General features: G+C 43.0%; 8 protein-coding genes, 2 non-coding genes and 1 pseudogene across 23 annotated transcripts; 6 read left to right on the top strand and 5 right to left on the bottom strand.

Annotated features, from left to right (window-relative positions):
• Positions 1-32,131: 32,131 nt before the first annotated feature.
• On the bottom strand, positions 32,132-47,055 carry HBEGF (heparin binding EGF like growth factor). The gene is made up of 6 exons (XM_055286024.2): positions 46,208-47,055; positions 45,836-46,009; positions 42,247-42,424; positions 35,172-35,327; positions 33,961-34,051; positions 32,132-33,583 (listed from the first exon to the last, which is right to left on the bottom strand). The coding sequence occupies exons 1-5, from the start codon at positions 46,251-46,253 to the stop codon at positions 33,979-33,981; spliced, it is 627 nt and encodes a 208-aa protein (XP_055141999.1). The 5' UTR covers positions 46,254-47,055; the 3' UTR covers positions 32,132-33,583; positions 33,961-33,978.
• Positions 47,056-58,446: 11,391 nt separating this feature from the next.
• SLC4A9 (solute carrier family 4 member 9) lies at positions 58,447-75,039 on the top strand. 2 transcript variants are annotated; one of them, XM_055286002.2, is made up of 23 exons: positions 58,447-58,723; positions 59,974-60,292; positions 60,640-60,800; positions 61,080-61,193; positions 61,632-61,687; positions 61,841-61,998; positions 62,268-62,355; positions 62,735-62,889; positions 63,260-63,376; positions 63,582-63,723; positions 63,877-64,010; positions 64,182-64,444; positions 65,339-65,388; positions 65,653-65,841; positions 65,971-66,084; positions 67,235-67,396; positions 67,521-67,699; positions 68,388-68,460; positions 70,870-70,938; positions 71,226-71,399; positions 72,018-72,173; positions 72,538-72,636; positions 74,544-74,685. In XM_055286002.2, exons 2-22 carry the CDS (start codon positions 59,991-59,993, stop codon positions 72,589-72,591), a joined length of 2,910 nt encoding a protein of 969 aa, XP_055141977.1. In that variant the 5' UTR covers positions 58,447-58,723; positions 59,974-59,990; the 3' UTR covers positions 72,592-72,636; positions 74,544-74,685. The 2 variants fall into 2 exon arrangements, with proteins under 2 accessions (XP_055141977.1, XP_063498805.1); XM_063642735.1 differs by having other exon boundaries at positions 58,447-60,292; positions 60,568-60,800; positions 63,549-63,723; positions 65,339-65,397; positions 74,544-75,039.
• A 23,499-nt stretch (positions 75,040-98,538) lies between these two features.
• On the bottom strand, positions 98,539-98,660 carry LOC129487144 (uncharacterized; annotated as a pseudogene).
• A 2,428-nt stretch (positions 98,661-101,088) lies between these two features.
• On the top strand, positions 101,089-241,367 carry ANKHD1 (ankyrin repeat and KH domain containing 1). 8 transcript variants are annotated; one of them, XM_063642730.1, is made up of 35 exons: positions 101,089-103,472; positions 136,261-136,414; positions 138,890-139,046; positions 140,545-140,692; positions 141,421-141,568; positions 146,283-146,516; positions 149,754-149,848; positions 165,419-165,656; positions 165,934-166,125; positions 171,469-171,578; positions 179,039-179,095; positions 189,384-189,471; positions 191,927-192,054; positions 192,409-192,552; positions 193,782-193,884; positions 203,328-204,086; positions 211,602-211,747; positions 211,903-212,014; positions 212,506-212,651; positions 213,619-213,761; positions 214,565-214,778; positions 216,427-216,602; positions 216,811-216,973; positions 219,609-219,704; positions 220,166-220,282; positions 225,620-225,794; positions 227,548-227,995; positions 228,483-228,629; positions 229,430-229,579; positions 229,745-231,357; positions 236,913-237,089; positions 238,909-239,109; positions 239,605-239,780; positions 240,436-240,600; positions 240,876-241,367. In XM_063642730.1, exons 1-35 carry the CDS (start codon positions 103,188-103,190, stop codon positions 240,933-240,935), a joined length of 7,665 nt encoding a protein of 2,554 aa, XP_063498800.1. In that variant the 5' UTR covers positions 101,089-103,187; the 3' UTR covers positions 240,936-241,367. The 8 variants fall into 8 exon arrangements, with proteins under 8 accessions (XP_063498800.1, XP_055141970.1, XP_055141972.1 ...); XM_055285995.2 differs by having other exon boundaries at positions 238,858-239,109; XM_055285997.2 differs by lacking the exon at positions 236,913-237,089.
• On the bottom strand, positions 228,908-228,984 carry LOC129487075 (small nucleolar RNA SNORD45). Its single transcript, XR_008659201.1, has one exon. It is a non-coding gene; the product is annotated as a small nucleolar RNA SNORD45 (small nucleolar RNA).
• A 5,557-nt stretch (positions 241,368-246,924) lies between the features above and the next one.
• Positions 246,925-251,149, top strand: EIF4EBP3 (eukaryotic translation initiation factor 4E binding protein 3). The gene is made up of 3 exons (XM_055286028.2): positions 246,925-249,403; positions 250,479-250,649; positions 250,807-251,149. The coding sequence occupies exons 1-3, from the start codon at positions 249,301-249,303 to the stop codon at positions 250,833-250,835; spliced, it is 303 nt and encodes a 100-aa protein (XP_055142003.1). The 5' UTR covers positions 246,925-249,300; the 3' UTR covers positions 250,836-251,149.
• Positions 251,150-252,082: 933 nt separating this feature from the next.
• Positions 252,083-259,133, bottom strand: SRA1 (steroid receptor RNA activator 1). Of its 2 annotated transcripts, XM_055286022.2 has the most exons (5): positions 258,987-259,133; positions 258,706-258,831; positions 253,551-253,753; positions 252,643-252,751; positions 252,083-252,492 (listed from the first exon to the last, which is right to left on the bottom strand). In XM_055286022.2, exons 1-5 carry the CDS (start codon positions 259,045-259,047, stop codon positions 252,281-252,283), a joined length of 711 nt encoding a protein of 236 aa, XP_055141997.1. In that variant the 5' UTR covers positions 259,048-259,133; the 3' UTR covers positions 252,083-252,280. The 2 variants fall into 2 exon arrangements, with proteins under 2 accessions (XP_055141997.1, XP_055141998.1); XM_055286023.2 differs by lacking the exon at positions 253,551-253,753 and having other exon boundaries at positions 258,706-259,049.
• Positions 259,134-259,827: 694 nt separating this feature from the next.
• APBB3 (amyloid beta precursor protein binding family B member 3) lies at positions 259,828-266,538 on the bottom strand. Of its 5 annotated transcripts, none has more exons than XM_055286011.2 (13): positions 266,064-266,278; positions 265,617-265,780; positions 265,459-265,535; positions 264,534-264,594; positions 264,224-264,370; positions 263,971-264,098; positions 263,715-263,720; positions 263,458-263,593; positions 263,236-263,320; positions 262,579-262,662; positions 262,199-262,314; positions 261,873-262,064; positions 259,828-260,381 (listed from the first exon to the last, which is right to left on the bottom strand). In XM_055286011.2, the coding sequence occupies exons 1-13, from the start codon at positions 266,110-266,112 to the stop codon at positions 260,145-260,147; spliced, it is 1,482 nt and encodes a 493-aa protein (XP_055141986.1). In that variant the 5' UTR covers positions 266,113-266,278; the 3' UTR covers positions 259,828-260,144. The 5 variants fall into 5 exon arrangements, with proteins under 5 accessions (XP_055141986.1, XP_055141988.1, XP_063498851.1 ...); XM_055286013.2 differs by having other exon boundaries at positions 263,458-263,572; XM_063642781.1 differs by lacking the exons at positions 263,715-263,720; positions 266,064-266,278 and adding an exon at positions 266,523-266,538.
• Positions 266,485-270,953, top strand: LOC129486301 (SLC35A4 upstream open reading frame protein). Its single transcript, XM_055286027.2, has 3 exons — positions 266,485-266,725; positions 267,724-267,822; positions 268,417-270,953. Exons 1-3 carry the CDS (start codon positions 266,711-266,713, stop codon positions 268,612-268,614), a joined length of 312 nt encoding a protein of 103 aa, XP_055142002.1. The 5' UTR covers positions 266,485-266,710; the 3' UTR covers positions 268,615-270,953.
• Positions 269,021-270,953, top strand: SLC35A4 (solute carrier family 35 member A4). Its single transcript, XM_055286021.2, has one exon. The coding sequence runs from the start codon at positions 269,021-269,023 to the stop codon at positions 269,993-269,995; it is 975 nt and encodes a 324-aa protein (XP_055141996.1). The 3' UTR covers positions 269,996-270,953.
• Positions 270,954-281,738: 10,785 nt separating this feature from the next.
• On the top strand, positions 281,739-281,864 carry LOC129487086 (small nucleolar RNA SNORA27). Its single transcript, XR_008659211.1, has one exon. It is a non-coding gene; the product is annotated as a small nucleolar RNA SNORA27 (small nucleolar RNA).
• The last annotated feature ends 1,176 nt before the right edge of the window (positions 281,865-283,040 follow it).

Here is a 283,040-nt window from a genome sequence, read left to right as displayed (position 1 = left end):
TACGTTTGCTTAAAAAAAAAATGCAGGTTCTCTGGGTCTCATCTCAAACTCACTCAGAATCTTTGAGAACGGGGTCTGTAAATTTGCACTTTTGCAGACTACCCCAGTGACCTAATGGTGCAACTCCTCCGCGGATCACTTTTTTGAGAATCTCTGCCATAAAAGGACCTGGCATTTGAACCAGAATAGATAATAACTGACTTTTGGAAATGGAAAAAAAATGTTTACCTACTCTAAAAACTGTTATGCTAAGAGAAAGTGCTACATAAATAATCAGGAAATTTATTTTATTTTTTTAAAAAAAGAAAGAGAGAAAGAAAACAAACTGTTAGGGAGATGAAAGGGCAGGGAATTTGGAAACAGCCTAATCTAGATTCAAGGCTTGGTCTGCCTTTAGCCTATGTCTGGTTCCATTTACTAACTGTGTAACTTTGAGCAAGTCACTTGGATATTTTGTGGGGTTTTTTTTTTGTACGTTTGTTTGTTTGTTTTTTGAGACAGGATCTTGCTCTGTCACCCAGGCTAGAGTGCAATGGTGCAATCACGACTCACTCCAGCCTCTACCTTCCGCCCTCAAGCGATCCTCCCACCTCAGCCTCGTGAGTAGCGCTGGGACTACAGGCGCGCGCCACCCACACCCAGCTAATTTTTATATTTTTTGTACAGACAGGTTTTCACCTTGTGGCCCAAGCTGGTCTCAAACTCCTGAGCTCAAACAATCCGCTCGCCTTGGTCGCCCAAAGTGCTGTAGTGCTGTGATTAAAGGCTTGAGCCACCGCGCCTGGCCACTTTTTTTTTTTTTTTTTTGAGCCAGGGTCTCGCTCTGTCACCCAGGCTGGAATGCAGTGGCACGATCTCGGCTCACTGCAACCTCCGCCTCCCGGGATCAAGTGACCCTCCTGCCTCAGCCTCCCGAGTAGCTGGGATTACAGGCGCCTGCCACCACGCCTGGCTAATTTTTGTAGTTTTGGTGGAGATGGGTTTCGCCGTGTTGCCCAGGCTGGTCTCCAACTCCCAGCCTCAAGTGATCCGCCTGCCCTCGGCCTCCCAAAGGGCTGGGATTACAGGCAAGCCACCGCGTCCAGCATCTGCCACCTATTTTTAATGAGCTTCAATCTTCTCGTGTTTGAGAGTGACAATATTGACCTAACAGGGTTATTGTGAGAAATAAACCAGATCAGGATAAAAAGCTCCAAACCTAGCTCCATGCACGCAAGTAGATACTCAATAAATCACTGGTGTAGTTAATCGTCGTCCTGTTTGTCTTTCAAAGTCCAGCAAATGGGCACTACATCCCCCATCACACAGAGCAAAGATAATCTCTCCTCCGAACTCCCCTCACAACATCTGTTTTCTCTCAAGGCATATAACACTGTCTACCTTTTTTTAGAAAACATTTTTATTAGACTGTAAGCTCCTTGAAATCAAGAACTATGGAATAATAGTTCTTCCACCTCTTGTACCTAGAACACCTGTCACAGTGCCTCACAGGGAAAAAAAAATACAAAATGGATAGTGGATGTGAATAAATTATTCTGGAAAAAAAAAACAGAAGACTCTTTTCTCCCTAATTTGAGAAAGAGTAAAAAGGATCTGATATTTTGATTCTCTGGGACCTTCTTAGATTCTCATTATAGATGATCAATAAATACTGACTGATTAGCCAGGCATGGTGGCATGCTCCTGTAGTGTCAGCTACTCAGGAGGCTGAGGCAGGAGAATTGTGTGAGGCCTGGAGGCCAAGGCTGCAATGAATGGAGATCAATTGTGTCATTGCACTCCAGCCTGAAAGACAGAGTGAGACCTTGTCTCAAAAAAAATAAAATAAAATAAAATAAAATAGTGACTGAATATTGAAATTCAAAAAAAGTCTGAAATACTGTCCTGTACATTACCTCATGAGACTTTTGAAACAGTCCTCATAGAGATGTATGGACTGTAAAAGTTAAGAGCCTGGGATAAGCTGTCAGACAACCTGGGTACAAATACTGATTATACTACTTAAGGGTAGCATGATCTTAGGCAAGAGTCTTCTCTGCATTGTTTATTTGGTCATTGCTTCTCTTTGTATATTTGTATACTACTTCTTCCTCATGAGTTTAATTTCCTTCTTTTTTTTTTTTTTTTTTTTTTTTTGAGACATAGTCTCATTCTGTCACCCAGGCTAGAGTGCAGTGGTTCAATCTCGGCTCACTGCAGCCTCCACATCCTGGGTTCCAGCAATTCTCCTGCCTCAGCCTCCCTAGTAGCTGGGATTACAGGTGCGTGTCACCACCTGGCTACTTTTTGTATTTTTTGTAAAGATGGGGTTTCACCATGTTGGCCAGGCTGGTCTTGAACTCCTGACCCCAGGTGATCCACCTGCCTCAGCCTCCCAAAGTGCTGGGATTGCAGGCATGAGCCACTGCACCCAGCCTAATTTCCTTCTTGATAAAGGAAATCCTTCAGTAGGTTCTTCTAGTAAGAGTCTCTGATAAGTAAATTCTCTTCATCTTTGTTTTATAGGTTGAATTGTGCCCCCCACAAAAGATATGTTGAAGTCCTAACTCCCAGTACCTCAGAATGTGACCCTATTTGAAAGTAGGGTTTTGGGCCAGACGTGGTGGTTCATACCTGTAATCCTAGCAGTTTGGGAGACTGAGGCGGGAGGATTCTTTGAGCCCGTGAGTTTGAGACCAGCCTGGACAATAGGGCGAGACCTCATCTCTATAAAAAATAAAAAAAATTAACCAAGGGTGGTGGCAGTTATCTATATTCCCAGTTACTTGGGAGGCTGCAATAGGTACATTGCTTGAGCCCTGGAAGTTGAGACTGCAGTAAGCTATGACCTACCACTGCACTCCAGCCTGGGTGACAGAGCAAAGCCATGTCTCAAAAAATGAAAAGGAAGGAAGGAAGGAAGGAAGGAAGGAAGGAAGGAAGGAAGGAAGGAAGGAAATGGAGTTTTTACAGAGGTAATCAACTTAAATGAGGTTATTAGAGTGGGCCCTAATGCAATATGACTGATGTCTTTATAAAAAGGGGAACTTTGGACACATACAAACACACACACAAGGAGGACTATGTGAAGAGACATAAGGAGAAAGCCATGTCAAACCTGGGGCTATCAGGCCGGGCGTGGTGGCTCACGCCTGTAATCCCAGCACTTTGGGAGGCCAAGGCAGGCGGATCACCTGAGGTTGGGAGTTCAAGACCAGCCTGACCAACATGGAGAAGCCCTGTCTCTACTAAAAATACAAAATTAGCGGGGCATAGTGGTGCATGCCTGTAATCCCAGCTACTCAGGAGGCTGAGGCAGGAGAATTGCTTGAACCTGGGCAGTGGAGATTGTGGTGAGCTGAGATCGCGACATTGCACTCCAGCCTGGGCAACAAGAGCAAAACTCTGTCTCAAAAAAAACCATCTGGGGCTATCAGAAACTGGAAAAGGCAAGAAAGATTCTTCTCCTTTGGGTTTCAGATAAAACATGGCTTTGCCAACACCTTGATTTTGGACTTCTAGCCCCCAGAACTGAGACAATAAATTTGTGTTGTTTTAAGCCACCCAGTTTGTGGTACTTTGTTGTGGCAGCCCTAGAAAATGCTCTGTGTACATCTAAAAATGTACATCAGGCCAGGTGTGGTGGCTCATGCCTGGAATCCCAGCACTTTAGGAGGCCAAGGCAGAAGGATTGCTTGAGGCCAGGAGTTGAACAAGACCAGCCTGGACAACATAGTAAGACCCCATTGCTACAAAAATTTTTAAAAATTATCCAGGTGTGGTAGAACACCTCTGTAGTCCCAGCTACTTGAGAGGCTGAGGCAGAGAATAGCTGGAGCCCAGGAGTTCAAGGTTGCAGTGAGCTATGATCTGCCACTGCACTCTAGCCTGGGTGACAGATCAACACCCTGTCTCAAAAATATATATATATACATATATATATATATTTTTGAGACAGGGTCTCACTCTTTCACCCAGGCCGGACTGCAGTGGTGCGATCTCGGCTCACTGCAAGCTCCACCTCCCGGGTTCACGCCATTCTCCTGCCTCAGCCTCCTGAGTAGCTGGGACTACAGGTGCCCGCCACCGCGCCCGACTAATTTTTTGTATTTTTAGTAGAGACGGGGTTTCACCGTGTTAGCCAAGATGGGCTCGATCTCCTGACCTCGTGATCCGCCCGCCTCGGCCTCCGAAAGTGCTGGGATTACAGGCGTGAGCCACTGCGCCCAGCCAAAAAATGTATATATTTTTTAAATAAATAAATGCATATCTAAAAGGTTCACCCTTATTTTTGAATGACAGATTAGCTATATATAGAACTATAGGTTGACAATTATTATTGAAGGCATTTTTCCATAGTTTTCTGATTTTATATACTGATACAAAGTCCTCTGTCAGGCTGCTTTTCATTTCTTTGTTAGAAATCTGTCTTTTCTCTGGTATATTTTAAGATTCACTTTGTCTTTGGGTTTTGCCCTTCTACTTTGACGTGTGTGTTTGTGTTTGTGTGTGTGTTTGTAGATTAAAAATATATACCTAAAAATTCACCTAAACCTTTATCTTAAAATGTGTATTCTAAAAATCTTTCTTACTTGGTACATAGTATGCTTCTTCTTTTTTCTTTTTTCTTTTTAATTTTTATAATAGAGACAGAGGGGAGGGGGGTGTCTCACTCTATTGCCCAGCTGGTCTCGAACTCCTGGCTTCAAGCAATCCACCTGCCTCAGCGTCCCAAAGTGCTGGGATTATAGGCATGAGCCACCATGCCTGGACCATAGTATGCTTCTTTAATCTAAGGATTCATGTGAGTTCTAGAAAATGTTCAACCAGTATCTCATGCAATATTGGCTCTCATTTCTCCTTGTAGAACTCTCATTAGAAGTATGTGGAAGTATCAGGCTGGGCGCGGTGGCTCACGCCTGTAATCCCAGCACTTTGGGAGGCCGAGGCGGGTGGATCACGAGGTCAGGAGATCGAGACCATCCTGGCTAACACGGTGAAACCCCGTCTCTACTAACAGGATAAAAAATTAGCCGGGCGAGGTGGCGGGCGCCTGTAGTCCCAGCTACTCTGGAGGCTGAGGCAGGAGAATGGTGTGAACCCAGGAGGCGGAGCTTGCAGTGAGCCGAGATCGCACCACTGCACTCCAGCCTGTGCGACAGCGAGACTCCATCTCAAAAAAAAAAGAAGTATGTGTGTGGAAGTATCCACATCCCTCAACCTCTGTTTTACACTTACTATTTCCCTGTGCTAAACCTTAGGTTTCTACAACACTCTCCACTAATTTACTAATTTTCTTTTCAACTATGTCTAGTTTACCGTTTAAAGCATCCATTAGTATTTTATTTAAATAACCATAATCTTATTTTTAAAGACAGAGGGTGTTGCTCTGTTGTCCAGGTTGGAATGCAGTGTTGTGATCAATCATAGCTCACTACATAGTGAGACTACATCTCTACAAAAATAAAAATAAAAAATTGGCCAGGCGTGCTGGCTCATGCCTGTAATCCCAGCACTTTGGGAGGCCAAGGCAGGTGGATCACAAGGTCAGGAGTTCGAGACCAGCCTGACCAACATGGTGAAATCCTGTCTGTACTAAAAATACAAAAATTAGCTGGGCATGGTGGTGCACGCCTGTAATCCCAGCTACTCAGGAGGCTGAGGCAGGAGAATCACTTGAACCTGGGAGTTGGAGGTTGCAGTGAGCCAAGATCGCACCACTGCACTCTAGCCTGGGCGACAGAGTGAGACTCCATCTCAAAAATAAAATAAAATAAAATATTAGCCAGGCATGGTGGGATGCACCTAGCTACTCAAGAAGCTGAGGTATGAAAATCACTTGAGCCCAGGAGTTCAAGGTTACATTGAGCTATGATTGCACCACTATACTCTAACCTGGGCAACAGAGCAAGACTCTGTCTCCAAAGTTTTAAAAAAAATAAATAAAAATAAAATGACAGGAAGAGACTGTGTTTGAAAGCTCTGAAGGGTTTGCAGCCCTTGGATACTTGCCCCAAAAATAAACATGATGTGCTTGCTTTATTATTGTGATTAAAAAAAAAAACTAACTTCACACTCGAGTCTTCACTATTACAAGGATGTACTCCTGAAGCTCAACCAGTCCACAGTTGTGGACTCTAAAATAGTGATCTCCCATTATCCCTCAGATCTACTTAATAATGCTCAGTACATTTTTGTATTCAGTCAACAAAGATTTATCAAATATCTGCTAGGCACTGTTCTAGGCCCTTGAGATATAGCAATAATAACAAACAAACTCCCTGACCTCATGAAGCATCCATTCCATGGAGGGTAAGGTGAACAATAAACATACAAAATAAGAGCAGATATCAATAAGTATTATTAAGGAAGAAAACAGCAACATGGTTAAAGATTGACTGGGTGGAGACCATTTAGGTGTGCGAAGTTCTCTGGGAGGCCATAACATTTGAGATGAGACCTAAAAAATGAATGAAAATGAACCAAACATGCAAAGAGCTTAGGAAAGAACATTCCAGACAAAGAGAATAAATAGCAAGAGCAAACGGTTTAAGGTGCTCACAGACTTCGCATATCTGAAGAATGAAAATGAAGAAGCCAGCATGAATTAGTAGGAAGAATGGTAGAAGATGACATTGGAGAGGTGAACCAGGGGCCAAACCGTGAAAGGCCTTGTAAGCCACAGTCAGCATTGGAATGTTATTCTGAGTGTGATTGGAAGCCACCGGAGTGATTTCAAGCAGGAGATTGATACGATCCCATTTGAAAGGGAACATTGTGGGTTCTAGGTGAGAATGGATTGGGGAGAGCAAGGATGGAAGGAGGAGGACCAGTTAGGAGATTACTGCAGTAGTCCAAGAGAGAGACAGCGGTAGTCTGGATGAGGATGATAGCAGTGGAGACAGGGAGAAGTAGATGGATTCAGGTCAAGATTACTGAACTTGATGAAGGGATGGGTATGTGTTGAGGAGAGGTGCAATGAAAGAAAGAAAGGCATCAAAGATGACTTCCAATTTCCAAAAAAGTATGCCGAGCAAAATAGGCCAGACAAAATAGAGTAACATACTATAGTGACATACTACAGGTTATAGGAAATGCAAATAAATCCAAACAGATAAAAAAATCAGTGGAAATACAAAAATTAGCCAAGCGTAGTGGTGCACAACTGTGGGGCAAGCTACTTCAGAGGCCAAGGCAGCAGGATCACCTGAGCCTAAGAGGTTGAGGCTGCCATGAGCCGTGATCGTGCCACTGCACTCCAGCCTGAGTGACAGAGCAAGACCCTGTCTCAAAAAAAAAAAAAAAAAAGAAAGAAAAGAAAAGAAAAGAAAAGATTAGTGGTTGCCTGATAGGAGCAAGCAATGGGATCAGGGACTGGGAAGCAGAAAGAAGGAAGCAATTACAGAAGAGAATGAGGTAACTTTTATGGTGGTGAATGAATTTATTATCTTGATGGCAGAGATGGTTTCCTGGGTGGGAAATTATTAAATTGTACACCTTAGTATATTCAGTTTACTGTATGTACTGTATATTACAGTTTACTATATGTCAGGTATGCCTCAATAAAACTGTTTTTTCAAAAAGACTCCCAGCTTTTTGACCTGAACAAACTAGTTGAATGTTAATGTCTTTTACTGAGACAAGAAAGTTAATGTTTGTAATATAGCCTGTAAGCAGTCTCAAGCCTGCTCCATAGGAATAATAAGAATAATCCTTCCACTTGTGAATAGACTATATAAGTGAGAATGTAGGTTCAGCTGCTATAGCAGAGATCCAAAATAGCAGTGGCTAAAATAAGATAGAAGCTTGTTTCTCTCTACTATACTCAACTAGGCATAAGCAGTCTAGGGCAAGTATGTGAGTCCCACAGTGCCAAAGTTCCCAGGCTCCTTCTATCTTATCCCTAAGATCCAAGATGACTCATCACTACCATGTTCGCAGTCTAGCTGAAAAGACAGAAAAGGAAGGGGGAGGCTCACACTTTCCCTTTAAAGGCATATCCCAGAAGTTGTGGGCATGGTTCTGTTCACACCCCATTGACCCAGACAGAATCATGGCCACTCCTGGTTGCGAGAGAGACCAGGACATTTATTATTACAGGCAACTATGCACCCATTTAAATACCAACAAATGTCATGAAAGGGGAGTAGAGGACAGATATTCAAGGGAAATTCGCAGTTTTTGATATAAGTTTTCAGCTGACAAAGCTATTTCTCATTCATCATATCATTTCATCTTCACAACTTTGTGACATGGATAGACCCTAAGAGTTCATTCAGTTTGAGGGGAAGTTAAGCAGAGTGGTTAAGGGTATGGGCTTTAGAGTTTCAAATCCCATCTCCACCATTTACTAGCTGTGACATCCAAGGAAAACTGCTTAACTTCTCAGAGCTTCAGTCTCTTCAGTTGTAAAATGGAGGTAATAACAGCACCCATTTCATAGGTTTTTATGAGGAATAAATGTGATAATGAATGCACAGTTCCAGGCATACAGTTGCACCTATGCCTACATTATCTGTTATTACGTATCAAGTATTTGGGACCTACAGATAAATAAAAGAGCAATTCACAGTATAGTGGCAGGGGTAGGAGGGACACAGATAAATGAACAGAAAGTTACAAAATAATATGACAATTCTGCCACAAGGAAGGCAATACCAGGAGCCAGACAAGCACAGGGGAGGGACCTCTAACCCAGAAATCTTACAAGAAAAATAGGTGTATATGGCAAAGAAGGGAGAAAGGATATTCCTAGAAGAAGCCAAGACACCACAGCAAGTGAAAGCCTGGTGCCTTCAGTGAAACACAAGTTGTCTGGCATTGCTGGAGCAGGGGAGCATGTTAACTAAGAGGAGAGGCAGAGTGGCAGATTAGGGTCAGTGGCAGAGGAACCTTTGCAGGTGACACACTTGCCAAGAAACTCCCAGCTACTCCTTCCTGCTGACCAAGTAAGTTCAGGGCTGGGACCTTACTAGGCAGAAAAGGAGCTTCCACTGTGCCTACCAAATGAAGCAGTCATAGGAAACACTGCAGGGAGAGGAAGTGAGTCGTTAGCAGGAACTGATGGTGGCTTTTCCCAGGCACCTTGCCACGTCTGATTCAATCTGTTTATGCAAAGTCCAAAGAAAGTGAATATTTTTGATCAATCCTGATGATTTAAACCTGCGTAAGAGATGAAGCTGGGTAACAGAGCATAACAAAGACTGGATTATTTATCCTGTTGCTCATCAGAGAAAGTGGGGCCTGCCAGAGGTGAGAGCCAAAAGCAGAGACTCTCCCCAAAATAGGAAAAGAATAAAATTAGGAAACCAAAAGCCTAGGGGAGAATCCATGCCTCTGTCACTCCAGCTCACTAAGCTGAAAAAGTTCATGGTCCTTTAGAACAGGAAGAAGAATACAATGGGGTTGGGTTGAAATCTGGACAAACTCCACATACATTTATAAATAGGCACCAAAAAACGCTGGTGCAGAGGAATGTGTTTAGATCTTTAGAGCCATACCTAGGACAAGGTGATTAAGGCTTTTCCCCAGGGCACCTACCTTAGCAGCCCCAGATGTTTTTAAATAAAGGTTTTCAAAATTGTGAGAAACTAAAAAAGTTAATATTGTTCTTTTTATAAATTAGAAGTGTATGAGTAAACATAGCACCTAGTAAGCAAAAAAGTTACTTAAAATAGAAAGCCCCAGATCACCACCTCATTGCTAAATGTCACACGTAGCCACAAGCAACTCCAGGCCTACATTTGACCAGTTCAACCTCCACAGTGGAAAGAGACAATGTCTTTTTCATTTAGGGTTTCAGAAAGAGTTCCAGGATTGGATTTCCCTGGCATAGCTTGGGTCACATGCCCGTCTCCGAAATAATCACAAGGCCCAGAGGCCTGGAATGCTCTGATTCGGCAGGTGCAGGTCATATGGCCATTCCAGGAAAGTTAGGGGGTATCATCCTCATCCAAAAAGAACATAGACTGAGGGAAAGCGAAAGGTATCTTCTTGCCAAAAGAGTACAGTATAACTATCAAAGGAAGAGGTACTAGATGTCACAAAGAGAAAAAAAAAATAGATGTTCACTTTATACGTTAGCTGCCAAAATTTCAACTTTTTTGAATTTCTCTTCTAATGAATAGGTCAATTCCATTTCACTGAGTACAAGAACTTCATGATGGTGACCCCCTAGGCTTCCCCATATAGCAGTGGTCAGGGACCTCAAGAAGGCAACCTTGCTTTGCAATGGAGTTCTTGGATCACTGGATGTGGAGTGTCCCATCCAAAAGGGCTGAAACCCAGACCTAATGTTTTTGCCTTTTCTAGATCAGAAACAAATAAGGATTTTCTCTCTGTTTCATTCAAGACAAATTGTAGCAGTCACTGTTGAAGAGGTTGAAGTTATCTTTTTTTTTTTGGAGACAGTGTCTCACTTTGTCATCCAGGCTGGAGTGCAGTGGTGTGAACACAGCTCACTGAAGCCTTGACCTCCACAGCCCCAAGTAATCCTCCCCTCTCAGTCCTCCAGGTTGCTGGGACTCTAGGCATGCACCACTGTACTCGGCTAATTTTTGTATTTTTTTGTAGAGATAGGGTTGCACCATGTTGCCAAGGCTGGAAAGTTACCACTTCTTTTTGTCCCCTTAGCTAAGGTCAAATGCCTCTGCATGGGTTTGAGAAGATGGCGAAGCTTGGCTGACTGTGGGTAAGTAGTCTCCATGACCTCATAAGTCTTTGTGGGGTTTTTTGTTTGTTTGTTTTGAGACAGAGTCTCACTCTGTCGTCCAGGCTGGAGTGCAGTGGCGTGATCTTGGCTCACTGTAACCTCCGCCCGCTGGGTTCAAACAATTCTCCTGCCTCAGCCTCCTGAGTAGCTAGTACTACAGGCACTCAGGTTTTACCGTGTTGGCCAGGCTGGTCTTGAACTCCTGACCTCAAGTGATCTGTCCGCCTCAGCCTCCCAAAGTGCTGGGATTACAGGCGTGAGCCACTGAGCCCGGCCAAGTCTTTGTGTTTCTAACCACAATGATTAGTAGAACACATAAGAGGTCACTAGCAAGAATACTTATTCTGGAACATCAGAATCTGAGGGCAGAAGGCCATGAAGAATCAGGGGACAAATTCTTCAAGGAACCCTGTTAGTCCATATATTTGACACATATCTCCACTGTGTTCTGCCATCTGAAGTATGGGGTCCCGTATAAAAATTCCAGAAAATGGCCGGTCACAGTGGCTCAAGGAGGCTGAGGCAGGAGAATGGCTTGAACCCGGGAGGTGGAGCTTGCAGTGAGCCCAGATCGCGCCACTGCACTCCAGCCTGGGCGACACAGTGAGACTCCGTCTCAAAAAAAAAAAATCCAGAAAATAGGCCGGGTGTGGTGGCCCATGCTTGTAATCCCAGCACTTTGGGAGGCCAAGGCGGGTGGATCACGAGGTCAGGAGATCGAGACCATCCTGGCCGACATGGTGAAACCCCATTTCTACTAAAAATACAAAAAAAATTAGCCGGGTGTAGTGGGTGCGCCTATAATCCCAGCTACTCAGGAGGCTGAGGCAGGAGAATCACTTGAACCAGAGAGTCGGAGGTTGCAGTGAGCCAAGATCACGCCACTGCACTCCAGCCTCGGCGACAGAGCGAGACTCTGTCTCAAAAAAAAAAAAAAAAAAAAAAAAAAAAAATTCTAGAAAATAATTCCAGACTCAGAGAGCTGGAATGGGTTGTTGGGTTCTTCCAGGCTATCCTCACTTTACAGAGAAAAATGAAGCTTATAAAGGAAGAAGGGCTTTGCCACAGTCACAGCAAATTGGTGTTAAGGCTAAGACTACAACCCAGGAGTCACAGATTCTCTTCCAGAATTCCTTCCACTCTACCCTGTGGCCTCTCTTGGGTGGATTCAGCAAGACCACTGGGTCCCAAAACAGGAGACAAATTTGGAGTCAGGAGGCTCCATTTTTCTTGGGAATATGAGATTCCGTTTTGTAGCCACTTATCGTTGATTGCACTCAAATGCGTGGATCTTGAAAAGGGCTACGGGCCAGGAGCGATGGTTCACGCCTGTAATCCCAGCACTTTGGGAGGCCGAGACCGGCGGATCACCTAAGGTTGGGAGCTTGAGACCAGCTTGACCAACATGGAGAAACCTTGTCTCTACTAAAAATACAAAATGAGTCAGGCATGGTGGCGCATGCCTATAATCCCAGCTACTCGGGAGCCTGAGGCAGGAGAATCGCTTGAACTCAGATGATGGATATTGCAGTGAGCCGAGATCACGCCATTACACTCTAGCCTGGGTAACAAGAGCAAAACTCGATCTCAAAAAAAAAAAGAAGAAAAGAAAAGAAAAGAAAAGAAAGAAAAGAAAAGAAAAGAAAAGAAAAGAAAAGAAAAGAAAAGAAAAGAAAAGAAAAGAAAAGAAAAAGGCCTCAATCCCTGAGCACGAAGAGAAGATGAGGTAGAAGAAGCCCCAGGACTCTGCTCCCCAGGGGCAAGACAAACTTGGTGTTCCTTCTAACTTGGCCTTTCCATTGGGAATTCTAGGTACTTCATAGATACCCTAGGATGTCTACGATGTCCTCGGCAGTATATCCTAAATGTTGTGTCTGCCAGGTATTTTTCTGGATCAGGATGAACATAATCTCCTCAGCATCTCAAAGGGGCCCCAAACTCTCAATAGGTTAAGAACCACTACTCTAGGCTGGGCACAGAGGCCAAGGTGGGAGGATCACTTGAGTCCAGGAGTTCAAGACCAGCCTGGGCAACATGGCAAAACCCTGCCTCTAAAAAATGTTTTTAAATTAGCCAGGCATAGTGGTGTGGAGCCTGTAGTCCCAGCTATTCAGGAGATTGAGGTGGGAGAATCACCTGAGCCCAGGAGGTTGAGGCCACAGTGAGCCATGATTATGCCACTGCATTCCAGCCTGGGTGACAGAGTAAGACCCTGTCCTTACCCCCCACCAAAACCAAAAACAAAACCAAAAAAACCCCAAGAAATACTACTCTAAAGTGATGCTTCCAAACTTGGCTTATTATTAAAATTACCAGAAGAGCTTTAAAAGCACTGATACCTGGGCCCTTCCTCCTGGAGAGGTGGATTCAGTGGATATATGTTGGGGCCCAGAGAATCTGCGCTTTTTAGAAGCTCGCCAAGCTTAGGAACTGCAGCTCTAGAAGAAAATATTAATGAAATTAATTAATGAAAATATTAATGAAGTTAATATTAATTAATTTTCATTATTATTTTCCCCAGAAGGGAGAAGAAAAAATTACCTCAGCACTTGGCACTTCAAAGCCATTCTGATATAAACACTTCAGGTGTTTATGGTAAAGATAAAATTAGAATTCCTGGTAAAGAGAGGGTGCTGAAACCCAGCAAGCCATAAAGAAAACAATAGAATTCAGAAGGCCGTGGTTCTGTTATACTGTATTGTGATCACAGCTTATACCCAGGTATATCAGCTCTTTCAGTGACATGTTTAGCCTATACTTGGTTTCTCTGACTCTACCCTCCAGTGATTCTCAGATTCTATAAATCTCCAAGTCTTAGGCAGTAGAGCATTAATGCAAATCCACCACTTGACATTTTTGTAGTTTGAATTTGTTCATTTATGCATGAAACAAGAACTTAATTACCTACGGGGTGCTAGGTACTGCTCTAGCCGTGAACAAAATAGATACTCTCCCTGTCCTCATCACCCTTCCAGCCTAACATAGGTGCTGGATTCATTCATAGAATGAATTGGGGTTATAAAAATATATTTTCCTTCATCTGAGTGGTTGCATCACACTGGTTTCCCCGGATTCCTAGAACACACCAAGCATCTCCTCACCTCCAGGATTTATATACACTGGGTCCTCCTCTAGAACACTTCCCTGCACTCTGCCTGGTCACCTACAACTTAAACCTGTGGATCTTTTTTTTTTTTTATGTTTTTTTTTTTTAATTTTTTTTGCATACAAAAACAATAAACATTTTCTAAAAATACATACAAACAAAAAGATGCGTATCAAACATATTAGGAAGGTTGCACATGGGAAGTCGGGGAATAGAAATGGGGGTGGGAGTTAAAAAAATGAGAGAGGGACTTTATATGGATCAGTGATAATAACTCAATCCTCTATTTGACAAAGAAGAGGGAGAAGGAAGAGGAAGAAAAAGAAAGTGGGATAAAGGATCAGAAAGGGAGGAAAATAGAAAAAATTAGAGTATGACTCCAGGGTAGACCTGTTTTGTTGTCATTGAGTTGGTTGGTTGGTTTGTCTGTTGTATTCTTCATGTTTCGCCAAGTTGGCCAGACTGGTCTCGAACTCCTAGCCCGAAGTGATCAACCCGCCTCGCCCCCCAGAGTGCCGGGACCACAGGCGTGAGCCACCACGTCCAGCCCCCACATTGCTTCTGGCCTCCGTGGTAGACCTCCCAGACGGAGCGGCCAGGCAGAGGAGCTCCTCACTTCTACCCAGACACGGGGCGGCCGGGCAGAGGGGCTCCTCACTTCCCAGACGGGGCGGCCAGGCAGAGACGCTCCTCACTTCTTCCCAGACGATAGGTGGCCGGGCAGAGGCGCTCCTCACTTCCCAGACGATGGGTGGTCGGGCAGAGGCGCTCCCCACTTCCCAGACGATGGGCGGCCGGGCAGAGGCGCTCCTCACCTCCCAGATGATGGGTGGCCGGGCAGAGGCACTCCTCACTTCCCAGGTGGGGCAGCCGGGCAGAGGCGCTCCTCACTTTCCAGACGACGGGTGGCCGGGCAGAGGCGCTCCTCACCTCCCAGACGATGGGTGGCCGGGCAGAGGCGCTCCTCACCTCCCAGACGGGGCGGCCGGGCAGAGGCGCTCCTCACCTCTTCCCGGACGGGGCGGCCGGGCAGAGGCGCTCCTCACCTCTTCCCAGACGGGGCGGCCGGGAAGAGGCGCTCCTCACCTCTTCCCGGACGGGGCGGCCGGGCAGAGGCGCTCCTCACCTCTTCCCGGACGGGGCGGCCGGGCAGAGGCGCTCCTCACCTCTTCCCGGACGGGGCGGCCGGGCAGAGGCGCTCCTCACTTCCTCCCGGGCGGGGCGGCCAGGCAGAGGCGCTCCTCACCTCCCAGACGATGGGAGGCCGGGCAGAGGCGCTCCTCACCTCCCAGACGATGGGTGGCCGGGCAGAGGCGCTCCTCACCTCCCAGACGGGGCGGCCGGGCAGAGGCGCTCCTCACTTCTTCCCGGACAGGGCGGCCGGGCAGAGGCGCTCCTCACCTCTTCCCGGACGGGGCGGCCGGGAAGAGGCGCTCCTCACCTCTTCCCGGACGGGGCGGCCGGGCAGAGGCGCTCCTCACCTCTTCCCGGACGGGGCGGCCGGGCAGAGGCGCTCCTCACCTCTTCCCGGACGGGGCGGCCGGGCAGAGGCGCTCCTCACTTCTTCCCGGACGGGGCGGCCGGGCAGAGGCGCTCCTCACTTCCTCCCGGGCGGGGCGGCCAGGCAGAGGCGCTCCTCACCTCCCAGACGATGGGAGGCCGGGCAGAGGCGCTCCTCACTTCCCAGACGATGGGTGGCCGGGCAGAGGCGCTCCTCACTTCCCAGACAGGGCAGCCGGGCAGGGGCGCTCCTCACTTCCCAGATAGGGTGGCCGGGCAGAGGCGCTCCTCACTTCCCAGACGGTGGGTGGCCGGGCAGAGGCGCTCCTCACTTCCCAGACGGTGTGTGGCCGGGCAGAGGCGCTCCTCACTTCCCAGACGGTGGGTGAACCTGTGGATCTTAGCTTCAGTGACCTTTTCATGAAAATGCCTTTAACTGACTCCTCAACTTAAAGCAATTCCTGGCCAGATGCAGTGGCTCGCGCCTGTAATCCCAGCACTTTGGGAGCTTAAGGTGGGCAGATTGCTTGAGCCCAGGAGTTCAAGACCAGATTGGGCAACAAGGTAAAACCCTGTCTTTACAAGAAATACAAAAATTACCTGGGCATGGTGGCACTTGCCTGTAGTCCCAGCTACTGGGAGGCTGAGGTGGGAGGATCACCTGAGCCCCAGGAGGTCAAGGCTGCAGTGAGCCATGATCAAGCCAGTGCACTCCACCTTGGGCAACAGAGGGAAACCGTATCTCAAAAAATGAATAGTAATAAAATAAAGCAGTTCCTCCTGTTACCCTCTCAGATACCTTAAAGTTTTCCACCATGGCATTTATCACAGTTTTTAATGGTATATTTATTTGTGTGATGATTATTAAATTTCACTTAAAAAAGTAATTCATAAAATACCCGCATATAAAATACAGACAGTAATAATAGCATACTAGGAAAAGAAAATTAGCTTCTGCTCCTGGCCCTCTGATTCTCAGTTCTCCTTCCCAGAGGCAAATACTCTTATCACTCTTGCATCCCTCCAAAGATCTTCTAGGTATTGTTGAGGGTCTGTGTGATTATTTATTAAGTAGCTGTCTCCTCTATTAGACTGAGGGTGAATACTGTATCTACTCATTTATTGCTTTATCCCTAATACTTGGCACACAATCAGCCATTTATAGGTGTTGGTGGAATAAAGGAAAGGGTGTTAAAAGAACAGAGATTGGGTTAATATCTAAACTACCAGCTCTTGTACATCTGCCATGCTCCCACTCAGCACTGAGCACATAGTAAACTTTATAGATGTTCCTGGACTCCCCTAGCATCGGTTCATGAATTGTTCTCTTCGGTGAGAACTTCTTACAGTGTATTGAAACTACCGTGTCTTGTCTGTGTGTCTCCCCTGTGGACTGTTAGCTCCTTGAGGATGGAGACAGGGCTTTGCTCTTCTGGAATGCTGGGCTGGGCATCCGGGAAGTCCTTGATGAGCACTTTCTGATGCTCGACTAACCTGACTCATCTGACTGTTGGCTCCCTTGCAATTCCATTCTCAAACTCTACCAGTCTGAAGCCTGCCAGTGCCATTTCAAGTTGTTACTCTTCCAATAAAGACTAGCATTTTATTCAAAACCTCTAGTCTGGAGAGATGCACTTCATTTGAGCCTTATTGCAGATTCTCATTTCTTTTAGCACTCATCTAAAAAACGGGGATAATAATGCCAAGCTTCCAGGGCTATTGTGATAATTAAATGAGATCTTCCATAAATGGAGACAGTTGTTCGTTTCCCCACCCCCTTCAGCAAAGAGAGTATCAGTGTCTGTTTTGCTAAAAAAGAAAAGAGGTCTCTGCATGGGGTGTAGGTTCAGACAGATACTGGGGTTTTTTAAAATATTTATTTATTTATTTATTTATTTATCTTTGAGGTGGAGTCTGGCCCCGTCGCCTGGGCTGGAGTGCAGCGGGGCAATCTCAGCTCACTGCAACCTCTGCCTCCCGGGTTCAGGCTATTATTGTGACTCAGCTTCCCGAGTAGCTGGGATTACAGGCATGTGGCACCGTGCCTGGCTAATTTTTGTATTTTTAGTAGAGACAGGGTTTCACCATGTTGGCCAGGATGGTCTCAAATTCCTGACCTCGGGTGATCTGCCCACCTTGGCCTCCTAAAGTGATGGGATTATAGGCGTGAGCCACCACAGCCGGCCAGGCAGATAACTTTCAATTCTGACCCCAGTTCAAACATTATTGAGACAGTGAGGTGAGAATCAATAATAAAGTCAGAAATTGCCCTCTTTGAACAATGACCTGAAATACAATGGCTGCATATCAAAGAAGCTGCTGAGTGACACACCCTCAGGACAAATAGAGGCTTCCGCACAGGCCGTATGTATCTGTCCCTGCCTGCCCATCTGTTTCATCTTGCAGTGCTCCCTCCACTCCCTCTAGGCCCCAGCCACACTGAACTTTGTTACTCCACGCACTTTTTTGATGCCAGGCCTTTGCATATGCTCTTCCATCTGCCTGTCACCTACTCATCCATAACTCTAGGCTTAAATATCTCTTCCCAGGATGAGTGCAGTGGCTCATGCCTGTAATTTTGGTGCTTTGGGAGGCCCAGGCGGGAAGACTGCTTGAGGCCAGCAGTTCAAGACTAGCCTGAACCACACAGCAAGACTCTGTCTCTACAAACAAATAAATACATAAAAATTTAAATATCTCTTCCCCAGGAAGACCTCCCTTGACTTCCTGAGCCAAATTAGGTCACTATGCACCAGGGGAACCTAGGTCACCCATGTTCTTCCCCTTTCACTCATTACAGATGTAAACTCCCAAAGGGCCTTCATTCAACCATTCATTTATCTGACAATTCTTTCCAGAGTTCCTACTATGTGCTAAGCATTATTCTGGGTGCTAGGGGTACAGTGGTAGACAAGATAAGACACAGATTCTACCTATGAAACTTACTTTCTAGTAGGAAAAGCAGACAATACACAAATAAACTAATACAGGAACCGCAGGTTCATTCACTGCTGCATTTCCAGAATGGGCTCCAACACATAGCAGATACTCAACAAATGCTTATTGAGGAAAGGAAAGTGAGGGTGAATGGCAGCCAATCTGAAGGAAGAGACAGGGGTGGCCAGTGTCAGAGCCAACAAACTAACTACTGTGGAATCATTTCACCCTAGAGGTTTGCTCAACTTGCAGGAAGGACTAAAATGGGTTGAGACCTATCCTGTCCTGTTGGCCTCCAATAAGGAAGGGGAGGAAGTGGCTTACCTTCACTTCTGTCTGTCCTATATCTGTGTAAGCACCTACAAACAGGGACAAATGAGTGAGTGCAAGCTCTAGACTCATCAAGTGATCTTATCCACTCCTGTGCCTTCCAGTGTTAGAGACTGGGTAGTTGGTTGCAAAACACATTTCCTCTTTCTCATGGGTGCCCAGCTAGGCTACACTTCCCTACTTCTCTTATAGTTAGATGTGACCACATGATGAGATTTTATTGGTGGAATACAGATGGAAGTGATAGACTCTCCCATGTGTGGTCCTCCATGACCTTATGCCCTTTCCCCATCACAGTGACCCTGGAAGCTGTGTAATATAGATGGCAGACGTTGGGTGCAGTGGCTCATGCCTGTAATCCCAGCATATTGGGAGGCCAAGGTGGGCAGATCACTGGAGGACAGAAGTTCGAGAGCAGCCTGGCCAACATGGCGAAACCCCGTCTCTACTAAAAATATAAAAATTAGCCAAGTATGGTGGCACACACCTGTGATCCCAGCTACTCAGGAGGCTGAGGCACGAGAATCACTTGAACCCGGGAGGCAGAAGTTGCAGTGAGCTATGATCATACCACTGCACTCCAGTTTGGGCAACAGAGCTAGACCCTGTCTCAAAAAAAAAAAAAAAAATGGCAGAGACAAAAGATAGAAGGACCTGGGTCCTGAACCCTACTTGGAGAAGAGTCTCTCACTTATTAGGAACACCAGTTTGGGATTTTACCTGAGTGAGAAATAACCTACTGTGCTAGGCCATCGAGGCTGGGGATTTTCTGTTAGAGCAGCTAGCATCATTCTTTTTTTTTTTTTTTTTAAGACAGGTTCTCTTAGCTGGGGGCAGTGGCTCACGCCTGTAACCCTAACACTTTGGGAAGTCGAGGTGGGCAGATCACCTGAGGTCAGGAATTTGAGACCAGCCTGACCAACATGACAAAACCCCGTCTCTACTAAAAAATATAAAAATTAGCCAGGCATGGTGGCGTGCACCTGTAATATCAGCTACTTGGGAGGCTGAGGCAGGAGAATCGCTGGAACCCAGGATGCGGAGGTTGCAGTGAGCCAAGATCATGTCACTGTACTCCAGCCTGGGCGACAGAGAGAGACTCTGTCTCAAAAAAATAATAATAAATAAATAAATAAATAAATAAATAAATAAATAAATAAATAAATTCAGGGACTCACTCTGTTGCCCAGGATGGAGTGCAGTGGTGTGATCATGGTTCATGGCAGCCTTGACCTCCTGTGGCTCAAGCGGACCTCTCACCTCAGCCAGGACCACAGGCACATGCCATCACACTCAGCTAATTTTTGTATATTTTGTAGATACAAGGTTTCATTATGCTGCCCAGACTGCTCTCAAACTCCTGGCTTCAAACAATCCACCTGCCTCGACCTCCCAAAGCGTTGGGATTACAGGAGTGAGTAACCGTGCCTGGCCACCTTGATGATACACTTGCTTATTCTCTCCAGGCCAATGACCTCATTCAAGCCTGAGCCTTCCTCTGGGGTCCAGACTCAGCTCAACACTCATGCACTGGATATCCCTACTGACATGGTGGTCATGCCTTCAGACTTAGTGTGGCCAAACTGGACTTGCTACTTTCACCCGCACCAGCTTCTCCTTCTCCAGTGTGGCCCATCTCAGTAAGATGACACTACTTTCCACCCAGGCGTGCAAGCCTAAAACTCAGAGCCACCTTGGGCCCTTTTCCCTTTCTCTCATCCTCCACATATCTCCTCCATAGATCTTGAATTCATATCTTCTCTTCTTCTCCACTGCTGCTACCATCAGTGCGTAAATACCACAACAGTCTCCAGCTAACCCATCTCCCTGCTTGATTATAGCTACCCCTCAAGCCCATTCTCCAGCCCGAGTCATCCACCCCAAAACAGATCCAAGCATGCCACCCCTACCCACACTCACTTTAACACTCAGGGCTGGCTCCCTACCACCCTGAGGATTCAGTTCAAGCTCCTTGGCACAGTCTCAAAGGCTTTGCATGATCTGGCCTGGCCTCTCTCTGCAGCCTCTTCCGCTGACCCCAAGCCAGCTGTGTACACTCTTGTCACACCAATTAGGTTCCTCATTCACATCATCCTCCCTCTGCACTCTGGCTGTTCCCCTGGCCTAGAGTACTTCAACCCCCATTCTTCACTTGCATCACAACTGCTCATCCTTCAGGCCTCAGCTTGATTTTCACTTCCCCAGAGAAGTGACCTCCCTGACCCTTGGACCAGGTCAGCCAACTTGGCACCTCCTATTGCCCAACACAACTCTCTTGACATTTGATTCTTGTGACTTAATTGTCTATCTTTCCTGTTCAAGTGCAAGTTCCTGGAGGGCAGGGCCTCGGTCCTGTTCACCCTTGTGTTCTTAGCCTCCAGAAAAAAGTAGGAATCCCTGTATGTCTGTTACATGAGTACGTGTGAGCAGTACACTCACTCAATAATTACCAACTTGGTGATATCAGTGCTATTCAATGATAGCAAACAGGCAATTCTGAGTTTGTCTGCCATCTGAGTCAAAGCAATTTGCCCCCATTTTTTCTTTTTTTTTGAGATGGAGTCTCTCCCTGTCATCCTGGCTGGAGTGCAATGGCGGGATATCAGCTCACTGCAACCTCCGCCCCCCGTGTTCAAGCGATTCTCCTGCCTCAGCCTCCTGAGTAGCTGGAATTACAGGTGTGTGCCACCACGCCTGGGTTAATTTTTTTCATATCTTTAGTAGAGATGGGGTTTCAACATGTTGGCCAGGCTGGTCTTGAACTCCTGACCTCGTGATCCGCCCACCTTGGCCTCCCAAAGTGCTGGGATTACAGGTGTGAGCCACCAGGCCTGACCTGCCCCCATTTATTAATGAGGAGACAGATCCCCAAGGGAGCAGGTGATCTGCCCCAGGGAGGCAGGAGGTGAAGCAGTCACAGGGCTCTGGCTATGACCACACCACCCCTCTTCTCCCTCTGCCTCCAATTTTTCTTGTTTCTGAGGTCCAGGCGGAAATGTAATGTCATGACACATTGGGGGATTTCTTTCCTCCCCTACATTTTTCTGATGTGACTCCAGCCTGGGGGGTTGGGGGAACACAAGCCCCAGGAGGAGGGAGGCGGGTGGTGGGGAGGTTAGCAGCCGCATTCCTCAGCAGCCTCTGTTTGCATAGCTCAGAGAAAGAAGAAAGAAGTTAGCAAGCTCTGGCAGACACACTGGGCATTCAGCTCCTGTTCTGGCAGCTGCAGGGGCTGGGCTGAGCACGCGCTCTGCCAAGGCCAGGGAGGCAGACACTCTCTCCAAGCTCAGGCTGCCAAGATGAGGTGGAGGGGGTCAGGGCCTCTGTCTAAGATGGGGGTTCACAGAAAGAGACCCCTTCTTTCTGCTTAGGCTGGCAGCCAGTTGGCCATGAGCCATGTGTGGGAGAAGGGGAGCAGAGGGAAGCAGTATCAGGGCCTCAGTGCAAATCCTTCCAGGTTGGAAGGCTGGTGTGGGCATCAGACAGCCCAGGGGGGCTATCTCAGCTCCTCCTCCACCCTGGAGATGTTGGGGGGACAGCCTCTAGGCAAATGTCCCCACCCGGCTGCTGGGGCCACTGCCGTCACATTCCAGAGGGGGCTGAGAGCCACAGAGCATGGCTTGAGAACAAGCTCACCATGGAAACTGGGCTTCCTAGGAAAAGGTCACATATTTGATGTGGCTGTCATCCGGGCACCTTAAATGCCACACTGTTCCTGTTTTCTTGAGCACATTGCCAGCAGAGAAGGCCTGAGACAATGGGGGTGGCAGTTGACCTGTTTGCCTGGTTTTAGACAGGCCCCTGTCACAGTTTCCCCTTCTCAGCAAAACCCAGTGCTGTTTCCACTTACGTTGCCTGACCCTAACGTGTACGCACGTGGGCAGCCCTGCAGGCCAACCCTTGAGTCTGGCAAGGACCCACTGTGCCAAAAATCTAGAAAAGGAGGTGCAGACAAGACCCATGATGGTAAAAACTGGCAAAGCTTGTTAAGAATAGTAAAAGCTTTTGTGTATGAGTACTTACTCCATGCTGCCAGGCACTGTGATAAATGCTTTACATGCACTGTAATCTCCACACAAAAAAACCCTAATAAAAAATTGAGGCTTTGAGTGGTTAAATAACGTATCTGAGATTATTATTAACCAGAAAATGGCACGACAAGGATTCAAACCCAGGCTTGTCTGATCTAGAGCCTGAAACTTTCACCTCTACTCTATTTCACTCATCCATTTATTCATGCACTCATTCATTTATTCAATTGTCCATCCATCCATGCATGCATCAAACATTTAGGGAGAGCCTCTGGTGTGCTGATACAGTGTGCAAAAGGACACACTCCACAACCTCCAAGAGGTCACAGTGGGAGAAATGGATGAGTAAACAGTGACAATACACGGTGTGATGAAAGCCATGGGAGAGGGGCAGCAAAGCTGCTGTGGGAAGAGGACTCCTTTTCCCTGCATTGTCCAGGGCTCAGAGGTGTGAGAGCACAAGGGAGGAGAGACTAACCCAGCTGGGACTGGGGTGGGCAGCAGACTTTCTCCGGAAGGTGTCCAAACACACACCTGTAAAAGGGGTTGAACTTGGGCCACACTTCTCAGGCCTGGAGTTCCAGGGGTTGGATTTACATCCACGGGCAGGAGAGAACACTTACTCTCAAATGGACCCGATCAGGCCCCCTTACCAAGCACAGTGCTTCCCAGGGACATCCAACTGACCAAGTACCACTGACAAAATAGAAAGAAGTCAGGCTTTCCTAGAGAACCCTGGGTGAGTACATGGTTTACACAACTGCCCTTAACCCAGACTCTAGTGGCATGAAGAAAGAATGAGCTAGTTTCTTCCTCCTTTCACACTCCCATTGAAGACTGCCCACTGTCAAAAGCTAGGGGACAGTAGAAATAAAACTACTGCCTTATTTTAAGGAAACCAATCCAGTGACTTCTAGGTTGGGCAAGAAAATTAGGGTTGGGGAAAAGGGTGACTTAATTCCTCCCGTCTGTCTGGTTCCTACACCCACATCATATGCCTTTGGGGAAGCCTCCCACACAGGCTGTGATCCACCAACTATAGCACTCCAGCCCTGAAAGGAGCCCTTTTCCTTACATGCCCTGTTGGTTAGTAATAGCCAAGATGCCGGGTGGGAAGAAGGGAGAGAGAGAGGGAGGGAGGAAGGGATATTCTCTGAAGAGCAAGAGGGCAGCTGGCTTCTTTCACAGCTGTGTGGGTGGCAGTGAGCTAAGAGGTCCCTGTTCTCTTCTCCATCAATCAAGGGGGCAATCAAGAAAAAATGTGCAGTTTAAAAAGTTCAAAAAGAAAAATCAAACCACTACAACCTCCAAATTATATTAATTTGGTGATGGCCTGACACTCTGGAAACCAATCATGGGAAGGGACAACCCTCACTTCCTCTTGCTCTTGGATGACGTTAGCCCTTTTTCTTTTTTTTTTGAGACGGAGTCTCGCTCTGTCGCCCAGGCTGGAGTGCCGTGGCACGATCTTGGCTCACTGCAAGCTCCGCCTCCCGGGTTCACGCCATTCTCCTGCCTCAGCCTCTCCGAGTAGCTGGGACTACAGGTGTCTGCCACCACACCCGGCTAATTTTTTTGTATTTTTAGTACAGACGGGGTTTCACCGTGGTCTCGATCTCCTGACCTCGTGATCTGCCCACGTCGGCCTCCCAAAGTGCTGGGATTACAAGCGTGAGCCACCGCGCCCGGCCAGCCCTTTTTCTTTTTCTGGGGTTGGTCTCCATGGAGCAACACAGTCTGGCCTTGGCTCCTCACCACAGCAAGGAGGAAAACACAGAACTTTGTTCTCTCCTCTCTGGATAATGGTGGCCAGGATAGAAGTTCATGGGCAATGAGAAGCCTGGGCCCTCCTGCACAAGGTTGGCATCAAGTAAAATTGCATTAGCTAATAGAATAGTATCCTTGTGCAAGTTATTTCACCCCCCTGAGCCTCAGGGCCCTCCTCATTAAACTGGGAAAATAATACTACACACCTTCCTGATGCCCTTATTTATTCCTGTCTTCAGGTCCTTTTTATTTACCCCTTCTGCCTTTTTTTTTTTTTTTTTTTTGAAACAGGGTATCGCTCTGTCACCCAGGCTGGAATGCAGTGGCACAATCACAGCTCATTACAGCCTTGAACTCCTGAGCTCAAGCAATCTTCCCACCTCAGCCTCCCACATAGCTGGGACCACAGGCATGTGCCACCACACCTGGCTAAATTTTTTTTCTTTTTAAAAATTATTTGTGGAGATGAGGAGATGAGGTCTCCCCTCGTGCCTCAACCCTGCAAAGCGCTGGGATTACAGGCATGGGTCTCCGTGCTCAGCCTCTTCTACCTCTTTTTTCTCCTCTTTGCATCCCCCTTTCTCGCACTGCCTTCTCGGTAGTCCCCTCCACCCCATATGGACTTAAATAATTCTTGATTTTCATGGCACCTGTGAACTTGCTTCTTCCCCAATACCTTCCCATTTTAATAGTGCCATCGTATACCCAGTTTCTCAGGCTAGAATCCAAGAAGTCATCCTTGATTACCTTCTTCCCCACAACACATACATTTAATCCACTAGCATGTCTTACAGGTGATTTCTCCAAAACATATCCTGAATCTGACCATTTCCCACCCTCTGCTACCACCTTAATTCTGGCCACCATCACCTCTTGCCTAGATAACTGCAAAGTTTTCATAACTGGTCTTGCTATTTATTTAGTTTTTAAAGATAGGGTTTTGCTATGTGGCCCAGGCTGGTCTGAAATTACTGGGCTCAAGCAATCCTCTGGCCTCAGCCTCCCAAATTGCTGAGATTACAGGCATGCCATCATGCCCAGCTCCTTGTCTTGCTTCTTTTACTTTTGCCCCTTAGAACCTGTTCTCTGCATAGAAGAGTCATATTTCTGAAACATAAATTAAATTATATCATTCTTCTACTCAAAACACTGCATGGGCTTCCAAATTGTTTGTCATGTCCTACAAAGCCCCATATGGTCCTTGCCTTCATCTTCAACCTCTGATGACTGTGCTGCAGCTGCAGGGGCTCCTTTCTGTCCCTCACACATGCTTTGCTTTTTTTTTTTTTTTTTTTTGAGACGGAGTTTTGCTCTTGTTGCCCAGGCTGGAGTGCAATGGTGCGATCTCGGCTCACCGCAACCTCCACCTCCCAGGTTCAAGCAATTCTCCTGCCGCAGCCTTCCCAAGTAGCTGGGATTATAGGCATGTGCCACCAAGCCTGGCTAATTTTGTGTTTTTTGTAGAGATGGGGTTTCTCCGTGTGGGTCAGGCTGGTCTCAAACTCCCGACCTCAGAAAATCCACCCACCTCGGCCTCCCAAAGTGCTGGGATTACAGGCATGAGCCACTGCGCCCAGTGTTTGGCTTATTTTTGTCTCAGGGCCTTCATCTGCATGATCCCTTCCTGTCTCGGTTCAGATGGTACCTTCTCAGAGAGAGCTTCCTCGAGGCACCTACATAAATGAATTCTATCCCCACCTACTCTTGAGCACACCACTGGTATGTGTGTATGTGCGTGTTACTTATTTCTGAAACTGTTCCGTTTCTTTATCTATGCATGTATTATTGGTCCATGCCATGTGTTGTCCATGGTTCTTCTCCAGTGACAAGAATAGTACTTGGGGCCAGGCGCAGTGGCTCATGCCTATAATCCCAGCACTTTGAGAGGCTGAGGTGGGAAGATTGCTTGAGCCCAGGAGTTCAGGACCAGCCTGGGCAACATAGTGAGACCCTGTCTCTACAAAAAAATACAAAAATTAGCCGGGTGTAATGGTGTGTGCCTGCAGTTCCAGCTACTCAGGAGGATTGCTTGAGTCCAGGAGGTCGTGGTTACAATGAGCTGTGATCACACCACTGCACTGCACTGCAGCCAGGGTGACAGAGTGAGACCTTGTCTCAGAAAAACAAAACAAAACAAAAAAAGAATAGTTCTTGGCACATTAGCAGTACCCAGTGAATTTTTTGGGTGAATAAATTAATGTCCTTGCTCCAAAATCACTTCTCTTTCTTTTCTCTGTCGAAACGCCCTCTCCTTCAGAGCATGGATCTCATTCGGAAGGTGATAGGGAGACCTCCACAAACGTTTGCTGAATGAATGAAGCTGAAATGAATTACACCATCAAAGAATACCAGCCTCTTAATGCATAGCTATTCCCAGGAGGATTAGCATTCTCAAACAGGAAGCTTGAATTTCAGGCACTGTTGACAAAGGGAAGAATTTCAGGGCAGCCGAGTTGAAGTGATATTTTTGGACAGAGTTGCTGTTCCATGGCTTCTTATATCCAGAGATACTTATTAAGACCCTTTAGGGCTCCTTTGAAACTGAAGTTGACATTAAAATATGAAACAGTGATTGAAAATGATTGTTTGTTTCAAAGGAAAGAATTGTGGACTGGGAATCAGAAGCCTGGGTTTTAATCCTAGATGTGAGACTACAGTAAGTAATTAGCTCCTTGGACAGGTTGCTTAAGATAACCAACAGTAACTGAGTATCTAGCTCATGCCTAGCCCTGAGCTAGGCACTTTACTCACACATATAATTTTTATTTTTCTGAGACAGGATTTCACTCCTTTGTCCAGGCTGGAGTGTAGTGTCGCGATCACGGTTCACTGCAGCCTCGACCTCCCAGGCTCAAACCATCCTCCCACCTCAGTATCCCAAGTAGCTGGGACTTACAGGCGCTTGCCACCAAGCCTGTCTAGCTTTTATATTTTTTGTAGAGACGGGGTTTCTCCATGTTGCCCAAGCTGGTCTCGAACTCCTGAGCTCAAGCCATCCGCCTGGCTTGGACTTCCAAAGTGCTGGGATTACAGGCATGAGCTACTGTGCCCAGGCACACATATAATTTTTGCAACTCTTTAAGGTAAATATTTTTAGTGTCTCTATTTTGTAGACAGGGAGACAGGTTCAGAGAGGTTAGGTGTCATGTGTGAGGGCACTTCCCTAATAACAGTGGGAGCTGGATTCAGCCACACATTTAGGTCAGTCTGCATTCCTGTTTTCTTCCACTTCCGCCTGACAAGGCCTCTTGGGCCACCTTTCAGGAATCTGTTAACTGGGGGCAACAGAAGAAACTCTTTTTTTTTTTTTTTTTGAGACGGAGTCTTGCTCTGTCGCCCAGGCTGGAGTGCAGTGGCGCAGTCTCGGCTCACTGCAAGCTCCGCCTCCCGGGTTCACGCCATTCTCCTGCCTCAGCCTCTCCGAGTAGCTGGGACTACAGGCGCCCGCCACCACGCCCAGCTAATTTTTTGTATTTTTTAGTAGAGTCGGGGTTTCACCGTGGTCTCGATCTCCTGACCTCGTGATCCGCCCGCCTCGGCGTCCCAAAGTGCTGGGATTACAAGCGTGAGCCACCGCGCCCGGCCCTCTTTTTTTTTGAGATGGAGTCTTGCTTTGTCACCCAGACTGGATTGCAGTGGTGAGATCTTGGCTCGCTGCAATCTCTGCCGCCCAAATTCAAGTGATTCTCCTGCCTCAGCCTCTCGGGTACCTGGGATTACAGGAGTGCAGCACCACACACGGCTAATTTTTGTATTTTTAGTAGAAACGGGGTTTTATCATGTTGGCCAACCTGGTCTCAAACTCCTGACCTCAAATGGTCTGCCCACCTCAGCCTCCCAAAGTGCTGGGATTATAGGCATGACCCACTGTGTCTGGCCCCAGAAGCCCTTGAGCTCTAAGGAGTTGCTCTCTAAGATCTTTTTTCTTTCTTTTTTTTTTTTTTTAAGAGATAGGGTCTTGCTCTGTTGCCTAGGCTGGAGTGCAGCGGTGTGATTATAGCTCACTGCAACCTCAAACTCCTGGGCTCAAAGGATCCTCCCACCTCAGCCTCCCAAGTAGCTAGGACTGCAGGTACATGCCACCACATCAGGCTAATGTTTACATTTTTTTTTTTTTTTGTAGAGATGAAGGTCTCACTATATTGCCCAGGCTGGCCTCGAACTCCTGGCCTCAAGTGATTATTCTGCCTCAGCCTTCCAAAGTGCTAGGAATCTAGGTGTGAGCAACTGTGTCCAGCCATTAAGTTCCTGTTAATATTATTTCTCCACCATAGTATTTCTGGATATGGGAAAAGAGAAAACAACTCTGGGACAGAGAACTCATTTAGGAGTGTAGCTTGGTGGTTATAGTGAAGGTTTGGAAATTAGGCTTCTCGAGTTTACATTCTGCCTTTACCACTTTCCTTAGGCATGCCTTTAACATCTCTCAATTGCTTCTCAATTTTCCTCATCTATAACACGGATACAGTAAGTTGTGTTGAGATGTAAATGAGATAGTGCCTGTAAAGTGTGCAGCCCAGTGTGCGATACATACTGAGCATTCCATGAAATGTTAAATGTTTATTAAGCTGATAATGATTATTATGAACACTATAAAAGAAAGTTTCTCAGAGGAGGCTGAAAGGGGAGCCCAGAGAGAAGAGGTAGATGCTTTTTCGTGCTCGGGGAGGGCCAGATTTCTTCTGACAGCCTGTCTTGAGAAATGGCTGCAGGTTCAGAGGCTCCTAGGGCCACTGTATAAACCAAGAAGATGCCCAGAGGGCTCCAGAGGATCTCTGCTGAGGGGAACTCCCATGAGAAACAGGGGCAGAGGAGAGAGCAGTTGAAAGGCAGGAAGCCCTGAGCCTGCAGGAAACATTAGCTGGAGAAACAAAGTGTGCTTGGAAAAGCCCAGCTCAGGACAAGAGCTTGAGACTGAAAGCTTGGAAGCAGGAAAGGGAGCCCCAGGAGAGTTCAAAGTAACTCACTACTCCAGTTATTTCCGATGTCTTTATTATTCTCTCTGATTACCACAGATAATACATTGGTACTTCATAGAACTTTATGCAATGCAAATAGCAAAAGAGTTCCCTATTCAAGTTTTTAAAATTTTTTTTTTTTTTTTTTTAGACAGGGCTTCACTCTGTCACCCAGGCTGGAGTGCAGTGGTACAATCACAGCTCACTGCAGCCTCAAGGCTCCTCACTGCAGCCTCACTGCAACCTCCTAGGCTCAAGTGATCCTCCTGCCTCAGCCTCCCAAGTAGCTGGGATTACAAGCACACACCATCATGCCTGGCTAATTTTTTTTTTTTTTTTTGAGTTGGAATCTTACTCTGTTGCCCAGGCTGGAGTGCAATGGTACGATCTGGGATCACTGCAAACTTCTGTCTTCCGGGTTCAAGAGATTCTCCTGCCTCAGCCTCCCAAGTAGCTGGGATTACAGGCACCTGTCACCACGCCTGGCTAATTTTTGTATTTTTAGTAGAGACGGGGTTTCACTATGTTGGCCAGGCTGGTCTCAAACTCCTGACCTCAGGTGATCTACCTGCCTTGGCCTCCCAAAGTGCTGGGATTACAGGTGTGGGCCACCGCGCCTGGCCTGGCTAATTTTTTTATTTTTTGTAGAAACAGGGTTTCACCATGTTGCCCAGGCTGGCCTTGAACTCCTGGGCTCAAGTGATCCTACTGCCTCTGCCATCCAAAGAGCTGAGATTACAGATGTGACCCACCACAGCCGACCCTAAAAATTCATATTTGGTGAATTTCTGAAAGTGAATATGCTCATGTAGCCTGCATCCCAACCATGGCACAACTTATCAGAACACCAGAAGTCCCTCTCTTCCAGTCATTACTGATCACAATGGGAGTCTTTTTCCTGATTTTTTTCACCATAGTTTTGCCTGTTTTTAAATTTTAAGTAAATGGAATCACACAGTATATGCTTTTTTGTGAGTTTGGCTTCTTTCACTGAGCAATATGTTTTACAACTCATTCCTATTGCTATTTAGTACTTCACTGTATCGCTATATCCCCAATTTATTCATTTTTATCATCAAATACTGATGGGTATTTGGATGGTTTCCAGTTTTTAGTTATTGTAAATAATGCTTGGACTACTCTTGTGCATATCTTTTTTTTTTTTTTTTTGAGAAGGAGTCTCACTCTGTCGCCCAGGCTGGAGTGCAATGGCGCGATCTCCGCTCACTGCAACCTCCACCTGCCAGGTTCAAGCAGTTCTCCTGCCTCAGCCTCCAAAGTAGCTGGGACTACAGGCATCTACCACCATGCCTGGCTAAGTTTTTGTATTTTTAATAGAGACGGGGTTTCACCATGCTGGCCAGGCTGGTCTCGAACTCCTGACCTCATGATCCACCTGTCTCGGCCACCTAAAGTGCTGGGATTACAGGCGTGAGCCACCGTGCCCAGCCACTTGTGCATATCTTCTGGTGAACATATGCTGTCATTTCTCTTGAATCCCCAGGAGTGGAATTACTCCTGGGGTATGCATATGTTCAGCTTCAATAGTTACTAGTGCCTGAGTCTTAAAAGGATGTTCCAAGTATATACAAGATCTCTGTGTGGGCTCCTGGCGAAACTTCAGAATATCACAACTCTGCAAGGGAAGAGGATGAGGAAGGGGCAGCCCAGTGGCACTTGTCCAATGCTACTGCACTGCCCCTGTCCACTTGGTGGACTGTCCAGTCCACCAGGACACATGACATGCCCCAAATTCCACTTTCATCTTGTCACTACCATCCACATTCCCCAACAGAGACCCCACTCTAATCCAATCACACTTTCAGGGCAGCATTAGATTGCATGTCTGTCCACCTGCTGGCGTTGGACTGAATTGTATTTCCTACATTCATTCATCCAGGTAACAAATATTGAGTGCCTACCACTCAATTGCATTGTCTTAGAATCTGGGAGAGGAGCAATGTACACACCCCTACCCTCATGGAGCTAACATTTTCATAGGAGGAGATGGACTATAAACAAATAGGAATACGTTAGTGGTGATAAAGGCTATGGAGAAATATAAAGCAATGTAAGAAGAATAAGAGTAGGATGGGAGAAGGAATCTGCTGTTGTTTAACAGGGTGGTCAAGGAAGGCCTGCAGAGCAGACAAGATCTGAAAGACACGATCACTCTGGCTATTATGCTGAAAATACGTTATATGGAAGCAAGAAGGAACTAGAAAGGCAGAGGCCATCACAAAAGTGCAGGCATGAGATGATGCTAAATTGGACTGGGTGATGGTAGTGGCAGTGATGAGAAGTGGTTGCATACAGCATATATTCTAAAGGTAGGGCTGAGAAGATTTGCTGATGGATTGGCTGTGGAGCAAGACAGGGGAGTCAAAGACATCTTGTTCTTGCCAGGAGCAATGCCTGCTCATATGTGTAGCATAGGAGTAGATCCTGAGTCCAGGGCCTGTTGACTGAATGGGTGGATATCTTCCCTGATTATAGCAGCTAAACATGCTGTGTGAAAGATCTGTTCTTTCTTATCTCAGAGATAGCATGGTATAAGTACTAAGACAAAATAATTGGAGCCAGACTACTAGTCCCAGCTCTGTCATTTACTAACTGTGTATCCTCAGGCAAGTTACACAACCACTTTGAGCCTCAGTTCCCCCTTCTGGAAAAATGGGACAGTAATAGTACCTACATCACAGAATTGTTGTGGTATACATAAATAGGCCTGGTATAGAGAATACCACCAAGTCAGGGCTTAGGAAATAACTAAGTTAAACCAGTTCCCAGTTAAAACAAACAGACAAAAGCCTATGGAATAAGGGTTATCTTTATTTGGATTGCAAAGTATAAATATGAACCAGGTTTGGAAATACAAGTTGTAACAGTTCAGAAATGGCACCAGAAACTTCCAGAAAGGACCATGACAGCATACCTTCATCGTTTTGGTGAGGTGGGTGGGATTATACAAAGCCTTCCCCACCTCCAACCTTCTCAGTAGCAATTGGCAGGTAATCAGTTACCAAGAACAGTCAGCTCCAATGTTCCCTGTTCCTTCTCAGCCTTTTGCTTTGCTAATACCTTCTCCAGACTGTCCTCTGCTGCACTGACCCCTGCATGGAGTAGCACCAGAAGAATGGCAGGAGTTAGAGAAATGTCTTGACACAAGGGAAAGTGAGTTCCCACGCTGTGGGCCTGGGGCCATGGGGGTGACGGACCAGGAAAGCTACAGGCACGGAAGCCCAACCTCTTCTGAGACTTGGCAGGGAGAGGACACAGGGAGACACTGATATCTGTTACACTTTGACATCAGCACCTTGGGCTTTCAAAACACAAATGGTAGACAAAATCGCCTAGGCAAGACTGCAGTCCAACTCATAGAGTGGCTCTGACCAAGTTAACCCCTACATCCTGACCATACAGAGCTCCCGCAGTGGCACTCTGACCACGGAAGATCTGCAGAAATGTAGACAGACAATAAATTACTACAGATGGGTCACAGAACCATCCCAGCTTTGTGGCAAGGGTGGGTGGCACTGAGCCAGATTGTGGGGATGAGGAGTGGAGGGCCAGGAAATTGCCAAAGTAACAGTCTAGGCACTTGAAATATTATTGTTAGATTGTTAAAAACTAAATAAATTAACATACATAGAATAAAATAAATATATAATTTAAGAGGCATTTACAAACAACAACAATAAAAATAGTTGTTATTTTTCCATCTGGGTAGAAGTCCCAAAATTCAGTTCTCAGGCTTGTGGTATTTCACAGTTAACTCATCAAATCCAGCGCTGGAGGGTCCCAGTGGCAGATCCCTTGGTGGTACTTGAGTACATGGCTTCTCAATCTTTGTTGCTTTCTTCCAGTTCACAAATCTTTCCTTCTTGCTCTTTCTTCTTCTTCTTCTTCTTCCTTTTTTTTTTTTTTTTCAGTCAAAGATCCTGGAGCATATGGAATTTAACCGGCACTCTAATCCAGAAGATAAGTGTTTAAACAAACTTATGAGGGGAAGTGGGGTTTGGTGGAGGGGAATCAGAAGGGCATGAAGGTCCCTTGCTTTTGCTTTCTTCTTACCCAGATACCATCGGACATACTCTGTTTGGCACTTGAAGGCTCTGGTATTTTGGCAAAGCAATTATGGGAGGCCCAATCCTAGACGGCGACTGGGGACGAAGGAGTCTTTGTGGCTAGATGTGAAGTCTTTCCCCTCTGCAGTCTGAAATCACCTTGTGTCTTCTCAGAGGTAGCAGTCCCCAGCCGATTCCTAAAGCACAAAAGGAAGGCATTTAAAGCCAGGTTCAGTCTAAAGAAGTCTTACGATTTTCCTGGTCCAGTCTTTTTTATTTTTAAACTTTTTGAGACAGGGTTTCACTCTGTCTCCCTGGGGAGGGGAGGGGAAGGGAAGGGAGGGGATAAGGGTGGGAGAAGCTGTCCTCTCAGGCATCTCTCTTAGGTGTCTCTCTAGCAACTTTTACCTTAAGTGAAGCACTGAGTCTTTTTGAAAATAATTCTGCAATGGGATATTAATGTCACAGTAGCCTGGCCCCCAATCCCTAGATGAAGAATTCAGCACCCACTGAAGCAGAGCCAGGAAAGGGGACAAAGGATAATCATGTCATGGGGCAAAGGATGGAGCATTACCTTGAGCACAAGTCTCTCTCAGTGGGAATTAGTCATGCCCAACTTCACTTTCTCTTCATTTTCCACATCATAACCTCCTCTCCTATGGTACCTGAGGAAGATAAGTTTTGTGAATAAGCCCTGCTTGCTATGACAAAGTGCAGGTCCAGAGCAGGTCCTTCCAAAGAACTCTGCCATGGTGGTTTCCTCTACTACTTGGAAAAGCCCAGACAGTAGGGCAGCCCAACCTCTGGTCAAAGGCCCAACTGCCGCGAGGAACTCTTGTCTCTAACAGCAGGATGCAATTTACAAAGAGCTTTCACTACATTATGTGATCCTCACAACATCCTTATGAGGTAGATGGACAAAGATTACAATCACTATAAGGTTACAACCCTCAGAAAGACAGTAACTTGTTCCAGGTCTCATGACAGATGAGTTACACTGCTTGAAAACAGGTATAGAGCCGGGTGCAGTGGCTCACACCTGTAATCCCAGCACTTTGGGTGGCCGAGGCGGGTGGATCACGAGGTCAGGAGATCGAGACCATCCTGGCTAACATGGTGAAACCCCGTCTCTACTAAAAAATAGAAAAAATTAGCTGGGCGTGGTGGCGGGCGCCTGTAGTCACAACTACTCGGGAGGCTGAGGCAGGTGAATGGCGTGAACCCGGGAGGCGGAATTTGCAGTGAGCCGAGATCACGCCACTGCAATCCAGCCTGGGCGACAGAGCAAGACTCTGTCTCAAGAAAAAGAAAAAAAAAAAAAAAGAAAACAGGCATAGAGTGCTTGGTGAGTCTGCCCCAAGCTAGAGCATACCTGGATTAGAAGCAGGGCCTGAGGTCCAGATGCCTCAGAAGTGGAAGGATATACCACTAGCACCACCCACACCTTGACTACCAAACCACATACTAATGCCATCAAAGAACAGCCAGGAGAAAGAAATGTGTGACAAAGTGACTCCATGAGTGGGGAGCTGGGTCACAGAGGCAGGAAAAGAACTCCTGTGAGGAGCAGAGCCTGCTATGGCCTCGCAAATTTGACCCTGGGCTCTAGACACAGGACTCATGTCATGCCAGAAATACCAGGTTTTTGGAGAATCTACACCCCGGAGCTAGCCCATGATTTGGAAAGATTGAGGTAAGTGCATGTGATCAGCAAGGAGAGGGCCCAGGAGGAGGAAGAATGGGAGTGATTTGCAGAAACAGCCTGCAGGGGACCCCAACACTCACCTAAACATGAGAAGCCCCACGATGACCAGCAGACAGACAGATGACAGCACCACGGCCACCACGGCCAGGATGGTTGTGTGGTCATAGGTATATAAGCGATTTTCCACTGGGAGGCTCAGCCCATGACACCTCTCTCCATGGTAACCCGGGTGGCAGCTAGTTCAAGACAGAACAAGGAGGAGACAGAGTTAGTGTTTTGGCCTCTCTTGGCAATGGCCCACCTGCATAAGCCAAACCCCATCCCTCATACCCCCAGCCTGTCAATCCCTGACCATGATCCCTGCCCATCCTCCATCCTTCTCCTCTAGTAGAAAACTCTTTAAAGCCCCTCTGAAGGCTCTGTAGCATTCCTCCCTCACTTGACACCCTCCCCTTTTCCATTTCCTCTGGTTCTCTGGGCTGAGAATCCTGTTCTAGGCATGGAAAAAGCAAGGGAGGACTTGAAGGCCTCAGCTAGATATGTTCCACGTGTGGCTGATTTATGACATGTGTGTTCAGGCGTTCTGTTTAAGCCACTTATGACGGCTTGGGCACAAGAGCTGGTAGGCTGAATTGAGGGAATTCGTATCACTCCCTCCAGTGAGGCCCCTCAACATTCTGACCCAGAAATAAACCCAGCCTTCCCCATCGTGCTTCCAGCGTCCAGTCCCTCTCCACTGCTGTCCAGCCTATTAATAGGCCCTGTGCCCCTGCCAGGAGTCGTTTTTCTCAAGTTTCCTTCATTTAACTCCGGCTCCCCCTGGGTGCAGGGCCCAACTTGGGAGCTTAACTCTGGCCTTTGGCCTCTGAATGCTGAGCTACCAGGCCTCTTTCATCACAGGACAAACCATACAAATCAAGAAACTTCTTTCTGCCCAGCTGCCCTGCCAGAGCATGGAAGAATGTCAGAAACAATCCCTTGGCTCTTCTCACTCAAGAAATAAATCACATGGCAACTGCCTTTTCTTTTTCTTTTCTTTTTTTTTTTTTTTTTTTTTTTTTTGAGACAGAGTCTTGTTCTGTCTCCCAGGCTGGAGTGCAGTGGCGCAATCTTGGCTCCCTGCAACCTCTACCTCCCGGATTCAAGTGATTCTCCTGCCTCAGCCTCCCGAGTAGCTGGGATTACAGGTGCCCGCCACCATGCCTAGCTAATTTTTGTAATTTTTTAGTAGAGACGGAGTTTCACCATGTTAGCTAGGCTGGTCTCGAACTCCTGACCTCAGGTGATCCACCCGCCTCTGCCTCCCAATGAGCAAGGATTACAGGCATGAGCCACCGCACCTGGCTGGCAACTGCCTTTTCTAACACAAAGCATTTCCTTGAAGCTCTTAGAAAGACTTGGACGTTGGCCGGGTGCGGTGGCTCACACCTGTAATCCCAGCACTTTGGGAGGCCGAGGCGGGTGGATCACGAGGTCAGGAGATCGAGACCACGGTGAAACCCCGTCTCTACTAAAAATACAAAAAATTAGTCGGGCATGGTGGCGGGCACCTGCAGTCCCAGCTACTCGGGAGGCTGAGGCAGGAGAATGGCGTGAACCCGGGAGGCGGAGCTTGCAGTGAGCCAAGATCGCACCACTGCACTCCAGCCTGGGGGACAGAGCAAGACTCCATCTCAAAAAAAAAAAAAAAAAAAAAAAAGACTCGGACGTGCTTATAGTTGAAGAAGCACATTCACATCCTTTCCTTTATCTGAGCATCCCAGAGATCCTTTGATGTAAGTAGGAGCCCCATTTTACAGAAAGGTGGAGTGGTTTTCCCAAGGTCACACAGCAAGACAGAAACGAAGATGTAGATGTAGACTGTCTGACTCTGAGCTCCGTGTGCTGCCCACTCACACCTGACAACTGCCTACCATCCAGCCAGGGGGCACAGTGGCACTGTCTGCCTGCAGACTTTAGACCACCAGCTGCTGAAGGAAGCACCAAGAACCTGGTGGCCCTCTTTTCTGAGCTGTGCTTTCTCTGGTGCCTCAGAACAAGGAATCCCTTATTCCTACGGACAGAGCACCAGGGAAGCTCCAAGAGACAGACTTGTCCACAACCAGCAGTGGTGGAGGGGCCAGGCTGGGTGGTACTGCATTCTTGCCTTCCTGCCCTGCGCCTCCCCCTGCCCTAGTTCCTCCTGGGTACTTTGAGAAACCACCTCACAGCAGGATAAATGTAGGTCAGGCCCACTATACACACAGCACAGTCCACAGTTCCTTGCTCAGCCTCTCCATGTATCTGTCCCATCAGCCCATGTAGACCTAAAAGCAACCCCTATCCTGCCAGGACATGGAGGACACTTGCACGAGCACCCCTGGAAAATCACTTGCGCACAGCAGTTTACCATTCACAAGCCACTAGCGTTATCTACTAGCTCAACTGAGCCTCCTAACATTCTGGTAGGCAGGTACAACCCCATATTACAGATGGAAAAGCTAAGATTAAGGGTCAGGGAAATTAAGTGATTCACCAAAATTTGCACAACTAGGAAGCAGCAGGGCTAAGACTAGGAACAAGTCTTGGCAGATTCCAAATTCATCATTCCTTCCACTGTGAACAATGCAGAACAGTGCAGGTAACTCCAAGGAAGCATATCTGATAGGCTCCTGGGGGGCAGTCTGACCCTTCTCTCTGACTATGTTATTATTATTTATTACTCATAACTTGAATAATAAAGAATGATAATTAGCAATCATTGAAGGCTTACCATGAGCCAAGTACTTTGTGCTAACTGCTTTATAAGAATTATTTCATTTAAAGCCAGCTCTGTGAAGGAGGAGTTACTAGCCCCATTTTAAAGATGGACCGAGGCTTAGCTTTTGTTAAATACCTCGCCCAAGGTTACAAAGCCAGTGAGTGGTAGAGCCAGGATTCAACAGCAGTCTGGATGACTTCAGAGACTTTGCTTTCCTGGGAGGAGGGAAGCTGAAGTTGAGTCTGTTTTTCACTTCCAGTCCATCATTCAAACTCCACAGGTAGTTACTCAGAAGATAGAAATAAAGTTTGGCCTCAGAGTCCCGCAATTCAGTTACATAATCCCTCCACCCCCACCCTGAGTCAAAAGGATAATAATGTAAACATCCTAATATTACCTACCTCCCCCTCCCTTTGCAGACAACTCCTGGCTTCCCCAGAGAAGGAGGGGGGATGGGTACATTCCAAGCATCCCAGGGTAGGGGCAAAATTTTGTGTCTTGTCCAGAGCCAGCCACCCACCAGACTAGGACACATTCTTCCCACCCATGTCTGTGACCCATTTCAGAACTTGTATTACAACAGATGCAAGAACCCTTTAGGGTCCAGAGACATCTTCCAAACTGGATTTCTCCACCTTTACCCCAGGAGGTGGAGGGGACACGTCTGGATGGAGGAGACTCAGAGTACATGAGTTCCAGACTGGTTCTGCTGCTATTTCTAGCCAGGTAATTTTGGGCAAGTCACGTTACCTTTCTAAACGTTGGTTTCCTCATGTAAAACACAGGGATAAGAAATACCTACTTCACTAGAGTATCGTGAAAAGATAAAATGAGGTAATACAAATGAAAGGGTTTAATAAAGGCCAAGTCCCACATTGTGTGAGTTATTACATAATCAGACTCCAGAGGTTACTGCCCATGGCCTGAGGAATGGGGCACCCAAGTCAGATGGAGCCAAGAGAAGCGGGATCGCCATTCCTTCTCAGCACCTGGGCAGTGAGGCCAAGTAGAGCCCCCCAGCCTGTCTCTCCTCCAGCTCTGAGTCCTCCTCAGCCCAAGTGTCCCCAGGTTTCCTCCAGCCACAGGAAATTCTGCAGCCAATTTCTGGGTCAGCAACTAGTCAGGAATCCCAGGAAACTACTCTTTTTTTTTTTTTTTTTTTTTTTGAGACGGAGTTTTGCTCTTGTTGCCCAGGCTGGAGTGCAATGGCACGATCTTGGCTCACTGCAACTTCCGCCTCCTGGGTTCGACAGATTCTCCTGCCTCAGCTTCCCTAGTAGCTGAGATTACAGGCGCCCGCCATGATGCCCAGCTAATTTTTGTATTTTTAGTAGAGATGGGGTTTCTGTATGTTGGCCAGGCTGGTCTCGAACTCCTGACCTCAGGCGATCCACCTGCCTCGGCCTCCCAAAGTGCTGGGATTACAGGTGTGAGCCACTGCGCCCAGCAGAAACTACTCTTTGAGGGCAACTTTTGGCTGGTAACACAGAAAGGGTTTTCCTGTTCATGGTGGCTGCAGAGGGCTAGTTTAGGATGCCAGCTAGCCTAGTTTAGGATGCCAGCTAGCCTCAGGCTCACCACAGCAGCCTGGACACACTCTGGCTAGTGGTTCCTGGGTCTGGAGTCAAACAAGAGCCACAAAGATCCCCAGATGAAGGTGCACAGATGTCACATTCCCCCAAACCAGGATTTCTGTCTTCTTGCTGCTTTCTGCCCTGAGTAGCAAGGGCAGGAGGCAGTAGGGGGCCAGTCCAGACATGCAATCAACCCCCTGAAAATCTGCCCAGGAAGCGGTGGCTCACGCCTGTAATCCCAGCACTTTGGGAGGCCAAGGCAGGCTGATTACTTGAGGTTAGGAGTTCGTTCAAGACCAGCCTGGCCAACATGGTGAAACCCCATCTCCACAAAAATTTAAAAATTAGCCAGATGTGGGGGCATTTGCCTGTAATACCAGCTGCTCAGGAGGCTGAAGCAGGAAAATCACTTTAATCTGGGAGGCGGAGGCTGCAGAGAGCCGAGATTGTGCCACTGCACTCCAGCCTGGGTGACAGAGCGAGATTCCATGTCAAAAAAAAAAAAAAAAACAACAGGCTAGGTATGGTGGCTCATGCCTGTAATCCCAGCACTTTGGGAGGCTGAGGTAGGCGGATCCCCTGAGGTCAGGAGTTCAAGACCAGCCTGGCCAACACAGTAAAACTACGTCTCTACTAAAAATATAAAAATTATTAATTGGGCATGGTGGCAGGTGCCTGTAGTCCCAGCCACTTAGGAGGCTGAGGCAGGAGAATTGCTTGAACCCAGGAGGCAGAGGTTGCAGTGAGCCGAGATCGCACCACTGCACCCCAGCATGGGAGACAGAGTGAGTCTCAAAAAAAAAAAAAAAAGAAAAAGAAAGAAAGAAAAGAAAAAAGAAAAAGAAAATTCTGCCCAGGAAGTTAATGTAAAGTTTTCAAATCAGATTGCTGTGCTCTTAGACTAGTAAAAGAATAAGAGACCTCTAGGACAACAGCTGCCCTCTGCCCTCTATAAAATGCTGCTCCAACTCTGTAAGGACAGATACAGGAAAGAAAGATGAAAGCCAACACCCAGTGCAGCCTGAGGGCATGAAAAGCATGCTGGACTAGGAGTCAGGTACTGAGACTCTGTCTTATTTCCATCTACTTATTTAGCTATTGACCTCAGGCAAATTACTTCCTATTTTCTGGCTCCAGTTTCACCACCTTTCAAGTAGAGGTACCAAGTCCTGCCTACTCAGCAGAGGGATTTTGAAAAATCCCAGGAAACTATATCTCTCCAGCTCCTAAAGTAGTGTCTGCCACCAAATAGGAGCTCAACATACTTGGGCTCAACTTATATTATATATAAACACTGAAACTCTGGGGCAAAGGAGAGATGACATCATTATAGTTATCACTATCCCTAGGGACCACTGGGAAGGTGGCCTGGGCACCCATATCAGGTTCTCTGGGTTTAGGTGGTCATCCGAGTCCAGCTCTCCAGAAAGGCAGCCTTATAAGGCCTCTCAACCATACAGTGCAAGCCCCACATCCATCCACCAAAATGCCCAGGACCAATCTGGTATAGACAGATTCCTGACCTCAATCCACCTTGACTACTTGAGTCACCTTCTTTACCCTGTACTAATGATGCCATTTTACAAATTTAAGATGAACATTTCCCGCCCTGTCCCAAGACCTTGGGAAGGATAATATGGGGGCTTTCTATGCCACTCTTAAACAACTCCCTCTAATACCAAGCTCCTGACAAGGATGTTATAGGAAAGGATGCACAAGTGACTGTGGACATGGTGGGGAGTGATGGGTCTGTCTGCCAACTGCCAAACACAGAGCAGCTCTGCTATGTGTGATCAGACAAAACAAGGAAGCTTTAAAAAGCCAAGGGATCTGCACCAATCACCAGTAGAAGGGATGCCAGGCACGCCGCCTTCTTGACAGGCTGGAGGCAGTGTGCACACAACAGTCTCTTGGCCCTGTCCAGAGTCTCCCTGTAAGGCCCCCAGAGCCTGCCTCCCCACAGGGAAGGGAATGGATGTTTGCAGCCTGATGCGAGGTGTTGGCCTCAGGCACAGTGGCAACATTATGCCTGCCAGAGAGCATGGCAGTGCTGTCATCCCTGAGGGGTTGCCAAGGCAGCCGTTTGCTGGGTTTGGCTTAGGAGAGAGGCTAAGGAATCCACAGCCCCTCCGCCCACACACCTACCCAGGGAAGGGGTGATGTTGCCTGACTGGGGGCTGATGCCTACTGGGTCAGGTTCCATTTCCTGTGAACCCTGCACAAAGGAATTGTTCTCCCACACCGTGGCCAAAGGCCAGTACTCTCCATGTCTCCCACCTCCTGGCCCTTGCTGGGGTAAGGAAGAAGAAAGAGAAGCCTCAACCTGCCGCCATGATGATCCCTCTCTGTACAGTCCTGCCATGCCTTACAGTCAATCCACATTTGCACACTCACATGCACATAAACCCAAATACACACATACCTATACAACATGCATCCAAATGCACCTCCTACCTTCCCGCAGGAGCTCTACTCTGCCCAGGAAGCCCACACTGCCATGTTTCCTACTGGCTTCTCCCTCCCAGACTAGGGCATCAGGCAAGAATGAAGGGTCTGACTTCAGGTGCCAGCTGTCCTAGCCACATGCTCATTTCTGGGCAAGCAGGAAATGTCCCCAAGGATTAAAGCACGTCACAAAACCATACCACAGGAAATTGCATCCTATAGGGGGGAGGGGGCTTCCGCTGACTAAAAATATATTTCCCCTCCTCCCAACTTCCGCCCAGAGGTTGAGAAGAAACTGGGTGAAATTATGAATTCAAGGAACAGTGACAACGAGGAACAGTCACGTGGCTGACAAAGTGTGCTGATGAGATTCAGCCCTGGGGAAGGGGCACTTACATGCAGGAGGGAGCCCGGAGCTCCTTCACATATTTGCATTCTCCATGGATGCAGAAGTCCTTGTATTTCCGAAGACATGGGTCCCTCTTCTTCCCTAGCCCCTTGCCTTTCTTCTTTCTTTTCCCATGCTCCTCCTTGCTTGGTGTGGCCAGTGCCTGTGGCTTGGAGGATAAAGTGACTGTAGGAGAAAAGCACCCTGTTAAAGTCTGACTCTTTGGGAAGAAAATCAGAAGGGCATAGTGCTTGAAAGGAGTATATATTCTTTGATCCCACCTGAAGTCAGAGATCTGGGAAGGCCCCTTAGCTCAGTGCCTCCCAAGAGGCAGAAGGAAGAGCAGGAAGATTGGGCAGAACCACCAGAAAGAGGGAACCTCAGTAGGAAGTAGAAGCTAGGGTGGGTCCCAAGGAAGGCATTTCACAGTCTCAGTGTAAGAGCCTCATTCTCAGAATGCTTTTGTTGAGTAACTGGGCAATTCTACCAACCTCACCTCCACCCCACTGTCCACCTTACACCCCCATCTCCTACTCCCCCACACCCACTTGGTTCTATTTTGGCCTTCAATCAGTCTCATTTCCTGATGCTGTACTCAGTGACCCACTTACAGAAAGACAGTGTCACACACAAAAATTGCTTCTAGAGAAGGTACTTGGAGGTTTTGGGGTTGGAGGGCTCCTAAAATAAGAACAGTGTCCATGTGTTCAGGTGGTCTCTTCTGGGGCACCCCTTAGTACTATGAGCCCAGGGCAGAGCCTGGCTCAGGAACAGCAAGCAGGCCAGCCCTGGTCACGGCCTTGCTTTTTCAACTTCAAGCAAAATATTTAACTTGCACACCCTTTACAGCTCACCCACTTTCTCAAAGATTCATTCATATTTAACCCCCAATGTCCTGTTTATAGCTCTCTGGGTTGGGGGGTACAGGGTGTACAAGGGATAGAAAAATGGAAAGTAAGGAACTGTCCAGAAGGAACTGGAACAATGATGACTCCCTGCTTCTTTCTTTTTTTTTTTTTTTTTTTGAGACGGAGTCTTTCTGTGTCCCCCAGGCTGGAGTGCAGTGGTGCGATCTCAGCTCACTGCAAGCTCCGCCTCCCAGGTTCACGCCATTCTCCTGCCTCAGCCTCCCGAGTAGCTGGGACTACAGGCGCCCGCCAACACGCCTGGCTAATTTTTTGTATTTTTAGTAGAGACGGGGTTTCACCGTGTTAGCCAGGATGGTCTCAATCTCCTGACCTCGTGATCTGCCCGCCTCGGCCTCCCAACGTGCTGGGATTACAGGCTTGAGCCACCGCGCCTGGACTTCCCCCCTTCTTTAATGCTTCAGAGAGACTGGGGGAAAAACAACCTCACCCAGATATCTAGCTGGGATTGACCATGGACTATGCCTATCAGCCCAATCCCACCCTTTTATCCCCCAACAGGAAAAAGGTGCCCATATCCATGGCTACAGCCATGTGTCTTGCAGAAGGGTGAGCACGATACATTAGACTAGAGACTTAGAGTCTCAAGCTAGAGGGACTTCAAAGAATACCATGTGGCCAGGCACGGTGGCTCATGCCTGTAATCCCAACACTTTGGGAGGCTGAGGCAGGTGGATCACCTCAGGTCAGGAGTTCGAGACCAGCCTTGCCAACATGGCAAAAATCTCATCATCTCTACAAAAAATACAAAAATTAGCCGGGCGTGGTGGTGTGTGCCTGTAATTGCAGCTACTCGTGAGGCTGAGGCAGGAGAATCACTTGAACCTGGGAGGCAGAGATTGCAGTGAGCTGAGATCGTGCCATCGCATTCCAGCCTGGGTAACAGAGTGAGACTATGTTTAAAAAAAAGAAAAGAAAAAATAAAAAACTCATGGCAGGCAGAGTGACTTATTCAAGGTCATGCAGGATTGGGATTAGAATTGTGGTCTCTGGACTTCACTCCAATGTCCTTCCTCATCACACCAAGCTGCCTCACACACCCCCATCTCCTCCCTCTCACAAGTCTGGAGCACCTGAGATGCCAATCCAGGCATGAATGGGCTCTGAAGTCCATAGACCCATGCTCCAATTTCAGCTATATACCGTGGGCAGTCACTTAACTTCTCTGAACCTCAGGTTCTCAGTAAAATGTGGATAACAAAAGTAACTATCTCAAAAGGTTGCTATAAGTGTTACATTAGCCAGGATAACATATCAAGTGCCTAGAACACAGTAGGAATTGAATAAATGGTAGCAGTCATTTATTTTAGGTGGTAGGATCCCCAGACCTGAAAAATAGTCCTTGCCCAGCAAAGCCAAGAGAAGGGAAGAGAAGTAGGTGCCAGCAGCCCCACAGTCTTTCATTTCCTCTCATCCAGTCCCAGGCCCCCTCAGAGCTCAGAAGGTGATACAGGTGGTCAGAGGAACCCAGTGACCAGAGCTTCGGGGAGAGCAAGGCAGGGGGGCCAAGCCAATCAGAAAGGGGAGGGAGAAGGTGGAGGGTGACAGCCAGGCTCCTGCCATGGACAGGGAGCAGTGAGTCAGGTCTGCAGAGGTATGAGGAGCAGCCGAGTGGGTGGGGGGTGGGGATGGGGTGAGTCACAGCCCAGCCCTGCCCAGCCTAGGAGGAGAGGGCTAGGAGAATCCAGGCTGTTCAGACCATGGGTAACCCCAGAGGGCCACTGGGAGAGGATGAAGTATGGGAGCCCAGGCTCAGTTTTGGAGCATGTGCTTGATCTATACAAAGTAGAGAGAGTATCCAAGGAAAGCTCCTGGGAATGAGGGAGAAGGGCAGCTGAGGAGCAGGTGGAACTAGAACAGGTGGGCATCTGTCCAACCAAATATAGTCATTCCAGGGTACAGTGCTGAGTCCTTGCTCTACCCCAGATAATCTCCTCAGGTCTGGAGGCAGGAGAGCTGGCACACTCTGGACTCTGCCCTGTACCTGTACTTGGCCACAGCCAAAGAGGCTGGTTGGAGGATCCTACACAGCCCTCCCCATATAGAGTCTCCTCAGGAACGCAAGGTGCTCAGTAAGCTGCAGGTTTCCGGTAGCATTCATAGATATCCAGCATTTTAATACAGCCCCCTAGGGGCTCAGTGCTCACCATTCACAGCCTCATCTAGGGCGGCCAACGGCTCCTCATTCCCCTCTGTTTCCCCAATCTGGAGACAGGTGGATGGAGGAGGCTAACACTGCACATTTTTCTAGAGATGTGCCTGGGCATCTCCCCATCTGTTACCTCTATTTTATATATAATAGTCATTTTATATGGGAATTAGAACTGGCACCCATTTTTACATAGTAGCTCTAGGGAAAGCACCTAAACAATTCCTTGTTCCTATCACCCAGCTTACCTAAGAAGAACGTAACAACCCCAGACAACAAGTCTGTTTCAATTTGCCCCAAAGTACCCAGAAGGGCAGCAACCCAGCAGGTGAGGCAATGACGAGAGAGAGAGTGGGACCTATATTCCAGGATCCCCCAGTGCCCTTCAGGCCGATCAGCTCTTACCCGAGGTTCTCCATGAATACCCTCAACCCACAGTATTGCCCAAACAGCAAGAATCTTGGATCTGCTTATTCTTCAACAGCCCACCGAGGTCCAAGGATGGGGGGCCTCCACACCCACCTCTCAAAAGGTCCAGATCTGCCTCTTGCAAGTCACGGACTTTCCGGTCCCGGCCGCCTCCTAGGGGTAGCAGCTGGTCCGTGGATCCAGTGGGAGGGTCCAGGTTGCTGGTTCCAGCCGCCAGCCCTCTCCGAAGCCGCTCCAGGCTCTCGCCAGTCACCAGTGCCGAGAGAACTGCGGGCGAGGGGCCAGGCCGCATCAGACACCCGCCCAGACCCCCGACCAACACGCACCGATGCCGACGCCCGTCCGCCAGAGCGCAAGGGCCCCACCAAGTGGCCCGTGCCGGGTGCGCTGCGGCGACCTTCCCCCATGCCCCCAGCACAGCGCCCCCATCCCCCAGATCTCTGGGGGCGTCAGCAGCCCTCCTACCTGCAGCCAGAAAGAGCTTCAGCACCACCGACGGCAGCAGCTTCATGGTCCCGCACCGAGAAGAGGCGGCGAGGCACCAATCACTTTCGAAGCGGCGGCCACTGGGCGCTGGTACCGGAGCTGGGCGGCGGAGCTCAGGAGATTCCGCCGGGCGCCGTCTGCCGCCCGCCTCTGCGTGCAAGCCTGGCCGGGACCCGGGCGCAGCTCGCTCTTGTTGTGTCTGTCTTGCTCACTCAGCCCGCCCGCGCCGCCGCCCGACCCCGCGCGCCTAGGTCAGGCCAGCCAACAGCGCGGCCCGCGTAGCTCCTTCAGCCGAATGAGCGCTGCCCGGCTCGCGGCCGGGAATAAGGCTCCGGGAGGCGCCGAAGCTCCGCCCCCCTCCGGCACCGCCCCCTCCCTCCTCCCGTGCTGGGAAGCTCGCCCGGCTCGCGGCGCCGGCAGCGCAGCCCCCGACCCCGCGGGCGCGACGGAGGACTGGGCAGGAGGAGGGGGCGGCGCTCACATTTTTTGGGACCAGGCCGAGGCAGCCGCGGCCTGATTGTGGGTAGGGCTGCTGACCGGCAGGTGGCGGAGAGCGGTTCCTACCTTTCCCCAAACGCCTGTCGCTCTGCAGCCTTGTGACTGACTGCTGAGCTGAGTTCTGTTCCGGGCCTGGCCTCTTGCTTCATCTCAGCCCCATACCAGGGGTCTCCATCCTTGTCACCCTCTAAGTTCAGAAGCCCACCTTTTGGCCTACCAACACGGCAAGTATCAAATAATAATTAATTCATTTATCATTTAAAAATTAGACACATGAATGCCAGCCGTTCTCATAAACCCCAGATAACCAGAGTTGAAGTTGCAGGCACTTAGTATCAATCCAGCAAAAGCAAAGGAAGTTAGTCTCTGGAGTGGCTTCCTCCCATCTTCCCTCAGGGGACATTAGGATTTTTGAACTATGGGTTGTAATTCCCAGGCTTCTGAGATCGGAGAGACACAGGTTGTGAAACAAGCCTTATTCTTTTCCTTGCCTTTGACTGCCACCTTTTTCCTCAATATAAAAAATGAGCCACCCTCCCATAGGACCCAGCTGGTTAACCTAGATTGCTGTTTCACAGGCACTAGGTGTTTCTCTTCCAACCCATGTGCTTTTACAGGGGTCTTCTGGTGTCACTGTCCTGACCCAAAGAAATGAGTGTCTCAGTAGGTATTTCAGTTTCCAGGGACGTGCTGGGGAGAGAGTTGTTTGACACAGGGCTGGGTTGGCTTTCAGAGCCCTGAAATTGTGCCAGATAGAGCACTTGCCTGATTCTGCCTGTGTGTAGGGATAAAAACAGGCCTGCTATTTATACACAGTCTATCCCACTGTCCCTCCCTATCCCCACCTTTGCAGGGGTCAATCTGGCCCTGCTCTCTTAACTTGTTCCAGTAACTCAGGCCTAGGTTTCCATAGTGCACTGGAATCACTACAGACATGAGTTTGGATCCTGCCTTTGCTACTTACTGTGTGACCTTGGACAAGAAACTTAATTTCACTGAGCCTCAGTTTTGACGTCTCTCAAATGGAAAAAATAATAACAGTAATAATAATGACTACTTTGTAGGGAGCTTTTTGAGAAATGAATGCGAGAACACATAAAAGTAGTATAGTGCTAGGCACGCTATAAGCTCTCAATAAATGTGACCCATTATTATTGTTGCTGTTAATAATAATCACTAAGCACTTGACCACTCTATTTCCTTAGAGGCCTCTTTTCTCTCCCTTCCCTAGATCGCTTGCCTTCCCCTAGGCCGTATCTGAGGCTTTATGGTGTAGTTGGGCTGGTTTCAGATGGAAGCTCACCTGTCACCTATTTGGCTAAGAGCCACTGTTAGATTATCCTTTTGGGTGATCAGTATTGGGCCTAGGACCTCAGTGCATGGTCACCGCCCAAGCCATGCCTTTGCCCTCCCTCAGCAGCTGCCTGGCCACCTGCTTCCCCAAAACAAAGCCACCTTGGGGTCAAGGCTCTCCCCAGGGGAGGGTGGAGAGAAACACTTCCTGACACATGGTCAAATCACCCCCTTTCCCCCACCCTCGCCAGAGTCACACCCTGCTCTCTTGCCCCAGCCTGCCTTTCTCCCTTCACATGCTCTGTCCTTCCGCCTTCTCACCCCCACATCAGCCTCAGTCCCATTCATGGGGCAACTCCAAACTTTCATCACACCTGGAGCCTCACCCCAGCTAGGTTTGTGTGTCAGCCAGGTTTTACAGGAAGGGCCTGAAAAAAGAAGATAAAAAGCTTGAATTGGATTTGGGACAGTCACTTCCCCTCTCAGAATCTTGGATGTCTCTGAGCAAAGAAAAGGAATCACAATTCATGCTGAGGCAACCTCATTAACTCAATTATATCATAAACATTAACTGAACATTTTTGGGGGGCACTGGGGACATAGAAATAAATAAGACAGCCCAGGACCTGCTTTCACAAAGCTTATATTCTATAGTAGACAGGCAGCACATTAAGGAAATAAACAAGGAAAAACATATCCTATAGTGATAACTGCTAAGATGAAAGTTAAAATACAATGATGTGCTGTAGGATAATATGTTCCAGTGCCCAGGATGACACTTTAGACTGATTAGCAAAGTCTTCTCCGAGCAGGTGACATGTAAGCTGAGGCCTGAATGAGAAGAAGAAATCAGACTTGGGATCATCTATGACAAAAGCATTCCAAGATGTGCAAATAGTGCAAAGACTCTGAAGTGGAAAAAAGCTGGGAGCATTCAAGGAAAAGCAAGAGGGCCAAAAAAGGAGAGATATGGGGTGATATTGGAACAAAGGCTAGCAACGGATAAAAGAGGACGTTATAAGCCAAGGTAGACGCTAGATTTTATGCCTCATTATTGTGAGAATCACATGAGATGTCAATGAGACAGCACTGTCACGCAGGATTCCTCCATATCATCCCCTCCTCCTGCTTAGGTCTCCCCCATCTGCTCTCTGGATGTCAGGTTGTCAAATGCCAGGAACATAGTCCTAAGGAAGTAGAGTTCAGACGAACAAGCCTGCTTTTATTGACTGTCTATTGACCATGAGCAAACTGAGGCTTGGAGACTGATTAGCCCTGGGCCACCAGTGAGTCAGAAGGGGGCAAGTGCAGAGCAGAAACCCCAGCATCCTGCTTCCCAGCCCATGCGAGTTTCCTGGGCCTCTGGAAAGGCAGGGTCCATGGGACTCTGAGTGCTGCTGACTCACTGCTAGGCCAGAGTTCTTGATTTGGAGAGAGCACTTGCTCACCAGTGGGGAGGACCTGGAAGAAAGCGGTGCTAGTGGTGACAATTCCCCTGTAATCAACACTGCACATGCATTATCTTGCTTGATCCTCACAACATCCCCCAAACTAGACACTGTTATCATCATCTGCATTTTAAAGGATTGAAGCTTTAAAAGGTAATATCCCAAGGTCACCCAGCTAGTGAGTGTCTCAGCCTCAATTTGAAACCCCCTCGTTCACTTGGGCTTGTGCTCTCCTAAGCTCAACACTCAAATGGATGAGACGACAGCCGCCATCTCTATGCTTCTGTGGAGGGTAACATTATCAGTTTTACTGAGTTTCAGTCCTTCATCTGTCCTGAGGGATAATGATAAGAAACTCTGGCTCACTAGTCTGGAAGGATGATTAGGTAAGCACCGCAGGGCAGCCAATGAAATGGATACAGTCTTGGGAGTCAGATACTTGGGGGTTCAAATTTTGTTGTTTTTTTTTTTTCTTTCTAACTTTGAACATGTTATTCGGTTTCTCTTACCTACAGTTTGCTCATCCGAAAAGTGGGGGCAGTAATAGTAGTTATTATTATAGGGCTTTTGTGATGATTCAGTCAGATCATGTGTATAAAGTGGAATATGATGCCTGGCACACAGTAGGTACTTAATGACAGCGGTTATTATGGCCAAATTTTTTTCTTGCTTTCTTTTCTTTTTCTTTTTAAGTGGGAATTTGAATAAAATGTTGGTTTATCATGAGCTAGCCATCCTCAGAGATGAAGTGTTCCCTTCTGGGAGATGGCCATGCTTATCAAAGAGATGCTAGATCTGCAAGGCCACCCAGAGTTTTGGAAACCTCAACCCAAAAAAGCAGCTCAGGCTCAGATGTTAGAGGGAAGCTGCGCCCCCTGAGGGAGAGGATTCAGCTGCCTTCTCATTCCCCTCTGACCAGAAGTGAGTCCTGCACAGCCCTTGAGCTCTGCTGCGTTGGGGAGAGGGGTAAAGAAGGGCACCCGCATTGAGGGTAGGTCTGACCATGAGCCCAGAGTTACCCAAACTTGGAAAGTCAGGATGAGGGGTCATTGCTCCTTGGCCCAGGCTGGCTTCTCTCACCCCATCTGAGACAGTTAATCAAACAGTTTGGGCATACAGCTGGGTTAGATTAGAATTCAGGCCTGCCCTTTGGAGTCCCCATGTACCTTCTTATACTGGCTGGGCACCTGGAAGTAGCATGCTTCATGCATATTCAGGGATGAACAAGCTCTGCTGTCTGATTGTTTGGGGCTAGGATCTATTTGAATAAGATGAAGGATAGGAATGGATGAGATAGGGAGAGGCTTTTGGAGGTGAGGGGGTTTCAGGAATCCCTGTCATCTCCAGAAGATGTTGAGGAAGGAATATTTATAATGTGCTGGATCCCAAACCATCCTTCTCTAATTCTGGGCCCATTTTTGTGACTTTGAATGATTAACATCTCCAGACCAAGGACTTTGCCCCTACAGCCATCCCCTCTGTGTTGGCCAGCACAGAGAGGAAGTGTTTCCTCCCTCATTACACACCCATCTCTCTCTTCAAGCCTCAGATTCCTCAAGTGAAAAATGAGAACTTGTAACAATTACCCTGCATTCAGGCACCGGCCAGTATGTCCATCATGAATTATTTGCTGTCATGTTGCTGTCAAAAGACTTGAGGAGGCTGGGCACGGTGGCTCACGCCTGTAATCCCGGCCCTTTGGGAGGCTGAGGTGGACAGATCACCTGAGGTCAGGAGTTCGAGACCAGCCTGGCCAACATGGCGAAACCCTGTCTCTATTTATTAGTATAAAAATTAGCCGAGCATGGTGGCAGGCCCTGTTATCCCAGCTACTCAGGAGGCCGAGGCAGGAGAATCACTTGAACCTGGGAGGTGCAGGTTGCGGTGAGCTGTGATGGCACCACTGCACTCTAGACTGGGTGACAAAGCAAGACTCCGTCTCAAAAAAAAAAAAAAAAAAAAAACTTGAGGAGACACTTCTATAACAATTGACAGTGCCTGATTTACAGGGTGTGATAACCTTTCTCTCAGTGTCTCAGCTTCTTCGTCTATAAGTGGGGAGAATAACAATCTACTTAGGAGGTTCTTGTGACAACTGAAGGAGATAGCATCTCTGAAGTGCTTGGCAAAATGAAAAGCCCTATATAAATATGTCAGAGCTCCTGTTAACTTTTCCAGTGCTTAACCTTGGAATGTGGTGACATCACATTCTGTACCAGGAATGTACAAGTTCGGTTACTCTTAGAAATGTAGTTGCAGGTCTGCAATTTAACAATTTCACATTATCCATTTGCTCGTTTTTTGTAACTAAGGGTTGGTCTAAGACAATGGTTTGCAAAGAAAGAGATACTGCCCCCTAGGGGACATTTCAGGAATTTAGTTGTCACTGATTGGGGAGTCCTCAGGCTTTTGGGAGAAAAAGGGGTCAGGAAATTACCTGACTGCTTTTGAGTGTCCTACCAGACACATATCGGTAAAAAGCTTGGTTGTAATAACCTGAGCCTAGAATCATCTCTAATTTACACAAAAATATAACAAGAGTTTTTGCAGTGACTTCCAGGAATGAAATTAGTGTGAGTTGTTCATTTTGGTGATATCTGAGCTACCAATACAACGCACCTGTTACCAGGCAGTATTTATAGCTGTGACATTCAAGGTAAATCTGTGTGATTGTAATCAATAGGCTGCTTCATTGAGATTTCTGAGTAGTTGTGAGCAGGCATTTGCCAATTGAAATAATGTTATTTTAAAAATCATTTTATCTTTTATATTAATTAGGGTTTTTTTTATTATTATTTTGTAGAGAGAGGGTCTTGCTCTCTTGCCCAGGCTGGGATGCAGTAGCACCATCATGGCTCACTGCAGCCTCAACCTCCTGGGTTCAAGCGATCCTCCTGCCTCAGCCTTCTAAGTAGCTAGGACTACAGGCATGCACCGTCACACTCAGCTAATTTTTAATTTTTTATAGAGATGGGGTCTCACTATGTTGCCTAGGCTGGTCTGAAACTCCTGGGTTCAAGCAATCCTCCCGCCTTGGCCTCCCAAATTGTTGGGATTAAAGGTGTGAGCCACCATACCCAGCCAGTATTAATTCCTTTAGAGTAAATGTACAGATAGAATATTATCTTTAAACTTCATTTCAGGATAGTAAAGGGGTGTTAACATTATTTGTCATAAAAAAATGAAATATTGATTATGAAAGGATTGAGAACCACCGACACAAGAGGTACTCACATGAAAAGCCTTTCTATGGCTGGGTGTGGTGGCTCATGTCTATAATCTCAATACTTTGGGAGGCCGAAGTGGGAGGATCACTTGAACCCAGGAGTTCAAGACCAGCCTAAGCAACATAGTGGGACCCTCCCTCTACAAAAAAGACAAAAATTAGCTGGGCATGGTGGCATGCACCTGTAGTCCCAACTACGCTGAGGTAGGAGGATTGCTTAAGCTCAGGAGGTGGAAGTTGAGGCTGCTGTGAGCCATGATCGTGTCACTGTACTGCCAGCCTGGGCTACAGAGCAAGACTGTGTCTAAAAGAACAACAACAAAAAAAAAGCTTTTCTATATATCCTTTGTAAAAGTGCTCTTCCAGATACTATTCCATATAAGATCCCATGTAATAAATTCCTCTGGTAATGTAGTCTTGACCGTCATGGCTATCAGGTATAGGTACTTCCTTTTATTATTAGATAATAACAGGTATGGAACTCATATGTTCTTTTTTCGCCTCAACTGCCAGGAAGCTCACAGTTAAGTTTTGAGACTCAGTTGCAGTCGTTATCCTTAGCCCAGCATTTTGAGGATAACTTTTTTTTTTAGACAGGATCTTGCTCTGTCACCCAGGCTGGGGTGCAGTGGTGCGACCACAGCCTACTGCAGCCTTGACCTCCCAGGCTCAAGTGATCGTCCCACCTCAGCTTCCCAAGTAGCTGGGACTACAGGTGCACCACCATGCCCAGTTAATTTTTTTATTTTTAGTAGAGATGACACATCACTATGTTGTCTGGGCTGGTCTCCAACTCCTGAACTCAAGTGATCCTCCTTCCTCAGCCTCCCAAAGTGCTGGGATTACAGGTGTGAGCCACCACACCCAGTTAGACAATTTCTTTCCCTTCCAATTTGATTTAATTATGGGGCTCTTTAGTCATTCTTTATTTTCATTTTATTTCAGAGTTGAGGTTTCACTCCATTGCCTAGGCTGGAGTACAGTGGTGTGATGACAGCTCATTGCAGTCTTGAACTCCTGGGCTCAAGCAACTCTCTTGCCTTAGCCTCCTGAGTAGCTGGGACTACAGGCACATGCCACCATGCCTAATTTAAAAAAAAATTTTTTTTTTTTGGTAGAGGCAGGGTCTGCCTATGTTGCCCAGGCTGGTCTCAAACTCCTGGCCACGAGTGATTCTCCTGCCTCGGCCCTACAAAGTGCTAGAATTATAGGCATAAGCCATCTTACCCAGCCCATTCTTTAAATATTTACTTGTTATCTATGTATTTTACTGTAAGCCGCCTTTAAATCTTTTCTGGAAGTAGGGGGAGCATAAATAATGAATGTGAAACTCAAATATCATGCACCTGCAGTCTCCTTCCTAGTACTTTCTGAGTCTGGAAGTCTAGGTGGGAGGGGCCTGGAAAGCCTGAGTCGGAGCAGTTGATGGTGGGCTCAGGTGGTCTCATCCTGAGACTCGATGTCTCTGACACCTCATCCTCTTTTCCCTCAATGGTCTTCACCTTTGTGAAGGAGTGTGGGCACTGTGAGGAGTCGAAGCAGATTCCAGCTATCAGAGCCCACTCCAAGTCTTGGTTGGATCTTGGTGGCCTGGGTTAAGAGGGTGTCAGGGAAGGGCACCCTAGCTCTGGGGTCACAGAAGTCCAAAGCTACAAGTGGAGAGACTCCTTCCACACAACACACACTCCCCTAGCATGCTGTCTGCATCCCTCAGAGCAGAGGCTGTGAAGCTCAGGCTGAGGCATCAGACTGACCCTGTTCTGAACCCTGGGTGTACTCGCTCCTAGCTCTACTTTGGGCAGGGTACCTCTCTGAGCCTCAGTTTCCTCGTTCAGAAGTAGGAATGATACCTACCTCAGAGGGCTTCACTATTAGGATTATCTCACTGAGATAATCTGTGCAGTGCCAAGGCAGCACCTAGAACACAGCAAGTGCCAGTACCTGGCAGCAGCTGGGCATCCCAGTCTACCTTGGATTGGTAATTCTCATGCGCCTGTTTGCTTCCCCCAGCGGTGAGCTCCTCCAGGCAAGAGTGTGCATTAAACCTCGGCTCCTGGCTCACAGGCTCAGGGACCATGGCAAGCTGCTTAATGTTTCTGGGGCTCAGTGTTCTTACTAGTAAAATGGGGATAATGAAGTATACTTCAAATTTTGGGTGTGAGTAAAATTATTAACAGTGGTCATTTTTGGGTAAGGGTATGATGAAAAAATTTATGTTTTGTAAGCATTTTTCTCCTATGGGCATTTTCTGTTTTTTTCTTCTGTAACGAACATGAAATATTTGTGTATTTTAAGTCACTTTTCAAAACATGCTTCTTAAGAAAGCCACTGGGTGTGGTGGCTCACACTTGTAATCCTAGCACTTTGGGAGGCTGAGGTGGAAAGAGCTCTTGAGCCCAAGTGGTAGAGACTGCAGTGAGCTATGTTTGCACCACCGTACCCTAGCCTGAGCAACAACGCAAGACTCAGTCTCCAAAAAAAAAAAAAAAAAGCTTAAATGTATTGAGTGCTTACTATATTTTAGGCATTGCTCTAAGCACCTTTTTTTTTTTTTTTTTTTTGAGTCTCACTCTTGTTGCCTAGGCTGGAGTGCAGTGACATGATCTTGGCTCACTGCAACCTCCACCCCTCAGGTTGAAGTGATTCTCCTGCCTAGCTGAGACTACAGGCATGTGCCACTGCGCCCAGCTAATTTTTGTATTTTTAGTAGAGACGGGGTTTCACCATGTTGGCTAGGCTGGTCTCAAACTCCTGACCTCAGGTGATCCACCGCTTCGGCCTCCCAAAGTGCTGGGATTACAGGCGTGAACCACCGTGCCCAGCCTCTACGCACTTTATACACATTATCTCTAATTCTCACAACACTCCTCTGAGGAAGTTAGTATTTACACCCTAGTTTTATAAATTGGGCTTAAGGAAATTGCACAATTTGCCCAGCTCATTGTAAGTAAACCTATAAATGTGATAAAATTTCATAAAACTACACACATACACGAATGAGTGCATATAGAAATTGGTGAAATCTGATTAAGGCCTATAGTCTATTTAACAATATAGTACCTATGTCATTTTTCTGGTTTTGATAGTGTACTACTGTCATGAAAGAAGTTACCATCAGACGAAGCTGGATGAAAGCTGGAGATTTGCAATTTCTTGTGAATCTATAGACTCACATTAATAAATATTTTAATTTATATTTATATATTTATTTTTTAATGAGTTAAACAATGTTTTTGTTTTGTTTTGTTTTGTTTTGTTTTGAGACAGGGTCTCACTCTGTTGCTCAGGCTGGAGTACAGTGGCACGATCTGGGCTCACTGCAGCCGCAACCTCTCTTGGGCTCAAGTGATCCTCCCACCACAACCTCCTGAGTAGCTAGCAGCACATGCATGTGCCACCATGCCCTGCTAGTTTTCTGTATTTTTTGTAGAGATGGGGTTTCGCCATGTTGCTCAGGGTGGTCTCGACCTCCTGAGCTCAAGTGATCCACCTGCATCAGCCTCCCGAAGTGCCGGGATTACAGGTGTGAGCCACCGTGCCCAGCCAATATGATTTTTTTGTTTTGTTTTTTTAAAGTGTTAAAAACCTTGTAAGGGGCTGGGCGTGGAGGCTCATGCCTGTAATCCTAGCCCTATGGGAAGCCATTGCTTGCTCCCAGGAGTTCGAGACCAGCCTGGGCAACATATGAGCCCCTCTCTACAAAATATTTAAAAGTTAGCCAGACTTGGTGGCATGTGCCTGTAGTCCCAGCTACTTAGGAGGCTGAGGCAGGAGGGTCACTTGAGCCTAGGAGTTTGAGGTTGCAGTGAGCTATGATTGCTACTGCACTCCAGCCTGGATGGCAGAGTAAGACCTTGTGTCAAAAAAAGAAAGGAAGAAAGAAAGAAAGAAAATTTAGATTCAGCAAAGATAAACCTCTTCTCCACTTGCCGAAAGTGAGCAAGCCAAGCATCCTATTCCTGAGGCCACTTCCTCTCCCTTAAGGTCCAGTGTACTGCATGAAAGTATGATTTGAACCTTGGAAATAATCTACCCCAACTGTCTCCACTTACATGTAAGAAAATGGAGCCTTGGAGAAGGGAAGGGTCTTACTTAAAGACATCCAATAAGTCTGTGACTAAGCCAGGATGAGAACCCAGTCTTTGAACTCCTAGGTCAGGGTTTTTTCCAGCGCCCACACACAGGGCTGCTCACCCACACAGCACACCTTCCCTGGGCCCTGTCTGGGAGACCACTGGTGCCCACAGGCCAACCCTCACCAGCCTACCCAGCTCAGGGCACTCAGGCCCAGAGGTGGAAGTGAGACCTGGGGAGGGTGGAGGCATGGTGGCCCACTACTCCAGGCAGCACTGTGAGCCGGGGTAGTTGGGGCCACAGAAACGGCAAGGATAGACACTCTGAACTTTGGCAGGAGTTAGGTGGGAAGGGAACATGTGTGTATGTGCATGTGGGGGAGGTACTCACGCCAAATCCTTGCTCCCATCCCCCTCAGGCTCCTTTGAGTCACTTGTCCTTAAGGTTGGGGCACATTCTTGAAGGGAGTGATCACAGGGGTTCAAGGCCCATTCAGGCCCTAGGCCAGTTTCTATTCCTCCTGGCACTGAAACCACCTCCTCACTCAGACTCAGCACCCCTCCCCAACTGGAAATATAGTGACATGCTCTTCTAATTCCTGCCCTGGGACCTCCTTGGACCAGACGCGAGGCTTGGGGGGAGGGCCGGCCTGGGTGCCCTTTCTCAAGGGATGGATTCTTGGTATTCAATTTGTGGGGTGTGGCTGACCTACATTCAGATGAGCCTGATTGGCCCTCCCTTCCCCATCCTGTTGTTCTTCCCCAACCCCCCATCTCTTCGGGCCATTCTGCGGTGGGCCAGGGCAAGGCTGAGGATTTAGGATCTCTCCCTGCCATCTGGGCATCTCCATCTCGGCGCCCCGGCAGGTCCGCAGCCACTGGGCCTAAGGGAGCGGCCCTAGCAATCCGGTCTGTGGGGAGCAGTGCCCTCGTGTGGCCTCCAGGAGAAGCGCGGCTCTTTTCTCAGCCCGGTCCTTTGTATGCTCTCATTGAACAAATACTTACTGAGAGCCACTGCGTGCCAGGCGCCGCTCTAGGCGCCGCGGCCAAGACAGATACCTGCTCCACGGACTGTGCATTTCAGCGTGTGCGTGCGTGGACAGTCAGGCAATAAATGATAAACAAATACATAAATGAGGCAGTTACTAGTAGTGGTAACTGCTAGGAAGAAAATAAAACAGAGAAATGTGACGGAGAGTGACCCAAGAGAGAAACTTAGGGTAGGATGGGCCGGGCACGGTGGCTCACGACTGTAATCCCTGCACTTTGGGAGGCCGAGGCGGGCAGATCACGAGGTCAGGAGATCGAGACCATACTGGCTAACACGGTGAAACTCCGTCTCTACCAAAAATACAAAAAAAGAAATTAGCCGGGCGTGGTGGCGGGCGCCTGTAGTCCCAGCTACTCGGGAGGCTGAGGCAGGAGAATGGCGTGAACTCGGGAGGCAGAGCTTGCAGTGAGCCGAGATCGCGCCACGGCACTCCAGCCTGGGCAACAGAGCGAGACTCCATCTCAAAAAAAAAAAAAAGAAAAGAAACTTATGATAGGATGGAAAAGGAAGATTTCCGTGAGTAGCTGACGTCTGAGATGAGACCTAGGTCACAGATTGTCATGTAAGGATATGGGGGAAAGGCTTTCCTTACAGAGAAAATAGATCCAGCAAAGATCCTCAGGCAGGAACAGGTTTTGCAGAACAGGCGAAGGCCAGTGTGGTTAGAAATGAGTGAGCTGGGGTGGGTGTGAATCTTGTAGGCCACGACAAGGAGCTTGATTTTTTTTTCTTCTTCTTCTAGGAGTAATGGGAATGTGTTGAGTGAGTATTGAACCGAAGAGTAATGTGGCTCAACTGCCTTTTGAAAGGACATGTATGGTGTGGAGGATGGACTTTGGGCAAGGGAGGAAGAGTGGAAGCAGGGGGGTTATTGCAAGACACCAGGAAGCTACTGAAATAATTCAGGTGAGAAATGATGGTTGTTTGAATCAAGGTAGCAGTGCTGGAGGTGGGGAGATGTGGTTGGATTATGGGTATATTTTGAAGATAGAGTCAACAGGATTTGCTAATAATGGACCACATTTTCCTTTGCTCATTTAGCTCCAGGAACTCCTTCACTTACACCCCCTAGCGGGCTCCAACATCCTCACTGGAAGGCTGAGTTACAAGGGCAGATCCCAGGGACACAGCTAAATTGGGGAATTCCTAGGTGTTGTTGGACAAAAGAATTTAAGACTCATTAGCCAGGCAGCCGGGCACAGTGGCTTATGCTTGTAATCCTAGCACTTCGGGAGGCTGAGGCGGGTGGATCACCTGAGGTCAGGAGTTTTTGAGACCAGCCTGGCCAACATGGTGAAACCCTGCCTCTACTAAAAATATAAAAATCAGCCAGGCGTGGTGGCACATGTCTGTAATCCCAGCTACTTGGGAGGCTGAGGCAGGAGAATCACTTGAACCCAAGAGGTGAAGGTTGCAGTGAGCTGAGATCACACCACTGCACTCCAGCCTGGGCGACAGAGCGAGACTCCGTTTCAAAAATAAAATAAAATAAAAGACTTATTAGCTGGGCATGATGGCGTGCACCTGTAGTCCCAACTACCTTGGAGGCTGAGGTGGGAGGATCACTTCAGCCTAGGAGGTCAAAGGTGCAGTGAGCTGTAATTGTGCCACTACACTCCAGACTGGGTGAGAGGAGAGACCCTGTCTCAAAAAAAGGAAAAGAAAAGAATTTAAGACTCAGGCACTAGGTCTTCCATCATTATCCCATTTAATGGGCAGGGCCTCTGCATGCTATCTCCTTACCCTGTCTGGCTTCCATGGACTCAATTATTTATTAGGTCCCTGTTTGTCCAAATGGGTGTGTCTGTGGCCCCAGGGGTGTGTTGGCAACACCCAAAACAGTCTTGGGTGTTTGGTATTTGTATATGATACAAGTGAGGGGGCAGCAAAACCTGGGGGTACCAAGTCCTCAGACCCAGGCCAATCATTTATTCCTGTTTCTTTACACAAAACACAGTGGGATCAGACCTGATACCACAGGAAATGCATATACACATTTTGGCCCCAGGTTGGGCATTTCTGGAGAGCCTGGGAAAGGCCAGGCTAGTCTTACAAATACTCTTATGCCAGCAGGGGGTGGGGGAAGCAAGTAGGGGAGTAGGTGACCGGTAGGGTCTGGAGTCAGCAGGCCTTGTTCTGTTTGTGTTGTGCTGCAGTGGGGGATGCATTATAAATGCAACCAGCCAGAGGGCCCCTGGCTTCAGAACCTAGGACTGTACTGCTTCTGAGATTCTATGCAAGCCTCATGGAAATGAAGCTGCCAGGCCAGGAGGGGTTTGAAGCCTCCAGTGCTCCTAGAAATATTCCTTCGGGGGAGCTGGACAGCAACCCTGACCCTGGCACCGGCCCCAGCCCTGATGGCCCCTCAGACACAGACAGCAAGGAACTGGGAGTACCCAAAGACCCTCTGCTCTTCATTCAGCTGAATGAGCTGCTGGGCTGGCCCCAGGCGCTGGAGTGGAGAGAGACAGGCAGGTAAGTTGGATGTAGGCCAGTTCTGTGGGATCCTTCCCCTTCCCCAGCTGGAGCCTCCTATATGCCCCCCAGCGCTTCTTGTGGGGCTGCCCAAAATTAGAGTTTTCCCAGCTGTGTTCCCTTATTTCAGGGTCTTACCTTCCATGATGTCCAGCCTCTTCTGCAGTCTAGTTTTGAGATCCCCAAGACCCAAGATGAAGGGTGACTGCCAGGGTGGGGAGGACACTTCACACCACTGAGCCCAGGATGCCCTCATTGCCTTGCCTTCCCTATAGCTACTCTGCATCTCTGCTCCCGGACATGGGAGAAATGCCCCCAATAACACTGTCTGCCCACCTTCATCACAGGTGGGTACTGTTTGAGGAGAAGTTGGAGGTGGCTGCAGGCCGGTGGAGTGCCCCTCATGTGCCCACCCTGGCACTGCCCAGCCTCCAGAAGCTCCGCAGCCTGCTGGCCGAGGGCCTTGTACTGCTGGACTGCCCAGCTCAGAGCCTCCTGGAGCTCGTGGGTAGGCTGGGAGCCTTTGCAGGAAGGGCCTGGGTAGCCATGCCTTTTCCCCAGGATTTCCCCGCCAAAGTCTTGGAATCTTCCAGAGCCCATCCCTACCCCTCCTAGGATTGTCTACCCTTGTCACAGGGTGGACATGGAAAAGCAGGGTGGAGGAGCAAGTTCATTGGCCCTGGCATTGAGACTCCCAGAAGGGAAAGGGGTCTGGGCAGAGGGAGAAGGGGAGGAGCGTGGGGCAGGGAACTCTCAGGAAGGAGATGACCCCCAATCCGTTCTCCAGAGCAGGTGACCAGGGTGGAGTCACTGAGCCCAGAGCTGAGAGGGCAGTTGCAGGCCTTGCTGCTGCAGAGACCCCAGCATTACAACCAGACCACAGGCACCAGGCCCTGCTGGGGTAAGAGCCCCTCCCTGGGCCCAGGACCAAGATCCTGGTGTGGCAGGGTCTCAGATCTCCCCTGCACCTTCCAGGGCTAGAAGTAGCCCAGGCTTAGTTCAGGCTCCAACCCAGGACTCATGAGCAAGAGGAAACTGGTGGTAATGTTGTGGGGAGAAGATTCAGGGGGCTAGAATCGTAAGAGAGCTCTGTGAAGAGATGTACTTGGTAGGCACTATGCCAAGAACTTTACACGCAGTATCTCATTTGATCTCCACAACCACCCTGTAAATAGTACCACAATTATCCTCATTTTAGTGGTGAGAAAACTGAGGCTCAGAGTGGAGAAGGGTGTGCTCTAATTCTTACAGCTTGTCAGTGGCAAAAGTGATTAGGGAATCCTGGTGGATCCACCCCCAAAGCCTGTGGTCTTAATCACTGCATAATCCTGTTTTGTAGGCTCTACTCATCCAAGAAAGGCTTCTAACAGTGAGGAAGCCCCCCTGAGGGAACAGGTCTGTGGCCCTTCCTTGGGGTCCCTTTCCAGTGGCTGGGGGAGGGGTTAGGAATTAACAAAAGTCTACTCGCCACTGGATTTCTCATCATTTGAGATCTTATCCTCCCCAAATAACCTTTCATACTCTGTGTCTCCTTGAACCCCCATCCAGTGTCAGAACCCCCTGAGACAGAAGCTGCCTCCAGGAGCTGAGGCAGGGACTGTGCTGGCAGGGGAGCTGGGCTTCCTGGCACAGCCACTGGGAGCCTTTGTTCGACTGCGGGACCCTGTGGTACTGGGGTCCCTTACTGAGGTGTCCCTCCCAAGCAGGTGAGGCTACTGAGTGAGTGGGAGTCAGGGATCCCAGAGCCTAGAAGGGTCTTTACTGAGGAGGGAAGGAGGGTCTTAGTCAGATTCTCTGAGGCTGTGGGGAGGATGGTGCTTAGGGGTCTGGGGAGAGACTAGTGGTCAGGACTGCATGGTAGGTGTGCAAATGAGTGTGTTTAGGGGAGCTGATAGGTCAGAGCTGAGCATCAGAGGCCAGGGCTGCCCTGTGGGAAAGGAGCCTGTGAATCTCTGGGGCCTGGTTTCTTCCTCAGGTTTTTCTGCCTTCTCCTGGGCCCCCGTATGCTGGGAAAGGGCTACCATGAGATGGGACGGGCAGCAGCTGTCCTCCTCAGTGACCCGGTGAGCTGAGCAGGTGTGTGTGTGTGTGTGCACGCACGCGCGTGCATGCCTGTGTGTGTGTGCACACATGCATACATGCATGGGCTCATGTGAGTGTGTGTGTGTGGACTCTGTATGTGTCCCTAAATACAGCAATGAGGCACAGTGAGCACTGAGACTGAATATTCCTCATCTCCTAGTGCAGCCCCATTACTGGATGAGTGCTGGCACACTGTAGGCACTCAATATATACCCACTGAATGAATGAATTAATGCATGCATAAAGGAATGTGTGAATGACTTGTTTGCCTCTGTGACTTGTGTCTAGTTTTGAGACTATGAAAATGCATGTAAGAGACCAGGTTTGCACTTACCACCTATTTTGTGCCCCCATCCCCAGCAATTCCAGTGGTCAGTTCGTCGGGCCAGCAACCTTCATGACCTTCTGGCAGCCCTGGATGCATTCCTAGAGGAGGCGACAGTGCTTCCCCCAGGTCGGTGGGACCCAACAGCCCGGATTCCCCCGCCCAAATGTCTGCCATCTCAGCACAAAAGGTACCTGGGAGCCATCATCCCATACAGATTCCTGCCCATAGGCCCAGGGTCTAATTCCATTGTTGAGGAGGGGTGGGGTCCCAGGAAAGAGATAGGGACCTATCTTTGGATTTGGAGTCAGGCAGACCTAACTCTGAGTTCTGCTGGACTACTCTCTCGCTAAGAGACCTGAACAAAGACCTTCCCTGCCCAAGCCTGGCTTTCACAGGTCGCAATATGACCTGGACCTTCTAGAGGCCCACGTGTCGCCGTGGTTCCCTCGCCGGCAGAGACAAGAGCAGCCGCTAGGGGGCAGGGCGCCACGAGCTCTGGACCGAGTCGCTGACTGGTTGGAGATCCTCAGCCAACCTGGGGTTCCCCTCCTCCTCAGGCTTCCCTCGCAACAGCGGGAGATCAGAGGTCCCGCCGTCCCGCGCCTGACCTCGGCTGAGGACAGACACCGCCATGGGCCACACGCACCCAGCTCGGAGTTGCAGCGGACCGGCAGGTGAGGCGAGCTGGGAGGAAACAAGGGTAGGTGACCTGGGGGAGGGGAGGAGTCACAGGGAAACTGAGGTGTGTGCTCACTGTGGGAGAGGCTCACCCGGCCACAGGGAAAGTAGCGGGGATGCGGGTGTGGAGTGTGAAAACCTGGATCACTGACGACTCTCGGGCGGGAGGCTGTTTGGGGGCCTTATCCAGGACGTGCGCAGGAAGGTCCCGTGGTACCCCAGCGATTTCTTCGACGCCCTGCATCTCCAGTGCTTCTCGGCCGTACTCTACATTTACCTGGCCACTGTCACTAATGCCATCACTTTTGGGGGTCTGCTGGGAGATGCCACTGATGGTGCCCAGGTGCGTAGGGCCCAGGGGGCAGGCATAAGCATTGGTGTCCCCTAGTCCATCCCTTCCCCTGGGACTATGGGTAAGTTAAGGAGGCTCTCCCAAAGCTTGGGCTCCTGTCCTGAGGACTTCAGGGTCCTGTGCTGAGCCCCTGTTGGCTTCCAGGGAGTGCTGGAAAGTTTCCTGGGCACAGCAGTGGCTGGAGCTGCCTTCTGCCTGATGGCAGGCCAGCCCCTCACCATCCTGAGCAGCACCGGGCCAGTGCTGGTCTTTGAGCGCCTGCTCTTCTCTTTCAGCAGGTAGGAGAGCTCCCTCCATCACCGGACCCTCACTAGTGCCATGGTCAGCCTGCTCCTGGCTGGGTGAATAGAAGAGAGTGGGAGCTATCTGTTTGGGTTGAGGGACACCTGACCTGGGTTTGGTGGGAAGCAGACAGCCCTGCTAAGCCTTCCTGTCTCTCATCCCCACAGAGATTACAGCCTGGACTACCTGCCCTTCCGCCTATGGGTGGGCATCTGGGTGGCTACCTTTTGCCTGGTGCTGGTGGCCACAGAGGCCAGTGTGCTGGTGCGCTACTTCACCCGCTTCACTGAGGAAGGTTTCTGTGCCCTCATCAGCCTCATCTTCATCTACGATGCTGTGGGCAAAATGCTGAACTTGACCCATACCTATCCTATCCAGAAGCCTGGGTCCTCTGCCTATGGGTGCCTCTGCCAATACCCAGGCCCAGGAGGTGGGTAAGGGAAACAGGGACCTTGGTCAGGTGAAGAAGGATGTAGGGAAGGGGAGGGGTTGCACCCTTACTATCCCCCCTGGTTAAGTTCAGCAAAATGCTGCATACTTACCCAATAACTGGCAGTACTATTTCCACTCTGGTTCTGAATCAATTGAGAAATAAGCCAACAGAAGGCCTGATATCATCTACCTTTCTGACAACACTGATAGAGGAACATGGGTTATATCTATAGGTGAATGGGCTTCCTAATGATGAAGCCAAAATTGAATAGACTAACCCACCAGTTGTGGAAGCACTGGTTTGAGACTATCTTACCCCAGGGGAGCAGAGCTAAACACATACATCAAACAGGCAGCTTATACTTGAGAGAGGGGAGAGAAAGGGGCAGGGCCAGGTATGCCCAGCTTCATTTCCTGAAATCACCAATCAAATATATCACTGCTCTTCTGGGTGACAGTGGTCAGCCAGGTGGAGAGAGGCTTGGAGTATTACACTTGCATATATCCCTCCACATGGAAGGCAACCCCAGGACTGGGAAGAAGTGCCCTCTCTATATGTTCTCCTATCAGTGCTAGGCATGAACAAGACCAGTTCTAGCCCTGGTGGAAACACACAGATTTGTATACTCCTCTATTCAGCCAACATTTGCTGAGCATCTGCTGTGGCCAGGTCCAGTGCTTGGTACCAGGGATGCAGATGGGTAGAGAATTTGAGAGGATGAGGGCATGAGACAATGTCCTTCTCGCACACTTGGTAGTGATAGAGTCAGCAGACAGATGAGTCACAATTAAGGACTCTGGTTCAGCTGGACCCATCAGATAAGAATTTTATGGGGCCGGAGAAGGTTCCCAGGGGAGGGAGCATACATCTGAATTATTCTCTACTTCCCAGGAAATGAGTCTCAGTGGATAAGGACAAGGCCAAAAGACAGAGATGACATCGTAAGCATGGCGAGGGACTGCTCCTGGGAGGTTCTAGGAAGGAAAGGGTGGAGACCAAGGCAGTCGGTGGTTCCTAGCTCTTCCTACCCATAGGTTAAGGAAACCTTCATAGGTGAGTGAAGCTTAGCCATTTCCTACAGCTGGGAACTTCCCCTCCTGGGCCCCTGGTGTCTCTGTGGGTCCCTCTTCCCTTCAAGTGGGTCCAGGAGAGCAGGACGTTTACTCCATTGCCTGTAACTCCACTCCTGACCCTCCTGTGTACAGGACTTAGGCCTGATCAATGCATCCTTGCTGCCGCCACCTGAGTGCACCCGGCAGGGAGGCCACCCTCGTGGCCCTGGCTGTCATACAGTCCCAGACATTGCCTTCTTCTCCCTTCTCCTCTTCCTTACTTCTTTCTTCTTTGCTATGGCCCTCAAGTGTGTAAAGACCAGCCGCTTCTTCCCCTCTGTGGTGAGTTTCACCTTTCTTTCTGTGGGAGAGGCCTGACTCTAAGCTTTGGGTCCTATCTGTGAATGGGAAGTGGTGTGGAAAAAGAGGGATGGCAGGCCTGGACCTGACTGAGTGTCCACTGTGTGCCAGGTGCGCAAAGGGCTCAGCGACTTCTCCTCAGTCCTGGCCATCCTGCTGGGCTGTGGCCTTGATGCTTTCCTGGGCCTAGCCACACCAAAGCTCATGGTGCCCAGAGAGTTCAAGGTGAGAGCCAAGGAAGAGGGTTGGGGGACCAGAGGGGAAAGCAGGGCCAGCAGGGGGAAGGAAAATGCATAAATCCCACACTTCTCTAAGCTTCTTTCTTCACTAATAAGCTAGAGATAGTTATAATAACGGCTTCACAGGGTTGTCATGAGGATTAAATGAAGTACTGCAGCAGACATGTGAGTACAGAGAATACACGGTAGCTATTATTACAGGGTATGGGTTAAGAGAATGAGTTCTGATCACCCAGCCCTGGGTTTGAGTTCCAGTTCTTCCACTTCCCAGCTATGCATTAGGCAAGTTAATGCACATTTCTAAGCCTCAATTTCTTCATCTATGAAATAGAAATAATAAAATGACAATAGTTCCTACCCCGTAGACTGTTTTGAGGTTTACAGAAGATCACAGTGGAAAGCACTTACCACATGCCTGGCACATACCAAGTCCTCAATAAATGTTAGCCATTATTGTTACGGGATCTCCCCATCCTTGGCATGGCCCTGCCCACTCCACTACTCCTCACTCTCTTCTTCACACCCCGTATTGCCTACCCTGATCCAGGAAAGCTGGAACTCCCTTTCCAGGGCATGACGGTATGCAGGACAAGGCTTAGCACTGATTTCTAGACTTTGCCTGTGCATTTGGAGACCTCCTCTCCGAATTCCCCCAAGACAGGAGAGCAGGGAGGACTCCAACTGGGGCAGCAACTGGGGCCCCCTCCCCGACACATACACTTGTAATCAGAGCGGACACAGACAAACCCAGCCCTGTCCCTGCCTCAGATCAAGGCAGGTCTGAGCCTGAGTTGCCCCACCCAGGATAGGGGGAGAGGGATCTCTAGGGAGCAGGGCTCTGTACATCAAGAAGTGTGTGCAGGCCACATGTGCCACCTCCTTCTCTTCCAGGGAGGGAGGGACCCTGAACCAAAGTCCAGAGCCCCTGGTTCCAGCCTGACCTCAGGGCTGGTGTCCTTCCATCTGCTGTCTTTTAAGGCTCTGGGATGCTTTGAACCAGCTATGCATACACAGCCCACTAGCATCTAGTGTCTTGGGGTGGGGGCAGGTTGTGGAAGAATGCCAAGGTTGAGATGTGTAGGTGAGATACTCTTGGGAGACCCTCTCCAACCTGTCCATGAAATGCCCTCCTCCAGCCCACACTCTCTGGGCGTGGCTGGCTGGTGTCACCTTTTGGAGCCAACCCATGGTGGTGGAGTGTGGCAGCTGCCCTGCCTGCCCTGCTGCTGTCTATCCTCATCTTCATGGACCAACAGATCACAGCGGTCATCCTCAACCGCGTGGAATACAGACTGCAGGTAAGGCCGAAGACCAAGGGACAGAAGCTCCAGGGGAGTCTACGTTTCCCCTCTCCTACCTCAGAGGACAGAGGGCTGGGGCTTGGGCTAGCTTCATCCTCATTGCCCCCACCACTACCTGCAGAAGGGAGCTGGCTTCCACCTGGACCTCTTCTGTGTGGCTGTGCTGATGCTACTCACATCAGCGCTTGGACTGCCTTGGTATGTCTCAGCCACTGTCATCTCCCTGGCTCACATGGACAGTCTTCGGAGAGAGAGCAGAACCTGTGCCCCTGGGGAGCGCCCCAACTTCCTGGGTATCAGGTGAGGGCAGTATTTAGGAAGTGAAGTAAGAGGTGGGCAGCAAGGTAGGGCAAAGGGGAACATGGCAGAGTTATTTGGGCAGCTTAAATTCTAAGCTGGTGTCCCACAAGCATTGCAGTGGCAGAATGAGTGAGTTCTGGGCTCTGAGATGGGTGAGTCAGATCTTCCCCTCTCTTCCCTCAGCCATGGGGACTGGGAGGGGCCTCAAGAGGAGCATCATCCATGCAAAGGTAGAGGCAGCCAGGGCTGAAGTGGAGGGTCAGGTACCACCTAATAATCCTCACTCAATGTAGAAGTTACAAAGGAATCCATCATAAAAGCAATTTTGGAACTGTTGGAAGCACAGTCTAAGTATCTAAAGCATATGAAATCAACTGTATAAATTGTGAAATGTAAGTCTTTATGGCAGTGTAAACATTGCTAATTTTCCATCAAAATAAAAATGAGGAGCAACTATGAACTTGAATTGATGGAGAGGTCTGGGACTCTCACCTTGAAGTGCTCTGCCCCTTCCTCTCCACCAATTTTTCACATCAAGCTAAGGGCTCATCCCTCTGGGTGACCTACTGGGGTATTCCTCTAGTTTCCTCTTGCTGCCAGGGTCCGTACTGGTGTTCAGCCAGGATCTCCAGTCTGGATACCCCAGGGACTCTCCCAGACCTCAGCTAACTCCTCCGTCTCCCCACAGGGAACAGAGGCTGACAGGCCTGGTGGTGTTCATCCTTACAGGAGCCTCCATCTTCCTGGCACCTGTGCTCAAGGTACCTTTGTTATACAAGCCAGGATCAGGGTCAGTGTAGTAATAATAGGAGCACAGCAAGAACTGACATTAGTTGAACACTTACAGTGTGCCAGGTGCTCTGTTAAGTTTTCTCCATACATGGTCTCATTTAATCCTCACATTAACCCTGAAAGGAATATGTACCTTACAAATGAGGCAGCTGAAGGTTAAAGAGGAAAAGTAACTTGCAAGAGCCCATCAAAAGAGCCAGTTTTTCAGATCTGTCTGAGAACTCAAACTCTTATCCAATGGGCTTTTTACCCAGTGAAGCAAGGTGTGGGTGTGCCACCACCATCCCCTAGGGTCTAAGTGCTACCCTTGCTCTAGCCTCCCAACAAACCTGAGACTAGTAGTATGATCAGCCCAGGTGCGGTGGCTCATGCCTGTAATCCCAGCACTTTGGGAGGCTGAGGTGGGAGGATCACTTGAGCGCAGAAGTTTGAGACCTACCTGGGCAACATAAGGAGACCCTGTCTCTACAAAAAATAAAAAAGGTAGCTGGGCATGGTGGTGTCTGCCTGAGGTGGAAGGATCGCTTGAGCCCAGGAGTTTGAGAGTGCAGTGGGTGGTGATCACTGGATGACAAGAGCAAGACTGTCTCAAAAAAAAAAAAAAAAAAACCCAGAAAAACTTTGAGGCAAAAAGTCTTCACTTCTCCTTCACCAGAGGTATATGGAATATTTGCCATATGCAAGACTGCTAGGCACTTGGTAGAAGTAGGGGTCAGTGGAATATTGAAAAGAAATATGGAACTAAGCCCCTACCAGCAACACACACAAATGAGCAAAAATTAAGTAACAAGTAATAGCAGAAAGGTTGAACAAGCCAAGACAGCAAAGCAGTCAAGGAGGGTGTGGAGAATGTCAGACAAGAGTCACTGGCAGGACGACAAGAGGTTAGGGAAGGGAAAGGTCATGGAAGCTGGCTGAGAGTGGAGTAGGGAAAGAGCTAGATGGACCGGATCAGCCACTTAGTAACTGGGTGACTCTCATTTACAGACATTTACAAAGCATAAACCATATGCTAGGCCGGGTGTGGTGGCTCACACCTGTAATCCCAGCACTTTGGGAGGCCCAGGTGGGTGGATTGCTTGAGCTCAGGAGTTTGAGACCAGCCTGTGCAACATGGTGAAACCCTGTCTCTACAAAAAATACAAAAGTTCGCTGGGCATGGTGGTATGCACCTGTAGTCCCAGCTACTTGGGAGGCTAAGGTGGGAGTATCACTTGAGCCCAGGAGGTCTAGGCTGCAATGAGCCAGGTTTGTGACACTGGACTCCAGCCTGGACAACAGAGTGAGATCTTGTCTCAAAAAACAAAACAAAACAAAACAAATCCCCCAAAACAGAAAACCCTAAACAAAAAACAAACAAAAACCCATATGCCAAGCACTGTTCTAGGTACTGGGGATATAATGGTGCTCAAAAGAAATCATTTTTCCAACCTTACAACCTGGTGAGAGGAGAAAGATTTTTAAAAATTAAAACAAGAGTCCAGGCACGGTGGCTCACGCCTGTAATCCCAGCACTTTGGGAGGCTGAGGCGGGTGGATCATCTGAGGTCAGGAGTTCGAGACTAGCCTGGCCAACATGGCGAAACCCCGTCTCCACTAAAAATATAAAAGTTAGCCGGGTGTGGTGGCGGGTGTCTATAATCCCAGCCACTTGGGAGGCTGAGGTATGAGAATCGCTTGAGCCTGAGGGGTGGAGGTTGCGGTGAGCCGAGATCAAGCCACTTCACTCCAGTCTGGGTAAAAGAGTGAAACTCCATCTCAAAAAAAAAAAAAAAAAAAAAAATTAAGAAAATAGGATAACTTTAGATAGTGATAACTTCTGTGAAAAATAAAAGAAGATAAGATGATTAAGAGTGCCAGGGGCTACTTTAGATGGGGCCTGAAGTTAAAAAGTCATTGAAGACCTTTCAGGGTGTCATGAGATGAGGCATGAGTAATAAGAATAAACTGGTCATGAGAAAGTCTGGGGGAAGAGCATTTTATGTGGAGGGAATAGCAAAGCAAAAGGCTTTGCAAGGGGTAGGAACAAACTTGGGCATGTTGAGGGAAGGAAAGGAGGTTAGTATAGTGGGAGCATAAAGAACAGAGGGAAATGTGATAGATAAGATTGGAGTGGTAGGCCAGGTAATGGACAAAGTTACTTAGTCCCTCTGAAATTCAATTTCCCAATGTGTAAAATGAAGGCAATAATAACATTTACTTCATCTAATTGATTTGAGGATTCAATAAGATCAGGCATGAAAAGTGTGAAAGGAAAGGCAAGGCCTGGGCAGACCTGGATGCTAGATGCTAGAGGGATCTAGGGCATCTAGGCATCCTGGGGCATCTGGGAGGTTGGCAGAGGTAAACTTTGCTAACTCTCTGCTTCTTTCTACCAGTTCATTCCAATGCCTGTGCTCTATGGCATCTTCCTGTATATGGGGGTGGCAGCACTTAGCAGCATTCAGGTGAGCCCATTAAAATCACCTAACAAAAGAAAAAAAAAGAATAAAAAGAGAAACAAAAAAGAACAAAATTACCTAGCAACCCTACTCCTTTTTTCTTTTCTGCTGGCATCTTCTGCTTACACTTGCCAATTCCCCTCTTACTCTCTTTTTCCTGTCTCTCCTGGGCTCAGGGACTCGGCTGCCATGCTCCCCGCCTGCTACCAGTGCTGGGCTACGATAGCTATCAGTGACACCCTCCTGTCAGGCTACCTGAGTGCCCTGCTTTCCTCTTCCTCTTGTTCCCCTAGTTCACTAAGAGAGTGAAGCTGCTGTTGATGCCAGCAAAACACCAGCCAGACCTGCTACTCTTGCGGCATGTGCCTCTGACCAGGGTCCACCTCTTCACAGCCATCCAGCTTGCCTGTCTGGGGCTGCTTTGGATAATCAAGTCTACCCCTGCAGCCATCGTCTTCCCCCTCATGGTAACCTGAGGCAGGGTTGGGCTGTGTCCTGGAGGGTCTTGGGAGACTCTGAGCCCGGAAGGGTGGCCAAGGCCTCCACAAGAGGGAGAATCTCCCCTCTCAGTCGCTGTGGCTCTCCCTGGTTGGGAATCCTAAGACAAAGAAAAAGATGGCAGAATGATACCTATGTATGGGCTAGTCCTGGGATACCTGATTCACCTCTTTTCCCAAACTCTTTGGAGTGATCAGCCACAGGTAAGAATATAAAACCCAGAAGAAATCTGAGGTCTTGGTAGAGGAAATGGTGACACTTTTATTACTCAGTGAGGTGATAACATAGGTGGCTTCTGGCCTTGTTGTTATTGAGGAAGTTAAGAGTCATAGGCTTTGCAGTAGAATCAATCTGCTTACTATATCCTAGATGTGTGACTTCTGGGAAGTAACTAATCACTTGGGGGTCTCAGTTTCCTTCCCTGTATAATGGGAATAATTATTCTATCTACCTCATAGGAATGTGCTAGCATTCAGTGAAACTGATATACAATGCCTAGCACATAGGAAGTGCTCAATAAGTGTTACTACTGTTAATGTTCATACTATTGTTGCTGACAGGCCTGGGCCATGTTTCTATTCCTGCAGCTGTTGGGCCTTGTGGGGGTCCGAAAGGCCCTGGAGAGAGTCTTCTCACCACAGGAACTCTTCTGGCTGGATGAGCTGATGCCAGAGGAGGAGAGAAGCATCCCTGAGAAGGGGCTGGAGCCAGAACACTCGTTCAGTGGAAGTGACAGTGAAGATGTGAGCTCCAGGCTGGGTCCTCTCGGGAGAATGTGTCAGGGTTTGGGAGAGCATTCTTGTCCAGGAGCTGTCCCTAAATAATATCTCCAGTAAGCAGATCTGATCAACAGTCACTTCCCTTACCTGCGTATGGACATAGGCAGACTGAAGGGGTGAAGGAAATCTTTCTTCATAGGACAGGGGCCCTCGATGTGGGTGGAAAGGGCTGACGCTTCAGCTCAAGTGGGCTGTCTTTCTCAACTCTGATCTTTGTTTTGTCTCACTGTGGGTTTGTATCTAGTCAGTGGGTCCCTTCCTCTATGTTATCGTTCACTATCTGTCTTTCTATCTATTCTCAACCCATCTTGGGATCTGTCTTCCACAGTCAGAGCTGATGTATCAGCCAAAGGCTCCAGAAATCAACATTTCTGTGAATTAGCTGGAGTAGGAGTCTGGGAGTGGAGACCCCAGGAAACAGCATGAGGTGAGAGTGTGAGGGAAGTGCTCCTGATGTTGAGGATGGGAGGTGTGGGCTCAGACCTTGGAGCTCTCCAGTGTGTTGGCCAGCCGTGTTTTCTCCTTATTCCAGTCCCTTAGGAATCCTAGATTGGGGGTGCTGGGGTGTAGAAGGGTCTCCTCCTAGCGAAGAATAACCGGCAAGGGTGCCTAGGCTTGGCTCCCTGTGGTTCTGAAGTTTGGTCAGTAGAGGGAGCTCAAACTCACACCAAATGAGAAGTGGACATGGGTGTTGTGGGGGGCGGTGCCCTGGCAAAAGAATGGGAAGGAGTGGGAAGGAGAGGAAGGGAGGAGAAAGCCTGGTGCTCCTTTCCCTTGCTTGGAAGGCTCCTCCCTTAGGCTGCTGAGAACCACACTCTAGACTTGTGGAGGAAATCTCTATCACTTGTCCTCTCTGCCATTCCTTCATTTTATTCATCCATATATCAAGCATTTTCTGAGTACCTATCATGCAGTATCTTGATACTAGAGATACAGTAGTGAGTAAGACAGTAATGGTCCCTGACCTCAGGAAACTTAAATCCCAGTGGGAGAGTAGACAAATAAACAGACAACTGTTAGAGTGGGATAGTGCTGATAAGGGAAGAACAGGGGCCATGGGAGCAGGGCTTCTAACCTCTTCTTGGAGAACAGTAAGGTGGAGTGGTGAGAGTTGGTGAAGGTGGGGTGGTGGTGGTTGGATGAAGGTGTTCCATTTCTAAGAGGAAATGGCCCATAATTTGAAATCCAAATAATGAATAGAAGCTAGCCAGGTAGCTGGGCACAGCAGCACACAATTGTAGTGCCAGCTACTAGGGAGGCTGAGGCAAGAGGATTCTTTGAGCCCAGGACTTCAAGATGTAGTGTGCAATAATCACGACTGTGAATAGCCAGTGTACTCCAGCCTGGGCAACATAGTGAGATCCTGTCTCTAAAAAAAATTTTTTTAAAGGAGCAAGCCAGGACAAGATGGAGAGAAAATATTCTAAGCAAGGCCACAGCATGTACAAAAGCCTGGAACTGGTTGCCTTTAAAAAGCTGAACTCTCTTTTGGGGTTGGGTACAGTGGTTCACACCTGTAATCCCAGCACTTTGGGAGGCAGAGCTGGGTGGATCACCTGAGTTCAGGAGTTTGAGACCAGCCTGGCCAACATAGTGAAACTCCATCTCTACTAAAAAATACTAAAATTAGCCAGGTGTGGTGGTGCATGCCTGTAAGAGGCTGAGGCAGGAGAATCACTTGAACCTGGGAGGTGGAGGTTCGGAAGTTGCAGTGAGCTGAGATTGTGCCACTGCACTCCGGCCTGGGCGATGGAGCCAGACTCCATCTCAAAAAAAAATCAAAAACAAAAATCTCTCTTTTAGGCCATAGAACACCCTCATCTTCATGCTTCTCCAAGCTCAGGAGCCTAAGAGCCAGGCTGGGCACCGTGGCTCACGCCTGTAATCCCAGCACTTTGGGAGGCCGAGGCGGGTGGATTACTTGAGGTCAGGGGTTTGAGATCAGCCTGGCCAACATGGTGAAACCCTGTCTCTACTACAAATACAAAAATTAGCCGGGCGTGGTGGCAGACACCTGTAATCCCAGCTACCGGAGAGGAGAATTGCCTGAACCCGGGAGGCGGAGGTTGCAGTGAGCCGAGATTGCACCATTGCACTCCAGCCTGGGTGACAAGAGTGAAACTCTGTCTCAAAAAAAAAAGCACCTAAGAGCCTCTGACACTTGCAATGGGAAATTTGGGGGACTGGAGACTGGAGAGAGAAAGGGGAATTCACTGGCTGGCCCCGAACAAGATCTCCTGGGCGCTCCTTATCTCTTATCACTCTTTTTGCTCTGTTCTTTGTAGTAGTATGTCCCCTGAGCACTTGCTTTGGCCTCATCATGTCTTCTATTAGTTCACAGGTGCTTACTCAGGAATTCAGGACATTTTTGGCCTTTGGCTTAACTTCCAGATGCTCAGTCGGCTTGGGGAAGGACTGAAGGGCAGCTACCAAGACCTCAGTTACCTCCTGACCTGAGGGTGGAGAGTGGCAGGAAGCAAGCATGTTTGCTGTGCACTTAGGAAAGGCTGGTGAGCCAGAGGGACTGATCAGGCTCCATTCACTCTCTACTCATTAAAAGGTCCTGAGCCACAAAGCGCTTCCCATTTTGAACTTTCTGTCCTCACAGATTCTCTTTGATAGAATCTAAGGGCCATCAGGGAATGCTTTTCAGCTTGCAAAAAGAAAAAGCCAGTCTTTCCAGAATAAGTATTCATCTGTTTGAAATAGTTTTTTACACATATAAAAATAATCTTTGGCTGGGTGTGGTGGCACATGCCTGTAGTCCAAGCGCTTTGGGAGGCTGAGGTGGGTCCAGAGCAGCCTGAACAACAGAGTGAAACCTTGTTTACACACACACACACACACACACACACAAATTAGCTAGGTGTGGTGGTGCATGCCTGTGGTCCCAGCTACTCAGGAAGCTGAGGCAGGAGGATTGATCACTTGAGCCTGGAGGATCACTTGAGTCCAGGAGGTCGAGGCTACGGTGAGCCATGTTCATGCCACTGCACTGCAGACTCAGGAACAGAGCAAGAACCTGTCTCAAAATTTTTTTTTAAGAAAAGAAGCAAGAAAAGCCGGGCGCAGTGGCTCATGCCTGTAATCCCAGCACTTTGGGAGGCCGAGGTGGTTGGATCATGAGATCAGGAGTTCGAGACCAGCCTAACCAACACGGTGAAACCCCATCTCTACTAAAAATACAAAAATTAGCCAGGCATGGTGGCGCACACTTGTAATCCCAGCTACTGAGGAGGCTGAGGCAGAAGAATCACTTGAACTGGGGAGGCGGAGGTTGCAGTGAGCCAAGATTGTGCCGTTGCATTCCAGCCTGGGCAACAGAGTGAGACTTTGTCTCAAAAAAAAAAAAAAAAAAAAAAAAGAAGCAAGAAAAAAAAATCTTGGTCTGGGCATGGTGGCTCACGCCTGTAAATCCCAGCACTTTGGGAGGCTGAGGTGGGTGGATCACTTGAGGTCAGGAGTTTGAGACCAGCCTGGCCAACATGGCAAAACCTCGTCTCTACTAAAAATATAAAAATTAGCCTGGCATGGTGGCACGTGCCTGTAATCCCAGCTACTTGGGAGGCTGAGGCAGGAGAATTGCTTGAACCGGGAGACAGAGGTTGCAGTGAGCCAAGATCACGCTACTGCACTCTAGCCTGGGCAACAGAGCAAGACTATGTCTCAAAAACAAACAAACAAACAAAAATCATGTTGATGCATGTGGTTGTAGTTTGTTTTCATTACTAGGTAGCACTCCATTGTATAACTCTACCACAATTCAATTATCCAGTTTTCTATTGACTCACAGAATTCACTGGTAAAGCCACTGGGGCCTGGAGGTTGCTTTGCGGAAAGTTTAAGTTGATTCAAATTCTTTAATTTTCAGGTTCTTTATTTCTTCTTCAGCCATTTTTGGTGAATTGTATTTTTCTGGGAATCTATTGATTTCATCTAATTTTTCATATTTATTGACATAAAGTTATTATAACTCTTACCTGCTTAATATCTGTAGCACATTTAGTTATGGTTTTATTTCTCTTTGTTTTTGATTCTTGGTTACTCTTGCAAGTTATGCTATTTTATTAGTCTTTTTAAATAACTAACTTTTGGCTTTGTTGATCTTCTCTACTGAATGTTTCTCTACTCTACTTCGTTAATTTCTGCTCTTTATTTTCTTCTTCCTGTTTTCTTTATGTTTATTGCTGTTTTTTAATTTCTTATCTCCTTTTTTTCAGCCTTGTTTCCTAATGTAAACACTACTGCTATGAATTTCCTCCTAAGTACTACTTGTATCTTACAGGTTTCGATATATAATCTTCTCATTACCATTTATTTCTTCTAAGTATTTTCTAATTTCTACTGATTTATCCTTTGATCCACAAGTTGTTGAAAAGTGCATTTAAAAATTTTCCAAACTTTTTTTTCCCTTTATCTTTTTGTAACTGATTTCTAACTTAACTTCATTTAGATACTTATGAAGAGGCCAGGCGCAGTGGCTCACGCCTGTAATCACAGCACTTTGGGAGGCTGAGGCAGGTGGATCACGAGGTCGGGAGATCGAAACCATCCCGGCTAACATGGTGAAACCCCATCTCTACTAAAAATACAAAAAATTAGCTGGGCATGGTGATGGTGCCTGTAGTCCCAGCTACTTGGAAGGCTGAGGCAGGAGAATGGCGTGAACCCAGGAGATGGAGCTTGCAGTGAGCCAAGATCATGCCACTACACTCCAGCCTGGGAGGCAGAGCAAGACTCTGTCTCAAAAAAAAAAAAAAACAACCTATCAGTTAGATACTTATGAGGCTAACTTTATGGCCTGGAATGTTGTTAATTTTTGTAAATGTTCCATGTATACTTGAAAATAATGCTTATTCTCCAATTTTCTCTTTTTTTTTTGAGATGAAGTTTCGCTCTTGTCCCTCAGGCTGGAGTGCAATGGAGCGATCTCAGCTCACTGCAACCTCCGCCTCCTGGGTTCAAGCGATTCTTCTGCCTCAGCCTCCGGAGTAGCTGGGATTACAGGTGCCTGCCACGCCGCCTGGCTAATTTTTGTATTTTTACTAGAGACGGGATTTCACCATGTTGGCCAGGCTGGTCTTGAACTCCTGACCTCAGGTGATCCACTTGCCCTGGCCTCCCAAAGTGCTGGGATTGCAGGCATGAGCCACTGCGCCCGGCCCTCCAATTTTCTATTTCTATTAGGCCAGCCTACTAATTGTGCTGTTCCAGATATTCTGTATATGGCATGACTTTCTTTGGCCTGTTTGAACTAGCAAGTACTAGGGAAGGTATTTTAATAAACCTATTATGATAATGAATTTGTCACTATCTCTTTGAAGAATTTGTCAGTTTTTGCTTTTATGTATTTTTAAATGCTGTGTTTTGAGTGCTTTCTAGTTTAGAATTGTTATATCTTACTGGTTCGTTGATCCTTTTATTATTTTGTAATGATTTTATTTTGTAGTGATTAGTAATTCTTTCTGCTTAAAAGTTATTTTGTCTGCTAGAAATATAGTTAAGTTAGCTTTCTTGTGATTAGAATTTACCTGTATTATATATTGCCATTTTTTGAATTTTAGTCTTTCTGTATTCTTATATTTTACCTCTATCTTTTGTAATCATCATGTGGTCAGATTTAGTTTTTTTTTTTTTTTTTGAGATGGAGTCTCGCTCTGTTGCCCAGGCTGGAGTGCAGTGGCGCAATCTCGGCTCACTGCAAGCTCCACCTCCCGGGTTCATGCCATTCTGCCTCAGCCTCCCGAGTAGCTGGGACTACAGGCGCCCGCCACCACGCCCGGCTAATTTTTTGTATTTTTAGTAGAGACGGGGTTTCACCATGGTCTCGATCTCCTGACCTCATGATCCGCCCGCCTCGGCCTCCCAAAGTGCTGGGATTACAAGCGTGAGCCACCGCGCCCAGCCAGATTTAGTTTTTTTTGTATTTATTTTTATTTTATTTTACATAAAAAATTTTTTAGAGGCAAGGTCTCACTCTCACCCAGGCTGGAGCGTAGTGGCATGATCTTGGCTCACGGCAGCCTCAACCTCCTGGGCTGAAGAGATCCCCCTGCCTCAGCCTCCTGAGTAGCTTGGACTACAAGCACACACCTCCATGCCCTGCTTATTTATTTATTTATTTATTTATTTATTTATTTATTTATTTGAGATGGAGTCTCACTCTGTTGCCCAAGCTGGAGTGCAGTGGTGCGTTCTTGGCTCACTGCAACCTCCACCTCCCGGGCTCAAGCGATTCTCCCGCCTCAGCCTCCTGAGTAGCTGGGATTACAGGTGCGTACCACCATGCCCATCTAATTTTTTTGTATTTTAGTAGAGACGGGATTTCACCATGTTGCCCAGAGTGGTTTCAAACTCCTGAGCTCAGGCAATCCAGCCGCCTCGGCCTCCCACAGTGCTGAGATTACAGGCGTGAGCCATCATGCCTGGCCACTCTGCTTATTTATTTATTTTTTCTTAATTTTTGTAGAGACAGGGTCTCACTATGTTGTCCATTCTGGTCTCAAACTCCTGGCCTCAAGTGATCCTCCTGCCTTGGCCTCCCAAAGTGCTGGGATTATGGGTGTGAACCACTGTACTGGCCCAGGATTTTGTTTTTGTTTTTAATTAATTAATTAATTAATTATTTTGAGACAAAGTTTCGCTCTTGTTGTCCAGGCTGGAGTGCAATGGTGCAATCTTGGCTCACTGTAACCTCCGCCTCCTGGGTTCAAGAGATTCTTCTGCTTCAGCCTCCCAAATAGCTGGTATTACAGGCATGCACCACCATGCCCAGCTAATTTTTTTTTTTTTTTTTGAGATAGGGTCTCACCTGTCATGCAGCCTGAAGTGCAGTAGCACAAATATGGCTCACTGCAGCCTCAAACTCCTCAGCTCAAGTGATCCTCCCACCTTAGCCTCCTGAGTAGCTGGGAGCACAGGTGCGTGCCACCATGCTTGACTACTTTTTAAAATTTTTTGTAGAGATGGGGTCTCACTATGTTGCCCAGGCTGGTCACAAACTCCTGGGCTCAAGCAATCCTCCTGCCTTGGCCTATAAAAGTGCTGGGATTACAGGTGCCAGCCACTATGTCTGGCCAGGTTTTTTGTTTTTAAATCCAATTTGACAATCCATCTTTTAGCTAGAAAATTTAGTACATTTACATTTAGAGTAATTTCTAATATATTTGATTTTGTTTTATTTGCTTTTTATTTCCTATTTTTCTGTTCCTCTTTTCTCCTTTTCTTACCTTATTTTAGATGGATCAAGCTATTTTTGTACTTTTTCTTTTCCACTTTCCTCCCTTTACTTGCTTGGGATATAAGAAAAGGGAGGTCAAAGATGACTCCAGTGTTTTGGGTCTCAGCAACAGGAAGAATGGAATTGCCATTGACTTGAGTTCATATTTGGGCATTATGATGCCATTTATTTATTTATTTACTTATTTATTTATTTATTTTTTTGAGATGGAGTCTGGCTCTGTGTCCCAGGCTAGAGTGCAGTGGTGCCATCTCAGCTCACTGCAAGCTCTGCCTCTCAGGTTCATGCCATTCTCCTGCCTCAGCCTCCCGAGTAGCTGGGACTACAGGCGTCCGCCACCATGCCCGGCTAATTTTTTTGTATTTTTAGTAGAGACGGGGTTTCACCGTGTTAGCCAGGATGGTCTCGATCTCATGACCTCGTGATCCACCCGCCTTGGCCTCCCAAAGTGCTGGGATTACAGGCGTGAGCAACCATGCCCGGCCCACTTATTTATTTATTTAGTAGAGACGGGTTTCACCATGTTGGCCAGGCTGGTCTCGAACTCCTGACCTCAAAGCAATCCACTCGCCTCAGCCTAAAGTGTTGGGATTACAGGCGTGAGCTACTGTGCCTGGCCGTATGATGCCTTTTAGACAATCAAGTAAAGACATCAAATAGGCAGCTGGACATGCAAATCTGAAGTACAGGAGGAAATCTGAGTCAGAGATAAAATTTATAATTTTATTAGAGTACAAATTATATTGAAAACACAGACTATATAAGATTGCCAGGCCGGGTGCGGTGGCTCACGCTTGTAATCCCAGCACTTTGGGAGGCCGAGGCGGGCGGATCACGAGGTCAGGAGATCGAGACCACGGTGAAACCCCGTCTCTACTAAAAAATACAAAAAATTAGCCGGGCGCGGTGGCGGGCGCCTGTAGTCCCAGCTACTCGGAGGCTGAGGCAGGAGAATGGCGTGAACCCGGGAGGCGGAGCTTGCAGTGAGCGGAGATTGCGCCACTGCACTCCAGCCCGGGCGACAGAGCGAGACTCTGTCTCAAAAAAAAAAAAAAAAAAGATTGCCAAGGAAGTACAATCAGAGAAGAGATCCAAGGACCAAGTCTCAGAACTCTTGACTGTTAAAAGGTTAAGAGGTAGAGGAGCAACCAGGAAAGAAGACTGAGGAGTGGCCAGTGATATGGAATCAAAACTAGGAGTTAGGAAAATGTTTCAAGGAGAATTGATTTTGGTTAGTTTGTCTTGGGGTCATTCTAACTCTTTACTTTTGTGTCATCTCACTGTGAATTTTAAAGTTAAAAATTATATTTAACCCATCATTTTAGTTGTTTTTTGGGGAAGGTTGTTCAGAAATTATAATCCATACAATGTCAGAAATGGAAATTGTACCAACCCTTTTTTCAATATTATAAAGAAAAACCCTGGCTGGACGCAGTGCCTCATGCCTATAATCCCAGGATTTTGGGTAGCTGAGTGGGGAGGATCGCTTGAGGCCTCAGGAGTTCAAGGCCAGCCTGGGCAACATAGTGAGACCCTGTCTCTACAAAAAAAAAGAACATAAAAAATTAGCTGGACGTGGTGGCACGTTCTGTCGTCCCAGCTACTTGGGGCGGGGGTGGGGATGGGGCAAGGGGTGCTCTAAGGTGGGAGGATCACTTGAGCACAGGAGTTTGAAGCTATAGTGAGCTGTGATTGCACCACTGCACTCCAGCCTGAGTGACACAGAAAGATCCTGTCTCAAAATAAAGTCTAAATTTAAATTACACTTTTAAAAAATTACTGGAGTTTCACTCTTGTTGCCCAGGCTGGAGTGCAGTGGCATGATCTGGGCTCACTGCAACCTCCACCTTTGGGATTCAAGTGATTATCCTGCCTCAGCCTCCCGAGTAGCTGGGACTATAGGCACCATGCCCATCTAATTTGTTTTGTAGTTTTAGTAGAGACGGGGTTTCTCCATGTTAGCCAGGCTGGTCTCCAACTCCTGACCTCAGGTGATCCACCTGCCTCAGCCTCCCAAAGTGCTGGGATTACAGGCGTGAGCCACCGTGCCCAGTCAAGAATTTTTTTTTTTTTTAGAGATAGGTTCTCGCTATGTTGCCCAGACTGGTCTCAAGCTCCTGGGCTCAAGCAATCCCCCTGCCTTGGCCTCCTAAAGTGCCGGGATTATGGCATGAGCTACTGCACCCAGCCAAGTGATACTTTAGGCACATATTTCTCTCAATCAATAGATACTTAGACTATCATGTCAGGGTTTTTCTTTTTATTTATTTAATTTATTTTTGAGACAAGGTCTTGCTCTGTTGCCCAGACTGGAGTGCAGTGGTGCAAGCATAGCTCACTGCAGCCTTGATCTCACAGGCTCTAGCAATCCTCTTGCCTCAGCCTGCCTAGGCTGAGGGGCTACAGGACTACAGGGACCGAGGGGCTACAGTGCAGCTGGGACTACAGGTGCACACCACCACACCTGGTTAATTTTTAAAATTATTTGTAGAGATGGTGTCTTGCTATATTTCCCAGGCTGGTCTCGAACTCCTGAACTCAAGGAATCCTCCCTCATTGGCCTTTCAAATTGATGGGATTATAGGCATGAGCCATTGTGCCCAGCCTAAATTTAGACTTTAAAAATAAATGTATATTTTACTCATTTCAACAGCATCTACATATTATTGAAAACATCTTCATTTAGACTTGCTTATTTAAGCATTCAACAAACACTTATTGAACATCAACAATGTACTGTCAGAAAGATTTCTGATTTCATGGAGTTTACCTTGTAGTGAAGGAGGGGCAAAGAAAAGGTAAGATAATCTCAGATAATGACAAGTACTCTGAAGAAATTAAAATAGGATATGATAGAAAACATTACTTAAAATGGGTGTTCAGGGAAGACCTCTCTGAGGGGATTGCCTTTAAGCTGAGACTTGAGTGACAAGGAGTAAGTGAAAGTATCATTTGCCTACAGTCAAGGAGTGACACATATACACATAAATTTAAGTCCCCAGATTAAGAACCACTGTCAGCCAGGAGCAGTGACTCATGCCTGTAGTCTCAGCACTTTGGGAGGCTAAGGTGGGAGGATTGCTTGAACTCAAGAGTTTGAGACCAGCCTGCATAAGATGGTGAGACTTCATCTCTACAAAAATAATAAAAAAATAAGCTAGGCATGGTGATGCGTACCTGTATCCCCTTAGCTTGTTCAGTTCCGGTCATGTGAGCCAAGATATTCCTTTCTTGGCTCTAAACCATAGGTTTGAGTTTTTGTCAATAAAATAGGGCCAAGAGCCTGGATTTTCAGTCTAGGGTGCTGGAAAGGTTAATTGATGCCTGTAACATTCTTTAAGATCTTTAGATGAAAGACTCAGGGCTGTATATAGAATTACCAAGGGCTTGGAAGCTCTTCCCTTCCAAGCCCCAGGGAAAATCCCTTCATATCAGTAACCTAGGCCTTTCCTCTCCAGTCTGTAGCTGTGGGACAATGGTTCTCAAACTTTTGCAGGCATTAGAATCAAAGGTTGTGATGTGAATTCCTAGGCTCTCTGCCTGAGATTCTGATTCTCGCTGAGGTTCTGAATTCTTAACTTCTTAGTTCTGTATTCTTCTGTACCCTTGTCTGGTGTCTCATGCTTCCCAATACTCTAGATTTTTGTCTCTGCAAATGGATCTGAGGGTGTACTTGTCCATATAAACCATTGTCAGAGACATCTTTAGCTTTTTTTTTTTTTCCCTGAAGGCAATTCAGAGCAGAGATTGGGGAAGGCAGGAATGTGTGTGTATCTACTTCTCAAATGTACATAGACACTCATTAGGAGGAGAGTTTGGGATAATTATTTGAATGAAAGGAGGGAGGAATTGCTGACTGGCACAAAATGAGAGAAGGTGAGTACAAGGAAAGCAACCCTGGTTTGAGGGCCAAGTTCATTGCCTCTTTCCTCTTTTCCTGGTGCTGAATCCTACTAAAGGGCTGCCCAGGGATTGATTGGTCTTTCATTCATTCATCCATTCAACAAATGCATATTAAATAACTATTATATGCCAGACAGTAGGAATTCAGTGTTAACTAAGACAGGATCTCTCCTCTCCTGTATTTTTCTGTCTCCCCTACTAGAATGGAGACATTCTAGTAGAAAAATACATATAAGCTGTGCAGTGGTACATGCCTGTAGTCCCAGCTATGAGGGAGGGTGAGATGGAAGGATTGCTCAAGCCCAGGAATGTGAGGCTGCAGTGAGCCATGATTAGATTGCTGTACTGTCCTCCAGCCTGGGCAACAGAGTGAAGACTCTGTCTCAAGAAAAAAAAAAATTCAGCCTTGATAAAAGGAAGGAGGAAGTGGAGGGTGGAGGGAAACATTCTTGGCAAAGGAAACATGAGTTCAAAGGCCATCAGGCAGGAAAAACTTTGAAATGTTTGAGAAACTGAAAGAAGGACTATCTCGCTAGAATGGAGGAGTGAGAGAGAGAATATTGCAGGATGAGGTTGGAGAGGGTGAGGATTAGGGTTTATAGGTCACCATAATTAATGCCTTGGAAAAAGTAGTGTGGGCAAGGGAGCCTTGCCACTTGGGGTAAGAATAGTAGGGGCCAACCTAGAATAGCCAAAACTTGAAAATGAAGAACCAAGTTGGAGGACTCGCATTTTCTGATTTCAGAACTTACTACAAAGCTATAATAATCAAGAAAGTATTATTATAATAATCAAGAAAGTACCACAGTGTGTGGTACTGTCATAAGGATAGACATACAGATAAGTAGAATTGATAGTCCAGAAACAAACCCTCACACTTATGGTCAATTAATTTTTGATAAGGTTGCCAAGACAATTCAATGGTGAAAAAATAGTCTTTTTTCTTTTTCTTTTTCTTTTCCTGTTTCTTTTTCTTTTTCTTTTCCTGTTTCTTTTTCTTTTTCTTCTTTTGAGATGGAGACTGATTCTGTTGCCCAGGCTGGAGTGCAGTAGCATGATCTCGGCTCACTGCAACCTCTGCCTCCCAGGTTCAAGCAATCCTCCCACCTCAGCCTCGAAGTAGCTGGGACTACAGGCGTGCACCACCACACCCGGCTAATTTTTATATTTTTAGTAGAGTCAGGGTTTCACCATGTTGGCCAGGCTAGTCTTGAACTTCTCACCTCAGGTGATCCACCCGCCTCAGCCTCCCAAAGTGTGGGATTACAGGCATGAGCCAATGTGCCTGACTGAAAGGATCATCTTTTTGATACATGGTGCTGAGAAAACTAGATATCCACATGCAAAAGAATGAAGCTGAACACCTACTACACATCATATGTAAAAATTAACTCAAAATGGATCAATAACCTAAATGTAAGAGCTAAAATATTTCTTAGAAGAAAACATAGGTATAAATCTTTATGACCTTGGATTTGGCAATGGTTTCTTAGATATGATACCAAAAGCACAAGGAACAAAAGAAAAAAAAAACAAATTGGACATCATCAAAATAAAAAACTTCTGTGCACCAAATGACACTGCCTAGAAAGTGAAAAGACAACCCACAGCATGGGATAAAATATTTGCAAATGTAAAACTGATAAGGGACCCAAGAGAATTTAAAACTTATGTCCACATAAAGACGTACACAAATGTTCATAGCAGCGTTATTTATGATAGCCAAAAAGTGGAAATAACCCAAATGAGTCACCAACCCAAACTGATGAATGGATAAGTAAAATGTGTTATATCCATACAGTGAAATATTATTTGGCCATAAAATGGAATGAAGCACCCATACATGCTACAACAAGAATAAACCTTGAAAAACATCATTCTAAGTGAATGAAGCCAGTTACAAGGGACCATATATTATTCCATTTATATGAAATATCTGTAATAGGCAAATCTATAAAGTCATAAAGTGAACTAGTGGTCGCCTAGGGCTGGGGGCCTAGGGATAATGGCTATGGGGTGCAGGAATTCTTTTTAGGAGTGATGAAAACGTTCTAAAATAGATGTGATAAGCACGGCATGGTGGCACACACCTGTAGTTCCTGCTACTCAGGAGGCTGAGGCCAGGAGTTAGAGGCCACAGTGTGCTATGATCTTGTATGTGAACAGCCACTGCACTCCAGCCTGGGCAACATAGCAAGATCTCATCTCTAAAATTAAAAAAAAAAAAACAGATGTGATGGTTGCACAGCTCTGCATATAATAAAAGTTATTGACTTGAACACTTTGAGTGAATTGTGTGATATGTGAGTTATATTTTAAGAAAGCTATTAAGGTGGGTTGCAGTAGCTCATGCTGGTGATCCCAGCACTTTGGGAGGCCAAGGTAGGAGGATTGCTTGAGTCCAGGAGTTTCAGGTTGCAGTGAGCTATGGTTGCACCATTGCACTCCATCCTGGGCAACAGAACAAGACTCTGTCTCTAAAAAAAATAGATAAAAAAAATAAAGCTGCTAAAAAATAAAAAGAATGGTAGGGGCCAGAACCTAACAGCAAGGTCAAAATGGGGAGGTTGAAAACCTCTAGGGCCTCCAAGACCAAAGGAATTACCACTTCTGGACAAGAACTGGGGAATTTTTCAGTACCAATTCCAGGAACCTACTAGCTAAGTGAACCCAAGGGAAGAATCATGGCCTTGGGAGGTTTCTCCAGGTTGTTTTCAGAGACATGTTTGTTCACCTTCCATTAATATATCCACTTACAAAGGGGATTATAATGTGCAGTGATGCAAACTAGACCATGTTCCTTCACTAGATCCTCTGCTATTTTCCCTATATATTTTTGAGACAGAGTCTTGCTGTGTCACCCAGGCTGGAGTAAAGTGGTGGGATGTCAGCTCACTGCAACCTCTGCTTCTTGGGTTCAAGCGATCCTCCCACCTTAGCCTCCCAAGTAGCTGAGACTACAGGCGCCTGCCACCATGCTCGTTTTTGTATCTTTTGTAGAGATGGAGTTTCACCATGTTGGGTAGGCTGGTCTCAAACTCCTGAGCTCAAGTAATCTGCCCACCTCAGCCTCCCAAAGTGCTGGGATTACAGGTGTGAGCCACTGTGCCCGGTTTCCTCTGCCATTTTCTTTCTTTTTTTTTTTTCGAGACAGGTTTCCGCTCTTGTTGCCCAGGCCGGAGGGCAATGATGCGATCTTGGCTCACTGCAACCTCGGCTGCTGGGGTTCAAGCAATTCTCCTGCCTCAGCTTCCCAAGTAGTTGGGATTACAGGTGCATGCCACCACGCCCGGCTAATTTTTGTATTTTTAGTAGAGACCGAGTTTCACCATGTTGACCAGGCTGGTCTCAGACTCCTGACCTCAGGTGAATCTGCCTGCCTCGGCTTCCCAAAGTGCTGGGATTACAGGCATGAGCCACCACACTCGGCCAAAAAAATTTTTTTCAAAACAAAAAAATGTAATGAGAAGAGTGGCATCTTTAATGTCTGGCTTTATAAAAGCTTGATTCTTATATCTGCTTCTGTATTCAGTCAAATGCACAAGTGTTTCGGTTGAAGAATATGAAGAAAATCTGGCTCAACTCAGCTATGTAGTTGGAAAAGGAAGAAATACTTCAATAGATTTTTCAGATAACTGGATATTCCCTTCAATACACCAAAATCCAACAACTGTTAGTTTCTTAAAGGTTGAGACCATAGCTATAAAATGTCCATACTCTGTTATATTAAAATCCACTGGTCTATCACATACTTTCATTTGTGTTGTTGTTTTGAGACAGGGTCTTGCTCAGCTACCCAGGGTGGAGTGCAGTGTCTGCAATCACTGCTCATTTCAGCCTTGACTTCCTGGGCTCAGGCGATCCTCCCACCTCAGACTACAGGCATGTGCCACCACACCCAGCTAATTTTTTATATGTTTAGTAGAGACAGGGTTTTGCCATGTTGCCTAGGCTGATCTTGAACTTCTGGGCTCAAGTGATCCTCCGGCTTTGGCCTCCCAAAGTGCTGGGATTATAGGCATGAGCCACGGTGCCCAGCCCTAATTAAAAAAAAATTATTTGTAGAGACAGGGTCTCCCTTTGTTGCCCAGGCTGGTCTGGAACTCGTGGGCTCAAGCAATCCTCCTCCTGCCTCAGTCTCCCAAAGTGCTGGGATTACAGGCGTGGGCTACCGCACCCGGCCTATTATGTACTTTCTTTTTTTCTTTTTTTTTTTTTTTAGATGGAGTCTCGCTCTGTTGCCCAGGCTGGAGTGTGGTGGAGCCATCTCGGCTCACTGTAACCTCTGCCTCCTGGGTTCAAGCAATTCTCATGCCTCAGCCTCCCGAGTAGCTGGGACTACAGGTGCTCACCACCATGCCCAGCTAATTTTTGTATTGTTAATAGAGACGGGGTTTCACCATGTTGGCCAGTCTGGTCTCGAACTCCTGACCTCAAGTGATCCACCTGCCTTGGCCTCCCAAAATGTTGGGATTACAGGCATGAGCCACTGTGCCTGGCCTAATATACTTTCAATGGATCTTTTACACATGTATGATTTTGTAACATCATGATTGGTCATTTGGAAAACATTGGTTCACTGAACTGTGCAGATCTTTCAAATATTGACACATTTTAATTATATAATATAAAAAAACACATTTATTAATACCATGATTTATCTCATCAAAAAAGTCTTTGAAACTTTTAGAAAACTGTCAACCAGGAATATATACAATTTTCCAAAATTCTAATTTTTGCTCAAAGGTTTTGAATTTTACCATTGGAAATAAATATTGTCAGGTGTTTTCCTTCAAGTGACAGGCTCCAGAGAATGTCTGCCAAATATCCACATCTGAATTACCAACATTTGCCTGTCAGTGCTATTTTCAAGTAAAAATGGTGTTCTATGAAAACAAAAGGCCGGGCGCGGTGGCTCACGCTTCTAATCCCAGCACTTTGGGAGGCCGAGGCGGGCGGATCACGAGGTCAGGAGATCGAGACCACAGTGAAACCCCGTCTCTACTAAAAATACAAAAAAATTAGCCGGGCGTGGTGGCGGGCGCCTGTAGTCCCAGCTACTAGGAGAGGCTGAGGCAGGAGAATGGCGTGAACCCGGGAGGCGGAGCTTGCAGTGAGCCGAGATTCCGCCACTGCACTCCAGCCTGGGTAACAGAGCGAGACTCCGTCTCAAAAAAAAAAAAAAAAAAAAAAAAGAAAACAAAAAAGGCCAATGCAGCTTGCAACCAAAATAGCTGTGCTCCTTGAGATAACTAATGTACTTTGATATATAGCAGAAGTGCTCTGTGTATCCTTCTCACTTCCTCACAGACTATTAAAAACACTTGTACTCAAGGGTCAAGTTTTAATAAAATTAATTTTTACTGCTTCATCAAGGATTCTTAATAAAATCGGCCTTTTCCTGCTTTGAATGCCCAATGGGGAAGAATACATTTACTGCTAGTACAGTTTGATACCATTGCCTAATACTGTGCTGAGGTACCAGCTATCTTTGTTTGTTTTTTAGAAACAGGAGCTCACTCTGTTGCCCAGGCTGGATTGCAGTGGTGAGACCATAGCTCACCGTAGCCTTAAACTCCTGGGCTCAAGCAATCCTCCTGCCTCGGCCTCTTGAGTAGCAGGAACTACAGGCATGCACCACCACACCCAGCAGTACCAGCAAGTTTTTACCCCCCATTGCTTTTGTACCATCAGTGCAAAAGTCAATATAGTGAAAAATAATATATTACAATTATAATGAAAATAGTTTTGACTTCATGGATTCCCCTGAAAAGGTCTTGAGGGTTTCAGGAATCTATAGAGCATACTCTGAGAATTGTGGCAATATGGCCGGGCACAGTGGCTCCTGCCTGTAATCCCAGCACTTTGGGAGGCAAAGGCGGGTAGATCATCTGAGGTCAGGAGCTCAGGACCAGACTGGCCAACATGGTGAAACCCCATCTCTACTAAAAATACAAAATTAGCTGGGCGTGGTGGCGGGCTCCTGTAGTCCCAGCTACTTGGGAGGTTGAGGCAGAATTGCTTGAACCTGGGAGGTGGAGGTTGCAGTGAGCCGAGATCAAGCCACTGCACTCCAGGCTGGGTGACAGAGCGAGACTCCGTCTTAAAATAAAATAAAATAAAAAGCCGGGTGTGGTAGCGCATGCCTGTAATCCCAGCTACTTGAGAAGCTGAGGCACAAGAATCACTTGAACCTGGGAGGCAGAGGTTGCAGTGAGCTGAGACCACGCCACTGCACTCCAGCCTGGGTGATAAAGTGAGACTCTGTCTAGGCGGGTGGGGGTAAGAATTGGCCAGGTGTGGTGGCTCACGCCTGTAATCCCAGCACTTTGGGAAGCCAGGGCGGGTGGATTACTTGAGGCCGGGAATTCAAGACCAGCCTGGCCAATATGGAGAAACCCCATCTCTACTACACACACACACACACACACACACACACACACACACACACACACTAGCCAGGCGTGGTGGTGCATGCCTGTAATCCCAGCTACTCTGGAGGCTGAGGCAGGAGAATCGCTTGAACCCAGGAATCGGAGGTTGCAGTGAGCTGAGATTGTGCCACTGCACTCCAGCCTGGGCGTCGCAGCAAGACTTTGTCTCAAAAACAATAACAAAATTGTGGTAATATACCCGTATATGTGTGCGTATGTCAAAGTATAAGTGAAATATTTCTTCCCTAAGTTCACATTTCTCTGAGTTAAATGTAACTCCCTAGATTTTGCCCAAAAAGGTACATTCTAACTTTTTTAAATTTTATTTTTCTTCTTAATTTGTTGAATAAACACATTAATAATAACAATAAAGATTTTTAAAAACAAAAAAAATCTACTAACTATCTAAAGTTTGGTTTTAAGGTAATAACTGGGGTGGTTTTGGAAAATAGTTGTTTGTTACAAAGGCGTTACATACTCATTGTAAACAAATTCAAACAATGTATGCACAAATAAAATGATATATTTCTAGTAAAAAACAAATAATTTCACTTTTTCCCCCACTTGGCAGTGTACCATGCACAATCAGCCTTCTGATTCTCTTCATTCTTTTTTTTTTTTTTTTTTTTGAGATAGAGTCTTGCTCTGTCACCAGGCTGGAGTGCAGTGGCGTGATTTTGGCTCATTGCATCCTCCGCCTCCTGGGTTCAAGCTATTCCCCTGCCTCAGCCTCCCAAGTAGTTGGGACTACAGGCGCGAGCTACCTTGGCCAGTTAATTTTTTGTGTTTTAGTAGAGACAGGGTTTCACTATGTTGGTCAGGATGGTCTCAATCTCCTGACCCCGTGATCTGCTCACCGCCGGGCGTGGTGGCGGGCGGTTACAGGCGTGAGCCACTGTGCCTGGCCTCTTCACTCTTTTTAAAGTATATTGTAGGTCATGTTATAACTGTACCGCAGCTTACTTAGCCACTTATTGATGGACAGACAAGTAAGGTTTGTTTGTTTTGAGACGGAGTCTCACTCTTTTGTCCATGCTGGAGTGCAGTGGCATGATCTTGCACACTGCAACCTCCGTTTCCCAGCTTCAAGTGATTCTCGTGCTTCAGTCTCCTGAGAAGCTGGGACTACAGGTGTGCACCACCATCCCTGGCTAATTTTTTTTTTTGAGACAGAGTCTCGCTCTGTCACCGAGGTTGGAGTGCAGTGGTGCGATCTCGGCTCACTGCAACCTTTGATCCAAGGTTCAAGAGATTCTCCTGCCTCAGCCTCCCGCGTAGCTGGGATTACAGGCATCTGCCACTATGCCTGGCTAATTTTTGTATTTTTTAGTAGAGACGAAGTTTCGCCATGTTGGTCAGGCTGGTCTCAAACTCCTGACCTCAAGTGATCCACCCGCCTTGGCCTCCCAAAGTGCCAGGATTACAGGTGTGAGCCACCCTGTCTGGCTTTTTTTTTTTTTTTTAAGTAGAGATAGGGTTTCACCATGTTGGCCAGGCTGGTCTTGAACTCCTGACCTCAAGTGATCCGTCGGCTTCAGTCTCCCAAAGTGCTGGGATTATAGGAGTGAGCCACTGTGCCTAGCCCTGACAAGTAAGGTTTTAATTAATGTCCTTGTACACTTTTTTTTTTTTTTAGTTAATGTGTGAGGGTTTCTGTGCCACCTTTCCTCCAGAGTTGGAAATGGATTTGCTAAATCAAAGGGTAGTTGCACTTTAAAAAAAAAAAAAAAAAAATGAAGAAGGACCGGGCACAGTGGCTCATGCCTGTAATCCCAGAACTTTGGGAGGCCGAAGTGGGTGGATCACTTGAGGTCAGAAGTTCCAGGCCAGACTGGCAAACATGGTGAAACCCCATCTCTACTAAAAATACAAAAATTAGCTGAGCGTGGTGGCATATGTCTGTAATCCCAGCTACTTGGGAGGCTGAGGCAGAAGAATTGCTTGAACCCAGAAGATGGAGGTTACAGTGAGTTGAGACCACACCACTGTACTCCAGCCTGGGCGACAGAGACTCTGTTTCAAAAAAATAAAATGAAGGCACCTCCAAACTTATTTTCCTAAAGATTGTATCAATTACACTACTGCTAATGGTATACAGAGAGTGCAACAGGGAACTTGTGAGAGTAATTGTTGGGCATGAGGATTACCAGGCTCTGAATAGTGGTCAACCAGTGCTTTGAGGGTTTTTAAATATTTCTGAGCCCTTCAGTCATCCTCCAGGAATTCTAACATTCATTTGAAATCCCTGGTATAGGCTGGGCTCAGTGGCTCACGCTTGTAATCCCAGCACTTTGGGAGGCCGAGGCGGAGGAATCACGAGGTCAGGAGATCGAGACCACGGTGAAACCCCGTCTCTATTAAAAATACAAAAAATTAGCTGGGCGTGGTGGCGGGCGCCTGTAGTCCCAGCTACTCGGAGAGGCTGAGGCAGGAGAATGGCGTGAACCCGGGAGGCGGAGCTTGCAGTGAGCCGAGATTGCACCACTGCACTCCAGCCTGGGTGACAGAGCAAGACTCCGTCTCAAAAAAAAAAAAAAAAAGAAATCCCTGGTATACAGAAAAGTATTGCTGTTTTCTTTGGACTCTCTAGTATGGCTCAATCTTGATTTAAAATGTTGCCAGCTTATGGGTGGAGCCATTGGGACAGCTTAGGGCTTTAACCAAACTCCAGAGGCCACGACAGGACTGCCCATATGTCCTGCAAAACTCTGTAACGGTGATGCAATTCTTTTCAACTGATTAACCTTTTGCATTGACTAAACTCTGCTGGAGAAGCCCAACTTTGGCTGTTTTTCTTTTCTTTTCTCTTTTCCTTGACACCAGAGGTGTAAATGCCAGGGTCTAAGAAGGGCTTCTAGGTGAAAAGTTTAAGAGTAGAGTCCTGACCACTGTATTTCTTAATAGCTTCTGTGAGTTTATATCAGACTCATTTCTGGCCTAGACTTTCTACAAGTGTCCTTTCGGGGCCATAGCCACTTCCTTGGGAAAGAACACTTGGTAGGTGGCACTGTTACCTGCCCTGCAGGTGAACGCCATGCTGTGTCTCCTGATTTATGGGACTGCCTTGATGAAAAAGGGGTGTGGCAAACTGAGTTGAGTTCAAACACTCCACAAGAGTCTCCAAGATCAGCCTTCAGAGTGACTCAGTCCTCACTTATAAGCCCAAATTGCTCTTTGAGTTGGAGTCCTGGGTCTGCTCCTTTCTCATTGTGGTAAGCAAGTATGTACTTCAGGTTCTCACAGGAAATATCAGAGGGTAATGGATGGGTCATGTAAAATCACTTCAGAGATTTTATTGGGAGATACTGATCCTAATGCTCACTCCTCGTTACTCCTCTATTTAAAAAAAATTGTAAGGCTGGGCATGGTGGCTCACACCTGTAATCCCAGCACTTCAGGAGGCCGAGGCGGGCAGATCACCTGAGGTCAGGAGTTGAAGATCAGCCTGGCCAACATGGTGAAACTCCGTCTCTACTAAAAATACAAAAGTAGCTGGGCATGGTGACACATGCCTGTAATCCCAGCTACTTGGGAGGCTGAGGCAGGAGAATCACTTGAACTTGGGAGGTAGAGGTTGCAGTAAGTCGAGATCATCCCATTGGACTACAGCCTGGGCAAGAAGAGCGACAACTCCGTCTCAAAAAAAAAAAAAAAAAAAGGTCGGGGGGATTGTGAAAAACTAAAACACCCCTCAAGAGTTCTTCTCACTCAAAAGTGCTGATTCACTAAATGCCAGGCCACCATAACCTGTAAAATAAGAGGATTCTTGCTGCTGGGGTTGCTTTCTAGCTGTTCTCTCATCAGAAAAAGTGCTCAGACCATAACATTCAAAATTTTCACCAATTCTGGGATCTTCTAAAGTCTGTGGCAGAAGGACATGGTACCAGCCAAGGAGAGCTGCTACAAAAGGTGGGTGTGGCTGCCTAAGTTGCAGTGGTAAGAGGACACGTGAAAAAGGATGTTTGGGGTCACTAGCTTCAGGTTTACCAAGTGTGAGATAGAAGAAGCAGAGGGTTCACTGTAATGCACAAGGTAGGGTTCTGGATTTCTCCAAGTAACTTACTGATTGTCAGTTCTTAGAACCCTCTTCTTGTCAAAGAGCTTGTACAACTGTAGACCAGAACATCTGGGCTGAACTACACACTTACTGGTACTTATTTCTCAATGTGACTCTTGGTTTTTCCTTTTTTTTAAGATGCAGTCTCACTCTGCCACTCAGGCTGGAGTGCACTGGCGTGATCTCGGCTCACTGCAACCTCTGCCTCCCAGGTTCAAGCGATTCTTCTGCCTCAGCCTCCTGAGTAGCTGGGACTATGGGCACCTGCCATCACGCCTGGCTAATTTTTGTATTTTTAGTAGAGACGGGGTTTCTCCATGTTGGCCAGGCTGGTCTTGAACTCCTGACCTTGTGATCCACCTGCCTCAGCCTCCCAAAGTGTTGGGATTATGGGCGTAAGCCACTTTGCTGGGTGGCTTTTCCTTTTAATTAGTACTGAAGTGAGAAAGCTCATAGAATTACTGCTGGCACTCATATTTTCAGTACAATCCTTCCAATGGAAGCAATACACAAAAATATTCACCAAGGACTCACCTGGGGGAAGAGTGGATTAATATTCATTGTCAACCAATATGACCCTTCTGCAGAGAGATGTTTAACTTTTGCAAAAAGCAAAGCTAAACTTGATGTCTTTTAAAAATTTGGGCCAGGTGTGGTGGCTCACACCTATAATCCCAGCACTTTGGGAGACTGAGGCAGGTGGATCCCTTGAGCCCAGGAGTTTGAGAGCAGCCTGGGTAACATGGCAAAAACCCTGTCTCTACCAAAATACAAAAAAACACAACAAAACAAAACAAAACTAGCTGGGCATGGTGGTGTGTGCCTGTAGTTCCAGCTACTTGGAAGGTTGAGGTGGGAGGGTTGCTTAAGCCTGGGAGGTTAAGGCTGTAGTGAGACTGCACCACTGCACTACTCCAGCCTAGGTAACAAGAGCAAGACCCTGTCAAAAAAAAAAAAAAAGTTTTCAGTTACAGAGTTACAGTAAATCTAACTGTGTTTCTGTCCAGTTGAAGGTTTGGAGGTTTCTGGCTGACTCAGCAAGTAATGTTCTACCTAGGCTAAGTTCTTCTCATTGCTGTCTGAAACCAAACACATAAGGTAAATCCATCATGTTTAGCTTTGTTTGTTTTTTTTTTTTTTTTTTTTGAGACGGAGTCTCGCTCTGTCGCCCAGGCTGGAGTGCAGTGGCGCGATCTCGGCTCACTGCAAGCTCCGCCTCCCGGGTTCACGCCATTCTCCTGCCTCAGCCTCTCCAAGCAGCTGGGACTACAGGCGCCCACCACCACGCCCGGCTAATTTTTTTTGTATTTTTAGTAGAGACAGGGTTTCACCGTGGTCTCGATCTCCTGACCTCGTGATCCGCCCGCCTCGGCCTCCCAAAGTGCTGGGATTACAAGTGTGAGCCATCGCGCCCGGCCTGTTTTTTTTTGTTTGTTTGTTTGTTTGTTTTTTGAGATGGAGTCTCGCTCTGTCACCCAGGCTGCAGTGCAGTGGTGTGATCTCGGCTCACTGCAATCTCTTGCCTCCCAGGTTCAAGCAATTCTCCTGCCTCAGCCTCCCAAGTAGCTGGGATTATAGCACCCACCACCATGCCTGGCTAGGTTTTGTATTATTATTATTATTATTATTAGTAGTAGTAGTAGTAGTAGTAGTAGTAGTAGCAGTAGTAGTAGAGATGGGGTTTCACCATGTTGGCCAGGCTGGTTTTGAACTCCTGACCTCAAGTGATCCACCTGCCTCAGCCTCGCAAAGTGCTGGGATTACAGGTATGAGCCACTGTGCCTGGCCTAAGGCAAGTTTAGCTTTGAAGAAACTTTCAAACTCTCTTCCAAAGTGGCTGTACTGTTTTGCATTCTTACCAGAATGAGAATTCTTGCTGCTCTGCCTTCTTGCCAGTAATTGGTATTGCCACTTATTTGGATTTTAGCCATTCTAATAGGTGGAAATAAAATGTTAAAGAAAGGATCTTGATGCATAATGCCACATTTATTTTCAGAAAGTTTGTATAGATCTGGAGTAACTTTTGTTCCTATACTCTTTTGTTTCCCACATTTCATCAGGTGCAAAGGTTACACTGATTCTTTTTTTGTTGTTGTTGAGACAAGGTCTCACTCTGTCACCCAGGCTGGCCAGTAGTGGTGTGATCATAGCTCACTGTAGCCTTGACCTCCTGGGCTCAAGCAATCCTCCCATCTCAGCCTCCCAAGTAGCTGGGGTTACAGGTACACACCTCCACACTTGGCTTCCCTTTTTTTTTTTTTTTTTTTTGTAGAGATAGGGAGTCTTGCTTTGTTGCCCAGGCTGGTCTCAAACTCCTGGGCTCAAGTGATCCTCCTGCCTTGGCCTTCCAAAGTGCTGGGATTGCAGGCATGAGCAACTGTGCCTGGCCTTCATGCTGATTACACTTATTGACAGTTTCTTTTTCTCCATTCTGAAAGCCACTTCCCTAATCCGGTGTTCTTTATCTTATACTTGGGCAAAAAGCTGCAGCCAGATTGCTTGTTTCCTACACTCCAGTATTTCCTTGTTCTAACCCAATTTACTCAATTCAGCTAAAACAAAAAAAATTTGTAATCTTCCTTTAACACTTTTTATCTTAGTAACTTTGCTTTTCGAAAACTATGGTGGGTGGCCTATTGAACCAAATTTATGTATTTATTTTTAGTTTTGTAGAGATGGGGGTCTTGTTATTTTGCCCAGGCTGGTCTCAAACTCCTGGGCTCAAGCAATCCTCCTACGTTGGCCTCCCAATATGCTGGGATTACAAGTGTGAGCCACTGCTCCTGGCCTGAGAAGGATATCTAAAAACTTAATAACATGGTTTGTGTATGAGAGGAGGTCTAGGTATTTAGTGGGGAAAGTAAAAATACTCTTTTCCTCATTTTATATTCATTTTATTCATTTTTTTTTTTTTTTTTTTTTTTAGTAGAGACAGGGTTTCACCGTGTTAGCCAGGATGGTCTCGATCTCCTGACCTCGTGATCCGCCCACCTCGGCCTCCCAAGGTGCCGGGATTACAGCCATGAGCCACCATGCTCGGCCCATTTTATTTTTTTCCACATGCCTGCTGTGTCAAATTGTTTTGTTCTTTTTGAAATTTGAACCATGTGAATGTATTAACTATCAGATTTTTTTTTTTTCTTGAGACAGAGTCTCACTCTGTTGCCCAGGCTGGAGTGCAGTGGCACGATCTCGGCTCACTGCAATCTCTGCCTCCTGGGCTCAAGCAATTCTCCTGCCTCAGCCTCCCGAGTAGCTGGGATTACAGGGGCCCACCACCACACCTGGCTAATTTGTGTAAACTATTAGATTTTTTAGTGTGAAATTCCATGGTCTAAGAAACTAACAATATAGTTGGAGAAACCAGAAGATAAGTTTTAAATGTTTCCAACTATTACAAGGGAGGAAGATATATTTGATAGTAGTCAGGGATAACTTCACCTAGGGTGCTGATTAGCAGATTTATAAGAAGGATATAATGGTTGAAGCATGTTTACCTGATTGATGAATTTCCTCTGCTTTTGAGGTTGCCATGGAATCAATGTAATATTGTGGGAAGAGCATGGGTTTTGGGATCAAGCAGAAATAAATTCAAATCCCAGCTTTTCTATATACTGGCCTTATAACCTTGGGCAAGTTATTTAACAATTTTGAAGTTTCAACTTCCTCATCTATAAAGTGGGTAAAATCTGAATAGGATCATTATAAAGGTTAAATGACCTCCAAGTGCAACAAATATGTTGGTTTACTTCTTACATAGATGGGCTGAACTGAGATGGATTGGCATATAGGAATAAAATGTCTGGAGAAAATGCAGGTTGCATGTGAAAGAACTTCATGTAGCTAAAGTCCCTGCATCTATAATTTAGTTTGTCAATCTCATATTATGGGATTTGAAGCCTCTTATTATCTCAGAAGTTTTAGAAACCCTTGGGCTAGCTGGGCACAGTGGCTCACACCTATAATCTCAGCACTTCGGAGGCTGAGGCAGGAGGACTGCTTGAGTCCAGGGGTTAGAGGCCAGCATCCTGAGCAACATAGGGAGACCCCCGTCTCCACAAATAATTAAAAAAAAATAGCTGGGCATGGTGGTCCACTCCTGTGGTCCCAGCTATTTGGGAAGCTAAGGTGGAAGAATCGCTTGAGCCTGCGAGGTCGAAGCTGCAGTGAGCAGGTGATTGCACCACTGCACTTCAGCCCCAGTGACAGGGTGAGACCCTGTCTCAAAAAAACAAAATAACCAAATAAAAATCCTTTGGCTATACAGTTTTTATGTTTTGTTTTTTGTTTTTTTTTTTTTTTTTGAGACGGAGTCTTGCTCCATTGCCCAGGCTGGAGTGCAGTGTCGAGATCTCGGCTCACTGCAACCTCTGCCTCCCAGGTTCATGCCATTCTCCTGCCTCAGCCTCCCAGGTAGCTGGGACTACAGGTGCCCGCCACCACGCCCAGCTAATTTTTTTTGTATTTTTAGTAGAGACAAGGTTTCACTGTGTTAGCCAGGATGGCCTCGATCTCCTGACCTCGTGATCCGCCCGCCTGGGCCTCCCAAAGTGCTGGGATTACAGGCGTGAGCCACCGTGCCTGGCCATGTGTTTTTTACCCTTCTTGATCTGAAAGATGGTCAAAACACAGTGTTTTGAAACACATTATAAGTAGACTCTAAATATTCCCACTGTCTTTTTCTTTTCTTCTTTATTCCATAGAGACTCAAAATTGCCAATGCTGACTATATTTCAAGTCCATGGTAGGTTATTGGGAAAAGTTTTCAATTAGCAATAATCATACCTTTGGCTATGATACTGCCAGTGAGCAAATCTCCACTCCATTTTTTTTTCTTGAGAAAGAGTCTCGCTTTGTCACTGAGGCTGGAGTGCTATGGCGTGATGTCAGCTCACTGCAACCTCTGCCTCCTGGATTCAAGCAATTCTCCTGCCTCAGCCTCCTGAGTAACTAGGATTACAGGTGCACGCCACCACACCCAGCTAATTTTTGTATTTTTAGTAGAAACGGGGTTTCACCATGTTGATCAGGCTGGTCTCGAACTCCTGACCTTGTGATCCACCCGCCTCAGCCTCCCAAAGTGCTGGGATTACAGGCATGAGCCCCTGCACCCAGCCTAATTTTTGTATGTTTAGTAGAGACAGAGTTTCACCATGTTGGCCAGGCTGGTCTTGAACTCCTGACCTCAAGTGATCCACCTGCCTCAGCCTCCCAAAGTGCTGGGATTACAGGCATGAGCCACCATACCTGGCCTGAGTGTGATTTTATTTATTTATCAAATGTATCACTTAATATTGTGATGATTTATCAATGAGTTTTCAAATTTTAAAACCATAGGAATGTAGTATATATGGAACTATTGAATCACATTTTCTTTTTTTTTTTTTTTTTTATTTGAGACAAAGTTTCACTCTTTGTTGCCCAGGCTGAAGTGCCGTGGTGTGATCTTGGTTCACTGCAACCTCTGCCTCCCAGGTGCAAGCAATTCTCCCGCCTCAGCCTCCTGAGTAGCTGGGATTATAGATGCCCACCACCACGCCTGGCTAATTTTTTGTATTTTTAGTAGAGACAGGGTTTCATCGTGTTGGCCAGGCTGGTATTGAACTCCTAACCTCAGGTGATCCGCCCGCCTTGGCCTCCCAAAGTACTGGGATTACAGGCGTGAGCCACCGTGCCCAGCCATTAAATCACATTTAATAGAGACTCTATATAGCAGTCACCAAAATATAGGAGATTGGGAATTCCTAATTCCCATACTGATTGTCAAACTGCTGACAAGTATCTCAAGTAAAGGTCCTGGTGAAACAAAGATTATTGCTCAATCACATTTCTTTAGCTATATTCTGGGTTAGTTGCTAGGCATTGAGTAAAGAGAGTGTTTTCTTCCCTCTCAAATAAATTGAGAAAAATGTATATATATCCAGATTTCCTTTCCCTGTGTCCTGGAGAGTCATTGTATTTGTTTAAAGAATTTAATGAGTTTGTTCAGGGAGTTGCATCAGAAATTATTTTTGTATCAGTAGTAAGCATGACAAGCAGTTCCTTTGTAATGCTGTACCAGTCAATACCTGTTTTTGCCTAAGGATGTATCCATACCAATTCTGGATAATCCAGCTTTGAAGTGGTTTGAGCAGTGCTAGGTTTCTTTTGTTGGTGTTATTAGTTTGGGTTGTGACTTAGTCACACATGCCTTGAAAACTTAACAGCACTGAGGATATAGGCTAATTAAATTCCACAAATGCTAACTAAAACCAGTGTACATAGCATTTACATTAAAATAGTTCTCTAGAATAGGTAGAAGACTTTTTTTTACATTTTCTACAACTTATTTATTATCTGGAAAGAACATTTAACAAACATGTTCTGCTCATAGAAAACACTATCCTTTACATGTGAAATGTCAAAATGAGCAATTACTAAGCCAAAGAAATGTTTATGATCTTCAAAATGTTTTTTAAATAAATGTTTGGCAGAATCAACTTTTAAAGTCATTTTAAAAATCGTTATATTCTTATAAAATTTTAAGATCCCAGTTTAAGGATGACGAAATATTAAATATTGCACAGTTGAGATATATAAAGCCCTTTGTTAAAGTTGTAAGAGAGGAGAAAATGACTTTTTTTTGTTTTTTTGAGACTGAGTCTTGCTCTGTCGCCAGGCTGGAGTGCAGTGGTGCGATCTCGGCTCACTGCAACCTCCGCCTCCCGGGTTCAAGCGATTCTCGTGCCTCAGCCACCTGAGTAGCTGGGATTACAGGCACGCGCTGCCACACTTGGCTAATTTTTGTATTTTTAGTAGAGACGGGGTTTCACCATGTTGGCCAGGATGGTCTCCATCTCCTGACCTCGTGATCCGCTCACCTCTGCCTCCCAAAGTTCTGGGATTACAGGTGTGAGCCATTGCGCCCGGCCATTTTTTTTTTTCAGCCAAATTCTGTTATCATATGGACGTTCTCTGGGTCAAAGGATATTTTCCATACAAACCACCAGACTCCTTTTTCGGTCATCTCTGATTAAAGGATTAGATGGAAACAGTTTTTTTTTTTTTTTTTTTTTTTTTTTTTTTTTTTTAGACTGGGCACCGCTCTGTTGCTCAGGCTGGAGTTCATGGCACGATCTCGGCTCACTGCAACCTCCATCTCCCAGGCTCAGGGGATCCCTCCCACCTCAGCCTCCTGAGTAGCTGGGATTACAGGCATGCACCACCATGCTGGGCTAATTTTTTTTTTTTTTTTTTTTTGAGACGATGTCTTGCTCTGACGCCTAACCTGGAGTGCAGTGGCACGACCTTGGCTCACTGCAACCTTCGCCTCCTGGGTTCAAGTGATTCTCCTGCCTAAGCCTCCCGAGTAGCTGGGATTACAGGCACGCACCACCACATCTGGCTAATTTTTGTATTTTTAGTATAGACGGGGTTTCACCATGTTGGCCAGGCTGGTCTCGAACTCCTGACCTCAAATGATCCGCCCACCTAGGCCTCCCAAAGTGCTGGGATTACAGGTGTGAGTCACCGCGCCCAGCCCAATTTTTGTATTTTTGGTAGAGTCGGGGTTTCACCATGCTGCCTAGGCTGGTCTCGAACTCCTGGGCTCAAATGCTCCGCCCGCCTCAACATCCCATAGTGTGGGGATTACAGACGTGACCCACGGCGACCGCTATAGAATCTGAGCATTTTTAAACCCCCTCTTTATTGACAAGATAAAGACAGAGATAGGGAGATGGATATAGGGAGGAAGAGATCTCCTTAGAGGAGGGAAGACGACCACAGCTAGCCTTGTTTTGCACCACACAGATCTGATGAGAACTAGAATTAGTTGGGCTGGCAGGACCCAGGGGCGAGCAGAGAGTTCGTGAAGGAAGAGGAGACAATAACTAGCAAAAATGAGTCTTTCCTGTAAGTTTGGGACTTTGCTAAGCGCTATGTTATCATCTAATTTATTCTTAACAACAACCCAATGAGGAAGGTACTAATATTACTCCCATTTCATAGAGGAGCGAGTTCAAAGTCAAAAATGAAACAGCAAACGCGCCGAAGTCAAGCAGCAAATAAGTGGCGGCACCAGAACTCGAAACTGCCTCGGAGCATGCACTCTTCACCACCCCTTTCCACCTTGAGGTCGGATTCCGCAGGCCGTTCGCGGCATTCCCACCTTCCTACGTGGGACAGTTCCCGGTACTGAGGCATGGCGCTGTCCAGCCCTCAGGCCCGCAGCCGTCCGCAAGCAGGAGAACGCGGCCCCGCCGGGCGGTCCTGCCCGAAGGCTGTAGAACTGCGGCGCGCGGCCGGGTCCTGGCGGGCGGGTCGAGTCCCCTCAAGGCGGCTATCCCAAGCAGCTCCCCGGGTGTCCCTCAGACCCGCGCCCTGGGCTCAACTCAGAAAGGCGGGAGGCGCGAAGCGAGATCGGCCTTGCCCCTCCACTGTCCCCTCAGCGCTCCCCATCCTCTATTCCCTCCCAAATAGCCCCCGGCAAATAGGTTACGCATCTTCACCTGTCCCAGAGGCGGTGACTGTTCTAGTGACTGACGCTACGCTCCTCCAACCAGGCAATGGCAGGAAGGTGGAGCCTCCCTAAGACTGATGGCTTCCTTTCTCCAATCCCGGTGCAGCTATTCTCCGGCCATAGTCTCGGCGCCCAGCGGAGAGCGACAGGTGGGAGCTGCGTTACTTCGGCGCCTCTTGCATCCTTGACGTACAAGTTTCACCAAGTGCAGGGTGAAGTCTACTCCAAATTTGACCAATTCTTGCGGGTCATCACTTCAGCAGTCATTTTATTCAGAAGTGGAAATTTCCCGGCCCTTTCCCGTCACCTCAGATGAGGGTGGGATGAATGGTACTCTCACAGGCCAATTGTACCACGCGACGTCCCGCGACAGTGACCGACACTTTATGGCGCCAATGAATTCTCCCATTGTTCGGGGTCACTATGACTGACCACAAAGCCAACTAATCCACTTTAAGGTCGTGACGCGATAGTCAGACGGGTTGGCCAATAGACATAGGAAAAGACCGGAAGTCAGCTGGTGAAGGGTGGGAGGCGGGTGTTCGCAACCGCCTAGGCCTGCGCGGGTCAACGCAGCTTGGCGGCTGCGAGCCAGCGAGCGGCGCGTGACGAAGAGCCTGAGCGACGGGTCACTTTGGCCAATGATCTGCAGCCGCCAGGGTGTTGCAGCCATTGGCGAGTCGAGGGGGCGGGAGGCAGCAGGTTAGGCAGTGAGAAGTTAGTGGCGCTGCTGGGACGGGGGAAAGGAGACGCTTCTTCCTCTTGCTGCTCCTCTCGTTCCGGAGATCAGCGGCGGCGGTGACCGCGAGTGGGTCGGCACCGTCTCCGGCTCCGCGTGCGAACAATGCTGACTGATGGCGGAGGCGGCGGCACCTCCTTTGAGGAGGACCTGGACTCTGTGGCTCCGCGATCCGCCCCAGCTGGGGCCTCGGAGCCGCCTCCGCCAGGAGGGGTCGGTCTGGGGATCCGTACCGTGAGGCTCTTTGGGGAGGCCGGGCCAGCGTCGGGAGTCGGCGGCAGCGGCGCGGGCGGAGGGGACGCGGCGCTGGATTTCAAGTTGGCGGCTGCCGTGCTGAGGACCGGGGGTGGAGGTGGTGCCTCTGGCAGTGACGAGGACGAAGTGTCCGAGGTAAGGCTCCGGGACCCTCGCCTCCCACACAGTGTGAGACGTGAATTCTCTTTGGATCGGCTCTGGGCCGGAGCCATCCTCCCGCTTCCCTGGTGGAGTCCTTCTGTGACAGCGGTCGGCTCCATGGCGGCGGTGGCCGCGGTGAGGGCCTAGTGAGCCCTCGGCTTTCTCTTTAGCTCGAGCGGGACAGGTTCCCGTCACCATTCGTAGACCCACAATAGGGAGTCCTTTGGTCTCTGAGCTTCGCGCGGGAACAGGGACTCCTCAGGCTGCCTCCCGCCCACCCTGCTTTGGAGTCGGGGGTGGGGGGCGGGGTCTTGCCAGAGTCCCTGCCCTTGGTACTGAGAGAGACAAACAGAGACAGAGACAGAGCTTGTGCAAAGATCGTTTCTCTTCTTTGCCTCTCCTCAGAGTTGAGGGATACGTTTATTTGCCTTCTGCCTTGTGTATGTCTTACCTGTGTGCTTAAGGACGGTTCTTATTTTCCCTCTTCAGTTTGAGACAGGTTTGAGTGTTAGGGATCTCTCGGCTTTTACCCTGAAAAATCACGTGACTCCTCCTTCTGGGACCTTTTGTGAAGTTAGACAGGAAAAGGAAGTTCCAGGGCATCCTTGAGCTTCGGAATAGCTGGGTAGCTGAACTCGGAGGTTTTAGGCTTGGAGAAAGTGGGGCAACCTGTGGAAACTTCTTCTTCTTTTTTTTTTTTTTTATTTGAGATGAAGTTTCGCTCTTGTTGTCCACGCTGGAGGACAATGGCGTGATCTCAGCTCACTGCAACCCCGCCTCCCGGGTTCAAGCGATTCTTCTGCCTCAGCCTCCCGAGTAGCTGGGATTACAGGCGTGCGCCACCACGCCCGACTAATTTTGTATTTTTATTAGATACGGGGTTTCACCATGTTGGTCAGGCTGGTCTCGAACTCCTGACCTGAGGTGATCCACCCGCTTCGGCCTCCCAAAGTGCTGGGATTACAGGCATGAGCTACCGTGCCCAGCTGGACACCTTCACTCTGCCTTTGCAGTGAAGTCCTTCATTTCTTTAACTCTTCTGTGTGTACTCTTATGTGTACACATTTTTAGGTCTGAGCAACCTAGGATAGTAGGCATTAACTTCTTTTGGGCTCTGGGGAAAAAGGGGCGGGTTTTTTTTTTTTTTTTTTTTGAGATGGAGTTTCGCTCTGTCGCCAGGCTGGAGTGCAGTGGCGCGATCTCAGCACACTGCAACCTCCGCCTCCCGGGTTCAAGCGATTCCCCTGCCTTAGCCTCCCGAGTAGCTGGGACTACAGGCGCGTGCCACCACTCCCGGCTAATACTTTGTATTTTTTAGTAAAGACAGGGTTTCACCATGTTGTCCAGGATGGTCTCGATCTCCTGACCTTGTGATCTCAAGGGGCGGTATTTTATGTGTATACTTTTTTCTGTTGACTATGGCCTGCGTAGAGTACTATACCGTGATTGTTTTAAGTGCTCAGAGTATTTCTTCTATTTTGGTTCTGAGGTGCCTGATTTGTCTGTGACCAGTTATTTTAACCTCTGGTCTTGGTGTTAAAGTACAGGAATTTCTCTGTGTGTACTAACAATCTTGGCTCTTGGATTTGAGAGGAATAAGGAGAAATTATTTGTGGGTTACAGACTGCAGTTAGTATACTGTCTTATCATTCTAGGTCTGAACAGGGTTTTATTTAATATTGAAAACCTTAGTACATTCTGACCCTAACATTTTGCTTTGGAAAAAAAAGTGTGTGGGTTATAAGGCGGGTAGTCCCTTGAATGTCTATGTCTTTGAATTTCACAGTAAGGGAAATAACTTCTAAGCCAAGGTGAGAAAAATGTTTTATTTGAGTAGGCAGTTATGGGGAGAGACTCTGGAGTATCCCTAGTCTTGGTCTTGTGGAAGGCTTCATTTTATCCTTTCAGAAACGTGAGAGATTAAGCTAGAACACAGTACTTTTTAGCTAGGAAATGAAGTATGGGGGATATCCTTAGACTAAAGATTAGAGCTTATTTTCTTTGAAACTTGTAAATGAGAATCTGAAAGAGTTTGCTTTGGTCTAAATGTGATAGAAAAAGGGGACCTTGATTTTCTTGACCATTTTTACATAATTGTCATGGGTGAGATGAAAGGTCACTCATTTGCCTTTTTTAATTTTAATTTTTTTTTTTTTTTTTTGAGACTATGTCTTGCTCTTGTCACCCAGGCTGGAGTGCAGTGGCTCGATCTCGGCTCACTGCAACCCCCGTCTCCCAGGTTCAAGCTATTCTCCTGCCTCAGCCTCCTTAGTAACTGGGATTCCAGGCACCTGCTACCACGACTGGCTAATTTTTGTGTATTTTTAGTAGAGATGAGGTTTTACTATGTTGGCCAGGTTGGTCTCAAACTCCTGACCTCAGGTGATCGCCCTCCCAGAGTGCTGGGATTACAGGCATGAGCCACCACGCCCGGCCTTAATTTATTTATTTGTTTTTTTTGAGACAGGTTTTGCTATGTTGTCCAGACTAGCCTCAAACTCCTGGGCTCGGGTGGTCCTCCTTCCTCAGCCTCCTAAGTAGCTGGGACTATAGGCTCATGCCACTGTGCCTGGCAACCATTTGCTTTTTTATAAGTAATAGTCTTAAATTTCTTCACAGGTAGAGCACTAGCGTGCCCCCAAAGTCATAAATTTCTCTCTCTCTCTTTCTGACTGTGCGTGTGCGTGTGTGTGTGTGTGTGTGTGTGTGTGTGTGTGTGTGTGTGTATAATGGTCTTTGGAGTTTCCATACCATGTAATTAAAGCTATGGGCAGAATCCATGCCTTTTGTATTTTTGAAGCTTATTGTAGAAGTCATGTGTTGGTGATTCCTACACCCACTTAGTGGTGGCTAATGTTAGAAGAACCCCATGTTTTCCTGTTTACTTATGTTTTCTGTGCCTAAAATAATTTAGAGGTTAAGAGTACATGTAGACCTCATTTTTGGAATGGAAGTTTCTAGGATACCCACTTTAGCCTAATCTAAGATGATGCTTAGTGGGTGTATAGATGCTTTCTTAATCTGTGTAAGCAGGAAATTTTTTTGGGTCCTGTTTCTCCCATATCACATAGAGAGGAAATTCTTGGAGTATCTAGTCTTTATAGTATGTGTGGTAGAGTATAGTCTGTGCCTTTGTGAATAAAGTGACCTGTTTTGGCCAAGCAAAAATTTTCCATTTTCTGTCTGACAAGATGAGCTGTCTTCCTTTATTATTATTGCCTTTGAATTTTCAGTGTGAAAATGTAACAGTGTTCTTCAAAAAATACTCATGTAATTGGCATTTGATGAATAATACTAAAATCCTCAGTCTCATCTTTCCTAAATATTTTGTTTATTTTTATTTATTTTTTTGAGACAAGGTCTCATTCTGTCACCCAGGCTGGAGTGCAGTGGCACGATCTCGGCTCACTGCAACCTCCGCCTCCTGGGTTCAAGCGATTCTTCTGTCTCACCCTCCTGAGTAGCTGGGATTACAGACATCCACCACCACTCCCAGGTAATTTTTATATTTTTGGTAGAGACAGCGTTTTGTCACGTTGGCCAGGCTGGTCTCAAACTTCTGGCCTCAAGTGATTCTCCCACCTTGGTATCCCAAAGTGTTGGGATTACAGGCGTGAGCCACCATGCCTGGCTGTCATTTTTCCTAAATATTTATAGTCACCGGGCATGGTGGCTCACGTCTGTAATCACAGCACTTTGGGAGGCCAAGGCAGGTGGATCAGCTGAGGTCAGGAGTTGGAGACCAGCCTGGCCAACATGGCAAAATTCTGTCTCTGTTAAAACAAAAAATTAGCCAGGCTTGGTGGAGGGCACCTGTAATCTGAGTTACTCAGGAGGCTGAGGGAGGAGAATCACTTGAACCCAGGAGGCAGAGGTTGCAGTGAGCCGAGATCGTGCCACTGCCCTCCAGCCAGGGTGACAGAGAGAGACTCTGTCTCAAAAAAAAAAAAAAAAAATTAAAATATTTTAGAAACAAGTACCTAGACATCCAGAAAGATGATGAATTGGTGTGTAGTTTGGGAGTGAAGTTTGTTTTGTTCCTCAAATGCGGCAGGATTAGGTGAGAAATAAGAAATGTGGAGCCCTAGTATTTTTGCTCTAGAATTAGTTGGTCTTCTACATTTTGTGTACAGAGGAGTAGACACTCTAAGGACCTCTTTATATTTAATATCAGAGCCAAGAGCTGAGAAAAAACAAGCTACTCTTTCTTGCTGGCCAAGCAAAAGACTTTTTGGTTAGAAGAATGGACTCACATCTTTCAGTACATTTTTTTTTTTTTTTGAGATGGTGTCTTGTCGTCTAGGCTGGCACGATCTCAGCTCACTGCAACCTCTGCTTCCTGGGTTCAAGCGATTCTCCTGCCTCAGTAGTGAGATTACAAGTGCGTGCCACCATGCCTGGCTAATTTTTCTATCTTTAGTAGAGATGGGGGTTTCACCATATTGGCCAGGCTGGTCTCGAACTCCTGACCTCAGGTGATCTGCTCGCCTAGGTCTCCCAAAGTGCTGGGATTACAGGCGTGAGCCACCTGCCTGGTGCTTTTGTTATTTTAAACATTGGGGTAAATACCTGTTTCGTATTTCTTCAGGCATTCCTAGCATGTTTCTTAGCTATCTAAGGCCTTGATTAGAAGAGCTAGCACTGCATTGAATCCTACTGAGAAATATATCCATGTTCAGAATAGAGGTCAGGTTAAAAATTTCTTAAAAACCACTTTAGGCCTGGTGCGGTGGCTAACGCCTGTAATCCCAGCACTTTGGGAGGCTGAGGTGGGTGGATCACGAGATCAGGAGTTCAAGACCAGCCTGACCAACATGGTGAAACCCCATCTCTACTAAAAAACAAAAATTAGGTGGGCGTGGTGGCACGCACCTGCAATCTCAGCCTACTCAGGAGGCTGAGGCAGGAGAATTGCTTGAACCTGGGAGGCGGAAATTGCAGTGAGCTGAGATCGTGTCACTGCACACCAGCCTGGGCGACAGAGTGAGACTCTGTCTCAAAAAAAAAAAAAAAACCACTTTAAAAAATGGTTTTTATTTTAAATTTTTATTTATTTATTTATTTTGAGATTAGGATTACAGGTGTGAGCCACCATACCCAGCCTATTTTTATTTATTTATTTATTTTTAGAGATGGGCTTTCACTCTGTCACCCAGGCTGGAATGCAGTGGCGTGATCATAGTTCACTGCAACCTCGAATTCCTGGGCTCAAGCAGTCCTACTGCCTCAGCTTCCCAAAGAGCTAGGTCTAACTAGAGGTGTACTCCACCACTCCACCTGATTTAAAAAAAAAAAGTGTTGCCCAGGCTAGTCTTGAACTCCTGGCCTCAAGAGATCCTCCTGCCTTGGCCTCCGAAAATGCAGAGATTACAAGTCGTAAGCCACTGTGCCAGACCGAAAAACCAATTTTTAAATTTTAATTTTAGAATTGTGGTCTTTTAATTTTTTTAGCAAATCGAAATAAAATTACAATTTCTAAAGAAAAGATTGTGTGAGACATGGTTTTTAATTTTTGTCGTAAGAATGAATGTGTGTGTATATGTGTGTGTATGTGTGTATGTGTGTGTGTGACAGCCTCCTTTTAAAATTATTACAAAAGTGGCCGGGCGCGGTGGCTCACGCCCGTAATCCCACCACTTTGGGAGGCCAAGGCGAATGGATCATCTGAGGTCAGGAGTTTGAGACCAGCCTGACCAACATGGTGAAAGCCTGTCTCTACTAAAAATACTAAAATTAGCCGGGCGTGGTGGCAGGCACCTATAATCCCAGCCACTCGGGAGGCTGAGGCAGGAGAATCGCTTGAACCCGGGAGACAGAGGCTGCAGTCAGCCAAGATCATACCGCTGCATTCCAGTCTGGGTAACAGAGCAAGACTCCATCTCAAAAAATTAGAAAATAATAAAATTATTACAAAATAGTCACTTGTTGAAAAACTCAACAATATAGATAGTAGGTATAAGGGGAAAAGTAAAAGTGCTTCTTCCCACCCCCATTAATTCTTCAAATTCTACCCTTCAAGGTAACCAATATTAAAATTTTTCGTTCGGTAAATTTTCTAGGCCTATCTTTCTATGTATATGTGTATATATGTTAATATACACATACTTTAAAGGCATATCAAATTTAAAAATGTAGCTTTATATCACACTGAGGTTTTTTTCTTGAAGCAGGTGCCGTATTTACAATTATATAAAAGTATGCAGAAACTGTATTTAGCTCTGAAAATATAGCACAAGCTTTGTAGGGATTCCTTTTTCCCTGAAAATTACTTTTAACGTCAAAGGCAAAAGCCATACAGAAATCCCATCCTGATTTTCTCCAGTAGGTAAGGAGTTGGGTCATATCCTTTAAGATTGCTTATGATCTGTATATAATCTATTTTTAAATTTTTAATTAATTTTTTTTTTACTGTTATGTTTTTTGAGAGATGGAGGTCTCGCTTTTTTGTCCAGGCTGGCTGTTGCCCTGGCTACACAGTGCAGTGGCATGGTCATAACTCTCTGTGGTCTCCAACTCCTGGGCTCAAGCAATCCTTCTGCTTCAGCCTCCCAAGTAGTCAGGACTACAGGGGACTATAGATGTGCACCACCATACTTGGCTAATATGATCTATAAACTAGAGCAGAGTTTCTCAAGAGCAACATATAGACATTTTGGGACAGAGAATTCTTTGTTGTGAGGGGCTCTCCTGTGCATTAGAAGCATCCCTGACCTCTACCCACTAGATGCCAGTAGAACCCAATTATGATAGCCAGAAACTTTTCAGACGTTGCCAAATGTCTCCTGGGGACAAAATCACTCCTGGTTGAGAGCCACCGGTCTAGAGGCCACTCTTGTCAGGAATGGTAGTTTTGTTATACTCTGTGTTCAAACTTAAGGTAAACAAGGTGAGTCACTGCTTTTAATAGCATCTCAGGGCTTACACTTATAACCTGAACAAGGGAGAAATAGAAGGTACTGAAAGGTTTAATATAAAACTAGCATGAACTGCTGTAAATTTTCTATGGTAAATGTATCATTTTGGGGAACTTTCACTTAAAATATATTATTTTTCAAAAAGTTCAGTTGTCCATGAAAATGAATTTTTAAAAAACTTTTATGGGGACTTCCAGTTTGTTCAAGGTAGAAATGCTTTATTCCATAAATTATCATTTGTAGTGATGACATAGGAAATATAACTTTGTATTCTAGTGGGCTAATTTTGGAGACTTTGGAAATGTTTTTTTTTTTCTTTGAGTTAGAGGAGCCTTGCTCTGTCACCCAGGCTGGAGTGCAGTGGCACGATCTTGGCTCACTGCAACTTCCACCTCCCGGGTTCAAGCGATTCTCCTGCCTCAGCCTCCGGAGTAGTTGGGACTACAGGCGCATGCCACCACGCTTGGCTAATTTTTTGTATTTTTAGTAAAGACGGTGTTTCACCGTGTTAGCCAGGATGGTCTCGATCTCCTGACCTTGTGATCTGCCCGCCTCAGCCTCCCAAATTGCTGGGATTACAGGTGTGAGCCATCGCCCCTGGCCACAATTTTTTGTATATTGCACAAATACCAACCTTTCACAAGCTTCATGATGTAAAGCCTTAAGACTTTACATACAAAATGACGCATTGATAAGTATATTTATGTGAATGGTGGGGTTGATGCAGAGTTGATTAGTATGGGTGGAGGAAAACTTTTTGGGAAACTTTAAGTATGAGAGGTTTTTGTTGTTATTATTTAGTATACTTTCAATAGATAATTACATTCATATAGTTCATAAGTCAAAGTAATATAAGGGCAGATACAGTGAAGTCTCAATCTCACCCTGCTCCCACATATCTTGCTCTTTATACTTTTAATAAAAGTACTATACAGCCTTTCAGAATTTATGAAAATACAACTGTGTATTTTCCCTATTGTTACACAGATGGTAATATGCTACTCGTGAAATTTTTAAATGGTAAATTTGAGAGGGATTTAGACTTTTTTAAAAAATTAAAGTGATAAATTATGTTATGAATGAAGGATGGAGGTGAGTTTAAGCACATTCCTTTCTGAGTGTATTTGTTAGTAGAGTGCTGATTGACTAGATGAACTCAAAATCATTTCTGGCCTTCTGATTCGGTGATCACTAACATAAATAAAATATGTTACTTTAAAGAAAAGCAAAACAGTTTTAAAAAGTTTTAGCCTTGAATTGGCAAGTAAACAAAATAAATGACAAGTTTACCAAATTTTTTTTTGGCCAAATTTACTTTCTGAGAACCAAAGTTGTAATAAATAAAATCAATTCTTTTTTTTAAACCCACTATAAAGGAACTGTTTCAATGTATCTGTCTTCACAGACCTTATTGATCACATTTCCCTCTCCTATTGCTTGTCTATAGAGTCATAGAATCTTGGTGATAATCCTATCTCATCTCATTTTTAGGTAACTGCTACCATTTATTGAATGCTTATTATATGCCAGTACCGTACTAGATACTTTCGTTATTTTATTTAATCGTTTCATCACCCCTTTGAGGTAGGTATTATCTACATTTTTATAGATGAATAAGTGTAGGCTCAGAGAGTTTTTAGAGTAATGAATCTAAAAAACAAAAAAATGGTTAAAATGTTGTATGGCTAGTGACTGGTAAAGGTGGGGTTTGAATGTGATACTGAATTCAGAGCCCATACTATTGTTATTTTGCTTCAAATTAAGAAATATGTAGTTTTTGGTTACCAAATGCTGTTTTTTAAATAAATCATTGTTTAGTTTCTATTGAAGTTTTCAGAGATGTAAAATAAAATGGAGAAAATAAGCAGGATGTAGTGAATTTCTAGTGAAGCTACTATTTTTTTCCACTTTTTTCTCTTTTTTTTTTTTTCTTATTTTTATTTTTTTTTGGCTTTTCATTCAAATTTTATTCCTTGCCACAGTGGAAGCATTAGGTGAAAAATTAATGTTTCTTGAGTGCTTCCTTGTTTTCTTTTTCTTTCTTTCTTTTTTTATTTTAAAAATACATTTTATTTTCTTTTTAATTTATAAGATGTGATTGCTTATTTACATCTACCTATTTTTATTTCTGCCTCTTTTTTAATTAATTTTTTTGCACACAAAACAATAAACATTTTCTAAAAATACATACAAACAAAAAGATGCATATCAAACATATTAGGAAGGTTACACATGGGAAGATGGGGAATAGAAATGGGGGGTGGGAATTAAAGAAAATAAATGAGAGAGGGACTTTGTATGGATCAATGATAATAACTCAATCCTCTATTTGACAAAGAAGAAGGAGAAGGAAGAGGAAAAAAAAGAAAGTGGGATAAAGGATCAGAAAGGGAGGAAAATAGAAAAAATTAGAGTATGACTCCAGGGTAGACCCGTTTTGTTGTTGCTGGGTTGGTTAGTTGGTTTGTCTGTTGTATTTTTCATACATTTCGCCATGTTGGCCAGGCTGGTCTCAAACTCCCAGCCTCAAGTGATCAACCCACCTCGGCCTCCCAGAGTGCTGGGACTACAGGCGTGAGCCACCACGTCCAGCCCCCACATTGCGTCTGGCCTCCGTGGTAGACCTCCGAGACGGGGCGGCCGGGCAGAGGCGCTCCCCACATCCCAGGCGGGGCGGCCGGGCAGAGGTGCTCCTCACTTCCCAGACGGGGCAGCCGGGCAGAGGCGCTCCTCACTTCCCAGATGGGGCGGCTGGGCAGAGGCGCCCCCCACTTCCCAGATGGGGCGGCCGGGCAGAGGCGCCCCCCACTTCCCAGACGGGGCGGCCGGGCAGAGGTGCTCCTCACTTCCCAGACGGGGTCCACTTTTTTCTATTTTGACAAATACTCTTCCTACTTTTACAAAATGAATTTTTAAAACTATCTGCACTTGACAGAGTATCAACTGAAAACTTCAGTTGGGACCCTGGATAAAAGCCTCAGAAGTCTGGGAACTGTTGAGCTGAATGACTTGCCCAGATCACACAGTTAATGTGTAGCAGTCAAGACTGAAAAATAGGCCATCTGATTCCCATTCTAGTTATCCTACCTTCTAGATTCTCCTAACTTTCTTTTGATGCATTATATTAATGAGTTTAATTAGTTGCTTATAAATGCCTCTTTCAAACTAGTATAGTTTATAATCCATAGTTGATCTTGTTGGAAAAGTTTTTTTTTTTTCTTTTTGGCTGTTTTTTTTGGTTTGTTTGAGACGGAATCTGACTCTATTGCCCGGGCTGGAGTGCAATGGTGCAATCTCGGCTCACTGCAACCTCTGCCTCCCGGGTTCAAGCAATTCTCCTGCCTCAGCCTCCTGAGTAGCTGGGATTATAGGTGCCCGCCACCATACCCAGCTAATTTTTTTTTTTGTATTTTTAGTAGAGATGGAGTTTCACCATGTTGGCCAGGCTGGTCTCGAACTCCTGACCTCAGACTATCTGCCCACCTCAGCCTCCCAAAGTGATGGGATTATAGGCTTGAGCCACTGTGCCTGGCCTTTTTTTTTTTTTTTGGAGACAGGGTCCCGTTATGTCACCCAAGCTGGAGTGCGGTGGAGCGGGAGTGCAGTGGCGCACGATCGCATGGCGCAATCACGGCTCAGGCAGCCTTGACTTTCTGGGCTCAAGCGATCCTCCCGCTTCAGCCTCCCAAGCGTCTGGGACCACAGGTGCACACCACCGTATCCTGCTAATTTTTAAATTAAATTTAATTAATTAATTTTTTCCCGACACGCAGTCTTAGTTGCCCAGGCTGGAGTGCAGTGGCAGATCTCAGCTCACTGCAACCTCTGCCTCCTGGGTTCAGGCAATTCTCCTGCCTTAGCCTCCCAAGTAGCTGGGATTACAGGTGCATGCCACCATGCCCCACTAATTTTTTGTATTTTTAGTAGAGATGGGGTTTCACCATGTTGACCAGGCTGGTCTCAAACTCCTGACCTTGTGATCTGCCCACCTCCCAAAGTGCTGCGATTACAGGTGTGAGCCACTGTGCCCGGCTATTTTTTTTGTAGTTACGAGGTCTCATTATGTTGTCCAGGCTGCTCTCAAACTCCTGGGCTCAAGGGATCCTCCTACAGTGACCTCCCAGAGGGCCAAGATTACAGGCATGAGCTACCATGCCCGGCCGGAAAAGTTTTATATTTTTTAATGAAATTACCGTCATGTAGATCAGCATAAGAGAGTATACCACTAGAGTATAGGAGGAGCACTATTCTAAAGAAATTTTGTACTGAACGTAATTGGAAAGTTCAGGTCTTTCATTATTCATTTAAAAAGGATTAAGAAATAATTAAAACCACTGAAATAGAAAGGCATATGCTCAACTTTGCAGCTTTGCCAATATGGGAAATATTTGTTTTACAATATTGTTATATTCTAATTATTTTGTAAAAATTGTAATCTGCTTTTCTATTGATAGTTACAGACAGTGCATGATTCCTGTGAGTAAAGATCAATTGACTTATGATGATTGACTAGTTTACCTTTCTTCCTGCCAAGTTTACCTAAACCAGGAAGAAAGTAAGATTGTATATAAAAAATTTGCTGGACTGAAATTTAGCAACTATTTGTGAAAGAGCACATTTTGCTCTTCCTCTGCTACATAGACTTCTGTTCTCACAAAGTTTTCCGTTTACTGAATAGATACTGTTTTCGGTAGTAGAAAGGATGTTTTTTAAAAAAATGTAGATATCCCACTGTATCCTAGTGATTGATTCATCTGTATTAGTATGCAATTTTGAAAAGAGAAAGGCAAGTATACCCCTAAAGGTTACACCTAAAAACCAACTAAGAACCAAAGAGTTAAACAAGAGAACAGTTTATTAAGTTGCCAAGGTAAGTTTGATGTGTTTAAAAGTTTACAATGAGGACAATTAGATTGAGAACGAGTTTGTTTTTTAGATTTTGGTAAAATATTCATAACATAAGATCTATCATTTTAACCATTTTTTTGTTTTTGTTTTAAAATTGTGGTAGAATATGTATATATAACATAAACCTTACCATTTTAATCACATTTATACTTTAACCACTGTACATGTATATTAAATGTACAGTTCAGTGGCATTGAGTGTATTTACATTGTTGTGCAACCTTCACCATCAACCATCTCTAGAACTTTTTTATCTTCCAAACTGAAATTCTGTACTTGTTAAACAATAATTCTCCCATTCTCCCTTCCCCCAACCCCTAGCAACTACCATTCTACGTTTTCTCTCTATGAATTTTACTACTCATATAATTGGAATCATACAGTATTTGTCCTTCTGTGACTGGCTTTGTTCACTTAGCATAATGTCTTCAGGGTTAATCCAGTTGTTGCTTGTGTCAAAATTTTATTCTTTTAAAGTTAAATAAATTGAATTGTGTGTGTATATGTATGTGTGTGTGTATATCTACATACACACACACACTCCTCATATTTTATTTATCTGTTCATCTGGGTTTTTTTGTTTGTTTTTTTTTTGGAGATGGAGTCTTGCTCTGTCACCCAGGCTGGAGTGCAGTGGCACAATCTCCAGCTCACTGCAACCTCCACCTCCCGGGTTCAAGCGATTCTCCTGCTTCAGCCTCCCAAGTAGCTGAGACTACAGGAGTGCGCCACCATGCCTGGCTAATGTTTGTATTTTTAGTAGAGATGGGGTTTTGCTATGTAGGCCAGGCTTGTCTCAAACTCCTGACCTCATGTGATCCACCCACCTCGACCTCCTAAAGTGCTGGGATTACAGGTGTGAGCCACTGTGCCCGGTCTGTCTGTTCATCTGTTGATGGACACTTGGATTGCTTCCACCATTGGGCTATTATGAATAATGCTGTTATGAACATAGATATGCAAATATCTCTTTGAGGCCTGCATTCAATTCTTTTAGGTATATACCCAGAAATGGAATTGCTGGATCATATGGTAATTCTATTTTTAATTTTTTGAGGAACTGCAATACTGTGTTCTATAGCAGCTATATCATTTGACATTCCTAACAGCAAAGCACAAGGAAGGGTTCTAATTTCTCCATATTCTAGCCAACAGTTATTTATGTTTGTTTTTTGATAATAGCCATTCTAATGGGTATGAAGTGGTATTTCATTGTGGTTTTGATTTGTAATTCCCTAATGATTAGTAGTGTTAAGCATCTTTTCATATGCTTATTGGCCATTTCTGTATCTTTGGTGAAATGTCTATTCAAATCCGTTGTACATTTAAAAAGAAATTGTATTGCCGATTAGGCACAGTGGCTCACGCCTGTAATCCCAGCACTTTGGGAGGCTGAGGCAGGAGGATCATCTGAGCCCAGTAGTTCAGAACCAGCCTGGGCAATATAGGGAACCCTGTCTCTACAGAAAGTAAAAAAAAATTAGCCAGGCATGGTGGCACATGCCTGTAGTCCCAGCTACTCAAGAGGCTGAGGTGGGAGGATTGCTTGGGCCTGGGTGGTCGAGGCTGCAATAAGCTGTGACTGCCACTGCCACTGCACTCCAGCCTGGGTGACAAGAGTGAGACCTTGTCTCAAAAAAAAAAAAATTGTTTGTTTTTTATTGTTTAGTTGTAGGAATTCTTTTTATATTCTGGATATTAATCCCTTATCAGATACATAATTAACAAATATTTGCCATCATTCTGTGGCTTGTCATTTCATTCTGTTGCCGTAGTGTCCTTTCATGAACAAAAGTTTCTAATTTCGATGAACCTAATTTATCTATTTTTTATTTTGTCATATGCTTATGATGTCATGAAATTATTGCCATCTCCAATGTCATGAAGATTTTCAGGCATGGTGGCTCACGCCTGTAATCCCAGCGCTTTGGGAGGCTGAGGCGGGCAGATCACAAGGTCAGGAGTTTGAGACCAGCCTGATCAACATGGTGAAATCCCGTCTCTACTAAAAAATACAAAAATTAGCCGGGCATGGTGGCGCCTGCCTGTAATCCCAGCTACTCAGGAGGCTGAGGCAGGAGAATTGCTTGAACCTGGGAGGCGGAGGTTGCAGTGAGCTGAGATCTCGCCACTGCACTCCAGCCTGGGTGACAGAGCGAGACTTCGTCTCAAGAAAAAAAAAAGAGTTTTATAGTCTAAGCTTTTAAATTTACGCCATTGATATCTTTTTTGTTTGTTTGTTTTTTGAGATGGAGTCTTGCTCTGTCGCCCAGGCTGAAGTGCAGTGGTGCAATCTCAGCTCACTATAACCTCCACCTCCTGGGTTCAAGCAATTCTCCTGCCTCAACCTCCCAAGTAGCTGGGATTACAGGTGCACACCACCACGCCCAGCTAATTTTTGTATTTTTAGTAGATGGGGTTTTGCCATGTTGGACAGGCTGGTCTTGAACTCCTGACCTCAAGTGATCCGCCTGCCTCTGCCTCCCAAAGTGCTGGGATTACAGGCCTCAGCCACCGCACCCAGCCGCCTTTGATACATTTTGAGTTAATTTTTTAAAATTTATTTTTATTTATCTATTTATTTTATTATACTTTAAGTTCTAGGGTACATGTGCACAACGTGCAGGTTTGTTACATATGTATACATGTGCCATGTTGGTGTGCTGCACCCATTAACTTGTCATTTACATTAGGTATATTTCCTAATGCTATCCCTTCCCACCCCTCAACCCCATGACAGGCCCTAGTGTGTGATGTTCCCCACCCTGTGTCCAAGTGTTCTCATTGTTCAATTCCCACCTATGAGTGAGAATGTGCAGTGTCTGGTTTTCTGTCCTTGCAATAGTTTGCTCAGAATGATGGTTTCCAGCTTCATCCATGTCCCTACAAAGGATACAAACTCATCCTTTCTTATGGCTGCATAGTATTCCATGGTATACATGTGGTACATTTTCTTAATCCAGTCTATCATTGATGGACATTTGGGTTGGTTCCAAGTCTTTGCCATTGTGAATAGTGCCGCAGTAAACATACGTGCATGTGCCTTTATAGCAGTATGATTTATAATCCTTTGGGTATATACCCAGTAATGGGATGGCTGGGTCAAATGGTATTTCTAGTTCTAGATCCTTGAGGAATCGCCAAGTTAATTTTTGTATATGGTATAAGGTAAGGTCCAATTTCATGCTTTTGCTTGTGGATATCCAGTTTTTTAGCACCATTTGTTAAAGACCATTATTTTCACGTTGAATGGCCTTGGCATCCTTGTCAAAAATCAATTGACCATATATAAGTGGGTTTATTTTCTTGACTCCCTGATCTATTCCATTCATCTATATGTCTGTCTCTTTGCCACCATCATCTTTTGATTACTGTAGCTTTGTAGTAAGTTGAAATTAGGAAGCATTAGTCTTTCAAATTTGTTCTTTTTTTTAAAATTTTATTTTTTATAGAGATGAGATCTTACTGTGTTGTCCAGGCTGGTCTCAAACTCCTGGCCTTAAGTGATCCTTCCACCTTGGCCTCCTAAAATGCTGGGATTACAAGTATGAGGCACCATGCCTAACCTGTTGTTCTTTTTTAAGATTATTTTGACTATTCTGGGTCTCTTGAGATCCCATATTAATTTTAGGATGGGTTTTTGTTTTTAATTTTTGCAAAAAGTGCCATTGAGATTCAATAGGGATTGCATTGAATCTATAGATTGTTTTGGATGAGAAAAACTTTTAATACAAATTTTATGTAATTGTTTTATTATAATAATTATTAGCAAATCAAAGGACTTGATCTTGACAAAATATTAAAAAGCATCTATGACGGAGAGGCTGCCAGAGTAGTCAACTGATGTTCTCCCTGAAGCCATTGAACCCAAAATAACATGGGATGTTTACTTTGAGTATATGTTTTTGAAATATAATCCTTATTTTTTCCTGATTTATCCTCATGTTGACTAATTTGTGAGTGATCAGGATATGTCGTATATTGATTAAATGCTAGAAAGAATATTCTTTATCCTTTATATGATTAGATATGAGCTCAGTCTTGGAAAAATTATCTCAATATGGTATTAAACTTAGATAAATGAACCTGTAGTTATCATTATGATAAAGGAGCAAATCCCAAAAGGGACAGTAGTGGATACATTCTCTTTTTTTGGTTATTATTTATGTATTTATTTATTTAATTAAAAAATTTTTAATTACTAAATTTTTAAAAATTTTTACATTAAATTTTTTAAATTAAATTTAAATTTAATTAATAATTAATTAATTAAAGACAGCGTCTCTGTCACTCAGGCTTGAGTGTAGTGGCACGATCTTGGCTTACTGCACCCTCCACCTCCTGAGCTCAAGCCATCCTCCCACCTTGGTCTCCTAAGTGTAGCTGGGACTGTAGGTGCATGCCACCATGTCTGGCTAATTTTTGTATTTTTTGTAGAGATGGGCTTTGCCATGTTGCCCAGGCTGGTCCTGAACCTCCTGAGCTCAAGCAGTCTGCCTGCGTCTGCCTCCCAAAGTGCTGGGATTACAGGCATGCGCCACTGCACCCAACCCAGTTACTTTTTATTTTGATATAATTTCAAACTTACTGGAAAGTTGTAAGAATAGTACAAGGAACTTTTCCCATATATTCTTTTTTTTTTTTGAGACGGAGTCTCACCCTGTCGCTCAGGCTGGAGTGGAGTGGCACAGTCTTGGCTCACTGCAACCTCCGCCTCCTGGGTTCAAGCAATTCTCCTGCCTTAGCCCCCCGAGTAGCTGGGATTACAGGCGCCTGCCACCACGCCCAGCTAGTTTTCTTGTATTTTTAGTAGAGATGGGGTTTCACCATGTTGTCCAGGCCAGTCTCAAACTCCCGACCTCAGGCGATCTGCCCTTCTTGGCCTCCCAAAATGCTGGGATTACAGGCGTGAGCCACCAGGTCCGGCCTTCTTCTTCTTCTTCTTTCTTTTTTTTTTTTTTTGAGATAGGATCTCACTGTCATCTAACCTTGAGTTAAGTGGCACAGTCACGGTTCACTGCAGCCTCAACTTCCCCAGGCTCAGGTGATCCACTTCAGCCTCCTTAGTAGCTGGGACTACAGATGTGCACCACTACACTGGCTAATTTGTTTTTTGTATTTTTTGTAGAGTCAGGATTTTGTCGTGTTGCCCAGGCTGGTCTCAAATTCCTGAGCTCGAGCAGTCCTCCTGCCTTGGCCTCCCAAAGTGTTGGGATTACTGGTGCGAGCCACTACGCCTGGCCCATTGGTTTTTAATATATTCACAAAGTTGTATGACCATCAACTAACTATTCTAAAACATTTTAATCACTCCCAAAAGAAGCCGTGTACTCCTTAGCATCTTTTCCCATTCTCACCTTCCCCCAGCCCCTCATAATCACTAATCCACTTTCTGTCTGTATGTATTTGCCTAATCTGGGCATTTTGTATAAACAGAATCATATAATATGTGGTTATTTGTGCCTGATTTCTTTCACTTAACATATTGTTTTCCAGATTTTTACAATATTGTAGCAGGTATCAGTACTTTTTGTTTTGTTTTTGAGTCCAAGTCTTGCTCTGTCACCCAGGCTGCAGTGCAGTGGGGCAGTCATATCTCACTGCAGCCTCCAGTTCCCGGGCTCAAGTGATTCTCGTGCCTCAGCCTCGTGAATAGCTGGGATTACAGGCATGTGCCAACACTCCTGGCTAATTTTTATATTTTTAGTAGAGACAGGGTTTCACCATGTTGCCCAGGCTTGTCTTGAACTCTTGGCCTCTAGTGATCCACCTGCCTTGGCCTCCCACAGTGCTGGAGTTATAGGCATGAGCCATCATACCCGTCCTACTGCCAATTCTCTGCAGCTGTGCTATTTAACATTCCTACCAGCAATGTACAAGAGTTCCATTCTTCTCATCTTCACTAACATTTATTTTTCTTTCTTTTCTTTCTTTTTTTTTATTACAGCCATTCTAGTGAGTGTGAGGTGGTATCTAATTGTGGTTTTGATTTGCATTTCCCTAATGATTAATGATGTTGAGCATCTTTTCATGTGCTTATTGGTCATATGTATATCTTTGAAGAAATATCTATTCAAATATTTTTCCTATTGATTGGGTTTTTTTTTATAGCTATGTGTTCGTTTTTCCTTTTCTTTTTTTTATTTGTTTTAGGAAAAAAATTCTGGATGCTAGTTCCTTAACAGATCCATGATTTGCAAATATTTTCTCCCATTCTGTGAGTTGTCTTCATCATTTTCTTTCTTTTTTTTTTTTTTTTTTGAGACGGTCTCACTCTGTCACCCAGGCTGGAATGTAGTTGCCCAGTCATAGCTCACTGAAGCCTCAAACTCCTGGGCTCAAGTGATCCTCCGACCTCAGCTTCCAGAATAGTTGGAACTATCAGCACGTGCTACTGTGCCTGGCTGATTTTTAATTTTTTTGTGGAGATGGAGTATCAGTATATTGCCCAGACTGGTCTTGAGGTCTTGAACTCCTAAGCTCAAGTGATTCTCCTGCCTGTCTTTCTTTCTCTCTTTCTTTCTCTTTCTTTTCTTTTCTTTTCTTTTCTTTTCTTTTCTTTTCCTTTTCTCTTTTCTTCCTTCCTTCCTTCTTTCTGTCCTTCCATCCTTCCTTCCTTCTTTCTTTCCTTCTATCTTTCCTTCCTTCCCCCTCCCCTCCCCTCCCCTCCCCTCCCCTCCCCTCCCCTCCCCTCCCCTCCCCTCCCCTCCCCTCTCCTCTCCTCCCCTCCCCTCCCCTCCCCTCCCCTCCCCTTCCCTCCCCTCCCCTCCCCTCCCCTCCCCTCCCCACATGGTCTCCCTCCGTCTGTTGCCCAGGCTGGAATGTAGTTGCTCCATGATGGCTCACTGCAGCCTCAGCCTCTCAGGCTCAAACAGTTCTCCCCTCAGCCTCCCAAGTAGCTGGACTACAGGTGCACACCACCATGCCCAGCTAATTTTACTGTTTGTACAGACGAGGTCTCACCATTTTGCCCAGGCTGGTCTCAAACTCCTGGCCTCAGGCAGTCCTCCCGCCTTGGCCTCTCAAAGTGCTGGGATTATACGCATGAGCCACCATACCCAGTCTTGTCTTCACTTTCTTGTGTCACTTGAAGTTTAAAAATTTTGATGACGCCCAATTTATATATTTATCTTTTTGATTGTGCTCTTATTGTCATGTCTAAGAAACCATTGTGTAATCCAAGATGACAAAGATTTATGATTTATGCCTGTTTTCTTCTGAGACTTGTATAGTTTTAGCTCTTACATTTAGGTCTTTGATCCAATTTGAGTTAATTTTTATATATAAGGTGTGAGGTAGAGGTCTAACTTGATTGTTTTGAATGTGTATACCCTGTTTTTTCAGCATAAATTGTTGAAAAGACTATTTCTATCCCCCTTGAATTGTCTTGGCACCCTTTTCAAAAATCAGTTGACTACATGTGAGGGTTTATTTCTGGACTGTCTATTCTATTCATTGATTTATATGTCTCCCTATGCCAGTTCCACACTGTCTTGATTACTATAGCTTTTTGCATTAAGTTTTGAAATGAGAAAGTGTAAGTCTTCTGACTTTGTTATTTTTCATGGTTGTTTTGGTTATTCTGGGTTATTGGTTATATTCTTGTTTTCTTGATGTGGTCTTTAGGAGAGGTACAGTAGGAGGTGTTTAATATGATGCAGAATTTGTGGTAATAAACAAATAATTCAACCCCCTCCTTCCCACTTCCATAACATTCTAGCCCTTGAAATTTCTGTACCTCTCTATATGCTATAGATGGGGAGAAATTCATGTAATTTAAACCATGTAATTTAAATTTGCCAGACTGCTAGGAGAGCAAGTTGTAGTATCAGTGTTTGTTTTCCTTTTTTTAACCCGTTTACCCTCTGCATCCCCTCTCTCACAAAGCTTGAGTATATGTTTTAGAAGAGATAAGACCGAAGAGGAAGGATATGGTTGGTTTGGGTAGTTGTCTTCTGAGTGGACTAGTCTCCAAGAAGAATATGGACAGAATTTCTTTTTCCTGGGCAATAAACAAATGGATAATTGGAATAAACTATAAAACATGGTAATTAGAGTCTTTACTTTTTTTTTTTTTTTAGACACAGTTTCACTCTTGTCGCCCAGGCTGGCGTGCAGTGGCGTGATCTCGGCTCACTGCAACCTCTGCCTCCTGGGTTCAAGCGATTATCCTGCCTTAGCCTCCTGAGTAGCTGGGATTACAGGGGCCGGCCACCACGCCCAGCTAATTTTTGTATTTTTAGTAGAGACGAGGTTTCACCATGTTAGCCAGGCTGTTCTCAAACTCCTGACCTCAAGTGATCCACCCACCTTGGCCTCCCAAAGTGTTGGGATTACAGGCTTGAGCCACTGTGCCGGGCCGAGTTTTTGCGTCTTGTAACACTTGCTTAAGGAGGTATAAATTCAACGTTTAAGTAACATACAATTTGACTCACAAGCCAGTATTGTCACAGTCTTATCACTTGCTCTAATGCTTCTAGTTTTGTTAGGTTACTAATTATTTCAGCTCAATGAACAATAAGAGTCTGTACTATATTTTGGTACCTGTCTTACTTGGGACTTCACTGATAGGTTAGCAATGAAAAGTTTATTTTCTTTTAGTTTGAAGAGACCATTATTTGAGGCTATACTTAAAATCATGGATTTGACCTATTACCAACCCCTCAACAGAATTCAGAATTATATGATGATATAGTATCACAAGTATTATTGTATGTTATCTCCTTGTTGCTGATCTATTGAAATTATTCACTCATTCTCTACAGAAGAAAATCTTGGTTAATTTGGGGTAGGACTTCTTCATGAACTCACATTTTGCAAAACAGAATTATGTCGTTTAAAGGTTAGAGTCCTTGGTAGTTTAAGAATTCTGATTGGTATTTTAGAGTGGATTGATTGATTGAGATGGAGTTTCACTCTTGTCGCCCAGGCTGGAGTGCAGTGGCACGATCTTGGCTCATTGCAACTTCCGCCTCCCGGGTTCAAGCAATTTTCCTACCTCACCCTCCCGAGTAGCTGGGATTACAGGTGCCCACCACCACGCCTGGCTAATTTTTTGTATTTTTTAGCAGAGATGGGGTTTCACCATGTTGGGCAGGCTGGTCTCGAACTCCTGACCTCAGGTGATCTGCCTGCCTCTGCATCCCAAGGTGCTGGGATTATAGGCATCAGCCACCACACCTGGCCTAGAGTGGATTTATTTATTCACAATTATTTATTTAGAGCCTACTATTTGTTAAGCTTTGTGCTAGGCTTTGGACTACAAAGATGAAAAAATGTTCCCTGCCCTTAAAGACATCAGTCTTCCAGCACTTTAGGGGGCTGAGGCACTTTATATTCTGGGCGGATCATCAGGTCAGGAGTTCGAGACCAGCCTGATCAACATGGTGAAACCCTGTCTCTACTAAAAATACAAAAAGATTAGCAGGGTGTAGTGGTGCGCACCTGTAATCCCAGCTACTCAGGAGGCTGAGGCAAGAGAATCGCTTGAACGTGGGAGGTGGAGGTTGCAGTGAGCCAAGATCGCACCATTGCACTCCAGCCTGGGTGATGGAGCAAGACTCTGTCTTGGGGGGGGGAAAAAAGACATCAGTCTTTTCAGGAATATTAATATTCCTGGTAATGAAAAAAGAAGGTAAATTATTGTTTATTTTTTGAGACAGAGTCTCGCTCTTTCGCCCAGGCTGGAGTGCAGTGGTGCGATCATGGCTCGCTGCAAACTCTACCTCCTGGGTTCAAGCAATCCTCCCACCTCAAACCTCCCCTTCCACACCCCACCCCTGCAGCTGTTACTACAGGCATCCGCAGCCACACTCCACACTCGGCTAATTTTAAAATATTTTTTGGTGGAGGTGAGGTCTCGATACCTAGGGTGGTTTGGAACTTGTGGCCTTAGGTGATCGTCCTGCCTTGGCCTTCCAAACTGCTGGGATTACAGCCATGAGCCCCCATGCTCAGCCTATTTATTCAAATTATATTTGTCCTTCTAAACTCTTTTTAGATATTAATAAATTGTATTTGAGTGTTCTAGGCATTGTGCACTTTAATTGCATCACCTCATTTAATTTTCTTATGGTTCTGTGACAGTCTAAGATACCAAATTCAATATGTGGATCATTGCCCTGTGATAGTTGGATGATCATGCTAAAGATTGATATTTGAGTGTCTTGCTTCAGGAGATTGATGGGCTCTAAGTGGCAGATTTAAAGGGGCAGTAATTTAAAATGGAAGGATGCATAGTCCATCAGCATAAGATTGTCTTGTGCTTATTTTTGAGCAAAACCACAACTGCTCCTTATCATGTTCTATAAACTCGCCAAGCCTGTGATGCTTCAGGGCCTTTGGCACTTCTAGTTCCCTCTGTCAGGTACATTCTCCTCTTAGGTATCCATGTGGCTTCCCTTTCACTTCTATTATGTTTCATTTAAGAGACCTTCCAACCATTAATACCTACTGTGTGTATATTGCATAAACATCTCAGGCTCATTAATTCTAAAACTAAACTCATACTTTCCCCTTGCACTCCACTATGATGAATGTGTCCCCCAAAGTTCATGTGTTATAAACTTGGTTCCTAGTTCAACAGTGTTAGGAGGTTGGGCCTAATAAGAGGTGACTGAGTCATTAGGACTTCTCACGGGAGCTGGTTAACTATCCTGAGTGGCTTTATTATAAAGCACATTTGGCCACCTCTTTAATTAGCTCTCTCTCCCATGCTGTCTTGTCATTCTGTCACTCTTTTGGCGAAAATCCTTCCCATTTCTTAGATAAAGGATCCAAATTCCTTGGTATGGCAGACATAGTTATTTAGGATTTGGCATTGTCTATCTTTCCAACTATATCCTTATACTCTCTTTGCTTTTTGTATTCTAGCCATACTAAATTGCTGTGGTTCTTTGAACATATCAAGCTCTTATATACCCTGGTATATATACTTCCACTGCTTTGGCATCAAGAATAATAATACTAGCTACTATATATATATATAGAGAGAGAGAGAGAGAGATTGATGTATCACACACACATCTATATATACACACACACGCACTCATCTAGACAAGATCTTGTTCTGTCATCCAGGCTGGAATACAGTGGCTTGATCACGGTTCAGTGTAGCCTTGAACTCCTGGGTTTAAGTCATCTTCCCGCCTCAGCCTCCCAAGTAGCTCTGACTCCACCGGTACATGCTAGTATGTCTGGCTATTTTTAATTTTTAATTTTGTTCTTTGTAGAGATGATATGTTCAAAGAACTACAGCAGTTTGGTATGGCTAGAATATAAAAAGCAAATAGAATACAACAAGGATATAGTTGGAAAGATAGTCAAAGCCAAATCCTAAATAACTATATATGCCATACAAAGAAATTTGAATCCTTTACCTAAGAAATGGGAAGGATTTTGGCCAAAGGAGTGATATGATTGAACTGGCATTAGAGTTAGTGGGCTTGATAATCTGTTACATTTAATTTAAATTCCAAAGTTATTTTCTGACCATATGATTTTTAGGACAGCTGTAGATTTTCTGTTCACTACACTGGTTAGTATTTGTTTTAGTTATATTCTGTTGTTTAGAAGATTCACTTCATCCACTTTGGTGTAGTGAAAAGGGTGTAAACTTTGTTGTCTGAAACACATAGCTTCAGATCCTCACATGGTTATGTGATCTTGGGCCAGTCACTTAACATTAAGTAGTTAAGATGGTTGAATAAAATAATATATGGAAAAGGCTGATACATATGAGACATTTTATTAATGGTAGCCTATTATGTTTTTAAAGGTACTTAATAGTAGATTTTTAAAAAGATTTTTCCTTCTCCTGTTTTCAGTTAGAGACTTCAAAAGATAATAGAGTCTGTGTTAAAGCTATAGTTTAAAAATGAAGTTTTTGTGTTCGAGCAAAGTGGGGATAATTTTCTTCAGCTTTAACTTAGATTTAGGAAAAGCATGATGGTTCTTTCTTGTGCTATGTGAAGCTAACCAATTTCAGAAAACCCAAGATATGATTTCTGTTTTTTATTACTATTTTTTATTAAGACAGGGTCTTGCACTTTTGCCCAGGCTGGAGTGCAGTGGTGTGATCATGGCTCATGCAGCCTCCACCTTCTCCAGCTCAAATGATCCTGCCGCCTCAGCCTCCCAAGTAGCTGGGACTATAGATGTGCACCACCATGCCCAGCTAATTTTTGTTTTTTGTAGAGACAGGGTTTCATCCTGTTGCCCAGGCTGGTTTCTAACTCCTGAGCTCAAGCAATCTGCCCACCTTAGCCTCGCTAAGTGCTGGGATTACAGGCATGACCCACTGCCCCAGGCTTCTTTTCTGTTTTTTGAGAAGGGGGGATTGTGAGTCTGAGATTGGGTGGGAATAAAGTTTTCATTGTAGAAAGAACCTTGAAAAGCTTTTATGTTAATGAATATAGACTTTTTATTCCAGTATTTTAAGATGTCGTTGCTGAGTATATTAGGCCTTTTTGTAACAACAAAACTCACTCCTAAGTTTGTCATTATTTGGTGCTAAATTACAACAGTATTACTTTTTGCCTTTGAGTGGATCTTAGGGCATGATTATGGTGGTTGCTACTGCTGGAATTTTGGAGTACTGTGTGTTTTGCAAAAAGGAATTGCTATGTCCTTCAGTAATTACTTCTTGGAACACTGGCACATCCTTTTTGCTGTTCTGAGTAGAGATCAACAATAGGCATTCCAAAATGGTGCTGATCCTGACTTAAAGTGGAGGGCTTACATTGGGTAGGGGAAGGATAAGACATGTTGGCCTGTTCAAATATACATAAGAAAAAGAGGACTAGCGAATACATGTTTTAAAAGAGGTATATTTTGGATGTTTAAAATACCTTCCCATTTTAAATGATCAAATCTGAATTTCTTAAGGGAGCTTCTTTTTTCGAGACAGAGTCTCGCTCTGTAGCCCAGGCTGGAGTACGGTGGCATGCTCTTGGCTCACTGCAACTTCTGCCTCCTAGACTCAAGCAATCCTCCTGCCTCAGGCCCCCTAGTAGCTGGGACTACAGGCACACACCACCACGCCTGGCTAATTTGTGTATTTTTGGTAGAGACAGGATTTTGCCATGTTGCCCAGGCTGGTCTCGAACTCCTAACCTCAGGTGATCTGCCTGCCTCAGCCTTCCAAAGTGCTGGGGTTACAAGGTGTGAGCCACTGCGCCCAGCTGGGAGCTTCATTTTTGAAGGTTGATGAGGAGAGGTAGAATGAGATAAAGGTTTAGTCTTTCCTTGAACTTTTTCATAGCTCCAGTTGAAATTCATGAGAGTGATGATGACTCTTTGTTTTGTTTTTTTTAATTAACCAGACTAGAATATTATTTTTATTTTTATTTTTATTTTTATTTTTATTGAGATGGAGTCTTGCTCTGTTGCCCAGGTTGGAGTGCAGTGGCGTGGTCTTGGCTCACTGCAACCTCTGCTGCCTGGGTTCAAGTGATTCTCGTGTGTCAGCCTCTCGAGTAGCTGTGACTACAGGCACGCACCATGAGGTCTGGCAAAATTTTTTTGTATTTTTAGTAGAGACAGAGTTTCACCATGTTGGCCAGTCTGGTCTCGAACTCCTGACCTCAGGTGATTCCACTAGCCTCAGCCTCCCAAAGCGCTGGGATTACAGGCATAAGCTACCATGCCCGGCCTAGAATTTTTTTTTTTTTTTTTTTTTGAGACGGAGTCTTGCTCTGTTGCCCAGGCTGAAGTGCCGTGGCATGATCTCGGTTCACTGTAACCTCCACCTCCCGGGTTCAAGCAATTCTCCTGCCTCAGCTTCCCGAGTAGCTGGGACTACAGGCGCCCGCCACCACGCCCGACTAATTTTTGTATTTTTAGTAGAGACGGGGTTTCACCATATTGGCCAGGCTGGTGTTGATTTCCTGACCTGGTGATCCACCCACCTCGGCCTCCCAAAGTGCTGGGATTACAGGCATGAGCCACCGCGCCCGGCCTGGCCTAGAATATTCTTAAAGGATACCAGAAATGAAATTTGTGGCTACTGATATTTGACTCTGTAACTCAAAATATAAATTTATTTAACATGTTAAAAGTAAAAATTTCATAATCCAATTCCAAGGACTCTGTAGAAAACAATCTATTTTTCATTTATATTTAAGAGCTTGGCTGGTGTTCTTTTTTTGTTCCCTGCATTGTATGACCACAGGACTAGAGAATACATAAACAAATATGTATAATGTACATGTTTTATGATAGAATATTATTTTTTACTATTAATAACTTATTTTCTCTGTTAGCTAGCAATTACTATTTCTAGAAATACAGTCTGAGAGAAGTTAACAATTAGTTATTGACCAATGTAATATGAGATTTTATTATTTTATTATTACAGTATAAGACTTAAAGCATATTACTATTATTGGAAGTTTTAATTATAGCGCTACATAGAAACTGTTTTAAAGTGGAAGTGAGTTTTGGTTAAATCATAGCTGGATTAATAAATGATTTTTCAAACTAGACTTTGGCCAGAGTGACTGACTGTTCTTTTAGGTGATAATAGCTGAGTCTGTGGTAATCTCCCTTGGTAACTGTTGCATCCAGTGGTTCATTTCTGAAATGTCAAAATGGAATAAAAATGGGACAAAATGCTTGTTCCCCTTCTCCCTATTCCTCCCTTTTGTTTGTTTTAGTTGAAGCTAAAAACCACACTCCCACACTCCTTGTTATATATATATTTTTTAGGCAAGAAGGAAAAATAACCTTTTGAGGAGGAAGACAAAGGATTTTGTCTTTAGTATTTCAGGAGATATAAGGGAAAAACAGATAGTTTTTGATGGGCCATATTCCTTTACCACTCTTTTTCCTCCACCCTTTATTCTTGTACCTAGTCAGAGGTAGGAAAACAGATTCTTCGGTGTTTAGAACTTGCCTTTGGCAAAAAATAATACTGCTATAAGTGGATGTATTTATTTGCTGCTGAATGTAGCTACTGAATAGAGATGAGCTATGTAACAGTATCATCAGGCAATAAGAACATTGCTGTGATGTTATAGCTATATGTAAGAAAGTATAAGGCTTTTATATTCATTTGCTTGATGAAGACTAATTTCATTAGACATACTATTATTTTGGGCTTATCTGTTATATATAGACATGGTTTCTGTACTCTGTCACCAAGGCTTTTATATTAAGTATACAGAATTTGTCATATTTCACATATCTCCACATAGCTATAAATGGTTTCCATCTTTTTTTTTTTTTTGACAAGAGTCTCACTCTGTTGCCCAGGGTCCAGGTTGAAGTGGAATGGCATGATCATGGCATGTAGCAGCCTCAACCTCCTGGGCTCAGGTGAGCCTCCCACCTCAGTTTCCTGAGTAGCTGGAACCACAGGCACACGGCCACCATGCCTGGCTAATTTTTAAAAATTATTTTTTGTAGAGACAAGGGCTCACTAATGTTGCCCAGGCTGGTCTTGAACTCCTGGGCTCAAGCAGTCCTCCTCCCTCAGTCTCCCAAAGTGTTGGAATTACAGGCATCGGCCACATGTATTCAGCCAGCTGTATTTTGAAGTAATGCTAATGCAATCTGAACTGTAAGAGTATGTTTCAGCAGATTTATTAGGTAAGATATTTGTGAACCGCCAAAAGTAATCTCTCAAATATTTCCAAAATAATAAGCATAATGGGATATTTTGTCCTTTTATTGATTCCACATTGAGACAGACATTTTTAAAGTTATAAAGAGGGTAGGACAAGGGAAACAGTAGTGCTTTTTGGGAAATCTGATTGATACAAATGTATTCATATCATTTATCTGTATGGTTTTGTATTAACTATAACTCATTCTGGGTTTTTTCCCCACAAGTATTGTGGATATTTAAAATTTTATCATATGGGTCAGATCTTAGATGTAAAATGCATAAAACCACACTCAAAAGTTCAAGTGAGTGCTGATAAAATGCATCATGTTAGATTCTCAGTACGATTCTTCCACTTTGAAAAGGTAGAGAAAATAGACACTATGGTGAGGGACAGGACAAAAGAATTGTAATTATACAGAATCATGTTCTAAAAATTATATTTATATGGTGGTTTATTGTTTCAAAATGCTTTTACCTTCATTACCTCATTTCAGGATTTCAATAGCACCGTAAGTTAGATGGGGCAGATAGTGTCTTTGTTTATTGAGGGAGAAATGGAATGTCAGAAAGTTTGAGTATTATGTCTGAATTTACACACAATGCCTGATAGAACTGGTACTTGAACCTTATTCTTTGATCTCCAGTGTAATATTCTCTCCATTATTTCTTACTGCCTAATTGAAACTTCAGTTTACATCCACTGTAAGACATAGAATTAACTCAATAAATTGTCTTATGCATTATATTTTCAGAGAAGTTATAAGCCTCTGAAGCAAGGGACACATCACCATTTTGTATTTTTCTTCTGAAATTGATTCTTCCCAAGCACTTAGGAATGTGCCATCTTATTTACCTGACACCCAGGAAGTCATTGCTACTGGTTCTTTCTCTCTCTAATGGTGGTAATCAGGCAGACAATGAACAATCTGTCACCTTTTGTATGGTCTACTGAAATCTATTCCTAGTTGTTCTTTCTAGCCTAATGCCATAGTTGTATTCTAGGTACCTTATATCTTTTAAAAATTGAGATAGAATTCATATGCCATAAGATATAGCATTTTAAAGTCTACATTTCAGTGATTTTTAGTATATTTATAAGGTTGTATAGCAATCACTACTATCGAATGTCAGAATATTTTCATCAATCCAAAAAGAAACTTCAGACTCACTTACAGTCACTCCTATTCTTCCCTTCTCCACTCCCCAGGCAACCTATTGTCTTTTTCTATGGATTTGCCTATGCTGGACATTTCATATAAATGGCATCATATAATGGGACCTTTTGTGTCTCCCTTCTTTCACTAAACATAATGTTTTTGAGGTTCATCTATATCATGTATTTATTCCTTTTGATGGCTGCATAATATTCAGTTGCATGGATATATATCATATTTTGTTTATTCATCTACTGATGGACATTTGGGTTGTTTCTACTTTTTGGCTGTTATAAAGAATGCAGGTATGAACATTTGTGTTTAAGTTTTTGTATGAACATGTATATTTTTAATTCTCCTAGGTATATACCTAAGAAGTAGAATTATTGGGTCATATGGTAATTCTATGTTTAACTTTTGAAGAACTGTCAAACTGTTTCCACAGTGGCTACACCACTATGTTTCCACCAGCAATGCAGAAAGACCTTATATTAATTTTTTTTTTAAGAGACAGTGTCTTGCTCTGTCATCCACATGGAATGCAGTCGTACAGTCATAGCTCAGTGTAACTTTGAACTTCTGGGCTCAAATGATCCACCTCAGCCCCATGAGTAGCTGGGACTACAGTTTTATGCCATGACACTAGGTTAATTTTAAAATTTTTTGTAGAGACAAAGTCTCACTAGGTTCCCAGACTGGTCTTAAACTCCTGACCTCAAATGATACCCCCACCCTGGCTTCCCAAAGTGCTGGGTTTATAGACGTGAGCCACTGTGCTCGGCTCGCACCTTACATTTTTTGAGTGGACAATTCATCTCCAAGCCCCCTCCCCCCGCCCCCCCCCCAAAAAAAACGGGTTTCTTTTGGAGATAGTCTTGCCATGTTGCCCAGGCTGGAGTGCAGTGCCACAGTCTCAGCTCACTGCAACCTCTGCCTCCTGGGTTCAAGTGATTCTTGTGTCTTAGCCTCCCAAATAGCTGATTACAATCATGTGCCACCACACCCAGCTAATTTTGTATTTTTAGTACAGATAGGGTTTCACCATGTTGACCAGGCTAGTCTCGAACTCTTGGCCTCAAGTGAACTGTCCACCTTGGCTTCCCAAAGTGTGGAATTACAGGCATGACCCACCACACCCAGCCTCCAACCCTATTTTTTATTTCATTTTCTGCCTCTATCTGAAATATACTTCCTCTTCTGCCCACCTCTACCCCTATGTCTAACTACCTATTGAAATTCTGTGCATCCTTCAAAGCCTAGTTCAAATGCTGCTTCTTGTGCAAAGTCTTCACAGGTTACTAGGGCTGGAAGTGATTTCTCCCTCATTAGTGCATATAGTTGTATCATTTATTTCTCTTTGAGGCCTTTTGTAATAGTTGTTGGAGTCTTTCTTATTTCTTCTACCACATTTTTGTGTTATCATAGTGAGAGAGACATATATATATATATATATATATATATATATATATCTAAAATGGGCCTTTAGTAAATATTGAGAGAATGAGAGACTACTGGAAATCCTTAACTTGGCTTTTTAAAATGTTACATGAGACATATAATATTTATAAAATAGGAATATTAATATCTAAATACCATTTTAAATAAATAATTTTATAATTTTTCCACTGGAATGATGTTTTTACCTGTCCTCCCAACTGGCAGGTATGTATATCTGCAAATATCTCCTAATTTCTTGGCCTTGCATTAAGCTGTTGTATGAGCAGTTGCTTTTCAAGGTCATTTGACAACTGGTTGCCTGCATTTATCTATTGGATCTGGCATCTTTGTCTGTAGTTACATGTTAAAGAAGCTGTGTTACAGTATAGCTCAATGTTTTTAGGTCTGAAGTTAAAGATTCATTTTGTAAAATTATAGTACATCATTAGATAATAAAATAAATTATTTTAACTTTACTGTCTTTATTAGGCTATATTTATTTGGTGTCCATTGTGAAAATTGATGACCAACTAGCCAGATATGCCAAATAATATAGTCCAGATACTGTGGGTCTTTGTTTATAAATGTGTGATATCCTAGTGGTTAAAAGCATGGACTCTGTAGGTATGTGGCCTGAGTTTGAAACCTTTTTTTTTTATTTGTTAGCTGTGTGACCTTGAAGAAGTACGTAGTCTTTCTGTTCCTGATGTTTTTCTCTATCTACAAACATGTTAACTTTTCCTGGCTATACATATTTGCATATACAGTAATATATATAGTATATATATTATCCATATATTATACAAATTACATGTATGCCATACATGTTATACGTATATACGTATATATGTATATTATATACATTATATATATTATGTAAATAATATACATATTACATATTACTCGAGTACTCGTGTTCATATTTACATATATACACATATACATTTGGCAAAATAAGAATCATACTGTTTTGAATCTTGTGCATTTTACTTAATTTTATGAATATTCTCATATGCCATTAAATATGCTTCAAAAACTTTTTTAAAAATTTTTTATTTCTTCTCACAGCTTTTGTTTTTAATGACTGCATAGTAGTCCATCATGTAAATGTACAACATATATTTCCCAAATTCTGTATTATAATTTTTCCTCATTTTTGGAATTTCAGTTAATGCTGCAGTGAACATCCTTGCACATTAATTTTTGTCTGGCTTTCAGATAATTTTTTAGTGAGCTTTTTTTTTTTTTTTTTTTTTTTTTTTTTTTTTTTTTTGAGACGGAGTCTTGCTCTATCACCCAGGCTGGAGTGCAGTGGCCCGATCTCGGCTCACTGCAAGCTCCGCCTCCCGGGTTCACGCCATTCTCCTGCCTCAGCCTCTCCGAGTAGCTGGGACTACAGGCGCCCGCCACCACGCCCGGCTAATTTTTTTTGTATTTTTAGTAGAGACGGGGTTTCACTGTGGTCTCGATCTCCTGACCTCGTGATCCACCCGCCTCGGCCTCCCAAAGTGCTGGGATTACAAGCGTGAGCCACCGCGCCCGGCCTAGTGAGCTTTTTAAGGTATTTTGATACACATTTCCAAATTGCTTCCCAGAAGGGTTGTATATATTTTATTTAAGAAAATTCATTTTGAATTAATTTTATTTGAAATTGGAGGGTTACATGTTTATTTTTGTAAGTTGATTTTTGCTTATACCATTCATTCATCTCAACAAGTATGTATTAAATTCATACTATGTGCCAGGTATTTGTAGGCCCAAAGTATAGCACTGTAAACAAAGTACAGTTTTTAACCTCATGGAGTGTTCGTGTCTAAAGGACTCCAGGTATCAGTGGGTTAGTTTTTATTTTCCCTTATTTCAGAGTCAGAATTGAATAAATTATTTAGAAAAGAGGAAAACTTTTCTCTTAATGACCTATCTATGCTATCAAGTTTTTTGTTGTTGTTGTTATTGTTGTTTTTCTATTCTATCTAGTCTATATAGATTTTCTCAGGGTTATGTTCATGTACTTGTTTCAATAAAAAGTAAATGCTTTTATTTTTTTTTTTGAGATGGAGTTTTTGCTGTGTTGCCCAGGCTGAAGTGCAATGGCACGATCTCGGCTCACAGCAACCTGCATCTTCTCCTGGGTTCAAGCGATTCTCCTGCCTCGGCCTCCTGAGTAGCTGGGATTACAGGCACCCCCCACCATGCCCAGCTAATTTTTGTATTTTTAGTAGAGATGAGGTTTCACCATGTTGGCCAGGACGATCTCAAACTCTTGACCCCAGGTAATCCCCCTGCCTCAGCCTTCCAAAGTGCTAGGATTACAGGTGTGAGCCACTGCGCCCAGCCCCTCCTTTTCTTTTTTTAGTATTAATTTTTTTTTTTTAATAGATACAGGGTTTCACCTTGTTGCCCAGGCTGGTCTCAAACTCCTGAGCTCAAGCGGTCTGCCCGTCTGGCCCTCCCAAACTGCTAGGATCACAGGCGTGGGCCACTGTGACTGGCCTTAATATTGCTTTTCATGCTCTGTATTAGTCACAGAAGATACAATGCTCTTGAGGAAACTTTAGTGTATGTGTCTTATACCTGTAGTCATGTCTGAAGGTAAACAGTCACAATGTCCTTCAAAGTCCATTCCCATAATCCCTTGTTTCTATAATAATTTTTCTGCTTATATTTAAGTTCTAATTAAGAAGTCATATTACCTTAAATTGTAGTTATTCTAATCATATTGATATCAGTTTCATAGATATTGCATCTTTATTTCATTAACAGGTTGAATCATTTATTTTGGACCAAGAAGATCTGGATAACCCAGTGCTTAAAACAACATCAGAGATATTCTTATCAAGTACTGCAGAAGGAGCAGACTTACGCACTGTGGATCCAGAGACACAGGCACGACTAGAAGCATTGCTAGAAGCAGCAGGTATTTTATTTTTTGTTTTATCTTTTTCATATCTTTAAAAGTCTAGATAGATCTCTTTACAGTTACATGAGATTATCCCAAAATTCTATAACATTATACAAAATTTAAAATCTCTAAGATTTATTTTACTTTTTATCTCCTAAAGAAAATGTTCACATTTTGTATTTCTGGGCTCAACTCATATATTTTTAAGGTATTAAGATAATCAGGGCTGGGCGCAGTGGCTCACGCCTGTAATCCCAGCACTTTGGGAGGCCGAGACGGGTGGATCACGAGGTCAGGAGATCGAGACCATCTTGGCTAACACGGTGAAACCCCGTTTTTACTAAAAATACAAAAAATTAGCCGGGCGTGTTGGCGGGCGCCTGTAGTCCCAGCTACTCGGGAGGCTGAGGCAGGAGAATGGCGTGAACCCAGGAGGCGGAGCTTGCAGTGAGCTGAGATCGCGCCACTGCATTCCAGCCTGGGGGACACAGCGAGACTCCGTCTCAAAAAAAAAAAAAAAGATAATCAGTGTCCGGGCGCAGTGGCTCATGCCTGTAATCCCAGCACTTTGGGAGGCCGAGGCAGGCGGATTGCCGGAGCTCGGAGTTCAAGACCAACGTGGGCAACATGGTGAAACCCTATCTCTACTAAAATAGAAAAAAATTAGCCGGGTGTGGCGGTGTGCGCCTGTAGTCCCAGCTACTCGGGCAACTGAGGCAGGAGAATTGCTTGAACCCTAGAGGGGGAGGTTGCAGTGAGCCAAGATCACGCCATAGCACTGCATCCTGGGCAACAGAGCAAGACTCCGTCTGAAAAAAAAAAAAAAAAGATAATCAGCTAGTTATCAAGGAAAACTTACCTGTTAGCCATTATAAAATAAAAATGTGGGAGATAAATTTAGTTAATCAGTTTGTGATTTCTTTATCTGTACTGATTTAGGGAGCTGCATGTTGATTACTTGTGTATTCACTTTAATCTATGTTTCACTTGATTTTAAATAGCTAATTTTTTTATATGTAATACATATTATAAAATAGCTAAAGCAATGTGAAATAAGTAGATAACGAAACCTTCCCATTTTCTGTCAAGGTTTACATATACTTCTAGACTTTTCTCCTTATGATAGTATAAATACATGTATATGTTTGAACATACATGATTGTTAAAAATGAAGTAGGAATAATACACAAAATACGGTATCCTTCCATGACAGTTTATGTTGATCTTTCTCCTTTTATTGAAGGGTACCATAATATTCTGTTGCTTGGATGAACCATAATTAATTTTACCAATTTTAGCTTATATACAGTTTTTCAATATCACAAATAATGCTATCGTTTATAGCCTTATATATCTGTAACTTTTCTTACTTGTGCAAGTATCTCTTTAGGACAGATTTTTAGAAAGTGTTATCAATGGGTAAGAATACATTTGCATTTAAAATTTTGACAACTGGCTGGGCGCCATGGCTCATGCCTGTAATCCCAGCACTTTGGGAGGCCGAGGCAGGTGGATCACTTGAGGTCAGGAGTTCGAGACCAGCCTGGCCAACATGGTGAAACCTCGTCTTTACTAAAAAAAAGTACAAAAATTAACTGGGTGTGGTGGTGCACACCTGTAATCCCAGCTACTCGAGAGGCTGAGGCAGGAGAATCGCTTGAATCCAGGAGGCGGAGGTTGCGGTGAGTCGGGATCGTGCCACTGCACTTCAGTCTGGGTGACAGAGCAAGACTCCGTCTCAAAAAATAAGTAAAATAAAATTTTGACAACTATTATTAAATTAGTTCCTCAAGTTTGTGTCTGTATTTATTTCTTTATTCACTCAAAAATCAACAATTTCTAAGAGGGCCTCACACCTCAGACATTGTTTTGTCAGTTTCATAAATGAAAAATACCTCACCATTTTAGTTTGCATTCATGTTATATCATTAGTAGATTGTGTGGTAGCTGTTTATAAATGATGATATAAATTCATTGGGTGTTGTGTATATAATTTTTTAATTTTAATTTTATTTGTAAGAATGAATTTAATTTAAAATGTTGCCCCAGAAGATGGTTGTGACCAAAGGAAGAAACAATTGAATTGTTTGTTATAATATTACAGATTGTCTCCCCTCTGAAGATACTACTGAAAATAGTAAAGACAGATATCCTGTACTAGAGATCTTATGGTGTGACTATGTATTTTGAAAGAAATCTCATTTGTTTGATAGACAGCATCATATGAAGTTACATGTGGATTAGGTAGAGGACAAATTAATATTATGTGCATTGTAAAGGTAGAAAGACTAAAACATAGGTGGTTATGCCATGGCCTTTTGACATTAGTGGCAGAATTGAAATGATGAACCTATCTTCTGTCAACCTAACCCATGGATTCTATACCATTTCTTTTTCCTAGGTAATAGTGTTTAGAAATATAATTACAATTTGCACTTTTATACTTTTTTTTTTGTTCTGCACTACCTGATTGATTGATGCACACTGAAGGAATTGGCAAATTGTCAACTGCTGATGGTAAAGCTTTTGCAGATCCCGAGGTACTCCGGAGACTGACATCCTCAGTTAGTTGTGCACTGGATGAAGCTGCTGCTGCACTGACACGGATGAAAGCAGAAAACAGCCACAATGCAGGACAAGTGGACACGTATGTGTTTAATGACTTTTGGATATTAGACATTTTCTTGAATAGATTTTGGGGAAGTAGCCAATTTTGGTAAAATATATTTTTTGGTGGAGCTTATAAACTTTAGCTAAATGGATATTACATTTTAAGTGGATATATAAATGTATATGTATTATGTAGCTATACAAATGGATATTTTTGTTTCTTCATTCAGCTCTTATTCGTTGAGCATTCTTGTGGAATGTATTACACTAGAGTCTCTGAGAAATCCAAACTGAATAAGATCTGTTTTCCAGTTATAAGGAAGTTACTTATTCTAAAAGTTATTATAGTAAATGCTAAACTGATTGCTTGAGTACTAATACATGAAACGAGTTACTAATGCAGTAGTCTAGTTGCTTGCTACTCAAATATGGTCCATGGACTAGCAGTATCAGCATCACCTCAGAGCTTGTGAGAAGTGCAGAATCCCGGGCACTACTCCATATCTACTGAATCAGAATCTGCATTTTAACAAGAAATATGAGTAAGTCGTACACATTAAAGTTTGAGACTCGGTGGTCTAGTTAGTCATTCTGTGGTAAAATAGTTTTTTTAGGTTTTCGCCTTCACTGTTACAAGTAAAAATTTCAGCCATAGGATTATATCCCAAAATATCTTTGGGAATCATTATACAAGTAGAGTTTAAAAACTTGTGCATCTAATACAGGGGTGTCCAAATTTTGGGTTCCCTGGGCTACATTGGAAGAAGAATTGTCTTGGGCCACACATAAAATACAAACACTAGAGGCCAGGCATGGTGGCTTATGTCTGTAACCAAGCACTTTGGGAGGCCAAGGTGGGTGGATCACTTGAGGCCAGGAGTTCAAGACCAGCCTGGACAACATGGTGAAAACTCATCTCTCCTAAAAATTCAAAAATTAGCCAGGTGTGGTGGCACACATCTGTAATCCCAGCTACTTGAGAGGCTAAGACACAAGAATTACTTGAACCTGGGAGGTGGAGGTTGCAGTGAGCCAAGATTGTGCCACTGCATTCCAGCCTGGGCAACAGAGTGAGACTCTGTCTCAAAAACAAAACAAAACAAAATACAAACACTAATGATAGCTGATGAGTGAAAAGAAAAAAAAAAAATTGCAAAAAAATTTCATAATGTTTTAAGAAAGTTTACAAAAATTTGTGTTGGGCTGCTTTCAAAGCTGTCCTGGGCCACGGGTTGGACATGCTTGGTCTAATGCTTTAAAAAACTTTATTTGAAATTTGTTGTAATATGTTAGGAGATTTTAAAAGATAAAAATGACAGCTGGTTTCAAATTCACTCACTGGCTTTCTGGCTTGGTTGATAAACATGAATAATTGAAGTTGCAGACAAAATGCTCAGCAAGTAATATGTTCGTATAATTTTTTCTCTTACTACATTAACATTTTTCTTTGTGTGACTATTTATATTTAATATAATTTATCATAGGACCCCTGAGTCTTTTTGTTTTGGTTAATTGTTGAATGGTTTTGTTTCCAGTCGCAGTCTAGCAGAAGCTTGTTCAGATGGGGATGTTAATGCTGTTCGTAAATTGCTAGATGAAGGCAGAAGTGTAAATGAACATACAGAAGAAGGAGAAAGCCTGCTGTGTTTGGCTTGTTCAGCAGGGTATTATGAATTAGCACAAGTAAGCAGAAATAATCTTTAGTGATTAAAATTGTGGAAGGGTTTTGATGTTTTATTTATTTTTGTCACTTATAAGATGGATTATAATTAGAGGCCAGAGTCTTCTCTTCCCCCATCTCCCTTCCCTTTTTGGTAGTAGGTAAAGTAGAAACAGATACACAGTTTATTTTGTTGCCTGTACATGCAACTGAGAATGATCCATTTTTCTGCCACTTACTCAAAGCTAATCCTAATGAATAAGAAACAAATAGATATAATAATAATTTTAAATTTGTCCTTTGAAATAATATACAATTATAATTGAAAGTAGTCATTATTTTCATCACATTCAGGTTAGCCCAATTCTTTTAATTTTTTTTCCTTCTATGTTAGAACAGTACTGGGAATTAACCATGTTTTTACCAGTTTCTGTCTTGTGAGTATATTTTTGCTATTCTTTAGCTAGATAACCTCAAGCATAACATTCTTTGACAAGAGCCATCACATTTTATAATAGGATGGCTAATATGATTGCATACTTTATTTAAATATTAATATGTAATCATATTGTAAAATATGTAACTTGGCATGTTAAGCAGTGAGTATTGGCATAATTTTTTCAAAAGGTCATTATTGATTTTTCCCCACCCCTATTCTAGAAGAATATCTTCAGAGATTCAGTATATTCTCTAGAAATACTATTGAATAGTAAGAATTAACAATTTCTCTGTGCGTATTTGTGTTTTAAAGGTATTGCTTGCTATGCATGCTAATGTTGAAGATCGAGGGAATAAAGGAGACATAACTCCCCTGATGGCAGCTTCCAGTGGAGGTTACTTAGATATTGTGAAATTATTACTTCTTCATGATGCTGATGTCAACTCCCAGTCTGCAACAGGTATGTAGAAAATGATGTATTAATTGGGAGAAAAAATTGACATAATTGTTACCTGAGAGACAGAAAAATTAGATTTCTGAGGAAAACCAGTATAAACCTACAGAAAAATCTTAGCCCTTGTGTAGAATCTTTGAGTAAAATACAAATTAATTTGACATCCTCAAAAGTCTTTAAAACACACTTAGATTCTCTTCTAGTCAAGATTGAGTTTTTGTGGTATGAACATAATGGAATATTATTCAGACTTAAAAAAAGGAGGAGATCCTGCCATTTGCCACAACATGGATGGACCTGAAGGACATTATGCTAAGTGGAATAAGCCAGACACAGAAAGAAAAGTATTGCATGATCTCACTTTTTTTTTTCCCCACAGTCTTATGGACATATGTATGCATGATCTCACTTACATGTGGAATATTGAAAATTTACAAAAAGGGTTAAATATATAGAGATAAGACATTGGTTACAGGGTCAGGGGTGGGGAGAAGAAATGGGAGAAGTAGGTAAAAGGATACAAAATAGCAAATATGTAGAATGAACAAGTCAAAAAGTGACGTACAACATGAGGACTATAATTAATAATAGTGTATTCAGGATTTTTTGCTAAATGAGTAGATTATGCTGCTCTTGCCACAGGGGGCAAAATTGGGTAACTATGTGAGAAAAATATGTTAATTTGTTCTATAGTAACCATTTTACTGTATGTGTCTATTTTATAGACATATATATAGACAAAATGGTGTCTATAGTAACCATTTTACTATATATATGTATAAGGTATATAACAACATGTCATATACCTTATGTATGTAATATATATGGAGGCAAAATTACAAACTGTATTTCTTATAATTCTTTATCTTCAATACAATACTCTAGATTGTAGATAAACCTGAGTGTTTACCCTGTAGGGTTTTACATGTTGAGTTTGCTGAATACATTTACTAATAAGATATTCTTTTTTTCTTTTTTCTTTTTTTTTTTTTTGAGATGGAGTCTCACTCTGTCACCCAGGCTGGAGTGCAGTGGCACAATCTTGGCTCACTGTAACCTCCACCTCCCAGGTTCAAGAGATTCTCCCGCCTCAGTTTCCCAAGTAGCTGGGATTACAGACGAGTACCACCACTCCCGGCTAATTTTTTGTACTTTTTTAGTAGAGATGGGGTTTCACCATGTTGGCCAGGCTGGTCTTGAACTCCTGATCTCATGTGATCTGCCCGCCTCAGCCTCCCAAAGTGCTGGGATTACAAACGTGAGCCACCAAGCCTGGCTGAGATATTCTTGTATAGCAACAGTCCCCAACCTTTTTGACATCAGAGACAATTGGAAGACAATTTTTCCACACATGGGGGAGGGAGGAGGGGATGTTTTCGGGATGAAACTGTTTCACCTCAGATAGTCAGTTGTCTCATAGGAGTGTGCAACCTAAATCCCTCGCCCATCATTTATTTGAACTGAGCAGCTTTGTGCATACTATAGTTGGAACCCTTGAAAGTGGCTCCCTGTATTAATTAAATACAGAAAATATCTCTTACATTTACATAAAGGAAAACAGTTAATGGTAGAGGATGTTGGTGAACCACCAGATTGATTTACTTAATTTTTTATCTGATTATGAAAATAATATATGCTCATTGTAAGAACATTTGAGAAATGCAGAGAAGTAGGAAGAATAAAAGATTACTCTCCCATAAACTCTGGGGCACAGAAGTCACTGCTATTACTGTGCTAGTTCAGTTCCTTCCAGTATTTTTGATGTATAAAATTATGTAGTTGAAATTATACCCGATGTGCAATTTTGTTTGACTTCACTTATTTTCTATTTTATTAACTTTTTTTTTTTTTTTTTTTTGAGATGGAGTCTCGCACCGTTGCCCAGACTGGAGTGCAATGGCGCAATCTTGGCTCACTGCAAGCTCCGCCTTCTGGGTTCATGCCATTCTTCTGCCTCAGCCTCCCTAGTAGCTGGGACTACAGGTGCCCGCCACCATGCCCGGCTAATTTTTTGTATTTTTAGTAGAGACAGGGTTTCACTGTGTTAGCCAGGATGGTCTCAATCTCCTGACCTCGTGATCCTCCCACCTCAGCCTCCCAAAGTGCTGGGATTACAGGCGTGAGCAATCGCTCCAGGCCTATTTTATTAATTTCTTAACAAACTTTTTTAAAGGTTGCATAATATTTCCTTGAATTGATATACCACATATTTTAGGGGCAGAGGGCATTAATTGGTTGTGAACTATAGCAAAAGTTGTTAAATTAAGATGATAAAATCAGTTGCTTTGTTCTGGTTAGCAGCATCATGCTATATACACACTCCTTTGAAAAATACTCAAAAAAAAGGCCAGGTGTGGTGGCTCATGCCTGTAATCCCAGCACTTTGGGAGGCCGAGGTGGGAAGATCACGAGGTCAGGAGATCGAGACTATCCTGGCTAACATGGTGAAACCCTGTCTCTACTAAAAATACAAAAAAATTAGCTAGGCGTGGTGGCAGGTGACTGTAGTCCCAGCTACTCGGGAGGCTGAGGCAGGAGAATGGCATGAACCCAGGAGGCGGAGCTTGCAGTGAGCCGAGATCGTGTCACTGCGCTCCAGCCTGGGCGACAGAGTGAGACTCTGTCTCAAAAAAAAAAAAAAAAAAAGAAAAGAAAAATACTCAAAATTAAGAGGATGCTGCCATCAAGGAAGTTTTAAATTTCTCCTTGAAGATTCTTGGTGATCATCAAATTCTGTGGTTTTTAAGGTTGTTTTCTGTCAAATAACTCTAACTTTAAGCCAAAGAGTATATGGAAGCACAGATATAATATTACACAGATAAAAGAGGAGTTGATCTAAAGTAGAGATAGTTGGGGGCTTTAATTTCTGGAACCTAGGTCTACCCATCTTCTTCTATGCTGAGGAACTTCTTGGAAGGGGGGATTCTAAAGTTCTTGGAAGACAGTTTGAAAACCATCATATTGTTCTCAGTACCTTTATTTTTAAAAAGTAGGTGAACATTTTGAGAGAGAAAAGGGCTTGGCTGAGATGAAGTCCCCCCTTCTTCTTCTTTTTTTTTTTTTTAGGTGAAATAGATACACTATGTAGAAGGAAGGGATTATTATATACCATGCAGTAAGCACATGCTCTTAGATGGGCTCCTCCGTACACTCTCCATGTGGCCATTTCAGACATTCTTCTCAAACCCCACAGATACCCCTCCTCGCTTCCACTGATTTCCTTAACTCATACTTCATTGGGAAGATAGAGGTTTCCAGAAGGAAATTGTGTCATCTTCTCACCAATAATTTCTAGTCAAGTTCATATTTTAATTAATTCATTCATTTTGTTCAGTAAATTGCACCTACTGCCTGCATGTCAGAATCACTTAAGAGAGCTTGTTAAAAATACAGGTTCCCAGAAGTCTTCCTTCTGTTCTCCAAAGCAGTCAGTCTCAGGAGAGACCAGGGATGATAAACCATAGCTCTGTATTGCAGCTCTGTGAGGGGATATGGTCACTATTCTAGTCACCTGCTTTTACTTAATGCATTTTGCTTGATGCCAGATGTCCGTTTCTGCCTTTAGAAATCCTACTTAAATTTTGAGGCCCAGTCCAAATGTAGCTACTGCTGCTTTTTAAAAAACAAACAAAAAATCTCAGTTTAATTGAGATATAATTCATATACCATAAAATTCACTTGATTTAAGTATACAATAATGATTTTTAGTAAATTTATAGAGTTGTACAATCATCAGTACAATCTAATTGTAGAATATTCCCATCACCACAGAAGGATCTCTATGCCTATTTGGAGTCACCTCAGTTTCTCAGACAACTATTAATCTACTTTCTGTCTCTATAGATTTGCTTTTCTGGCCTTTTTATATTGTTCAGATCTTTATAACATATAGTCTTTTGTATTGGGCTTTCCAGAAAGTCTTTTGTATTGGGCTCAAGTGATCCTCCCACCTCCTGCCTCTAGAGGAGCAGGGACTACAGGGGTATGCCACCATGCCTGGCTCAGTTTTTTTTTAGTAGAGATACTGTGTTGTTCAGGCTGGTCTCAAACTCCCTGGGTTCAAGCAATCCTCCCACCTTGGCCTCCCAAAGTGCTGGGATTACAGGTGTGAGCCATTGTACCTGGCCAGAAAATCTTTTAGTTAGTAAGAAAATTGGCTGGGCGTGGTGTAATTGGTATAACTGGCATAATTGGCAGATTACGCCTGTAATCCCAGCACTTTGGGAGGCCGAGGCGGGTGGATTACCTGACGTCAGGAGTTTGAGACCAGCCTGCCAACATGGTGAAACCCTGTCTCTCCTAAAAATACAAAATTAGCGGGGCATGGTGGTGGGCACCTGTAATCCCAGCTACTCAGGAGGCTGAGGCAGGAGAATCACTTGAAGCTGGGAAGTGGAGGTGGCAGTGAGCCAAGATTGTGCCATTGCACTCCAGCCTGGGCAACAGAATGACACTCTGTCTCAAAGAAAAAGAAAAGAAAATTAAGGTGATGCTTCTAACCGATGATAACGAAAAAAAGTTGAGATAATAGTTGTAGTGATTTGTGTAAGGGAATTGAAGAGGTATACCTAGAGCATTAGCATAATCATAATTGCATCTGTTCTGTCATGATTTTATATTTCTTTTTATTATTATGTTTTTCTTTTTAAATCTTTTATTTATTTTTATTTATTAAATATATATTCTGCTCATGTATTATATTTCTTTTTCTTCTTTTTAGGAAACACCGCACTAACTTACGCGTGTGCTGGAGGATTTGTTGACATTGTAAAAGTGCTCCTTAATGAAGGTGCAAATATAGAAGATCATAATGAAAATGGACATACTCCCTTAATGGAAGCAGCCAGTGCAGGTCATGTGGAAGTTGCAAGAGTTCTTTTAGATCATGGTGCAGGCATCAACACTCATTCTAATGAATTCAAAGAAAGTGCTCTTACACTTGCATGCTACAAAGGTACTTAATATATATATGAATATTTATAATGTTTTTCATAACCACTTTGATAATTTGAGTATTGAGTATTTGAGTTTACTTTATATTGCTTATGTTTTCCCTGTGCTATAAAATTATCTAGTTTATAAGAAATTATATAGAAAGTCTATTTTAGTCTATATCGCCTACAATATAGTTTTCTAGTATATGTTTATTATTTTAATTCAGATTTATTGGGTTAACTGTGAAGTTAACCCAACTACTTAGCTTAGATTTAGAGGATTTCCATTATTTAATAACTTTTGTTTTATATGATTTTTCCAATGTTTATTTAAAAAATAGTACATGCCAAAGTAATAATACACACAATACTGAAAACCTGAAAAACACAGAGTAACACAAAGAAAATAAATTTTTTTTTTTTAGACAGAATGTCGCTCTGTCACCCAGGCTGGGGTACAGTGGCGTGATCTCAGCCCACTGCAACCTCTGCCTCCCAGGCTCAAGTGATTCTCATGCCTCAGCCTCCCAAGTATCTGGGACTACAGGCATGCACCACCATGCCTGGCTAATTTTTGTATTTTTAGTAGAGATAGGGTTTCACTATGTTGGCCAGGCTGCTCTTGAACTCCTGACCTCAAGTGATCCTCCTGCCTCAGCCTCCCAAACCTCCCAAAGTGCTGGGATTACAGGCGTGAGCCACCACACCCAGCTAAAGAAAAGAAATTTTAAAATGACATGTAATGCTACCATCTAAAGATAAAAAAGCATGTATACAATATTTTGGTGTATACATTTCCAGTTTGTTTTTAAGTATGTTTATATACAAACATATATATATATATATTTTAAACAAATTAGTTATACTCTAACAGTTTTATAATCTACTTATTTTACTTAGCAGTGTATCATGGACATTTTTCATCTCAATAAATATTCTTTATTTTTTATTTTTCATTTATTGTCATTATTTTTTTGAGACGGAGTTTTACTCTTTTTGCCCAGGCTGGAGTGCAATGGCGCGATCTCGGCTCACTGAAACTTCTGCCTCCCGGGTTCAAGTGATTCTCCTGTCTCAGCCTCCCTAGTAGCTGGTATTACAGGTGCATGCCACCACGTCTGGCTAATTTTTGTATTTTTAGTAGAGACAGGGTTTCATCATATTGGTCAGTCTGGTCTCCTGACCTCAAATGATCCACCTGCCTTGGCCTCCTAAAGTGCTGGGATTATAGGCGTGAGCCACCGTGCCTGGCCTATTTTTTATTATTTTTAGAGACAGGGTTTTGCTCTATCACCCAGGATGGAGTGCAGTGGCACTATCATAGCTCACTGCAGCCTCAAACTCCTGGGTTCAAGCGATCCTCCTGCCTCAGCCTCCTGAATAGCTAGGATTACAGACTCACGCCACCATACCCAGCTAATTTTATTTTTATTTTTTTGTACAGATGGGGGTCTCACTATGTTGCCCAGGTGGGTCTCAACCTCCAGGCCTCAAGTGATCTTCCTAACTTAGACTCCAAAAGTGTTAGGATTACAGGTGTAAGCCACCGTGCCTGGCCTCAATAAATATTCTTACAGTGTAACTTTTGATGATTATGTACTATTTCACTATTTCATTTAGGATTAAAATTGGTTGCATATGTCACAAAATCTAGATTAATGATTTGAGCAAGAGAGAAACTCAAGGGTAAGCCGTTTAGGGCTAGTATGGCAGTTCCATTGTCATCAAGAGCTCATAATTCTATTTTTCTGCTCTATTATCCTAGTATGTGGTTTGTATCCTTAAGGTTATAATAAACCTAAAACCAAGATGATAGCTAGGACCCCAGCAGTTCACATTCTAGGAAAGACGTTAAGGGCAATATAAGGAGTGCCTCTCAATTTAGTAAGCTCACTTTAAAGGGTCTTCCTAGGTGTATGGCCTTATAACTACCACTTACATCTCATTGGCTACACATAGCTGCAAGAGGGGCAGAGAAACATAGTCTTCTAGTCGTATGTTGCTGCCCAGATGAAACTGGAGTTCTATTATTAAAAAAGAATTAGAGAATGCTGAGTGCAGTAGCTCACACCTATAATCCCAGCACTTTGGGAGGCTGAGGCAGGAGGATCTCTTAAGGCCTAGATCAGTCCTAGCTACTCGGGCAGCTGAGGTGGATGGATCCCTTGAGCCTTGGAGTTTGAGGCTGCAGTGAGCTATGATCATGCCACTGGACTATAGCCTGGCCAACAGAGACCTTGTCTCTTAAAGTGAGAAAGAATAAGAGAATGGATATTAGATAGGGAACTAGCAGTCTCTGCCAAATACATCAAATAGATGCACCATAATTGCCTATTGTTGGACACTTAAATTGTTCCCAGGTTTTCACTATTATTAAAAACACTGATAACATCCTTGTGCAGACATTTTTGTGTAATCTCTGATTATTTCCTTAGGATAAATTCCTGGAAGTGGAATTGCTGGGTCAAAGGGTGTGGACATTTTTAAGGGTTTTGCTACATATTGCCAAATTGCCTTCTAGAAAGGTTCAACCAATTTATACTCCCACCAACAATGTTTGAGAGTGCCCTTTGCCCTACCCTACACCCTCACCAACACTGGGTATTATCATTCTTTTTAATATTTGCTATTTTGATAGTAAAAAAATGGTGTCTTGTTTTAATTTGCATTTCTTTAATAGGAAGGTTTAATACTGTTTTCATCAGTTTAATATTCACTTGCATTTCTTTGTTGAATTATCATTTCATATCCGTCACCCATTCTTCTGGAGTGTTTGTCATTTTCTTATTGACTATCAAGGCTTTTTATATATTCACTGTATCAAGAGGATTGGAAGTATTTTAAATGGAGTTTTCTGTGCCTGCTTATTGCCACAGTGGGTTTATGGTTATTTTAAAGCTGTTTTTCTGGAATATATGATCCAAAGATACTTTACTTGGCTTTCTATTTGATCTCAGTGTTTTGGTTAGATAAATAATTTATGTATATTCAACCAACGTAAAAGCATTATTACTTTACTTAACTTGAATTATGTGCCTTGGACTAATTCAGTCTTTAAAGCCTAGATAATAAGACCTTGAAAAAAGCCTGTGTATTGCTTTGAATGGGCTTTGTAAAACTGTTACTGATTTATTTATTGAATGCAAAATAAGTTATCAAATTCTTGTATAGACATCTGAAGAAAAAGATTCCATACTTCAATATTTAAGTATTAAACTATAGTCAATTCGTTGAAAATTTTTGTTCCTTTTTTCAAGGCCATTTGGATATGGTTCGCTTTCTACTTGAAGCTGGTGCAGATCAAGAGCACAAAACAGATGAGATGCACACTGCCTTAATGGAGGCCTGCATGGTAATTTTAAATTATACTTACTTGAGATTTTATGGGAAGAAAAGGTCGTATGTGTTTAAGCCTTTAAGAGTGATTAATTGCCAGATGCAGTGGCTCACACCTATAATCCCAGCACTTTGGGAGGCCAAGTTGGGCGGATCACGTGGTCAGGAGTTCGAGACCAGCCTGGCCGGTATGGTGAAACCCCGTCTCTACTAAAACTACAAAAATTAGCTGGGCATGGGGCAGGCGCCTGTAGTCCCAGCTACTCGGGAGGCTGAGGCAGGAGAATCACTTGAACCCAGGAGATGGAGGTTGCAGCGAGCAGAGATTGCGCCACTGCACTCCAGCCTGGGCAATAGAGTGACACTCGGTCTCAAAAAAAAAAATAAGGTTATTAATTGGTGTTGGGTTTATATAATTTCTTAATGCTAAGTTAAACAAAGTTGATGCTTGAATGCGTCTGCTTTTGGAATAGAACAGTCAAAGTATTTGGCCTTAGGGATATTATTGATAAAACTCTAATTCTGGAGATAGTAGACATAGTTCTAGTGTTTTTACAGTTTCATATTAAAATCTTAAATAGCAAATTGACCTCAAAATATATTGACTCAAACTGTATGGATAGCCTATAAAACATTTAACTGTTTTTTTAAAGGATAATCTAGAATCATACTTTTAATATAATTCTCTGTGTCACAGAGAATAATCACCTTTAATGCTGTCAATCCAGAAATCCTTTTTCTACTTCTGTAAGCACATATATATCATGTGTATATGCATATTTAAAAGAGAGTGCAAATACAAAGAAACTCAAAGCATTCTGGTAAGTATTTAAGACAGATTTAATGGCGAGAAAATTACCTGGAAGTACAAATGCGTTTTTTCAGATGTGATTAAATAAGCTCATCATTACACATGTTAATTTCTATTTTGTTGACTATTGCTGCTTAACAAATCACTCAAAACATAATGGCTTAATGCAGCAGCCACATATTACCTCTATCTATTTTTTTTTTTTTTTTGAGACAGAGTCTTGCTCTGTTGCCCAGGCTGCAGTGCAGTGGTGTGATCTTAGCTCACTGCAACCTACCTCCCAGGTTCAAGTGATTCTCGTGCCTCAGCCTCCCAAGTAGGTTCAAGTGATTCTCGTGCCTCAGCTTCCCAAGCCTCCCACCTGTATCTTATACTATCTCATATATCATATGATTCAGTGGGTTGATTGGGTGGTTTTTCTGTTGGTCTCGCTCACTCTCTCTTTCTCTCTCTCTCTCTTTTTTTTGAAGACAGACTCTCACTCTCTTGCCCAGGGTAGAGTGCAGTGGCACTGTCATGGCATTACAGGCTGTACCTCCTGTACTCAAGCAGTCCTCTTGCCTCAGCTTCCCGAGTACCTGAGACTAGAGGGGCACATTACCATGCCCAGCTAACTTTTAAATTTTTTGTAGAGACAGCATCTCACTATGTTGCCTAGGCTTTAAGAAAAGATTTATTTATTTATTTATTTATTATTATTTTTTTTGGAATTCCCCTCTTAATATATGTACACAAGATATGTTAGCAGAATCTATCAAAAAAATATTCAAAAATTTGGCTGGGTGTGGTGGCTCATGCCTGTAATCCTAGCACTTTGAGAGGCTGAGGCGGGTGGATCACTTGAGGCCAGGACTTCAAGACCAGCCTGGCCAACATGGTGAAACCCCATCTCTACTAAAATGCAAAAATTAGCCAGGCGTGGTAGTGTGCACCTGTAATCCCAGCTACTTGGGAGGCTGAGACACAAGAATCACTTGAACCTGGGAGGTGGAGGTTGCAGTGAGCTGAGATCACACCACTGCACTCCAGCCTGGGTGACAGAGTGAGACTCTGTCTCAAAAAAAAACAAAAAACAAACAAACAAAAAACAAAAACAAAAACTTCAAAAATTCAAGTAAATTCAAGTAAAACAATGTATTGAGAGCCTAGAGGAAATAGGCACAATAGCAGTTCCTTGATCTGTTGACATTTATAAATCCTTATTTTCTTTTCAATTAGAAATGTATTTCAACTACCAAATAACTCAGTACAGTAATTTGGTTAAAATATTTTATTTTACATGTATTTGAAGTATTAGTAAAACTAAAATTTTAATGTGAAGTCATCTGTTTTTGGCATTATATCAAAAGTGATTAAGGCTGGGTTAGTCAGTTAAGTATAATAAAAGTCTTGATGGATATTGAAATTTAACAAGATGTCTTTAATTCTTTTTTGTTTTTGAGACAGGGTCTCTATCATTCAGGCTGGGTGCAGTGGCGTGATCTTGGCTCACTGCAACCTCTGCCTCCTATGCTGAAGCAGTCCTCCTGCCCTCAGCCTCCCAAGTAGCTGGGACTGCAGGCGCACACCACTATCTTGGCTAATTTTTGTATTTTTTGTAGGAACATGGTTTCACCCTTTGCCCAGGGTGGTCTCGAACATCTGGGCTCAAGCAATCTGCCTGCCTCAGCTTCCCAAAGTGCTGGGGTTACAGGTGTGAGCCACCATGCCCAGCCTTATTTCTTTAATTAAAGAACTACTAAACCTTATTTTTCTACTCAGTATTTATTTTTCATTAGCAACGTTATGGTCATTTTTGAAATACAGTACAATATAGCCTCTGACCTTATGTGTCACAACAAGCATTAAGACCTACATAAGGAGCGGTTTCCAAGGTGGCCGAATAGGAACAGCTCCATTCTATAGCTCCCAGCGTGAGCGACGCAGAAGACAGGTGATTTCTGCGTTTCCACCTGAGCAAATGGCACACCAGGAGATTATATCCCGCACCTGGCTCGAAGGGTCCCACACGCACGGAGCCTTGTTCATTGCTAGCACAGCAGTCTGAGATCGAACTGCTAGGCGGCAGCCAGTCTGGGGGATTGGTGCCTGCCATTGCTGAGGCTTAAGTAGGTAAACAAAGCGGCTAGAAAGCTCTAACTGGGTGGAGCCCACCACTGCTCAAGGAGGCCTACCTGTCTCTATAGACTCCACCTCTGGGGGCAGGGCATAGCTGAACAAAAGGCAGCAGAAACCTCTGCAGACTTAAATGTCCCTGTCTGACAGCTTTAAAGAGAGTAGTCGTTCTCCCAGCATGGAGTTTGAGATCTGAGAATGGACAGACTGCCTCCTTATGTGGGTCCCTGACCCCCGAGTAGCCTAACTGGGAGGCACCCCCCAGTAGGGGGAGACTGACACCTCACACGGCTGGGTATCCCTCTGAGATGAAGCTTCCAGAGGAACGATCAGGCAGGAACATTTGCTGTTCAGCAATATTCGCTGTTCTGAAACCTCCGCTGCTGATACCCAGGCAAACAGGGTCTAGAGTGGACCTCCAGGAAACTCCAACAGACCTGCAGCTGAGGGTCCTGACTGTTAGAAGGAAAACTAACAAACAGAAAGGACATCCATACCAAAACCCCATCTGTACGTCACCATCATCAAAGACCAAAGGTAGATAAAACCACAAAGATGGGGGAAAAACAGAGCAGAAAAGCTGAAAATTCTAAAAATCAGAGCACCTCCCCACCTCCAAAGGAATGCAGCTCCTTGCCAGCAACAGAACAAAGCTGGATGGAGAATGACTTTAACGAGTTGAGAGAAGAAGGCTTCAGACGATCAGACTTCTCCGAGCTAAAGGAGGAAGTTCGAACCCAATGCAAAGAAGCTAAAAACCTTGAAAAAAGATTAGACGAATGGCTAGCTAGAATAACCAGTGTAGAGAAGTCCTTAAATGACCTGAGGGAGCTGAAAACCATGGCACAAGAACTACATGATGAATGCACAAGCTTCAGTAGCCTATTTGATCAACTGGAAGAAAGGGTATCAGTGATTGAAGATCAAATGAATGAAATGAAGGGAGAAGTTTAGAGAAAAAAGGGTAAAAAGAAATGAGCAAAGCCTCCAAGAAATAAGGCACTATGTGAAAAGACCAAATCTATGTCTGATTGGTGTACAGAAAGTGATGGGGAGAATGGAACCAAGTTGGAATACACTCTGCAGGATGTTATCCAGGAGAACCTCCCCAACCTAGCAAGGCATGCTAACATTCAAATTCAGGAAATACAGAGAACGCCACAAAGATACTCCTCGAGAAGAGCAACTCCAAGACACATAATTATCAGATTCACCAAAGTTGAAATGAAGGAAAGAATGTTAAGGGCAGCCAGAGAGAAAGGTCGGGTTACCCACAAAGGGAAACCCATCAGACTAACGGCGGATTTCTCGGCAGAAACTCTACAAGCCAGAAGAGAGTGGGGGCCAATATTCAACATTCTTTTTTTGTGTGTGTGTGTGTGTGTGTGTGTGTGTGTTCCTAGTATTATTATTATTTTTTTTTTATTTATTTTTATTTTTATTTTTTATTATACTTTAGGGTTTTAGGGTACATGTGCACAATGTGCAGGTTTGTTACATATGTATCCATGTGCCATGTTGATTTCCTGTACCCATTAACTCGTCATTTAGCATTAGGTGTATCTCCTAATGCTGTCCCTCCCCCCTCCCCCCACCCCACAACAGTCCCCGGAGTGTGATGTTCCCCTTCCTGTGTCCATGAGTTCTCATTGTTCAATTCCCACCTATGAGTGAGAACATGCGGTGTTTGGTTTTTTGTCCTTGCGATAGTTTACTGAGAATGATGTTTTCCAGTTTCATCCATGTCCCTACAAAGGACACGAACTCATCATTTTTTATGGCTGCATAGTATTCCATGGTGTATATGTGCCACATTTTCTTAATCCAGTCTATCGTTGTTGGACATTTGGGTTGGTTCCAAGTCTTTGCTATTGTGAATAGTGCCGCGATAAACATACGTGTGCATGTGTCTTTATAGCAGCATGATTTATAGTCCTTTGGGTATATACCCAGTAATGGGATGGCTGGGTCAAATGGTATTTCTAGTTCGAGATCCCTGAGGAATCGCCACACTGACTTCCACAATGATTGAACTAGTTTACAGTCCCACCAACAGTGTAAAAGTGTTCCTAATTCTCCACATCCTCTCCAGCACCTGTTGTTTCCTGATTTTTAATGATGGCCATTCTAACTGGTGTGAGATGGTATCTCACTGTGGTTTTGATTTGCATTTCTCTGATGGCCAGTGATGATGAGCATTTTTCATGTGTTTTTTGGCTGCATAAATGTCTTCTTTTGAGAAGTGTCTGTTCATGTCCTCTGCCCACTTTTTGATGGGGTTGTTTGTTTTTTTCTTGTAAATTTGTTTGAGTTCATTGTAGATTCTGGATATTAGCCCTTTGTCAGATGAGTAGGTTGCAAAAATTTTCTCCCATTCTGTAGGTTGCCTGTTCACTCTGATGATAGTTTCTTTTGCTGTGCAGAAGCTCTTTAGTTTAATGAGATCCCATTTGTCGATTTTGGCTTTTGTTGCCATTGCTTTTGGTGTTTTAGACATGAAGTCCTTGCCCACGCCTATGTCCTGAATGGTATTGCCTAGGTTTTCTTGTAGGATTTTAATGGTTTTAGGTCTAACATATAAGTCTTTAATCCATCTTGAATTAATTTTTGTATAAGGTGTAAGGAAGGGATCCAGTTGCAGCTTTCTACATATGGCTAGCCAGTTTTCCCAGCACCATTTATTAAATAGGGAATCCTTTCCCCATTTCTTGTTTTTGTCAGGTTTGTCAAAGATCAGATAGTTGTAGCTATGCGGCATCATTTCTGAGGGCTCTGTTCTGTTCCATTGATCAATGTCTCTGTTGTGGTACCAGTACCATGCTGTTTTGGTTACTGTAGCCTTGTAGTAGAGTTTAAAGTCAGGTAGCGTGATGCCTCCAGCTTTGTTCTTTTGGCTTAGGATTGACTTGGCAATGCGGGCTCTTTTTTGGTTCCATATGAACTTTAAAGTAGTTTTTTCCAATTCTGTGAAGAAAGTCATTGGTAGCTTGATGGGGATGGCATTGAATCTATAAATTACCTTGGGCAGTATGGCCATTTTCATGATATTGATTCTTCCAACCCATGAGCATGGAACGTTCTTCCATTTGTTTGTATCCTCTTTTATTTCGTTGAGCAGTGGTTTGTAGTTCTCCTTGAAGAGGTCTTTCACATCCCTTGTTAAGTTGGATTCCTAGGTATTTTATTCTCTTTGAAGCAATTGTGAATGGGAGTTCACTCATGATTTGGCTCTCTGTTTGTCTGTTATTGGTGTACAAGAATGCTTGTGATTTTTGTACATTAATTTTGTAACCTGAGACTTTGCTGAAGTTGCTAATCAGCTTAAGGAGATTTTGGGCTGAGACAATGGGGTTTTCTAGATATACAATCATGTCATCTGCAAACAGGGACAATTTGACTTCCTCTTTTCCTAATTGAATACCCTTTATTTCCTTCTCCTGCCTGATTGCTCTGGCCAGAACTTCCAGCACTATGTTGAATAGTAGCGGTGAGAGAGGGCATCCCTGTCTTGTGCCAGTTTTCAGAGGGAATGCTTCCAGTTTTTGCCCATTCAGTATGATATTGGCTGTGGGTTTGTCATAGATAGCTCTTATTATTTTGAGATACGTCCCATCAATACCTAATTTATTGAGAGTTTTTAGCATGAAGGGTTGTTGAATTTTGTCAAAGGCCTTTTCTGCATCTATTGAGATAATCATGTGGTTTTTGTCTTTGGTTCTGTTTATATGCTGGATTACATTTATTGATTTGCGTATGTTGAACCAGCCTTGCATCCCAGGGATGAAGCCCACTTGATCATGGTGGATAAGCTTTTTGATGTGCTGCTGGATTCGGTTTGCCAGTATTTTATTGAGGATTTTTGCATCAATGTTCATCAAGGATATTGGTCTGAAATTCTCTTTTTTGGTTAAGTCTCTGCCAGGTTTTGGTATCAGGATGATGCTGGCTTCGTAAAATGTGTTAGGGAGGATTCCCTCTTTTTCTATCGATTGGAATAGTTTCAGAAGGAATGGTACCAGTTCCTCCTTGTACCTCTGGTAGAATTCAGCTGTGAATCCATCAGGTCCTGGACTCTTTTTGGTTGGTAAGCTATTGATTATTGCCACAATTTCAGAACCTGTTATTGGTCTATTCAGAGATTCAACTTCTTCCTGGTTTAGTCTTGGGAGGGTGTATTTGTCGAGGAATTTATCCATTTCTTCTAGATTTTCTAGTTTATTTGCATAGAGGTGTTTGTAGTATTCTCTGATGGTAGATTGTATTTCTGTGGGATCGGTGGTGATATCCCCTTTTTCGTTTTTTATTGCATCTATTTGATTCTTCTCTCTTTTCTTCTTTATTAGTCTTGCTAGCAGTCCATCAATTTTGTTGATCTTTTCAAAAAACCAGCTCCTGGATTCATTAATTTTTTGAAGGGTTTTTTGTGTCTCTATTTCCTTCAGTTCTGCTCTGATTTTAGTTATTTCTAGCCTTCTGCTAGCTTTTGAATGTGTTTGCTCTTGCTTTTCTAGTTCTTTTAATTGTGATGTTAGGGTGTCAATTTTGGATCTTTCCTGCTTTCTCTTGTGGGCATTTAGTGCTATAAATTTCCCTCTACACACTGCTTTGAACGTGTCCCAGAGATTCTGGTATGTTGTGTCTTTGTTCTCGTTGGTTTCAAAGAACATCTTTATTTCTGCCTTCATTTCATTATGTACCCAATAGTCATTCAGGAGCAGGTTGTTCAGTTTCCATGTAGTTGAGCGGTTTTGAGTGAGTTTCTTAATCCTGAGTTCTAGTTTGATTGCACTGTGGTCTGAGAGACAGTTTGTTATAATTTCTGTTCTTTTATATTTGCTGAGGAGAGCTTTACTTCCAACTATGTGGTCAATTTTGGAATAGGTGTGGTGTGGTGCTGAAAAAAATGTATATTCTGTTGACTTGGGGTGGAGAGTTCTGTAGATGTCTATTAGGTCCACTTTATGTAGAGCTGAGTTCAATTCCTGGATATCCTTGTTAACTTTCTGTCTCGTTGATCTGTCTAATGCTGACAGTGGGGTGTTAAAATCTCCCATTATTATTGTGTGGGAGTTTAAGTCCCTTTGTAGGTCACTGAGGACTTGCTTTATGAATCTGGGTGCTCCTGTGTTGGGTGCATATATATTTAGGATAGTTAGCTCTTCTTGTTGAATTGATCCCTTTACCATTATGTAATGGCCTTCTTTGTCTCTTTTGATCTTTGTTGGTTTAAAGTCTATTTTATCAGAGACTAGGATTGCAACCCCTGCCTTTTTTTGATTTCCAGTTGCTTGATAGATCTTCCTCCATCCCTTTATTTTGAGTCTATGTGTGTCTCTGCATGTGAGATGGGTTTCCTGAATACAGCACACTGATGGGTCCTGACTCCTTATCCAGTTTGCCAGTCTGTGTCTTTTGATTGGAGCATTTAGCCCATTTACATTTAACGTTAATATTGTTATGTGTGAATCTGATCCTGTCATTATGATGTTAGTTGGTTATTTTGCTCGTTAGTTGCTATAGTTTCTTCCTAGCCTCGATGGTCTTTACAATTTGGCATGTTTTTGCAGGGGCTGGTACCGGTTGTTCCTTTCCATGTTTAGTGCTTCCTTCAGGAGCTCTTTTAGGGCAGGCCTGGTGGTGACAAAATCACTCAGCGTTTGCTTGTCTGTAAAGTATTTTATTTCTCCTTCACTTATGAAGCTTAGTTTGGCGGGATAGGAAATTCTGGGTTGAAAATTCTTTTCTTTAAGAATGGTGAATACCGGCCCCCACTCTCTTCTGGCTTGTAGAGTTTCTGCTGAGAGATCAGCTGTTAGTCTGATGGGCTTCCCTTTGTGGGTAACCCGACCTTTCTCTCTGGCTGCCCTTAACATTTTTTCCTTCATTTCAACTTTGGTGAATCTGACAATTATGTGTCTTGGAGTTGCCCTTCTCGAGGAGTATCTTTGTGGCATTCTCTGTATTTCCTGAATCTGAATGCTGGCCTGCCTTGCTAGATTGGGGAAGTTCTCCTGGATAATATCTTGCAGGGTGTTTTCCAACTTGGTTCCATTCTCCCCATCATTTTCAGGTACACCAATCAGACGTAGGTTTGGTCTTTTCACATAGTCCCAAATTTCTTGGAGGCTTTGTTCATTTCTTTTTATTCTTTTTTCTCTAAACTTCCCTTCTCTCTTCATTTCATTCATTTCATCTTCCATCAGCGATACCCTTTCTTCCAGTTGATCGCATCTGCTACTGAGGCTTCTGCAATCTTCGCGTAGTTCTCGAAACTTGGCTTTCAGCTCCATCAGCTCCTTTAAGCCCTTCTCTCCATTGGTTATTCTAGTTATCCATTCTTCTAATTTTTTTTCAAAGTTTTTAACTTCTTTGCTATTGTTTTGAATTTCCTCTCGTAGCTCAGAGTAGTTTGATTGTCTGAAGCCTTCTTCTCTCAAGTCATCAAAGTCATCCTCCATCCAGCTTTGTTCCGTTGCTGGTGAGGAACTGCGTTCCTTTGGAGGACGAGAGGTGCTCTGTTTTTTAGAGTTTCCAGTTTTTGTGCTCTGTTTTTTCCCTATCTTTGTGGTTTTATCTACTTTTTGTCTTTGATGATGGTGATGTACAGATGGGTTTTTGGTGTGGATGTCCTTTCTGTTTGTTAGTTTTCCTTCTACCAGACAGGACCCTCAGTTGCAGGTCTGTTGGAGTTTACTAGAGGTCCACTCCAGACCCTGTTTGGCTGGGTGTCAGCAGCGGTGGCTGCAGAGCAGCGGATTTTTGTGAGACCACAAATTCAGCTGTCTGATAGTTCCTCTGAAAGTTTTGTCTCAGAGGAGTACCCGGTTGGATGAGGTGTCAGTCTGTCCCTACTGGGGGGGTGCCTCCCAGTTAGGCTGCTCAGGGGTGAGGGACCCACTTTAGGAGGCAGTCTGTCCGTTCTCAGATCTCCAGCTGCGTGCTGGGGGAACCACTACTCTCTTCAAAGCTGTCAGTCAGACAGGGACATTTAAGTCTGTGGAGGTTCTTGCTGAGTTTTTGTTTGTCTGTGCCCTGCCCCCAGAGGTGGAGCCTACAGAGGCAGGCAGGCCTCCTTGAGCTGTGGTGGGCTCCACCCAGTTCGAGCTTCCTGGCTGCTTTGTTTACCTAAGCAAGCCTGGGCAATGGCGGGCGCCCCTCCCCCAGCCTCGCTGCCGCCTTGCAGCTTGATCTCAGACTGCTGTGCTAGCAATCAGCCAGACTCCGTGGGCATAGGACCCTCCGAGCCAGGTGTGGGACACAATCTCCTAGTGTGCCGTTTTCCAGGCTCGTTGGAAAAGCGCAGTATTAGGATGGCACTGACCCGATATTCCAGGTGCCGTCTGTTTCCCCTTTCTTTGACTAGGAAAGGGAACTCCCTGACCCCTTGCGCTTCCCGAGTGAGGCAATGCCTCGCCCTGCTTCGGCTCGCGCACAGTGCGCTTCACCGACTGTCCTGCACCCACTGTTAGGCACTCCCTAGTGAGATGAAACCGGTACCTCAAGCAGAATTGCAGAAATCAGCCGTCTTCTGTGTCGCTGGGGCTGGGAGCTGGAGACGGGAGCTGTTCCTATTCGGCCATCTTGGCTCCACCCCTCAACATTCTTAAAGAAAAGAATTTTCTACCCAGAATTTCATATCCAGCCAAACTAAGCTTCGTAAGTGAAGGAGAAATAAAATCCTTTACAGACAAGCAAATGCTGAGAGATTTTGTCACCACCAGGCCTGCCCTAAAAGAGCTCCTGAAGGAAGCACTAAACATGGAAAGGAGCAACCAGTACCAGCCACTGCAAAAACATGCCAAATTGTAAAGACCATCGATGTTAGGAAGAAACTGCATCAACTAACAAGCAAAATAACCAGCTAACATCATAATGACAGGATCAGATTCACACATAACAATATTAACCTTAAATGTAAATGGGCTAAATGCTCCAATTAAAAGACACAGACTGACAAATTGGATAAGGAGTCAAGACCCATCAGTGTGCTGTATTCAGGAGACCCATCTCACGTGCAGAGACACACATAGGTTCAAAATAAAGGGATGGAGTAAGACCTACCAAGCAAATGGAAAACAAAAAAAGTCAGGAGTTGCAATCCTAGTCTCTGATAAAATAGATTTTAAACCAACAGAGATCAAAAGAGACAAAGAAGGCCATTACATAATGGTAAAGGGATCGATTCAACAAGAAGAGCTAACTATCTTATAAATATATATGTACCCAATACAGGAGCACCCAGATTCATAAAGCAAGTCCTTAGAGATCTACAAAGAGACTTAGACTCCCACACAATAATAATGGGAGACTTTAACACCCCACTGTCAACATTAGACAGATCAATGAGACAGAAAGTTAACAAGGATATCCAGGAATTGAACTCAGCTCTGCACCAACCGGACCTAATAGACATCTACAGAACTCTCCACCCCAAATCAACAGAATATACGTTCTTCTCAGCACCACATCGCACTTATTCCAATATTGACCACATAGTTGGAAGTAAAGCACTCCTCAGCAAATGTAAAAGAACAGAAATTATAACAAACTGTCTCTCAGACCACAATGCAATCAAACTAGACTTCAGGATTAAGAAACTCACTAGAAACCGCTCAACTACATGGAAACTGAACAACCTGCTCCTGAATGACTACTGGGTACATAATGAAATGAAGGCAGAAATAAAGATGTTCTTTGAAACCAACGAGAACAAAGACACAACATACCAGAATCTCTGGGACACATTTAAAGCAGTGTGTAGAGGGAAATTTGTAGCACTAAATGCCCACAAAAGAAAGCAGGAAATATCTAAAATTGACACCCTAACATCACAATTTAAAGAACTAGAGAAGCAAGAGCAAACACATTCAAAAGCTAGCAGAAGGCAAGAAATAACTAAGATCAGAGCAGAACTAAAGGAGATAGAGACACAAAAAACCCTTCAAAAAAATCAGTGAATCCAGGAGCTGGTTTTTTGAAAAGATCAACAAAATTGATAGACCTCTAGCAAGACTAATAAAGAAGAAAAGAGAGAAGAATCAAATAGATGCAATAAAAAATGATAAAGGGGATATCACCACTGATCCCACAGAAATACAAACTACCATCAGAGACTACTATAAACACCTCTATGCAAATAAACTAGAAAATCTAGAAGAAATTGATAAATTCCTGGACATATACACCCTTCCAAGACTAAACCAGGAAGAAGTTGAATCCCTGAATAGACCAATAACAGGCTCTGAAATTGAGGCAATAATTAATAGCCTACCAACCAAAAAAAGTCCAGGACCAGACGGATTCACTGCCAGATTCTACCAGAGGTACAAGGAGGATCTGGTACCATTCCTTCTGAAACTATTCCAATCAATAGAAAAAGAGGGAATCCTCCCTAACTCATTTTATGAGGCCAGCATCATCCTGATACCAAAGCCTGGCAGAGACACAACAAAACAAGAGAATTTTAGACCAATATCCCTGATGAACATCGATGCAAAAATCCTCAATAAAATACTGGCAAACACATCCAGCAGCACATCAAAAAGCTTATCCACCATGATCAAGTGGGCTTCATCCCTGGGATGCAAGGCTGGTTCAACATACGCAAATCAATAAATGTAATCCGGCATATAAACAGAACCAGAGACAAAAACCACATGATTATCTCAATAGATGCAGAAAAGGCCTTTGACAAAATTCAACGGCTCTTCATGCTAAAAACTCTCAATAAATTAGGTATTGATGGGACGTATCTCAAAATAATAAGAGCTATCTATGACAAACCCACAGCCAATATCATACTGAATGGGCAAAAACTGGAAGCATTCCCTTTGAAAAGTGGCACAAGACAGGGATGCCCTCTCTCACCACTCCTATTCAACATAGTGTTGGAAGTTCTGGCCAGGGCAATCAGGAGGAGAAAGAAATAAAGGGTATTCAATTAGGAAAAGAGGAAGTCAAATTGTCCCTGTTTGCAGATGACATGATTGTATATTTAGAAAACCTCATCGTCTCAGCCCAAAATCTCCTTAAGCTGATAGGCAACTTCAGCAAAGTCTCAGGATACAAAATCAATGTGCAAAAATCACAAGCATTCTTATACACCAATAACAGACAAACAGAGAGCCAAATCATGAGTGAACTCCCATTCACAATTGCTTCAAAGAGAATAAAATACCTAGGAATCCAACTTACAAGGGATGTGAAGGACCTCTTCAAGGAGAACTATAAACCATTGCTCAACGAAATAAAAGAGGACACAAACAAATGGAAGAACATTCCATGCTCATGGATAGGAAGAATCAATATCGTGAAAATGGCCATACTGCCCAAGGTAGTTTATAGATTCAATGCCATGCCCATCAAGCTACCAATGACTTTCTTCACAGAATTGGAAAAAACTACTTTAAAGTTCATATGGAACCAAAAAAGAGCCCGCATTGCCAAGACAATCCTAAGCCAAAAGAACAAAGCTGGAGGCATCACGCTACCTGACTTCAAACTATACTACAAGGCTACAGTAACCAAAACAGCATGGCACTGGTATGAAAACAGAGATATAGACCAATGGAACAGAACAGAGCCCTCAGAAATAATACCATGCATCTACAACCATCTGATCTTTGACAAACCTGACAAAAACAAGAAATGGGGAAAGGATTCCCTATTTAATAAATGGTGCTGGGAAAACTGGCTAGCCATATGTAGAAAGCTGCAACTGGATCCCTTCCTTACACCTTATACAAAAATTAATTCAAGATGGATTAAAGACTTCAGTGTTAGACCTAAAACCATAAAAACCCTAGAAGAAAACCTAGGCAATACCATTCAGGACATAGGCATGGGCAAGGACTTCATGTCTAAAACACCAAAAGCAATGGCAACAAAAGCCAAAATTGACAAATGGGATCTGATTAAACTAAAGAGCTTCTGCACAGCAAAAGAAACTACCATCAGAGTGAACAGGCAACCTACAGAATGGGAGAAAATTTTTTCAATCTACTTGTCTGACAAAGGGCTAATATCTAGAATCTACAAAGAACTCAAACAAATTTACAAGAAAGAATCAAACAACCCCATCAAAAAGTGGGCAGAGGATATGAACAGACACTTCTCAAAAGAAGACATTTATGCAGCCAACAGACACATGAAAAAATGCTCATCATCACTGGCCATCAGAGAAATGCAAATCAAAACCACAGTGAGATACCATCTCACACCAGTTAGAATGGCGATCATTAAAAAGTCAGGAAACAACAGGTGCTGGAGAGGATGTGGAGAAATAGGAACACTTTTACACTGTTAGTGGGACTGTAAACTAGTTCAACCATGGTGGAAGACAGTGTGGCGATTCCTCAAGGATCTCGAACTAGAAATACCATTTGACCCAGCCATCCCATTACTGGGTATATACCCAAAGGATTATAAATCATGCTGCTATAAAGGCACATGCACACATATGTTTATTGTGGCACTATTCACAATAGCAAAGACTTGGAACCAATACAAATGTCCATCAATGATGGACTGGATTAAGAAAATGTGGCACATATACACCATGGAATACTATGCAGCCATAAAAAAGGATGAGTTCATGTCCTTTGTAGGGACATGGATGAAGCTGGAAACCATCATTCTCAGCAAACTATCGCAAGGACAAAAAACCAAACATCACACGTTCTCATTCATAGGTGGGAACTGAACAATGAGAACACTTGGACACAGGAAGGGGAACATCACACACTGGGGCCTGTCGTGGGGTCGGGGGAGCAGGGAGGAGATATACCCAATGTAAATGACAAGTTAATGGGTGCAGCACACCAACATGGCACATGTATACATATGTAACAAACCTGCACGTTGTGCACATGTACCCTAGAACTTAAAGTATAAAAAAAAAAGACCTACATAAATTTTGACATTAAAAATTTGAAATTAAAGAAGGATATTTATGATGATAGGTAGAATTGATACCCACCATGAGAATATTTTATTGTTAATTGACTTACTGTCTATGCAGATAGGCCATGGTAAAAATTTTTTACAAATGAATGTCTTCATTTTTACGTCATTGCAAAATCTTTGCCTCATTGCAACAAGGTGTTGTGATTAGGAAAAATATAGGATAGTGTCAATCCAGAGACATTTATGTTGGTGACATAATCCCAAATGGTAATGACTTCACATAATTTGTTGTGTTATTTTTTGCATGCCTTTGTTTCTGAAATAGATGTAATATGGTTTCTACATTTGAATATGACACCTGAGTTTGAGGGTATGACTATATTTGACCTGGCAGTAGTATAATCTAGTTATTTTGAGGTAGCATTGACTATAGATTTCAGTTTTTTGAACTTCAAAAATGGAAATTTAAAATTATTTGGATTTGTGACTGTTATGTCACCAAGTCTCATTCTTTTGGAGAATTTTGGGCTTGCTCAAAAGTTGGTTAAAATAATTTGAAAATTACTTAAAAACAATATTGATGAACTTTTGATAAGGCTCAGATGAGCATGATAATATATATGCTGTCTATGCTGAATCTTCTAATCTTGTCTTTTTTATTCCTTTTTCCAATCTCTTGCTTTCTTCTCTTCCACTTAAAAAAATCTCAAAACAAAAAATTTCTCTCCTTCTCTCTTTACTTCTGAAAATCTGCAGGATGGACATGTAGAGGTGGCACGTTTGCTTTTGGATAGTGGTGCTCAAGTGAACATGCCTGCAGATTCATTTGAATCTCCATTGACGCTAGCTGCCTGTGGAGGACATGTTGAATTGGCAGCTCTACTTATTGAAAGGGGAGCAAATCTTGAAGAAGTTAATGATGAAGGATACACTCCCTTGATGGAAGCTGCCCGGGAAGGACATGAAGAAATGGTGGCACTACTCTTAGCACAAGGTAAAGCAGTTTTACTTCTTTTAGAAAAATCAGTTTTCTTTGGATGTTTTGTGTTAGTACTGGTGAAGTTTACTACAGCTAGCATATATATATATATATATATATATATATATTTTTTTTTTTTTTTTTTTTTTTTTTTTGCCTTGATGGTAAATTCTCAACACCCTGGAGGAAACCACAGAAGCAGAGAAGACAGAGATGATTACCACAATTCAGAAAATTAATATCTTTATTATGTCTCTTGCAACTAGTTTTATCTATTTTTATACTTTCCTAGGAGCAAATATAAATGCCCAGACAGAAGAAACTCAAGAAACTGCTCTTACTTTGGCTTGCTGTGGAGGATTTTCTGAAGTTGCAGACTTTCTTATTAAGGCAGGGGCTGATATAGAACTTGGCTGCTCCACACCTCTGATGGAGGCATCTCAGGAGGGACACCTGGAATTGGTTAAATATTTGCTGGCCTCTGGTATGTGGCTTTAAGATGCTTTATTGCTCAGAAAGACAAATGCAAATAATAGTTTATTTATATGTGGAATCTAAAAACGTTGAGCTCATAGTAGATAATAGAATGGTGGTTACCAGAGTGTGGGGATGAGGGTGGGAGGAGAGTACACAAGGAGAGGGGAAATGTTGATGAAAGGGTACAACGTTTCACTTAGATAGGTGGAATAAGTTTTAATGATACATTGCATAGCAAGGTGACTATAGTTAACAATAATGTATATCTCAAAATTACTAAGAGTAGATTTAAATGTTCTCATCACAAATATGTGAGGTGATAAATATGTTAATTAGCTTGATCTAATCATTCCACAACATATACATGTATCATAACATCACATTGTACCCCATAAATATATACAATTATTATTTGTCAATTAAAAATAAAATAAAATTAAATAATTAAAAATACCGTTTAGAAAAAGACTTATATTGCTTTCTTAACTTTAACAATTTACTGTTAACTTTTTCATTTCTATAAAAGTTGAAAGACAGCTGCATAATTTAACTGATCTTAGACTCCTAAGTCTCTAAAACTCATTTTTAAAAAGATTTCTTACTGTTATTAATGTTTGTTTAGTGACCATAAGGTATCTCGTTCACATTCTTTCTCCGTCTAATTGTTTGTGGCTTGTGGAAGGGAGATGTTAGTTTCTCCTAGTCTCTGTTAATAAGAGGAGATGGGGATGATGACATTATTGAGGGTATAATTTGGTACCTTTAAGTCTGTTCATTTCTTGACATTTCTAAGTCATCTGAAAAAAGTGGGAATTAATTTATTTTTACAGAGTACTAATTTTAAAAATATTTGTGCTTTATTGTTAAGCTGTGGTAAGCAATAAGTACTTTTACATAGAATATTTGTAGTTTTATAGAACATACTAAAAAAAAATTAGTCCCAACAGATGTAAATATATTCTTTGAAAATAATGTCAGATTTTTCTTTTTTTCCAGGTCTGATATATTATTTAAAATTTGATATATAGAAAAGTTAATATGTAAAAGAAAATAAAATATTTAGCAACATTTTATTCATCCTTTTGGACTTTCATTGTTAACATTAATTTTAATATAGCCCAACCTCAATTTTTCCTTTGAATTATTATTGAAATAATTTGTTAAACCAGATTTTATTTTATTTTATTTTATTTTATTTATTTTATTTTATTTTTTGAGACAGGGTCGTGCTTTGTCATCCAGGCTGGAGTGTAGTGGTGTAAATATGTTCCACTGCAACCTCAACCTCCTGGGCTCAAGTGATCTTTCAGCCTCAGCCTCCCAAGTAGCTGGGACTATAGGCGCATACCACTATGCCTGGCTAATTTTTGTATTTTTTGTAGAGATGGGATTTTGCCACGTTCCTGAGGCTGGTCTCAAACTCCTGGGCTCAAACAATCCTTCTGCCCCAGCCTCTGAAAGTGCTGCGATTACAGATGTGAACTACCACACCTGGCCTTAAACCACATTGTGAATGGTTTGGATGATTTATGGTTTGGACAAACCAACCATAAAAGCTGACTTTTTTCCTGAATCAAATACTGAAATCACTCTAGTTGTTGTATATATTCAGTCATTTTTCCCCTATCATTTTTAGTAACTGTGTCCTATTCAAGAGTCTTTCTCTGCTAGTGGTTATCTTTGTACATTCTTCCCACATCCCTCTCTTAAGCTAAAGTCATGCTATTGTAACGTGTTTTTAAAAGAAGGAATAAATGTTTATTGAGAAATTGTTGAATATCAGACATTTTGCTCAGCTTTTATGTTATCTCTATTAATTGCCACTGGTTCCTGTGTAGTGAGAAATATTAAACACATTCTTGTAGATGAGGGAACTAATGCACAATGATGTTATATAACTCTGTTTAAGGTAACCAAGCTAATAGGGACAGAGTCAACATTCAAACTTAGAACTCTTGACATTGTTTTTTCTACTGCATTACCATTGATTTAGCTCCTTTTGCTTATTTGAAGTATGTAGCTCATAGAAACTATCTGAGGGTTTGAGAATCACTTTTATGTGATCACTACCTAAAAGTGTTTTTTTTCCCCCCAGTTTTAAGGGTAATTTATTTACATGAAGTGCTTCTTACAGTGTGGCACTAAAGAAAACTCAAATAAGGCCTATACAATTAAAACAAATTTAACAACTTTTTGTTATGGCATTTTTTCAAACATATAGAGAATGTAGCATTTGAGATCCTAAGAATCCATCACCTAGTTAGTGTTTTAACATGAATGTCTAATTCATGGCCAATCTTATTGTCTCTGTACTTCCTCCACATCCCCCATTCTTATAAAATTATTTTTATTTAAAAGAAACATGTTTAACGTTTTATTTTTAAAATTTGAAAATTAATGATTAAAAATGTTACTTTTATAAAAGTTAATATTCAGTATTTAAAAGATAATTTTAAAAATAACCACAATACAATTTTCCTACGTAAAAAATTTTAATAAGAGTTTCTTAGAAAATATCCAAGCCATTTTCATATTTCTCTGATAGTTTTATAAATCTGTATGTATGTGTTTAGTGACTTGTTTGAATTAGGATTGAAATAAGATTCATACAATCACTATTAATCAATGTCTCTTAAGCCTTTTTTAATCTATGGGCTACATTTCATTTTTCTTATCTTCTTGCAATTTTTGGTTGAAGAAATAGAATATTTTTCCATTAGGCTTCCCAGAGTATGGATTTTCCTGATGATATCACTATGATTTTGTTTAACTTGTTTTTCTATCCTTTGGATTTTCTATAAATTAGTAGTTAGATCTAGAGACTTGATTGTATTTAGGTTTGATTTTTTTTTTTTTTTTAAATGGGACTACGTCGTAGGTGGTATTTGTATACTTTCTTCAGGAGGTAATAAGTATATAGTTGCCTCTCTTTTTGTGATATTATTAGCCATTGATGAGCATTGCTTAGATCCATTAATTCATTAGGGGCTACAAAGGGGTGATACTCTAAGTTCTTTTATTCCTTCTTTGTTTATTCCTTCCTTGAATATCTATAAAGAGAAACTTTCCCTCAACTATTTGCCGTAAATTAAGTACAAATCGTCATATAATAATGGCAAGAAAGGCCGGGCGTGGCGGCTCACACCTGTAATCCCAGCACTTTGAGATGCCGAGGCGGGCGGATCACAAGGTCAGGAGATCGAGACCATCCTGGCTAACACCATGAAACCCCATCTCTACTAAAAAATACAAAAAATTAGCCAGGCATGGTGGTGGACGCCTGTAGTCCCAGCTACTCAGGAGGTTGAGGTAGGAGAATGGCATGAACCCGGGAGGCAGAGCTTGCAGTGAGCCGAGATGGTGCCACTGCACTCCAGCCTGGGTGACAGAGCGAGACTCCATCTCAAAAAAAAAAAAAAAAAAAAGAATGGCAAGAAAAATGTTTGTCTTTTTTTCCCCCTTTATCTGCCAGTTTCCAAAGTGATGAGGTAGTCCCTTAGCATCCTTCAAAGGTGATCAGTGCAGTGTTTTTTTGTTTGGTTTTGTTTTGAGACGGGGTCTCGCTCTGTTACCCAGGCTGGAATGTAGCGGTGTGATTGTGGCTCACTGCAACTTTGAACTCCTAGGCTCGAGGGATCCTCTTGCCTTAGCCTTCCAAGTAGCTGGAACTACAGGCACGCACCACTATGTCCCGCTAATTTATTTTTTTATTTTTTGTAGAGGTGGGGTCTTGCTTGTTGCCTAGGCTGATCTCGAAGTCTTGGCCTCAAGCAGTCCTCTCACTTTGGCCTCCCAAAGCGCTGGGATTACAGGCATGAGCCACTGTGCCTGGCCCTGTTTTTTTTGTTTTTTATTTGAACATCATTTTGAACTTTTGGATTTGAATATATAAGATGGCCTTTACTTCACCACGGTCATTATTCTTTTTGATGTAAAAATTGTGAGAAGATGGGACAGTTTGAATATCTTTGGTCAATAAGGCTAGCTCCTAAATCCTTTTGACATGACCTCATTGTAGTCTCTGATAGTTTCCTTACTTTCTCATATGGCAAGGTGTTCCAGGCTCATCTTGTACAGTTCCTGCTCCAGCCTTGGGATCAGTCATTTTTCTAAGAAGCCCTAATTTCATTTAGTAGTAAATGGTACTTAGAGACCACAATCTAAGCTAGAGATGCTATTTATGCTTAGTCTACTACCATTGTCTCTAGGCTTTAGTTGGTCAAGGCTGGGAAATATATATTTTTCTTATAGATTAAATATATCAGGGATTCATTGGTCACCTTTGAAGGATGCTAAGGGACCACCTCAGTACTTCCAATTCAGAACCACAAGGGTTTTTTGGTTTTGTTTTGTTTTTGAGACAGAGTCTTGATCTGTTGCCCAGGCTGGAGTGCAGTAGCATGATCTGAGCTCACTGTAACCTCCGCCTACCGGGCTCAAGCAATTCTCCCATCTCAGCCTCCCAAGTAGCTGGGACTACAGGCATGTGCCATCATGCCTGGCTGATTTTTTTGTTTGTTGGTTGGTTTTGGTAGAGATAGGGTTTCACCATGTTGCCCAGGCTGGTCTCAAACTCCTGTGCTCAAGTAATCTGCCTGCCTCAGCCTCAGCCTCCCAAAGTGCAAGGGTTACAGGTTTGAGCCACCATGCCTGGCCAGAACCACAAGATTTTTACTTAATTAAGTTCAACAATCTTATATCTCACCTAAGGTTAGGAGTTCGAGACCAGCCTGGCCAACATGGTGAAACCTTATCTCTACTAAAAATACAAAAATTAGCCATGCGTGGTGGCATGTGATCCCACCTACTCGAGAGGCTGAGCCATGAGACTTGCCTGAACCCAGGAGGCAGAGGTTGCAGCTGAGTCATGCCACTGCACTCCAGCCTGAGCGACAGAGTGAGACTATCTCTCAAAAAAAAAAAAAAAAAATCTTATATCTGTGTTTTCCCTTAACCATGCCCAAAATTTCTGTTCTCACAAAATAATTGCTCGTTTGATTTATACCACAATATCCATAGAACTGTCTCTGAATACAAACCAAAAATACCACCAATATGATTTCTGAAAAATGCTTAATATTTTTTGGTTTTGCAGCTCTTTTATTCCTTAGGGTATATCTTACTAGTGATGTAACGGCAAATTACTGTGTTTTAAAATCATTTGGTTTAGTTCTTTTTGGTATGACTCAAATTATTTTTATAAAGCATATTTAAAGGAAAACTAGTATACTTAAAATGCATTTTGATATTTTCACATTTTGAATTCTTCAGTTTCACCAGATTGCAAAATTGGACTATCTAATATAATTTTACAGTTCACAAAGTAAATGTATGCTTTTTTGTTTGCTAGGCGCTAATGTGCATGCTACAACAGCAACAGGAGACACAGCCTTAACCTATGCTTGTGAAAATGGACATACGGATGTCGCAGATGTTTTACTTCAAGCAGGGGCTGATTTAGTAAGATATTTTTAATTTCAAATATTTTTGCGTGAATGTTAATATCCACTTATACTTAACATTTAGAAAACACTAAAGATCAATGGTTTGCATACTTTGTATACAGTAACTTAAAAAAGAAAAAAGCTTGGCTACCTGTTCTAGTTGTTGTATATATTAAATGTATTTGAAAATACTTAGTGTTGAACAGGGCATACTGTTTCTTTTCCTAGGTAAAACTACTAGTTTGTTTCTTCCTTTTACTCCACCCCCATTTGACATTCCTGTGCTTTTTAAACTGCCCTCTGTTAGATATATCATAAATTCAATGATGTGTTCACAGAATAGAGTAACAAGTCAAGTCACTTTGAGTGATTTATTATTATTTTAATTGACACATGATAATTGAACATATTAATGGGGTACAGAGCAATATTTCAATACATGTATATAATGTATAATTATCAAATCAGAGTAATTAGTACATCCATCATCACTTTGATTTCTGTTGTTTCTCTAATTAGACATTTCAAAACAAAGCTACTATTGTTAATCATCCTCCTAGTACATTCCTACAAATTCTATTCTTTTTGTGTTTTCTGTTTTGGTTTTTCAAAATTTCAAATTAGGTGGCAGGTTCATATGTGTAATAATCTGTATAAAAATAATGTTCCATTTAAATGTTCATGCTTCTTGCTGAAATGTGTGCTTTGCCTAGCTTTTATTTTGTGAGAGTGTTTTAAACTGCTTTCTAGAGTTTTTCCCAGAATTCTCTGATACATTTCTTAAAAACCTATGTGTGACATACATAGCTGTAAATGTTATAGAGAATTAGATTTCTTAGTTTTGCTTATTTAGAAAAAACTATGAAAGTATTACCTTTTAAATAATCCAAGTAGATACCTGAGAACATTATTGGAAAATAATTATTAACCAAAATAAATGTATAGTATGATTGTTACTTATTATCATTTCTACTAATACCAAATATTGTAATGAAAACACTATCATTCATTCTTATTAATTAGGACCTTCTCTATCAGTTATAATTTTTGGGAGGTATGCTTTTTTGTCTGAGAATTGTGACAGCAATATATGTTAAGTACATCTTAGTCTTTTGACTTCTTTCTATATCTTTTTCCTTTTATAGAGTTACTTTGAGTCATCTATAAAAATTAGGAATTGAAGTTCTTCATTCAAAATAAAGAAATAGAGTAGAACTTAAAAGTTTAGTTAATATAAGCAAAATTTAATACTCTTATCTTCTAAATTCTTATCTGGATTCTCTCTCCCTTGTATTTTCTACAACAAAGTCACTGTCTTAACCTGTTGGGAGTTCTTCTAAAAAATTGAATAGGGCTGGGTGCAGTGGCTCACGCCTGTAATCCCAGCACTTTGGGATGCTGAGGTGGGTGGATCACCTGAGGTCAGGTGTTCAAGACCAGCCTGACTAACATGGTGAAACCCTGTCTCTCCAAATACAAAAAGTTAGCTGGGTGCGGTGGCACATGCCTGTAATCCCAGCTACTTGGGAGGCTGAGGCAGAAGAATCACTTGAACCCAGGAGGTGGAGGTTGCAGTGAGCCTAGATTGCGCCATTGCACTCCCGCCTGGGCAACAAGAGCGAGAACGCCGTCTCAAAAAAAAGAAAAAAAGAAAAAAGAAATTAAATAGGATAAAAGAGGAACTATCTGGTAAATGTACTCTAACGTATAGCAAAACCATACTGATTGTGACCAAGTTAATATGTTACATTTTTAAATATTTTATTTTTACTGTCTTCTGGAATTAGTTAAAAGAGTGTTTATTATTTAGTTTCTTAGAAGAACTACATTAATTGAACAGATAGAACTATTTGAACTTACCATATTTACTTACATTCAAAATGTAAGATTAAAAATGGCTCAGATAGGCCAGGCACGGTGTCTCACGCATGTAATCCCAGCACTTTGGGAGGCCGAGGCAGACGGATCACCTGAGGTCAGGAATTCGAGACCAGCCTGGCCAACATGGTGAAATCTGTTTCAATTAAAAATACAAAAAAATTAGCTGGGCATGGTGGTGGGCCCCTGTAATCCCAGATACTTGGGAGGCTGAGGCAGGAGAATCACTTGAACTCAGGAGGCGGAGGTTGCAGTGAGCTGAGATTGTGCCATTGCACTCCAGCCTGGGCAACAAGAGTGACACTCCATCTGGGAGAAAAAAAAAAAAAAAAAGGCTCAGATAAATACGTATCTTAATTATTCAATACAGAAGTAATGCCATTTTTCTAACATAATTATTCATTTTTTATCTTGCAATCTATTTTTACATTCATATTTACATGAAATTACAGATACAATATATAATACAGCTGTTTTCTATTTTTTCACTATGTGTTCTTGTGTTCTATCATAATCTTTACCATATTACTATATAGTCTCTATATTTATAACTCTTGCATCATATTCCATCAAGTTGATGAACCATACTCGTTCATTAATTATGGAACTTTTGCTTTTTATTTTTCACTATTACAAATACTGTTAGATTTAATAACTTTATGTGTATAACTTTTTACCTTTTCTTATTTTGAATTATTTTATATATTGATTTTAAGTTTTAAAAATGTATAGCCTCTTCCATGCTTTTATTATCTATGGACTGATATCTTAATTTTAATATTATTTCTTTTCCTCATTATAAAAAGCAATACTGTTCTTCATATAAAATGTGGAAATGCTGGGCTTGTAGTCCTAGCTACCAAGGAGGCAGAGGTGGGAGGATTGCATGAGCCCAGGAGTTAAAGGCTGCAGTGCACAATGAGCATGCCTGTGAATACCCATTGTATGCCAGCCTGGGCAACATAGTGAGACCCTTCTCTTAAAATAATTTTTTAGGAGTAAAAGAAAATGTGGAAAGTATGGGAAAGTGTAATAATTTTTATATTTAAAACCTATGAATATTTGTGAGTAAAATTTGTGACAGTGACAAAAATATAAAACCTACGAATAAATTTTATTTCAGGCTTTATTGTAGGCCAGAGGAAAGAAAAAGTCCTAGTCAAAAACAGGGAAACCTCAGAGTAAAGCAGGCAGATTAGTCCCTGAGTCCTGGGAAAAAGTAACTGGTAATTCTTATTAACTTTATCTTACAAGGCAGTATCATCTTACTTGTCCTTCATTCTTTGCTGCTGTCTTCTAATATCTGTTTTGGGCTATAATAATTTCCTCCAGCAGTTTGCAGATAGAGGACTGTCCATCCCCCATTGCACGCAGTGGAGATGTATTTCATTCCTGGCATCTCATAGATATGTTCTCAGTTTAAGTGTACTAATTCTTTTTTTTTTTTTTTTGATGCGGAGTCTGGCTCTGTTACCCAGGCTGGAGTGCAGTGGCACGATCTCGGCTCACTGCAACCTTCTCCTCCTGAGTTCAAATGATTCTCCTTCCTTAGCCTCCCGAGTAGCTAGAATTACAGGTGTGCGCCAAAATCCAGCCTGGGTGACAGGTCAAGACTCTGTCTCAAACAAACGAACAAACAAAAAAACGTAGTTTATCACTGACTTTCCTCCCTAACCATAAATAAGCTCTCTGACCTTTGTTGCTTTCTTTGGACTGTATTCTGCTGACTGAGTGAACTATTTTAGGCATTTTCCGAAAATAGTTGAGCAATTGGAAACTAGGTAATTTAGACATGGGTACATTAGTGCTCTGTAGTTCTTCTTCCTGAAACTTATTTCCTTTTAAATGAGATTTGATATGGACCTTCCTTAATAGAAAGAAAAATATCTATGGATCAGTTTATTATCTATATTAAATCTTATAAATAGAAAACATAGACCAAGTCCTCTTTTATAAGATTTTTTTAAAATTTAAACAATATATTGTGTATCTCTCTAGACATTTCTGTATACCCAAAATACGTACATTTAATATATGTGATACAACATCTTTCTGTGTTCCAGTAATTTCCCATTCTTTTTCACAGGTACCCAGTGTTCCATATAATTTATTAACCGTTTATCTACGCATAAACACCTGAGTTAAGAGTTTTTAAATATTACAAATGGTGCTGCAGTAAATATTGCTAGGCATATTTATGTATCTTTGCTACTTTTGTGAATATATATAATAGGGATAAATTCCTAGAAGTGAAATTGCTGGTTATAGGGAAATATTTGACTAAAATTTTATTGTTTCGGGAGGTCCACGTCTGAAATTTTGATAATTATTGTCAAACTGTTTAAAAATGCTGAACCAGTATACATCTCTGTTAACAGTTGAGCCCTCCTGACTCTCCCACATTCTCACAAATATAAACAGATTTCTTCTTTCTCCCCTCCTTCTTCCCTCCCTTCTCTCCTTCCCTCCCACCCTCCTTCCTTCTTCTTCTTCCTTTTTTAAACAGTTTAATTTTCTAATTTCTGATCACAGCCCCTATGTTTGCATTATCTACAAAAATCTTCTTGCCTGGCACAGTAGCTCAAGTCTTTAATCCCAGCTATTTGGGAGGCCAAGGAGGGCAGATTGCTTGAGCCCAGGAGTTCATACCAGCCTGGGCAACATGTGAAAACCCGTCTCTACCAAAAAAAAAAAAAAAAAAAAAAAAAAAAATACAAAAATTAGCGGGGTGTGGTTGTGCGTGTCTGTAGTCCCAGCTACTCAGGAGGCTGAGGTGGATTGCTTGAGCCCAGGAAGCGGAGGTTGTAGTAAGCTGAGATTGTATCACTTCACTCCAGCCGGGGCAATAGAGGGAGACCCTATCTCAAAAACAAACAAACAAACAAAAAAAACTGTGCTACAATTAGCCCTATTAATTGCTCCCAAAGCTTTAGCGAACTATAGAAAACACAGGAATAAAATTTCTTTCTGGAAGTGTATGAAGATAATACTTTCTGGAAGTGTGTGAAGATACCATTTACAAATAGATTTTTAAAAATCAAATATTTACTCAGTATCTATTGACTTCATTCTGAAGGACACAGAGAGTAATATATCTTTCACCATAGAATTTTCATGAGTTATTTTAATATTCTCCTGGTTATACATTTACATTCTGATTTAGGACCCTATTTCTCATAGTTATTTAAATATATATATGTATATATAATATTTAAGTGGATTCAGTTTTTACATTACTAGTCTTTCTTATTATATAGCTTCATGATTCCTGAATTCCTCAACTTGACTTATCTGTTGGCTGGCTAGTATTGGTATTTTGATTTGAATTTATTCTTCCCCTCAAAAAAGGAGTTAATAGGTGCTTGCATATTTTAGAATATCATATGTTGTATTTATAAATGAATGTAGCCATGTATGAAATTATTGAATCACCTGTTCTTTCCCCTCAAAATTTTAAACCCACTATATTAGTGTCTTCTGGTACTGAATATTGCCAAAGCCTGCTAGACTATTCTCTATTATATGTAAGTGACTCCTTTTTCTGTCTGGATTATCATAAAATTCTTTCATTATACTTAAACATCTGATTTCACTAGGATATATCTTGTGTTAATTATGCTATATTAATTTTCCTGAGAAACAGTGAATACTTTGTCTGAAGACTTTAGTAAGTCATAGTCTTTAATAAGTTGTCTTGGTATTTTATTTTTTTAATTTTAATTTTTTTTTTAGTGGTGACTGTGAGGTGATATTTTCTTTTTTTTAAAGGAAGGTTTCTTTCTGCTATGTTTTTGACTATTTATTTTTCTATTCTGTTAACGTCCTTTAAGATATTTACCATTCATATGTATAGTCTCCCTCATCTCGCTTATTTGTGTTTGTATTATCTTTATGTCTAATACATTTCTTTGTCCTTTTCTTCTGCATTGTGTCTTAAGCCTGTCATCCAGGTCACTATTTTTTTCTGTATACTTGTTTCTGCTTTTTTTTTTTTCTTAAAATGGACAGGGTCTTGCTTTATCCCCTAGGCTGGAGTACAGTGGCATGATCACAACTTACTACAGCCTTGACCTCTCAGTCTCAAGCAATCCTTCACTTCAGCCTCTTGAGTAGTTGAAACTACGGGCGCACACTGCCACACCAGCTAATTTTTTATTTTTATTTTTTGTAGAGACGGAGTTTCGCCATGTTGCCCAGGCTAGTCCTGAATCCCTGGGCTCAAGCGATCTACCCACCTTGGCTTCCCAAGTTACTGGGATTACAAGTGTGAGCCACGACTGGCCTGTTTCTACTTCTAAATGTGATTTTCATGGCTTCACTGTTACTGCTCCCTATCTATCTGCAAAGCTTGGGACCAGAAGTGTTTTGTATTTTTTTTTTGGATTTTGGAATATTTGCAGAATACATACCCATTGAGCATCCCTAATCTAAAAATCCAAAATCTGAAATGCTCCATGAGCATTTCTTTTGAGTATCATGTCAGTACTCAAAAAGTTTCAGATTTTGGAGCATTTCAGATTTCAGGTTTTTAGATTAGTGATGCTCAATCTGTATTTAGTTTCTTCTATTCTTCCAATTCACTTTCCAATCTTTTATCACTTTGTTGAGCTATTTAAGTAAAGATTCCCTGTTGTCTTTAATTTATTTGAAGATATTGGGGAATATTTGACTAAAATTTTATTGTTTGTTTTGTAGGAATTTCTTGATAGGTTCCATGTTGGATACTTTGTGCTTATTATTCATATTTTAATGGGACTTGCTATTTATCGAAATATGGGGTGAAATATGGGGTAGGGTGGCAGGGAAGAGGAAGTGAGCCTTAACAGTTAGCTTCTTAAAATCATATAGTTGTCTCAGGATACTGTCTTGCTGAATCTGTACCATAAGAGCATGCACTTTCTTAGGGTAAGCACATCACGTAGGTAGGAAATTGGAATGACTTAGAGTGAAGCCTTCTCTAGGCCACATTTCTTTTATTTGGAGATTTAGTTGACTCTGGTCAATGACTGAAAAGCTTATTATGGTTTCCTAAGTTGTATCCCTGTCTCACCTTTAGATAGTTTCTCTCTGTTAAGAGTCTAGATCTAGAGAAAATACAAACATTCCATTTCTCGAGTTCTTTGAAGGTTCTTGTTTTAGTTGAAAAGTGTAAGCCTTAAGTACATTTATAATGAGGGGAAAAGTTATGTAACTATTTATCTTACAGTATTTTCCTCCGTCCTCCCAACTTCTGATATGCCCAAATCTCTTGATTTCATTATTTTCTTTGGTTAGATATTTTTAAATGTTGCTCTGTTTTTGTGGCTTTAGTTGTTTTTTGAGACAAAGGCATGAATTTAAATAATTCTGCAGAAATATTTCTACATATATTAAGATTTATATTGAAGTTTTATTGGTAAAAAACCATAATATCACCCCCTTAAAAAAATTTATACTCTGCTCCTGACATTACAGTCTCTACAGTTGAGAATCTTTTAAGTTGAAGATCCTGAGTTAACAAAGCCCAGCATCTGAAGTATCAGTCACAAGGTCTTCATGGCCAAATGTGATTTTCGTTTTTGGAATAAGATCCGTGAGTTCTTCTTTTTCCTTTCGCAGGACAAGCAGGAGGACGTGAAGACTATTTTGGAGGGCATAGATCCGGCCAAGCATCAGGTGAGGGTCGCCTTTGATGCTTGTAAGCTACTACGTAAAGAATAGATGTTTTAGGTAACCAGAACTCTGGATATCTGAATTCCAGCCAAGAAGTTCCAGGACCCTGCTGGGTAACAAAGGAAATCCTCTTCAATTGAAAAAGATTATGAAGTCCCAATAAAAAGAGATTTGTATTGCTGGTAGTTTGTTTCCTTAGTCTTCTTTCTCAGTGATATTCCTAAAAAATCTCTTAGACGAAAATAGGTTTTCTTATTCAGGTAGTTCTTTTACATTCTCCTTTATTGGGAGAGTTAGTATACCGCAGAGAGAAAGTCTCAGTCATAAAGTCCTTTGCATTCAACTTTGTTCATCAAAAATCTGAAACTCAGAGTGATATTAATGTATTGGATTGTTTTAAAAATAATACTCAAATAAACAAAAAAATTAGTTTAGCAAAACATTTACTATATAGTTTATGCCCTAATTTCTATAATCTAGAAGTTTAAAATTTTCTTCTTAAAATTGTCTCCTACTATTCTGAAATTGGTTTTTAAGAAGGTGTATATTTTTTCATAGGAAACATTTCTTTTGAAAAAATGTGTGAATTTGTGCCCAGTGGTTTTAAAAGTCAAATAAATTTAATATCCATTATAATCCAAAGAGATTTATTTAAAATCAGGAGCAGTTTTTAATTTTAAAATTATTAATGAATTGTGATTAGATCACAAATAACTGAGGCCATCTAAGTTTCTTTTTTTTTTTTGAGACAGAGTCTCGCCCTGTTGCCCAGGCTGGAGTGCAATGGTGCTGCAATCTTGGCTCCCTGCAGCCTCTGCCTCCTGGGTTCAAGCAATTATCCTGCCCCGGCCTCCCGAGTAGCTGGGATTATAGGCGCACGCCACCATGCCTACCTAATTTTTTGTATCTTTAGTAGAGACGGGGTTTCACCATGTTGGCCAGGCTGGTCTCGAACTCCTGACCTCGTGATCTACCCGCCTCGGCCTCCTAAAGTGCTGGGATTACAGGCGTGAGTCACCATGCCCGGCCTAAGTTTCTTAATTCTAAACCCCTCTTAATCATGATGCTTATTAAGTGTCTTCATTGGCTTGTTAAATGAGAAGCTGTTTTATTTATTCTGTTTAGATTTTTTTAAATTTCTTTCTTCCTTTTTTTTTTTTTTTTTTTGAGACAGGGTCTCACTCTGTTGCTCAGGCTGGAATGCAGTGGTGTGCTCTCAGCTCACTGCAACCTTCCCATCCCAGGCTCAAGTGATCTTCCTGCCTCAGCCTCCTGAGTAGCTGGGACTAGAGGCATGTGCCACCATGCCCAGCTAATTTTTTTCATTTTTATAGAGATGAGGTCTCACTGTACTGTCCAGGCCGGATATATTTATTCTATTTTGAAGTAAGTTTATTTCACAAAAGTGGTGTGAACGTGTGAGCTTCTACTCAGTTTGTATAATATTACAGGCTCCTATCAAGAATGTAAAGCTTAGTGTTATTTCAGATCAAAGTAATTCTTTTTCCCTGGATTTGTTAGAGGAAATGTAATTGTAAATCTTTCTCTCTAGCTGCAAGTCTCAAAACTTAGGTTTTTTTAAAAATGAGTTTTGCAACCCCACGTTTACAGGTTCAGATTCCATAGATCTGAAATGGGGGGTCTGCATTTGAACTAATATCTCAGGAGATTCTGATGATAAGTTCCCCATATTTTACACTTTGAGACATTGGTAGAGGCCATACAGATTATTCTGCATCATTGCTGAGTTCTTTTCTTTTTCCATCTTTGCTTTATAATCAATCATTGTTCCTCCACCCAAATTGAATAAACTTGGTTTTTCTCTCTGTTACTTGTGATTTTTAGAAAATGTGCTAAATACAAACCTTAGGACCAGTGCCTCTTAACATTTTATCCATATCAGTTCTCCTGAGGGGTATGAATCCAATCAGTAATAGTAGATCACTAAGGTAATGATTAATATACTGTGGTGGGTTGAAAGAACATACTCCCTATGGAAGAGTATTGGAATCCTCTAGTACATGCAGTATCAAACAATCTCCCTCCTTTTCTCTGTGATTTTGGTCTTTCTCCTTAGAGAATGTCCTCCCTCCAACTCCAAAAGACATTGCCTCTGTGGTATAGTTACAGTCCTTAAATATATGTCTTGGGTGCCCTGTGGCTGTGATTTTTTAAGGAAAATTAACTTATTTTAAATAAAATAAACTTAATTTAAAATAAAATTTTGTTATCTAAAGCCAAATAGAAAAAAATTCCACATTTTTTCTTATAGTGCTCATTCATCAGAACCTTTTTTTTTTTTGGAGATGGTCTCGCTTTGTCGCTTAGGCTAGAGTACAATAGTGTGATTATAGCTCACTGCAGCTTTGAACTCCTGGGCTCATGGCATCCCCTTGCCTCAGCCTCCTGAGTAGCTAGGACTACAGGTATGCACCACAATGCCTGGCTAATTTTTAAATTTTTTTCACAGACAAAGTCTTACTATCTTGCCCAGACTTGTAGTGTATTTTTTATAGATATATTTTTAGGGAGCTTATGAGCTCCAGTAATCCACTTACCAATGTATTTCAACTGTTAGTAATTACCTTACCTTAATAAACTTTAAATGTGACCTTACCTTCCACTTTTTAACTTTTTTATTAAGGAATAGCATATATACATATTTTTAACTTTACTACTTAAAACTAGGAAACTTTTGTCAATTTCTTAAAAATCTAAAACTACCTATGGAATACACAAAACTCCTAATACATTTCTTTTAAAGCCAAGTTCTCTCTTTCTATGTTATTGTGTATTGAATGAGTTCTTTTCAGCTCTCTCCAGGTTGTTTAAATATAAGTACAAATGACTTCCAGTCAAGAAGGTAAAGTCATTATTAGTATATAGAAAAATGAATCTAAAAATATGTAGTCATGCCCCAAAGCAACGGGATTAAAGATCTCCATGGACTAGAAGTGAAGCATGGACCCACAGTTTAAGCTATAGTCCCAAGGAGAATTAAGGGCTAAAAAAATACACAATGGGGCTGAGATTTCAGCATGTACAGAGGAATAGGGAATGAATGCATTTCACATGTAGTACGTCAGTAGATCTAGTCTACTTGAATAAAGCAAGGAACCGGGATCTTATTGCCCTACCTGTGAACCAAAATGAATAAAAAAAATCTTTGAGCAACTACCTAGAGTTATGATTAGAAATTAGCAAATTGTCATATCCAGGTTGTATGTAAAAAAAAACAAAACAAAACAAACACAAAACTAAAAAAAAAGGGAAAAAAATAAATTAGCAAATTGTCGTTAGTAGAGGGAAGAAGCAGAGACAACTGTGTAACTAAAAACTTGGAGGACAACCTTCTTGATTTAGGGAACAGAAGTGAAATATCTCTATGAGACAAGAACCTTAGGTGTCCAGCAAAATATCTACTTCTGAAATGGACTCCAAGAACCAGACTGAGGCAACTTCCAAAACATCTGATGAGAAGGAGTACATCTGTAGATGGAAAAGAAACTAAAGCAAAGCACCTCCCATCAAAATGAGTTTCCTCAGTAAAAAAAATTATAAAGCTGGAGAGCAAATCTTTATCAAGAAAGATAGTCAAAATGTAAACAAACAAAAAGCAAAATATAATACACTCAAGGAAATTGAAATAAACTTTAATCTTGAGAATTATAAAGATGTTTATTTTAAACTATGACCAGTAGCAATAAAACAATGTGAGATAATAAAGCAAAAGCTGATAATTATGTATTAAGAACAGCTGGATATAAAATAAAACAAAGTTTTGGGGGGTAACCTCAATATATAGGGTAAGACAGCATATTAGACACAGTTGAATGCATTAGTGAATAAGTGAGTGATAAAACAAGAAATAATACAATAAAATATATAATAAAATATAGTAAAGAGATAGAAAATATGAAAAAGAAATTGAGAGAAAGAGAATAGATTAGAAGCTCCACCATATTATCTACTAGAAGTTCCTGAAGGAGAGGATAGAAATGGAGGGGAGAGGAAATGTTTGAAGAGAATGGTGGAGAATTTTCTAGCATTGTAGCTAGACATGAATCCTTGACTGAAGAATCATATCCATCACTAAGCAGAACAGATGAAACTGTGCAACTTTAAGGATAATGAAAAATGTCTTAAAAGCTATCAGAGGAAAAAAACGCATTACCTACAAAAGAACAACCATCAAAGTTCTGACCTCATCAGCAATAATAAATTACAGAAGATGATGGGAAGTAATATCCTCAAAATACCAAGATAAAATAACACAATACAGAATTCTGTACTTAAGTACCATTCTAGAGAAGGAAAAAATAAACATATTTTCAAATCTACAAAGAATAAACGAATTTACCATCATTAGACCCTTGACAAAAGAACTACTAAAAGATATATACATCAATAAGAAGAAAAGTGAGTCCTGAAGGAAGGCGTGGGATACAAGAAACCGGTAAGCAAAGAAATTGATAAAACATAAATACAAATGTTTGAGTTTAAAAACCTAAATTTTAATGTTTAAAACCACAGTAGTACTAAAATTCTAGAAAACAATAGCAGGAAATTCAGAAGGATGCGTTAGAGAGTTTAAAAGCCACGCTACAGTCTTTTGTTGTTGTTCAGGAGGAGAAGGTACTGAATAAAGTTTTTTTTAAAGAAAAATAGAATAGTAATCAGAACAAATATAAAGCTATTAAACTCAATTGTTAAAGGGCAGAGACTTCTGAATTAGAGTCAGAATCAAAATGTAGCAAATGCTGTTTGCAGGAGACAAACCTAAAGCAAAGTTTTTCTTTAGGAAAGCTTGACAGTGATGGGAAAAAATTATGTAAAACAATATTAATATCAGACAAAATGGAATTTTAAGCCAAAAGCATTTTTAGAAATGAATACTCCTCCAACTGAGAAAATAATTACCAATCAGTAACTAACAATCTACCATCCAAATAAAATATAAAACTGCAAAATTGCAAGAGAAATGGTCAGATCTACATTTGTAGTGGTAGGATTTTTTTTCCACACACTTCTCAATGAAACTGATGAATCAAACAGATAAAATGATGGTTAAAAATCAAACAATTTTTTATCTTACAGAAAGCTAGCATTCTGTTTCCAGTAAATATACTTTATATTCTTTTCCAGTACATGGAATATTTATAAAAATTGTCCATGTTTTAGGCCACAGAGAAGTCTGAAGAAACACCTGAATCTTCATCATGTGGACTATATTCTCTGATCTCTCTTGCCTTAAAATTACACATCAACAATAAAGTCTTCTTTAATTCTATACATTTAGAAATTGAAGGAAAATACTTTTTCTTTTTTTTTTTGAGACGGAGTCTCGCTCTGTCACTCAGGCTGGAGTGCAGTGGCGCGATCTTAGCTCACTGCAACCTCCACCTACTGGGTTCAAGCAATTCTCCTGCCTCAGCCTCCCGAGTAGCTGGGATTACAGGCGCCTGCCACCGCGCCCGGGTAATTTTTGTATTTTTAGTAGAGATGGGGTTTCACCATGTTGGCCAGGCTGGTCTTGAACTCCTGACCTTGTGATCCACCTGCCTCGGCGTCCCAAAGTGCTGGGATTACAGACATGAGCTACCGCGCCCAGCCAGGAAAATACTTTTATAAAATTCATGGGGTTAAGAGGCCATACAGTAAAAATTACACAGTAGAAACTGAGTTACCAGTGCACACCAAAACTTGGGTAGGGAGAATATACCTAAAGGTGTCCTTAGAAGGAAAATTGTAGTTCTGTATATCAATATATTAAAGATGAAAATAAATTTTAAAACAACAGCACAAAGGAAGAAGAAAATAATAACAGCAGGAGAACACCTTGTTCTATCATATATGGTATTCTATGGTACATGATATTCTATGATATAGAATGAGGTGTTGCCCAAATCTAGGGAAAAAATATAAAAGCAAAAGTTAACACAATAGAAAATAATTTTAAAAAGAGATACAAAAAATATAGGGATGAAGAGTGAAATTAAAAAGTGGTTTTTAAAAAAAGACTACCAAAACAGATAAAACAAGCCAGGCTTTTTTTTTTTTTTTTTTTTTTTTTTAGGGGAAAAGGCATAGATAACAATAAACTTAAAAGTGAATTGTAATTATTTTATAAGTAGAGATCTTTAAATTTCAATCAATAAATGTGAATGCTCAGATGAAATGAATACTAATTTTTGCTAGAAATATATAAATTATCAAAATTGACTCTAGAATAGGAAACTATGTCTTACAAATTGAATCAGTGGTTTACCGATCTATAGAAGGTAAGAGGTTCAAATGGATTTATGGGTGAATTTTACCAAATGTTCAGGGTTTTTTGTTTTTTGTTTGTTTGTTTTTGAGACAGAGTTTCGCTCTTGTTGCCCAGGCTGGAGTGCAATGGCGCAATCTTGGCTCACTGCAACGTTCACCTCCGAGGTTCAAGCAATTCTCCTGCCTCAGCCTCCTGACTAGCTGGTATTACAGGCATGCACCACCTTGCCCAGCTAATTTTGTATTTGTAGTAGAGATAGGGTTTCTCCATGTTGGTCAGGCTGGTCTGGAACTCCTGACCTCAAGTGATCCGCCTGCCTCAGCCTCCTAAAGTGCTGGGATTAAAGGCATGAGCCACTGAGCCTGGCCAAGAAATAGATATTTTCTTTCTTTTTTTTTTTTAAGATGGAGTCTTGCTCTGTCACCCAGGCTGGAGTGCCGTGGCGACATCTTGGCTTGCTGCAAGCTCCGCCTTCTGGGTTCATGCCATTTTCCTGCCTCAGCCTCCTGAGTAGTTGGGACGACAGGCACCCGCCACCAAGCCCGGCTAATTTTTTTTTTTTTTTTTTGTATTTTTAGTAGAGACAGTGTTTCACCATGTTAGCCAGGATGGTCTCGATCTCCTGACCTCGTGATCCGCCTGCCTCGGCCTTCCAAAGTGCTGGGATTACAGGCATTAGCCACCGCGCCCAGCCGAAATAGATACTTTCTATATTATTCTAGCTGTTCTCAAGAACAGAAAAAGAAACGTTAAACTGCATGATATTTAAGTTTGTAGCCTTGGAAAATAATTTTCTGCGTTTATGAAGGGAAAAAAATCAGAAACAATTTGTATCCTAAAATTTTATTAGTATTGAACAAATAGTGGCTATATGACTAAATCCAACGTTCATAAGTAGTATGATGTATACGAATTTGATTCCCATTATATACATATATACATTGATTCCCATGATATGCACAGATATATGTATATACATACATTATACATATGTATTCCCATTATTGATTCCCATTATATATATATATATATGTGTTCCCATTATATGTATGTACTCCTGTTATACATGTATATTCCCATTATATACATACATATGTATACATAAGTGTATATATAAGTATACTTATATATACACTTATGTATACATATGTATATATACTTATATATATACATATGTATACATATGTATGTATATGCATATATATGTGTGTGTGTATATAATGGGAATCAATGGGAATATATATGTGTAAGGTATATATGTATGTATATAATGGGAACCAATAATGGGAATATATATGTATAATGTATATAATGGGAATCAATAATGGGAATATATATGTATAATGTATGTATATAATGGGAATCAATGTATTCCTATACATATACATACATATAGATGTATATAATGGGGATTTTCCATATATACATATATAGATCCTTTTTTTTTTCTTTTTTCTGCTTCTTGCACAGCAGGGCTAACCCATAGGGAGTGTGCCCAGAGTAGCCTGATTACCATTTTAAAAGAAGGATTTAGTAGTGAGATATTTTGGAGCAAATATTGTGTGTTGCGGGATATACATTATTCATTTTAAGACACAAAATGTTGTAAATATAGAGTTGTGGCATTGTTTTTATCAACTTTTTTCAAATGTGATTATGTTATTCAAAACTAAAGGAATGAATGTATATTTATTTATAGAGAGGAAAATAAAATAGGTAGCTTTTCACCCCTTTTATTTCAGGAATTATATTACTATGTTGAATTTTGAAACGACTTGGTGTGAGGATATTGGGACTGTACTTTCTGATTTCTTGTCTTTTAACAACTATGGTAATATTTTAAATATACAGAATTAACAGTTATTTTTTAAAGTTTATTCTAAATCAAGGCTGAAAGCTTTGAAATCATTTGTCTTTGCCATTACGGGAGCTAATTATGTTGATATGACCTAATTATGTTGATCACTGCCAGGCTTAAGAAATAAGAAAAAGAAAAGGGTAAAGAAAGGATAAGTGACATTAATATTGCCCAACTATGTTCAAAATAATAACATATCAGTTGCAGATAATCAATGTCTTACTCTCGGGTTTAACTACTACTCTTAATTTCTTGTTTAGTTGACTTTCCTTTCTCTTATTTACCTAGTAGAAAATAATAAAAACTTCAAACCTCAGTGCTATGAGAGGGAAGATTTGAGAGTTCAGTTATGCTTAGTTTCCTGCATGATTAAACAATATTTAATCACTCCATTGTTTTAAGCATTATGTGTACAGTGGCGAGCAAAAAAAGACAAGATCATTGCTCTCATGGAGCTTACCATTTAGTGGAGGAGACAGGTTAGCTAAATATAATACTTACACAGACTAAAATATGATTGAAGTTTATGAAGGAGAGGTTCATAGAGATGTATGTCCATAATAGGAAGAGTGATTTAGTCAGGAAGTTCAGGGAGGTCTTCCTTGAGGAAATAGCACTTGACTTGAGATGTAAAGGATGAAAATGAGTTAGTGGAGGAAAAGCATTAAAGAGAAGAGAGACCAGTATGTGCGAAAAAGTTGTGAGGCAGGAAGGGAAAAGACAGGTTGCTAAATGGGCAATTTATTTCCAGGATGTGGTTGATTGTAATGATAATTCAGAAATAAGTTGGATAGAAAAACTGGACAAACAACTTTCTAGGTCTTTCCGAGTAAGGTCTTTGTGATACGTATTCAGTTTTATTTGAAGTAAATTGCCAGAATGTTAGATTTACCTAAATTTGAATGTGAGTTCAAGATCTATTCTAAAGCCAGATTATTTTGGCATTATCTATAGTTATTCATTTTTCCAAAATCTAGAGTTAAAAGATTCTTATTTCATTAACATGTATAACAATTAAAAAGTCAAAGCATAAAGTAGTTTTTTTAGTAGGTTGAGTGATACTACACTGTCAAGATTTTTTTTTAAACCTATTTTAGGGAGGAATTCCTATCACTTTTCTGTGAGGTTTCCATTGAGTTGACAGTCTACTCATTTCTTATTGTTGTTTTGATCAGGGTAATTAAAATGTAAATAGACTAAATTGTATTCTACTGGGAGAGCACATATTTTAAATTGATCATGTGGTAATTACAGGATTTTCAGAGTTAATTAGACGAATATAGCTGAAATAAAGCCTTAACTTAACCACCAGTCTTTATCAATTTTTTCTTAGTAATAAAACAGAACCAGAACAACAGAAATTCATGTTTGCATACATAATGAAAGAGGGGATAGGTAAGAGAACTTTTCAAAGAAGCAGTATATAAGCTACATTTTAATACTTAGATGAATTTAATGAGTTCATAATTCTCCCAACAGACAGTATTACTCACCATATAAGCAAGCTCCTTTTAGTGGCATTTGATGTGAGGCATGCATGGTTAAAAACTGTTTTATCATTCATTCCTGTTGCTGGCAAGCTTCTTAGAAAGAACAATCTTTCTGCTATTAGGAGTTGTATCTTTTGCCTTTGACTATTCAAGTATTTAATTTCTACTTAAAAAAAAAAATCCACCCATTGGTATATTTTTCTTCTTCATTTTTCCGTTACTCCTAAAATACCATAGTGTTTTTCTTCAGGGAATCATTTGCATCCTTTGATAGTGCTTTTATTGGCTTCTGCTATAAGATCAAGATTCTTCTAATCATTTCACAGGACTGAGGTTCCTTTTTCACAATCCAGATAAATAGTTGGGAAACATTTTTTAAAACTTAGAATTAGAAAACTGCAGCGATTTCTCTTTGGGAACCAAACAAAACATTAATATTATCTTTAATGGTTATTACTTGGTATGCAAAACTGAACTTGCCCTTAGAAAGTTAAATTATCTAGTTTGGACTGAAAATCCTGTATATTGGGGGAATTGAGGTAGGTGGTATAAAGTGTCTACAATGAGTAAGTATATTAAATCCTCGTTATTTCTCATTTCATCGGTACTGTTTTTAAAATAGATGGTTAGACTGTTGGCATTGATGGATTATTTTTTCCATTTCTTTAACAGGAACATGAATCTGAAGGTGGAAGAACACCTTTGATGAAAGCTGCAAGAGCTGGTCATTTGTGCACTGTGCAGTTTCTTATTAGCAAAGGTAAAGAAAGGGCAAGTGATCATTTCCAAGAGGCTACAGTTTATGGGAAAAAAAATCCTAAACTGTTGCAATTTATGTTATGGCTACTTTACCTACAGTAAAGTATTGTATTTTTGCCTTTTGTTATTGTATTTTATTTAGTAAGCATAGAGTTTGTGAGTTGTTTACCAGGAATTTTCTTTATTAGTTTTGAATTTTTAGTTTTCATCAACCAAGCAACATGTGGTTGCTCCCAACTTAGAAAAGCCAAATGTAAAATGTCCCACTATGATTAGGTGGATATTCAACAGCTAATGATGAGTCCGTTCTGCTGGAGATGTGGGTGGAGGACAGAGAGTAAGTCTGCTACTGTGGTACTTGTTTGTGGTACAGTTGAATTAACTGAGTTTGTAAGGATCTTATTTATAATTTTTATATTTCTTTAGAAATTCTATTATTAGAATTATATTTATTTAGGCAAATTTCAACTGATGGATGAAGAATTAGCTTAAGACTGTTTACTGCAGAAAAATAAAATGCTGTGGAACCAATGTTAGGTTTAACCATATGTAATTGTCATGTTGTGAAACAAAAATGGTAATGTCAGCAGTTTCATTTGGTTCAGCCTAACTCTTTGTATAGTGTCAGAAATACTGTGGCATATAATGAAACATCCTAGGATAGGATGATAAAAATACAAGGAAGATTCCCTCAGGAGGTATTATGTTATTAAGATAAAAACCGTATTTATATTTTAATAGATTTCTGACATTTAGTGACATAAAAAATGCAGGGTAAGATTTTATCATATTATTATTTTTTTTTTTTTTGAGAAGGAGTTTCACTCTTTTTACCCAGGCTGGAGTGCAATGGCGCAAACTTGGCTCACTGCAACCTCTGCCTCCCGGGTTCAAGTGATTCTCTTGCCTCAGCTTCCCGACTAGCTGGGATTACGGGCATGCACCACCATGCCTAGCTAATTTTGTATTTTTAGTAGAGACAGGGTTTTACCATGGTTGGCCAGGCTCGTCTCAAACTCCTGACCTCAGGTGATCCGCCCGCCTCGGCCTCCCAAAGTGCTGGGATTACAGGCATGAGCCACCGCACCTGGCCAGATTTTATCATTTTAAATGTACTTGTTTTCTTCTGAATTGGAGAAAACTAGGCTTATTTTCTTCATACTGCATTTTCGCTGCCAAGTAAGGCATATCTTTACATAATATAGTCTGTAAAAGCCGTTAACCTCAACCACACAGAAATAAATAGATGGATAACCTCTGGAGTTCTCTTATGCTTCTTTACTAAAGAGAATACCTAATCATACCCAACAACAACCTGCTAAGAATGTAATCAGGCTTGTTAGGAATAGGAACACATCGATTATATCCTTTCTCCTTTAAATAATCCTGACATCTAAAATAATTTCATGTTGCTAATCTCAGGATGTTTATTGCTGTGTTTTACCTTTCCCAAAAGGTACTTTTATGCAAGTTAGGATTAGATTCAGCTGGATATTTTCTGAAAATTAGACAAACTGATAGTAGTAGTTTTACCCACCAACTTATTTTTCTCTTAAATAAGATAGGTAGAATTAAGAAGGAAGAATGAATATTTCTATAGTCTTAACTTTCTAGTTGAGATCTTTTGGAATTGTTAAAGGTAGCTGAACTAAAGTCATTTTTTCCAGGGGTCAAAAATAATTTATCAAAAAAGAAACTAAGAAAAGACTTTGCATTTAGACATTTTTCAGGTCATGTTATACACAGCTATTGAACAACTTGCCTTTCAGATAACATATCTGGATAATATTCTGTCTTCTCTCCATATCCAGGTCCCCTGACTCTTAAAATACACAATATGAAGAATTTTATATCTCTTAAACATTGCTTAAAAAAATCTGTTTTCTCTACTTTTGAGACCTGGCTATATTGCCACTTTCTAGTAGGTCAAAAATGTCTTTGAAACATTTTGAGTTATATACAGTGGTGTTATTTGATGCTTACATTAACCTGTATATATTTATTAATCTTAGTCTTCTAGATTTCCCATTTTAAAAGTGATATTGAATGAACGAACTACAGCTTCATGCAACATTGTGGATGAATCTCACAAATATAATATTGAGTGAAAGAAGCCAGACGCAAAAGAGTACATTGTATGATTCCGTTCATATAAAGTTCAAAAACTAAAACCAGTTTGGAAGTCAGGGTAGTGGTTACCATTGGGAGGCTGGGTAGTGACTGAAAGGGAGCACAAGATGGGGCTTTTGGTATGTGGATAATGTTCTGTTTGTTCCTCTGGGTGCTGGTTACACAGGTGTGTGTTCATTTTGTGAAAAAAATTCAAACTATACACTTATGATTTGTATACTTTTTTGTATCTACATTATACTTCACAAAAAATTTTTAAATGATATTGACTGTGAACTGGCTTGATTTCAACCTTTGCTAAGATCGCAATTTATTTTTCTTCAAAGGTGCCAATGTTAACAGAGCTACAGCCAATAATGATCATACAGTAGTGTCGCTGGCATGTGCAGGAGGCCACCTGGCAGTTGTTGAGCTTCTCTTGGCTCATGGGGCTGACCCTACTCATCGACTCAAGGTAGTCTACTTAAAAATAAGTAAACAGGCTGTGTGCGGTGGCTCATGTCTATAATCCCAGCACTTTGGAAGGCTGAGGCGGGTGGATCACTTGAGCTCAGGAGTTTGAGACTAGTCTGGGCTACATAAGGAGACCCCATCTCTATTAAAACACACACACACACACACACACACACACACACACACGTATGTGTGTGTGTGTATATATATATATGTAAATAATATGTGTATAGTTATAAAAATATGTTTGATCTATCTTAGTGCTTAGTATTTAATACTGTTTAAATGAGTTTTGATTTTGTATGAGCTGCTAAGAAACTATAAAGAATTAATTATCACGGCAATTCTTTTTCAGGATGGTTCAACAATGCTCATTGAAGCTGCAAAGGGTGGCCATACTAATGTAGTTTCTTATCTGTTGGATTATCCAAATAATGTTCTGTCAGTTCCTACCACAGATGTGTCTCAGCTCCCTCCACCTTCTCAAGATCAGTCTCAGGTAAAGTAAAATGGAGCTTGTTTGTTAATATAAATATTCTTCAACATGATTAGAAGTTTTTGTTTAAAATCAGTTTTAAGCAAAATGGACTTGTTTTTCTTTTCTGTTACATATTGAGAAAATCATGATTCTAAATTCTTTAGGATTTATTTTCTTTAAAGGTACACAAATTTGTTATTGCCTTATTTATTGAGAATAGCGGTTTTTAAAAACCACTTAATATCAAATATAAACATAAGTATTCTAAGTTGTTATCTTATTACAACTAGGTTTTTCAGGATTTTTTTTGTTTTTTAACAAGAGAATCAAGAGAAAGCTTTTTCTTTTTTCTTTTGTTTCTTTTGAGATGGAATCTTGCTCTGTTGCCCAGGCTGGAGTGCAGTGGCATAATCTCAGCTTACCACAACCTCCGCCTCCCAGGCTCAAGCGATTCTATTGCCTCAGTCTCCCAAGTAGCTGGGACTATAGGTGTGCGCCACCACGCCCGGCTAATTTTTTGTATTTTAGTGGAGACAGAGTTTCACCATGTTGCCCAGGGTGGTCTCAAACTCCTGAGCTCAGGCGATCTACCTGCCTCGGCCTCCCAAAGTGCTGGAATTACAGGCGTGAGCCACATGCCTGGCCGAGAAAGCATTTTCTTAATACCTCCCAAGGTAGTATTAATTATCCTAGAGATAGTGACTTTCGTCAACCATGAAAGTATAGGTAACATAAGCGCTAAAAGTTCATTAAAGTGACTTTTAAACCTACCTTAAATTACGGAGAAAATATAGAGATTTTACTAGTATGTTATGTTGGTGAAATCTAAATTCTTTTCTACAAAGTCATCCTGAAAACTGCTAGCATACCCCAATTCAAGAAATATATTACATTTTTGTTTTCTTTTGATCCATGTAGAATTTGAACAAGGGTAAATTGGCTAGTGGATAGTGAATATGTGACTTGTACCCCTAGCTACAATTGGAACCAGCAAGGCGTTCTATTCAGCAAGGGAGTAATGTTATTTCCATTTAGCTTAAAATCATTGACTATTTGTAGATTCCCTGACTGTCTAATCATTAGTCTCAAAAATTATTGCTTGGTGAAAGCTTTTTTTAAAAAAAGCTTAAGGAAACAAAAGTGCATTTGGTGGTATATGAAGATAACCTAAAACAGGATATCTGTTTCATTTATGGGCCTTTGTCTTATTCTTTGGTCTGAGATGATTTTTTTCTGAGTTGACCTTTTAGGTTCCACGTGTGCCAATGCATACGCTTGCCATGGTTGTACCTCCCCAGGAACCTGACAAAACTTCACAGGAGAACTCTCCTGCCCTTTTAGGAGTGCAAAAAGGTTAGTTATTGATTTATTTTTCTTCAAATGGGTATTTTTTCAGCTAATTGATAAATCCAGAAATGTACTTTAATGATACAGAGTTACTGTGTACCCATGGCTAATTGAGGTAGATAATTCTGACAAATGCAAATAGTCTTACTATCAAAAACCAAAAAGACATAAGTGTTAGGAAAAATGACTTTTTATTTTTTCCAGTTAACATACTGATCGATGTAGCTTTCATCTGGCACAGATGAAAATACTTAAGAAACAAGCCGAGTTCTTGATTATATTTAAGTAACCATAGTTTATCAGACATTCATTTTTCATTTGATAATTCTTTAGCTAACCAATAGTATATGAAGAATAAAAATGCATATTTGCTATCTAGTTAAGTCTTGGTAACATTTATTCAGTTAATGAGTGAGAAGTTTAAGAATTACATTCAGTTGCATTTGTGCAATGCTGAATATAGTAGATTATCATCTGTCACTATGTGAACCTGGACAAATAACTATCAAAATAAAATGTATACAAGTAATATACAAATGACTATTAAGAAGGAGAGTATACTACTTAAAAAAACTCAAGTTTATGAGCTCTGATATGTTTCTGCTGTCTTTATATTTGTAAATGAAAAGTACCTTCATGTATAAATGTACCTTCACTTCATAATTATGTATAGTTGTAATATCTGAGTTTTCTGAAATAAAATAGTTAATATGTAGGATGTTTAAAACTATAAAAACAAACTTATGAACATAGTTCATTTAGTGTATGATAATCAAGCCCTAGATATTGAAATCACAATGAGGCATGTAAGTGTATATTAATATCTGTAATACTGATTTAAGAAAAGTTGGTTTCGGTTGACTCTTATAGCAGCAAACAGAAACTTCTTTCAAATTATGCCAATTTTAGTAATTTAAAGTATTGGGGGCCTTCACCAGGGCTAAACTATTAATTTCAGAGATGAAATATCTGTAGTCTCTCTGATTTAAGCTAATTCTGGCAGTTTTTCATGGAACACCTAGCTATTCAAAATTTTCCTGCTGTTTTTAATCTTAACAATTAAAAAGCAAATTAAACATGCATCCATGAGTATCATAATCAGCTGATATTTAACCTTTAGTAAAATATTTAAAGCTAAATGTCTCTGTTTTTGTTTTTTTTTTTGAGGGGGGGTGTTTATTTGGCTAAACCTTATAGAGGACTGTAGTAACTTTGGCTTTGGAAGCTCAGTACTAAATAAGAATCATTGGCCAGGCATGGTGGCTCATGCCTGTAATCCCAGCACTTTGAGAGGCTGAGGCCGGTGGATCACTTGAGGTCAGGAGTTCAAGACCAGCCTGGCCAACATGATGAAACCCCATCTCTACGAAAAATACAAAAAATTAGCCAGGCGTGTTGGCATGTGCCTGTAATCCTAGCTAGTCGGGAGGCTGAGGCAGGAGAATCGCTTGAAGCCAGGAGGTGGAAGTTGCAGTGAGCTGAGTTCAGGCCATTGCATTCCAGCCTGGGCAACAAGAGCAAAACTCCGTCTCAAAAAAAAAAAAATCATTTAAAAAAATATAGGCCCCGTGTGGTGGCTCACGCTTGTAATCCCAACACTTTGGGACGCTTAAGCAAGTCAATCACTTGAGTACAGGAGTTTGAGACCAGCCTGGCCAACATGGCAAAATCCCATCTCTACTAAAAATACAAAAATTAGCCGGGTGTGGTAGTGTGCACCTGTAATTCCAGCTACTAGGGAGGCTGAGGCATGAGAATCACTTGAACCCGGGAAGCAGAGGTTGCAATGAGCTGAGATCTTGCCACTGCACTCCAGCCAGGGTGATGGAGTGAGACTCTCAGAAAAAAATTAGGGCCAGGCGCAGGGGCTCACACCCATAATCCCCGCACTTTGGCAGGCCAGGTGGGCAGATTGCTTGAGCCCAGGAGTTCGAGACCAGCCTGGGCAACATGGCGAAACCCTGTCTCTACAAAAAAATACAAAAGTTAGCTAGGAGTGGTGGCACAAGCCCATAGTCCCTGCTGCTAGGGAGACTGTAATGGGAGGATCACTTGAGCCTGGGAGACCGAGGCTGCAGTGAGTCATGAGTGTGCCATTGCACCCCAGTCTGGGCCACAGAGCGAGACCTTGTCTCCAAAAAAAAAAAAACAGAAAAAGAAAAAAATTAGGCTATCTGCCGTGGCTCATATCTGTAATCCCAGTGCTTTGGGAGGCCGAGGCAGAATGATAGATCAGCCTGCCCAGCATAGGAGAACTTGTCTCTATTAAAAAAAATTTAAAAATTAGCCAGGCATGGTTGCCTGTGCCTGTAGTCCCAGCTACTCAGGAAGCTAAGGCAGAAAGATTGCTTGCACCCAGGAGCTTCAGGCAGCAGTGAGCTATGATTGTACCACTGCACTCCAGCCTAGGCGATAGCCTCAAAAAAAAAATAAATAAATAAATAACACAGATCCACAAAACAATCAAGAAATAAGCTAGATAGAGTGTATGCCAAGAGGAAATAAAAACATTTTAAATTTAGGTTTAATATGTAAGTAATCTGAGATGTTTAGGTAATGATTTTTTAAGTTTATACTCTAGTGAGTAACCATATTTTTGCTTACTGAAATATCTTGGATTATTTAGTTATTTTCTGCATTTTGATGTTTTATTACTTACTAAATAGTATAAACATGAACTACCTTTCTAAGGAATCTTTCATTTTACTAAATTATCAGGGTTATCCCTAATTAACATTTGTATTTAGATCACTTGGGCACTTGCTACTGCTATCAACCAAATGGCATTGGCAATCTAACAGTTATTTGTGTGGGATCAAACTGCGATAATGCATTGTGTTAAAATGTCATGTTAGTATAAATCATGCATATCATAGAATATTATGTTGCTATGAATTAGGAAAAATCATTTAATTATGGAAAAGAACACACTGAATTACCAGGATAGGAAAACCTATCTTAAATAAAGACTTAACTTTTTTTTATACTTAAAGCTCCTTTTTCTTCTCAAAGCTTCTCTTTTATGTCTCTGGAAAAGCTCCCTTGAGTGATGAAATTGCTGTTTGACCCTTTTGTTTTTGTTTCCTCTAAGTCCATATATTATTTCTGTGTCGTGTATGTGATTAGGGATGGACAAAGGGTTCTTATTCTCTAGGACTCTCTTCTTTTCCTCTTCCAGCAATCATCTTTTCAGGTTCTTATAACATTTTATTCCTGTCTGTTTTCAGTAAATCTTTTTATTATTCATATCCTCATCCTTTTAAAAATGTATTAATGCCCATAAATCTTACCCAGGTGTTTGATATATGTTCTACTCAGATATTATTTTCTTAATGCCCCATGTGTACCAGTTGTACAGGCTCCGTCCATCTTGATTCATATCCTCCTGATTTAGGCAACTTGATCTCACTTGTCTGTTGTTGGTTTTCAAGGATTCAGGATTCTAGGTGGCATCTAACAGAGGCCTCAGAATCACGTCCATAAACAAAATATGAAACTCTGAGTGACATGCTCAGTTTTCTAGCATTATTTAACTTTATTACCTGCAGTTACAAATATTCAGATGGGAAAGGATACATAAGTAATGTAAATCCGTTGCCTTGTTGTTATAGCTGGTTCTACAGAAGTTTTAAGAGAAGATTCATTTTGGTCTTTTGCAAGTTGTGTAACTTAGAATTAATCTGCTGCAAAGCATTTAAAATTATGTCAGGATAAACAAAACACATCTTTTGTGTATACCTCAAGCCCTCCTGAGGAGTAATTTCCTTTTCTCTGAAATTCTAGAGTACTTCATTGGATCTTCCTTCCAGTTCTTGTCACTTTTGCTTGCTCCCCTCCCCTTGGGACCTCAAGTGTAGAGGGTTGAGTTAATCATACTCAATTTCTGGTGCTTTATCACCATAATTTCTCTCGTTTCACTTATTCCCTTTTATTTCTCTTTCCATTCCCCTGCTTCCCCCATACATAATCATTTCAATATTTGATGTGTATATTCTTTTGTTCTTGTAAATTCTTATAAAATATTTTTTATGTGTCTGTATATATATGTGTGTGTGTGTGTATATATATATTTTTGTTTGTTTGTTTGTTTGTTTGTTTTGTTTTGTTTTGAGACAGGGTCTCACTTTGTCACCCAGGCTGGAGTACAGTGGCGCAGTCTCAGCTCACTGCAGCCCCAACCTCCGAGGTTCAAGCAATCCTCCTGCCTCAGCCCTGCAGGTAGCGGGGACTACAGGTGCCCTGCCACTACACTTAGCTAATTTTTTGTATTTTGGTAGACAGGGTTTTGCCATGTTGCCCAGGCTGGTCTTGAAGTCCTGAGCTCAAGCGATCTGCCCACCTTGGCCTCCCAAAGTGCTAGGATTACAGGTGTGAGTCACCACACCCGGCAATTACCTTGTATTTTTAATTTACATAAATAGTATTGTGCTACAGATCTCATTTTGTTTTTTCTTTGTTTACTCAATACTGTTTTTAAGATTTATCCACCTATCTCTAGATTGTTTCTACCTATAGCATAGTGCTTCACACCCTGTATATCCTCCATGTTTTACCTGTCATTTCTCCCAGTGACAAATATCCTGAATAGCCTCTATTTTCTTACCCCCACTGACAATGCTTTGATGAAAATATTTGTATAGTCCCTTTATGGATCTATATAAGAATTTCTTTGGAACATCATCTCCCCACTTAGACTGTAAGCTCCTTAAGGGCAGGGTTTATGTTGCTTATCTTTATATGGTCTACTATGCCTTGCTTGTATTAGATGTTTAAGTACTTATTGAATAAATTAATGAGTGCGAGGCTAAGAATATAGATTATTTTGAAGGCAGAAGACAATTCTTAGGCATTTTTAAGAAAGACATTGTGATTAAAGAGATGTTTTTAAAAAGTAATCAAGAAGTAGCATTCTAGAATGGTGGGAATGAGATTGAAAACAGAAGTGTAAATGTAAAGTAAGAATTAAATTGGCATGCTGCTTTTATATGTTAGAGTTGCTTTTTGGAGTAAGTGACATGAAAAGTTCTCACATTTTTATATCAAATCATTAAAATTATATAGAAAAATTGTATATACAGTGAATGGTATTGAGTATTCCTCTGGAAACTTTACTGCTAATATTCTTTAGTCACTTTCCATTATATAATCATTCTTATATGGATTTACACATGCCCAAATTTGATAATATCTTTTAACATATAACTGCTTATAGTAATAGGAAGAAGATTGAATTAATCTGTTAACATGTAACACAGATGTTTGTTTGGACACCCTTGGTTAAGTGATTGCTATGTTAAAATGTATAATGTGTCCTGTTTGGGAAATTTTGAGACGAATATTTAGACATAAAGGAAAAATAAGTCAATTCTAGGTTAGTGGCTTTCATTTTTGACTATGACCACAATAAGAAACATTTTATATTGAAGCCCAGGACACATCATACATCTGTTTATCAAAACAGAAATTCCAGTGGATAATAAACACTCTACTACATTTGATGCACTGTGTTATTTTTAGTTATACTTTTTCAACCTGATTTTCTATTTGAGATCCAGTTGGGAATGCTGTTTAAAAATCATTCTAGTAGGGTGCTGTGTGATGATGTAAGCAAGGGAATTACAGAGCAAGGTTTAAGTTTTATAGACAAAACCAAGTAAGGAAATATGAAATCTAGTCTAGATCCTTCTGTATATCATGTTTTTTTTTCCCACTGGCCATTATTTTTCCATTGTACAATGCACTAGTTATTTTAGACACAAAAATGATTGATAGGATTAAGCTCAATCCAATAAAAAACTAAATATTTGGCAAATATATGTCCACCTCATTCCTTCACTGCCAATAAAAAAAATAAAGGCCATGTTTAAGCTGTCACTAGATCATGGCTTCTACTGCAGATTTTTTCTAGTTTTGTTAATAGAGGGAAAGTGAGAGGCAAAGGAATAGGATAGAAACCAAACCAAAAAGATGAAATGGCGACTTTACCTATATTTCTTTCTTTGAGACGGAGTTTTGCTCTTGTTGCCCAGGCTGGAGTGCATTGGCACGATCTCAGCTCGCTGCAACTTCTGCCTCCTGGGTTCAAGCGATTCTCTTGCTTCAGCCTCCTGAGTAGCTGGGATTACAAGCATGCACCACCACACCAGCTAGCTAATTTTACATTTTTAGAAGAGACGGGGTTTCTCCGTGTTGGTCAGGCTGGTCTAGAACTCCTGACCTCAGGGGATCCACCCTTCTCGGCCTCCCAAAGTGCTGGGATTACAGTTGTGAGCCACCGCAGCCGGTCACCTATATTTCTAAATAGTACTTTATGATATCATTCACTGATACCAATGAATAGATTTCTTTGTGTCTGACACTGGAAGCTGTTTGAAGGAGATAGAACCCTTTTATTTTCTGGTATCTTATAATACTACTTACTACCTGTTGAAAATTTTGTTGCTAAAAGAATACTTGTCATAATCTCTACCCAGAAAGTATAGATGTTGCTTTACTTTCTAGGACTAATTAGGTGACATTATCTGTTTTTCACCAATCTGTTTTATTCTTGATGTTAGAGCTTGTGTTAGTGCTTTGATGTGTCTTTAGGCAATTCCACTAACTCCATGGCTATTTTGAGATGAACCACTTTTTATGCATCATTTTTGCCGTCATCGATTTTTAATGCTACATACGTTCTGGGCTTATAGTTTGTCTATTCATAAGTTACTCTTAGTAATCTTGTGTTCCACACTTCTTGCATATTATTTGTTAACAAGATAGACAGGGCCATTCCTATCTGTTACTGTCCTCAAAATTCTACTCTTATTTTGGATTATACTAAGTATAAAGATTTTAAATCTGTGAATGTCCAGTGGGGTCATAACATAATTACTAACCAGTCTGGTTGATGTTGAACTCTTACCTAGTTTTCCTGAATCTTAAATACAAATTGCTTAGTAGCTATACAAGGGTGTTTTGAAACTAATGGATGTTTAAAGGACCATGGACCATTCAGTCTTTGTAGAACTTCTAAATGTACTCGAGTGATGTCATTGAATTTATTACATGACTGAATATTTCCTTGTTATTGTTGTGGATTTGTACATTGCTATTTGTGACCATTTACCTTCCTTTTCTTGTTGATTGTCATTAGGCACTTTAAACAAATACTGTAAATCAAAACAGGGACTCCTATATGGTCTTAGGAAAATAATAACAAAAATAAAATAAATCTAATGGCTTTTGCTCTGAAAGAATAAAGTCTTTTTCTATCATTTTGCTCAGATAGAAATATAAATTCAGCAAGTCTGAGGCTGGAGAATTACTTTAGGCCAGGAGTTCAAGACCAGGCTGAGCAACATAGCAAGACCCCATCTCTTAAAATTATATATATATAAATTGAATATACAGAGTGTACTTTGCAATTTAAGGAATAACTAAGCCTCTGAAAGTGATTGCAGTGATATTGAAATTGTGGTCATCTTACCTTATTAAAGACAGTATGTAGGGGAAAAACTTAGACTTTTTTAGTAATGACACGTTGCATATGTTTGAGCTACCTGCAGTTTTGAGATCTCTATTCTAGCAAAAAAGTAGATGAATCTCTAATTTTTTTTTCTTCAGTAGTTTTGTCACCCCTTTGAAATTCAGAACATTTTATGTCTCTAAATGACCTTTTTTCCTTTGGACTTGAGAATCATTTTTAATACAATGGATGATTTTATTTTAAAAATTCCCAAATTACCTATGTTATTCATATATGTTGACTGCAATTCAAAATAATAGATAACTTTTTTCCCAGCTTTTTTCAAACAGTTTTATTGTTTAATTTACATACCATAAAGTTCCCTTGTTTTAAATGTACAATGCAATGAATGTTAGTAAATTTACTGAGTTGTGTAACCATCATCACTATCTAGTTTTAGACCATTTCCATCTCCCCAAAAAGATCTCTTATGCCTGTTTGCAACTGATCCTCATTTTCACTGTTATAACTTCAGGCAGCTACTACTGTCCCTGTCTCTATAGATTTGCCTTGTCTCTGTAGATTTGATATGAGTGGAATTACACAATGTGTGGTCTTTTGTGTCTAGCTTCTTTCACTTAGTATAATGTTTTTGAGGATCACTCATGTTGTAGCATGAATCAGTAGTTTGTTCCTTTTTGTTGCTGAGTAGTCCTACTTTTTTTTTTTTTTTTTTTTTTTGAGATGGAGTCTCGCTCTGTCGCTTAGGCTGGAGTGCAGTGGCGTAATCTTGGCTCACTGCAAGCTCCGCCTCCCGGGTTCACGCCATTCTCCTGCCTCAGCCTCCTGAGTAACTGGGACTACAGGCACCCGCCACCATGCCTGGCTGATTTTTTGTATTTTTAGTAGAGACAGGGTTTCACCATCTTAGCCAGGATGGTCTCGATCTCCTGACCTCGTGATCCGCCTGCTACTGCCTCCCAAAGTGCTAGGATTACAGGCGTGAGCCACTGTGCCTGGCCTAGTCCTACTTCTTCTAAACAAGATTAAGCCTTAGATTTGCCTCAGAGTAGGTATTGTACGTCAAAAAATTTATGTCCTTCATTTCATGTCCAGATTTTAGGATTATTAATATTGATAATTATTTTTCAGCTGATTTGTTATGAAGGAAGGAACTTAAGTGTAATTTAAAACCTTAAAATAATATACATTGCCATTGTTTGTTAACATATACTGTCAGTATGAGTAACCCTAAATGGGAAGTCTGATTTTCTCCTAGGATCATTTATTGTTTCTCTCATAGACAGAATTTACTTGAAGTGTTCATTTAAATGCAAGTTGTCCTTTGCATAGTAAGTTTAACAGTGTTGCAGTACAGATGTGTTAAAGGTATATTTAATGGAGAATTTTAGACATGTCTTGAAAAAACTGATTTCACATTGTATTTCAATATAAGAAGAAAAATATTTTGACTGAAAAACACTATCCCCTACTTTGATCTGTAAGTTTTGGTCTTTTGCATTAACTCTGCATTGCTTGCAGAGTTAATATTGCTAAAAGAATGATTGTTCTAAATGGGCAGTTAACATTTCTGGTATTTTCAGTGCTATTTTGATACTGCTTTAGATTTGGTATTCTTTAAAAAGTCCAATCTAATCAGCAGAATTCTGAGATTCTCGCCTCTTCGTTTTCCTTTTCCCTGCCCCTGACTTAATTTCCAAAATCCTCCTATCCTAAAGAGTAGATTTTTAAAACTTCACAGTTTTTGAATTAGCAACATCCTAGTTTGTGCTGCGTGAAATAGATGAGTATAGGCTTTAACCTGCCTAACACTGGTGTGACTCTGAACATTCATTCTATAACATTAGTTATAAGGGTTTTGGGAGGGAGGTCCGTGTGTGTGGGAGGGGAGGCTGGTTTCTTTTTTTTTTTTCTTTTTTTTTTTTTTTTTTTTTTTTTTTTTTTAGCATGGCACTCTTTCAAACGTTTTTCATGTGCTTAGGTACATCCAAGCAGAAGTCCAGTTCCCTCCAGGTAGCAGATCAGGACCTACTGCCATCTTTTCACCCATACCAGCCTTTGGAGTGCATAGTAGAGGAGACTGAAGGCAAGCTGAATGAACTGGGACAAAGAATTAGTGCTATTGAAAAAGCACAGCTTAAGTCACTGGAGTTAATTCAAGGTGAACCTCTGAACAAAGATAAGATAGAAGAACTTAAAAAGAACAGAGAAGAGCAAGTCCAGAAGAAGAAGAAAATATTGAAAGAACTGCAGAAAGTGGAAAGGCAGTTGCAGATGAAAACACAGCAGCAATTTACCAAAGAATACTTGGAAACCAAAGGTCAGAAAGACACAGTGTCTCTACACCAGCAGTGCTCTCATAGAGGAGTCTTCCCAGAAGGGGAAGGAGATGGTAGTCTCCCAGAGGATCACTTTTCAGAGTTACCTCAGGTTGACACAATCTTATTTAAAGATAATGATGTTGATGATGAGCAACAGTCTCCACCATCGGCAGAACAGATCGATTTTGTCCCAGTCCAGCCTTTATCATCTCCACAGTGTAACTTTTCCAGTGACTTAGGTTCTAATGGGACAAATTCTCTTGAACTTCAGAAAGTATCAGGTAATCAGCAGATTGTAGGACAGCCTCAGATTGCTATTACTGGACATGATCAGGGGCTGTTAGTTCAAGAACCAGATGGACTAATGGTTGCAACTCCAGCTCAGACGCTTACCGACACTCTTGATGACCTGATAGCAGGTGGGTTAAGAAATATATCTGTAATAATTTTTCTTTAATCTGTGTGCTCAACTTCTTTATATACCCCTCCAAAAACATAGACTTTGTACTTTTTCATTTTAGAACTATCTTTGTAAAATTACCCATTTCTTGAAGTCTTTTGGAAGTGAATTAACTAAGCTCAATAGCACTAACACACAAAAGTGTGTTTCCCCCTCTTCTTTTTTGTCATATTGCAAAGGCAAAGAAATAAAGTTGCCACAATCCTTTGTTTTAAACCTTTGGTATCAAAACCACCATGTGCTGTGACTTGGGTAGGAGATCTCAAAGTAGAATTTCTTTGTAGGCTTTAGAAGTATTCATATAAGATTATACTTAAAATTTTCCTGCTGTTGATTTTCATGTCTGGAAATTTTAAATCACACAGCTTTTTTAATTTATAATTTTATTAGATCAACTTACTTATTTCCAATTAAATGGGATGTTCAGAGAAAACTAAGTATTCCATATTATAATATTTGTGGTTAGAAGATAAGGTGCATTAAAATTATTGTCACTTGATGATTTGAAGATTGGGATTTTTGCATTAACTTTCTTAATGAAAGCACACAACCACACCACACCACACACACACACACACACACACACACACACACACACAGAAAAAAAGGCCTGATAACCTTGAAGTATATGTTTCTGTTTATTGTTGTGTGGAAAATTACAACTAGATATGAAATGAGGTGCACAAGTTTACTTTCCCTTTCATTGTCCTTGCAGCAGTGGGAAAACAGTGCAATTAATCATTTACCTTCCTAAAGATGGCTGGTGAATGTATCACCTCCATGAGAGCCCAGTTCAGAAATGCAGCCAGAATGGCTGTTGACAGTGGATGAAGACCAAGAACTAAGATGTAGCTGGAGTGATATTCAAAGGCAGGCCAGTCCTCTGTCTCTTGATTGCAACATTTTTTTCCTTACTGTTGTGTGTTGCCTCTTGTCATATTCTCCTCCCCTTCTCCCATCCCAATTATGCTATCTCAGTTTCCTTTCTTCTTTTGTGAGCCTTTAGTCTTCCTGATCTTTACTGAATCTTTTTAAATGTGGAATAAGATTATTGAAATCAGGAATTTTATTGGGCATGTGTTTGACTTCCAATGGTTATAGAATTGTGATACTGCCTTTGAGGCTCCTCTGATATGTAATAGGTATCATTGTGCAGAGGAGGAATGTCTTAGTTTTCTTAAAGAAAATTAGAATTCTGGGAAATGTTTTAAGGAGTTAGGCTCTTTGTTCTTTAATTTGGGTTTTTTTTATCTTCAGTTGGTAGACACAAATTAACTTTGTATTATTAGCATTGAAAGTTGTTATAAATTGTGAATAAATTCTTGTAGTTCATTTGGAATTCTAATTTATAATCTGGATAAAAACAGATTTTAGAATGTGAAGTATGATTACGAATATTAATGATGAAACTGGTGAACTGAGAATAACATTTTTAAGATGTAGTGTTCTGTAACTAGCATTATAATGTTCCTAATTAAGTGCACAGTTTGCAGTTATGAAATCTGTGTTACTGATCAGTTATGTTAGAACTTTTTTTTTTTTTTAAAGAATGTAGAAACAGCTCTAAAAGGAACTTGTGTTAAGGAACATCAAATTTTATTTCACTGAAGTAGTTGTTAAATTAGTCTTTTACAAAGTTTGCATGAAACAGAAAATTGGCTTAGAAATTATCTTTTAATTATATATAATATTAATATAAACAAAATTTAATTTGTGTTAAACATTAATACCTACCACATTGTACAATATTCTTTTATTAATAAGTTTTACATTTTAAATCAGCCAACAAGTACAAAAATTATCTTCATGTAAAAATTTCCGTTTTTATGAAGGTTATGTGTTTTGAACTATATGGCAGTAATTATATTTTCTTTATTCAAGATGATGTACCTGTCTTAAATTTAAATATTATATTTTCCTAAGTCAAAGTTTGTCTTAATTTTCTTAGTTGAAGGTAAAATAAATAAGGCAAGGGTGAATTAGGTTAATACCTAATGCTGCAATTGTAAAACATAGTAACATATTGGTAAGATTATAGAGTAGGACAAATATATAATTAATTTTACTTAACTCTAGTTCTTACCACTCATATTAGTAAAAGAGAGAACACTGTACATCTTAAAATTCTACTTTAAAATTTTACTTTAGAAGTAAATTTCACTTTAGAAGAATTTTAGATGTATGATAACAATACATTTTACTTTTTAAATATAGTATTATTTCCTTATTGCTATTCTTTCAAAATATTTGTTGTGATAATAAGTTGTTTATATAATTTATTAATGTTGCAACTTGATTAGCTGATTAACTTAGCCCTTTAGTGTGTTGTTTGATACGAGTCATACATGATGTAGTTCCAAACAGACTATACAAATTATTGATTAGGAACATGGTTCCTCAAGTCCTTCTGAAAGTGAGCATTGGGTTTTTAGCAGTTACCATAATAGCAAGTGATTCTCAAAGTTCAAATGTCTAGGAATATAAAGTAACTTAAAGAAATTCAAAATAGCTTTTACCTTTGAGCAGTTATAGAAATACGTACTAAAATTTTGTTTTTTTTTTTTTTTTTTTTGAGATAGAGTCTCACTCAGTCGTCCAGGCTGGAGTGCAGTGGCTTGATCTCAGCTCACTGCAACTTCCGCCTTCCGGGTTCAAGTGATTCTCCTGCCTCAGCCTTCCGAGTAACTGGGATTACAGGCACCTGCCACCACACCCAGCTAATTTTTGTATTTTCAGTAGAGACGGGGTTTTACCATGTTGGCCAGGCTTCTCTCAAACTCCTGACCTCAAGTGATCCACCTGCATCGGCCTCTCAAAGTGTTGGTTTTACGGGCATGAGCCACCACGCCTGGCCAAAATTTTCAATTCTATTGTAGAAAGAAGATTGGTTAAAAATCAACTAATATTGATTTATTTACATTTATTGAGCATTTACCACGCACCAACTTGTATGATAAATGCTAAATATACTTTATCTCATGGGCTAATTATAATAATACTTTAAATAAGTCCTTTTCCCACCTCTATTTTTCTGTTGAAAAACTGAAGCTGGCCGGGAGCGGTGGCTCACACCTGTAATCCCAGCACTTTGGCAGGCAGAGGCGGGCGGCGGATCACTTGAAATCAGGAGTTTGAGACCAGCCTGGCCAACATGGTCAAACCCATCTCTACTAAAATACAAAAATTAGCCGGGCGTGGTGGTGCATGCCTGTAATCCCAGCTACTTGGGGGGCTGAGGCAGGAGAATCACTTGAACCCAAGAGGCAGAGGTTGCAGTCAGCCAAGATCACACCACTGCACTCCAGCATGGGGCAACAGAGCGAGACTCTGTCTCAAAAAAGAAAGGAAAACTAAAGCTTAGAGAAATTAAGTTGCTAGTAAGTACCAAGATTCAAACTCAGTTCAGCCAAGTTTAAGAACCTTAGATGTAATATGCATGCATATGTGTCAACTTAAAGTTCTGATTTATCTTTAAGTATTGTTATTTCCTTAGACTTCGAAATTCTATTAATCATTTCCCTTATTTTTATATTAAGATTTGATGTACATGTAAGTTTTAATACAGTTTTTGACTTTTTACTATGTTGTTACTATCATTGGCATCTTAACAGGCTCTTAAATTGTAATTTTAAAGTATCTTTAAATAACTCTGTAGTAGTGAATATAGGTTTAAGAATTAAAAAGTAATTAACAAATCCTCTTAAGGAGATTTGCAATAAAATCTTTAAATAATTTTTTCTAATTGACTTTAATATTTTATTTATAGTTTTTTTTTTTTTGAGACGGAGTCTCACACTGTCACGCATCTCAGCTCACTGCAACCTCCACTTCCCAGGTTCAAGTGATTCCCCTTGCCTCAGCCTCCCAAGTAGCTGGGATTACAGGCGCCCACCACCACGCCTGGCTAATTTTTTTGTATTTTTAGTAGAGACGGGGTTTCACTATGTTGGCCGGGCTGATCTTGAACTCCTGACCTCGTGATCTGCCCGCCTCGGCCTCCCAAAATGCTGGGATTACAGGCGTGAGCCACCACGCCAACCATAGGTTTTTATTTACATAGAACTATTTAATAAAGTTACCAATACATAAAACAGATTACAGCAATTAAATTTCTTAAAAACTCACAACAGCTGGGCACTGTGGCTCACACCTTTAATCTAACCAGCACTTTGGGAGGCCAAGGCGAGCAGATCATGAGATTAGGAGATCGAGACCATTCTGGCTAACACAGTGAAACCTCATCTCTACTAAAAATACAAAAAAATTAGCTGGGCATGGTAGCACGTGCCTTTAATCCCAGCTACTCGGGAGGCTGAGGCAGAAGAATCCTTGAACCCAGGAGGCAGAGGTTGCAGTGAGCTGAGATCATGCCACTGCACTCCAGCCTGGGTGACAGAGCGAGACTTCATCTCAAAAAAAACTCACAACATATTTTATGTACACCTAGTATCAGTGAGATTTTTTAATAATAAGATTTATTATCTTCCATATTGCCTACAAAACTTTCTTCAACTTCGTAAAAAGTCAAGTAACATATTGTACTTACTTCTTCTCTCACCTCATCTCATTTTAAAATAGTGGATAAATTGTCAGACACAGTGACTCTGCGCCTGTAATCCTAGCTACTTGGGAGGCTAAGGTGGGAGGATTGCGTGAGGCCAAGAGTTCAAGACCAGCCTGAGCAACACATAGAGACCCTATCTCTTTAAAAAAAAAAAAAAAAAAGCATACCATATAAGTTTAATTTGAATTATATATAGACGTTTGTGGTAGCAGTCTGCCTTGGTCACTTTCAGAGATATTTCATTCAGAGGTAGGAAATATTTTAGAATTTATGAAAATGTCATAGTCTTGGTGTAATTTTCTCTTAATACAACCTTTATTCCACATGCACTTTTTAAATCTCTTGCTACTTTCTAGTTTTAGAACTTTTCATTTGTAATTAGTCCTGTTGAAGGCACTTGCTATGGAATGTTTCTGACTGTCATTATTACATGAGTGAAAAAATGCTTCTAGGATAATGTACAAAAATGTATAGTAATTATTACAACAACACATTTTTGTTAACAAAGCTGTTAAATGCACAAAAGTACTTTTTAAAAGCCAACTCTGTGAAGAAGTTTCTTATCACATTCTGGCATAGCACTCTAATCAACTATTCAAAAAAATTTTATATACCTGTTTTTCATAATAAAAAAAGAGAGTTGAGATAACATAAAATACTGATAGAAAAGTAGTTCTTTACTAAAGTATATGTTAATAATTGTGGGACCACTATTGAAGTCTTACTGTTAGAAAGGTTCTGTAACATATTAATCTTCAGTGTCTTGTTTTTTCAAGCAGTTTTCCAAACATATCAGCTATTTCGAGGAGGTGTAACAAGATAGTATCTGCTTTTAACTCATTGAATGACAACAGTTTTTCATTATTACTATTATTTTTTTCTTGGCCACTTCTTCCAGAAAAAAATGACAAGAAAGTTTAAGGCTTTGTTTCCATTTTGCATATTCTTATAGGTGAAACAAACATATGTAATAATTATTCCTATTTGTAACTAAATAGTTAAATTATGTTATTTATGTGATGACAGAAGCTGGAGAAATTTGTATTGCCAAGATGGTTATATATGTTGGTGGGGATGAGCTGGGTAGCTCATGTAGAAATATATCTGGGCATCTTAAACTTTACTCACTTATTTAAACTAGTAATCTACTAAACTGAGTCATTCACACTTGTGACTAGTATCTTTGAATGGGATCTAGTCATATCAAAAATTCTAGACAGAAAATATTTTCCAACACTTAAAATGCTTACATTTTTCTTTAAGTCCTACGTGTTTTTGACTGACTTTTAATCTGGGTGCAAATGTAAGGTTATTGCCATCACTGATGCTTTGTTGATTTTTTTGTATATTATTACTGATTATATGTTTTTTTCTTAGTTCTTCCTTTCTGGAGGGAATAATGTTTTTATTTTTCAATACAATAAATAATAGTATTGACAATCCTATAAAATATCTGATAGTTACATCTATTGAGCACCCACCATTTGCTAAAAACACTGTGTTAAATGCTTTATATACAATATCTCTTAGACTACTCACAACATCCCTGAGATAGGTCCTGTTTCCCCCCGTGGTCAAACTCCATCTCTTATGAAACATAAGAAATTTTCAGAGATATAAAATACATAATTTCTTTTAACTCAGTTTTCTTTCTTTCTTTTTTTTTTTTTTTTGAGATGGAGTCTCACTCTGTTGCCCAGGCTGGAGTGCAGTGGTGCGATCCTGGCTCACTGCAACCTCCGCCTCCCAGGTTAAAGTGATTCTCCTGGCTCAGCCTCCCAAGTAGCTGGGATTACAGGCACGTTCCACCACGCCCAGCTAACTTTGTGTTTTTAGTAGAGACGGGGTTTTGCCATGTTAGCCAGGCTGGTCCTGAACTCCCAACCCTCCCGACCTGAGGTGATCTGCCCATCTCAGCCTCCCAAAGTACCAGCATTATAGGCGTGAGCCATCGCTCCCAGACTTAACTCAGTTTTCGAACCACATTTTGAGATCTCAAATAGAACTTCAATGTTCATTTTAAAAATAGTTGGACTTTCAGATACTGATTTTTTAACAAAGTTTCAAAATAAATATTGAATTTAGAAAACACATACTCCCTGCTATTTATGTGAGAAATACTTGAACTTGTCTCCCTCCCCCTCCCCCACCTTTTTTTTAGATGGAGTCTAGCTCTGTCACCCAGGCTGGAGTGCAGTGGCATGATCTTAGCTCACTGCAGCCTCCACCTCCTGGGTTCAAGCAATTCTCCTGCCTCAGCCTCTCAAGTAGCTGGGATTACAGGCATGTACCACCACACCTGGCTAACTTTCTGTTTTTTTAGTAGAGATGGGGTTTCACCATGTCAGCCAGGCTAGTCTGAAACTCCTGACCTCAGGTGATCCACCCGCCTCGGCCTCCCAAAGTGCTGGGATTACAGGCGTGGGCCACTGCGCCCAGGCCCCTTTTTTTGAATTGTACACAGGATATCTTTATCTAATTGACTTTTTTACAAACTAAAATCTAAAATTCCTTTTATTTACTTTTATTTTTGGAAATTTTTTTCCTCCCTGTTGGCAATGTAAAAAGCTACTATTTGATGTATGTGCACGAAATATCAGGTGCTATGTTAAGTATTTTATCTGCATTGCCTCATGTGGTCTTTCCAATAACCTTCCAAGGCAAGTACCATTATTATCCCCATTCTACATATAGGGAAAATTGAAGCTCAGAGAAGTTAAATTACTTGCCCAAGATCAGAAAGTCAGTGTTGGAACTAATATTTAAATGTAGGTGTGTCTGATTCCAAAGCTTGTGATTTTACTATTACTATATATTACTGCTATGGAAATTTCTGTTTTTGTGTTTTTCTGTGTACAAATAACCTTACTCTTTTAAGTGGAATTTAGCAATATGAATATTGTTTTTCAGCTGTGAGTACCAGAGTGCCCACTGGTTCCAACAGTTCTTCTCAGACCACAGAGTGTCTTACACCTGAATCCTGTTCGCAGACTACAAGCAATGTGGCTTCCCAATCGATGCCTCCAGTGTATCCTTCAGTTGACATTGATGCACATGTGAGTAGATTGCTTTATTTAAACTTATTTTGCACATTCTGATCTTCTTTGGAAAGGAAAATTATTCTGCATTTATTGTGAAAAGAAATATTATTTGCTCTTAAATTGATAACTTCTGTTAAAAAAAAATTTAACTTATTTTTTTCTTCTCCTAGACTGAGAGCAATCATGACACAGCATTAACACTAGCTTGTGCAGGTGGTCATGAAGAACTTGTGTCTGTGCTCATTGCACGGGATGCCAAAATTGAACACAGAGACAAAAAAGGTAAATATCAGTCAGAAATAAAATCCAAGTGTAGTTACATCAGAAAATAATTAACTTTTTTATTATTGATAAATAGTTCCTAGACTATCTCAGTGATAAGATGGATAAGCATATTTCAATTAGGAATATCCGGATTCATTATTCTGCAGAGCCAAATAATTCTAAAAAAATTCAAGAATTAGACTGTAGATCATTAGTGAAATAGAGCAAGTTGTGGTTGCCTTTCTTAATCCAAAGGTAGTTCATACAGAGGCATCAAAGTTCATTATGAGTATAAACTTTAATAATTTTTACTGACTTAGTTTTCTAATTAGGTGTTTATGGGTTTTTTGTCACTAACAAATTAGGATTTAGAGCAGTTTTATGTTAAATCGTTATCAGTGTCTGCCCTGAAGGATTTATTTTGCTAAAATGCTAGAGAATTGTAAACAGTGGCTTTAAAATAAAACAAAAAACATAAATTTGTGTAAGATTTTCATTTTCTGATTTAGGTTTCACACCACTAATCCTGGCAGCAACAGCAGGGCACGTTGGAGTTGTTGAAATCCTTTTGGATAAAGGTGGAGATATAGAAGCACAGTCTGAACGAACTAAGGATACTCCGCTTTCATTGGCATGTTCTGGTGGACGTCAGGAGGTGTGTTAATGTTAATTTTCATTTTGTAAATATTTTGCTTGTATTTTAAAATATGCATATGATTCGTATTTTAGCTACATGAATAAAATTTGCATGTATTTTGTGTGTTTGTTTTTCTGAGGCAGGGTCTTGCTCTGTCTCCCAGGCTAGAGTACAGTGGTGCAATTACAGCTCACTATAACCTTGAACTCTGGGGCTCAAGCAATCCTCAGCCTCCCAAGTAGCTAGGGCTGTTTTGTAGAGATGGGGTCATGTAATGTTGCCCAGGCTGGTTTCAAACTCCTGGCCTCAAGCAATCCTCTCTCCTCGGCCTCCCAAAGTACAGGGATGATAGTTATGGGCCAGCATGCCTGGCCCTGCACGTATTTTGACATGTTCCATATACTTTCTGAGGAATGGGTACTTCTGTTAACTTTTATGGGAATGTAAATGCCCTTTTTTTTGGCGGCGGGGGGGGTGTTGTGGAGGGAACAGGAGGGTGAAGATGAGGTCTCATTATGTTGCCCAAGCTGGCCTTGAACTCCTGGCCTCAAGGGATCCTCCTGCCTCAGCCTCCCAAAGTGCTGGGATTATAGGCATGAGCTACCATGCCTGGCCATAAATTTCCTTTTAAAAAATCTGTTTCTTGCCTTTAAAGCCAAATAAAAATTATCTTAATCGTTACATTTATTCGGATTGAATGAATCACAATTCTAACACATGTGAAATGCAAATTTATTGCCCAATAAATGGCAAATAGGGTAACATCTTGTTATTGCAGTATAATTGGGATTTCAAAACTCTGAATTCCTGAAATTGAATCCATTTCTCTAGTGTTGATATTTCAATATTTAGGGTCTAATGAAATGTAATTAAAATACCAGATATTTAGATAAGGAAGTTATAAGTCCTGTTTCTTTGTGTTTCCTTCATTATAAGTTGAGCCCTTGGTGTAAACTCTCTTCTCTATCCATATTTTACTTTGTAGGTGGTAGACTTGCTGCTGGCTCGAGGTGCAAATAAAGAACATAGGAACGTATCTGATTATACACCACTGAGTCTAGCTGCGTCTGGAGGATATGTTAATATCATTAAGATTCTGCTTAATGCTGGGGCAGAAATTAATTCAAGGTATTGCCTGTTCATTTTATTGTTCATGTTTAGTAAGTTACTACTTTGGAGTTAAATGTCTACCTTTTAACGTTTAGACAGATACATTTTAAATTAAGGTAGTACTAAAGTTGCAAAGCCAACGATTATACCTATAATGTGTTTATAAGTAATCTCAGCTTATTTCAGTAATGTGGCTGCTTATAAAGAGGTCTCATTTCAAAAAGTATTTTGTTCTATGGCCTACCACCCTAAACGTGCCCAATCTCATCTTATCTCAGAAACAGTATTTTGTTATATATAGTTGGAAATTTATAATCCCTAAATAGGAATTACATTTTATTTTTTAAGTTATTTATTTTTTGAGATGGAGTTTCGCTCTTGTCGCCCAGGCTGGAGTGCAATGGCGTGATCTCAGCTTACCGCAAACTCTGCCTCCGGGGTTCAAGCGATTCTTCTGCCTCAGCCTCCCAGGTAGCTGGAATTACAGGCATGCACCACCACACCCAGCTAATTTTGTATTTTTAGTAGAGATGGGGTTTCTCCATGTTGGTCAGGCTGGTCTCAAACTCCCGACCTCAGGTGATCTGCCCGCCTTGGCCTCCCAAAGTGCTGGGATTACAGGCATGAGCCGCCACGCCCGGCCGGAAATTATGTTTTAAATTGTGACATTTTCTTATTCTTTATTATTGGTCGAAACAAGTAAAATCTATTCATTGATGTTAGAAACCTCTCTTTTTAGTGAAACCTTTTCATCTTTAATGCTTTTCTAAAATAATAGGCAACATATTATTTTAATTTTCTAAGCACGTTTCCCCCTTTAGGACTGGGAGTAAACTAGGTATTTCTCCCCTGATGTTGGCTGCAATGAATGGACATGTTCCTGCAGTAAAATTGCTGCTTGATATGGGTTCAGACATTAATGCGCAGATAGAGACCAATCGGAACACGGCTCTCACCCTGGCCTGTTTCCAGGGCCGAGCAGAAGTAGTGAGTTTGCTTCTGGACCGAAAAGCCAATGTTGAACATAGGGCAAAGGTAAGCATTTTTTACTTGTCAACTATTTCAGATACATTTCTGTAGAAAGAACATGGCATTTTAACACAAATTGAATGTAATATTTTCAATTATCATAAATTAAAACTGATACCAATGCAGAATTGAGGGATTATGCTGTATAGTAGTGAGTGACATACTGTCACCATCGTGACTTTTATTAAGGACAATGAAGAAAACAGAATTAGTGCTTTTCTCAACCTCAGCCTTGAGTAGCTTTCTGTTAATACTACAGCTTACAACTTTTGAATGTAGTAAGATTATTTTGTATTAACTCTTATACTGTAGACTTTTAAAGAACTCCTTTAATGAGGCATGTGCTTATCATTGTAAAAATCCCAAGCAAAAATTTAGTTCATAAGTTATAAAATTAGGGCAGCTAACATCTAATTTGACCATGGCAGATTTTGACATTTTCATGACTACTGGGTATTAAGAAAATAGGAGTTAGTGGAGGCCGAGCGCGGTGGCTCACACCTGTAATCCCAGGACTTTGGGAGGCCTAGGCAGGTGAATCACATGAGGTCAGGAGTTCGAGACCAGCCTGACCAATATGGTGAAACCCCGTCTCTACTAAAAACACAAAAACTTAGCTGGGCGTGGTGGCAGGTGCCTTTAATCCCAGCTACTCAGGAGGCTGAGGCAGAAGAATCACCTGAACTTGGGAGGTGGAGGTTGCACTGAGCAGAGATCACGCCATTGCACTCCAGCCTGGGCAACAAGAGAGAAACTCCGTCCCACCCCCTACCCCCACAAAAAAGAAAGAATAAAGGAGAAAAGTCATAAGATAATCTCCATAGATGCGGGAAACACACACAGAGAAAAGAAAATAGGAGTTAGTATGTCATTGGCTTGAATTTCTTTGCTTAGAACTGCAAGGTTCTTAGAACTGTGGAAAGACGTAGGTTGGGTAGAATTTTTAATAATTAGTCAACAGTGAATCTAGTGCTCATTTGAAATTGGAAAGATTTGACTGGAAATCTCGTACTTTTTCCCTGAAATTCCTTTTACTTCTTAAAGTTTAGTGCAACATTTACATTCTTTTAATCTAAGTAATGAGGAAGTGTAGTTTTTCCGTGGCTTTTTACCACACAAAGAGAAATGAGTCTTTCCAAATTGAAAGTCATTCAATTTGTCTTTTTCTGTTACAAGTATTCATTGTTTGCCACTTATCCATTAAAAGTCCTAGAAAAATCTGTGTTATTTTGGATAGTACCGGTAGGAAATGTCCTTTGAAAATATGTTGGGGACTAATGTACCAAAGGCACATATGCAAAAAATTTATAAAGTGATTTTAATCTACTTATTTTTAATATCTCTATTCATTGTGCAAAGAAATTATCTGAGTAAATTCATAAAAGTATAGAAGTTACAGAATTTTTTTTAGCATGAGATAACATGTTTTAAGTTCATTCTAGCACATCTGAATCTAACAATTTCTACTGCTGTTTAGTAAAATTCAAGGCAGAATATTGCTTAGCTCTTTTATGAGAGCTAATCGGAACTAGAATTGTCTTAAAAGTTAATTGCTTCAGTTTTTTAAAGAAATTATGTAGCTTAGTTTTGGTTTATGGAATAGTTAAAAAAAGAAATTATGTAACTTAGTTTCATAATTTATTGGTTTAAACAGACTGGTCTTACCCCCTTGATGGAAGCAGCTTCTGGAGGGTATGCAGAGGTTGGAAGAGTTCTTCTTGATAAAGGAGCAGATGTTAATGCTCCCCCTGTGCCTTCCTCAAGAGATACTGCTTTAACAATAGCAGCAGACAAAGGTCACTACAAATTTTGTGAACTCCTGATTCATAGGTGAGTACTTTTCTATTATAGGTAGAACTTCTCATGGTCATTTTCACTTTTCAGAGCTTTTAAAGTTAATAACATTGTTTTACTTTATTGACGTTGTTAAGAAAAGATTATTTGCAAGTTATTTTGTAAAAGAAGAAGATAGAGAAAACTAGAAAAAGCCAGCCTCTTCTTACAGGAAACAAACTGTATTAATATGCCTTGTTTACAGGGGAGCCCACATTGATGTTCGTAACAAAAAGGGAAATACGCCACTTTGGCTGGCATCCAATGGAGGTCATTTTGATGTTGTGCAGTTGCTAGTGCAAGCAGGTGCTGATGTGGATGCAGCAGATAACCGGAAAATCACGCCTCTTATGTCAGCATTTCGCAAGGTAATTTGATATGGGGGAAGAAAGGTCAATTTTAAGCCAATTCTAAGTTAAAACCGTGTGATAAAGATAAGTTTATCTTGGATAATTGAGTATATTTCCATAGGAAAATCACTGCTGTCTTTCCATTCTTTTTTTTTTTTGAGACAGAATCTTACTCTGTCACATAGGCTAGAGTGCAGTGGCATGATCGCGGCTCACTGCAACCTCTGCCTCCCAGGTTCAAGTGATTCTCCTGCCTCGTCCTCCTGAGTAGCTGGGATTACAGGTGTGTATCACCACGCCCGGCTAATTTTTGTATTTTTAGTAGAGATAGGGTGTCACCACGTTGGTCAGGCTGGTCTTGAACTCCTGACTTTGTGATCTGCCCACCTCGGCCTCCCAAAGTGCTGGGATTACAGGCTCCCGACCTTATCTTTCCATTCTTTTGTGGCCAAATCTAAGAGCTATGTGGTAGTTCACTATAAGCAACTTGGTTGTTAAATCACTTGGTGTCTTGACTATTTGTGATATATTGTTCATAAAATAGAAGATTTAAGAAAAACTATCATATGCAGATGGATTTTTTTTCTGCCTAAAGAGGAACAAAAAGGAGTAGACTTTCATAAAAACTTACTGCATCTTCTGTGTGCGTGTGTGTGTGTATGAAACAGAGTCTCAGTCTATCAACCAGGCTGGAGTGCAGTGGCATGATCATAGCTCACTATAGCCTCAACCTCCCAGGCTCGAGTGATCCTCCCGCCTCAGCCTCCTGAGTAGCTGGGACCACAGGTGTACACTACCATGCTCAGATTTTTTTTATTTTTATTTTTTGTAGAGACGAGGTCTTGCTATGTTGCCCAGGCTGGTCTCAAACTCCTGTGCTCAGCGATTCTCCCACCTCTGCCTGCCAAAGTGCTGAGATATGGGTGTGAGCCATGCCTCTCATATATATTAAAGTTCATGCCCAGCCTTTCATATATATTAAAGTTCACTTATCTGCTATATTTTTAAAAGCCTTCCCATTGGTATAGCTTCCCAAACTATAAACTACTTATTAGGGCCTGTAAAGACCTGCATAATAAGCTTCATGTCACCTTCCCCAGACAAATCATTTATGCTACTATCCCCTTTTGCTCACTAAGTTTTCTAGTTACTGGCCTGGAATGCACTAAATTTTCAACTGTCTCAGGGCCTTTGCTCACTGGTTTTCTTTTCCTGAAATGTTTTCCCTTGCTGTTCACCTAGTTCACCTCTCTACTCGTCTGTTAGCTCCAATTTTACATGTCACTTCTCAAAGAGTATTTCCCTAACACCAAATCTGAAAAAGGTCCCTCTGTTTCTCTTTTATAGTTGAGTTTTGATTTTCCTTATCCCAATTTGTAATTATATCTTCAAACATGTACTTACCATTTTAATGCCTGTCTCGCCAACTAGATTGGTAGGTCCATGAGGACAAGAGTCATGACCATCTTTTTCGGCACTGTTTATATACCCAGTTGTTTAGCACAGTGCAATTTACATATAGTGAAATGTATGAATCTTAAGGTATGTGGTTTAGTTTTGATAAATGTATACATACATGTAACCCATACCTCATAAATATATAAATTATTTCTGTAACCCTAGAAAGTTCCCTCTTGCCCACTTTTAGTCACTTCCCTGCCCCAGAGGCAAGCATCTGTCTGATTTGTATCTCCATCACACTAATTCTTAAGGATGTTTTAGAACCTTAGTAGGAAGGGAAGCTATGCAAGCTTGGTTACATTAAAATAGATATGCTGGCCAGGTGCAGTGGCTCACGCCCATAATCCCAGCACTTTGGGAGGCCGAGTCAGGTGGATCACCTGAGGTCAGGAGTTCAAGACTAGCCTGGCCAACATGGTAAATCCCCGTCTCTACTAAAGATACAAAAATTAGCCAGGCTTGGTGGTGGGCGCCTGTAATCTCAGCTACTCCGGAGGCTGAGGCAGGAGAGTTGCTAGAACTCAGGAGGCGGAGGTTGCAGTGAGACAAGAGCGCGCCATGGCACTCCAGCCCGGGCAACAACAGCGAGACTCCCATCTCAAAAAAAAAAAAAAAGATATGCTTAGAATTGATTACAGATCTTTCAACCCTTGATAATGGCATTTAGAAAGTATTTTATTTAGATTCAAGTCCTAAGGCTCAGAAAGTTGTGATAGTCCACCTTGTTTAGTTAGTGAAGTAGAGGCAAAGTAAGACTTTGAAATTTAAAAAAAATTATTTATTTTAGGACTCATTTCCCTTTTACACTGAGGTTCATTTTACGTCACCAATGTTTGTTTAATAGATTTATTCTAGGAGATACTGTTTTTCTACAAAAGCTTTTTCTACTTTCAGTGGGATTAAATTCAGGAGAAATGTCGTCTAGTCCACCGTCCATTCCTGAGCATACATTCTTGTTTTTATGCTTTTCTTTTTATAAGCTGAACGCTGATCTTATTTTTATAATTTTAATTTTAAGCTTAGTATTCTATTTGGAAGTATTTGCCTTTTTATTCTTAAATTGGTAGGCATATATGCAAAATCAAGGGATTCCTTTGTAATTCTTTTGTTTTACTTTCTTTTATTTTTATTCTTAAGAATAATAATTTTTCTTTTCAGGCTACCTTGTCTAAGATTGTTGTACTTCTTACAGGGTCACGTAAAAGTTGTTCAATATTTGGTAAAGGAAGTAAATCAGTTCCCTTCTGATATAGAATGCATGAGATACATAGCAACAATTACAGATAAGGTAAGTTGAATATGCTACTGAAGCACATTTTTGTTCTTTGTGGAATGATATGCCAAAGTGTGCAGTTAGGAACTTGTTCTTTTTATATTCTGAAAGGTTGGTCACCTGATCTCTTTATGCTTCTGTTTCTCCATTTGCAAAATAGAGGGGTATAATACTTTTGATAAACTATTTTGAGATTTCTACTGTGGACCATAGTCACAGTGACTACACTAAGGTACTAAACCATTAGCCTAATGAGAAGGCTTCCTAAGGACATGCAGGTTTTTAGGGAAATGGTGTCTTATTTTTGTGAAAGATCGATACATGACTGGACTCAAAGGATAACTTAATTTGGTTTAGTGACTTTTCAGTTTGAGCTTTAACCTCTGGACTTTAATGTGCTCATCAGCTTAAGTTTTATTTGGCCTCTTTATATTATGTTTCATTATATATTTACATAATTCTATTTCCTGCTATAGGAACTGTTGAAAAAATGTCATCAATGTGTTGAAACCATTGTGAAGGCTAAAGACCAGCAAGCCGCAGAAGCAAATAAGAATGCGAGTATTCTTTTAAAGGAACTTGATCTGGAAAAGGTGAGTGGGAAAAATAATTTTCCTTTTTAGAAATTATTGAGGGTGGGGGCTGGGCATGGTGGCTCACGCCTATAATCCCAGCACTTTGGGAGGCCGAGGCGGGTGGATTACCTGAGGTCAGGAGTTCAAGCCCAGCCTTGCCAACAAGGTGAAACCCCGTCTCTACTAAAAATACAAAAATTAGCCGGGCATGGTGGCACACCCCTGTAATCCCAGCTACTTGGGAGGCTGAGGCAGGAGAATTGCTTGAGCCCGGGAGGCAGAGGTTGCAGTGAATTGAGATCGTGCCACTGCACTCCAGCCTGGCTGACAGAGCAAGACTGTTTCTCAAAAAAAAAGAAAAAAGAAATGATTGAGGGTGGGCATGGTGGCTCACACCTGTAATCCCAGCACTTTGGGAGTCTGAGCCCAGGAGTTCGAGATCAGTTTGGTCAACATAGAGAGGATGGCCTGAGCCCAGGAGGCAGAGGTTGCAATGAGCTGTGATTGTGCCACTGCACTCTAGCCTGGGTGACAGGGTGAGACCCCGTCTCTACAAAAAAAATTTTAAAAAAACAGTTGGGCATGGTGGTAAATGCCTGCAATCCTAGCTATTCAGGAGGCCAAAGTGGAAGGATTACTTGAGTCCAGGAGGTCGAGGCTCCAGTGAGCCATAATTACACACTGCAGTCCAGCCTAGGCAACAGATCGAGTCTCTGTCTCTATTTAAAAAAAAAAAAAAAAAAAAAGGAATTGCCAGATGTCATGGCTCATGCCTGTAATCCCAGCACTTTAGGAGGCTGAGGAGGGTGGACTACTTGAGCTCCTGAGTTTGAGACCAGCCTGGGCAACATGGCAAAACCCCATCTCTACAAAAAAACAAAAAGTTAACCAGGCATGGTGGCAGGTGCCTGTAGTCCCAGCAACTTGGGAGGGTGAGGTGGGAGGATGGCCTGAGCCCAGGAGGCAGAGGCAGAGATTGCAATGACCTGTGATTGTGCCACTGCACTCTAGCCTGGGTGACAGAGTGAGACCCCATCTCAGACGAAAATCTGCTAGAATAAACTTGTCACCTGTATGACCAATATTCTTAACAATATATGATTCAAAGGAAATAGGTAATAGATTCTTGAACCACCATCAATTTTTTTATTCTGACCTGTCATTCAAAAAAATATATTTTGAGCCCAAATATAAGGGAAGGACTAGATTTTGAGCAAGATCCCAATTTATGGCTGGGTGTGGTAGCTCACACCTGTAATCCCAGCATTTTGGGAGGCCTAGGTGAGAGGATGGCTTGAGCTCAGGAGTTTGAGACCAGGCTGGACAACATAGTGAGACCTTGCCTCTACTAAAAGTTTAAAAAATTCACCGGGCATGGTGGTGCACACCTGTAGTCCCAGCTACTCAGGAGGCTGAGGCGAGAGGATCTCTTGGGCCTGGGAGGTTGCGGCTGCAATGAGCTATGATTATGTCACTGCACTCCAGCCTGGGTGACAGAGCAAGACCCTGTCTCAAAAAAAAAAAAAAAAGGTCCTGTCTGGGCTCAGTAGCTCACGCCTGTAATCCCAGCACTTTGGGAAGCCGAGGCGGGCGGATCACCTGAGGTTAGAAGTTTGAGACCAGCCTGGCCAACAGGGAGAAATCCCATCTCTGCTAAAAATACAAATATTAGCCGGGCGTGGTAGCGCATGCCTGTAGCCCCAGCTACTTAGGAGGCTGAGGCAGGAGAATTGTTTGAACCCGGGAGGCAGAAGTTGCAGTGAGCCAAGATCATGCCACTACACTCTAGCCTGGGTGACAGAGCTAGATTCTGTCTCAAAAAAAAAAAAAAAGATCCCATTTTACCAAATAACATCATTACTGCCTAAGTGGTTTTAACATTGGTCTGCGAAGAAATTTAGTAAAGCATTGGAAATCATTTATTTATCATAAGATCTGGGTTACAAGTGGTTTATTAGATTCCCAATTAAAGACTATCTAGTATCCTAGGATGTGTGCTATAATGGAAAAATTAAAACAAACAAACTAAAACATTGCCTTTCTGAGGCTCAGTCTGCTTACCTGGAAAATGAGAGTGTTGATACTGAGTTTGGAAATTATATTAAAAGAAAAAACATCATGATCAAGTAGAGTTATTCTAGGAATGCAAGAGATAGCTTAACATAAAAATATTTTGTTGATAATTAAAGGAAGAGAAAAAGTATGATTATTGAGAGATGCTAAAATTTTGACAGCAAATTTTGGCTTAAAAAAACTTAGTAAGCTAAACAGAGAAGAAAAGGTTGCTTACAATCATTGAGGAGAAAAAAAGATAACTTATCCATAATAAAAAATGATCATGTAAATAGGCAATTCGCAGAAAAAGAAATACAGGCTGGGCATGTGTGGTGGCTCATGCCTGTAATCCCAGCACTTTGGGAGGCTGAGGCAGGAGGATCACTTGAGACCAGCAGTTCAAGACCAGCCTGGGCAACATAGTGGGACCCTGTCTCTACTTAAAAAAATAAAATAAATTCTATAAATAGGAAAAAATCATTTTTGTAATAGCTTCTTGTCAGGATTTTTACAGTGAAATTTATCAGACTTTTGTAAAGATCATGATAGCTGCATTTTAGGCACATAAATAGATGCCACATAAATTTTTTTTTAAATAGCATTAGTGAAATTCACTCCACAAACCATACAATTTACCCATGTAAAGTTACGTAATTCACAGTTGGGCACAGTGGCTCATGCCTGTAATCCTAGCACTTTGGGAGGCTGAAGTGGGCAGATCACCTGAGGTCAGGAGTTCGAGACCAGCCTGGCTAACATGGTAAAACCCCTTCTCTACTAAAAGTACAAAAATTGGTCAGGCATGGTGGCACACACCTGTAATCCCAGCTACCTGGGAGGCTGAGGCAGGAGAATTGCAGGAACCCGACAGGCAGAGGCTGCAGTAAGCCAACATCGTGCCACTGCACTTCAGCCTGGGCGACAGAGCGAGACTCTGTCTCAAAATAAAATAAGTAAAGTTATGTAATTCAGTGGTGTTTAGTATATTCACAGAATTGTACATTTATCAGCACAATTTTGGAACATTATGATTATCATAAAAAGAAACCCCGTACTCCATAGCTATCATATTCCCATTCCCCCGCTGCAATCCCTGTGTCCTAGGTAAGTACTGATCTACTTTCTGTCTCTATAGATTTGTCAATTATGGACTTTTCACATAAACGGAATCATACAATATTTGGTCTTTTGTGACTGGCTTAGTCAGTGAAATGTTTCCAAAATTCATCCATGTTATAGCCGAAATCAGTACTTTATTTCTTTTTATTGCCAAATACAAAAACAATTCTATTCTGTAGATAGACCACATTTTGTTTATCTGCTTATCAGTTAATGGTCATTGGTTTGCTTCCACTTCTTGCCAATTATAAATGCTCAATGATTGTAAGCAACCTTTTCTTCTCTCTTTAGCTTACTACGTTTTTTTAAACTAAAATTTGCTATCAAAATTTTAGCATCTCTCAATAATCATACTTTTTCTCTTTAATTATCACAAAATATTTTCATGTTAAGCTGTCTCTTGCATTCCTAGAATAACTCTACTTGATCATGACGTTTTTTCTTTTAATAATGCAATTATAAATAAGTATACAGTTTTTGTATGAAAATGTTTTTATTTCTCTGGAGCATGTACCTATGGATGGAATTACTGAATCATATGCTAGTTCTGTGTTTAACTATTTGAAGGAGTGCCAGATTATTTTCCAAAGTGGTTGTACCATTTTACATTCCTACCTTCAGTGTATGAAGGTTTCAATTTCTCCACATCCTCACCAATATTATTATCTGTCTTTTTGATTGTAGCCATCCTAGTGGGTGTGAAGTGGATATCTTGTGACTTGGATTTGATTTTCCCTGATGGCTAATGATATTGAACATCTATCTTTCTCTGTGCTTATTGGTCATTTGTATATTTTCTTTGGAGAAATGTCTATTCAGATCCTTTTTCTATTTTTAAAAAATAGCTTGGCTGGGCGCGGTGGCTCATGCCTGTAATCCCAGCACTTTGGGAGGCCAAGGCGGGTGGATCACAAGGTCAGGAGATCGAGACCATCCTGGCTAACACGGTGAAACCCCGTCTCTACTAAAAAATACAAAAAATTAGCCGGGCATGGTGGCGGGCGCCTGTAGTCCCAGCTACTTGGGAGGCTGAGGCAGGAGAATGGCGTGAACTCGGGAGGCGGAGCTTGCAGTGAGCCGAGATCATGCCACTGCACTCCAGCCTGGGCGACAGAGCAAGACTCCGTCTCAAAAAAAAATAGCTTTATTGAGGTATATTTGACAAATAAAAATTTGTGTATATTTAAAATGTATAACTTGGTTTTTTTTAAATTAATTTTTTTCTTTTTTCATTTCTTTTTTTTTTTTAAGAGACAGGGTCTTACTCTGTTGCCCAGGCTGAGTCTAGTGGCATGATTATAGCTCACTAGAGCCTCAAACTCCTGGGCACCTGCAATCCTCCTGCCTCCCAAGTAGCTGCGACTACAGGCATAGGTCACCATGCCTGGCTAATTTTCTTATTTTTTTACAGAGATGGGATCTTGCTATATTGCCCAGGCTGGTCTCAAACTCCTGGGCTCAAGCAGTCTTTCCTCCTCAGTCTCTCAAAGTGCTTGTATTACAGGCGTGAGCCGCCATGCCCAGCCTGCATATAACTTGATGTTTTCATAATCTGTTTTTTAAATGGACTTTTCATTTGTGAGTTGTAAGATTTTTTTTATGTGTTATAGATACAAGTCCCTTACCAGTTGTATGATTTGCAAAAATATTTTTCCCATTTTATAGGTTGACTTTTTACTTTTTTTTTTTTTTTGAGACAGTCTCACTCTGTCGCCCAGGCTGGAGTGTGGTGCCATGATCTCAGCTCATTGCAACCTCTGCCTCCCAGGTTCAAGTGATTGTCCTGCCTCAGCCTCTCGAGTAGCTGAGACTACAAGTCCGTGCCACCACACCCAGCTAATTTTTGTATTTTTAGTAGAGATGGGGTTTCGCCATGTTGGCTACATTAGTCTCGAACTCCTGACCTCAGGTGATCCACCAACCTTGGCCTCTCAAAGTGCTGGGATTATAGGTGTGAGCCACCACGCCCAGCTGATTTTTTACTTTCTTGATGATTCCTTTGAAGTACAAAAGTTTTTATTTTGATGGTGTCCAGTTTATTTTTTCTTGTTGGCATTTATAAATGTGTTTTGAGAGTAACATCCATGGAAATCCCTGTGTATCATAAACAAAAATATCATTTCATTCTTTATTTTACATTACTGCCTTATTGGTAAAATTATATACCTGCTTTATTTCCAGTCAAGAGAAGAGAGCAGAAAGCAGGCTCTTGCTGCTAAAAGAGAAAAAAGAAAAGAAAAGAGAAAAAAGAAAAAAGAGGAACAGAAAAGGAAACAGGAAGAAGATGAAGAAAACAAACCTAAGGAGAATTCAGAACTACCAGAGGATGAAGATGAAGAGGAGAATGATGAAGATGGTGAGAAACAAACCATCTGAATTAACGATAAAATTCTCCTTTGTCTATCAACTTCATTTTGAGTGCTCTTTGCTCTAGTTAACTCTAGTTAAACATTTGATTACTTTATCAATCTGAAATGGACAATGACTTTTATAGTAAATATTTCTAAGTGTTTTGCATTGTAAATTAATGCAGAGAAACAAGAGGGAAAACAAGCACATAATTTGAATAAATTCAGTTGTAATTTAAGTCACCTTGTAAAATACTGCATATATACTAAAAGCAATACAGTAAGAGATTTGCCACCTTTTTTTTGAGATTCTTCTCTAACTCTTCCTCTCCTGATTAGAAGTACAGTTTCTCAGTTTATTTTTAGCTGAGATTCAGGCTCAAGGATATAGAGGCCTGAAATGTCAGTAGAGATGGGTTTAGTACTTTCAAAGAGTTATTTATTGTACTGTCTGGCAGTGCTTGTAATAGGCAAATAATTTTGTTCTACTTGAATTCTAATTCTAAAATACTATTTGAAAAATGTCCTAAATTCAAACTATATTATGATTTGGGTTCATGAGACTAGAATTAAGAATATTAAGAATATTGGGCTGGGTGCGATGGCTCACACCTGTAATCCCAGCACTTTGGGAGGCCGAGAGCGGATCACGAGGTCAGGAGTTTGAGACCAGCCTGACCAATATGGTGAAACCCGTCTCTACTTAAAAAAAAAAAAAAATACAAAATTATCCTGGGATTGCAGGCGTGGTGGCACATGCTTATAATCCCAGCTACTCAAGAGGCTGAGGCAGGAGAATTGCTTGAACCTGGGAGGCGGAGGTGGTGAGCCGAGTTCACGCCATTGCATTCCAGCCTGGGTGACAGGAGCAAAAAACTCTGTCTCATAAAAAAAAAAAAAAAAAAGAATATTAAGAATATTGCTAGTATGTGTGTCCTATACCACCTTAGACAAGAAAATATATTTTATATTTGTTCTAACAACAAATAATAGTAAATATTTATTAGGCTAACAAGAGTAAAGATTTTTTGTGTGTGTTTTTTTGAGATGAGGTCTCCCTCTGCCACCCAGGCTGGAGTGCAGTGGTGCAATCTTGGCTCACTGCAACCTCTGCCCCCCAGGTTCAGGTGATCCTCCCACCCCAGCCTCCCAAGTAGCGGGGACCACAGGTATGCACCACCATCCCCAGCTAATTTTTGTGTTTTTTGTAGAGACAAGATTTCGCCGTGTTGCACAGGCTGGTCTTGAACTCCTGAGCTCAAGTAATCGATCCACCTGCCTTGGCCTCCCACAGTGCTGGAATTACAGGCATGAGCCACTGAACCTGGCCCCAGTAAACAATTTCTTTATTTCAGCTGGGCGCAGTGGCTCACACCTGTAATCCCAGCACTTTGGGAGGCCGAGGTGGGTGGATCATGAGGTCAGGAGTTTGAGACCAGCCTGGCCAACATGGTGAAACCCTGTCTCTACTAAAAGTACAAAAATTAGCCGGGCATGGTGGCGCACGCCTGTAGTCCCAGCTACCTGGGAGGCAGAGGTTGCAGTGAGCCAATATCGCACCACTGCATTCCAGCCTGGGCGACAGAGCAAGACTCTGTCTCAAAAAAAAAAAAAAAGATTTCTTTATTTCTTAGTGAATACTGGTGAAAGGAAAATATGATGTAAAAGACTGAATTATTATGAATTATCAAATATATTCTGTCAGAATTTGTTTTGAGATCTGTGACTCAGTATGATTTTTATTCTTTTTAACAATTTCAGTGGAGCAAGAAGTTCCCATAGAACCTCCTAGTGCAACCACCACCACCACGATTGGAATCTCTGCAACATCTGCAACATTCACAAATGTGTTTGGGAAAAAAAGGGCCAATGTGGTGACAACTCCCAGCACCAATCGGAAAAATAAGAAGAACAAAACAAAAGAAACCCCTCCTACAGCACATTTAATTTTACCAGAACAACATATGTCTTTAGCCCAACAAAAGGCAGATAAAAATAAAATAAATGGAGAACCTAGAGGTGGTGGTGCAGGTGGGAATAGTGATTCAGATAACTTGGACAGCACAGACTGCAACAGTGAGAGTAGCAGTGGTGGTAAAAGCCAAGAGTTAAATTTTGTGATGGATGTGAATTCCTCTAAATACCCCTCACTGCTCCTTCATTCCCAAGAAGAAAAGACAAGTACTGCTACTTCCAAAACTCAGACACGGTAAATTTTTCTGATTTGTTAACTCTACCTGCACCTTTCCTTCTTCATGCCTGGCACAAGAATTTGAAGTATATTATCCAAGTACAAGTTGTGTTAAACAATTGAAGTCTACCACATTATCTATCTTCAGTATTCAAAACTGAAATTCACCCATGTCCTCTTCATCATGTGCTAGTTAGGAAATGAGATTATTAGAAATTTTTATAGGATTCATAGTCTGAAGTTGAAAATATTTGCATGCTTTGATTTTATCTAACTGTGTCATTTTTATTGGTTATGGTCTAATTTTTGGCATCTGAATCCATTTTAATACTAAAATAAATGATGGGCTCTTTGCTCTATTTCTGTTTTTCTGACTCATTGATTATTTGATGTGCCAAAGTTTAATACGAATATTTCAGCGTAACTCTGGCTATAAAGGAATAGTCTCTTGAGTTTCTATCTTAAAACTTATCTTTTATTGTACTTGCTATTTGTCTCTTCTTAGACTTGAAGGTGAAGTGAATCCTAATTCCTTGTCAACCAGCTACAAGACAGTGTCATTGCCATTAAGCTCTCCAAACATAAAGCTGAATCTCACTAGCCCTAAAAGGGGTCAGAAAAGAGAAGAGGGGTGGAAAGAAGTTGTACGAAGGTAAATAGAATTAGTTCCATCTTTTTAACTTTCATATATTTTCCCTTTCTCATGTGAGATGGCTACCTAGTTAATTAATGAATAATTTGAATGTGGTTATTATTTTAAACTGCATTGCCACACTAAATCCAGAATATGCTAAAGCAAAATTAGAAGCAGTATATAAATTTTTGCATGCATATTTTATATGACATAAGAAATTTTGGCTCTTTTGGATAACCTCAGTTGCTTTTTATGTAGTTCAAATGTAAAGGCTTTCTCTTGCTTTTTTTCTTTCTCGTGTCTCAGTAATTCTAGAACTAAAGTACTAATAATCAACTTTAGATTCAGAATACATGTCAGCTCATCATTGACCTGAGGCTTTATTTTTTATTGCTAAGTATGAGCTGTTGATACTGGCTTAAAATGAATATGCTAGCATAGTTATTCTGTGTGGATTTTAATAATATGGTATTCATTATTTTAACAGGGTCATTGCAGTTTAGTTGATGTGTAATATTTTGGGCAGATTTAAATGCTTATATTGTGAGTGATTTAAATATAATTTTTGTTTTGAATGGCAGTGTAATTTTTAAAATTAGGTTCTCTGAAACTGCAGAGGCAATGTAATTTTTAACTTTACTAAATTCAATTCATTATTACAAGAGATCAGTTTCTAAAATAAAAACTTTTAATAATTTCCTCTTTAGCATTTAAGAAATGTTATTCTACAAAATGTCCATGAACATACTTACTAAGACATCTTTTTTAATAAAGAGACATTTAATTTCATAAGCTCATGTGTATTCTTCATTTTATAGGTCAAAGAAATTGTCTGTTCCAGCCTCAGTGGTGTCCAGGATAATGGGAAGAGGAGGATGCAACATCACTGCAATACAAGATGTTACTGGTGCCCATATTGATGTGGATAAACAAAAAGATAAGAATGGCGAGAGAATGATCACAATAAGGTAATTGTGCAAAATGTATACTGCTAGTTCTGAGTAGAAATTATAAGAAGCATACCTTTGTTAGGTATGGTATAATTAAGAACTTTATTTGATGGTTAAGATTACCTGTTTTTTTTTTTTTTTTTAAATGTTTTTGGTCTTGTTTCTGTTTTTTTTTTTCCCCAGGGGTGGCACAGAATCAACAAGATATGCAGTTCAGCTAATCAATGCACTCATTCAAGATCCTGCTAAGGAACTGGAAGACTTGATTCCTAAAAATCATATCAGAACACCTGCCAGCACCAAATCAATTCATGCTAACTTCTCATCTGGAGTAGGCACCACAGCAGCTTCCAGTAAAAATGCATTTCCTTTGGGTGCTCCAACTCTTGTAACTTCACAGGCAACAACGTTATCTACGTTCCAGCCCACTAATAAACTTAATAAGAATGTTCCAACAAATGTACGTTCTTCTTTCCCAGTTTCTCTACCCTTAGCTTATCCTCACCCTCATTTTGCCCTACTGGCTGCTCAAACTATGCAACAGATTCGGCATCCTCGCTTACCCATGGCCCAGTTCGGAGGAACCTTCTCACCTTCTCCTAACACATGGGGACCATTCCCAGTGAGACCTGTGAATCCTGGCAACACAAATAGCTCTCCAAAGCATAATAACACAAGCCGTCTACCTAACCAGAACGGGACTGTTTTACCCTCAGAGTCTGCTGGACTAGCTACTGCCAGTTGTCCTATCACTGTCTCTTCTGTAGTTGCTGCCAGTCAGCAACTGTGTGTCACTAATACCCGGACTCCTTCATCAGTCAGAAAGCAGTTGTTTGCCTGTGTGCCTAAGACGAGTCCTCCAGCAACAGTGATTTCTTCTGTGACAAGCACTTGTAGTTCCCTGCCTTCTGTCTCCTCTGCACCTATCACTAGTGGGCAAGCTCCCACCACATTTCTACCTGCAAGTACTTCTCAAGCACAGCTTTCTTCACAAAAGATGGAGTCTTTCTCTGCTGTGCCACCCACCAAAGAGAAAGTGTCCACACAGGACCAGCCCATGGCAAACCTATGTACCCCATCTTCAACTGCAAACAGTTGCAGTAGCTCTGCCAGCAACACCCCGGGAGCTCCAGAAACTCACGCATCCAGCAGTCCCACTCCTACTTCCAGTAACACACAAGAGGAAGCACAGCCATCCAGTGTGTCTGATTTAAGTCCTATGTCAATGCCTTTTGCATCTAACTCAGAACCTGCTCCATTGACTTTGACATCACCCAGAATGGTTGCTGCTGATAATCAGGACACCAGTAATTTACCTCCATTAGCTGTACCAGCACCTCGAGTTTCTCATCGAATGCAGCCCAGAGGTTCTTTTTACTCCATGGTACCAAATGCAACTATTCACCAGGATCCCCAGTCTATTTTTGTTACAAATCCAGTTACTTTAACACCACCTCAAGGCCCACCAGCTGCAGTGCAGCTTTCTTCAGCTGTGAACATTATGAATGGTTCTCAGATGCACATAAACCCAGCAAATAAGTCTTTGCCACCTACATTTGGCCCAGCCACACTTTTCAATCACTTCAGCAGTCTTTTTGATAGTAGTCAGGTGCCAGCTAACCAGGGCTGGGGAGATGGTCCACTGTCCTCACGAGTTGCTACAGATGCCTCTTTTACTGTTCAGTCAGCATTCCTGGGTAACTCAGTGCTTGGACACTTGGAAAACATGCACCCTGATAACTCAAAGGCACCTGGCTTCAGACCACCTTCCCAGCGAGTTTCTACTAGTCCAGTTGGTAAGTTATTAACTATTGCTGCAGTTCAGTTTGGAGCTCCTATGGCCTAATCTCACCTTAAGTGGACAAAAAAAGTAGCAAGAGGTAAATCACTCACATATAATGAGCTGCTTTAGATTCTCTCTATGATCTTTCTGTCCCTCATAGTAAGGAAGTTATACCATGGTGTAAGTCCATTTTCTTGGAATTGGTGTCTATTCATATTAATAAAAAAACTCCAGGGATGTTTCAAGGATTCCAAATTTACAGACTTAAAAAAAGAAATCATAGTGATTGTTTGCATTTCTTAGATTTAAAAAATTGAAGTTGCAAAGGTGTTTAGGCACAAGTTCATAATTTACATTGTTTAATAGTACTCTGTTGTTTATTTTAGGTATAGCTATTTGTTTTTTATGTATTTTATTTTTTATTTTTATTATTTTATTTTATTTTTTTGAGACAGGGTCTCACTCTATCACCCAGGCTGGAGTGCAGTGGCCCAGTCTCAGCTCACTGTAACCTCCACCTCCTAGGCTCAAGCATTTCTCGTGCCTCAGCCTCTCAAGTAGCTGGGACTACAGGCATGTGCCACCATGCCCAGCTAATTTTTTGTATTTTTAGTAGAGACGGGGTTTCGCCATGTTACCCAGGCTGGTCTCGATCTCCTGAGCTCAGGCAACATCCACCTGCCTTGGCCTCCCAAAGTGCTAGGATTACAGGCGTGAGCCACCGTGCCCAGCCTAGATACAGCTATTTGAAGACCCAGTCATTTATAGGCTCTTAATTTTGAAAGACCAATGTAGATTTAGCTATTGCTTCTTTGAAATTATAAATTAGCTGCCGAGGCATTATGAGAAATATATAGACAGATTTGAGGTCAGTTTTGGCTTGGAGATATTTGGAGAACCAGAATCTATTTTCTGTAGTTTAAGAGCCAAATTTTAGTCTAATCTGCACTGTTCTGAAAAACAAATTAAAAATGTGGCTGACCCAGAATGTGGCACTATTGCCTCTTAGCATTTCTCTTCCAGTTGGAAAACTGCCCCATATCCCATGCTACCTTGTTGCTAATTATAAACTGACTTATGTTGTTTAAAATTATTTGTGAGTTATGAATATGGCGTAGCCTTAGCTTTCATTTCAGATATGTTTCCATTTACTTGTCTTTTCAGGAAAACATAGCTGTTATATTGTATTTCAAATAGAAATAGAAGCCTGCATATGACTATCTATGGTCCAAAATATTCTCTAAATTTTTTTCCCTTCCTCTCTGTAAATAGGCATCTATTACAACTTTTCATTTGGGGAAAGTAGTATAGACTTTGAGAAGCCCCAGGGTGAAAGAAGAGCTCATTGCCAGTACCCAGGATGTGATAGGAAGCATTAATCCTTGACCTTCCTTCTAGGGCCTGGGATTAATAAGCTTGGCCCCATTTCTTAACTGCTTGTATGGTTTCTTTTGTTGATGCTCTTTTCACGGATATAGTTTACTTTCCTAGTTTTCAGGTAAGAAGTAGTAATACTGACTGAGCGTGGTGATTCATGCCTGTAATCCCAGCACTTTGGGAAGCTGAGGCGAGTGGTTTACATGAGGTCGGGAGTTTGAGACCAGCCTGGCCAACATGGTGAAACCCCATCTCTACTAAAAATATAAAAAATAGCCAGGCATGATGGTGCAGGTCTGTAGTCCCAGCTACTTGGGAGGCTGAGGCACAAGAATCACTTGAACCCAGAAGATGGAGGTTGCAGTAAGCCGAAATCATGCCACAGCACTCCAAGCCTGAACAAAAGAGCGAGACTGTCAGAAAAAAAAAAAAAAAAAAAAGTAGTGATACTTAAGAAGATGGGGAAAGATATAGAGAAATTGAAACCATCATACATGGTAGGTAGGAATGTAAAATGGTACATCTGCTTTGGAAAAACAGTTTCACAGTTCCTCAGAAAGTTAGACATAAGAGTGATCATATGATCCCGTTATTCTACTCCTAGGGAAGATATATGTCTATAGAAAAACTGGCACACCAATATTCATAGCAACATTATTCATAATAGCCAAAATGTAGAAACAACCGAATGTTCATTAACTGACAAGCAGATAAACAAAATGTGGTATATCTATAGAACGTAATATTTTGTATTTGGTATAAAAAGAAATAAAGGGCTGGGCGCAGTGGCTCATGCCTATAATCCCAGCACTCTGGGAGGCTGAGGTGGATGGATCATGAGGTCAGAAGTTCGAGACCAGCCTGACCAACATGATAAAACCCTGTCTCTACTAAAATACAAAACATTAGCTGGGTGTGGTGGTGCGCACCTGTAGTCCCAGCTACTCAGGAGGCCGAGGCAGGGGAATCACTTGAACACAGGAGGTGGAGGTTGCAGTGAGCTGAGATTCCACCACTGCACTCCAGCCTGGCGACAGAGCAAGACTCTGTCTTAAAAAAAAAAAAAAAAGAAGTACTGATTCATGCTATAACATGGATGAACTTTGAAAACATTTTACTAAATGAAAGAAGCCAGTCACAAAAGACCAGATATTTATTTTATGATTCCATTTATGTGAAACATCCAGATTAGCAAATCCATAGAGACAGAAAGTAGATTAGTGGTTACCTAGGATGAAGGGATGATTGGAGGGTGGGTGATAGCTTAGGGGTGCAGAATGTCTTTTTCTTTTTTTTCTTGAGACAGGGCCTCACTCTGTTGCCCAGGCTGGAGTGCAGTGGCGTGATCATGGCTCACTGCAACCTCAACCTCCTGGGCTTCAAGCAATTATTCTACCTTGGCATCCCAAAGAGATAGGATTGCGGGTGTGAGCCACCATGCCCAGCTTCAGAGTTTCTTTTTAAGATAACAGAAATGTTCTAAAATTGATGTGGTCCTGAATGCACAATTCTGTGAATATACAAAAAGCTACTGAATAGTATAACTTTAAATGAGTAAATTGTATGGTTTGTGAATTAAATCTCAGTAAAGCTATTAAAAAGTACATTTATGTGGCATCTACATTTATGTCCCTAAAATGCACATCATGATCTTTAAAAGCTATCATGATTAGCTGGGCACGGTGGCTCACACCTGTGCTGGGAGGCTGAGTTGGGTGGATCACTTGAAGTCAGGAGTTCAAGACCAGCCTGGCCAACATGGGGAAACCCCCGTCTCTACCAAACATACCGAATTTAGCCAGGCATGGTGGTGGGTGCCTGTAATCCCAGCTACTCGGTAGGCTGAGGCAGGAGAATTGCTTGAACCCGGGAGGCAGAGGTTTCAGTGAGCTGAGATTGTGCCACTATACTCAGGCTGGGCAACAGAGCAAGACTCTGTCTCCAAAAAAAAAAAAAAAAAAAGCTATCATGATCTTTACAAAAGACTGACAGATTTCACTGTAAAAATATTGACAGTGGCCAGGTGTGGTGGCTCATGCCTGTAATTTGAGGCCAAGTCAGGAGGATCACTTGAACCCAGGAGTTCGAGACCACCCTAGGCAACATAGTGGGACCCTGTCTTGATAAAAAATAAATTTAAAAATTAGCTCAGTGTGGGGCCAGGCACAGTGGCTCACGCCTGTAATCCCAGCACTTTGGGAGGCCGAGGCAGGCAGATCACGAGGTCAGGAGATTGAGACCATCCTGGCTAACAAGGTGAAACCCCGTCTTTACTAAAAATACAAAAAAATTAGCCAGGCGTGGTCACGGGCGCCTGTGGTCCCAGCTACTCAGGAGGCTGAGGCAGGAGAATGGTGTGAACCTGGGAGGTGGAGCTTGCAGTGAGCCGAGATCGTGCCACTGGACTCCAGCCTGGGCAACAGAGCAAGACTCCGTCTCAAAATAAATAAATAAATAAAAATATATTAGCTCATTGTGGTGATACACGCTTGTAGTCCCAGCTACTCAGCGGGGCTAGGCAGGAGGATTGCTTGAGCCCAGAGGTCGAGGCTGCAGTGAGCTGTGATGACACCACTGCACTCTAGCCTGAGTGAGAGAGCAAGACCCTGTCTCAAAAAAAAAACAAAAAAAAAAACAAGAGGTTTTTATAGAAATGATTCATTTCAATAAAAAAAGAAAGAAATGATTCATTTCCTACTTACAGACTTTTTAAAGCCATATTCAGTATTACCTCTAGGTTTTGCTAACATCTATTTTGGTTAGCACTAGAAAATTTAATTTTTTTTGTCTAGGAAAGCACGGTAATAATTGCCTACTGTTGCCTACCACAATAATGAAAGTCTGAAATAAGTAGGAAATGCCTTAAGTTACCCACATGTCCAGAGTAGGCAAATCTATAAAGACAGAAAGATTAGTGATTGCTTAGAAATGGAAATATGAGGCTGGGTGCCGTGACTCACGCATGTAATCCCAGCACTTTGGGAGGCCAAGGCGGGTGGATCATGAGGTCAGGAGATGGAGACCATCCTGGCCAACATGGGGAAACCCCATTTCTACTAAAAATACAAAAAATTAGCTGGGCATGGTGGCGGATGCCTGTAGTCCCAGCTACTCCGGAGGCTGAGGCAGGAGAATGGCGTGAACCCAGGAGGCAGAGCTTGCAGTGAGCTGAGATCGTGCCACTGCACTCCAGCTTGGGTGACACAGCAAGACTCCGTCTCAAAAAAAAAGAAATGGAAATATGAGGGTGAGGACCCAGTGAATGACAGGTAATGAGTATGGAGTTTCTTTTAAGGGAGACAAAAATGTTCTAACATTGATTGTGGTGATGGTTGCACAATCCTGTGAATATACTAAAATCCAATGAATTATATACTTTAAATGGGTGAATTATATGGTATGTGAATTACATCTCGAAGTCATGTTTTTTAAATGATGGGGAAATCAAACTCTGAAAATAAGACCTGCTTAAAAGAAATTTTGACAGTCGATGTTGATATTAACTACTTTTTCCTGAAATAAGAAACCATAATCCTTTTCCAGTCCTTCAGCCTCTTTTCCTAATACATTCTCCAGAGAAAGCAATGGAATTTGAGAAGATGGCTAAGTTCAGATTTATACAAACTAGATAGAAACTTTGATAATAGTTTGCAACTGTTGATATTTTCTATCAGATAGAATACTGAAATTATCCTCAGTAGTATGCATTTCCTCCTTGTGAGGAAGGAAACATTGGTAGATTTTGTTACTTATCTTCTATAGGAAGTGACTATAGTTATACAGGTGAAAAGCTGTACTTTGAGATTGACTACAAAAGGGAATGCAGAAGTTATTCTTGGGTGCTACTTAGTTACAGCATACTCCCATTTCGTATCCCCTCCAGTTAAAAGCTTTGAGATTCATCGAGAACATTACTCCAGGTGACTGACACTCTTAAACATTGAGCCCATTTTTCTGTATCTAGTGCTGTTTGGCGATATTCTTCTGGACCGTAAGGAAAAAATGGATTTGGCCATACAGTATCACATAGATGGATTGTTTTTGCTGTGGTCTATGAAAATGAGCCACATGCTATCTTTTATTTATTTGTTTGGTTATTTTTACAGCTTATCTCACCTTGGTGGAAGTCTTCTTGGGCTTTCAATTTTAAAGTTTTAGCTAATTGGATGTCTTGGACCTGTTTTATTTCAGGGTTACCATCCATTGACCCATCAGGCAGCTCCCCATCTTCCTCTTCTGCTCCTCTGGCAAGTTTTTCCGGCATACCAGGAACAAGGGTTTTCCTGCAAGGGCCAGCTCCTGTTGGGACTCCTAGTTTCAACAGACAACATTTTTCTCCCCATCCTTGGACAAGCGCCTCAAACTCATGTAGGAATCCTGGAGGAACTCTTCCCAAAGAGTTTTGAATAAGTTATTAAATCATTTATTTCAGTTACAACACCATGTTGTAACTTTAGTAAACTAAGTGGTATACAGATGCCCAAGGTTTGTTCTGTGGTCATGTGAAAAAATTGTCAGTCACTTTTAGCATAGAAAACTTGAGAATTATTCTTTCAAGCCAAAAATGTTTTACACTAGAACCTGGATCAAGAAAAGAGGTACTAGGCTGGGTGCAGTGGCTGACACCTGTAATCCCAGCACTTTGGGAGGCCTAGGCAAGAGGATCGCTTGAGCCCAGCAGTTGGAGACCAGCCTGGGCAACAGCAAGACCCTGTCTCTATTAAAAAAAAAAAAAAAAAAGTACTGCAAGTAGTTTTACAAAAGGACCCTTTGGAAGCAGTGTTGTAAAATTATTTCTTAAATCTGGAAAGAAGTTGAATTTTTGTATATGGTCAGTTTGGTGTGATTTCTCATGTATTTTTACATTTTATGAAACTGTATTGCCTTTTATAAGTTAACATATTCCTTTGTTCTGTTGATTGATTGATTGATTGAGACAGAGTGTCTCGCTCTGTTGCCCTGGCTGGAGTGCAGTGGCACGATCTGGGCTCACTCCACCTTCTGCCTCCCAGGCTCAAGCAATTCTCCTGCCTCAGCCTCCCACCACGCCTGGCTAATTTTTATATTTTTAGTAGAGACAGGGTTTCACCACGTTGGCCAGGCTGGTCTCAAACTCCTAACCTTGGGTGGTCCGCCTGCCTCAGCCTCCCAAAGTGCTGGGATTACAGGCTTGAGCCACCTGCCTGGCCCCTTTGTTCTATTTATTTCAATGTTTAGAACAGATGAAGTATGTGGAATTGAACAGAATTGGATTTTTTTTTTATTTTAATGAGCATCATGAGGTAGTCAGTGAGTACTGGCTTTTTTGACAAAGAAAATTACCCAAATCACCCAAGAGTTCCATTAAGAAACAAAGCTGTGAATCAAAATCATATAATGCTTTGCTAACGTTTGACCTTATTTCCTTATAGAAACAAAAAGGGCTGTAGAAAGGGAAAAAAGAAAAGACTAACAAGTATAGAGGGTCACCAGATGTTTTCTAGAAAATATGCTAGGTACTGTGCAAATATTGCCACATTTTAGTTAATTTTAAAATGTGGCTGGGCATGGTGGCTCACGTCTGTAATCCCAGCACTTTGGGAGGCAGAGGCGGGCAGATCACCTAAGGTTGGGAGTTCGAGACCAGCCTGACCAACATGGAGAAACCCTGTCTCTACTAAAAATACAAAATTAGCCAGGTGAGGTGGTGCATGCCTGTAATCCTAGCTACCCGGGAGGCTGAGGCAGGAGAATCGCTTGAACCCAGGAGGCGGAGGTTGCGGTGAGCCAAGATCACGCCATTGTACTCCAGCCTGGGCAACAAGAGCAAAATTCTGTCTCAAAAAAAAGAAAAAAAAAGTTACAATAATGTTTTGTGCAGATTATTTAGAGCTAGAATAAAAACATGTGGCCTGCTTCCTTTCTAGCATTGTTTAGTTCAATTGGGAAAACATTTTTTAGACTATTGTATACTTATTATAGGCAGAAATTGTGTAGGATAATGTTTATAGAAATTATGTTTTATTTGAATATTCTTTTAAAATGAAAATTTTCTTTACAGAACCTATGTTGTGGAATAGATCTTTCCAACAAGGTTTCTCATATTCTTATAGTTTTTTATATGTAATAAAACAATAGAGAAATATTTTGCCACCAGGTGACTCTCCTATTCCATCTGTTTCTTCGGGATCATCTTCACCTCTTTCAGCCACTTCTGCCCCACCAACATTGGGCCAACCAAAAGGAGTCAGTGCCAGTCAGGATCGAAAGATACCTCCCCCGATTGGAACAGAGAGACTGGCCCGAATTCGACAAGGAGGGTCTGTTGCACAAGCCCCGGTGGGGACCAGTTTTGTCGCTCCCGTTGGACACAGTGGAATCTGGTCATTTGGTGTCAATGCTGTGTCAGGTACAACTGGCTTGCTCTCTCTCTGGAGGGATGTCTTAAGTAAGCTGTAGGTTTGCCATTAAAACTTAGTTCCTTAGAAAAACAAACCAAAAAAACTTAGTTCCTATGTTTAACACTCAATTAGGGAAGGATGTTTAAATCTTTGAGGAGTTCAATCCAATTTCAGAGTCTGGAATATTGGTTGAGGTAATATATAGAGTTGATCAGAAACAAAAATTCAAAGTGTGTGTCCTTTCTCTCTTAAGTAATCATTTGAGTTCTTTCAGAGAGTACTTAATCTTTTAAAAGACAGGGTAAAGTGGAGTATTCAAAGGACTTTACCTAGTTTTTCAGGAACTGGTTTTTTTTTGGCTAGCAAGACTGTGATAAATGTGCTTTGAGCTCTTCAGAGGAAAGATTTCAATAACATTTGGTAATGTTTGGTAATAACAGTGGTAATGTTTTGTTGTTTTATCCAAATAAATTTAAAACTTTGTTTTCAATTATTCTTTCCAGAAGGCTTATCAGGTTGGTCGCAATCTGTGATGGGGAACCATCCAATGCATCAACAATTATCAGACCCAAGTACATTCTCCCAACATCAACCAATGGAGAGAGATGATTCTGGAATGGTAGCCCCCTCTAACATTTTTCATCAGCCTATGGCAAGCGGTTTTGTGGATTTTTCTAAAGTGAGTTGACAAACATCACCGTAACTTGTTTGACACTTTGTCAGCCAATGTAGTCACATTAAGGAATACCTTGTATTGAAATAATGCTCCCTTTTGTTTCTGTGGCTTTACTAGATCTTTTGCTTAATTTCAGGAGTGCACAGAGTTGTCCACAGTAGTTTGTCCTGAAGATGTCCCCATCCCCTGAAAACACCTGAGGGATTTGGGTTTTGCCACTTCGTGTTCTGCTACTGCAACTTTGAGGGAGGCCTCTACCCCTCTTAAAAGCTGGCCATGAGTTCACTGATGCTTTCTTGTCTGCTCTGACAGCTTTATGTCGGCAGTCAATCATGTAGTTCCCATTTTCTTCTTAGCTCAAGCTTTTTCATGAAACTAAAATATGGGAAAGTTGAGGTTATTTTTATCAAATATGAGAAATTTCCTGATGATTTCATATTGGATTTAGTTTCTTTCTCTCTCTTCTTTTTTGTTGAAAAGCTTTGCAGATGCAGATAAACATTGTGTTTTCTCAACACTGCCATACTGTACTTATAGGATCTTTTGGAGTTCTTTAAATGAGGAATATTAGAGAAGTCTAAGCTGGTATTATGGGATTTATAGTAATTTTATAATTTATAGTAATTTTATGATTAAATCTTTTCTCCTGCTGTTTTAGGGTCTGCCAATTTCCATGTATGGAGGCACCATAATACCCTCTCATCCTCAGCTTGCTGATGTTCCAGGAGGCCCTCTGTTTAATGGACTTCATAACCCAGATCCTGCTTGGAACCCTATGATAAAAGTTATCCAAAATTCAACTGAATGCACTGATGCCCAACAGGTAAAATGGGCTTAATGCTCTTTTATTTTTTAGATTTGTCACGTCATTCTTTTTGTTTTGTGAGAAGTATAAGTACTGAATATCAAAAGTCATAATTGACCATTTCGATTTGGATTGCTTTTTCAATATCAAGATGATGCTACTGAACACTTTATTTCATATATGTGTATTCTTCCTAGGCAGAAACAGTGAATTGCCATTGCATTTATATATTCATTTTGTAACTGTCTAAAGATTCCTAATTAGAAATTCCAATTTTTCCTCCCCCTTTTCAGATTTGGCCTGGCACGTGGGCACCTCATATTGGAAACATGCATCTCAAATATGTCAACTAAGTTAGAAGGTCTTTACTCTTTAGCCTTGTTTAAGAAACCTATGACCTTGGAAGAACCATGGGGATTTTTTTTTTAATGTGCCTATGAAATTTTCTCTGAGGCTTTAGCAATGGAAATTTGATTGCCCATTGTATAAGAACAAATTGATTTCCTATCCACCTGATTATGTTCTCTGGTTAGTTTAGCCATTTTGAACTTAAGATCATATGACCTTAGTGCTTTTGGCTAAACATACTGAATACTGCTTGTATGCAGAAGAGAATTAGTTGATTACATGTTTCAGCCTTTTAGGGTGATAAATACATGTATAATTGTTTACATACTTAAAAGGAAAAAGTTGAGCAAATTTCTTGTCATATAGTGGCTCTACATAATGTAGCCTGTATTAATGTGAAATATTTACCAGAATATTCAATAAAAAGATCAACAGTCTTTAGAAGTGGGGTGTGATCCTTTCAGTGGTCATGCAGGTACCACTCAATCCACATTATATTGAACCAGAGGATTAATACTATATTTGTAACAGGCTTCTCACATTTAACACTTGAGTCCCTTCTTAGACTGCCTTGAAAAAGCACTTTTAAGACTATTTACCTATTTATGCTGTGTTAAACATTCCTTGTTCCCTTGTTGTCTTCCATAATCCTTTAACGTATGAGAAAGTTTCAAGCTCTGGCAATGTGTCTTATCTGACTTTAGCTAGCAGATAGGCCACTGATAGGTTTTTTCTCTATGGATCATGAGAATGTCAATAAGAACAATTGGATTTAAATCAGATGACACTAAACAAACGTAGGGACACCCAAATTATCAACTTCAGGTTCCTTCTGTACTTCCTGACCTTTTTTATCTGAAAGATTTGTCTGGTTATAGATATTTAAGCTTTATATGAGTTGGGACATAAGAGGGAGGTGACTCCCGCCATTCTGTTGTATTATTGAATCAGCTAAGTAATATTTATAAATATGTGAGTAATTCCGGGCTTAGTTCCGTGGCCCTAAGCATGGAGAGTCAATATGTTTAACAAGCTAAACAGAGGAACCCTGGAATGGGCTGCTTTGGTCAAACCATAGGCTATGCCGAGAATCAGCATAGAGAAGGAAAACTTATCCCACTGAAAAGTATAGTCATCAACTTATTTGTGTTTTAATATAGCTGAATTTTTCCTGGTCAGTATAGGCAATACAGAAAAGAAAACAAGAAAATGTTTGGAGCTGATGGAGAAGCCAAAACTCATATCAAGGCAAAGAAGGATGCACAGAAAAACAGTAGTAACTAGGGACAGAACTATATTAGCAGCACCTTTCTACACTTATGCCAACAGGAATTCTTAATTTTCTCTGCCCAGGTCCTAAAGCCAGGACCACATCAGACACACCATGTTTGTTCTGTGTCAGATATACCTGCTTCTTTTATCTTTTATATCATCTTACATATGAGAAAGCTTCCTTAATTAAGCTTATGTCTTATTTTCTGTTATGTCCATTTTCTGAATGGATTTTGAAAATGTTGTTTATATTGAAGCTACTACTTTGTAGTGATTGATAACCACATCAAGTATCATTAAGGGGCCCCTTGACCTTTGTGGGGGCAGTTGGGTGGGGCACAAAAGACTCCTTGGATCACCTGTATATCTTGCTGTTTCCACTTACCATTAACAGCAACAGGAAAAAAATCACTTAAAATTGGTGAAATGAATGAAACTACTCTTGATGAAATATGTACTAGTGAGAAATAATATTAAATAAATTATTCAGTGGGACAAAAAGGTGAGTTTTATTCTATCTTAACTGTCTGCAATACATTTGAATGGTCTGAAGGAGCCTTAAGTCCATATTCTGCACCTTGAGGACAACCAAATGAGAAATTTTATTTCAGGTCAGTAACTAGAATTTATGAAGAGAAAGGAGATAATTATGAGGAATCCGTAGGAAAATTGGGAGGAAAACAACAGGTGTGCAGTTGGGAGTAGTTCTTTAGGATACGCTCCTCCCTTCCCTCTTACCAGCACTTCCTTCCTTTCTTTCTGACTATTTGGATCCCAGTAGCCTGCTCCCAACCTCATTTCGCCTGCTAAATCTCTTCTTCCTCTGCCTGCCTCTTCCTGGCACTACTTTACTGCTATTTTGCCAACCTGAACATTTGGATAAAACCTAGCTCAGGTAAGAACTTAATTACTTTCAAAATATACAAGGGATATGGGAGGAGACAGCATGGATACAGTGGAACAGTAGTCAGTAGTCAGTAGTCAGAGCCTAAATTCTATTTTCATTTCTGCCACTTGAAGCTTTATGGCCTTAGGCAAATCATCTCACCTTTCTGGGCTTCACTTTTCTCATCTGAAATTGAACTCAAGAGTCTTCTAGTTCTAACACAGGATTTCTTCTTGTGAATGAGAATATAAGATATGGAAATATTAGAAGCCATTAGATTGTTTACAGTGCTGAGATGAGAGCCCCTAGCATTGGTTCTGATAAGGAATCGAAATAAATCCTGCCATTATTATGGGGGCCAGTATTGAGATTTTAGTGGAGGCAGAAGAAGACCTTGCACATCTTTAGTGAGCCTTCAAGTCGTGAAGAAACATCCGCTAAGGTATAGATCAAACCCAGTGAAATGAAACTATAGGAATGAAACTATATCATCAAGGTTTCTGGACCCACTTACTTCAGCTTGTGTTCAATGTAATAAAATTCTGCTACCAATAAAATTATTGATGTTTTAAGACCCTTTAAACCTATTGTGGCTACAGTGTGCTGACTTGCCCTTTTATAGGCCAGTCTGCTTCCTTCAGTCCCTGCTCTCAAAGGGGAAATCCCATCACCTCAGCTAACCAGACCGAAGAAGAGAATTGGACGGCCGATGGTGGCCTCTCCTAACCAGAGGTAAGAAATTTCAGGACTTGGAACTATGGTTTCCTTCTCTTCATGTAGATTCTGGCCAAGTCCTCCTCCCAATCCAAAAACTAGTGCAAGAGAGGACCATCCTCAATTTTAGTTAACTTATAGAAGGGGAGGCCGGGCGTGGTGGCTCACACTTGTAATCCCAGCACTTTGAGAGGCCGAGGTGGGTGGATCACCTGAGGTCAGGAGTTTGAGACCAGCTTGGGCAACATGGTGAAACCCCATCTCTACTAAAAATACAAAAAGTTAGCCAGGTGTGGTGGCACGTGCCTGTAATCCCAGCTACTCGGCAGGCTGAGGCAGGAGAATCACTAGAACCCAGGAGGTGGAAGCTGCAGTGAGCCAAGATCACACTACTGCACTCCAGCCTGGGCGACAGAGCAAGACTCTGTCTCAAAAAAAAAGAAGGGCAAAGGCTAGCTACATTATAACTTCAAGCCAAAGAGAGGAGTACTTAGTATATGTGATTCCTTCCCACTGTTTAAGACCTTTGGGGCGGCGCGGTGGCTCATGCCTGTAATCCCAGCACTTTGGGAGGCTGAGCTGGGCGGATCACCTGAGGTCAGGAGTTCGAGACCAGCCTGGCCAACATGGTGAAACCCTGTCTCTACTAAAAATACAAAAATTAGCCGGGCGTGGTGGCATGCACCTGTAATCCCAGCTACTCAGGAGGCTGAGGCAGGAGAATCGCTTGAACCCAGGAGGCAGAGGTTGCAGTGAGCTGAGATTACGCCATTATACTCCAGCCTGGGTGACAAGAGCGAGACTTCGTCTAAAAAAAAAAAAAAAAAAAAAGACCTTTGGACCACATTGTAAATCCAAGAAAAGGCAAGCAAGCCTGTAGGAAAACAGCTTCTGAATGAACATCTTGTTCTCTGACTAGCAAGAAGTATTTCTACCAAGACATATAACTGGTTATGATGTCTTCCCAGTGGACCCTGCCCCCTATAGTGAGGGGCTCTGGTAATGCTGCATTTTCTGTTTATCCTCAGTGATTTGTCATTTGCAAACAGGCAGGTTCATGCGCCTCCATCCTCTCCTTTAGGCAATGGGTGAGAGAAAGGTGGTTTTAAGTATCGAAAACTTAAGTGTGTTAAGACCATCTCCAATAAAAGGCATGACCCTGGGCTTCAACACCTAATTTGCAAAAGATCATGAATCAGACAATCTTGTTTGCAAACCTATTTTGTGATTACTTTTCACATTCTGTTTTATCTTGATGGTATATTAATGTGAATCCAAAGTAATTTGCCTGATAACAGAGACCTGGTATTTCCTTATAGGTTTAATCAGATCTCTGGGGGTGGGGCCTGGGCATAGGTATTTTTTAAACACTTCCATATTCTAATAGGTAATTAGTTGTTTTTTGTTTTTTAATGAGATGGAGTCTCACTCTGTTGCTTAGGCAGGAGTGCAGTGGTGCCATCTTGGCTCACTGCAACCTCTGCCTCCTGGGTTCAAGCAATTCTCCTGCCTCAGCCTCCCAAGTAGCTGGGATTACAGGCGCACACCACCACACTTGGCTAATTTTTGTATTTTTAGTAGAGATGGGGTTTCTCCATGTTTGCCAGGCTGGTCTTGAACTCCTGACCTCAAGTGATTTGCCCGCCTCAGCCTCCCAGAGTGCTGGGATTACAGGTGTGAACCACCTTGCCCAGCCAGTAATTAGTATTGACCCTCTGATTTAAATTCTTGTTTCTTCATCCAGATTGCATGGATGATGAATCTGGCTTTCTCTGTAAAGCCAACTACCTATTCCCCAGCCCTTATAGCACACAGTGACTCCAGAAGAGTTAACTGCAAGCAGTAGTCATTATAGTAGTAGTAACTGTGGCTATTATTTTGTGATAGAGATTAGTAGAAGGAAGACCTCACTTCCACAATGACCGTTCTTGAAAACTGTTGATACTTTTCTCCTGATTCTCCTATTTCCGACTCATCTTTCTCAGTCTCTTTCGGTGAATTCTTTTTCTCTACTACCTTTTAAATAAATAAATGTTGATGTGCCCAGGCTTCTACACTGTATCTTCTCCCCAGATGATCTCATCCCACATTTATTTATTTATAAATAGAGATAGGGTCTTGCTGTATTGCCCAGGTCTTGAGCTCCTGGGCTCAAGTGGTCCTCCCATCTCAGCCTCCTAAAATGCCAGAATTAACAGATGTGAGCTACCGATCCTAGCCCATCCCCACACTCTTGAATTTCACACCACCCACATTTGAGCCACTAACTCAGAGTTCTCCCCATGGCTTCATTATATCTAGCTTCCTACTGTGCTCCATCTGAACACATATTATTCATTCCCTCATATAAGATATGCTGCTCTTCTTGTTTTCCCTATCATATTAGTTGGTGCTACTAGCCACCAAGACTCTCAAGCCAAAAGACTGAAAATTATCCTAGTTTACACTTTCCCTCACCCCACTCTTAATCAGTCACTTTATTCTTCCTCTGTGTATCTGAATCTCATCTACTTCTCTCCATCCTCACAGCCATCGCCCGTTTGCCCACCTGGTTTCACTAGGCTGGACTCTACCCTCAAATCTCACCATCCTCTACCCTATTCTCCCATTCCCCCTGTCAGACACTTCCTCACCTTGCATAAAAGGTTAGTTATCATAAATGATTCACTACAATCTGTTCCCAAACTTTACCCTCCAGCACTGCTAAGACACTTCATTTTGGCATGCACCATTTTGTAAGACACTCAAAATCCTTTTCGGGACAATAAAATATACATACCCTTGCTACCCGAAGTGTGTTTCTGAGGCCCTGAAGCGTTTGCATTACTGTATTGAAAATTCACAACTGCAGCCAGGCCCGGTGGCTCATGCCTGTAACTCCAGCACTTTGGGAGGCCAAGGCAGGCAGATGACTGGAGATCAGGAGTTCGAGACCAGCTTGGCCAACATAGTGAAACCTGGTCTCTGCTAAAAATACAAAAAATTAGCCAGGTGCAGTGGTGTGTGCCTATAATTGCAGCTACTCAGGAGGCTGAGGCAGGAGAATCGCTTGAACCCAGGAGGCAGAGGTTGCAGTGAGCCGAGATCATGCCACTGCACTCTAGCCTGGGTGACAGAGCAAGACTCCATTAAAAAAAAAAAAAAAAAACCAGGTGTGGTGGCTTACGCCTGTAATCCTAGCACTTTGGGAGGCCGAGGCAGGCAGATCACCTGAGGTTGGGAGTTCAAGACCAGCCTGACCAACATGGAGAAACTCTGTCTCTACTAAAAATACAAAATTAGCTGGGTGTGGTGGTACATGCCTGTAATCCCAACTATTCAGGAGGCTGAGGTGGGAGAATTGCTTAAACCCGGGAATCGGAGGTTGCGGTGAGCCAAGATCATGCCATTACACTCCAGCCTAGGCGACAAGAGCAAAACTCCATCTCAAAAAAAAAAAAAAAAATCCACAATTAGCTGGGCCTGGTGGCTCATGCCTGTAATCGCAACACTTTGGGAGGCCAAGGTGGGAGGATCACTTGAGCACACAAGTTTGAGACCAGCCTGGGCAACATAGTGAGACCCCGCCTTTACAAAAAATTTAAAAATTAGCCAGGTACAGTGGTATGCACCTGTGGTCCCAGCTATTCAGGACACTGAAGTGGGAGGGTCACCTGAGCCCAGGAGGTTGAGGCTGCAGTGAGCCATGATTGTACCAATACACTCCAGCTTGGGTGACAGTGAGACCCTGTGTCAAAAAAAAAAAAAAAAATCCAAAATCTCACCCAGACCAATACTGTATCAGAATTCTCATTTTAACAATATCTCCAGATGATTTATATGCACATTAAAGTTTGAGAAGCTGGCCAAGTGTGGTGGCTCACACTTACAGTACCAGCACTTTGGGAGGCCGAGGCAGGTAGGTTACCTGAGCTCAGGAGTCCGAGACCAGCCTGGGCAACATGGTGAAACCTTGTCTCTACAAAAAATACAAAAGTTAGCCCGGTGTGGTGGTGGGCGCCTGTGGTCCCAGCTACTCAGGAGGCTGAGGTGGGAGGATGGCCTGAGCCCAGGAGGCAGTTTGCAGTGAGCTGAGATTACACCACTGCATTCCAGGCTAAGCGGCAGAGCAAAACCCTATCTCAGAAAATAAATAGTTTGAGAAGCAATCTTTTTTTAAATGAGTGAAGAAATCAGACCTAAGGAGAAATCTGATGAAGCCAGAGCTGAGTTAATATTGATAAATGGATGCAGTCAGGTGGTCTATACTTAATTTTTGGTGAGGGGAAGGGACAGTGGAGGCAGTATTGATTTTGAGGAAGCCAAACAGGACAGCCGGATGAATTCAAGATTTCCAGTGTACATACATCTTCACCAATCCCACCACCTCGCTCCAGCCTGTCATATCACTGTGTCTACATAAAAAAAAAAAAAACATCTCCAAGGCCAAACTCTCTGACCTTTCTTTCCTGCTAAAGACCAAGCCCTCCTCACTAGCCCCCTGCCCTTCCTTAGTTAACTGGCAAACAGATCAAAGGGCAGGCCTTCTGACTGGTGATGCCTCAGCTGTAGCCCCCAAGCTTGACTCATCCTTTTATTAGTCCAGGTACCACTTCTTCAGAAAGGTGACCAGCCCTCCCTCACCTTCCCCTTCCTGCTGTGCTCCAGGCCATCAAGGCATGTTTCACCCCGTACTGTTTTTGTTTGAGACAGGGTCTCTCTGTGTCACCCAGGCTGGAGTGCACTCGTGCAATCTCCACTCACTGCAACCTCCACCTCCTGGGTTCAACCTATCCTTCCACCTCAGCTTCCCGAGTAGCTGGGTCTACAGGCGCATGCTGCCACTCCCGGCTAATTTTTGTATTTTTAGTAGAGACTAGGTTTCATCATGTTGCCCAGGCTGGTCTCAGGCTTCTGGGCTCAAGCTATCCACCCGCCTTAGCCTCCCAAAGTGCTGGGATTACAGGCCGTGAGCCACCGCACCCGGCCTTGTACTGTTACTGTTTATGGGAGGCAGTACACAGCTGGGCTTAAGGGCACAGTCCTGGAATCAGATGCAGTCAGATTTGAATCCCAGCTTCCCTTCCTGCAAGATGTGTGACTTAAGCTAATCATAGTGCTTTACTATCCAAAAGTTGGCGAGGAATGGGTGAACTAATAAAGGATAAAAACGCTTGCCCTAATTCACCTGCCCCCCAGCTCCCAGCTATAAACAGTAAATAGCTGAGCTGCTGCAGCACTCAGGCAGGTTGGCCAGCGCTGGGCCAGCAGGAACTGGAAGCCGGTGCGGGGCCTGGGACTTTGGACGCATTTCCAGCTTTCTCTGAACCGGGCTGGCTTCCTAGCAGATAGGGCGGGACCGTCGGGTTGAGTGACGGCCGGTGGCCCGCCCTGGGCGTGACGTTGTTCTAGTGTTGTTGCCAGCAGCTGCACGTGGTCGGCTGAGTCCGCCTCAGACTCAGAGCTGCGCTCCTCGACCTCAACGCCAGGCGGTTACTTTGCTGCTCCTCCCGCTCGCTATGTCAACGTCCACTAGCTGCCCGATTCCCGGGGGCCGGGACCAGCTGCCCGACTGCTACAGCACCACGCCGGGGGGCACGCTATACGCCACTACCCCGGGAGGTCAGCGTGCCGGGCAGGGGTCCGCAGGCTGCGGACATATTAGCGCGTGCGTGTTGTTGCGGGGCGGGGGTAGGGGAGGGACAGGCCTAAGACTTGTCCGCAGGCCCCTCTGCAGGTTGTAGCTTTGGGGGAGAATGTTTGGAGCGGAAGCTCAGTTCCCAAAAACTAGGTGATGCAACAAGGCCATGAGCCTAGCTTCCGGGTGTTTGGGCTGTAATCCTTCACTGTGGCCTGGGTTCTTGGCGCCTTACACACGCTCCTTACCCCTCGCGACTTTGCTTCCTAGGAATAGGGGTCAGGGCCCCCTACGGAGCGTGACCTCAGCCGGAAGCAGCGGGTCTTGAGAAGTGGAGTAGCTAGAACAGTTGGGGCAGTTGCTCCGTTTATGTGCTGCTGGCTGGCGTCTGTTTGGTTGGGCGAGCAGCCTGGGATCACGAGCTGCTGGGCTCCCGACCCAGGGATTCCTGCCACGCGGAAGCGGAGGGGAGGAACAGGGCAGGGCCCTTTGAGGACATTATGGCGGGCCAAGTTCCTCTGAGCTAGTGTGAACTTTATAGGACCTGGGAGGGGTCAGGATTAGAACAGTACAGTTTCCCCTCCTTGCAGGAGATAGCCCAGGTGACAGCACTGGGTGGAACCCTTCACAACTGCTATTTCACTTCTTGAACCACCTGAGGCTGTTAGTCTAGGTCTCACCTTCACTGGTGAGACGAAAGCAAGGAGGTTTCAGAGTGGTAGAGGAGCAGCATAAAGTACGTGAACTTTATGAACCCAAAGTTTGGTGTTCCTCTTAGAGCCAAGATCTGAAGCTCTCCCAAACATAAAGCCCCTGCCTATACCAGCTGGGATGCCCCCCTTGCTTTATACCCACATCTTAGTTAGGTCTGGAAGATTTTAAGCACTGTGAAGGCTTGTCTGCTGAGAACCTAGCTGGGCTTCAGAGCAGATGTCCTTTGATATACAGGGAAATTCGACACTACCCTCACCTCCAGGCCCCAAAAGGCCTGAGTCTGGGACCCCAGTCACCTCGGTACCCAAGCTCCTGACTCTTACCTCAGTCCCAACCCCTTGACAGGCACCAGGATCATCTACGACCGAAAGTTCCTGCTGGAGTGCAAGAACTCACCCATTGCCCGGACACCCCCCTGCTGCCTCCCTCAGATTCCCGGGGTCACAACTCCTCCAACAGCCCCTCTCTCCAAGCTGGAGGAGCTGAAGGAGCAGGAAACAGAGGAAGAGATACCCGGTAAGGAAAGCAGGAATTAAGAATTGTCCCGGCCTTTGAGTTCAAATGCCACTGTGACACAGTGTGGGGGTTCAGTTCCAAGAGGGGTTTCTGCACTGATGCTGAGCCTGCAGATCCTCAGACCAGCAACCTGTCTTCCTGCCTTTTCTCTCTCCAGATGATGCACAATTTGAAATGGACATCTAATCCAGTGCAGATGACCCAGCATGTGGAGTTACAGAGGGATCCCTCATGCCACTGCTGCCACCACCTCTTCCTGGGGCATCCAAAGGCCAGCTGGCCTCATTTAATCTGGAAGGGAGTGACTTGTTAGTTCCAAGCCTCCTTTAGTTCTGAGGCAGCTAGACCAGGGATAGGACTGGGCAACTTGCCAAGCCCTTAACTCTACTTCCTCTTCGGTCTGTGGTACTCCTCCTAACCCTAAACCCTCTATGCTCAGGGGCTGGAACTGGGGAATGGAGTAAGTCACCTTCTGGCTGCTTAGTAAACATTCAAAGAAATGCCTTGGCTCCAGTGTTCTCCTCAATGCTGATTTTCTCATCTCAGCCACACAGCTGAGGGTCCTGGCAGGCCTGGTTAAGCTCGGAGGCCTCAGATCCATTCCCAGCTCCCACCAGGCCCACTTCCAGCAGCAATTAGAACCTGAGGCACGCTACAGTGGCAGGTTACATGAGCCTCCAAACCATAAACAGCAATAGCTTGGCCACTGCCAAGGGCTGTTGCTGTCTTTCCAGGAAGCAGCCTTCCTGGAACCAGGCCCCCCCAGCAGCCCCTCCCCTATCCATTCCAAAGCAGGACTCTTGGAAAACAGGTGCTGTCCCAACCTATAGCCATCCCCAGTCTCTCCCCATGCCTTTTCTGCTTCCCACTTCTAAGTACCAGTTCCTCTATTCCAACACCAAAAATCTTGTACCCTTTTCACAGCATGATAATCCACCAAGTACCTCTCTCAAAGGGTTACAGGAGACCTTAGAGTTCACACTGAAACCCAAAATGAGGCAGCAGCTTGTTTGGCAAGTCAGAGTTACAATCCCAAATCTCAGTAATCTGGTCTTTTTCTCCTTCGATTTACACTGCAAAAACCCCACTCAATGTGGTTCTAATCTCTGTAACACCTGTATCTCAAGGGTGATACAGTGCAAATAGGACTGTCTTTCCTTTTGTTGAGGGAAAAGTCTCCCCGTTCTATTTGAGTCTGTTCTCATGCTGAAATGAAACCATCCAAACACAGAGCTGCTCTGCCCAGCACAGGATGTCCTTTCAGTCTAATTTGGGAAAAAGAGGTAGGCAGTAGTCTGACTATACCCAACAGATCCCTTCCTGATGAATGGAGAAGGGAGAACAGAGGTTTGCAGATGCACAGGGAGCAGGGCAGTCGAGGACACCAGAGGGAACTAGCTTGGCACAGGAAGGGTTCATCTCTCCTACCCAAGGCCCATCACAGAGATGTTTTTATTGAAATGCAATGTTATGAGTAACACATGAACTCCCTCTGGCCCAGGTGGGACTTCTTCCCTCATAGGTGGGTCAGGCCCAGTGGGACAGTCTTGGTGGTGGTAAGAAGGGAGCCAAGTGAGAGAAGGCCTCCAAGGCATAGGAGATGGTGTCCGGTGAGTCTGGGGAACCGAGGATTATGGAGCCTGCTGGAAGCCTGGTATGGTCTGGTTCTTCTCAGCTGTGGCTGCAGATTTCTCTTCATTGGCTGCCTCCTCTGAAAACAGACTCCTCTTTTCCGCAATTAATCTTTTAACTCCTACCATCCACTGACTGACCTCAGTCACATGGTCAACCATGAGGGAGCGGTGGATGTCATCTGCTGCATCCCACCGGTGGCTTGAAAGCTCTGAAGAGAGACAGGGGTTGAGCAAGCAGCCTGTGGTACAAAAGCTTCCATGCCTCCCCTCCCAGTCAATCAAAATCTCAGCACCTACTCCAGCACAGCCAACCACAGCAGGACAAGGGATTTAGGCTATACCAAAGAACCCACCCATACCTTGCACCAGTAGAGCCATTCTCTTCTTTACAGGTATTGACAACTTTCCTCCAGCCCACTGTTCCTGCAGCAGTGCCAGGCGTCGGCTGATGTCATCACATACCTGCTTCTAAGAGACAGAAGCGCCCCTCCAATTCAGTGCTGCCAGCCCAATGAGGGGAGGAGAGGGGGAAGACAGCACCACATAGGAAGCACCTGCTTTCTCTGGCCCACACTTTAGAGTTCTGGTTCTTTACCCAAAGATTAGAGGCTCCACTGAGAACCTGATGAAACCTTCCTTTCCCTGCTGTCTTCTTCTGACACTGCCTGATGTTTCATTGAAAAGTAGAGGTCATTAAACAGGAATTCTCTCATTTTCCCACCACCAGTCTTCCTAACCCACCTCCTCCTATGACTAGAATTTTAAAATTTCAGGGGCTTCTCAGACTCTCAGAAGCTCATCCTGTAGCGTTACTTCACAAAAAGAAAACTAAGTGCCAAAGAGGTGAAATTACCATGCTACTTTCCCTTTCTTTTAAGACATTCTTCAGATCTCTTTTTCTAAGAACTAAGAAAACACTATAGCTAGAAGAGGTTTCTTTCTCCCTAACTGGGCACAATATAAATTTCCTGAGAATAAAATCAGCAGCTTCTGCTCTGAATGGCATGGAGGTACAGAAAATCAGGTTGTTCACTAATAGGAGCTGAATTCAACTGTTGTTCCTACAGCATCTTCTACTGATTGGTCTTCAAAAGTCTTGTTAATGCTCCTGAAATCCTGTGTTCATTTCTCTGGGAAGGCCTTAGCAGATTCTGAAGGAGTCCATAACTCTCAAAGGATTAAGAACTTTAAGTCTATCTCTGGGAACCATTCCTGCATTTGGCTGTGGATGGGAGCCCTCTCTAACCTCTGATGTGCCAGGGCTTACCCTTGTGTGGCCACGGCAGTCTTCCAATGCCTGTTCCAAAGGTCTCAGCACATCCTCCATCACAGCCTCAGACTCGACTGGGAAACTTGTGGGCTGCACACCAGAGGCAGGACCACTCCCCACAGGTGGGGACCTGGGAGCCTTACTTGAAGGAGGTGGAGGCCCCATTGGGGGAGGCCCAGGAGAAGTCTCTGATGCGGGGACTGAAAAGGTACAGCAAGATCAAGCAACATGGCTTAAATGGGTAAGAAGCTTAACTCTAAATTCACCCCTTCTAAGAAGGGCTACTCTCTGAGACAACTTATTCATTTAAAAATACGCATTTATGAAGTCCCCACTCTACGCAGACAATATGCTAGGCACTAAAGATTAGAAAAGTAAACCAGGTGGCCGGGTGTGGTGGCTCACGCCTGTAATCCCAGCACTCTGGGAGGCTGAGGCGGGCAGATCACCTGAGGTCAGGAGTTCAAGACCAGCCTGGCCAACATGGCAAAACCCCGTCTCTACTAAAAATACAAAAATTCGCCGGGCATGGTGGCGCATGCCTGTAATCCCAGCTACTCAGGAGGCTGAGGCAGGAGAATCGCTTGAACCCGGGAGGCAGAGGTTGTGGTGAGCTGAGATGGTGCCATTGCACTCCAGCCTAGGCAACAAGAGTAAAACTCTGTCTCAAAAAAAAAAAAAAAAAAAAAAGAAAAGTAAACCAGGCCTGGGCACAGTGGCTCACGCCTATAATACTAACACTTTGAAAGGCCAAGGTAGGAGGATCACCTGAGCTCAGGAGTTCAAAACCAGCCTGGGCAATATAGTGAGACCTCATCTCTACAAAAAAATTTAAAAGTTAGTCAAGTGTGGTGGCACACACCTATAGTCCTGGCTACTCAGGAGGAAGTAAACCAGACAGATTAAGTTCCTGACCTCAGAGAGCTTAATTCTAGAGGGAGGGAAAAAAACACAAAATTACTAAATTATTTTACATGCTACCAAGAAATAAAATGGTTTATGCAATAAAGAGAAATGGGAGAACCTATCTAGACTAAGTGTTCAAGGAAGGCCTTCTGAGGTACATTTATCTGAGCTCACTTGCTATGTGACTTTCAGCAAGTTACTTTCAACCAGAGCTTAGGTTCCTCTTCTGTAAAATGGGGATGTATATAAAGCCACTTATTTCACAAGGTTGCAATGAAGATTAGGAATACAGGTACAGGCTGAGTGTGGTGACACATGCCTCTAATCCCAGCACACTGGGAGGCTGAGGTAGGAGGATCGCTTGAGCCCAGGGGTTTGAGAGCAGCCTGAGCAGCATACTAAGACCCTCTTTAAAGACAACAAAAACAAAAAACAGCTGCTAGACTAGTATGTAGCAAAAAGTACAAACTGAGCTGTTTTTATTAAATTGAGAACTAATGGATGAGATAGATGCAGCTATGAAGAGTTGAAGGAATATGTACTAGGTAGAGGTGAGAGCAGTGCCCAAGAAGCAGGAAAACTTTTGATTTGTTCAAGAGATAGTAATGAGGCCTGTATGGCTAAAAATTATTATCACTGAAGAAAGTAGTATGAGCGATCATTACAGAGGTAAGCAGAGGGTCCAGACCCTGCGGGGCTTTGTAAGAGTTTGGTCTTGAGTCAATGGTACTGGGAAGCCACTGCAGGTTTATAAAAGCAAGGGGTGATGTGACCAGACTTATTTTTAAACATGTATGCTCTGTGAAAAACTGATGAAAACAGGTCAACAGTGGTGGCAGGAACACCAGTTGAGAGGTTGAGTAGTTCAGGAAAGAGATAATTCTGGCATGGACTAGGGTAAAAGAGTAGATGAGGGGAATGGAGTAGTCTGAGATTTACTTAGGAGGAAGTAGCAACAGGAGTGGATTGGGAGTGAGAAAGAGAAAAGTCAAGGTGACTCTTAGTTTCTGACTTTAGTAATGGGAACCACTAACAGAAAGAAGACTGGAAAACAAAAGTCAAAAGTTTACTTTTAGGTACCAACATCCACAAGGATGATTAATTCATCTAATAATTTAGTGTTTCAGTTGACCTCTTCACCTCCAGTGATCATTTTTTCCCACCCTACATCAGCTTCTCATCCCCCTGCCTTGTTCACAACACTATCACCTCCAAAATCTGATCACCCCCTTACCCCTTCCAGCTTAGCTACTTTGATTTCAATGTACATTAACATCACCCCCTTATAAATATTTTTACCTCCTTTATCTCCTCCCATTGTCCCACTTTCCTGGTTAAACCCAACTTGCTTGCACTTGGGAGGGAAAACAGAGCCATACTGACACTTTAACTTCATGGCCACAGATTTTAAAAGGTACCAAACACTGCCTGGACATTTTGGCTCATTTTTTCCACTCTTCAGAACTTCTCTTCCTTTCCTTGCTATCTTCTTCTGACACTGCCTAATGTTTCATTGAAAAGTAGAGGTCATTAAACAGAACTCTCTCATCTTCCCACCACCAGTCCTCCTAACCCACCTGCATCTGTGGCCACTTTTCTTCCTCTTGTAATAGATGAAAAGGTTCCTGCTCCTATCAAAAGCCATCTTTCCAGCTGTACTCTGCATCCTAGCCTCTCTTGTCTTCTCTAGACTTACCTACTGTAACTATCTTCTCTTGCATCATCAGTTCCCCCTCTCTACTGAATCATCCCATTAGTGTACAAACATGGTCTAGTATATTATTATCAAAACATTCCCTTACTTCACGTTCCATTTTCAGATACTGTCCCATTTCTTATCTCCGCAGCAGAATTTGAGTGAGCTCTTTATAGTCACTCTCTCTACTTTTCACATTCTCTCCTCAGCCCATTCCAGCTGTTTCTGTTCTCACTACTGCAGAGACTGCTCTTGTTATGATCATGAGTAACTGCTATGTTTGTCAAATCTACTGGTTCCTTGTCGCTTTTTTTATTGAGATGGAGTCCCAGGTTGGAATGCAATGGTGCGATCTCAGCTCACTGCAGGCTCCACCTCCCAGGTTCAAATGATTCTCCTGCCTCAGCTTCCCGAGTAGCTGGGATTTCAGGTGCCTGCCACTACACCTGGCTATTTTTTGTATTTTTAGTAGAGACGGGGTTTTACCACGTTGGCCAGGCTGGTCTTGAACTCCTGACCTCGTGATCCACCCGTCTCGGCCTCCAAAGTGCTGGGATTACAGGCGTGAGCCACTGCGCCTGGCCCCTTGTCTCTATCTTGATGTCTCAGCAGCATTCATCACTATCGATTCATGTCTTTACGCTCTCCTATTTTATTTTGGTTTTGGTTTTGTCACGGAATCTCACTCTGTCGCCCAGGCTGGAGTGCAGTGGTGCGATGTCGGCTCACTGCAACCTCTGCCTCCCAGGTTCAAGCGATTCTCCTGTCTCACCCTCCCAAGTAGCTGGTATTACAGGCCCAGCTAATTTTTGTATTTTTAGTAGAGACAGCATTTCGCCATGTTGGCCAGGCTGGTCTTGAGCTTCTGATCTCAGGTGATCTGCCCACCTTGGCCTCCCGAAGTGCTGGGATTACAGGCGTGACTCACTGCGCCTGGCCTCTCCTATTTTCTTCTTTGGCCATTTCCCAATCTCCTTTGCTGATTCCTTCTCAACCTTGAAATGCTAGAGTGCCCTATGGCTCTGTCCCTGGCCTTATTCAAGCCCATGACATCAAATACCATCCTTGTAATGGTGACTTATTTCTCTAATTCTGGCCTAGAACTTTCCCCAAAAGTAACAGCCTAAACTTCACATGGCCCCCCAAAAAAACTCCCCCTCCCCAAAACCACTATCCCCCAGTCTTCCTATATCAAGCAAAAAAATTTAGTTATATGGATTCTTCCTAATCTACTCATTCCTACTGACCTTCTCCATCTCATATCCATCCAACTCCTACCACCCTGACTCCCACCCTTATGCAAATCATTAAATCTTGCCTATATTACCATAATAGCTGTAATTTGTCTTTCCACTCCCCTAAAATCTTGTTTTCACACAGCAGACACAGTGATCTTTCCAAAATGTAAATCAGTCCCTGGTTCTCAAGCTAGGAAGATAGTGCCCACAGGACAAATGTCTGGAAACACTTTTGGCTATCACAACTGGGTGGATGCTACTGACATCTATTGGGTAGAAGTCAGAGTCGCTGATAAACATAAGACACAGGAAAGTCCCTCACAAAGAAATTTTCTGGCCACAACCTATCAATACTGCTGAGTTGAAGAAACCAAGCCTTGTATCATTCTTCTACAGCAAAAAGGGTGTGGAGAATGGAGGGCCACTGAAAGAACCAAACCTGAGCCCCTTTATGGGGGCAATGGCACAGCCCATTTAATGGCTTGGAAAATTCTCAGGGGGAAAGGTGGCTGTCCTCTACTTTAAACTTTTCAATGGCTTCCAACTTTATGTAGACTAAAATACAAATTCCTTATCCTGCTTTACAAAGCCCACTATGCTGTAGCCAGCCACTCTATATTTCATCAGTCTCTGAATTGGCCAAACTTAATTCCTTTTGCAGCTGTTTTCTTTTGCTTGGAATGCTTTTGTACATGATCTTTGTGTGGCTTAAATGTCAGCCCCTCAGACACCTCGTTACCCAGTCATATTACATCACCGCTTATTTTTCTGCAGCCCCCTCACCACTATTTCATCTTTCAGCCCATCTCCAATGCTGCCATCGTGGACTCCCTGAAAGCACAGATCTTTTTTCTTTCTCACTGCTGTCTAGTTGGCCCTCAAACAGTGCCTGACTTATAGTAAGTGCTCAGTAAATAATAGTGATTAGATGAATGAAAAACTGTGAAGTCTGATGATTATCATATACGTAAGTGAAGACAGAATGGACAAATCAATATGCCACTATAAGGTTCTGGGAAGAGGTATAGGTTAACAGAGAAAAATAACTTGAGAATTAAAACTATGTTAAAAGCCACGGGTCTGGATAAGATCACCTAGGATGAAAAAATAGTCTTTTTAAATCAATATACCATTTATTAACCTGAGCAGCAGAGAAGGGGCTCGGAAAAGCACCTGCCCTGAGACCCTTACTGGAGCCCCAAAACCTCTCTCCTTAAGGAGCCCTCGGGGTAGAGAAAGAAGCCTTCCAGATAGGCTTATCTCTTACACTCCCCATTCTCCGTCGGCCTCCGAGCACAGGGGCCCCACGCACCTCTGGGGGATCCATCCTGGGGTGCGGCGACCCTCTTGGTAAGCAGCGAGCGCCTGGGTCCGCCGGCCTGGGTCTGCAGCCCGTATGACAACTGCGGCGGGTCGTTCCAGCCGCGCTCCTTGTTGCCTGCGGAGGCGAGGGATGTGTGAAGCGAGTCCGGAACTCCACTGTTAGCTTATATTGGGGCTGGGGGAGACAGAGGGTCCATACTCCGCGCCGCAACCGCCCCCAGCCTAGGCCGGGGCGACGACCTAGTGCCCTAGCCCGCCGGCTCCGCTCACCCGGCTTCACGTACAGCTCCGCCATCTCCACTTCCGCTTGGCCAGCGGGGCAACGCGTCATTTCCGGGGCGGCCGCTCACGCGGGCCAGTTGAGACGCGTCCAGGGCCAGGCAGGTTGCCGGAAGCTCTGGAGGATGGATGCTCATTCACAACCGTCGGGAGCCGCTGTGGGGACCCTGCGGCAACTCCCTAAGACTCGAAGACTCCATCTAATGAACCATCAGGTCCCTGGTCACAAGGCACCAAAGGAGGTTGTTGTCCAGGAGCCAGCGCTCTAGGAGGCCTCATCCTCTCAGGAGCAAGTTCAAACAAAGAAGCCCCTGCCCCACATATGCCCCACTGTGATCTAGCCAGGTTGACTTCTACAGCCTCCTCTTGCATTGCCCTGCACAATCTCCACATTCACGTCCCGTAGCCTCACTAACTAGTACTCATCTTCCTTCAGTTCTCAGCTGTCAGTTCTTCGGGAGGCCTTCTGGGATGTCTCAGGCCAGGTTAAGTGTCTCACTTGAGCTCCCACAACCCTACAACCCTCTGAGATTTCGTAGGTATATTACATCACATCTTCTGTCTTATTTGACTCTTGTTCATTTCCCTGTCGGACAGTCTCAGAAGGTGGGACCTTGACTATTTTATTACATTCCCAGTGCCCAGCTTAGTGCCTGGCACAGGGAACTCCTTAGAAAATATGTTTGTTGAATGAATGAAGTCAGATCTCCATCACACCCATGCTGTCATGTGACTACAGAGCCACCAACATCAAGCACAGACACAAAAACACTCATTTCACACAGGCTGTTAGCCCCCAGCCCTGTCCCAGGCCCAATATACTCACATCCAGTGAGGTCACTGAGGGATTTTTATTTGCACTGATTTTGCTATAAAGTGTTACTGAGGTAGAGCCAACTGTCCAGGGTTGGACAGGGGCAAGGAACACAAGGACCCAAGGAAAGGGGAGCCAGGGTCCTACGTTGTGGTGCAGTGCCTCCCAGTCATCCGGATAAATAATAAATTGGGCAATAAATAGACGGTGGACAAGGATCAGAGGGACAGGCAGAGAAGGCTTCAAAGGGTGACAGGCTATAGGCCTTGAGGAATAAAACGGTATAGAATTAGGCATGGACCCAGAGCCTCCTTCCCCAGCCTTCCCAGAAAAGTTTAGGGCATATGGAGCAGAGAGGGTTTCAGCCGGAAGGCATCAAGAAAAGAGAAGACACCCCGCTTTCGAGGGGTTGCCCCTGCACCACCAACCCCTCCTTTGAGCAGGGGGAGGGGCAGGGGACCTCCTGGGGAATCCATGGAGCTGGTCCGCTTGAGCCGCAGGCGGGCACGGGCCTGGGCACCCCAGGCCTTGCCTCGAGCTGCAGAGGCCACAAGACACTTCTGGTACTGAACCTAGGGAGAAGGGGAATGTGAGGATCCAGCTACTTTCTGCCTCTAGACTCCCTGAAAGCTTCTGCAGGACAGGGAACTGGCCAAAGCTTCTGTCTGATAACAAGGTTGGTAGTCGGCCACATGTGGAGTTTCTAGAGCATTCCCAGGTAGCTCAATAACAAAATCATAAAACATGTATCAGACACTTAAGGAGGGTGGGCTGGACACTGCTAAGTGCTTTGTATAATTCAGTTATTTATGAGGGGTTATTATCCCTGTTCTGCAAATGAGGAAATTGAGATTCAGAGAGTATATGACTTGCCCAAGGTCACACAGCCAGAGAAAGGCAGAAATGGCATTCAAACCTAGTTCTCTCTGATTGCAGAGCCTAAACTCTTAATTACATGTACCACTATGTTGCCTCTTTTCCATCTCTCACTGGTGGGGACTAGTCCCTGGCAAAGCGGATTCCCTAGTCAAGGATAAGGGTGTACAACTCAAACTCCAGCCCCAATGCAACTTTTCCCAGTCATCTCATCTGAACAGCTCAAAGGTGTCCTAATTGGCCTTCCTACCTGCTATTATGTCCTCCAAATCTTTTACCCATACTATAGCTTAAGTGGTCATCGTAATCCGTAACCCTGACTTCACTGTCGGGCTTCAATGCTTCCTAGTGCCTCCAGATAAACTCATCACCCTGACCTACGAGGTCCCCCAAACCTGGCTTCTGTCATTCTCTCTGATCTCATCTGTCACTGCATCCCCCTTGCATGCCAGATACACTAGATTCTTTCAGATACTCTCATCCACTAATATCTCTCACCTTCACAGCTAAGGTTCCCTGTGCTTGGTACACCTGCCCCACTCCCCTTCACCTGGCTAACTTCCCTCTTGGGCTGTCGGTTTTCTATCACCTCTTACAGGTAGCCTTCCTGACCCCTAAAGGGGCCACCTCTTCCATCAACCAGTGGTGTACAACTTATTTCTGGTCTATCTTGGCTCTATCCTAAGTGTTTTGTGAAGGCAAGCGCTGGGCCGTCCACGGCACTAAATTCTCAGGGTCAACTATGGTGCCTGGGACCCCGTAGGCACCCATATTTGTTGAATGAATGAGCAAACTGAACTAACAAAGTGTAAGCAACCCACACTCAAATGCCCACAGATGCCAGAAAATAAACCTAAATAAGACAAACAGGAACAATGCCAACTCTTTAGGGCACAGCTTCTGCACAACTCTGGCTGTGTGCTGACATTTACACGTGTGAACTGAGTGCCAGAGCTCTTGATATTTTAAGAAAAACAAGAATAGCGATTATTATGTGAAATGTCCTGGCCTTTAAATATTGGCAACTAATTAAAACTTACTAAAAACAACATGAGGGCCAAAACATTAATGAACCAGAATCAGCCCAGGTTTGTGATCTCTGAAGAGGCTGCTGACCCGGATCCCCAGTAAACAGTGGAGAGCAGCTGCAGGGCAATCCCACCCACCCATTCCCACCCATGACTCACCATACAGGCAGCCTGCACAGCTTCGGAGAGTCGCCCTGCATGGGGCTGGCACCAGAAGGCTGCACACCGGAAGCTCTGACGGCCCAGGTCAGCGATGAGGCCAAAGGTATGTGGGTCGCGGCCAACACCAATAAATGTCACAAGGCGCACAGGGCACTGCCACAATGGCTCCTCCTCTGTACTGGCCTCTGCCTGCCCACACCAGGCCTAGTCACTAGAGGGCCAAGCATGGGCCAGACCCACTTAACTTTTCCAACAGCAAGCAGTGACCCCTCAGCATCCCTGCTCACCCCTCCAAAGCCCCCAACTTCACCCTCTTCTGGTACCTGAACGGGGTGTGCAGTCATGAGAGAGTCAGACACACTGAGCATGGTGGGGACCCAGGCATTCCGGTCCCCCCTGGCGGTGAGGGTACCAATGGCCTCGTTCAGCACATCCATGCCTGGGGGAACATGCCCAGCGTGTCTCCCAGTTGTAAAAGAAAGAGTCTGCAGGGAGTGTCTAGCCCCCTCTCACTGATTTGGGATTCAGAGATAGGGAATACGATAGCTGGGGCAAGGCTTAGAATTCTGAGTTGGGAAGGCTGGTAGATCCCAGGCCATAACAAGGCCATGGGAGGACTCTTGAGAAATGATAATGGGCCCCACCTCACTCACCTTCCCCTTGCCTCACACAGCCCACCATATGCAGCCCCCTCAGTCCTCACCCATGGCTTTGGTGACTGGCAGTGTCCCCATGTACAGTGCCTCATACTTCTGAGCAGCTTGGCTTACCGCATCCAGCAGCTCCACTGAAATATACACACCAAGCTGGCCTGGCAGCTCTTTCAATTACCCTTTTCCCCACCCTTCTGACTGGGCCAGGACTCAGGTCAGAGCTGGTGCTGGTAGAAGAAAAGACTCATAGATGCTCCTCCAACTCGTGGCTTGGGATCCCTGAGACCAGACACCTCAGAAATTTATCCACAGAAGTATTTTTTTTTTTTTTTTTGAGACGGAGTCTCGCTCTGTCCCCTAGGCTGGAGTGCAGTGGCACGATCTCGGCTCACTGCAACCTCTGCCTCCCGGGTTCACGCCATTCTCCTGCCTCAGCCTCTCCGAGTAGCTGGGACTACAGGCGCCTGCCACCACGCCCGGCTAATTTTTTGTATTTTTAGTAGAGGCGGGGTTTCACCATGGTCTCGATCTCCTGACCTCGTGATCCACCCGCCTCGGCCTCCCAAAGTGCTGGGATTACAAGCGTGAGCCACCGCGCCCGGCCAGTCCACAGAAGTATTAAATAAACAGAAACCGCCCCCTTCCCCCGCCCACAAAGCAGCACCAAAGCAGCCCAATGTAGCAATGCAGGTCTCCCCTCCCCATACCTTGCCGTGGCAGGTCTTCAGGGGAGATGGGATCTGGGGAGCAGCAAGAGGCATCAGCACTGACCCCTACTCGCTCTGACAAGATCTAAAACAAAGTGAAGCCAGCATGAGCCACAGGGAGAGAGGGGAATTAGGGTAAAAGGGCCAATACCGCCCCAACCACCTTGGAAGCTTCAGACCCAACCCCTTACCCACATTCCCTGCCCCACCCCTGACACTTACCTGGGCACAAAGCCCATGTAGGGCACTGGCAATGGCCTTGGCAGGGACATCACAGCGAAACACATGGCACTTGAGCATACAGCTATCTTTGTCACTTGCCACAAAAGCGAAGTCCCTAGCAGGGGCAGAGATGGGGCTGGGGTAGAGGCTGGTTAGAGGCAGGAGCCTGCAGGAGGCTGGAAAATCAGGCTAGGGATATAGCAGGGATGGAGTAGGGAGGTCAGGGATGGGGCTCAGGATACCTGGTTTTCACTCACCTGTCACTGTTCCGGAAGCATGTGGGAGCACAGAAGGGAATCAGCCCAGCCTCTCGGACTCTCCCCCATCTGTCCCTGCTGAGCTGGGCCCACCCTCCCCAACCAGGGCTGGACCAGGCAGGGGAAGCAATCCTGGGTCCATATCAGAGGATCTGTGTCCAAGGGTTCAAGTACTGGGGATCAGCATCGGTGGGGATCACAGCCTGCAGCAGGGAGGGAGAAGTAGCTCTCGCTTGGGGGATGTAGGCATCCTCACCGGCCCTTGGAGCTCCCCACACCCCACACACGGATGTGCACCAGAGGCTGGCAGTGGATCAGACTGTGGTCCAGGGGATTCACTAGGCTCATGGCATCCTTCTTCAGGATCATCAGCATGTTCTGGCCCTGCCAAGGACAGAGGTCAGCCCAGAGCTCAGATAAAGGTCATTGCCATGAGAAATAGGCAATTCAGGGACAGCTACCTCTGCTGGGCCCTGGGCCCAACCCACTGAAGGGCCCAGCTAACTCACCTCACCCCAGGCACCATCTGGAGGCTGGCTCCGGCTGCAGGTCTGGGCCAGCTGCTGGATACAGTTATTGACTGCAATACTGCTCTTCCCCGGTGCCAAGTCCTCTTCAGGTACCTCTACCCAGCCCAGAGAGCGGACTGCAAAGCACTGACAGGTTGGGGGAAGGGACAGGAATTAATAAGGATGGAGTAGGGTGGCAGGTGCCACAATACATACTCCCTGTCTTCACCCTCGATCACCTCTGCTCAGTCCAATCCCACCCTTGTCTTTCCCTTGGGACCTCCCAATGCCCTCAGGCCCAAGTCATTACCTTAACCCCTGGCTCCATGCTCTGGATGTAGGATTCCTCACCATACCAGGACACAGAGTTACTGAAAGAGAGCAGAGCTGTTAAGAGGACCACATTTCCTACAGTAGGGACACTGGTGAGGCCTAGACAACTTGATAAGCACAGGATGAGGGGCAAGACCCAGAATATAGCACCAGAAATATAAAACCAGAGCAGGTAGAGCCCAGGACATATTAACGTAACATAAAGTGTAACTTAGAATTTGAGGGAAAATTCAGGACACAGGACCCAGACACAGAACACACAATAAAAGTCACAAGGCTAGGTGCAGTGGTGGCTCACGCCTGTAATCCCAACACTTTGGGAGGCTGAGATGGGTGGATCTCAGGATATCGAGACCATCCTGGCCAACATGGTGAAACCCCATCTCTACTAAAAATACAAACATTAGCCGGGCATGGTGGCGTGTGCCTGTAGTTCCAGCTACTCAGGAGGCTGAGGCAGGAGAATCACTTGAACCTGGGAGGCGGAGGTTGCAGTGAGCCAAGATCGTGCCACTGCACTCCAGCCTGGGTGACAGAGTGAGACTCCATCTCGAAAAATAAAAAACAAAAGTCACAAAATGGAACAGGGTCCAAAATGTGGACCAGAACCCCAAAGTGGGACAAAAGATCCTAGAACAGAACTTAGTGGCCAAGGTCTAGAACATGATAGGTTAGGAGGACCAAGAATATGAAAAACATGTAGCTACAAACAAGAGCTTAGAACAAGGGATAAAACTCAAAATACTGACAGTTAAGAACTTGGGACAGAGCCAAGAACATATCAGAACCCAAAACATGTGACAGAATCCAGAACCTGGGCTGGAAAGCAGACCATGGGTCCAGCTGCGTTTTTGAACACCATGGAACCCCAAGCCTTTCATTTCGCCTGGGCCACCCGTTACCTCCGGTCCAGTGAACTCTCCAGGCTGGAGAAGGATCTCCCTTTGGGGGGCCGCAGTCCCCAAATCCCCTCCGTTCCCTGTAGAGTGGGAGTTAGTCAATGTAACAGCAGACCTAGGTCCACACACGGGCTCAGACCTCCTCCTCACACTCCACCTACCGTGCCTGGGTCCTCTGCATCTCCTAGTTCCCAGGTTGGGCGCTGCCACTGGGTGCTACCGCTGGGTACATGCCAGTAGTAAGTACCTGCAGCATCGTGGATCTTCCTCCAGCCAGGAGGCAGGCCAGCCTCCCCCTCCAGACTGTGGTCCCCCCACAAGTCATCTACAGCAACACCGGATTAGAGAGGAGGGAGCATATGATTTGTGAGTTCAGAATAACATGCTGTCATAAACCCCTCTCCATCCCCAAAATGGGTCAGTTCTTAGGCTGAAGATCCAAGCTCCTCAATCTTGAAGACATCACATGTAAAGATCGGGTTCATTCGCCCCCTGGTCCCTATACAGAGAGGTATCCCCCACCCTGTCTTTGAGCCCCAGAGTAGCCTTTCGGATTCCCTCGTCCTCCCTCAGCTCCTGGTCTTCCCACCGGGCCCCTCCGTGCACACCATCGCAGTTGACCAGAATGATGGCCAGCATGTAATCCTTGCCCAGCATAACCCCGGCTGCTCCCCGCCAGCCTCTGCCGGCCCGCACTCTCAGCCCAGCGCGACCTCTGGAGCTACCGCGCCTGCAAGCCCAGCCTCTCTGCGCCGCAGGCTGCCCGGCCAGCTGGCGCCGCACAAATACGGGGTGGCACACGGGGCGGGACACGGGCCGGTCCCGGGGGAGGGCCTGAGCCGCACAGCCCGCCCAGGGGTGGTACGTGTAAACGGGCGTCTGGATCCCCGAATGGGTGCGTGTTTCCGTGTGTGGGTCCGGGGGAGGCCCACGAACGCCAGCGAAACCGCTGACACCACCGCGCAACTATGAACTCATCAGGCGCCCGAAGACCGACACGCCGAACATGCGCCGCGCGCACTCGCGCACGAGTGAGATCATCGCGCCCGGGTCGTGAGTGCGCTCACACGCAGCCTGAGACTCGACGGGAGGGGGTCACGTGGAAGTATCTGGGAGAGGCGGACTTGGCCACCTGGAAAGCGCCTCTCCCTTTCCAAAAATGCTCCGGAAGTGCCTTCGCCCTAAGTAAAGATGGCCGGGGCAGTCGGCGTGAGGGAGGCGGGGATGCGCCTGCGCAACAAGTTCGGCGGGGAAGATGGCGGATGACAAGGTGAGTGGCTGTGGGGGTGATCTGCAGCCGGGCGTGGTCTTCACTCTCCTTGACCTTTTTAGTTCCGGGGAGAAGCGACTCTGGAGCGGGTCAGGAGTGAGGATGTCCCTTGTTTCTTCTGAGGCTCCTATCCACTGCCTCAACAGTGTGGAGTGGTGTGGGGAGAGCATTCGGCGAGGCGGGAGGAGCCGTGGATCCCCCAGATGTCCCCTCCTGGGAACCATCACGAACCCCAGTTACTAGCACAGACTCAAAAACATTCACCCTTAAACACTCCTTACTTTACTCCATTCCCTCGCTCCCGAAATTTTCTTCCCAGTGACACGATGTTTCCATTCACACGGACACTCACACCACCCTCATTCAAACACTCCCTTGCATACACTCTGAATTTCATACTTATATGCGATCAAAATCACTCAGTCCATTTACTTACACACTTGCCGACAGTCTTGTCATCCTCACTCACATTCAGTTTGGGATGGCCTTGGGAAGAAAGAGGTAAAGCCCATCCAGGAACAAAGACAATAAAATAGTCCAGGAAACTGCCTCGGTCCATTACTCACCATTGGTCTAGAAGCTCAGCATTACCCACACATTTACTAAATGTCAGGCACTAGAACGTAGTAGCCAAGACAGACTGGTCACGACTTTCAAGGAGCTCATAATGGAGTCAGTAGTGCTTTCCTGATGGACCTAATTAAAGATCCCTAGCTGTCCCTCCTGCCCTTCCTACATACTGCTTGCTATATAAAATTGTTGTCGAGGTTGATGTAAGTTACTGGTTCAGATCCCATCTGTCAGTCCCTTCCTGGCCCTCATTTGAATTCTGTGCTTTTCAATGCTTTTCTTCCTTTGCCACTGCCATCTCAGGAAGCTTTTATAGGAAAAGGTCTTTCTGGCTCACCCCATCCCCTCCCAATTCCTAGCTTCTGATGGAATTGAGCAAGGGGTGGGGCTTAGTCAGACTGCTGGAGCCAGCCTCTCGCTTGTCCTAGGATTCTCTGCCTAAGCTTAAGGACCTGGCATTTCTCAAGAACCAGCTGGAACGCCTGCAGCGGCGTGTAGAAGACGAAGTCAGCAGTGGAGTGGGCCAGGTAAGGACTGTCCCACCCCACCCCTGCCTTAGGCTTTATTGCCCAACATGCTCTTGAGAGTGTTAAATGGATGGTAGAGATTTATTCAGCAAATGATTATTGAGGGCCTATTCTCAGTCACCCTAAGGACAATTTTTCTGAATGGCACATGAACTAATAAGTAGTGGTTAAGTAGATGAAGAGGGGAGGAAAGAACATTCCAGGCAGAACAGCATATGTAAAGTCCTTGTGGTAGGGAGTAGCATTATAAACATGAGGGGTGAAAGGAGGTAGGTCCATTTGGCTACAATAGTTGGGCAGCATGCTAGGAAATGAGGCTGGAGAAACCGGCAGGGCTAGGGGCATCTCTGACCTTGTGTGGCAGTGGAGTTCTATGGTTGGAGCTTTCTGACCCTGGGGTTCTGAGATTGTGTGTTCAGAACTGCTAGGTTCTTTTTCTGGCCCCAGAACCCTGGGAAAAATCTGGAGAAAATACCAAGGTTGTCCAGGGTGAGGAGGAGCTGGTGGTGGAATGCTCTAATCCCAGCTTGAGTAGCCCCTGGACAGAGTCAGGGAAGAGCCTAGCTAAGTTTCCTTCTGCATTTTTCTCTGCAGGATGGCTCACTGTTGTCCTCCCCGTTCCTCAAGGGATTCCTGGCTGGCTATGTGGTGGCCAAACTGAGGGCATCAGCAGTATTGGGCTTTGCTGTGGGCACCTGCACTGGCATCTATGCAGCTCAGGCATATGCTGTGCCCAACGTGGAGAAGACATTAAGGGACTATTTGCAGTCACTACGCAAAGGGCCCGACTAGCTCTAGGTGCCATGGAAGAGGCAGGATGAGCAGCTCGGCATTCAGGTGGAGACACTTTATCTGGATTCCCCAGCTGTCATCCATTTGCTATCTCCAGCTTTCCTGCCACCTTCATCCTTGCCTCCCTTCCTGCAGATTGTGGACAGTAGTTCCTCAGCCTGCACCTGGATTCCTTCTTCCCCTTCCTAACTCCATGGGACTAGCCCCAAGACTGTGGCTTCAAGCACCACCAGCCCCTTACTCTTCAAGCCCTGACTGTGGAGTTGGTAGAAGCCTCTGATCCTCAGTATTCTCTCTGGCGATGTTCCACAGCTCCTCCTTCCTGGGAGCTGGCTCCATAACTTGATTTTCCCCAAACGTGTTGCAATCCCTGCTGCCCCTTAGCCACCCAGGGTCTTGTGTGGGTATGAGTGTAGAGGATGGGGGTATGCCAGGCCTGGGCCGTCCCGGGCAGGCCCGCTGGACCCTGATGCTACTCCTATCCACTGCCATGTATGGTGCCCATGCCCCATTGCTGGCACTGTGCCATGTGGACGGCCGAGTGCCCTTCCGGCCCTCCTCAGCCGTGCTGCTGACTGAGCTGACCAAGCTACTGTTATGCACCTTCTCCCTTCTGGTAGGCTGGCAAGCATGGCCCCAGGGGGCCCCACCCTGGCGCCAGGCTGCTCCCTTTGCACTATCAGCCCTGCTCTATGGCGCTAACAACAACCTGGTGATCTATCTTCAGCGTTACATGGACCCCAGCACCTACCAGGTGCTGAGTAATCTCAAGATTGGAAGCACAGCTGTGCTCTACTGCCTCTGCCTCCGGCACCGCCTCTCTGTGCGTCAGGGGTTAGCGCTGCTGCTGCTGATGGCTGCGGGGGCCTGCTATGCAGCAGGCGGCCTTCAAGTTCCCGGGAACACCCTTCCCAGTCCCCCTCCAGCAGCTGCTGCCAGCCCCATGCCCCTGCATATCACTCCGCTAGGCCTGCTGCTCCTCATCCTGTACTGCCTCATCTCAGGCTTGTCTTCAGTGTACACAGAGCTGCTCATGAAGCGACAGCGGCTGCCCCTGGCACTTCAGAACCTCTTCCTCTACACTTTTGGTGTGCTCCTGAATCTAGGTCTGCATGCTGGCGGCGGCCCCGGCCCAGGCCTCCTGGAAGGTTTCTCAGGATGGGCAGCACTCGTGGTGCTGAGCCAGGCACTAAATGGACTGCTCATGTCCGCTGTCTTGAAGCATGGCAGCAGCATCACACGCCTCTTTGTGGTGTCCTGCTCACTGGTGGTCAACGCCGTGCTCTCAGCAGTCCTGCTACGGCTGCAGCTCACAGCCGCCTTCTTCCTGGCCACATTGCTCATTGGCCTGGCCATGCGCCTGTACTATGGCAGCCGCTAGTCCCTGACAACTTCCACCCTGATTCCAGACTCTGTAGATTGGGCGCCACCACCAGATCCTCCTCCCAGGCTTTCCTCCCCCTCCCATCAGCAGCCCTGTAACAAGTGCCTTGTGAGAAAAGCTGGAGAAGTGAGGGCAGCCAGGTTATTCTCTGGAGATGGGTGGATGAAGGGTTACCCCTAGGAGATGTGAAAAGTGGATTTGGTTAAGGAAATGCTTACCATCCCCCACCCCCAACCGAGTTCTTCCAGACTGAAGAATTAAGGTAACATCAATACCTAGGCCTGAGAAATGACCCCATCCTTGTTGGGCAGCTCCCTGCCTTGTCCTGCATGAACAGAGTTGATGAAAGTGGGGTGTGGGCAACAAGTGGCTTTCCTTGCCTACTTTAGTCACCCAGCAGAGCCACTGGAGCTGGCTAGTCCAGCCCAGCCATGGTGCATGACTCTTCCATAAGGGATCCTCACCCTTCCACTTTCATGCAAGAAGGCCCAGTTGCCACAGATTATACAACCATTACCCCAGCCACTCTGACAGTCTCCCCCAGTTCCAGCAATGCCTAGAGACATGCTCCCTGCGCTTTCTACAGTGCCGCTCCCCACACCTAGCCTTGGTTCTGGAAACCCCAGAGAGGGCTGGCTGGGCTTGACTCATCTCAGGGAATGTAGCCCCTGGGCCCTGGCTTAAGCTGACACTCCTGACCTCTCTGTTCACCCTGAGGGCCATCTTGAAGCCTGCTACCCACTCTGAGGCTCCTAGGAGGTACCATGCTTCCCACTCTGGGGCCTGCCCCTGCCTAGCAGTCTCCCAGCTCCCAACAGCCTGGGGAAGCTCTGCACAGAGTGACCTGAGACCGGGTACAGGAAACCTGTAGCTCAATCAGTGTCTCTAACTGCATAAGCAATAAGGTCTAAATAAAGTCTTCTAGGCTGTAGGGTGGTTCCTACAACCACAGCCATGATTGTCTTGTGTCTTCTGTCTGCACAACTCCCCTCAAACAATTTTGTTCCTCTGGGGTCCTGAGTATCTTAATTCTGGGGTAACTTTCAGACTAAGAAAAAATTGTTTTCTCCAAGCTGTTGCCAGTGGCATTATTTCCTGTGAGAGTTCCATGGAACTGAGACATTTCCCTGTCACAGAGCTTTTGAAATTTCCCTGGAGCACAAAACTTGGGCCCAGGGGAATGCGGAGGGAGTCTGGAACAGCAGGTGCTGGGCCGAGCAGGACAAACTAGACTCTAGGCCAGAAAACTTAAGAAAGCCGATGTGGTTTTGGTTTTCATTTCCTCAGGTTCCCTTACAGTTTCTGCCTGTCATCTGTCTTAAAATCATGGCCAGGGGAATGTCAGGCCCTGATTCTATGATAGAATATGTGGTAAGTTTCTAAAAAAAACAAAGGTGGGGGGTGGGGTGGCCCTAGGCCTATCTCAGACCTATTAAAGCAGAATCAGGGAGTAGTGTTTGGGAATCTTTTTTTCCTTTCTCTTAAGCTCCCTAGGTGGTTCTGATGCACACAGAAGCTTGTAAGCCACTACTATGTAGTGTAGAACTATGGACAGACTTGAATTTGAATTCTGGATCTTCCACTTAGCTGACTGTTCTTGGGCAGTTATTTAACCTCTCCTAGCTTTAGTTGCCTTATCCCTGAAATAAGGATCAAATGGTACCTACTATATGTGGTAGCTGGAGAGGCTAAATAAAATAATATTAGGCGCTTAGTAAGGACTGGAACAATGAGACATGGTTTGTGTTATTAATTATCCATAATAAGGATCAGCTTGGTTTTGTCTCACCTTTCTCTCCCTTCTAGGACCCTCCAGAATAAGCAGACAGGAAACTTCCTCTAAAGGGTTCCTGATCAGGTTTCTCCCCAGGACAGGTCCAGCATGACTACCCCCAGCCTAGTCTGCACCCTGCCGAAGCTGCTGGTTCTCAGCTTGGAGCTCCTGATTCTGTGTGGCCAGGTTGATGGTTTCTTCCAGGATGCCCACCAGCAGGCTGCAGTGATGATGTTCTGTGGTCCTGGCCCGCTCCTCCCACTGGCCCTGCCAGGCTTGGAATACCTGTGCCCAGATTCAGAGATGCCTGTCACTCAGCCAGCCTTGGAGCCAGCTCAAGGCCTATCCTCCATCCCCACTGACCCGCAGCATATGGTGTGTCTGAGCTCGGGTGGCCTGCACATGCAGGTCATAGAGGGCTGCCAGGTCCTGCTGTGCCATGTCCCACTCTTCCTGAAGGGCCTCCAGCTGGAATCTCAGCACCATCTGTTCCTACTGCCATCTCTGCCTCTCCTCACAGGCCTTCAGTGATAACACATACTCTTTGTTGAGTGCTAACTATGTGCCAGGCTCTGTGCTAAATACTTAAGGTGTATTATTTTATCCAATAACAACCATATGTGGCATTGCTGTCTTACAGATTGGCAACAGTGGATCAGAGAAGTGACCTAACTTGCCCAAATTATCATGGCTAGTAAAGGTCAGAGCTGACATGGCACATGCCTTTCAGTGGTTTGCAACTCTCCTTGGGGTAAAGTCCAAAGCCAGAGCTGCACACACTTGTCTCTTTAGCCTCGCTTCTGACTATGCACCTATTCAGCTCCAGCCAGATTGGAGAATTTGCAGTTCCCAGACCCACTTTGCCATTGTTTCCCTCTGAACCTTTGCTTATACTGTTTTGTCTTCTCTGAGAACATGTCCCCACTCCACCACCCCCCCATTAGTTACTGATGAACAGTAACTGCCCTTGTTAAGCTCAGTGTCCAGTGAATTCCCCTGGCTGATTTCTGCCTGTCCTTTAAGGCTCAACTTAGATTCCATCTCCTCTGATCCACTCCAGCCTGGGTCAGATATGCCTTTTTGGTCCCACATGCCCCTAGCTCCCCCATCCCATCATTTAGCACTGCGAATTACCTCATCTATCCCTGACAAGGCTGGGAGGGCCATGAGAGAGGGTATGAACGATTTTGACTGATGATGGATCCCAGTCGATTTTGACTGATGATGGATCCCAGCCCCTAGCACAGTGCCTGGACCAATTAGAGCCTCAAGTCCCCTATTTGACCCTCCTTACCTCCTCTTCAGCCACCAGGCCTTTGACCTGGTCATCTGCCACCTCCTCCTTCTGTTCCAAATGCTTCAGCTTCTCTCGAATCCAAATTTGGTGCTGCTCCCTCAGTCTCTGCCTCTGGGCCTGGGCCAAGAAGAACTGCCGGGCCACATCTGGTGCTTGCTGAGCTCAGTCAGAAGTCCATGTGTGTGCACAGATTTAGGACCAGAGCCCAACTTTTCCAATAGAACCTCATCACCAGGGCCGCTCCCAGAACAACATCCAGGATGCAACTAGCCTGGAAGAGCTTGTAGCCTGGGCAGAGACTCAGGAGGCCATGGTGGGGAGAGGAAGGTAGTGGCTCTGCCAAGAGGTGCCATAGTGCCTCTAAGGATCCTATACCCTTAATCCAATAAATAGGAAAACAGTCCCTCCCCATGCCCCTGCCTTAGGGGTCTAGTCACCCTCAGGTCCTTTATTTGTCAACAACTTCGTATTTCTCCCTGATATTGGGGCAGGGTAAGCAGGGGCACATTAGCTGGGGCTCTGCAGCTCTTCACTTCCCCTACAGCTTCTAGTCATTCCTGGGGTACATGAGGTATTACCTGTTCCTTAGGGTGCCTGAAAGGATTCTTTTGGTGGAGCCCACGCCTTAGAGTTGCCATTCTTTCTGCCACTAGAGGAAAATGTAATTAATCACACCAAAGGCAGGGAAGACCTCCCACTCCCAGCTCATCCCCAAGTCCCAGACCCATCTTAGGGCTCTCCTTCGAGGCATGGGCTCTGGCTTACTGGTGACTCTATCACCTGCTGAGAAGATATTGGAAGTGACCGTTCCACACCTTTCCTCCCAGGACAGTGTAGGTTAAGATCAGGCCTTGGAAATCAGATAGATCAGGGTCCCAGCCCCTCCTCTTCTTAGCTGAATGACCTCGAGCAGGTGACTGGCCTAGTCTCCATGTGCTTCTCTATCAAATTGAGCTGATAAAAGTTGTGGAGAGAATGAAATGAAGTACTGCACCAAAAGCACTGAGCAGTAAGGCACTTGCTCAATAAATACGAGCTACCATGCCTGATTCCCAAGCCCCAAGGCTGTAAAAACAAGTTGTAAGCAATTATGAAAAAAAAAGAGAAAGGCCAGGAGAGGCTGGACAGGGACAGGGTTTCAACCACCCTGTGATAAATCATGGAAGACGAGAAAGGCCATGCAGCCTAAGGGGATGAAAGAGCACTAGATTAGGAGTCTAAGGACTTGAGTGTGATTATACTTCTGCTGCTCCTGATTACGCCTGGGACCCCAGGCTCACAGGTCTCACATCTTTTCTTTTTCTTTTTCTTTTTCTTTTTTATGACAGAGTCTCACTGTGTCACCCAGGCTGGAGTGCAGTGGTGCAATCTCAGCTCACTTCAGCCTGCGCCTCCCGGGTTCAAGTGATTATCCCACCTCAGCCTCCTGGGTAGCTGGGACTACAGGCATGCGCCACCATGCCTGGCTAATTTTTGTATTTTTGAGTAGAGACGAGGTTTCACCATGTTGGCCAGGCTGGTCTCGAACTCCTGGCCTCAGGTGATCTGCCCATCTCAGCCTCCCCAAGTGTTGGGATTACAGGCGTTTGAGCCACTGCGCCCGGCCCTCTCACATCTTTTCTTTTCTTTTCTTTTCTTTTCCTTTTTGCGATGGAGTTTCACTCTTGTTGCCCAGGCTGGAGTCCAATGGCATGATCTCGGCTCACTGCAACCTCTGCCTCCCAGGTTCAAGTGGTCCTTTTGCCTCAGCCGCCCGAGTAGCTGGGACTACAAGCGTGCGCCGCCACACCAGGCTAATTTTTGTATTTTTAGTAGAGACGGGGTTTCTGCATGTTGGCCAGGCTGGTCTTGAACTCCTGACCTCAGGTGATCTGCCCACCTCGGCCTCCCAAATTGCTGGGATTACAGACATGAGCCACCACGCTCAGCCTCACATCTTTTCTTTAAGCCTCAGTTTGCTCACCTGAAAAGGGCACAGTGTTCTTTCCTGCTTAACATACTTTTGTGGCTCACCTGTGACCTTTAAGACAAAGTCCAAACATCTCTGTTTTACAAAACCCTGTGTGACCTGGCCCCTGCTGTCCTCTCCAGTCCTTCTCTCCTGACTCTTCTTCAAGTTTTATTCTCCAATAAGTTGAGCTACTTGCACTCCCTCAGGGGAACCAAGCACTTTCTTGCCTCTTTCCTGATTACGCCTGTGACCCCAGGCTCACAGGTCTCACATCTTTTCTTTTCTTTTTCTTTTTCTTTTTTATGACAGAGTCTCGCTGTGTCACCCAGGCTGGAGTGCAGTGGTGCAATCTCAGCTCACTTCAGCCTGCGCCTCCTGTCTTTGCCTGTCATTCTGTCTGCCTTCAGGTTCTTCATTCATCTTTGTTGACCTCCTTCAGGAATCACTTCCTCCATGAAGTCTTCCATCCCTCTCTTGCCAAGGCTAACTTAGATGCCCCACAGAACTCTGTGTTTATAAGCCTTTCAGAGCACCGATTATGGTGGTGCAATTGTTTCTTCCCAGGAGATTATAAGCTCCATGAGGGCAGGGAATTCCCAGGGCCTATGTGGCACCGGGCCCAGCACACAGTGGGTGGTCAATAAGTGTTTGGGAATCAATAAGTCAATGAATGAATGGAGGTCTTCCTTTGGAAAGAGGACAAGAAGGCAGACACAAATGTGGCTCCCAAAAGGGTGAATGCAAAGACATACCTGTGGTTCTGGAAGCCTCATCACCTCAGCTCTGGCTCCTTGGAGCATCTGGCTTCTTGGGTGCTGGCTCCACGCTTTTACAACCTGTGGAGAAAGGGTTCAAGGTGGGTACTGGCCATGGCTAGCCCAGGTGCCCTCAGGCTTCGCCTTGCTCACCTCTAGCTCCCGCAGTGCCCTTCCCAGCTGGCTTAGCTCACTGTCCGTCAGGGTGTCCTCAAGGAGGCCTAAACACAGGGGCCTCAGGCCAGCCCAGCGGGCCTGAGCCTCTTCTACTGCATTCCACAGGGTGGGCCTTACCTGTTTCACCTGCATTCTCCTTCCTGAGGCCCCCAACAGAGCAGCCTGGAGCAAACTGAGGGAGCTACCTAGTAAAGGGACACTCCAAGTGAATTACTCCTTCCTGTGGACTCCAAAGCATGCTGCTTGTGATACTTTTACTTTTTATTAGTAGTACTATTCATAAAAATATCTAACCCCCACTAGGCTTTCACATATGCTTCATGGCACTTCACTAAGGCTGTTCATGGATTGCCTCTTTTTATCCACACAACACTCCAATCAGGCAGAAGCTCTAATCTATCCTGCCTCCCCCGACATTTTCCAGATGAGGCAATAGAAGCTCAAAGAGGTCAAGCAACTTCTTGGCAAGTGGCAGAGCCTAAACTCAAGCCCATGCCCTTCAACATGATACCAAACTGGCCTGAAGATAAACACATCTGGCCCTCACTGCTTTATCCTTGTGGGTGTGAACTGCTCTAACCTAACTTCCTCATTCCAAGGGACCTCCCACAGGGGAGGTCTGGGAACTTGCTAGCTGAATGAATGTGTGTTTGTTGATTTTGGAGACGAGGGCCAGGCATTTTTTTACTCTTTTATTATGGAAAATTTCAAACATATACAAAGTATAGGAAATCCTCTCTACCTGTCACCTAGCTTTGACAGTTATCAACTCATGCCATTTCTGTTTGATCAATACCCCCACCTCGACCTCCCCAAAATCCCTGACATCATAACATTTCAGAGGCTTGATTTTTTTTTCTTTTTTTCCACCAGCATCTACATTAAGGACACAGAGGCTTTGTTTTTTTATTTTTTGTTTTTTTGAGATGGAGTCTCACTCTGTCGCCCAGGCTAGAGTGCAGTAGCACGACCTTGGCTCACTGCAACCTCTGCCTCCCAGGTTCAAGCAGTTCTCGTGCCTCAGCCTCCCAAGTAGCTGGGACTACAGGTGCCTGCCACCATGCCCAGCTAATTTTTGTATTTTTAGTAGAGATGGGGTTTCACCATGTTGGCCAGGCTAGTCTCGAACTCCTGACCTCAGGTGATCTGCCCACCTCAGCCTCCCAAAATGCTGGGATTGCAGGCATGAGCCACCGCACCCAGCTGAGGCTTGATTTTTAATGGGTGTATGAAAATAGGAGACTCCCTTCTCTTCTCTTATCCTCTCTCTCCTCATTTATAGATTAGGCCTCCCTCTCTTTCCTTATTTGTAAGTTATATCTGCCTCATGGGGTTGTGGTAAGAATCAAAGGCATTGTGCAAAAATGCTTGGTAAGTGGTTTAGGGCCTCTGAAGGGTGAGGGGTTACTTTTACTATTGACCTTACCTTGCCTCTCCAGTCTCTGTCAGCCTAGGCACTCTGGGGCCCTCTTGGAGCGTCAGACGCTCTCTCTGGGCTGGGGTTGGGGCTGAGGCTGGTTGGGTGATGGGTGAGGCAGGCCTAAGGACAGATCTCAGAGCTTCCCAAAGAACTCCACACTCCCTCCCTGGCCACCTTGGGGGTCCAGGCGAAGAAGTAGGCCACTGTAGTTGTTTCCTTCCAAGAGCCGTGAGACAATCCAGGGCAAAGAGCCCTCTGCCTCCTCACCAACAACTTCACCAGCCAACACCGCAGCAGGGGGCAGTCTCTGCAAGAGAGAGAGGAAGAAAGGCGATGTCCACTGGTGGATGGGGAAAGAAACTGGACAGAGTTACACTCTGATGGAAAGGGCAACTATTTCCAGAAACTTTTGTGTATCACCAGACAGATTTGAAACATTGTACAGATCTTTATTTTATTACTATTATTTTTTAAATTACAAAAGTAATACATTCTCCACGGGCATGGTGGCTCACACCTGTAATCCCAGCACTTTGGGAGGCCAAGGCTGGCGAATCACTTGAGGTCAGGAGTTCGAGACCAGCCTGGCTGACATGGTGAAACCCCGTCTCTATTAAAAATACAAAAGTTAGCCAGGTGTAGTAGCACACGGCTGTAATCCCAGCTACTAGGGAGGCTGAGGCAGGAGAATTGCTTGAACCCAGAGAGCAGAGGTTTCAGTGAGCCAAGATCATACCACTGCCCTCCAGCCTGGGCAACAAAGTGAGAGTGTGTCTCAAAAACAAAAAAAAATTTTTTAAAAAGAAGTAATAGATTCTCATGGTAAAAAGTTTAAATAGTGTACCTGACAAGTGACTTGTACCCAGAATATATAAAGAGCTCTTACAACTCAATAATAAAAAGACAACCCAATTTTAAAATGGGCAAAAGAAGATGACATCAGTGAAAATGGCAGAGTAGGGAACTCCAAGAGTCCATTAATCCCCAGAAACACCTAGCAAAAACGGCCAGAAACAACCTTATTTTAACCTGAAAGATAGAGGTTTACAGCAACCAATGCTTAACCAGGAGAAAGGCAACTTAAATATGGTAAGAGATCTCTGTGGTGTTTTAACTTACCCTAGCTCCAACCCCTCCCCAGCACAGGGCTAATCTTGAAGAAAGCAGCCCAAATTTCTGGTGGGGGTTCCTGGTTAGGGAGGGAGCAGAGAAGATCTTGATCCCAATGAATTGTGTTTATCTTTTTTGATTGTCTGCAGTTTCCCCCGAAGAACTGATGAAAGGGAATTCTCTTTGCTTCACCAATCTCAGAACTCTCTCAAGGCAGAGCAGCTATACAGAGGATGTTCCCTGAAAACTGCTAAAGAACAAAAGAACAAGGAACTGCTGCCAGAAGCAAAAATAACAGTTGAGGCAAACAACTGACACCCTGAAAGACTGGGAAAAGTTTGGAAGTGGTATTTTTGGGAGAATAAGGGCTTCAAAAAGTTCCCATGTGTACTAGAGAGAGCAGAAAGCACACCCAGGGTAGGACTCATGTGCAGAAAAGGCCCAGTAAGACAGTAAGCTTTCATCTCTGTCTGGTCTTTGGGCTCAGCACAAGCAAGAAGTGAAGGCTAAAATAGAGCTGTAAATTGCCTGGCTAAGCTTAGGAATGACTCCACACAGAGCCAATCTGCAAAGACCTAGAAAATTCTTTCTTTTTCTTTTTTCCTTCCTTCCTTCCTTTGTTTTCTTTTTCATATTCTTCTTTATTCTTTTTGCTTCTTTTTTTATTTGTTTCTTTCTTCTTCCTTTTAAAAAACAAAACAAAACTTTTTTTTTGGTCACAGGCATTTAAGGAATTCTATGTTAGGTCACTGGCTAACTACTAAAATAACAAAATGAAGTCTTCAGTGAATACAAAGAATACAGTCTTCAAAAAAAAAAAAAAAAACCTACAAAGATAAAGAAAGAATCTTGAAAACAGCAAGAGAGAAGCAGCTTATTATGTGCAATGGATCTTCAATAAGACTAAAAACAGACTTATCCCCAGAAACCATGGGATAACATAAAGTTGGCCCTTTATATCCAGAGGCTCTGCATCTGTGGATTCAAGCAAGCATGAATCAAAAATATTTGGGAGAAAAATGGTTTTGTCTGTACTGAGCATTTACAGACTTTTTCTTGTCATGATTCCCTAAACAATACAGTATAATAATTTACATAACATTTACATTGTATTAGGAATTATAAGTAATCTAGAGATGATTTAAAGTATGTGGGAGGATGTACATAGGTTATGTGCAAATACTATAACTTTTTTTTTTAGTTTTATTAGTTTTGTGTGTGTGTGTTGTTGTTGTTGTTTTCCTTTTTAGATGGAGTCTCGCTCCATCACCCAGGCTGGAGTGTAGTGGCGTGATCTCAGTTCACTGCAACCTCCACCTCCAGGGTTCAAGCAATTTTCCTGCCTTGGCCTCCCCAGTAGCTGGGATTACAGGCACCCGCCACCATGCGCAGCTCATTTTTATATTTTTAATAGATACGGGGTTTCACCATGTTGGCCAGGCTGGTCTCGAACTCCTGACCTCAGGTGATCCACCCGCTTTGGCCTCCCAAAGTGCTGGGATTACAGGCGTGAGCCACCGTGCCAGGCTAATTTTTGTATTTTTAGTAGAGACAGGGTTTCACCATGTTTGCCAGGCTGGTCTCAAATTCCTGACCCCAAGTGATCCACCCTTATTGGCCTCCCAAAGTGCTGGGATTACAGGTGTTAGCCACCATGCCCAGCTATTTTTATTAGTATTTTTTTAGACACAGTCTTGCTCTGTTACCCAGGCTGGAGTGCAGTCTTGTGATCATGGCTCACTGAAGCCTTGACCTCCTGGACTGAAACTATAGCTTCAGCCCCTCAAGTAGCTATTAATATTTTTTTTACAGTCTTTTTTAATTTTTATTTTTTTGTAGTGACAAGATCTCACTATGTTGCCCAGCTTGGTCTCAAACTCCTGGGCTCAAGCAATCCTTCTGCTTTGGCCTCCCAAAGGCTGGAATTACAGGCATGAGCCACTGTGCCTGGCTCAAACCATTTTATATAAGACACTTGAGCATCTGTGAATGTTGATATCTGCTGGGGGGTCCTGGAACCAATCCCCAGAAAGATACAAAGAGACAATGGTATTTAAAGTGCTTAAAAAAATCCTGCCAATCAAGAATTATATATCTGGCAAAACTATCCTTCAAAAATGAAGGCAAAATTATGACACTTCTAGATAAATCAAAGCTGAAGTAATTCATTGTTAGTAGACTTGCCTTACCAAAAATGCTAAAGGGAGTCCATTAGCCTGAAATGAAAGGACACTAGACAGTAACTTGAAGCCATATAAAGAAATAAGGAACAATAATAAGGTAACTACATGTGTAAATATAAAAGCCCATAATATTGCATTTTTGGTTTGTAACTCCTCTTTTTTGCCTATATGATTTAAAAAACAAATGCATAAAACAATAATTGTAAACCTATGATAATGGGCACACAATGTATACAGATATAATTTGTGACATTAGCAACATAATGGGAAAAGATGCAGATGTATGGGGTAAAATCTTTATAGATATTGAAGCTAAATTGGTATTAATTCAAGCTGGATTGCTATGTGGTTTTTGTTTTGTCTTTTTTTGTTTGTTTGTTTGTTTTTAGATGAGGTCTCACTATATTGCCCAGGCTGGTTTCAAACCCCTGGGTTCAAAAGATCCTTCTGCCTCAGCCTCCTGAGTAGCTGGGATTACAGGTGCATACCCTTGTGCCTGGTGAGATTGTTTTAAATTTAAGATATTAGCCGGGCCAGGTGGCTCACGACTGTAATCCCAGCACTTTGGGAGGCTGAGGCAGGCAGATCACGGGGTCAAGAGATCAAGACCTCCTGGCCAACATGGTGAAACCCCATCACTACTAAAAAATACAAAAATTAGCTGCGCCTGTAGTCCCAGCTACTCCGGAGGCTGAGGCAGGAGAATCACTTGAACCCGGGAGGCAGAGGTTGCAGTGAGCCAAGATCATGCCACTGCGCTCCAGCCTGGAGACAGAGCGAGACTCTGTCTCAAAATAAATAAATAAATAAATAAAATACATTTAAGATATTAATTGTAATCTCCAAGATGGCCACAAGGAAAATAAGTGGGTTTTTTTTGTTTTGTCTTGCTTTTTTAGACAGGGTATCACTCTGTCACCCAGGCTAGAGTGCAGTGGCACGATCATGGCTCACTGCAGCCTCAACTTTCCAGACTCCAGTGATCCTCCCACTTCAGCCTCCTGAGTAGCTAGGACCACAGGCCTGCACCACCATGCCTGGCCAATAGAAAAATAACCTTTAAAAATATGGAAAAACCCCTGTTCACTTTGCCAAATGGATTTGTGTCTTTATTGCTCATTAATTGGGGCAAAGGAAATATACTTTTAAAACTCAGGCAAACTGAGTGTTTGTCTTGTATCCTGTCAGAGGAAAGAAACTGAAAAAGAATAAAAAGGAAAAAAAATCAAAAAGGTAATGCGAAAAAAATCAACACAGCACATTGCAAAAAATCAATTAAATACAAAAGGCAATATTAGAAGAATTAAGAAACAAAAATATATAGCCAAATAGCAAGATGGCAGGAGTAAGAGTTTGTTATCAGTGATTACTTTAAAGGTAAATGGAATAAACTCCCCAATTAAATAACAGAGTTTGGAAGAATAGTTTTTTTTTGTTGTTGTTGGAAGAATAGATTAAAAAAAAAAAACCCATAATTTATCTATGTGTTGTCTACAAGAGACTCATTTTATTTTCCTTATTTTTTTTAAGAGACAGGGTCTCACTCTGTTGTTGCCTAGGCTGGAGTACAGTGATATGATCATGGCTCACTGCAGCCTCAACCTCCCAGGCTCAAGTTATCCTCCTGCCTCAGCCTCCAAGTAGCTGGAACTACAAGTGTGTGCCACCATACCTAGTTATTTTCATTTTTTTGTAGCTATGGGATCTTACTATGTTGCCTAGTCTGGTTTCAAACTTCTAAACTCAGGTGACTCTTCCACCTTGGCCTCCGAAAGTGTTGGGATTACAGGCATGAGCTGCTGTGTCCAGCCAAGACCCACTTTAGATCCAAAGACACAAATAGGTTAAAAGTAAGAAGATGGAAAAAGATATTAAAGAGTCTGTGGTGGCTATATAAATATCACACCAGATAGACTGTAAGTCAAAAATTGTTACAAGAGACAAAGAAGTATATTATATATTCATGAAAGGTTCAATTCATCAAAAAGATAAAACAAATATAAACATGTATGCACCTGACAATAGACCAAATATGTGAAGCAAAAATGGACAGAAATGAAGGGAGAAATAGATAGTTCTACAGTAATAGTTGGAGACTTCAATACTCTACTTTCTTTTCTTTTCTTTTTCTTTTTTTGAGATAAGATCTCACTATATTGCCCAGGCTGGTCTTGAACTCCTAGGCTCAAGCAATCCTCCTGCCTCAGCCTCCTGAGTAGTTGGGATTACAGGTGCATGCCACTACATCCAGCTTCCCCAGTTTCAGCACTAAGTAGAACAAGTAGACGAATGATCAATAAGGAAGTAGAGGACTTAAGTAACACTAAACAATTTAGACCTAAGAGACATGTTTAGAACACTCAATCCCAAAGTAA

This window comes from Symphalangus syndactylus, chromosome 7, assembly GCF_028878055.3.
Source record: "Symphalangus syndactylus isolate Jambi chromosome 7, NHGRI_mSymSyn1-v2.1_pri, whole genome shotgun sequence".
Taxonomy (NCBI): Eukaryota; Metazoa; Chordata; class Mammalia; order Primates; family Hylobatidae; genus Symphalangus; species Symphalangus syndactylus.
Note: the sequence above shows the minus strand (reverse complement) of the source record. Positions and strands in the feature narration are given on the sequence as shown.

What these genes read in the sequence shown, in the direction of transcription:
- EIF4EBP3 (XM_055286028.2), top strand. Translation starts at nt 249,301, where the DNA reads ATGTCAACGTCCACTAGCTGCCCGATTCCCGGGGGCCGGGACCAGCTG. An exon ending in ATACGCCACTACCCCGGGAG is followed by an intron (nt 249,404 to 250,478) that starts GTCAGCGTGCCG and finishes ACCCCTTGACAG; the next exon opens with GCACCAGGATCATCTACGAC. An exon ending in AACAGAGGAAGAGATACCCG is followed by an intron (nt 250,650 to 250,806) that starts GTAAGGAAAGCA and finishes TTCTCTCTCCAG; the next exon opens with ATGATGCACAATTTGAAATG.
- SRA1 (XM_055286022.2), bottom strand. Translation starts at nt 259,047, where the DNA reads ATGACGCGTTGCCCCGCTGGCCAAGCGGAAGTGGAGATGGCGGAGCTG. An exon ending in CCAGGATGGATCCCCCAGAG is followed by an intron (nt 253,754 to 258,705) that starts GTGCGTGGGGCC and finishes GTACCTTTTCAG; the next exon opens with TCCCCGCATCAGAGACTTCT. An exon ending in ACTGCCGTGGCCACACAAGG is followed by an intron (nt 252,752 to 253,550) that starts GTAAGCCCTGGC and finishes TCTGTCTCTTAG; the next exon opens with AAGCAGGTATGTGATGACAT.
- SLC35A4 (XM_055286021.2), top strand. Translation starts at nt 269,021, where the DNA reads ATGAGTGTAGAGGATGGGGGTATGCCAGGCCTGGGCCGTCCCGGGCAG.
- SLC4A9 (XM_063642735.1), top strand. Translation starts at nt 59,991, where the DNA reads ATGCAACCAGCCAGAGGGCCCCTGGCTTCAGAACCTAGGACTGTACTG. An exon ending in ATGCCACTGATGGTGCCCAG is followed by an intron (nt 63,724 to 63,876) that starts GTGCGTAGGGCC and finishes GTTGGCTTCCAG; the next exon opens with GGAGTGCTGGAAAGTTTCCT. An exon ending in GCCGCTTCTTCCCCTCTGTG is followed by an intron (nt 65,842 to 65,970) that starts GTGAGTTTCACC and finishes ACTGTGTGCCAG; the next exon opens with GTGCGCAAAGGGCTCAGCGA.
- LOC129486301 (XM_055286027.2), top strand. An exon ending in TCAGCAGTGGAGTGGGCCAG is followed by an intron (nt 267,823 to 268,416) that starts GTAAGGACTGTC and finishes TTTTCTCTGCAG; the next exon opens with GATGGCTCACTGTTGTCCTC.
- HBEGF (XM_055286024.2), bottom strand. Translation starts at nt 46,253, where the DNA reads ATGAAGCTGCTGCCGTCGGTGGTGCTGAAGCTCTTTCTGGCTGCAG. An exon ending in AGATCTGGACCTTTTGAGAG is followed by an intron (nt 42,425 to 45,835) that starts GTGGGTGTGGAG and finishes TTTCTCCTACAG; the next exon opens with TCACTTTATCCTCCAAGCCA. An exon ending in CTCCGGGCTCCCTCCTGCAT is followed by an intron (nt 35,328 to 42,246) that starts GTAAGTGCCCCT and finishes GTCTTGAACTAG; the next exon opens with CTGCCACCCGGGTTACCATG.
- ANKHD1 (XM_055285995.2), top strand. Translation starts at nt 103,188, where the DNA reads ATGCTGACTGATGGCGGAGGCGGCGGCACCTCCTTTGAGGAGGACCTG. An exon ending in TGTGAACTCCTGATTCATAG is followed by an intron (nt 216,603 to 216,810) that starts GTGAGTACTTTT and finishes CCTTGTTTACAG; the next exon opens with GGGAGCCCACATTGATGTTC. An exon ending in ACTTCCAAAACTCAGACACG is followed by an intron (nt 227,996 to 228,482) that starts GTAAATTTTTCT and finishes GTCTCTTCTTAG; the next exon opens with ACTTGAAGGTGAAGTGAATC.
- APBB3 (XM_055286011.2), bottom strand. Translation starts at nt 266,112, where the DNA reads ATGCTGGGCAAGGATTACATGCTGGCCATCATTCTGGTCAACTGCGAT. An exon ending in CAGATGGTGCCTGGGGTGAG is followed by an intron (nt 264,099 to 264,223) that starts GTGAGTTAGCTG and finishes TGTCCTTGGCAG; the next exon opens with GGCCAGAACATGCTGATGAT. An exon ending in TGAAGACCTGCCACGGCAAG is followed by an intron (nt 262,663 to 263,235) that starts GTATGGGGAGGG and finishes TGTATATTTCAG; the next exon opens with TGGAGCTGCTGGATGCGGTA.